This window comes from Argiope bruennichi, chromosome 6, assembly GCF_947563725.1.
Source record: "Argiope bruennichi chromosome 6, qqArgBrue1.1, whole genome shotgun sequence".
Classification (NCBI taxonomy): domain Eukaryota; kingdom Metazoa; phylum Arthropoda; class Arachnida; order Araneae; family Araneidae; genus Argiope; species Argiope bruennichi.
In genome coordinates, this window is record NC_079156.1 from 78,987,533 (window position 1) to 79,233,306 (window position 245,774).

The following is a 245,774-nucleotide window of genomic DNA, read 5'->3' on the forward strand; positions in this document are numbered from 1 at the left end:
GCTCCTGCCTTAGTCAGGCTCTGTTAACATGCTCCTATAGAAGGATTGGTGTATAACAAATATATCTTTTATATTTTTATTAGAATTTTAATAAATTACAAATTATATGAAATTTTTATATTTTTCAGCAATAAATATTAAAAATATTAGTGTACAAAAAGGATTTTTACTTAATCTTAAAATTCGATCAATTTTCTTTTCAATATTGCTGATTTAATTATTATTGGAGTTTTTTTTCCTCCTAATCTTGACAATTTTTTTAAATATTTTCTGTATAATTATTAAAATACACTTAAATAAAGTCTAATTCGATTTCGTTAAATATTTTCACCACATATAATTTATCGCGAATGTTTTTAATGTTTAATATTTAAAACCAAGGAATGGATATTCTATTTATTCTTTTTTTATTATTATTATTATTTAACAACCCCATAATGTTATTTTTTAATGGCTAATTTTTTTCATTTATATATTACTTTGTCGTATTCGAAGCAAAGAAAGAGAAAATATTGTAATCGTCAAAAAATTCGATTTCGAATTTTCATAATATTTGAGCATTTATAAATCTTCGAATCTAACATATTTTTGAATCGTCAAGTTTCAGATCCCCCTGAATCTGAATAATGCATTTTTGTAATTATGTCTGTCTGTGAACACAATATCTTATAAACGCATTGAGCTTATTTGGAAAGAAATCTGATAAGCGTTCCGTCTTTCCAATAAATATAGAGAATTTTATGAAATTTTGGATGAAATTTATTCACAGGAAGTTTTCCTATTTGTTTGTGTGAATATGAATAAGTATGTTAACTTGAAAATGAGAAGATCTTAATCAATAAAATTTGGTTTGTCTTTCATATTTATATGTATATTTTTAAATGATGGCTATGAATTCTCTTTCATATTGATCCACAAGCATAACATTTTCCTTATATTTTATTTATTTAATTAATTTTTGTTGTTGTTTTAATATCTGATTCTTGTGCTATGTTTTACCACAATATGATAAACGAATTAGACATCATTTTTTTTCATTTTCATGTAAACAAAGAGAAATAATTATCATCGAAGAATTCAAACAGGACATTTTGATGAATCTTCATCTTTTAGGCCCCTTGAGACTAAAATATTAATTTCTGGAATTAAATTTGTCTGTCTGTGATTACAAAAATTAAAAGAAATAAGGAATTAATTGAATGAGATTCAGCACTTTTTTAAATTTAAGATTTTATTAATTTTGGACCGAACTGGAATTTGGCATCGCCATGTTAACTTTGTATTTGCTTGTATTTTTGTGAACACGAAAATTTAAAACTACAATAAACTGGATAAATGTGATCTTGTATATGACCCTAGCAGAAAAATTGTGGATATTTATGAAATACCCAATCAAGTCAACGAATTGAAAGAAATATAAAATAAATAATAAATGTACAGAGCATATTTTATGAAGATAAAATAGGTACGTATGGTGATCAGTGGATTATCCGAGATTATTGATTTGTATTCAATCTATATAAATAAAAATGTAAAGGTTCATCTGTTCAAAATCTTAAATCTTTGTAAATTCTTCACCGATGGCTTTGAAATTTTAACACAAAGTTGTATTCAAATACAAGCATGTTTTTACATAACCTATTATATATATATTTCACACTTGTGACAAGTAAAAACATACTTTTCGAAAAAAAACACCATGTATTGAGCATAAAAGCAGCGTATGTTATATATCTCTCTTTCTCCCTCTCACACTCTCTACATAACGATTGTGCATAGAAATCAAGCTGTTAACTTATAGTCGAATGACAACATTTAAACATAAATGTTAACTTATAGTCGAATGACAACATTCAAACATAAACAAATCAACCTCTGAACGATTCAGACTGCTATGTCGAACTTGTAATACTGGATCGTTTTATTGCTTAACTAATGGAGCTGCAAAATATAGTTACAAATGCTCAAAAAGAGAGCCCATCGTTTCACTGAACATCCACTCTTTTAGTGGAAAGAATCCTGTCGACACTGCTTCGTTCAGTGGTGGAGGGGTGGTCGGCTGTATACAAGAAGTCAGTGGAAAGAAGATAAATCTGGATGACTGAAAAGTCGTCAGGTGGAAAATTTAAACGAGCGCTAAAATAGCGCGTAACCAGGTAGGTAATCTTATTGACTTGCTTGTGGTAATTGGTGTTCAAAAAGACAATTGCGGTATGTACGTTTTTGTAATGTAATTTATTGGGAACAAAAAATTAATAGTAGCAAAAAAAAATAAAAATAAAAATACGAAATGTTGTCACAATGTGAAAGATTCTAGTTCTCCCTAATCATAAGCTCCCGATTTATTGCTGAAATTGCTCTGTAATACTTTTGTTGATGCAGAAAATTACCGATTACATAGCCGGGAATATAGTGCTGCTTTAGTTTTTGCATTTGGGAGCCGAAATCAAATCACCCCTTGGAATTTCTCTCCAATGGACAAATATGCCATTTGGTCTCACCTTTATATTCTAATGACTGAAACCAACCTGGAAATGTCCCGTTACATGTAAATATATGATTCCACTGAAGCAAATAGTTAACTAATGGATAATAATAATAATACTCACTGTTTACAAAATGTAATGGAGAAATTATGCAATGCTCATAAACAAAATCCATTCGTAGAATTATATTTACTAATGCATCAACTAATACAGCGCAGTCGAGCTGTGATCGTAAAAAGGGTTTTCAACGAATTACCAAATTTAGCTATCTGCATGTATAATGCAAACAGAAGTTACCGCAATTTTTATTGGAGGTGAAGGTCAGCCACAGGCCAATCGAAATGTTTGTATCCATCCAAGAAATGATTACTGCAAAAATATTTCGCCAGTTCATCAATATTGTGATCCTATGGTTTACCCTTTATTTCTTCCTCATGGCGAATGTGATTAGCTCGGTGGTATGCATCATGTGGAGGAAAGACAACCAGCAAAATAAATACGAGTAACACTATGCCAGTATTATTCTGACTGACTTTCGACGGGTAATCATTTTAGGCTTTTGCATAGCAATGGGAAATTATCTCTGCAATATAATATAGATGCCTATGTTAAAACTGAAGGGTCCAGGCTGAGCTACATTCGGATGCACCAGCAAGATTTGAGCTATGCAGAGAGCTTTTAGATGCTCTACAGTCACGTGCTGAAAATGAAAACCTTAGAGCAGGCAAGTTAATTATATTTTAATTTATATGAAGGTTATTACACATCTTATAATTTCCCAATTTTCAGAAAAAATGTTATTGAAACAATACCAATCAATACTATGGATTATGATAATATAATACATTTAATTCCTCTGTTACTAATAAGACTTTTAATAAATTTAAACTCAAACAGTTTCCAATACGTTTGGATTTTCATTGACAATCAATAAAGCACAGGGACAAACTTTTGACAAATATGTTTAGAATTATCTAAATAAGTATTTAATCATGGGCAGTCATATGTAAGACTTTCATGGATGGCATCATTTGAATCATTGATACTCATATTTCCTTCTTTTGAGGAATAAAATTGCGTATGCTAAGAAGTTTTAGAGTAAACTGTATGACTAGCACTGTGATGATGAACTGTACAGGAATTGTAAAAACAAAACTATACTACATTAAAATAGAAAAGGAAAGGAAAAACAAAACTTTATTCATGCATTAAGTAATTATACCAATCACTGCTTTTATCTAACTTATTTTAGTTTTTCGAAACATTAATAAGTGTAGAAGAATTGCGAAGAATTATTGAAATAAAAATCTAGTTAATTCTAAATAAAAATCTTGAAAATATTAGTAATTTTACTATTAAAGCAAAAAAAAAAAAAAAGTGAATAAATTCATTCAGTAAAATATTGTAAATGCCAACTAATGCCAATTATTCATTGGAATTATATGAATGGTATTTTAATTTATTAGATTTAAAATTTTATTTGTCATTTCTTTAAAAGGTAATTTTTGTACTTTCAAAAGATTTTTCACGCAAGTTTGTTATTTGATGAGTTTTTAAATTTCTTAAGTTTCCGTACATTTCCAAAAGCTTATTTTCTTTGTGCAATTAAGTAACATTTGTTTAATTCCAAACTTCAAGAACTTTTTTATAATTAGATGACAATTGCTAATTAAAATTAAAGTGAATAATAAAATAAATAAAGAATTGAAAATTTTTGTTCGGTCATCACTTTCTTTATTTTGATATCCTGAGCACATTTCTCTATTCCATTTTCAAACACAAACTGAGCTGCATGTCAACTTAAAAAAGTTCTGTTTGCAATATCATAGTCCATTCTATAGTGCATATTGCATAAACAGTGATGGAAGTATGAAATTTTATGGAATTGCCAGTAGATACTGTCCTTTTTCACGAAGAGTTCCATATTATCTTTAAGAACGTCCAAGGTCTGTGTTGTCATACAACCATTTTGTGTACTGGGAAAGCCTTGTGTATACCCCTGGAAAACCAACTTGAGCACATCCATATCCAAAAGAGACAACTCCAAGCTGAACCCATGAAAAATCTTTTAGTTTGGCAACCATCGGTCCTCCTGAGTCACCCTGAAAAAATAAATAACATTTTAACCCTTGGGACATTACTAGTTGCAATTACTTAATATCTTTTTTGATCAATAAAATTATATATTAATGAAGTAATTAATTTAACACTATCTAATGAAATAAATTTAACACTATTTAATGAAATAATATAGTACATTTTTTTTTGTATAAATTCGTGCTAGTTAAACTAATTATTCTTGTTTTAGACATTACTGTACTAAGGCCTAGCATTAAAACTAAGTTCTAAATTCAAATTTCCATTTGGTCCCTATTCCATTTCTAAGCTCACGTGAAAAACCATGTAAATAATTGATATCACGAGATTTTTGGTGTTGCCAATAAGTTTGTGAAATTGAATACCTCGTGATATCGCTAGAGTTAAGTAATCGTCCAACTATGTCTTGTAATATAATAATGAATAACGACACGGACAGAATTTCACTTCAGCAGTATAATCTGAACTCATACTTTTTACATGATGATAATTATGTTTAAACATATGATGAAAACGATGTTTCAAGGCATTTTCAATCGAAAATTGTCCATTCTCTATTTAAAAATGGGCAACAATTTTTATTAGAATGTTATAATTGAGGAAGTGAATGATTCACCACACTTCTAAACGCGAAATAGATTGATTTTGCAAGCTCTTACTAACTTATCTTATCCATAAAACTTCTTTTTTTTTCCTTTATGAGATGATCTCTGTATGAGAAAGGAAATCCCAAATATTCTGCACTATATCCCCATATATCCAACCGAGAGAAAATGCTATTAGATTTGGAAATATTGACTTTTGAGTTAGAGGTTCATGGGCTCGACAAACCTATGCTTTATCTTTGAACTATGAGTGCAGTTTAAAATTACAGTATTCGTCCTCAGTAGCTCTCACATTCTTTCGAAATGAATATTATTCAACAAATAAAATCTAATCATTGAACTGGGAGAAACAGGTAATATGAATGATATGTTAAGTGAGATTGGTTATTGATCTATATGCACCAATCATTTGACAGCTAAAAATTGTTCAATCATTAGTGTGAAACGACATAGTTATCATCGATTATGGCCAGTCAACTTAAGAGTATTTAAGAAACAACGATAAAGAAGTCATCGTTTTTGACAATTATCACATAAACTTGCCAAAAATTATAAATTGTTGAAGATGTTGAATTTTGTATCTTGATACTTTAAGCATGCTTTCTCTGTGACTATTGTGGCGATAGCAAAAGGATAGTAAAATACTATTTATTTTCCAAACAATAGCAATCGATTTTCACTTCTCCTTGTTCAGTTCCAAAACAGAAAGTTGATATTTATTGATATATTTTTTATCATCTCTGTGAGGTAAAACTTCGATTATTTATCTTAAAACATCGTTTATCAACTTTGAAAGCTCATTCACTGAAGCTTTCGTTGAGGTATTATGTAGTGAGTGATTATCGCTACTTGGGATATGTTTATTTAAATGACTAATTTGCCACAAAAATTCATGATTGTGGTCATTTACCAAATTACCACTTTTGGCCCGTGTATCAGCCCTCCTTAAGAAAGTGCGTCCCGTCACCAGAGAAGACTTAATCACGATTTTTATAACCTTAAGGGAAGTTAGAACCAGGATATTGAGTTAGACCACTTCTTCCACGTAATCGTGGTGACACTGTCTCTCTCTAGGGGTAAGAGGTAAAATCAAAATAACTGCCATTTGGAAGGAATCTCACTTACTTGGCAGGCATCTTTCCCTCCTTCTTTCTCTCCTGCACAAATAAATAGATTCGTGATTCCTTTGGGAAAGTTACCTCTGGCAACTTTATAGTATGACTCGTTGCACTGTTTCAGAGGAACAATGTGTATTTCGACTTCCTGTAGCACTTGACTACTGACACCACCTGAAAGTAGAATTCAAAACTATTTATATTATCTTCTATATATTCAGCAAAGAAATTTATAGATTCATTATTTAGAAATTATATGATAGGTTAAGATATCTCATTGTTCTCAATGCTTAGCGTATGGTAAGGATTTATCATTAATACGACTTCTCTAAGAATGCTTTGACAAACGGTAAGAAGCTACTCTAAGATATCAAAAAAAGGCAGGATGTTTTTGTTTGATATCTTAATTCAATATTTTAGAAGCAGACACCAGTGTGCACAGGCAATAAAAAGATAAAAATTGTAGAAAATGTTTATAGTGACAAATAATATATATAAAAAAAGATTGTATACATTTTTCCTATCAACTTTCGCTGACGGTCTAGTTTTTATGCTGATGAGTCGTAAGTTCAAGACTGAATTCCACGTATATGGGACAGGTGTATGCTAACTTTATAAAGGGTCAAATGTCTTCCCGCTGAAAAGATGAAGGCATTTGGAAAAGAGGATATCAGCTGATGAATCATCCTCATCTTCTGGGTCAATCTCATCATTCAAAATTAAAAAGTTCGCTCCAAAATAATCCACATGTGACTTCAAAATGGGGTTTTAGTGTTCCTGAAACCGTACTAAACCAAAATTGTATTTAATTTAGTTCGACGAAGAGAGAGCACGATGGGTAAAAATGCAAGGCGTCTAGTTTTTCGTTACCTATATTGAAAACTGATTTCCCCCACATTTCACCCTCGGGGGGCACCTCAAAATGAGGATGAGATGCTTCCGGCATGGTGGATGGATCTCGCCACCCTGGAGGGTACACTAATAGGTGGGGGATCTGATTCCTCCCATCGATGACGGGACGTACTTCCTTCGGGGAGAGCTGTACCGTGGCCGGTGACGGCCCTTAGGATTCAACCACAGTTCCCGCCAATGTTGATGTTGCAGCGGTCCGGTCATTCAGTTTTTATGGTTTAAATCCGTGTGCCTTCGTGGCGGGTCGGGGAGTTAGATGGCGGACTTTCCCCATCTAACATTTTGATTCAGGATCATTTTGTGGCTTCAATTAACTGTTGTAGCTGAATAATTTTTCAATCAATTTCTTCTAAAGTTTTATATTAAAAGACGTTGAATTTTTAATAAAGATCTTCACACATATTTTGTTCCTGAAGAGTGATTTCCAAAAAGTGCCAGGAGCTTATCTGTTATACCATAAAGTTTATCAAACCTTCTCACTGGTTTCTGTGTATTTTAGTGACTGCTTCTAGATTTGGAGTTATAAAAAAAGCCCATAAAGATAGATAGAACTCCAATAAACAGAATGTATTTTTAAATGGCATAATTTGGCACACCTAAATCCAGTTTCAACGACAGATTACACTAAAATATCGTATATCTAATAAGAACTTTCTTCAAAGGTCATATTAAACACTTGAATATTAAGTTTCCTCAATAATTTTTATAAGAAAGAGTTTCTTTTATTTTTTTCTATTTTACATTTAATAAAACTTTCAATACAGTTTTTTTTTCTCACGAAAAGGGTGAAAAATCAAAAATTAAATACTACGGCAAATTTATTTATTTTATAATGATTTATGCTTGTTTTATTTCAGAAATTATCTATATATTATTAGCATGTATCTCACAATTTTTGTTGTAACCGTTTTATTTTTAAACCTTTGAATTTGATTTTTATAAAGATTTGGTCACAAATTCTAAAGTTATAAAAATATTGCAATATATAAATATAAGTTATCACTTTCCCCGGAATTTAATTTTTTTCCTTAAAGGTTCCTACAGCAAGTGCAGAGACAATAAGCCTTTATAGTATCAATGTCTTGACATTCCTGTTTCCTTTTCATTCTACACATATGCACAAAATGATAACAGAATTCAAACAGAAAAAATGCAATAGTGTGAATCAGGTTTCTTGAAGAAAGTATTAAATGTACACAAAAACCACCAGAATAGAAGTGCTCATGCAGTGGCACTCAAGAAAATATCTGAAATCAGTCAGGATATAAGTAGATTTTAGCTAATTAAAATTCAGTAGCAAGTATAAAATACTTTCTGATTTGAATATTTTAATTTTATTTATATACCATTAAGGAGTATACAGGTGGTTATCAAAATAATGGAAACGCATTAGATTTATAAGGAACCCTTTATTATTATGGTGTAATACCGCCTTTGGCAGCTTGTATTCACCTAAGAATCGATTCATACAAATGTTGAGTAGTGTTTAGAGGAATATTATACCATTCTTCCTGGAAATATCGTGAAAGTTCTGGGAGAGATGCCAGTAGAGGATATTGATTCTGTATTGAACACTCTAAAATAGACCATAGCGGTTCAATTATATTGAGGTCGGGTAACTGTGCCGGCCAAGGCAGATGTTTAACTTCATCCTCGTGTTCATCAAACCATGAATGAACAAGTCTCGCTGCATGGATAGGTTTCATTATCATCCTGGAAAATTCCATCTTTAGCAGGAAACGAAGTTTGCATCATAGGATGGACCTGGTCAGCTAAAATTTCTCTATAGTTCTCCCCAATGATCCTTCCTTTCAGGATTACGATTGGTGCAGCAGAAAACCACGACATGACTGCCCATATCATGACAGATCCACTTCCATGCTTGACAGTTGGAAGGAGACAATCACGATCATACGCTTGTACAGGTGTCCTCCAAGCGTGCACCCGTCCTGTTGTAGGGAAAAGTGTGAAACTCGATTCGTCAGACCATATTACTTTCTTCCACTTATCAATCGACCAGGTTTTGTCAGTGTGACCACTGTAGATGACGTTTACCATTAACATCTGTGACAAGTGGCTTGGGAATTGCTGCTCTGCCATCAATGTTCTTTTTATGAAGGTGCCTTCTAACTGTAATCACTGGCACTGGGGAATCTTGATGGGTATTGAGCTCTGTGGTGACTTTTACTGCAGTTGTTCGCTTTTTAGACATTACAATCCGCTTCAATACCCGTCGATCTCTTTCAGTGAGCTTCTCTTTCCGCCCATTATTTTGCTTTGCCGAGCTTGTCTTGCCGCGCTGTGTGTGTGCTATCATGACTTTAGACACCGTACCTCTAGAAACGCCTGAAAGTTGGGATATTTCGGTCACATTTACTCTAGCTAGATGGGTTCCTACAATTTGACCTCTAAACATCTGAGAGGTCCAACATTTTACGCTTTAAAAAAAAATTCAAGAATTACAGAACTTTAATAAAGCTTACACATACTACCAGAATATATACATTGCTATTTATAAAAAAACCTGATGGCTATTATCGCATTTTAATGCTTACGAAGCACATTAAAAAATGTCACTTTTATTCACAGGCGATTCCATTATTTTGATAACCACCTGTAATTCTTATAACACAAGCTTTTAACACATCTAATGTTTTAGTTGTAGAAATTACTGTTTTTTATGCGGTACCTGTGTATGGTAAGCACACTTTTCTTTCCCGTCATTAGAATGCCTTATATGGGAAGATTAACATTTACTTAGGGACTTGGAATATATTGTTTTTCTGATATTTTACCTTGACAGTGCTGTTTATTATGATTGACGGTTATACCACGTACAGAAAGAAACCTTGGCATTCCAGTGTCTCCAATCAGGTTTTAATCAAAAGCTTTTTCTTGGGATGCACGCAGTAAACAATTATTGCTTTTATTAAGGTTTTTGAATGCAACTGATAAAAACAAGCTTTTCTAATCTCTGCCGGCTAGCAAAAAAACACGCTTTACGTAAGTTATAAACTTTTGTTCCAGAAAGAAGAGAAAAAAACTTGGACTGATTCCAGATTCGATGACCATGAGCGTGGAATCAATGTAATGAAGCTTCAATTATCTTAATCGCTTGTGGAATCTAGAGAAACCTTATTTTTATTCTTCACGTACATTTCGTTCGAAATAGTAAATAAAATTTCAGAAAATAAATTATAACCATTTTTATTTCCTTTTTTAAAAAATTGATTTGTTTACTGTTCGTAAAAATAAAATTTTGTAAATGACTATTTTACTCCTTATTGACGAATTAAATTCTCAAAGTGCGCGCACTTATGTGTTTTTGATGAAAAATTCTATTTTAATAATTAAATTAGCAGTCAAAATATTACTTTATATAAAGTTTTTTTCATTTAATTGGCATCACTTGATTATTAGAAAGAATGGATTTAAAAATTCCACAATATTTAGGATAATTGAAAATTTTTTAATCATATAATAGATAATAGATAAATTAAAAAATGAAAAGCAGAAAACAAATAAATTAAAAATATCATTTTTAAGAACACTAATAATGCCGCGTTTATAAAAAACTGTTTTATTACATTTATTAATATAAATAAAAATCATTGTAGCTATGTATATTTGTATATTCCGCATGTTCTTCTAAACAAGTGAACCGAATTCAAACAAATTTTGCGTACTAATTATCTGAGACATATGAAAGAATTCTGTCAAGTTTTAAAAGTACAAAATCTAATAAATATTCAGTTCATTAATAATGCAAAAGTAAGCTAATAAATTGGAAATGTTATCAAATCAAGTAATAATTAAATAATGGTATCAATAAATCTTTATAAACAAGTAAAAAGAATTCTTATAGGAGTGTATTGGCTAATATTTTCCTGCATTTCTATGAGAGAAAAATAATTAAACAAAATAATTAAATTTATTAAACGGTTTTAGATACAATGATGACTTGCTTTTGCTAAACATAGATAATCTAATTTTATAATTAATTGTTATCCAAAAGAATTAAACTAAATGGTGCTAATGAAAACAAACAGAAAGCTACTTATTTGGATATAAAAATGGAAATTTGTAAAGGAAAAAAGAATTATAGTATAGAGGAGTTTGATTTCAAAATAATTAAACTAAATGATTTCCATTTTAATTTAAATTCTAAAACGTTCCAAAACTTAATTTTCTCGTGATTTAATAGGATTAAAAATGTAATAATAGAATTTCTTATATTGAGGCAACAAGCACTCTTCTTAAAAATTTTATTTTAATGATTTGTTAAAAACTATTGATTATAGAGCAAGATTTATCTATATTGTAACAGAATTTCATAATTCAAAATATGCTTTAAAGTTTTTTTTCTCTTGGTCTTATTTTTAACTCAATAGATGGCGCTGAGATTTCTAAACTAAATCGTGTTATGACACTGCGTTTTGACCAAGTTTTGTGGGCGTTTCAGCCTTAAACGCGGTAATTTCAAATATGCTAGATTCCCCTATTTTCAGTTGTAAGTTTCATTTCTTTATTCTTTTTAGAAGATAATTGATTTCGATTTGTAAGATTAGTGTACAATTTGATTTTCGAATTTCTAAGTTTTTGATATTTTTACTAATTTTATAGTTGGGTGCTTAGTTCTCGTTTATTTAGATGGGCGTTTATATTTCTTAAATGTTGATATTATGTTTCTATATTTAATTATGATTTTCGAAATTTTAAATTTTTAGCTTGAGTTTTTATTTCCCCTATTTTTGTAATTAGCTTATATAATTTATATAGTGATTGATTTTACAATTTTTGTGTTGTGTACATTGATTTGTTTTACTAAACCTCAATTTTTTGAAATTTTCTGGTTTTGAGAGAGTCAATTCTCTTAGATGAAAATCGAGAATCACACAGAAAAAATCCTTGGTTGGAATCCCCGTTTGAATGTGACCCTTCATAAAAATGTTCAGATTGAATTCATCATTTCTTCTATATTCCGTTTAATTCTTTCCCTATTTTCATTAATTTTTTCCCTGTTTTTTAATACACAATAATCTTAAGATTCATTTAATGCTTTTGCTTTGAATATATATATATATATTGTATTGTATATGTAGCAACATTGGCATTTTCTAATTAAATAAAAACTTTTGCTAAAAAAATTTCAATGATAGCAGCTATTTTTGACTATGAGATACAACCAAAATTTTACCTGTTACTGCAAAGTAGTTTGGAAAAAAATTATTCCAGAAAAAATATCTCTGCACCATGTTATATTCAAAATTTTATCTTTTCAATGATACTAATTTCATTTCAGTACAATAATTTTCAATTAATATATTTTTTTAAAAAAAATGTAATGCAGACGATTTTAAAATAAGGAAATTTATAGTTACTTCTTTATTAGGCAACTTTAAGATTTAGAAATACTTCACTGCTACTTTTTTCCCATTTTTCTTTTAATGTAATATATATCTATTGATAATGTTTTTTTGTAGTAATTTAACTGGGGCTAAAGAGAAACGCAAGTACACTCGCTCAAATTAAAACGGATTCTTAGAAAGAATTCTTTTTGATGAAATGGAATATTTTTTTTTTATTGTTGACGAACAAGAATACTATTGGCAGAATATATGCGCACAATTCTTTAAAAGTAGTGAGGATTGGCAATTTTATCACGAAAACTATTGATTTAGTGTATTTCAAAAAAATTTTATTTATGAATTATTTTATTTATTATTTGTTTCTATTTCAAGATGTTCTTTGAGCTTTTCTTGTGTTTCAGCATTTGTAAACAAAATTTCGCTTCTTAATATAACAAATGTTACTAATTTGTGGGGACAATCAGCTATCGGTGGTTTTTAAAACTATCTGTTCAATTGATCTTTTAATTAAAACCATTTTAATCAATAAAAGGAATTTCTAAATTATATTTTAGGCGAAAGTTGTTTTCACGTTAAAAAATAATCATACATGGTAGGACTTTGATCCAGGGCAGCGCAGAGTATAACCTTTAATTTAAAAATATAATGACGATTCGTAATTAACTAAAAGATAACTTTTTTCTTAAATTGCCAACATTTCAAAAATACCTAAAATTTTCCACATTTTTACATTTTCTAAATTTTTTGAACCTTATTTTATTATTTAAAAAAATTAAACACTTTATCAAGGTAGTGAATCAGATATAAGTATTTTTCCTTTAGAATCAGATAACTATGAAAACTAGTCCTATTTAAGTTGTATTTAAATTACGAACTGTTGTGAAGTTCTCACAAATAACCGCAATTCGTGACATGCATCCGTTGTCCTAAATGGATCAAAATATTTTAAAACATTTTCAATCATAATTTATTATTTGATAATTAGGCCTTAATAGTAACAAATTACTTTGATTTTTATGTCTTATTGACGAGACCTTAATTTTTCATTCATATTAAACTAAATTTATAAAGTTTTTTTTATTGATTTGATTGATGAATGTCTCGCTTAGAAGCTACAAGATGGAGAAAAAGTAATTTATTAGCTGGACGATCTAAATCATTTCAAGGTGCAGCAAAACTATTTCAAGATAAAGATTTAAGCCATCTTACATGTCAACGCAAGTGAATATTGAATGCACAGTCTTTACTATTACGTTACTGCAACTTGAGTTGTTTGTAAAAAAAAAGAAAAAAAAAAAGGCAGAAATATTATTTATTACATTTTTAAGTTAACTGAGTGAATTTTAATTCTACTAAAAGCGTTTTAAAGTTCTGTTCTTGACTTTCTTCGCTCATTCCAGTATCTTCAAAAGGAATGTTTGAGATATGAAGATTTCATTCAAAAATGGTGGAATATTAAAATTGAACGTGACATTTCTGGTTAATTTTGAATAGAAGTATTGATTCTTTATTCTAAAAAATAAATTATAATCTTACCAAAAGTGGTGTCTCCCCATCCAGTAACAGTGACCACGTCCAATCCAGGTATGATTTTGTCCCGAAGGCCGTCAGAAGGCAGGCACACGGGGTAAACTTTCTCGGTCAGCTTGACCAGACCGTCCACCTTCATGAGACAGAGATCGTTGTAGTACTGACGAGGCTTATAATCGGGGTGCAACAGGACATCTTCCACAAGATATTCAGTGCCGTCTTTTGTAGAGTGAGATCCAACTACTATGCTGAATTTCTTCGGGTCTCTGAAACAGAAAAGACGAAATGTTCTATAATCATCCTTGGGTGAAAGAAATTCAGGAAGTCACTACATGGTATTGGTTTAATTTCTATTAATTCGATTGTTAAGATGAAATTTCCTCAAAATTAAAGATTAATTCAAGTTGCTTTTTATTCAAAGTCACTCAGTACTCAAAAGAATGTATAAAATGTGAATTTCTCTGTAATTAGCTTCAAACTCGTAATTACAACTATTTTAATTGCAATTTAGAAAATTGTTGACGTATCTTTTCTGATTATTGGCTTGCAATAAAAAAAAAGCGGAATATGTATTAAACCAGATATGATTGAATAGTATACAAATGCAACCAAAATAATAATAAAAAAAAAAGGCAAAAGGAACGAGAAGATAAGCCGAGGAAGAAAAAAGTAATCTATATCTAACCATAAGCTGAAAAGAAGCTGCAAAATTTACAGTTCGGCCGCCACTGGATTTGAGAGGAGAAAATGTGACGTTCCAGCGTGACCGAGATTATTTTTTATCCTCTCTAGTGCTATTCGGAGTACAGTAACATCTTGCGTTTCAGGGTTATTGAGTCATTTTCTGTTTCGTTGCTTCGTTTTTTAATATATAATGTTTTTCTTTAATCATTGAGCTTTTAGTGTGGAAAGTAATAAAATTTGGGCAAAAGGGCTAATGCATATCTTAAAATAACTTCAAAAGTGCGTTTTAATGTCAAAGTCCAGACGTACAAGCCCCGCTGTGTTCCTTCCTTGTAATGATTTTTAATATGCATTGCACATAAAATAAAATAGAATGGTTTTATTCTACATTTAAAATATGAAATTTTAATTATTACTCTGGCTCAAAGTCTTGTTGTAATTTAAATAACTATGAGAAAACTTCTAATTATGCAGCTTTTCCACAAAATTTCAGGAAAGAAAGGTTTTAATAAATTTTTACATATTCTGATCAAATTTTTGATTCGATTTCTATAGATTGTGAATAGGAAGCAGTTAAAATCGAAAGTACTTTTTCTTTTAATTACTGAATGCCATCTAAAATTGATAATCGATTATAGGAGTATTATGTTGATCAAGACAAATGAATATAAGTCCTTAAATTGTTTCAAAATTCAGTTTCATAATTTGTAGCTTATATTTCTTATACCTCAGCCTTTTTAAATCGAAAAATATAAACTCCATTATATATTTTTTTTAATGTTCTGTGCTCCACTTTTCTCAAACATATTATTTTATTGTGAAATTTTTAGCTTTAATGCTGGGCTCCTTAAAGAAGGATTTTAAATATGAATTCTTACCCATTAATTCGAATTTGCTATCATGATTGCTTATAAAAAGTTTTGCTTGCACCTGGGCTTTTAAAATTGAATAGATACCACCAAATTTTTATGTAGAATCTCATAGAAAGGAATTATCAATAATTTTTATTTTCTCGTATACACAGTATAGAGAAAGTATAAGAATTGTCGAAAATTCGAACTGGAGATTTTAACTACCTGAGTTCCAAGAACGCAATTTTGGAAAATGCCCGTCAGGCTGTCTGACAAAGATAACTCAAAAACGATTTGAGCTAGACAGTTGAAATTTGGTGTATGGTCTTCACTCCAAATTTGCAGATTTCTATCAAGTTTTTTGTAAAATCTATTTAGAGGAAGTCCGACTATTCGAATATAAATTAACACGATTATTCGCTACACAGATTTAACATCTTTAGTGTAGACACCTGTCAAATTCTGAGCCGAATCCAATTATGGGTGACTGTTTGTTGATCTGTACTTTCAGAAGCAAGCAAACGCGATAATTAAAAATACAATGACTTAAATATATGAAATTTGATATGGGAATTCGCGACTACAAGTGCAGTTTTGCATCATATTTGTTTTATTCAGTTGAGAAAAACGTGTCTAATGTACCAGTTCGATTTTCGGATACTATTAATCACATGCCAAGGCTTAAAAAACTCGCCAAGGATGACACGATAGATTCAGTAAAAAATGCTAAATTCGCGCCAAATGATAATATTTCGTGACTAGTTACACCAATGCCATAAAAGGCGCTCTCTGGTATGACAAATTCAGAAAGGTACACTCCCACTGGTTTTAAATACATGCTCAGCTCATAATTGTAAAACAATCCTCGCTAATTTTGATTCTTTGGAACACGGATTTAATGTAAGTGATGAATATACGTACATGTTTCCCTTCTCCGCATCAAAGCAATGTGCAGCAGTGACAACATATTGTCTGCTTACCAATGAAGCGCCACATAAGAAGCGTTTTGGTCCTCCGGGCACTGACGTTTTGAAAACGGCCACCTGGAAGAAACGGAATTTACTTTGCAGAATCCTTCTTCGGATAAAGATAAACCTTTTTTTTAGTGCGCTCATGAAGGGGGGGGGGTGGAGATCAATTGTATGCAAATTTGTATTTAAATGCGTAACAGTAACGACACTCGTGTACTCTTTTATTGAAATCGAGATAAGGTGTCAAACTCATTCTTCTTGCATAACGCCGGATGAAAACAAGAAGACTGACTGACTGACTACACTCTACTTTCCCGACTAAAATATAGTCAATTTGACATATAATGACCGAACTACTAGCTTTCAATTTGTGAATGACCCTCAATTGTCTTAAGGTTTTTAAATAGCGTAACTAAAGGAATGGGATTCTTCCTCCTCAGAATACTAGGATCTTAATTTGGGAGCGAAACTAGGCTTAAAACAATTTTTTGACGCATTCTTTTAATATAATAACAAACATAAAAAAGATTTTAAAATCTCAAAATTTGTCGAAGCCATACAGTAATTTTAATCTCCCAATTTAAGTTGAGAGTTAGAAAACGAAATTTCAGGGGTATTAGCAAAGTTAGTGAGTCGAAATAGTTCTTTTATTCCGTGGTTATTCCAGAGAAGTATATTTTGAATATATTTGAAACGTCTTAAGGAAATTTTAAAGACTTCACATGTAAGCATTTTTCTATTCATTTCTGATTATACCTCTTCATATATTTTGAGTTCCTCGGTAAACATAAAATCCTTGAATATTATTTTATGAAATTATCTGACCTGGTTACATAACTGTTTATAAATGTTGTCTTTATTAATTTTTGCTTTAAAAAGAAATGCTTTGCATTGGTTTAAACGAACTCCTGCAATAATTGAAAAAAATATACATGATGCTGAAGAACTATCAATCGTCATGATTAGTGATTATGTAGATTGTTTACTAATAATCTGGATAAAATATGCACACACAAGAAAACCAAATAAATAAGGCAGAGTTCTTGCTTTTCATAAATTTCTTAAAAGTATCAAGAAAATATAATAACTGATAAGGACTGAAAGGTAGTGATGGAAGGGTTAACTTAAAGGGAATACATACGATTGAAGGGGGTAGGCATTACAGTCAATTGTATATACAGTATTTCAGAAATATCTTGGTGCAAACTTCAAGCTGTAATAGAACTCTTCCAGATAAATAGAAATCATTAGACAATATATGGCATTAACCTCGAAGGCATTTTCTTTTGGAATCAGTTTATTCAAATTCATCAAATTTCAGTTTTATTGAGTTAGTTCTATAGTCTGTTTATATGAACAATCTCATTTATGATGATATTGTGCTGTATTTGACGAGTATTGTGTTACCAGAATTTTCGCGACTGCGACAATGTAATAAATGTCGTATGTTTTCACTAAAATAATTAGTAATGACGGTATGAAACCTATGTCAATGTTTATTGCCAATCTTTTAAATTGTTTCTGTTATATAAATATTTCCTAAACTTTATCGATTAATTCGTTAAGATCGACAATATTCAAATCCTTTCTTGGTATTCGTTTTCTTTCATTGTTACATGACGCAATATATATCGCAGCTAAATAACGTTTAAGATACTTTATTATTTGCATTTGTACAGATTTTATATTTACACTTGTACCTTATAAAGTTTATTTCGAGAATTTTCAGACTTATTATCTGAGGTTCAATTACTATAGATAGTAAATTATTCAAAAACATCTTACTGAAATTATAATTATAAAAAATACCATCGAATAATGATGGATTGCAAGAGAAACATTGAAACTTAATAACTATTGAGTTGCTAAAATTTAATCAATGCCTTTTTGTTTTGAACTGTCAAAATAGATTTTAAAGATTTGTTTTATTTCAATGCAGTGCCAAAAAAATGAACAAAAAAGACAAATTTATTAGACTTTTCATTAAAAATATGAATTTCCCTCGAAAAGGGATATCTGATGGAGTCGACGGTGACAGATTATTGCAGATTTTTTATTAACTAGACAGTTGTAAAAAAATTCTGAAATATTTTTAAATCATTAAATATTTAATTTGTTGTTTAGAGTTTTGAATTCAAAAGAGAGCTATCCTCGAGGAAAATTCTTGACTTAAATAGACTGTAACATTCCCCGTTTCTCAGTACTGATAAGACATTGTGTTGTACTGATTCATTGTGTCGTCGCTGTTATTTACTAAACTCCTCGAGATAGCCAGATGGTGGATCTTTTCACCTGGGTGGTCTCGCATCTGTTTATTAGCGACTACAATGAAAGACCACATGTGGAATTCCTCGTCCCAGAGGTATTGACAGTACCTTCAAAGAGAAAGGGGTGTCCTAACATCTGGATGCTAGATGTTTCTCTTTGTGAAAGGACCTTCCCACGACCCACTGGCGCTGCTGCGAGAGCACATGGTTGAACCCCAATTGGCCGAAGGAGAGCTCAAATGACCAACGTAAATTAAGAGGCGGAAATTGTCGCCGAAATAAAGCGCCGAGATTTTTTTTAGAGAGAAGAAACGAATTGCAGGGACTGTTGGATTACGCCCACGAGTTCGGAGTCTGAGAAACTACTCCTGGAATGGTCGTGTTGACGAGAAAAAGAACTGAGTTTCAAGAAAAACCTCCGATTTGGACTGTTGTATCTCCTATTACAGGTGTAAATATCTATTTAACCAAGATTAGAACAAGTTGTTCTTTGTATATATAAAGAAAGAATAAGTAAAATAAAGAATTGTCTGAAAATTCTGATTCGTTATTTGATCAGTCTAGATCAGGATATTACAAGACTATTAATACAAAGATGAGTTTTTCTTACCATCCATGGCCAAGAATTAGATTGAGCATCCCTTCCACCAACAATAATAGGTTTTATAATATCTCTACGACTCAATCCTGTAAAAGCAAAAATTATGAATTATGGCATAGAATGAAGGAAAAGGTTTCATATCTCAGTGGGAATTTCTCAAAGCTTTTCAAAATACTTCACTTTTAATAGAGGCAAATATGGAGGGAATTAATTTATACACAGTCATTTCAGTTCTTGCTTTATGGATGGACTCTCACTTCTGTTATGTTATACCCGTTTTCCATCCTCAGAATGTTTGAATTATATCCCTCAGATTTTACATTTTTACTTTAACGTATACGAAGTATTCTAAGAAAAAGCATTGTAATCATCAAAAACCTCGAATACAAGATTTTGAAGGATTAACATGTTTCAGACCTCTAAGGCCAAAAACACATTTTTTGGAATGCTGTCTATTGTTCCATCTGTCTATTGGGGCCGCGGTGGCCTGGTGGTAAGGTCTCGGCTTTGGAACCGGAGGGTTTCCGGTTCGAGACCCGATTCTACCGAAGAACCGTCGTGTAAGAGGGTCTGTTGCACGTTAAATCCGTCCTGACTAAACGTCTTCCCACTGGTGTGGAGAGGCGGGTGCCAGCTCAGGTATCGTCCTCGTCATCTGCGGTTCAAAATTACGAGATCCGTCCCAAAATAGTCCTAGTGTTGCTTCAAACGGGACGTTAATAACTAAACTCCATCTGTCTATTATCGCAATAAAAACTTTTTGAGCTAGTTGAATGAAATTTGATATATATTCTTTACATCCATTTTGTAGATTTCTGTCAAATTTGGAACAAAATCTATTCAAGGAAAGCTATTTCTTCGTCTGGTTGAATATAAATCAATATGATAATTACAAATCACGGTAAGTACAAATTATATAAATAAAGTTAGAGGGATAAAATTTAATACGCATATTCAGATTCCGCTGACACTTATTAAATGTGGAACCAAATCCGCCAAGGGGTTAAACGTCTGTATTTTCGAATCTGTATAATTACGATAGCTCAAAAACACAATGACTTAAATATATGAAATTTGCTATGTGATTTTGTGACTACAATTGTCACATTTTGGTGCCATTTGGTGGGAAATAAGAAACCGAAATACGTTCTGGTGCTTGTGTAATAACAGCATGCCAGCGATTAATCGCCAAAAAATTGTCAAACATTTAAATTAATATGCCGTTTTTTAACTTTTTCGCCAATAGCATGTGGTTTTATGATACACAACCACATTTATTAGAGTGTTGAAGAAAGTTTCGGGAAAAAAACGCCAGCAGGTTTCATTATTTGCATTGTTTGGAGAAACTCTTGGTTTATCGTTTAGAATTCTTGAAACCTTTCGGGTCTTATTCTTTAATATAAACATCTCTCTGTATTGCTAGGGCCGCGGTGGCCTGGTAGTAAGGTCTCGGCTTGTGAGCCGTAGGATTTCAGGTTCGAGACCCGCTTTCACCGAAGAACCGTCGTGTAAGGGGGTCTGTTGCACGTTAAATCCGTCATGCCAAACGTCCTCCCGATGGTGTGGTGTGGAGAGAGGGGTGCTAGCTCAGGTCTCGTCCTCGTCATCTGACCACGGTTCAAAATTACGAGGTCCGTCTCAAAATAGCCCTAGTGTTGCTTTACAACGGGACGTTAAAATAACTAAACTTCTCAGTATTGCTTGAAAACCTTTTAGCATTCCTTATACATCTGTTATAAGGAATGCTAAATAAGGAATGCACTTACTTTTAGCATGAACCAATTTTATCATTTATAATCCACATAAGGGCGTTTTTTGTATTAAAAAACTAAATTTTTGCATTAAAAAACCCATCAAAACCAAACTTTATGGATGGTGCTATCAAAATTACGCCACTAAACCATAGAGATTTCATGCTTATTAAGAAATTATTTGTCTTGTAATGAATAGTATAAAAAAATTTTTTATATCCTTATTATTTTCTCCCGAAAAATTTCTGGCCTCGTCTAATATATGGGATTGTACAGATAACTGTGAAGAGAATATGCTACCAATTTATTTTTTGAGATACACAGTCAAATAATTGTTTGATACTGTACATACATATATGGCTTAATCTGATATCATATATCAGAATATTCGAACTCCATTTGTTATTTTCTCGCACACCAAAGTACGATTACGATATGAAATTATCGTAACCATAAAAACAAATAGACTACGAGCGTTTGATGATTTAGATTTCTCTGAATTCTAACGAACTGGACGAATGAATATTTTTACCACATGAACGGTAGATGAAGTTTTGGACAAAAATTATAGAGGGGATTTCTGTTGGTATGTCTTCATTGGTATGGAAATGTAACAACTTAAAAATGTGTTCATTTAGACAGATGCAATTTTGTATATTGTCTTCATTCGTTTGCTGCTGTGATTCTGATAATTTATTCAATTATAAGATTGTTTCTTTTCTTTTTTTACTGTAGAAAAGATAAAGGATAATTCGATTAGATCGAAGGTGTGAATCACAGATGAGTTGCGCAGTAGTTAATGTGCAAAACCAAAACTAAAATCGGTGTCAAATTTCGAACCCAATCGATAGAAAAAAAAATTCTAAAATGCATACCAGATTCTGTTCATTACACAACGAAGCTAAATTCAAAATGTCATATCATTTAGCTCTTTGCACTTCGAAAAGTAATTCGATGTATAATTATCCACCTATAATATTTGTTTATCGTTTCGAAAAATATATAGAATTGTTTTAAGTGGAATTCTTCCAAAAAATTAATTGCATCTTTTTACCACCCTGTAGGTATTACTGACAATCAACATTTTAAATACATAAAACCTCAGAATGATGCACCGTTTTGAATGGTGCAAGAGAGGAGCCATAGGAGTACAAAGGGTTTAAAATATATCAGAAAATGAATTCTTGACAAAATCTTCTTTCCGATTCACTTAGAGCTGATGCCTCTTCACCAAAATTTAATGAGTTTACTTCTTTTCCCAAGTTTAGATCATTGTCAGGCATCTATACTAATTTAGAGAATTAGAAGGAATATAATAATTCAGAATTCCACTCACTTCTGTAAGCATTTACTTCTCTCTTCCCTCTTCGTGACAAAATACCACGCCTTCTGGAAGAAGGCTCCTCCTCCCTGGCTCCGTTTCTCCTGTTTTCTTCAGACACTTTTTGCGTCCTCTTGCCACAATCTGTTTAAGGAAGAAAAAAAAAATACTTTTAATTACAGTGAAGATTTAGTATTTTCCATTTAAAGGCATTGATACATTAATTACAGGAATTAATGCATAGATTTATGTATCTAGGTCTAATAGTAATGGGTGTTCTAGCTAATTTCAAAATTCTAAAACAACCGTCTTGTTAAAAATATACTACTATGTTCAAAAAAAATTCTTATTCCATTATTATACTTCCATTATAATTCTTTTTTTTATGAGAGAATTAAATAAATTCCAAATTGTTCATTTGATGTTTTCTTCGAAATAACTACTCTGTACAAAATGCATTTCTATACGAGCGTAAATTTGAATCAGATTACAAATCTCTTTTTACCACGTCTCCCACTGCCTCCGCCGCTGCACTTTTTCGGAACTTGAGAACTTTTGCCTTTAAGCAAATGCTTCATGAGAGGGAAAAACGCGAGATCAGGAGAATAGTTGTTGTGAAAGTATCAGAATATAAATATTTTACAGGTAATTTGATAACAGAAAGGGACTCTCTCTCCTATGAGCTCCTGCGTTATAGTGACTGAATACTAGGACATAGTCTTTCTCGAGACGAAAGATTTTCATTGTCTGTAATCACGCATATGTTGCATATTACACATGCATATGTTATGCCCATTTGAACTATCAGAAATCCATTCTAACTAGGCGGTCATATGATAATCTTTACTTTTTCAGCGGAAACTGGCATAATTTATTTACATCAAGAAAATATTTAAAAGTAAATTTGAACATAATCTTTTAAATATAGTTATATAATAGTATTTTTTAATTTAAATAATAGTCTTCAGAAACAGTGCCATTTTAAAAATTGTTTTTCAAAATCTAGTCACAATGCTATTTATTCTTCATAAGAATTCCTTTTAATATTCTGATTAAAAGTTTTTCTCATTATTTCGTGGGGTCATTATTCTTTATTTTGCTCGTTTCTAAAATCGTTTGCCAATTGTCATTACAATGATTCAATCAATATCGCTTGAAAAACTTACAGGTTTGCTCCTTTTTTTCTCAATTTATTCTGATTTGAAGTAAATTAAAAATATTTTATTTAAAGTTTTATATCCATGTAATACTTGGGATAAAAATAAAAGCTGGACAATTCGAATATTATTTACTATTATTAGCATAAGTTCTCATTCGAGAAAAGATCTTCAAACAAAACAAAATCATTATTATTTAATTTTTCCTAATTTCAAAAAAATTTTGTTCGCCTTTTTTTGATCAATAATTATTTTTTCCATTTCTCCCGCTGTTAATTTGTAAAATATTCTTTATTGGAAAAAGATGAAATCAAATGAGACAAATTGAAATAATTTTATAGCGATTTCTTTTCTTTTTTTTTATTTTTCCTTTATTTGAGTTTTTGTCTAATGATGCATTGATGATTATATATTTATAAATGGAAGATTATTAATTTTTTTCGGTTTAATGGATTTCTGTTTATTTAACTTATCAGCTGAATTCTAGATGACATCATTATTTTATGTACTATTTGCATTTATAATTTTTGTCTTATTTATGGTTGATTTTTAAATTTGTTTAATTTCTATAATTCTATTACTTTTGCAATACACGAAACAAGAAATGTTTTTTTTATCTTAACTGATCACATGCTCAAAATCGGAGAGACAGTGAATTTCATAATTTGAATGAAAGTTGAAATTTAATAGAATAGGCATGATCATTTGGCAATATTTTTCAAAAATGGAATTTCAGATAACCATTTGTTTGTGATATGATGTAGTCAATACATAGTACATAGATTTTCTTTAAAAAATTTTAATAAGTATTCGAAATATTAAGAGTTTCGAAACCATAAGTCACAGGTTTTGGTATAAAATTCGAATGTCATGAAAATTAGTAATGCTATATCTTGATAGGCAAAAAAGTTTTCTTGGAATTCTAGTTATTAAAAACGTGGTGCTAACTTACGAGTTTTCAAAATGTAAAAATAAATAAAATCAAAAATCAAAACATTCTGATTTATGTCAAAAATCGATTTTATAAAAATTCAGGGTGGTTCAAGGGTGTTTAATATCTTTATGCAAAGAAACATTTCAGTGCCCCATTCTAATATATACTTAAAAAAAACAATATAAAAAAGTCATACAAAAATTATACTGTTTTCTAACATAATATAATGCTTAAATTACAGAAAAATTAAAAATTTAACTAATGGAAAAATTAACAAATCAATATTAACTTGCATGTTAAGCATCAATAATTTATTAACACAGATTTTTGATCTATAAATTACATTCAACTGATATATTATTATGAGCGATGGACATTCAACTGACCAATGATATTCCAGGGTCAATTCTAGGGTTGATATTCAATGGAGATATGGTCATTTGTTCCATGCCAGCAGAACGCTTATGCAATTAATTGCCTGAAATCTCCTGATGATAAAATCAACCTTATTATAAATACCAAGTCTCGATAATTTAGTTTGCCTTTTCATATCTAAATTCTGTATTCAAAATGAAATTTATTTTCAAAGAATCCTTTTCACATGTATATCTATTCATCTCTAACGTTAATACATATAGTTTCTCTGCAGAATCGCATGAGGTTGTTAGCGATAGTAAAAATTTTTCTATTTTTATTGGAATTTAAAAACACACATGAAGAATATTCAATCACCGGGTTATACTTACTGGGAAATGTCAAATCTATTTCTTGAATCTCGTCGGGTTTAGCGGGTGATGGCCTTGGCCTGGTAGGTTTCGGAGGTGTAGGTCTCCGAGTTGTAGTCGTGGTGGTTGTCTCGGGCCTGTCCATGCAGCAGACTATCGGATTGAGACCGAATCTACAGGTGTGCCTGGTGGGTCTTCGGCACTCGGATCTTCTTCTGCATACCCCTTCTTGCCTGCGATATTGACAAGGCCGCTCTCTTGGAGCAGATGGAAATCGATAAGTTCTAGTAAGATCTTCTTCATCGTAATCATCACTATCGTCTGTGGCAGATTCTACAAATAAAGAAAAATTTAGAATGGACTTTTTTAAAAATCATTTGGTTTAAACTAAAAGTTGAATTATTGCAAAGATTCAGATTTTTGAAACTTAAATTGCAACTAATAATCCGAATGTGCTTAGAATACTGTTGCATGGAAAAATTATCACAATATTACAGTGAAACTGTTTTGAATTGCCCTTAATTATCGATTAATAAAGTCTCAAACTAGGTACTAATTTAAAATGGTTAAGAAATATGAAATTTTGATTTAGCATGTTCTTGAATTTTAGAGAATTAATAATCACCCAAACGTTAAAAAAATTATGGAAAATTTATGATTCTTGGGTATTTAGCCTTCTAATAGAACACTCACTATATTTGTTTTTAAACCCCCTACCTCTCTTCTAAACTATACGAGTGCCGGGTCCAGGGTTCATGTCTTTCAGAGAAAAATCAGCTGAACGTTTGGCCTGATCCACCCCCACCCAAACTTAAATGTGGTGATGTTCGCTTCGGTTATTTTCCAGAAATAACAATGAAAATAACTTTTTTAGAATGAAGTAAGTCCAATGAAAATAATTTTAAACTTTTAATAATCATAATCATTAACATTTATTTTTGGTTTCTTTTATTTCCTTGCTTATTTTATATCATCGTTGTAATCCTAATAGTGTATCGTCACATTGCTGTTATATTTTTAAAATCTTTGCTTGAAGAACGTGAATGTTTGTTTTGAATTTGTCCATTTACTGCTATCTTATTTTGTATATTTTAACAGCAAATAAGAATGGCATCGAATCAAAAGCATTAAATGCAAGATATATTGCTAACAAAAATAATAAATATTATTTTTGTTATATGTTATTTCTTATTTTTATGTAATATTTGTTAAATGATTTTATTTCGTAAATGCCTACATATAAAATGATATAAATACGTATTAAACAGTCAAAATATGAGCGACCCCATGTTTTTTTTCTCTTGCTATTAGAAATAAAAAGCGAAAAAGAGTCTGATATATAATATGTATTTTAAATTACGCTGTATGAATTCATGGCTGCTACTAAAACATATTTACAAATAGGGAATTATTTTATATTCACATGTTAACAGCAATAAAACTGTTCTTTAGATAAATAAAACATATTTACAAATAGGGAATTATTTTATATTCACATGTTAACAGCAATAAAACTGTTCTTTAGATTACTAAAACATATTTACAAATAGGGAATTATTTTATATTCACATGTTAACAGCAATAAAACTGTTCTTTAGATTACTAAAACATATTTACAAATAGGGAATTATTTTATATTCACATGTTAACAGCAATAAAACTGTTCTTTAGATAACTAAAACATATCACATGTAATTATAAATATTATATAATAAAACAACGTAATATTCAGGGGTGCATACATAACTATTTTTAAATGAATTAAAAATAATTATGTATGCACCCCTGAAACTAAAAAAAAATGTTGTATCTGCAATAATATTGTCTTATATAGAAACCCCATATTTTTTTTTTGTCCTATTCATTTGCATTCGTGACAATTCATTTTGTATGTACGAATTATATTAAAAACCTGCACTAAATGCCATTGGAAAATACAAACCTGTATCTTCAATAGTTCAATTTTGTCATTTTCACACGACTTATTTCAAGTCCTATGTATTTGAATTATCTTTTTTGTGTTAATCCAATTTTGTGGACAAAAATGAATTAAATAAAGTCCTTCAAAATCAAACATACATTCGATACAGAATTTCCGTTGGTAATTTCTACAATAATATGCATTAATAAACTTTTAAGAACTGATTTGTTACATTGATGTAAGTAACTAAGGTACTATTTAAAATATATATGATATATATCTTTCTATTCCCATTATTGATATTTCTATTGAAAATCATTTAAAAGCATTAAATTACTGCAAATATTTGCAACTCGAATAATTTGTAAAATGTGAAAAAAAGTAAGATACTGATTTACCTCTGTAAAATATGAGAGAAAAGCTCTATTGGAAGCACTTAAAATGTGCAAAATTTATAAATAGAAAAATTATTTAATGACATTTGATAATGAAGTTACTTAGTTGAGTCCTATCAGATTTCTCAAAGATAATTTAGCCACATTTGACTCATTTGAAAAACATGCTATTATATATTAGGCCTGCATTGTTAAAAATTAGGATTTTACCTATACAATCAAGTAATTTGCTTTCATATCTTGTTTCAAAATTAATAATGAAAGTCTTACTTCTATTCCTACATTGCATTCATAAGTATTTCCAGAAACAATGATGCTAACAAACGGAAACGAAGTCAAAACGATACCTTTTTAACAACATGATGACCTTCGGATAGAAAAAAAATGTTTCGAAATGATACTAGGAAGATTAATCGACCTATTGTTATTATTGCACAAAGGAAATAATACTCTGAATACAAATTTTTATAATTGATTATATAAGATTTTATAAAATAAGCATTTCCAAACAATAATGAACTAAAATGAAAAATAGTCATTTGTTTTCTCTCTAGTTTTACTCAAATGACAAATTTTTCTTGCAAGTGGAATGAAATTCATTATGACTTCATAGTCATATATGAAATACTAGATACATCGTCTGAATTTTAAAAACATGTTTTCATTTAAACTATGACATCATATCCGCTTCCACCACCAAAATGGGCAGATAACTCCTATATTAAAATTGATGTGGCATATTTTAAGTATGTTTAGGTTGAGTGAATTCAACTAACTGAACTGAAATAATATTAGAAAAACAAAGCAAAAAAAGGCATAATTTTTTTGGTACACAACCTTAATCACAGCTCTTTATATTCTAATGCATGTTATTTGGAAAAAATATAGATTACCATTTGCAAATGAATAAAGAACTGTTTATAGCGTTACAAATCTTAATTTTAAAATGGTAGCTAACTTGTTTCTACGCAAACTGCTATGGTGCTTATTTTATGCTTGCATCTGTTCTTGTGAAAACCTATTGTAAATTATTTGAAATTAAAACATAGTTCTAACAAAACTAAAAAAAATTGTAGCATTGAATTTCTAAGTTAGAATTTCAATTTTAAGCAGATATAAAAAACAAAGAATTATAATAAATAAAAAAAATTGTATATATTACCTGAAATGATTAGGAAAACTAAGAAGATCACTCCCACAAAATAGCACTTCCTCAGTAATGCCATGGTTAATGGAAAGGCCTGAAATTAAAACAAAATTAATGAATAAGTTAATAGTCATATTCTAAATGATGCTTTAAAAACAGGCATTAACAGACTTGATATCTTGCACACGTATTTCATTCAAATCCATCAGGAATGATTACTCAGTTTTTCTATACAATATCGCTGTCTAAACATGAAAATGTTTCGAAAAAATATTATCGCTATCTAATTTTGAAAATGTTTCTAAATATGAAATTATGAATACGAAAATATTTCGGGAGGACGTAAAGAATTTCATTATAAAAATACATTGAATATTCATTAAAATTTAAATATAACGCTTTCTTTATTGCAATTTGAATTGGCTGTTTTGTCAAATCCTTAAAGGTTGATTAACAAAAGAAGGGGAGAAATTCGAATACATTTTTTATATTTTTACGCCACCATACATGTATGTTTTTATTTTCTACTATTCGAGACTCTAACCTTGAGATTTCGGTGATTAACTATATTATTCAGCTCTCTGAATTGGAAAAAGCAATTTTGAAAGTATGCCTGCCTCTCTATTTGTGAAGTCGCAAACAGAATAATCTAAATGTATGAAACTTGGTATATGTGTAATGTGTTGTGTAGATTTCTATCACATTTTGGGACGAAATCTTCGTTCGCCCATCACTATATACAGGAAAATCAGGATTTTCCTTTCCTAATACAGGGAAATCAGGATTTTCCTTTACTATATACAGGATAATCGGGATTTTCTTTTATCTTATAGCTGGAATTCGGTTTATCATTTAATTATTACAATTATAGATATGCATCAAATTTTCAACCAAATCCTTTTATGGAATGGTTGTTGATCTGTTTATTCAAAGTGTATGTGAACAAGGTAACTCAATAACACAGCACACTAGATGGGTGAATTTTAGTAAATGACTTTAACATTAAAATTATATATTTATATCTAACTTTGAGCTAAATTGATCAAAAAGTAATTGGATTATCTTTCTGTTTATGTTAATGTTATCTCAAATACAACATGCCAAAAAATACAATTTGGAATACAGTAATGGAATTAAAATATAAGTTATATATTAAGTTTTAACTCTATTAGTAAAAGGAATAAAATCATTCGATTCTATCAATATTCTATAAAATTAAATAGGAAAAAAGCCATATTATATAAATATTTGATAAAGCTTAGAGAGAAAATTGCTATAGGCCTTTTTTTTTCTCTTTCATAATACTTTTTTTTGTTGTATATGAAAGATACACTTCATCATTTACTAAATAGCGTATGAAAATTCTACTAACAAAAAAAAATGATATAGAAGATGAGATTTATCAAATTACTTGAAATAAATTATTTCCAATACGCCTAACTGGTTTTATTTATTTTGCATTCAACATTTGCAATTGCAAATGCCAGTCATCATTCGAGTTCGAAAGATTAAGCAACCGAAAAAAACAACTAATAATTGTAATGGCAGAATGTCTGTTTTTTCCTCAATTACCATATGTCACCTTATAAGTGGCAGGAGAAACCGCAAAAAGGTAGAAAACCTGAATCATTTTCGTATTAATATGACAATTAGCTGTAAGTCCTTAAAGGCAATTTTCTTTCCTCGATTTGCTTTATAGTAAATTGATTCAAATAGCATAGTAGTAATTGATGTAGTAATAGCCTAGCAGGGTCGTTGAGTGTATGCGAGCAAATTATTCCAAGTAGTTATTATCCCTCTTGAAAAAAAAAAATTCTGGTGGTTTTCCCACGTGTCTGAGTCATTAGCGAAATACGCTTAAAATTCCGAAACATGCTGAATTTCTTCTCTATTCGTTTTTAGATTTCCTTTTTGCATTGAAACATGTAAATAAACTATTCTGAGATTTCATTGAATTTCTGTGTTTTAAATCTTCTTGCTTTTGAAAAGTTTTTTTTTTGGTGGTGGTGGGGGGGGATTTTCTGTATATTTGTGTAAATGAAGCAGATATATTAAATAGAGAACAAGCTGTATGATGGAAAACTGGCAAGTAGTTTTCTTGCACAGAAGTTGTAGATTTCAAATAAAATCCATCTCTTCGATAAATATTATCCAAAGATAATCCAAAATGTGACAAATTTAAAAGATAATTTGTCATTGTCATGAAGCCATTAGAATCCATGATAATGTGTTGGCTATCTGTGTGCATGAAAATATTCAATTAAAGAAAAATAAGTTCTCCGAGAGTATATGGCGCTAAAGCATAATTTGTTAATTTTTCGCTTCTAGCCTTTAGCAGAGGATTGGCGAAGGTCGATAACGCCCGGAATATGATATGATGTTATTAACGCATTGATGTTTTGCTCTCTTGGCGCCTTCTAAGGCTATCACTTGATATGAATGGCCGCTGACTGAATTACTCAGTCAGTGGTAATTCAACGGTAATGATTACATATAACTCAATTAATGTAACTCAATCAGTGGTAATCGGTTTTATTAAATAAAGCCATGAAAATTGATTATTAAAATAACTATTAGTTTTAAGAAACGTGAAAGCTTTTAGTGAAAAGATTTTATGGCCCATAGTGAAGAGTATAAATTGTGATTTTATAGCCCCTTGACATCATCATTAGATTATTAAAAATGGATGGTTTTCAGTATATGGCTATGGTTTCAATATATGGCTTTATGGCTATATACGGCTCTTTCAATATATGAATTTTATGTCATATACAGCCATATGTAAAACATAGTTATATATGGTTATTTTAATCTATAGTTAGGTTTCAATATATGGATTTTATGCCCTATAGTACCAAGTATAAATTGTAATTTTATAACCCCCTTGTCATCATCATTAGATTTTTACTAATTGATGCTAATAAAGCTTTCAAAGATATTTATAAACTACATTACATTTATAATTGGAGAAATAAAACGTTCTCTATGAATTATTACAAATGAAATTCATTTTGAGCATTCATTTCATCATGGATGTGGAATAATGGAACACATCAGTGATGTTCTGAAGGTACAGTTTTGGCTTCAAGATGAGAGGATTCCGTATTCGAAACATAAATATATCAAAGATGTAATAAATGCTGCCATTGGAGGTCGGAAGCTCTTTCGTTCCTGTTGCGTGCAAATTTCGAGATTGGGGGGGGGGGGAGAGCTTATGCGTTAATTGACTATGGTTTAACGTGCGAAATCTGCTTCAACTCTTTAGTTATAAAAAGTTGCCTAAAAGCAATCTCCACTCTCCAGATTTACAAAAACTAATCTATGCATGACCCATTACATTTTTATTTATTTATTTATTTATTTTTGTTCAGATTAAAAAAACTATATAAAAAACTTCATTTCCTTTTTTTTTTCAAATATATATTGTCTTTTTATATTTTTCGTACAATAAAAAATACTCAAAAATAGAAAGAATTGAATACTTAAACGTTTAGAAATAAGAAAAATGACATTATTTTCGACCTCAGAGAAGTTTTGAATACGGAAATAGATTTTGATTCAGTCTTAATTACTAAAAAAATATATTTAGTTTGATTTTACATCTTGTTTCTCATCTTGAGGTTGATCAAGAAAATTAAAAGACTTGGAAAGCAAAAACAGGAGTCTGAACCGATCGAATCATGTTTTTCTTATCACCGATAAAAAAAAAGTTTTTAAAAAAAATCAGAATATTTGCTGCTGTTATACAAATAATTGTACAGAGTTATTTTAAATACATCTCAATTCAGAGTAAAAGCAAATTTTTAATATTTTTAAATGTATCTCTGTTGGCGCTGTACAGGAAGACTGACGGACATCGAGCAAAAATTCGGTACAAGCGAGCTCTAGAATTATAATGTGGCTTTCGGAACGATTTTCTTTTAAATTTATTTAAGTAAAAATTAAACAAATGTTTGATATTGTCTCCAATAACTTCTTAAAATACAGCAGAAAAACAATTTTTTGCTCTCTCTTAAAAATTTTTTTATTTGAAATATTTATAAAAATATTGTAAACTTCTTTTAAATCAGTAATTTTCATTTTTATAATGGAATTTTTTCTAATTGTTTCCATTGTTGCTATAAGTATATCATTTTACGTTTTCTTCCATTCTTAATAACCAGATTATAAAAAATTCTTTTTTTTCCGAAGCAAACTAGAAATGCTGATGATTTCCAACGTCACATGTGCTTTGGTAAACCCCCTGTAAGCAGCAAAATAGTATGTAACTCATAAGTATGTTATTTTTCCTTAATTACGCTTAAATTCCATTAATTTTACTATTTAAACCCTATAACGTCATAGATAGTCGATAATTCGCCGTTTGAAATAAATGAATTTTTTTTACAGATATAATTTTAATTCACAGTGACATAGTTTAAATTTTAGATTAAATGGTATAACAATACGAATTGGCATTTTTCTGCGAAATAAAATTAAAATTAAGCATTTCATAGCTCTTTATAAAAAAAAAGAAAATCAAGATTTATAATAATAATAAACAAATATCTGATTTTATATCTATTGTAACAAAATCATCTAAAATATCATAATGCCTCCAAATATGAGATACTATTTGTTGAATTTTTTTAGGTAAAAATATGGTTATTGAAAAGCGGGTATAATAAAATGTGCCTTTATTATTTGTATATTTTGTTCAATCACATAAAATGTTTTATTTTTTTTAAAAGAAATTTTAAATTTTATGAACATTATCTGTAAATAAAAACTAAAATAATTATGAAATCTTGTGAAAATGCAAATCTATTTCAATATATTTAAGGTTAAAATAAACATTTTATCACATTTTGAAAAATGTCGTTTAGGGCGGTTCCTTAAATGACATCAAAGAAATTTCACTTCACATAAATATTTTGCTCTAAAAATATACAAAACTATCTAATGAAATAAAAGTTCCTTATTAAAGGCTTACCGAACTAATTCCAGACAGGTGTTCGAACAGAGTACGATCAGCGAAAGCTTTAATCCTACATGTCACCTTTGAAGGGCTGCAGCGTCCCGCTCAGATGGTCAGTGGTTAATGGTCTGGTAATCCTGTTTCATTTTCGTAATTGACAAAATTGCGTCAATCCGTTTTAAAACAGCGTAGAATACCTGTTCGCCGATTGGCGGAAAAAGTCGCGTGGAGGTTACCACAGAGCAACAGTGTTGCAGGAAGAGTTGGAAAAGCCCACGGCGATGACCGATCTTCTGTCGGCGTTCAAGGTCTTGGGGGTTGACAGTGATTTTTGTCTTTTTTCAGGGAACTGTTGGAGCATCTAGATTAACTGTCATTTATTTTCATCTGAATAATGTGAGTCACACTGAAAATATAAAATCGAATCGCTACTACTAATAAAAAAATAATGCGATCGCGTCGACCCTCTACGGAATAAACCATTTGACCCAAAGCAACAACATCTCTTACAAATAGACCTAGGAAGGTGGGAACATGAGCCTCGACATTCTTTTATTAAGGTTTAATTGGAATTTAAATTAATTGATTCTCACACAACTTAATTAATCCAATCATATCTTTGAGTGACAGGCTTTCGCCTTAAATATATGAAAAACTTATAATGGTACCACTCAATGATCCACTACGAGAAATTCTGTAATTGCCCTGAGGCGCCTGAATTGGAGACCGCAGTTGTTCAAACCTTTGAGGGGAGTCTGATGCTGAAATTGTATTTAAAATTTTTCTTTGATGTGTTTTAAAGATTTAGGGCCTGGAGTGCTTTAAGGATTTAAAGCACTGAATGTTTTTAATGTATTTAGTTGCATATTTTGAAGTATATTTGGTGCTTTCATTTATTTCTTGCTAATTGTCCTTTTTTTGTTGTTAATTCATGAACACGAAAATAACATCAATTAATTAAAAAATTAGATGGTTTTGACATTTTCCCTGTTACATCTCAAAAAGATTAAATAATTTTTACACCATTTTTAAATTTTAAAAAAATTAGTTCTTGAATGATACCATTTTTATTACAGTCAAGTTCTTTCCCTTAATTTTTATAATTTGTGAAATATAAATAACCTAATAATGTAACAGTATCTCACGATATTAAATACTAGTTGATACACCTGAAATATTGGTTACAAGATTTCAGATAAATCGTAAAAAAAAAGAACTTCATAATTCCTCCAAATTTAAGTATTATTATTTTTTATTATCCTACTTTAATTCTACTTATTGTGTACATGAAAACAGTCTCATAACACCCAATCTGTTTTTAGAAATCAAGAAAAAAAAATTAAAGAAATTACTAAAATTCTGCAAAAATTCCTTCACTTTTATATTGAGAAAAAAAAAAGAAAAAGGAAAAGCTTTAAAAAGGCAATTTTTTATATTTTGAAAGATGCAAAACTCATTTTTGTGCTGTATATGTGCGGAAGTTATCGTGGAAAAATATCAAAGTTCAACTTAATTTTTAATTACCTCAAATTCTAATTAGAATTTCATAAATATCGTTCATTCCCACTCTCCACGGTATACATGTGCCGAATTCGGTAGCTATAGGTCAAATGGTCTGGCCTATAGAGCGTCAACACACACATATACATCTTCATTATTAGTCTAGATTACTTACTGCTTTAAAATTATTAAAGCAATGTAATCATACTGTTTGTATTATATTGCTGGTGCATATAATTATCAGAACTTTTTGATGGAAATATCTTTCTATACACAGTAATTTATCTTTTTAAAATAATAAAGAAAAAGTAAATAACCAGTTCTTCAGACCCAATCCCTCTACCGTTTTCTTCATTTTTTTTTATTCACATGAAACTCGTGTTTGGATATGTCATCATATACTCAGTGCTCCCCTCCAGCTTCCAATTTCAAGAACTATCGTAAAATAAAACCTTAACACAGCCCTCTGCCTCAATAATTGAATTGGCCACTGTGACCAGTTAGTAAGATCTCGTCTTTGGGCCCAGGTACGAGACCCGATTTCACCGAAGAACCACCGTGTAAGGGCTGTTCTAACACCTGGGTTTGGTGAACTTTAAACCAGTCAGAGCCAAACGTTTTCCCGTTGGTGTAGTGCGGCAGTTTGGAGGGGGTTTGGCAACCCAAGTGTTGTCCTTGTCATCTGACCGCGGTTCAAAATTAAAAGATCCATCCTCAAATAGCTCTAGTGTTGTTTAAAAGCGGGCGTTGATATAACTAAACTCAACATTTATTTAAACTCAACGCTCTTTATTTTGCTTCATTACCCATTCAGAATGTTCTATATTTATAGTGAAAGTATAATTTAAAATGGAACTTCCATTTGATGTGAACAAGATATAATTCATCAAAGTTGGTTGGCATTACTAAATTAATACTGTTAATGTTACCCGTTTCCGACGATTAACTATTCACCCACCGTGTTAATAGTGAATCTTTTCTTTGAATTGGACTTAAGATTCCGGCATGGTGTTGTCAGAAAACTTCCGAATGTTCTTCACCAGTCATCAAAAATTCGCCAAACTGTCGCCGTCTTGCATAACAGTAGAAAACAAAAGCTCGCTTGAGAAATATTCACTTTTTGTACTGTAGGGCTACAATTGTAACTTTATTTACAGCCATATATGACAAGTTCTCGCTTGAAAAAAATAAATTGTGTATCTGTTAGATATTGCCGTTCTAATAGAGTGTTAAAAGTTCCGGATTTTGGACTTCTAATTTAACCTCAAATAGAAATTAAACACAATCTATAATCTCGGCAAACTGACGGATTGACTAAGACTAAAGACGGTTAGTTATTGGTAAAATAAGGATTCTTATGAATAAATTAGCCCTAACGGAAAAAAAAATTCAGTAGTAAAAGAGTAATGAATTCCTTCTTATATATATAATTGTATTTCGTTCTATAGAACTAACGAACATACCGAATTATACTCCTTTATTTTTGCTTCTTATTTAAGTTTAGAAAATATGATAATTTTAAATAATCAAAAATGTCAAGCCAGTTCCCCTATAACAGAGAATGACATGGAATATGAAATCAAACAAGGAAATATCCAACTCGTTAACCTTATTGAATTGTATTTACATTTTACATTACTCATACAAAGAGAAATAAAGCATATATTTTCAATTCATCATTTTTTTTGTGAAGAACTTTATATGAATTCAACACATACACCTGGAATTTTTGTTAAAACCTGTTACACCACTTACTGCATTCGATTTATTCTACGCTCCTTTTTTAGATATATTACTATTTCGGAGAGCATGTTTCATGTTGAATACAAATGATGTGTCTAACTATACTATACTTATTCAAGAACAATAAATAAACTAATAAAACCCTAACAGTTACTCTTAGACTGGGTTGAAGGTCTCAGGGATTGAACAGGTACGAAAAGCAATAAATTATTATAATATCTTTGAACTTCATCTAGCGACTCTACCTTCGCGGCCCTTGGTAGCATACTTCTTTACAATTTTATACGTGATTGCGTAATTAAGGAACATCTCGAATAATTTTATCTTCCTCAATCCATTTGCATCTTATTATGCAAGATTGCGCAACTGTAAAGATCAGCTGCATATCCCTGTGTCATGGTCATGGCCAACTATATCCTAATATAATTTTGTAACCTGTTTTTCTTTTTTACATTGCATTGCGCGTATATTGTATTTTTCGCATTTTGTATACTTTTAAGCAAAGCTGCTTCTATATTTTCAAAGTTAATTTCGATTTTATCTGAAAGCAAATTATCTTTCCAAACTTTGTTCTGACTGCAGACTGGTTTCAAATCTTACATAAGAGATGATCATTTTTATTTTAAGTTTTGAGTTCATTGAACGACATATATATTTGCCTTTTCAAATGCGAAACATGGGAAAAAAAAAAAAAAAAAAAAAAAAAAAACGTTGTAACTGTCAAAAATTTTGTTTTTCATATACGATGAATTTAATTTTAGATCTGTCTGAATATGAGAAAGGTCATTTTCAAAAAATCATATCTGTTTGTAAACACAACTCAATAATGGAATAAACTAGAGGACTGCAATTTTGTATATGATCTTTACAACAAAAATGTAAACATATATATAAAATTTTGGACTAAATCCATTAGAGGGAACTCTGTGTCTCTTCCATAAATAATGATGTTAAGCAAGGGGAGAAAAGATTTTGAAGAATTAATTCATGCATTTTAACAATTATCGTAGGACTAAAGTTATAAGTTGAATGGATGAAATTTGGGCTATGTAAGCACTTAATGAAAAAAAAATCATGTTTTGAAATTAAAAAAACGAAACGGGAATTTATTTTTCTGAGAGTTGACATTTATAGTCAGTAATTTTTGTCAAAAAAGAAAAAAAAAAGAAACTTTTGCGAAAACATTTTAAGCCTAGAGTTGTTTTTGCCTCTCAAAGACTTTATTTATGCCATTTTAAATGATACCTCTAAAGTTCCCGACAGTTTGCAGTACACTTATCCATTCTGGGGGATTAAGAAAAGATTAAGATTGTATCTTAGCAATCTGGGTATGATCTAGTGACCAGAAAATTTAAATCTGTAATCTATTAATGCTAACGTTATAAATTTTACAACTAAAGTTTCAGTACTAGCTCCTATTAAATTATGCCATTTAAAAAAACAAAGTTCACCTTTCTTTTGAAAAATGACACATGCATTCAAAAAAGATGTCTAGATAAAGTCTCTCTCTCTCTCACTGTGTGTGTTGAGGTTATATTTTATGTGGAAGAAAATATAGAGGAAAAGGAGAGTGAAGAGTTCCGAAAAATTCTTTCCACAATCGAGTTCAACGAAGATCCAGAATTATTTTGTTATCGTTCAGCGTACTATCGTAAAAAAAAAAAAAGGTGTCATTTAAAAGGAATTAACGCACTCTTAATTTTTTTTTAATTAAAAATTTCATAAGAGACCATTTATATATTGAAATGAAAGCAAACTTCATAACTTCCAAATACAGCACTCATTTTTCTCATCAAATTTTAAAGCTACATCAAAAGCTATTCCCAGAAATCAAATTTCATTAGTTTAGTTCTATTCGTTTCAAAATTATGAATTCCTAACGTTAAAATTAAATTTTGAATTTTTATTTATATTTAAAAACCTTCATATTAACCTAATTTTTTTTTGTTATGAAAATATAAGGTTTTCGCATCTTATATATAAACATGAAAAAAGTAATTTTTAATAAGAAAAGAAATTACGAAATTAGAGTTCAAATTTTTTTTAATTATAACATACTTAAATGTTGACATAAATTGAAGGACAAGGCCATTTTATGCTTATATGCAAAATTTCAGCTCAATCCTAAGAATCGTTTTCCCGTTATATTAAATTCTCCGTATTGTTCGTAAAGCGGTGCATTTAGGGGCACGTTCAGAAATTTCGGAATATTGCGATCTTTTTATTTGGCATTGAAATGCTGCTGATCATGGATTCCTTGAAACAAATATCGTTTTCCACATTGTTGTAATGTGAAAATATACATTAAAAAATTCGTCAGCTATAAAAAATATGAAACCAAAGTGAAAAAAAAATCCATTGCCTTAATATTTTATTAACAGTCGCTACTTTTACTTAGATCTTCCCAATCAACAGAATAATATCATCAAATATCCATAGTACGCTTATGAATATTTGAATATTGACTAATTAAATCCTTAGGTGGCTCATTTATCTGATATGATTGTGTTTGAAAATAGACCAAAATTTTATGTTTATTTGATTTAATTTATTTAACTTCTCCTTCAAAATATTTTCTTTACTTCAAGTAACATAATTTATCATTCAGAAAAAATAATTTTTTTAATCTGAATGTCCTTATCTTCTTCTGAAGTGAATATTTTCAAAATTCTTCATTGCCGTAGTGCTTCCATTCCATTTCCATTCACACATGTTCACCATCAAGCACATTATAATTCGTGATGAAAATTATGTGCAAGCCCATATGCAATAAATATTACCCAATATTTCTATTGGGTAATATCGCGATATTGAACTATTGCAAAAACTGTTTTAATATGATAATTTTTTTTGTTTCTAATCTACATTCTAATATTTTCATAACTAAATATAGGCCTTCTACTTTATCCTCTTTGCTTTTTTTCAACTCAATAGATGGCATTAAGATCGTTCAGTTTATTTCATGTAATGACGAAAGCAGTAAACAGGGGTATATGATAGGCGGCAGAGTTGAAGCTCAAGGGGGAAAGGAGGTACAGGAGTAAAAAAACTCACCTCAACTCGAGGGGGAAAGGGGGGATGCAGAAAGGAAACGACTCAACTCAGATGGTGAAGGAAAAGGGGACAGTAGGAGAAAAACAACTCAACTCTGAAACCTATCATATACCCCTGTTTACTACTGACGAAGCACCTTCGTGAAGCCTTGTTTGCGCATTCAGCTTTAAGCGCGGGAAACTTGAATTCAGTTTAATATAATTAACTACAGTGGATTCTTTTTATATTCAACTGATATGTTCTTTGCTTTCATATCTTATTAATGTGTTTTGTTTTTATAGTCTGATAATAGTCTTATAGTGGTTTGATTCGATTCAATTTTACTGTAGTCCTGCTTAGATTTGAATTTTGAAATAATATTCTACTTATTATTATTATCGTATAATTTTAATGTCATTTATTTATTGATATTATTTCTTGTCTTCAAAAACCTCAGTTTCTCGGGATTTTCGAGGCACGAGGGGTCAATACTTGGAAGAAAGTTACACCCCTCACAGAAAAAAAATCCCTGTTTTGAATCCCTGCCTGAAGGTGACCCTTGATATAGTATTCAGGCCGGATTCTTCTTTTTATTCTATTAAATTAGTTTTTGCTTTTAAACTTAATGTTTATTTCTAATTTGGTTTGGTTAATATTTCTATTAATATTGGTCATTTTATTTTTGTGTGTGTTAAAACATTCCTTCTTGAAGACTGACCTGCTTAACTTAAAAAGTTTGTTTTCATGCGTTAATTTTTTAACAAAATAAACAAAGAACAGCTTTATAGAATCGTCTTTTTTAAGCAAGTCAGTTAAGAAATACATTTACTCATTCACTATCTTCAGGATATTGCATCAGTTTATCTGAAGGTAGCAACATCCTCTGAACACATCTATTTGCAAAGAATGACTAAATAATTACAACCGATGATGATACTACGAGATTTCCTATAGTCTGTTTTAAATAAGATCGAGAGCAGTTTCCCAATAAGCTTTTAAAAACAATCTGACCGCGATTTCCTTTATATTTCAACCACGCTACAATCACATCGTCAAAGCGCTTCAGAAGCGTGCATTTGATGGCGTCATTCATTGACATTCAGTTCCAAGTCATTAGCCTTTCAGTGTTTGCATCTACTCACCTTGACCCAGCAAGATCAAATGACCATTTATTGCCTTCATAAAACGCGCACCAAGTTAGTTTTGTATTTTATGTTGGATGCTTAAAAGTGCTTACCTGTGACCTCGCCATTATTCACTCACTCAGCAAAATTGTATGTATATGCATTGAGCGGGCACGTGTAAAATGGCAAATGATATAGAAGGTCTTGAAAATTCTAGAAATGCCTAGATATTTTTTCAGTGTTCATATTTGTTTGTCTAGTTATATTAAGTAACAAAATGTTTTTTGTTTTCTTTAATGAAAAGTCCCAATTTATTTTTAATTTTTTGTCTCTGGATCTACACTAAAACATATCATTTTAAACAGGCCTGTACCTAGAAAAATGACTAAAAAATACTTAGCAATCTTTCCCTCAAATGCGCCCTCTCCCAATTTTGGGTGGCCTGGTGGTAAGGTCTAGGCTTGTGAGCCGTAGGGTTTCAGGTTCGAGACCCGATTCCACCGAAGAACCTTCGTGTAAGGGGACCCCCTTACACGATCTGTTGCACGTTAAATCTGTCATACCAAACGTCCTCCCGCTGGTGTGGTGTGGAGAGGGGGTGCCAGCTCAGGTGTTATCCTCGTCATCTGACCGTGGTTCAAAATTACAAGGTCCGTCCCAAAATAGCCCTTGTGTTGCTTTACATGAGGACGTTAATATAACTAAACTAAATCTCCCAATTTTGGATTTTGAAGAAAATTGTCTGATTGTGTGTGTGGGGGGGGGCTAATAACAAGCCGGACCAGTGAAGGTCATTCCTCATAACTCGTTTAAAAATTTAATTAATAATAAAGGAGATGGATGCAAAGCTTGCTAATCATTTAAAATATGTAATAAGATTTTTTGAGCACAGTCTCAGCAAGCATTAAAATATGTTTCTGATGAATTATGTTTCTATAATCTTTTCAACTTTTTTTTCCACTGTCGAGCATTAATCTTTCTGTCACTAATATGCTAATATTATAAATTTATATTTCTTGCTCTGTAAAATTGGAGTTTAATAAGCTTCGAATTATGCTTCTATCCTTTTCATTTTACCTTTTTCATATATATAGGCAGCTTTATCCTTGACATTTTTCACTCAAATTAGTTTATAATTTTGTAATCTTATTCTTTTACGCGTATACTATGATATTCAGTAATTTTTGGACACTTTTTAAAAAAATTGTACTGTGTTGTTGTTGTCTACAAAGTTGGAATTTAGTAATCGATTTTTCATTCATTTTCTGACGCCTTAAAATTTTTACTTTTCTCAGACATCTATTGCAATACACTATTGTAATATTTTTAAAACTTAATTATTAGGGAAATTGATACATTTTATTAAATTTTGACTTCATACTAAAAGTTAATCATTTTAGTAAATTAAAAAAAAAAATGTTGCAGGATTTCATAGCATCAGTATATATAATCATCCACCACCGAGAAGAGTAGAATTAAAAAAAAAATCCCCACCCTGTAGGTCTGCAGCATTATAGGATGCAAAATCTCAACATCTATTTTTTTCTCTGGCAATTGAAAGATATTTTTTTTATTCCTAAATAACTAACTTAACGGTGTATGAATATAGCCAAACAGGATTGATTATGGGATTATAAATTTCATATTTACATTTTGGTATCCTGAATTGTAGTAAAGGTTCGTAAGCTGTGGTCTGTAATTTTTATCGTCATATATTTGTGCTGATTCAGAAGTTGGAATATATTGCTAACATTTTCTTTCAGCATTATTATTATTTTGTATTTGCATTCCATTTTTTTCTGGTAGTGGATTACTATTTATTTCAAACCGATTTTAGTTATTAGTTTTGAATTGATTGTTCACAAGAATTAAGGATAAAGAAACTCCCACTGCAAAAAAACAGGATTTCTAATGTTCATATATGTACATCTAAAGTGTGTTGCAAATAAATATATACATGTTTATTTTTTTGAGCATCAGCCAATGCGCATGAGATTTTCTACTACAACTTTCATTAGTTTTTCTTTGACAATCGTATCCGAGATATTGTTAACAGAATAATCTATCTAAAAGGGCTATCTGCTATTGGATAAATAAATGATAATAAACAAAGTCAGAGGAAATGATATTTTGTGAAAAAATACAGAATTAATGCTAATTTCAATCAAAAGTAGCAAGATTTGTTGATTGTTTACTTTTACACTTTTGAAACAGTAAATATTTTGCCATTTAAGAAAAAAGTATGATGTCAAGTGAAAATTCTTTCATTTTTTATATTCGATGACGTATATTTTTGTTTTCCATGACCAGGAATCTTTAGATAAGATATAGCGTCAGAAAAAAATTTCATCAGTTATGTTCTAGATGTTTGTAAGATTTAAAAAAAAATAAACACGAATTTAAAAGCAATCGCTGAAAACGTGAGTAATGAAAGAGTAATCGGAACGAGACGATGACAAGTTTCATAAACATTGCTGAGATTCAAGGGAATCAAATTACAAAAGCAGTCCATGAGTTCGTAAAATAAACATTGAATCAGATAATAGATTATGATAAAACAAATGAGAGTTAAGTATTTTAAACGATTTTCCACTACCATTTCTCAGATTGTCTTAAAGATTAGCAGGCCAAACAAATATCATCTTAAAGAATTTTCGTTTGTACTATATTTCTAAAAATTTATGAAATGTTATGAATCTTTTTGCGTCAGAAATTCTTTGCAAAACAAACTGCAAATTTAGATAAACATTTACAAATGGTACGGAAAGAATAAATTTATTTTTTAAAATGATTGTAAAATCTGTCTCGTTTGAATCTAAGTGGGCCAAAGATGCATTTTCATTTTTCAGTTATTAGGATATTTTAAATTATTCTAATAATTGGATTAAAAGCATATAATAATAGTATCTTTATTTTTCTATCAATTTCATATTCGCTTGTTGAAGGTTGAACTGAGAATACTATTAAAAGGTTTGTAAGGAATTAAAACAGAATACAATATTAATTCATATTACTTATTAATTACAATATTTTTCTTTAGTACTAGAACTACTGATGTTAAATATATACCTAGTTTTACCAAACCCTTTCAAATCGACGGTTTTTGATCGTCATGGCTTTCATTGTAACTTTTAGCTTAGTTTACGTAAATAAAAGAATATAATAAAAACATTTAATATAATAATTCATTAATTATTAATAAAAAAACCCAAGAAAAACAATTTGTATTTGCATTTAATAGGGTATCCAGTTACTTTTTATTAATAATTCAAATAATTCGGAATAAAATAGATCCCATTATAAAGGCTGCTGAACACTTTGGAACAATCAATATAATTTCATATAAAAAATGTAGTAATTCAAATTTTTCCAAGAAATGTCTGAAAGCGATGTATAAATGAATGTAAATACGTATTGATGTCCATCATTGCATAGATGATCCATAAAATATTATAAACTTTAAAATTGCTAAAACCGTCATTTTGGCGGGTCTTGCTATAAATAGGTATAGGTCAAACTGATTATGGAAGTTAAAATGGCTGAATTGAAGTTGAATAGAAATAAGAAATTGCTTCTAATATTTTATTAAAATTCGTCATAAAGTTTGAGAATAATACATAAATTATATCAAGATTAAATATGAAAATTGAAAGCCGTCAAAATGATGTCTTGGTAGTTCTATTGTTAAGAAAACTTCAAAATTAAATGCAGATTTTTTTTTTTCTGAAGTATATTTCTTAAACTTATTAGATCAAAATTTCATGCCATTATTTTCTTTTTCATTTTATCTCGCGTATTAGAATGAAGATTGATATTGAGACGGTTATGTTCGATATAATAATATAGCAAAAATATATATAAATAATAATTTTAATGCACTAGAAAACATTCCAGCATTTTATTTTACAAAAGTTTATTAAAATACAATACAGAATGATAGTATGGCACTTAAAAGAGTAATCACAAAATATATAAAAAATGAATATAATAAAAAAGTAAACATGCTAAATATAATGGGAATGATAGCAAAAAATATGAAAATAAATACATGAGAAGTGAATTTTTATGGCATGTGTAAATGGTTGGCTATGCCATGCAAGGAAATAATATACAGTTGTTTATTTAAAATACATCACTATCGTCTATTTATGCTTTTAAAAATGCAATTTCAAAAATGACTTTCGAATTAACTTCCAAAAATTTTATAGTATAGAAAGTTTTATTTTCTGTTTTCTGATTATTTAAATTATCTCGTAATTTTTATTTTTATTTAAAATTACACAAGAATAACTTATATGTTTCCATCTTTACTCTTTAAATAATTTTCATTTAGTTTTACTTATAAGAAGCCTTGTTATATTTAATAATTTCACTCATTTTAGTCTTGAAATAGAAATTCCTTCAAAGTTTAGAAGAAAGCTTTTTAACAATAAGCTCAGACATTAAAAGGACCAAAGCAAAAGGAACAATACAGAAATTGTTGGCAAAAAGGACTAGTGTTAATAGTAGCTGCTCAACATTAGAATACTATTGGCACAAAATATCGTAAGTTATCTCCACAATGTTGCTCAAAAATCTGAATGCTGTACAATATTGTAAAGGTATTGTAACAATATTGTTGGTCGGTTTATTGTAACAGGGAACATGCACAGAAATTTCATCAGGAGCTATTTCAATACAGATGAAGTGCAATCGTCAATACATATTTAGTCTAGATCGTTTGATAAGTCTTGGAAACACCGGTCCTTTGTTAACAAGAACTATACAAATAGTCATCACTACTTTCAACAATGAATAGGGCATAAATAATTAAGTCACACAGAAGTCCATTCTTTTCACAATCATTTCAACGATTGAGAAGCGATTCTTCTGTACTGAGGCTATTTAAATATTACTTGCTATCCAACTACTAAGAGGGCTACAAACAACATATTCGAATTCAATACTTCTTTTTAGAATAAATCATAATGGCGTTAAATTATAAACATTTTATTTCTATAAAATGCTTATATAATTTTTTTTCGTGAAATTTATATAGTTATCTAAACAATTGTCTGAACCAGTTCAGGTACTGATGCAAAAAATTGAATCAATTTTTCAACTTTATAAACCCTTATTGTTATTCAAATATAAAAAAAAAAATTAAAAACCAAGAATAATATGATTAATGAGAGTTTAAAATCTTGAACTGATTGTCCTCCACAACATCTATCATCCCAATTCTGGAGATTTGCAATCAGTACTGATCAAGAAGAAAGAATACTAAGGTTTTAATTTGATTAAAAGTTTAAGCTAAACAAAATTTTAAAAAATATTATTTGTATGCATAAAAACACATAATAAATTGCTTAGCTGCCATACAAATGCCAGTTGCTGGATGATAAATCTCATCCAACACACACATCACCCAACAGTAAAATATAGTTCGAAATAGTTTATTAAAATCTCATATGCTAGCTTGTCGTCTTCAATCCCACTATGGACTTTTGGTGGGGGCAATAGATCCTAGATCCTCTGGACTTCATTTAAGTGTTTCAGCTTTCATTTTTTGTTTCTTAGTAAAATCATCCATTTCATTAAGATGGATATGCTTGAGTCTCCAAAAGAAGTGGCTATTCTACTATATTCCTTCACCCAAGGAAATTAGAAAAAGGATACAAATACTGATACTTATTACCTGAATTTTTACATCAGAGGTAGAAATAGATATTGAAATTTCTATGTGCATGTGAGAAAGACTGATATACAAATTATCTAAAATGCGATTGATTGCCCGCAAGATCAATCATTCCTGTACATAGAAAAATATGTACATTTTTCAGACGAAATAAGAGTAAATTGTGCGGCAATGATTATCAGTAACTGTCTGAGCAATTATCCTTATCTGGAGTAATAATTGGGATAATCACTGTAGTCGTCACAGCGGGCGTTTTCAGCAATCCAGCTGAGATAAGGAGCAACTTTGGTGTACACGCCAGGATATTCTTTGTCTCCGCATTTGTATCCGAAAGACACAATGCCCACCTGCGTGTGTCTTCCATTTTCGACAGCGGTTAAAGGGCCTCCAGAATCACCCTGGAATTAAATAAAAACTGTATTTAGTGATTTTTTTTCAATAAAATGGAAAAAATTGTAGACAAAAAATGATGATCGCGTTACATAGAGCCGGGGAGAATTTCGAAAAGCTAATAAACTGAAAAAATACAGGGGTTTATGAAGGGCTAAATAGGTGCCTATTTTTATTGGAATACAATTGCTAATGCATTAATAAAAATATCAATAAAATTTCAATTTCAGATATTAAATTAAAATTCATTCGCATAAATAAATGCAGATGTAATGCTTGTTGAAATCGAGTGATTTTTTTTTACATAAGAATTATTTTTATAGTACCTTCTCCCAAAGATGCGAGATCTTATTGTGTCACTATCAGAATGATTTTTATTAAGAGGAAAAGTATGAGCCTTAATAAAGATTGGAATTTTTAGGGAGTTTATTTTTTGAAAGATTCTTTTTAATGAATAAAAGATCATTAATAAAATAAAAAATTCATTTCGCAAAGATTATTCAGTAAATTTTAATGCACTGTTTTAAAGATAAAAAAATCTGTACCATAAGTATTTGCCACTTATAATTTAAAAAACTGCAAAATGTATTTGACTTTTAGCGACCTTTATCCATGTGGGATCTCTAACCACTGTTTTAGACGATATATTTTGGAATGTATGGTTAGAGCTGTAGAACTTAGCATTGTGATTACACATTTTTACAACACATAGTGTAAAATGCTGGAAGTTATTTAATTTCCTAGTCTAAAAAGACTACGCCAGCTTAAAGGTGTTTACATATCAGACCAGACATAAATATAGACGTGGACACTTAAGAATGATTTTAAATTTTGATTTAGGATTCTAATGAACCAGATATCACTTTCGATAAAGGAACAATGGAAATAAACTATAAATTATATAATACAGAAATGAAACAATAAAAGATTAGTTTTCGTTTAGGGAAATTTATACCTGTATATGCGTTTCTAAATTTATAAGAGCCTGATATCGTACCTGGCAAGCATCTTTGCCTCCATTGGGATCTCCAGCGCACAGCATGTTGGAAGTGATTCCTCTGGGAAATCTGTTGGAGGCCACTCGGAAGTAAGACTCATTGCAGGACTTTCTGGGAACGATCGGAAACGAGGCTTCCCTCAGCACACGACTAGTCTTGCCACCTGAAATAAAGCAAGATTATTCATGGTTTTTTTAATATATATTAGTATTTTACTGGCAAAATATATGGCTAAAACGCGCAAACTTTCTGGCACATATTATAAATGTCTTGGATTTTCCTGTGCTTTATACTGAAAATAACGAATGAAATATGTGTTATATCGTACATATCTAAAGAATGTCCTAAAATTATGGAAAGATTTGAATTTGCTACCATTCGTGTAATAAAGTGTTGATAATCCCATTACAAAAAAAAACCATTTGACAGCTAATAGTTTAGGATTAATAAAAATGGAGCGTTACATGATAGAAGAACGTGTTAACGCAAGATTTGAATCAAATAAAAAACGCAGTTTTTTTATCTTTAAGTTGTTATATTTTTATGGAATCGTAAAGTACACAGGATAGTATTATGTATGGAATAACACATAGGGCAAATGGCTTCTACGACTTTGTTGGCCCATACGCACTTTTTCGCCGAAATTTTCCATGATCATTTTGCATAAATGTGACTGAATTTCGTTGATGCAGCGTTGAATTTCTTCCTTCAATGCACGCCTGCTTAAGGGCTTGTTGGCATAGAATTCTGATCTCAAATAACACCATAAAAAGAAATCCAATAGTGTTAAATCACACTATCTAGAGGGCCAATTCTCAAATTTTCGAACTGGGGCCGCTAGACTTTCATTATTTTTTTGAAATATACTTGAAGAATGAAAGCATATTGTTCTGCCGTGTAATTCAAATCTTGGGTTAATTTTGTGCACTCTAACATCAGCATTGCTCATTTTTTTAAAAATTTCTTGCTTTATTTTCTTATTTACCTTTTTTTATATCGGTGCAATTTCAGATGGAAGAATCGTGGAGAGTTTAGTTTATTCCAAAAAATTGTATCATGACCACAGAATTGTCAAATATTTTTTTAAAGACCAAATTGTTAATAGTTAGAAATAGATTCGATTTAAAATATTTCTGTCATAAATTTTATTTAAACGTTTAACTCAAAGTGACTGTCTTGGCAATTTCTGTTTACAGATATTAAAAAAGCTGACAGACCATTTATTGAGATCACGAAGTTAATTTTTATAACAATTCCATTCACGGTTGAGAAACACATTTTAAAAAGTTGTGATTCATATTATCTTATCTGGTTGCATTAATTACCAACAAAATATAGAGACGAAATGAGGGAAAAAATAGCATAAGTATCACTACGATTTGAAGGAAAACTTTAAGAAAAGTTGCATGCTTAATCTAGTACCCATCCTGTTATGTTCAACATTTTTTAACTTATTTATATCTATTGAAATTCATTTTAACTAATTCGAAATCACAGCTCCTATAAAATTTTATCGAAATTTCATTTGAAGCTGTATACGATTGCCGTCATATGAAAGCACTTATATACTGAAGTTTGTTATAATATTAAAAAGATCGTGTTTTTTTTTTGTACTACAAAATATACTTTTCCTCTGAAATTAGCCAAAGTATTTGATTTAAAGGTTTTAGAAAGGAGCTTCATTTATCAGATTTACATGTTCTTGTTCCCGGAACAATGTCAAGGTTCCTGTTCCTTATCAGAATTATAATTTCCGTTAAGCGGGTCGTGCATAACACAACAGCTTTTTATTCTTAAATGCAGTTGGCAATTTATCAGAAAAATTTTGAAATGCATTTTTTCTCCTTCTAGGCCAAGTGTCAATGAACCCGATACATCTTTCTAGTTATGGTATTATTTCTTAACTGAATTTGTAACAAATGGGTTATTAAAGAAAATACGTTTTATAATCTTAAAATATTATTTAGAAAGTGTTAGATATTTTAAGAATATTTTGAATTTTTAAGTATATTTTTTCCATTCGAATAATCAATGGTTATTTATATTTGGTTTCCACAAGTTCTTCATAAAAACAACTGGCTTTTTTAGCCTATATATATGTAAAATTGCAATCTAAATTGTATTAGTAATATAATTTATTAATGTATCATTTAATGATAATTAATCCTTTAGGTATAATTTTTTTATATATAAAATATATTATATATTAGGGTTATTATTTAAAGTTTCCATTTGTCTTTCATAATGGGACATTTTGAAAAATCTTGTGTGTAAAATTTATACTTTTTTTAAAAATTTGATTTTCTAATGTGTATTATTTCTAATAATTTAAATTTACTTTACATTTTTTTGAAATATGTTATAAGCTTATAATTGGATGACTATTTCAGACGTGTATCATCAACTAATAGGCCATTCTTCAAGTTAAATTTTGTATTTTTATTATATTAGAAGAATGCATTAACGCTAAGCAAGAAATATAAAAAGACATCCGAACAGATTTTTCGTCTTTCAATTTTATGAAGCACAATATTTAAAGTATGAGAATGAACTTTCTTGTATTAAAAAATATTTTTATTGAATTCTCTTTTCAAAAAAGGCTAGACAAATGCCTTTTTGTATTTTGATGAACCTTTTAGCTACACGAAATCCGGAAAAGAAGATTACATTTTTTGATTGTATATTTCTAGTATTTAAAATGTCATTTAATTCTTAACCGTTCCTTTTTTAAACTTCTAATGGATAATAGCTTGTCGTAAGCTCAACGAATAGATTTTACAGCTGGGAATAAGCAATAAAAATATTAGTGAATTAATAAATTATAAATACATTAATCAAATGTCCTCTAAGCCTTAAGTAGATATAAAAATATTTATGTGCTTTTTTTAAATGTCATAATTTAATGACTATTAAAATCAAAATCATAAGCTAATAATTTCAATAACTTCAAATATACAACTAGTTACACACTCTGGAAACTAGCTTTTGATTTTCGAATTTCTCGTTTTCCGAATGTTCCGAATGGTGTATGCACGCGCGGCTGTTTCTGGTTTCCAGTTAAGTATTTCTAAATTCTATTATAATAATTGTTATCCTAAATTTTTTCCCTCCAACTTTCATGTACCTTACAAATATTTTTGATAATTGTACCTCGTGAAGGCTACAAAACAAATTAAATGAAATGAAAGTACAGACAGCTTTGCAGAATATCAACAAATATCATATCTGCCGAGTACAATTTTAATTCTACTAGCATTAATTCAGTTAACTTAATTTGCCTTCGATTAACAGTGTTTTAATATCCACAGTGTCTCAATTAATTGATAAAAATCATTGGCGGCAATATTGGCGAAATTCTTTAATTTTATTTCTTATCAAAAATTTGTATTCTGTAACATGGAATAGCAAAATAGTTCTTATAAAATTCCCTTATGAGTACTTACCATAGGATTCGTCTCCCCAGCCCATGACGGTGACTGGTTTTCCCTCCAGATCTTCATCTTTCACGAGTGGCAATGATGGCGAAGGCAGGCAGACGGGCATTACATATTCGTTGAAGTCCACGGCTCGCTCCAACCTCAATAAAGCTATGTCATTGTAGTAGTACCGCTGCTGATAGTTAGGATGTCTCAGAACATACATCACCACGTACTCGGCCACTGCTTCTCTAGCTGTGTGGGTACCCAACATCACCACAAAGGAGGCAGACCTTTGGAAAAAAAAGTTCCATCATACATTTCGAACTACATTTAAAGAAGTCATATATCATTGCTATCTGATGCCTAATTTCAAACATTATATTCTAATTATCTTTCTTATTTTAATTACAAAGTTTATAATATGCATTAATCCTATGTCTTATATACTATTCAGGATGAAAAAGTATATTCATGTAATTGCTTGTTTTTTCATCCAGTAAAAATGCAACCTCCTCATCCCACCCCCACCCCCAAAAAAAGAAAATAAATTTTAATTTGCAATTTTAGCATATTATCTCGCTAAATTTTCTTTCCATTGTTGATGTTTATAAAATATAATTCTTATTTTCAAGTAGTTAAAAGTCGAAAAGTATCAAACAATCGTAATCCAATAAAGGTATTTATTCATGGCAAAGTGAAAATTATGGATATTAACTTAAATCTTCCGCTTCCCTTTCGTATTAGTATAAAAATTGTGCCTCTTTCAAAAGAGGAACACTCCCATTATTCTCTCCTTTTCCTCTATGAAGTCAGCCAATATCTTACAAGGCCATATGCCAATATATCGAGAGTAAGTCGTTAATAAAGCGCCATTTTTAAAAATGAAAACTAAATTGGTATATATTCTCAATTCCATGATGGCACCAAAGAACAAGTGTGAAACATGAGGTGATATTGAATTTTCAATAAATATTTGAATCATAGGATGCACTATTACAGCATTATTGGATACAGTTTTTTGCATTTGATGCAATTCAGGGCATAGAATAATACAATAAATAAAGCTAGTATCAAGATGATTAATTATTGTTGCGATAAATTGCACTTAATCTAATATAATTAACTAAGAAGACGAAATTCCCAATGGATGAAGGGCAATTTGATTTGATATCATGCTAGAATATTTCACACTGTTGCAAAACTGTCTTTGCAATTATCCTCGAAGCGACAACTATTGCTTTTTATCTTGTGATGCTATAGAATCAGAAGTAATTGTTAGAAAACCCCAAAAATCCGAGACAGAAGCAGCAAAATGTTTTTCGAAATCGGAAATGACATGGAAAATTCTATTTTTTTTAAGGTGCTGCAAGGTTTTATTTGGGAACTCCACACATGTAATGACATATTATCATTTTTTAAGAAAGTACAATAAATGTCTGGGCTTCCAGAAAACTCGATCAAGGCCATGGGAATAACCACTTGTGGGTTTGGCTCTACTGATTATCCACAATAAGAAAAAAATCGATGACAGTTCCAAAAAAACAGTAAAATTATGTGGATTTCGTAATATGATACTAGGGTAGTTGTTACTCCCAGATGAAGAGCCATGAAAACTATATACCAGATGCATCACAAACAATGCGTGATAAGGTTATTACTGTATTAATAATTATAAAGCATTTAATGATTATAAAGCAGACCCAAATAATAACAGTATAGAGAGCCTAATTCCCACAAAAAATTTAACTAATCATTATATTCAACGAAAAATGATGTTAATGATGATGCAATAATAATGTACTGATGTAATACTTATAACGTTAATATAGCTACTGTACTTCGAAATGTGCAATAATATTATGTACCATAAGAATTATACATCAGTGCTTTATAATCGTTGATAAGATAATAGCTTGAGTAGCAAATAATGACTATAGTATAGGAACTAAATTTTAGAAAATGATTAATAAAACATCATTATATTCAATGCTTTATATGCTTGTAATGACTCATATGATAAGGCTAAGATGGCTCTTGTACTTCACAATGCATATAAAGCAATAAGCATACGTTTAAAAATCATTTTTAAATTTCAGTAATATTGTATTAGTCTTAATTTTCCTTAATATCTTGTATATCAATTTATTTAGCATTCTTTAGGATTATAAGATCTATATATGCTTTATCTGTCAGAAGAGTTGAATGTTGTCTAGATCTGCCGGTAAAAAATGTTGTATATACGTACCATAATTATGTAGATGTTGAGATTTGCTCGTGAACAAATAAATTTATCTGAATAATCTAATGAATTACAGCTCCAATTTATAATGTTCTTTTACCTGTTCTCATAAACTATTAGAAAGAATAGCTTATTAAACACAATTATTTGCAGTGTGAAGAGACGTATATCCGTCAGGCAAATTAAATATAATTTAACATGTTCCTTTGCCAAGGTAGATTGTATCATTTCAAGTATTACAGATGAGAAACTGCACTCATTTCTATAAAACTTCCAGGTACGATGTTAATAATAAATCTTGCTTCATCTTTGAAAAGGCGATGCCACTTTTTCAAAATAGCTCTATTTGGAATTCAAATGTATGGTGGGTCACGGATATGTATATTAATTTAGCATAAGAGTCACTATTCGGTTTACAGCGTCCTGTAATTCTGTGATTCATTTCTATGAGATTCCTGTTAATATGCCGTAATCAATTATATGTCGAATATTATCTTGATTAGAATACGTAGGATTGTAATTCTGGTTTAAAGCCTTTTGGTAAATTTTGATTGTAACAGCAATTACATCCTTTGTCTTTTGAAATTTTAAGTATTGTATTTAAGCAAATGTTGCATTTAATTCGAAATAAAAACTGTTTCTTTTGCCTGTTCCAACTAATGGTGGTTATCAATATTTTTTTCTTCCGATTTGTGTTGCTGTAAGTAATTCTCCAGCATTTATCTCAGTACCTGGGAGACCAAGCTTGCTCGGCAATCCCCACCTCCTTTTTTGTAAAATTATAAATAATATCCTATCCTATGGCTCATTTAAAGTTATAAGTGAAATCTAATTGAACTGCTAACGTGACATCGAACATGAGAAAAATGCATGGGAGTCCGAAGCCCCAACCACTACTCCATCTCTGATACGCTTATGCAGATCATGTAGAGCCACATGCCAATATTTAGTTATAAAAAATGTTTTTTGTGCGTTTTTTTTTAAGGAAAGACACTTAAATAGATAAACTCAAAAATCAAAACCTTACCTAAATATAAAATTTGATCCAGATCATTAGAGCCGTTTCCGAGATACACAAAATTATATAATATATATAAGAATAGCTTATTTAAAGTTAAAAGATTCGTCGTTCATTCCAATGTTAACAGTTTTTAATGCATTTTGATTATTATTTTTATTTAATAATTTAACTTTTACTAAATCATGTGTATTATTGTGAGATAATACATAGAACATTTTTCGTTTCAATAATTATACTTGATCCTTATGCGTAATTAAAGTTAATCTGAGTTGTTTTAGTGTGGTTGGATTTCCCACTTGTCCAGTTTCCTTTAGTGAAACATATCCATATTCCACCCTTCCCGAAATATTACGCACCCTTAAAGTAGGTGTTGGGTTACAAGAGTAATTGCATCAACCACCTTTTCCACCCTAGAACTGTCATTTGTTAACAGACTGACGGAAATCTTAATCATTGTAATTCCATCCAGATAAAGTGTGGAACATTCTAGCTCCCTTTTCCGCAATGTCGAAACAAAAACTTCACACATTTTTTCGGAAATAAAGAGCGGAAGAAAGTCGCCAGAGATATTGCGGTTGAGAACAACTTACCTGAGATCATCTGGTGTGAAGACATGCGCTGCGGTCAGCACGAAATTTCTGTTGATAAGAGAACCGGCGCTCAAGAACCTGTTGCCACCGGATTCAGACACTCGATACAAAGCAGCCTGCACGAAACAAAAGTACTTGTTTACTCATTGCTTTCCCGAAATAAATAAATTGCTTGTCAGCGCGAAATAACATGACACTGAAATAAACAGATTCTTAAGAAAACATAAGCTACGAAAACCACCATTACAGGTGGAGGCCTTCTTGAAATTATATAAGGTTGATCTTTTCCTTGGCTTTGTTCATTGAAATCTTGACTCACTACATGATGTAGTGACAGTTCTAAACATGCTTTTGTTTTCATTACAAAACCGATGCTGGGTTATACCAAAATCTTCTCTAACCTTGGTATTTAACACAATTAACTATTGCGAGGTTCTTTAGGTTGTCTTATTATCTTCCTAAACACGCAACTTTGATCGAAAACAGTCTTTGTACCAGGCTAAAATCAAGTGGGGAAGAATTTTTTAACCCATTTCGAGCTCCTGCAAATCCGTTTGTGAGGAACTCTCATCTGTTGTTTTTATATACTGTATTACGAAAACAAAGAATAAAATTATTAATCAGAATAATTGTTGAGTTGTTGTTCTTTATATATATATATATATATATATATATAATGTAGTTTATTCTCTTTGTAGAAGGATTGGTGATTGCATGACTAAATCTGTAGTAGAGTACTTATAACACGAGAATATAGTTTTTGTTGTTAACATGTATTAAAATTTTAACTATGTGGTGCATGTACAGCTGGATATTTAGAAGAAATCTATGATATAAACTTCATTAACAACATTTAAATATAATTAACTGTAATAAAAAAAGCTAGAATCAAATTTTAATGAACGAAGGTATGCATCAGTAATTGTATGCTTAAAATGTCAACAATTAGATATAAAACCTCGATGCAAACTGTTAGATTAGCTACTTTCGATATTGTCCCATATTTTGGTAAGTAAGAAAAAAAAATGCCGACTCAAAATAGTCTTCATACAGAAACATTTATAAACTTAAGTCACAGTTTCTTTATTCTTCTTGGCTTTTTAATGAAGTAATAAATAAGAACGAGTACGTATGTAACTGTACGCAGACCGATTATTCACAGAATAATATTATATTTGTGCAAACGCTTAGAATGCATCTAGTTAATTCGGATAAAATACATTAAAATTTGGATTAACGAATCTTTACATATCATGAAAGATGAAAATAATTTCAGCGACAAATTGCGCAACATTTTTAATAATACGATAAAAAGATAAATTCTGCCTTCAATTACTTTTTGAAATATTCCAAATGAGGTTGCAAACCTATTGAAGCTGCAAATTTAATTGGTTTTAAGTTAAAATAATTCTTGCATGCTTAATTTTTTTTTTTAACCATAAACTACAAGTAAAGTGATGTAAACTACAATTAAAATAAAAAAAAATATGCTTGAAACAGTAGGAGAATTAGGAAAAAGACCAGGAAATTACAAACTGAGTTATATAACGAAAAATTAAACATACATTTTTCACTTTAGTTACATTCTTGCTAAACAGCTTGAAATTAAAGCGTTCAGAAAGTCAAACTTCTATATAGAAAAACATTGCATTGCTTTTTACGTGAAATTTCTAGTCTTTAGTTTTTCAAGTGATGTTTTTCTGAAACTTTGCACCCACTTTTTAATTTTACGACATTTATACACGCGCGCAAACTAATCCAACAAAACAAGTAAGGTTAGGGCCAGTGTTTTCAATAGCAATAAAAACAACGATAAAGATTCCATGTGTCAAGGTGAATTTAAATTTCCATAATACGTCATTCGATGCCGATAAGTACTATTCAGCACATTTTTCACTTATCGTTCAGCCAATGCAAATATTTTTGAAGCAATTATCTTTGATATATGAAGCCGAATACATTTAGAAATGATCATCAATTGTGGTTTACACTAATAGGTCATAAATAGTGGCAAATATTTTCAAGATCATTAATTTCAGCGCTGTATGTGACTGAAAAAACAGGATGAGCACTTACCATCCATGGCCAAGAGAACGGATCAACTTCTTTGCCACCAACAATTCTCTGGAAAGGTGACCGGTTTCTTCCTGCTTCTGAGCCATCTGAAAAATCGCATTCAAATAAATCGTTTTAATATACCTATTATATTATTTTTTAATCTTAAATGCGCATCTTAGTAATTTTTATTATATAACTATCACTTTTAAAAATAAACGATGGTTATTTTGGAACCGATATGCACTTCTGTAAGATGATGAAACAATCTCATTACACATTCCAAAGTTCCAAGTCACAACCAAAGTGAGAATATTTGATGCACGATGGCATTATTAACTGCCATTAACTGTTGCACCATAGGCATTATTAACTGCCATTGTACATAAGAAAATCAATGTAATTTCCCTCGTCATTCGATATCGAAACAAGAAATTGTGTCGAGTCCATGATAACCGGTTAAAATTAGTTTAAATAGTGCTATTTTATCACATGCACGATATTGAATTATATCTGTGAATTACCATACAAAAGAATTTCATGCATTTGGTAACTAAAAATTAAAATTTTCAATTTGACATCTTCAAATGTTCATTCATTTGAAATCAATAAAAATATCCAACACTCAAGAATTTTATAATTTAATATATGTCAAGCTATGGTCAGTACAGTGGATCCCTAAAGCATTCGTACAGTTGCGAATTTTTTATGAAATATTAAATTAATATTTCTAAATTGAAATTTTTTATATATAACTTTTTTTAACAAAATTTCATTACATATTTTAAGAATACACACACACAAAAAAAACTGCTTTTTATAATTGAATTTCCGAGAAAAAAAAAGTTAAGTTACAAATGTTTCCTTGTCATACTTTAAAGAAATCAACACTTATTAATGAATATTGTGATGTTTTAGTAAATTAGTACTTAGTAGGGTATCCTGAAGCATTTACAATAACTTATAAACATTTGGGCATAGATTGTATTAGTGTGTGTGTTGTTTTTGGCAGCAATGTTCCATCTTTCTTAAATCAATTCGGTTTTTAATTCCATTTTTTATGAATGTTGTTTATGATTCTAATTTTAAAATTATATCTCAATATATTAAATTGATTTAAATCTGGCGACTGCGACGGTTGCCAATGTGCCGAAATGGTTTACCACTACTATGAAGAAAAATAATCACTTTCTGAACGCTGTTTGCTGTTTCTTTATGACATTGAACCATTTTAAAATAATAACATAGAAGAATCAACAAATATTAAACTCAAACAATTTTGAAGATGTCAGCAAAACGAAAAAAGGTGACAGACGATAATTTTTGTCATGAATTCATCCGAAAATATTTTGATATATGATCACCTTCAGGAATGTGTTTTATCTTTGCTTTCTTGTGCTTTCATTTTCATTAAAATATATAATAGAATAAATTAAAATGAAATCAATTTATTTTTTCAAAATTTTATGATGCGAAAAAATGCTGGACTTCGCATTCAAGTTCGTTCTATGGCACTTTATCTCCATATTTTAAAAGTGTACGGACACTTTTGGAGCTATCGAATGTTTTCGCGACACGCAGTATAGGTTTTAGATATAAAGAAATTATCTCAGTAATAAGCTGTTTTATAGATATTTTCATTTATTTTGCATCATTTAAAAGAATTAATATACATTTTTTTAATGTCTACTTTTTCCTAAATCCTAAATCTATGGATTTTACCTTTCAATCTAATTAGCATAAATCTGAATTAAGAATGTTCCATGGATTACCAGATATTAATTTTATTATGCAGATTTTAAAAGAGTTAAATATTTAATAAAATAAATGAATAAATATTTTCAGTCCATACAAAAAGGTTCCATGAATATATTTATTTGGATTTTGGTCCTAAAGTGTCATAATAAACAATATATTATCCTACCTATAATTAACATCTTATTTTTATATTTACTACAGAAATTCCATAAATTTAAACAAATTTTACTCTTTAATATTTAGCAAAAGCTTTTAAATAAAATTGTGTCCAAAAGAAATTTTTCCCATATTAATATTAATAATATTGTTTTAAAATACTTAGAAACGAATGTGAAGCATCAGTAAATTTACCTGTATATACAAATTCTTCAGAACTCGATTGTCGCTTTGAGCGACGAGAAGCTCCTCTATTTGTGACTCGAATTCCGCATCCTAGGGAAAAAATGTTTCTATGAAATATATAACATTTAAAAACAATCTACTACTACTTTATTAAATAAAATGATAACATAAGGGGAAAATATAGATACTTCGTAATCTTTTTATATTTCCAAAATGAAAAAAGAATTTGATTGATTTTCCATAAAATGAAAAAAAAATTATTCTAATTAATTTTTGTAAACCTATAAAATATTCGAAATTCAGCAAATATTTAAACATTCCAAATTCCATTTCTTCTTACTATCCATTTTTAGTACAGAGAAAGGTATTTTCTTTCAAATTTTGTACTTTAATTGAACCCTATTTTCCGATTTTTCAATTTGGTACATTCTTAATTTAGGTAAAGAAAAACTTAGGATAAATTCAAAAGTCGAGACTATGCAATCGAATTCGAGAAAGTAGCCACTTATTCTTTGATACTTAGAATACCAAGAATTATGTGCATTGTCAAAGAAATGGTGCATAATTGAGCATTTTTCATAAAAAAAATTATTTTTCAAGAAATATTTTTTACATAAATCTAATTAATAATTTTTGAAATAAACTTCCAATATAAAATATTTTCTCATTTTTAAATTCCGAAAGATAGTTTGTCTAATTTGGTGTACACTCGAGTTATTTTTTGTTATCCTACTCTAATAACTGAAACTGTCGGACTAATTTAGAATTCAGATTTTTATAGCTTATCTCACATTTTGAAAAATCCCAAGCGACTAATCCAAGAAATCGATGAAAATTATTCTCTAGTTAAAAATTAGTTCAAGAGGTATTTATCTGAAATCGTCTGCGAAATAATTCATCATTTTGGATTCACGAAAGAAATTTTTTCTTTTATAGATTTATTTTAACTCAAAAAAAATATTTTTTTTTTATTATGGAATTTTAGCATATGCTTTTACAAATACATCATGAACACATTGGAATTCGTATCATTTGAGTGATTTCGTTTTTGTGATTATATAAAATTCTTTTAAGTATAATGCAAATATTCTGTCTCTTTTTTTTAAGCTTGATAGAAATTTTGGAATATCAATTAATTGGAGTTAAATAAATGAATAAATAATTATAATGACACTCATTTAAATAGATAAAAGTCTATTTTGATATTAAGTTGCCATTTCTCAAATATTATGGTCGTATAACATTAAATGAAAGTTGTTCATTGTGCTTTTTCTTTCAATATCGTAATTTTTATATCAAAGAAATTAATTCACATTAAAATATTCAGGGGGAAAATTAATTCACTTAGACGAATATCGAAGATTTTATGGGTAATTTAAATTTCAGCCTTCTTATCAAAATGTGCAAGGAGAATTTGCCAGTACACAGAAATTCTAAAAAGATATTATGATTCTTAAAATTTAATCATGTCAAATTCTTAAATCATCTCTTTAAAATTATTTTATTCATTTATAATATCATATAGATCATTTTAAAAGGACTTTTTCTTTTTGGTTTTAATAATTTTTTTAATCCATTTTAAATTAATTATCGATTAAACTAAAAATTCGCGAATTTGAAAAAGATTAAATTTAACTCTAAATTCATGATGGTACAGCAGACAATAATAACTCTTCAATCAATTATCATAAAATTTTGAAGTTTCCATGAATTAAAACGCTTACATTTCTTTATCTAGTGTTAATAATAAATGTTATGGTAGAAATTTATTAAACAATAATTTAAGTAAATAAGAAACAAAGCAAGCAGCTGTTTAGTTTTTATTATGTGATTAGATTAAAAATATTTCTAATAGTTAATTCATAATTCAAAATAATTTTAATTAATGTTAGAGGAATTATTTTTCTCCAAGTTATAATTTTAATTCTTTTTATTGAAAAAATTATTTTTAGAATATTTAAATTTGTTGCAATACATTGCTTATACATTCAGTTTAACTTGGATGTAAAAAAACAAAAACAAAAAATACTTACTTTGAGAATTAACATCTGGCAATGGTGTCGTTCTCGAATTTTTCTTGGTGGTAGATCGTGTACCAACAGATGGTATTCTTGAAGAGCTTCTGGACTTTTCTATATTTTCGAAAGATACTCCCCAAGGCTTCTGTGTGCTAACTGTAGAACGTGTAAATGATGACTTGGGAGTTGTTAATCGATTGTTTATAGTTTGTTTGCTTGTATAGACTGCAGTAGGCTTTGATATTAATTTCGTCGTTGATGAAGTTCTTGTGGATTTTTTTGTTGTCGATTTACTAGTTGTAGGAACATTTGGACGAAATTTGGTACTTTTTTTCTCAGTGTTTGATGAGGAATCCCAATTCCAGGATTCTTTCGTAGGTTTCACCCATGTATTGACTGTACTGCGGGTGTTATTACTTTTTTGAAAACTAGCTGTTGCTCTCCAAGATTGTGCCGTTGATTTCGTCCTAGGCTTTGAAGTAGTACTTATTTCACGAGTTTTGGTACTTCCATACGAATCTGAAGAATAATTCCAATCATGAACCGATTTAGTGGATTTTGTCCATGAATGTGCCACAGGAGTACTGACTGTATCTCTTGAATTCGGAACTTTATCCCGTGTTTCAGTCACTGGTCTTACCCAAGAACTGGCAGTTGTCCTGATTTCCCATTTGTTAGTGGTTTTACTCGATGTGTGATCTCTGTTCCAAGATGGCTTCGTAGATGACCATCTAGAAGAAGGAGTTGGCTTAACAATCCAATTCTTTGTTGTCTTTTTAGTGCTGTGAATATTGTGATTGTAATCCCATGATTTGTCCCATGAATTTTCTGGGGCAGTGTCATAATCTGTTTCAGAAGGATACTTGTTTCGAAGTTCAGCTGAAACAGGATTAAGCCAGTTAACCTCGGTTATTCGACTGAATGGACCTGAAGTAGAACCTTTGCTCCAAACGTACGGTTTGTATGCATTGTTGGAGGCAACGTTATTGCGGGAATCTTCATAAGAATGTTTTGGAGAATAAGCATGAGACTTCCCCCAATTAACTATCTTTTCGTTTTGTTTATATTCGGCCACAGTATTTTGAGAAGACGAATTTTCCTTTTCATTTCGTTCAGCAATAGCTTCAACACTAATCCAATCAGGAGTCGTTGATATACTTATAAACCTTGAATCTTTTGTGCTTTCAATAAGGCGCTCTATAAAATGTGATGTAGTTGCTTCTGATTTTTCAGTAAATTTTATACTTTCATTCTTTGGAAACCTAATGCAACATATCCACGGTCCTCCACTGCGTCTAGAACAAACTGTTGGCTCTTTGAGTGCTGTTTCATTTTCGGGGCACTTCCAAGCTTGCAAGCATTGGCCATCTACGCAGTCTTTTAGCTTTTCTTTTTGTGGGGGCAGAGATTCTAAATCCGCTAATTTTGACCAACTCCACCTGGGAAGAGATTCTAAAGAAACGTATGAAGAAAATTAATTTGTAGATCTTCAATTAAAAAGTATACAACATGTGTTTAAATTAGAAATTAATTATAAAGTATTTTCTAATACAAATAATAAAAATTTAAAATACAAAATAATAAACTGGGAATATTTCTATTGAACTTTTCACAACATTACTATGAGAACAAAATAATTTACTTTTCAAATGATCTACTTAGGATATTTTAAAATATATGCATAGATTTTTTTTTTTTTTGGATAAAAACAGCTGCTTTATAGAAATTCTATTGACATTCCATAAAGTTTTTAAATAGTTTGTTGCATAACTAAAATGTTATGAAAATCTTAAAAATCTTTAAATCTTTTATCTTTAAAATATTAAAACCTTTCAAATATTTTAATCTTCTTTTGCGCATTTATTTATGTGAAGATAATTGCAATACTTTCCCATTTATCTGGTTTTCCTTCAACTTAAAAGTTATTTTTTATATTAATCTAATAACAAAAAATAAAATGAAATATTATAATTCGAAATTATTAATAAATCTTTAACATACATATTATTAAAGACAGCATTTTTTTTTAGCATAGCAATATATCTAGGAAGTCCTGGTATAAAAATAATGTAAATATTTTTATTCTGATATTCATATAAAATATATATAAAAATTTATAAACATATAAAATATATTTTCGGTCATCTGTTCGAAAAAACAATCATAAATGTAAACTTTCTTAATTTTTTTAAAATTCAATAATAATTTCTAAATTTTCTTTAATGACTCAATAAATGCAATTCTTTTATACTTTTCAAAAATGATAACTTTAAAAAACTATTATATGAAATTATGCAATTGGAAAATAACTAAGATTTATTTTACCTGTTTGGTATAAAAGTGCACCACACAGAAACAGAGCAAATAAATATGAATTCATATTACTTGACAAGCTGAAAAAAATATTTTATGGTTTATTTTAAATAATTAATTTAAAAATCATTGAAAATTTTATTCTGTAATAATAAATATATAAATGTAGATCTCAGATTAGCTTATCTATAATGTCGTAGTTTTATTAAAATATTCTTACGTCAAAACAACATACATAAAAAGAAATTTTGATGCATCAATTTGAACCATTAAAATTTAGAAATTTTGTTTACCATACACAATAATCATAAATCTCTTACATAATTTGAAAGCAAATGTAGTTTCAATTAGTTGTCGATTTGTTGTGAAAAATCTTAAGTTATCACTTGCTAAATAAATTACAAAGCTTAAACAAATAAAAAAAATATTTAAAAAAATGTTACAGCTAATTTGTAGTAAAAATATTTATATATTCTTAGTAAATTTGTGGAATGAAACGTTGAATTCTAATTAATAGTAAACAAAAGATGAAATTGCTATAAAAGTATTGATATTACATATCTGTTTATAATAAATTGCTTTCCGTAAAACTGCTTTTGTGAAACGTTGAAATTGATATTTTATTCTCTGAAATCAATAATTCCTCTAGCAAGGAGTGAAACATTGATTGTGTCAAAGAAATATCAAATAACGCATTTCAGTATTTCAATTCATTATTTTTTTTATTAAAAACTATTATACAAACAATCTCTTTTAGATAAACTAAATGCTATTGGTTAGTTTTGGAAGGAAATAATATTTAATACTTTTTTTACACATAGAGCTTAAAAATGTATAATTGCGTTAATTTATATTATAATTACTTTCATTATTCAGAGTTACAGTAATGTAAAAATAAATTTAAACTAAGTTTCGATATTTTGAAATTCTTTTAAAATTCTCTTGATTTTTAATAATTTAAATATCGCATAGTTTTTTGGGGGGGGTTTGGTCTAAATTTTAAAAAATAAGATAGTACATTGTGCTAAATGGGATACTACTTTTAATATAATTAGTTTAATAAATTATAATTTCTTTTTTGAAATTTAAGCATTTATTATTGTGTTAATTTTTAATAACATTCAAATCTTAACTTTTTGAAATATGAAACGAAAATACAATTTTTATAATTCTTTAAATAAAATCAACACCTCAAAACTGTGTTATGTCAAATGATTAACGCAATAATAGATTTACAAAAAAAAAAATCTTTTTGAACTTATATTTTGACATTTTTTTATCATCTTAAATTGTGCGTTTTATTTGAACCTCAGTTTTAAGTCATAAAAATCACAAAATTTAAACAGTTATAAATATTTGCTCTTATTTTATTTATAATTAAATACTAAAATAAGTATTAAGTATTAGTAAAAACTGTAAAGTATTAGTAATTTTTTAACTATCTTTTAAGGAAAAAGTTTAATGCAAATTTATAAAGAAACTATATTGTGTAACGATATGTTTTTAAAGGTAATAAATTATTAAGAGATGCCCAGATCGTGATTCAAAGGAAACAGAAGTTGTTTATTAATTGGAAAATCTCGTTCAAAATGCAAATTTTTTTTCTCTAATTAATATGTGGACGGAAAATTATGACTTTATATTTCCTGCAGATGAAAAAAACTAAGATTTCAATGTTTGATTATTTTTTCAAAATTGTCTTTCTAGGCATATATGAGAAATTAATATAATTTGACGAAATATTGATCAATAATAGGTTAAAAGAAGTTTAATGCAATTATATGTTGTATGAAATTTAATTAAAAAATTAGTTAGGTATTATTAAATTCCTGGCAGTTTTCTTATTTATTTAAAAGTCACAATTTTTGGAGTCAATTTTTTTATGGCAACGTATAATTTAAAGGATTAAATCTGCTTCACCGAATTCGAATTATATGTAAAGCATATTTTTTCATCTTTAATGCTAAAAGTATAAAAATGTATTTGAATAAAAAATTGAAAAGTCTTGAAATGTTTTAATTTTGAATATTCTATTTAAGATATTTAGTACTTTTTAAATTCTTGAAAAATATTTAGTATTTTTTTTTTCTTTTCTATTTTAAAACTTTTTGGGGAAAATATTTTTTAATTTATTTTATTTTCTGCACATTTTACTAATTTCATTACGATGATTTTAAAAATATCAACGTTTATTAATTATATTTTATTCAATTTTTGCGAAAATAAATCACTAACAGAAAATTCCATGCAAATTTGTTTCTCGCCAAGATTATTTTTCTCCAAGGTATCTGCTTGAAATAAAACACATTTAAAGCATAATTCTATAGTGTTAAAGTTGCCATCATTTTATTGGTTTTTTTACGGTACTGATAAAAACTGATTCAAATTTTAATATCCGTATGAAAGGCACTAAATTAAACTCACCTAAATTGATTCACCTGCTATAACTGAAATCTCGTAACGATGCTTTTTCCTTAAACTTGCCAATCTCTTTTTGAGTCGAGAATCGAGAGCAAAACAAACCCGTTACGTGGTGAGATCTAGATATAGAGTCTGATGACAGTGTTGGAGATTATTTATATATATATGTAATGTTTTTAGTGCCTTGTTTTTTTTCGCTGCACCTCGTTGCGTAAGCAGTGAGGACGTCACGACGATCCACGGAAACAGCGCGTCAACCTTTTTCTTCGAGAATTCCTGCTAGCTTCGAGGCAGCGGAAGTTCAAGGACTCAATTATCCCAGTAACCACAGAATGTCCCCAGAAATTTACTCTTTCCACCGGAAATCGGGTCCTCACCCGTCAATATTTCATTCGCCCGTCAACTCACGCCATTGGGCAGATAAAAAGAAGGTGGTCAGGTTTGATTTTACACACATATACAAAAGAAAATGGTAATGATAATAAACGAAAGAAACAAATGAAGAAAAGAGTAGGTGCGTAGAGATAATTTGTGAATTATATTAGTGGTCAATATTGCGGGCACGTTTTTGAAATTTTTTTTTAATCATATTATTAAATGTTACAAAAAAAAAAGCTTATACTTTGGAGGAAAATATAATGTTGAATGTTTAACTGCACAAAAGACAAAATTTTGTAATTATTCCTCAGAGGATAAATTTTTAAATATGTTAAAACTTTGAAGGTGAAGGTTGTCTTTGATTCCTTTGTAATTTATTCCATTGTAATTATTTCCTTTCAGTAATTTATTCTTTTTCAAAGACTCGCAGTGGAATATACGACTGTAAATTTTCTCATACCTGTGCATGTTAAATCAGAAAAGATTATTTCATATTTAAAGATTTAGTGTTTTAGTATTCATTTCATTTAATTTTAGTACTTCATGTTAATAGATAAGATTCTGATATAAAAAAAGAACACAGAGGAAGAAGACAGGAACCACATATCAACCTTTGCAAATTATTCGATTGTCTTCGATTCTATCTAATCTTGTAACATTGTATTGCACTTTTAAATGATCTGAATTTAATTTTTAAATATTTCGAAATACAAGTTTAATATTGTTTTTTCATCTTCAGAAGACTTTACATTATGCAGCATAGTGGTCAAAATTAAATCAAGGGAATAAAGCAGAATTAATGGTCATAAAATCTCGAAGAAAGCACTGGTATACAAGAAAAATGTGTGAACAGAATTTTCTAGAATTTGAGAATGAATGATAATTAGTTGACTGTGAAGATGAATTTATTGTTATCAAATAAGTAGGCTCTGTTATAGGGTAGGATTATCACTTTGGCAATTGTGTAGAGGCTTTGCAACTTTGAAAAGTCCCAAAACCTTAAGATATTTTTGTGGTATATACAGGAACATTTAATTTTATATTTTCATCTGAATTTATTGTGATCACATACTTGAACATATTCAAATTAAAGTCAAGTTTTATTTAAATTTTAGAACATTATTCTAATGAATTTTTTCGTGTTTTTAAAACTGCTTATATGATTCTTTTTCCACGGTTGGCTGATCGGCTCATAAATCAACAATTCTGGTAAATTTTTATTTAAATATTTGGAATGCGTTAAAAATATTTTCAAACTCTTCGGCAACTATGTTTTTAAAAAAACATTTAATTTACTTTAAAAGTTTTGTTACTTTCTTTGTGTGTTCTTTTCTTTGCATATTATAAAAGAATATTTGTTTTGATTGATTCTATTTCAAGATGGTTGAAAGAAAATACCTGATTTAAAATAAGATTTTTTTAAATTCTTCTCTTGCCCATGACTTTAAATCTCATAAAAATAAAGTTTCACAACATTTTACAATTTTTATATCCTTTAAAATGGAATTTAGTAATATTAATGTCCCACATAGAACTAATACAAGGGCGATTTAGGGACGAACATCGAAATGCTTAACAGAGAGCAGGTGACGAGGGCGACGAAGAAAATTCACTTTCCTTCTCTCTTTGCATCTGTGATTTCCTAAAGTTAAGAAACATGAGAATGACAGAGAAAAGATGAGAACTTAAAGCGATCGAAGTTAACGGCTGAAAATCACTTTTCAAACCCTTACCTTATAAGGGGTTGCAGTTATCGAAAAAAATTAAATACGAAAGTTGTCATTACGATGAAGCGCTATTTTATCTATTTGTAATAAACTTTCTATCTTTAATAATATAGGATTTACAGAGAAAAAATTCTTATCCCACTCGACATCATTTTCTTTTCAAATGGAAGAAGTATATAAGAACTCGGCCGAGATTTTCAACTTCAATACAATATATCCAAGTTACAAGTTCAATCAAGTTACAAGATTTCTAGTTATATTATATAAAAAATCAAAGAAACACATCCGAGAAATTGAGCAAAAATTTTACTCATAAAGAGGACATGTGTCTTACTATAAGGAATCTACCAATATCTTGAAAATATCTGAATTCAGATTTCTAATATTCTATTATTTCTGGAATTAAATTCTTATATTTTAGCGTTAATTCCTTGCAATCATTATTTTAAATTCTTTCACCTATTGCTGTTTAATTTCGTAATGCGAATAAAAAACTGTATTCAGAATTTTTGATTATCAAATTTTGCTTCTTTTGGGTATTCTCAATTCATTAATTACATATATTATATGTCAATAAATAGAAATTTTTCTTAGTGAGAAAATATGTGAATTACGCATGGAAATTAATTGATATTTATTAAAATGAAATTTTAAAAATAATTAAATTTGGAAGATTTTTTTAAGAGCAGAAATCCTTTTTGTTATAAGGAAAGATTTTATTATATTAGTGTGATATAAAAGGCAAACATGGAAGATTTCTTTTCATTGGTATCTAGTAGAACTCCGTTGCAGTTATAGGTAATAAAAGTTTTAACATAAATTAAATTTTAATATGAGGAATCCAAATAATAATAACTGGAAAACCAAACTTCACTTGGCAATTTTTTTGTAAAATCGTGTTTTTTCGGAGAAAATATTTAGATATGTATCACATACTGATTGCATATGAATATTTTTTTATTCTTACCTACATATGAATTGTTCATTTAAATAAAAAAAAGTCATGAATGGGTTTAGTTTAAAATGTTATTCGAAACAATCTGCTATATTACAGTATTCATTTTACAGGTTATCCATCGTTACTTATGTTTTTTGAACTTACTCTGAATTTTACCATGGCAAAATGTTATTCGAAACAATCTGCTATATTACAGTATTCATTTTACAGGTTATCTATCGTTACTTATGTTTTTTGAACTTACTCTGAATTTTACCATGGCAAAATGTTATTCGAAACAATCTGCTATATTACAGTATTCATTTTACAGGTTATCTATCGTTACTTATGTTTTTTGAACTTACTCTGAATTTTACCATGGCAAAATGTTATTCGAAACAATCTGCTATATTACAGTATTCATTTTACAGGTTATCTATCGTTACTTATGTTTTTTGAACTTACTCTGAATTTTACCATGGCAAAATGTTATTCGAAACAATCTGCTATATTACAGTATTCATTTTACAGGTTATCTATCGTTACTTATGTTTTTTGAACTTACTCTGAATTTTACCATGGCAAAATGTTATTCGAAACAATCTGCTATATTACAGTATTCATTTTACAGGTTATCTATCGTTACTTATGTTTTTTGAACTTACTCTGAATTTTACCATGGCAAAATGTTATTCGAAACAATCTGCTATATTACAGTATTCATTTTACAGGTTATCTATCGTTACTTATGTTTTTTGAACTTACTCTGAATTTTACCATGGCAAAATGTTATTCGAAACAATCTGCTATATTACAGTATTCATTTTACAGGTTATCTATCGTTACTTATGTTTTTTGAATTTACTCTGAATTTTACCATGGCAAAATCGGTTCCAAGGTGGCACTTTATGACATTATCAGCATGAGAGCATATAGAAAAAGGCTCTAATAGTTAGTTATAATTTTTTGTGCATAAAATCGTGTTTTTCAGGAAAGACACCTATATAGATAAACTTAAAAGGCAAAACTTTATATAAAAAATTACCATGGCAAAATCGGTTTCAAGGTGGCACTTTATGACATTATCAGCATGAGAGCATATAGAAAAAGGCTCTAATAGTTAGTTATAATTTTTTGTGCATAAAATCGTGTTTTTCAGGAAAGACACCTATATAGATAAACTTAAAAGGCAAAACTTTATATAAAAAATTACCATGGCAAAATCGGTTCCAAGGTGGCACTTTATGACATTATCAGCATGAGAGCATATAGAAAAAGGCTCTAATAGTTAGTTATAATTTTTTGTGCATAAAATCGTGTTTTTCAGGAAAGACACCTATATAGATAAACTTAAAAGGCAAAACTTTATATAAAAAATTACCATGGCAAAATCGGTTTCAAGGTGGCACTTTATGACATTATCAGCATGAGAGCATATAGAAAAAGGCTCTAATAGTTAGTTATAATTTTTTGTGCATAAAATCGTGTTTTTCAGGAAAGACACCTATATAGATAAACTTAAAAGGCAAAACTTTATATAAAAATTTTTATCCAAATCGTCAGAACTGTTTCCAAGATACCTGAAATAATTTTTTATATATACAAGAATTGCTCTTGTAAAGTTATAAGATATGCTACAAATGATTGACTTTCAGACATTTCTTTGTTTCTACATACGAATAATAAAATTCTGATAAGTTTGGAAAAAAAAAACAATCATTCATTCTTTATACTGGAAAACGAGAGAAGAGAAAGAAAGAAATAAAACAAAAATTCTTAGAGGAAGTCAGTTTATTCAAAGGAAAATCCTCAAATGAATCATTAAAATTTTCATAAACTATTCTTTTTTTTCTGTCATCCGTAGTGAATAGTTAGTTCTCATTAGCATTTAAATTAATTGGAGGATGCGCTTGCATATCTTTAGGGAATTTTCATGACTAAAAATTTATTTTCAGAAGTACCGTTTCTAAAAAAATCAATGTAATCAAAGCTATATAGAAACAGTTGTATCTTACTTTAAAAATTTATTTAATAACACTTTTATTTCAGAATTAGAAATGGCTCATTTACATAATTCTATAAATTTAAAGGTATTTAATCAAATTCTTGGTGTGAAAATTCATAGTTTATATGGGATAGATTTATCAAATATTATATATTTGTATAATATCATTCAAGATAAAGCAAAAGAAGAAAATAAATTCGAATATGAATGAAAAAAATGTTTATCTGATTGGACATTTTTACACAAGTTTTAATTACTTTAAGAAATAATAATTTTTCCAGTTAATTTTAGATAGTTTGGAAAATGGTATGTGTAAGATGTAAATGTTCAAAAAAATAAATTAAATATCTAAATTATCTTCAATTTCTTAATGAATTTTTTAATTAGAAAATGCTGTGAAACAAAATCCTTTATATTTTATTTTACATTTATTTAAAGTATTAAAGTGCCTTTATTAATTAAGAAAATCTATATTTAGAAAGAATTTGTTTCGTAAAAGAATACTAATTCATAGATACACATTTTCAGATATATTTATTTTCACAAAACATTACATAAAACATTTGAATACTGCATTTTCATAAAATAGTTATGTATTATAAGCTGTCTTTTCAACTTATTAATTTACCGATGCCTATTGCATTATGTTGTTGCCTGGCAACGGCTGTAGAATAATAGAAAACACGACACCCATTGAAACAATTTTCAATAATGAAAGCAGATCTATAAATGGTCCCGATTTCATATATACGATTATTGCGATGCTGACAATTATATAGTATCAGTTGTCATTCGATAATTTACTATATATTAAACCACATTTTCAATATCATTTAATAATTGTACAGCTTTTTGCCATACATTCTACATAAAGATACATACATTAAATACAGTATTTAATACTATAAAATGTGTATATTATTTAAAATATATGCATCTTGTAATTAAATGAAATACGATTGTTGTTTATAAAAATTTGATTAAAAAATAGTAAACCAGTTAGATGTAAGAGAAAAAATTAGACATGTTAATATGATTATAAGAAAAGTTGAAATTAATAATTTTAAATTTTAATTACTAAATTTAAAAAATTATTTTTCTTTAATCTCGAATTTTATTTATTGTAGTTTAGAACATTGGCTGCAGTTCTAATATATTTTAGTAAGTCTATAAATTGTATAGCTATCAGTTATGCTTCTCTTTTTCGGGAATCTGGAAAATATTTTATAGGTAAAGGTTCGTTTGAAAACGTTTTACAACGAAGGTGTTTTATTCTTTACTTTGCTTCTAAACTTTTATGCAAGGAATGAACTTTGTATTTTTAAAACTTAAAACCAAAAAAATTGAGAGTGAATTCCTTATTTTATGTTCAGTTTTATTGAAATGCAACTATTATTTATATTTCTTGATGCCACTTAGTAAACTTTAACATTTAACATATGAATAGTTAAAACATTAAAAATCTAGGAGAAACCATAAACACAAAAATTCATTGGATGTTTTCGATATTACTAAACTAACAGTTATGTTGTGGTACCAACATTTTAACCAGAATGAGTTAGGCTTAAATTATGATAAGAATCTCCCCCCAAGAAAATTTTAGATAATTTTTTACAATTTTTATTTTTACCGCGGTTTTTACGATTGCTTAATTTTTACAGGTTGATCTGATCTACTAGACCATTAAAGAGAATTAAAATTCAAAGAAATAAAAAGGGAATAAAAGAAGTGAATCAAGGTGGAGAATCGTGTTGCTTTCATAAGAAGAGTCATGGCAGATGGTTATTCATGGTTAAAGCGAAAATGAAATGACGTGATGACAAATGAAAGTTTTCCCGTTGAAATTTTCATGCGTGTTTTCCGTGACTATAGGATATAAATCTTATTTTTAATAAAAGCAAATCTTTATTGTAAGTCAGGTGCATTTATTTGCGTTTTATTTTTGAATCTCTTTTTGATGCACTTAAAGTTGATTTTCTTTTTTCTTTTCCGAGTATTTCATCACTAATTAAGTTTCTTGGTTATCCAAGCATACATCTTACTCGGAATTTTCTTTCTAAACGTAGCATGATTGCACAAATCTCGGTTTAAATTATTTTGATTTGAGTTAATGTCAGTTCTATTAGATTTACACCATACCATTTCAGAAATTATTCCTTCCACTTCTACATCAGCATTGGGAATATTTGAATTATAATTTTTGATTTGTTGGAAAAAAAAATGCTTTGAGTTGGTATAAGAATTGAAAATTATACTCTTTAATTCAATTTAAATAATTGGATCGATTATAGTTCGAAAGTCTTCGATAATTGTATGAATTTAGTGAAATATTCTTGCCCGATGTTCTTTTTTTAACAATTGATTTTAAATTATTTTGTTTTAGTAGTCGAATAAAAATATTGTGAAGAAAAATATTTTTATAAGATATATTTCGAATAAATATCTTACTTTTACAATTTTCTGAGCAGAATAATCTTGAAGTTTTTCTCAATCGATTATACTGATATTATATTTTTATTTTTAGCATTCTTTAATACTTGATCCAGAATTGTTCTGGGCATTTTCCTAAAATTAAGTACAACAGAATAGTAAATTGATTGTTGTAACATATTTTATCAAAGAATTTAATTAAAAATAATTAGGTATTTTTCAAGGCAGGTTTAATTTTGAGGCTTTCATATAAAATTTTTCACCTAACATATCAAGGAGCATTTAGCAATATTTGCTAAACAAAAATGTGTATATCTATATGATTTTGCTTACTTTAATTTAACATATAATGTTAATCACCAGAAATATCAATACAAATAAGTCGTTATGACTGTGTGTATATATATATATACATATGTATGTATGTTCCTCATTTATTTTTAGGCAATAAGGCTGAATTCAACTAAATTTTGCATATTTATTCTATAAGACATGAGATTGAGTATTGCCAAGTTTCGAAAGTACAAAAGTGGATTGAATTTCAACTAATTAGAAATTAACAAAATTTTGTCTTTTTTTACACATTGGACTATTTTACCACTATCTTTTTAAATTGATCTTTTATTTCAAAGAATCTTTTGACAGCGATTTTATTAGTACTGATTTGAAAATTAAGCTTTACTCAATATCTCAAACTAAGACTGCCTTTTTCAACTATCTGTAAACAAAATTTGAAGTACTAATCTAACAATTTTTAATAACTTATAATGAAAATTGATTGTCAGCTGTTTTTAAAAATCGCCAGGTACAATAAATATTCTAATCTTAATAAAAAGCACTCGATAAAGATTTTAGACGATGAAGGAATTCTGCATATTATATTTTAATAAGAGTTGATTTTACATTAAAATTATTACATAGAAAGGATATTAATTCCGGGCAACTCCTGATATAGCAGCTGGTATAAATATAAAATTGAAAGATCATGAAACACAAAGTACAGTTTGAAGATAGATAGTTCGGACAGTTACATTTTAAATCATTTATAATGTCATGGGATTTAACTCCATTAGGAAGATTCATTTAAAATATTAAAAAAACAGACTTAAAACTAGTAAAATAATATGGTTTTAATGTCAATTTCAATTTGAAGCTTGAAAAGAAAAATATCAGAATTGTGGAAGTCAAGTTCTGCTTAAAAAATTTGATTCAAATTAAATGCAACAAATTTTTTTGGTGAATCAATTGATTGCCAAAGGCATTTGACTAGTTTAAATATAATTATCGAAATGAACTTACATTTAAGTAATACTTTAATACTAAATTTAATAATTTTTCTATTAATCCTAAAAATTAATTCAAGAAATAATAATAAGTTTTTTTATTTTCACTTAATTTTCCAAATATTTTTTGCTTAATTTTCTGAAAATTATTTCTCAACTTTTTAACTAATAGAATTAAGACTAAACTATACTTTCTTTGAATGTCAATTCTTCTTATAGAATGAGAAAAAAGAAAACCTAGATTTCCTGTTGTCGTGCTTCACTGATAATAAAATACAATTAAAATTCCTTTTTTTAATACTTTAAATATTTTCATATATTTAAGAATACTATATTTGATATTGAACCTAAAATTTGCAGGGGAATTTTTCGTACATCTTTAAAAATCTGAATTACTTGGATGTAAAATGCCTAATGACATTTTACGATGTCTGCACAATGTTGGTAGGGATTCAGAATGTCGGACAATATTGTAGAGATATCATACAATATCATGTGATAATAGAGGTTGCATTTTAAAAAGGATGTCTAAAATTCTAGGAATGTGATAAAGATGAAAGCGCACTTTGTAAATGATCTAAATTAATTAATAATGAAGTAATCATTTTGTTTATCAGAATTTTTGTTTGTGTACAATAATATCTCTCTAAGAGGTCGCACTAGGATTATGTGGAAACGGATCTTGTCATTTTATTATTTAAAAAAAAACATTTGAGTCTTTATATCGTCTTAAAAAACTTCTGCTCCACGCTAGTTGGAGAACAATGCTTCCTCCCAACGATTCGAACCCTCGAAAGTCTTATTTGAAACCTGATTTTAAAACTACATCTCTCTAATCCCGAAACCGCTTGTCACAAGGGCATTGCTGCCTGAAGCAGGTATGTGGTATAAATTGTAAAGGATTCTCATTCGGTAAAATCATCCTACATATAGGGGAGATCGGGGCTAGTTATAACAAGAGCAAGTTGTAACATGCATATTACGCTGAATTTTTTTTTAAAGTTTTTAATCGGAATTTTCGCCGAATATGATTCTTATGGCAAGCCCCTATTACATCAGCGTAGTTAGTGCCCAACCGAAACGGGTAATGAGAGGTTATGAACATATGCTTTGTTTTAATTTAGTTAATTAATGGGAAAAATATTTTATAAAATTTGATTACAGTTAATTTTTCAAGTACATTTTTATTAGTTATTTTATATATATATTAAGCTTTAAAAAAACTGCTCATTTTTTTTAATTATTATTATTAACTGAGAAAAATGTCTGAAATGATAGGATGAGGCAAGTTGTAACAGAATACCGGGAAAGTTCCAACATATTACAAATTTTGAGATTTATCTCGATTTGTATTTGATCCTTGTAGCTCGATTTTTTGCTTTAAATATTAGTATGCACCCCTCAAAGATCAGATCTTTTCCTAACATTCCCCTTGGAAGAAGTCTAAAAAAACTCGATAATTTAAAAAAAATACTTTTTCTACTTGACATACCTAAAAAAAAGAAGCAATGGAAAATGAATATAGTAACATAATTAATAAGTGATTAAATCAGAGAAAAAAAGGTAAGGGAAAATAAAAGATTTAAAAAGAAGGATTTTGAACCAACATGCAGATTCTGATAAAGTAAAAGGTTTTTGTCTTAGCTTGCGAAGATTCATACAGTAATCTGACGCTATATTATGCATATAAAAACCAATTTTGAAAGAACATTAAGGTATTAAGGTATTTTGAGACAGATCACGTAATTTTGAACAGCCTTCAAATCATTAGGATAAGCCCTGAGCTGGCAAACCGTTTAAAGTTTCCTTGATATATCAGCGGGAATATGCTTTGCCTGTTAAATTTGGCATATACCAGACAGCTTACGCGATGGTTCTTGAATGAAATGAGGTCTCAATTCGAAGCACTCAGCCTCCAAGGCAATACATTAAAAAAGACAAACATAACACCTTATTATCATGTAGGGAAGCAAATTCAATGCTTAATCCGGGTACAAAATGTGTACAATAGGACTCAGAATAATATTTCTTACCTTAACATTGCAATTTTGATACTGACTAGATTTTACGTAGATTGGTAAAATTCTTTTTATATATCTTAATGAAAATCATGTGATAACAATATTTTTAAAATGCAGTAATAATCATTACCAAATGTCTTGCCCATTTCAGTTAATAAAATGATGGTAAAAAGAAAATAATTTTAAATATTTTTTTTTTTATTGTTACAACTTGCTCAGATCTAGGGTAAGTTGTAACAGTCGACAAGTTTTGAAGTAAAATTTCTGCTGCTAAAATAAATTAAATCTTTTAATGTTTTTATATGTATTATGAAGGAATAATTAAGTTATAAAAAAGTAATTATAATCAAGAAATCGCAACATTTAAAAATTTTGTATACATTAAAAAAATATAGGTGTTTTTCGAAAACTGTTACAACTAGCCCCCATATTTTCATGAACTGGATGAAACGTTTCCGAATTAATGGCAAATTTCAGAAGAAAAAAATGCTTCTAGTATGTAGCTAATGACGTTTAATTCCCGTAAAATAGTGGGGGTTTTTTTTAATATTCAGCATGAGTAGTTCTCGGATTTTATGATTTCTTGGCATGCCAACTAGATATTATCTTAAAAGCATTCATGAGAAGATTAATAATAGGACAGGAAATGCGTATGTGAGTATTATTAGAATTACAAATGAGCACTTAAATCAGAGCACAAACATCAGAAATTAGCAATTGATGCTATTTTGGTAGCAATATTAACCAAAATTAAGTAATTCACCATCAAGATCATTTGATGTCAGTGTATTCCTTTCTACTTTTTCATATACTAAACATACAAAAAGAAAATGTTGTGACCGTCAAAGAAATTCAAAATTGAGATTTTGACGAATCTCTATAATTCACACTTCATTATGTCCAAAATACACATTTTTTGGGGAAATTTGTCCTTTTGTCTGTGAATCCGATAGCTCTAAAACGCTTTTAACTAGAAGCATGAAATCTGGTATGCTGTCTTTGCATCAAATTTGTAGAAGTATATTAAATTTTTAACGAAATACATTCAAAGAAAGTTTGTCTATTTAGTTATCCGAGTCTTACAAAATGTGACGAGATAAATTGATTAAATTTTGACTCCTCTCATGCACCATTCAAGACGGTGCATCATTTTGAAGCTTTATTTACTTATTTTTCAATTTTGATTATTAAAAGTGCTTACAGAATAGTAAAAAGCCGTAGATTAATTTTTCGGGGAAATTCAACTAAAATAATTATATATTAATCTATTCTTTTGGAACAATAAACAAGTTCTTGTATTAAGCGTATAGTTATGCATCTAACAACTATTGAAAGTGCAAAGGGTTACATTTAAAGTGTATATTCGTATATCTATCTATCTACGTCTATATAAGTATTCTATCATACCTTGAACTAATTCTTTCGAAGATTTGATCGTCTGTCAGTCTTTGCTTTCACATGCAATACAAAGCGATAACTCAAAAGTGCAATGAGTTAGATACATGAAATTTGATATATGATCGTGTTAATGAAATTGTAGTTTTGTGCCAATTTTTAAATTCAAACGAGCAAAAAAGTTTTTAAAATGCATAATCGGTTTTCTTTGCAAAGCATAAAACTCTCATGTGTGGAATTCTGAAAAATAAAAATCTGAGCACTTTGGACATTCGAAGCCTTACTCAAAATTCACAATTTTATGCTGAACGAGGGGGAGGGGAGATAAAAACGTTATTGGAGAGTATGCAAGAAAGTTCGGAGAAAACTGCTCCCATGTTTAGTGGATTCCTAAGTGGATTCCTTAGTGGATTCATTACTAAAAGAAATATATATATATATAAACTGCTATTCAGTATTAAAATATTCGATGCTTAACTATGGATGAATTTCCATGTTTTTGACCTCGAGAATCCAATAGCAATTCTAAAATTGCCTCTCTTTGTGAGTATAATTTTTCATAAAGCTACAAATTAAGTGAATGAAAACTGGTTTACAATTTCAACATCCAAATTATAGATTTCAATTAAACTTTGGATGAAATCTTTTGTCAGATTGTCTGTCTGCATGTGAACATGAAAAATAAAAACTGAAAAACTCTAGTTTGAGGAATATGATATTATTACTAGAACTGTAGAGAAGGTTCAATTTCGTATAAACGATTGACTCTCTATCGATATATTTGTTTGGCATAATACGAAATCTAGATGACTGGATTTTAGTGCATGATCGTGACACCAAAATAAATTTACAATCTGGATTTCCAATTTGGATTAAATTATTAAAGATAGAATGTCTGTTTGTATCTGAATGTGTATCATTGAAACTCACAATAAACAAATAAAAAAGAAATTTGGTATATATTCTGACACCAAAATCATAGCGATATATCAAATTTTGTGTCCAAGAAAAAGAAATAAAAATGCTTACTCGATTTTATTCAGTATACTTCGAAGGTAAATGTAAAATGGGCCGTGTTATATAAGCAGGAGCGAAAGTCAAGGAAAATCACGCCAGCTGGTTGTTTTTCTTTAGGAACATTTCTCAATCTTTATTGTTTTTGGCTGTACATTTTTTTTCTGTGCAATCTATCCATGTTTTTTATAATTAAAAATAATTATTATTTCGTATTCAGAATTTCGTTTCCTGATACTAAATTATTATATGGGATATTAGATTGGTTGTGTATTAGAATTACTAAGGGTATTTCAATCATAACTAAATCTTCAGTACTGTAAATATATGATATAAAATACTGAAATACTTATTTGTCATCTTTGATAATTCTTTGATAAATAATAAAGAAATATAAAATAATTTTTCACCGATTTACAACGATATGGGAGCCACTCATAAGCAATTAAAATTAGGTAGCTGACTTTGCTCGGAATGTACTTCCACATATAATATTTTTCATGTAAAAATTAATTTTGCATATATTATAATATACACAATCCTTTCATTGCTCCATACTACTTGAATGACTGCAATTTTGCTTTGGTCACTTGTAATTGCTTAAAAATAAAGAGTATATTAATTTTTCTTTCAGTTCTTCTAAGCATTGTCAAATAGCTGCTTTAAATCAATTAATTCTCGAATGATATGAAGCGGAATTTTCCTAAAATAGTAACAGAGTAGGTCAGAAAATCTTATTATAATTCAAAACCGGTATGCATTACATTTTAAAGGGACTGATAAAACTTGAAAAAAAATTTACATAGAACGGACGTTGGTATCATTGAAAATATGACATTTTAACGTGGTATTGTAATGTTTCTTGTAAAGTAATTTGCTCTGACGTCACTGCCTAAAAACAGTAAAATTTCGATTATTTTCTAATTAATTTTTGCACTTTAAAAAGTTTAGGATATTCTTTCTCTCCCAGTCGTTTAAGGTGAGATATGATACTAAACTCAGACATACATACACATAAATAGCCACAAAGATTATTTTTATCTTATTTCTCCATTAAGATAAACTGATGATTAATCTCTAAAAAAAATTTTTAAGTTTGTAGTCTCCCCCCTCAAAACCTCATAAAAAATTCATTCTATAAAATTTAGGGATTCTATTACAATTAAGATCTTAGTAAAAATTTATATCAAATTTCCTTTTGTAGGAACATGAAAAAAGTCAATTTAAATTAAAGCAATATAAAACGATTTGATTAAAATATTATTAACTTGATCTAAAGCCTCTTTCAACTATAAAATAATAAAATTTTCGAGAAACAAATATGTTCTATATAGCTTTAAAAAAATCTTAGACATAAAATTTAAATTTCTTTGTTTGTCGAATAAATTTTCTACCAAAATCAATTTTTTTGAAACAAATTAGACACAATTAAGCAATGATGTACCATTCCAGAAAAGCACATTTTAAGGTACAATAAATTTTGAAAATCTTTCCAGAAAATTCTATTGTTGCTTTTCCCAAAATTGTTTATTGTATAATAACTGAAATTTTTCGAACAATAAATTGTTTATTTCAATTCCGTACTTTCGATTAAATGGCAAAACTGAGTCAAAAATTCATAAAATATTGAATAGTTATCAATCACAATACTGTATTGAAGTTAAAGTCTTAGGTTTGATTTTAGATATTATTTAAATTGTTTGAGGATAAAATAATATTTGTAAAAAAAGTGTAGTAAATAAAAGTTTGAATAATTTAATATCCAGAGATATTTTCTTCAAAATGCTATTAATTCTGACTTCTTTATTATTTGTTAATTCTGTAATAGATTATTTAGAATACGCAACTGATTGCATTAGTTTTTATGAATCGGAATCTAATATTAGTTGAAGTGTCCTCACACAATTTTTTTCTTAAATCGAAGTTTCAAAATGTTTGAGAAATACTTCTACTATTAAAATTTAGATTTACCGATGAATTTTTGTCACCAAAGACTAATTGTGGCGTATTTCCAGTATAAATTGAAGAATGAGAAAATGTTTGCTCACAAAATGCAAGTTTCCGTTGAATCTTCTTTCTTGGAGCTATCAAATTTGGCACAGTAATTTCTTGGGTAGTAAATGCTCACTAAGTAAAAGAAATTCTTTCAAAATTTTAATAAGATATTTAAAAATTTATCGAAATTTTAATGTTTATATTCAATAATTTTACAGCATATTATCCCAAATCATTCCAAATCACTAAATTTGGCACATAGTTATTTGATGGGTAATAAATGCTCATTTCTTTTTATATAATTTTTAACAAAATATTTTTTAAATTTATCGAAATTTTAAAGTTTATAATCAATTTTAAAACATAAAAAATGCTAAAATTATTAGCTTTACTGTGATATGAATTTTATTTAGGACAATTGATTCTTTAATAAATTTTTGAAAATTAATTTTAAGTACAATTTGTAGCAATGCATCTTATTGCAATAATGGAACTCTAACCAATTACATTCTTCGTCAAAATTTTCACTCGCGGGCTTTTGCCAATGCTAACGTTGTGATTTTTTTTTTTTTTTTTTTTTTTAATTTTTATGAATATGAGCTTTAAAGCAGAATTTTCACTCTCGCTTTAATCAACATGGTAATATTTTTAAGCTGTTCCCCTTTCTGTAAATAAAAATAAAATATAAAGATCATTATGGGTATAATATAATGGCTGATAAAATGAAGTCAGATGAATCAAGCTCGAATATGTTACGATGTTTCTGACTAGAGCAGAATCTTAAATTTTTTAAGGATATTCTGGTCTCCTTTTTTAATATGCTCACTGCATCTTTTGACATTGGGCGTGGCGCACTATTAGTCGTGGTCACTTCTAAAAGGCTCAAACTCACAAATAAAAAGGTGAAGAAAAGGTCAAAAGAAGATGACAGAAAATGAAGGCCAATCATATTTTAGATTTAAAATATCCCAAGGATAACAAACCCACCATGTTCATACCATATACATTTCGTAACCAGCGAGTTCTTGTGGTCATTACTATAGAAAGAAGTGACATTCCTCTTCAAGGCAGGGTAAGCTCAAAGACTTGAGCGGAATGACAAGGAAAAACCCTCCTTACTGAATTATTCCAGATGCGATCACAGTCCAAATGCCAAAGGTTAATAGAATAATCCAATTGATCGCAAAGAGCATCGCCATTTTTGAATGTGAATTTTTTTGTGATATACAAATATGTTTTCAAAGTAATTTGTGAATGATACATATAATTGTTTAGTGATTATAATCCCTTACATAAAATTAATTACTCGGAATTTTTAATTCCCTTCTTTTATCTTATCAAATGAAAACTGATTCTAAAATTCACAAAGATTTGAATTGAAAAAGTATCTTTTTACCTGTATTATAGCCATCTTTTGCTCCTCCGAGATATTGGCGTTCTTGACTGTTAAACTAACAATATGGATTGGATGTACTTTAAATTTTGCCTTATTTGATACAATTTAAAAATATGAATTCAATTGAATTAATGTACTACAAATTACTTCATGCGAATTAAATAGTATATACGTTATGAAATAGATGTAGAAGCAAAAAATTTTACGTTGGTATTAATTTGCACATAAAGATAATTCTTATCATAATTTCAACATTAGCAAAAGCACGCGATTGCATGGTTTAATAAGATTAGTAAAATTAGTTCGATTTTCATAAAGACTGCTGCAGAGTATGTGTAAAATTGAATTTTAAAAGCTTATTAAAGATAAAGAAATAATTATACCGAATAGAGACTGATGTCACACATGCACACATTAAAAAATGTTAATTACCAAAACAATAATTTTTATTAAATAATATTTTTGGAAGATTTAACTGAAAATTACTAAAAACTTACTTAACTTTTAATTAGCATGTTTAATTAATATTTGGAGTTTAAAATTTTAACAATGGCATTCTTCTTCTTTCGAAGAGCCTGATATCAAATTTCATGAAAATCGGACTAAAAGAGTAGATTTATATAAAAGATATACAAATATCATTTTTATATAAAGGTTGAAGAAAAGATGGCTCGTGATAATGTCTTAGACAATTTAGAGTATTAATAAATTCGGTTTTCCAGGATAAAAAAAATAAAGCAAAATTCATAAATAATTAACTGTTTTTTAATTCAAACATCTCTTCAGAAATGAATGAAGTTCTGATTTTCTCACGGATTATTTTTTTCTGTAACTTTAACTGTACAACGTCAAGCAGCAGTATCACGTGAAAATCATGCTGCTAAAATAATTGTTTACTCAGCTAAATTTCCTTAAAATTCCCTTTTGAAGATACATCAGTTATGAAAGTGTTCACAAGGCCCTAATTTCTGGTTTTTGCCATGCTTTTTTGAGAGTGTCATTCGAGTTCCTGGTCATCGATTAAATAAAAAAAAACTTTGAAGCTACTTAAAAAAAATAAGCATTCGATTAACAAAGTAGAAAAAGGATAAAACCAAAGTTTCAAAAGAATTCTTTTCCTGCAATACGTTATTTAGTAGTGATCAAAATTGTGGAAACTTTTTTGGAAAAAGCGCATTTTTGAGACTAGATGGCTCATAAGAATAGCTTTATTTAAAATAGAAACATAAAGTTATGTATCATTTTCAAGATAATTTAATCAAATAATTTTCTAAATGGATATTTATAATAAAAAAAGCAGCTATAAATAAATAAAAAAAATAGGAAACACAGAATTCATTGCAAAAATTCTAACTTAAAATTGCAAAAATTCTAACTTATGGCAATTAATACTTAATTGGATAACCTTCAACATTAATTATGACCTTGTCACGTTGCTCTACTGAGTTCACTAATGTTCTTATACCGTGATTCCATGATTGAATTGTTGCTTTAATTAATTGAGTTTTATTATTGGGTTACTTGTGTGTACTAAGTTTCTTCTGCCATTTTCATAGATTAAGTTAATGTCTGGACTCTTACCACCATTCCAGTAGTGAAATATAATTACCTTCAAACCAGTTTTTACATCCAGTGGTGGCATGACATGGATCTTAATAGTGTTGAAATACAAATTCTTCATTATCTGGGGGAAAGATCGCATGCGGGAAACATTAGTTGAAAAAGTATTTCATTAATATTTTGGAGTATTTATATTCTCATTAAGCATTAAAATTCTGCCCACTCCTTTTTTCTGTACATCCACAGATCATAACTTTAAATAGGCGTTTAACAATATGTCTGAAATTCAGCAATCAGAAATGGGAATCTCCTATTTTTGTCTCTTTGTGTTTTATGCCATCTCTATTAAATAGTGAGATTTTGGTCTCTTCAATCAAAAAACACAATCCCATTCTATTGTGCAGTTACCGTGGGTTTTTGTCCAGTTAAACCTCTTCAAAAAAAAAAAAATTACATTGCATCGTGCCTTTTCACTTTATATACTGACAGATGATTTTTTTTTTTTTTTTTGTTACGTAAACACAGTCTTTTAACTATTCTATCATTACTTGGTGTTATGCATCTTTCCAAGTTTTTACCAGTTTTGTCCTGTAGTGACTGAATTTTTATCAAATATTTAAAATTACTTTAGTTTAATATCCACCAATATTTATTTCTAATTCTATTGCAATTAATGCTTTGCTCGTACAATAATAAAGTGTTTTTGGGTTACCAATTGACTCCTTATACCATTTCTTGTATTGTTTACGTTATGATAACTCGTAAAAAATACAACAAAAAACGTCACCAATTTTACAGTAATCATGAAAATTGTGAGGAAATGGCTTGATTTCGGCTCCAAAACATGATATTAGCTGCTGATAAACTAACTATTAACATCGTCTCATTGACTGTCTAAACACTCATACCATCATAGCTACATTCATATGAAGAAAGGCTGTGCCTTATATCAATCAATTTAAGCAAAATGTGTTTTTTATCAGGTTATTTTGCTGTAGTAAAAGAAATGATAATTTAAAGAAATTTAATGAATTATATTACTGGTTAAATTATCTTGAAAATAATGTATAGTTTATGGCATTACCGCCAATACTTATTGCTATACCTTCGTAATATTTGTAACAAGCCATATTAAATAGTGAAATTTTGGTCTCCTCGATCCAAAAAATACAGTTTCATTATTATATTGGCCAAATACCATAAGTTTTTTCGCAGTTCAATTTTTTCAAAAAAAATGCAGTTTTTGTAGAATTTTTACATTTAGACCAGATTCCTGCAATCTGGGGCGAATGATCCTGGCACTCAAATTTACAATGCATTATGTCATTTCACTTTGTATATTCTCAGATAATTTTTTTCTTTTGATTATTCTATCATCACTTATTGCCATGCAACTTTGCTTACTTTTACCAGTTTGGTTTTATAGTGACTGAATTTCCCTCAAATTTTTAGAAATATTGCCTTTGATTAATTTCCCCAGCAATACTGTTTCTAATTTCATTGTAATTAATGGCGTAGTAAAGCAACAAAAGATCTTTAATTCGTTTTTTAGATGGCCAATCAAAACTTTAAGCCATTTCTTTTATTTTTTTTAATGTTTTTATTACTTACATAGAAGAACATGAAGAAAAAAAGCTTACCAAATTTTATAGTAATTGCCAAAAGTACGAAACAACAACCTCCCCTCAGCTCCGAAACATGGCATAATTTACTAAATTCTACTAAACCTCTCATGCTCGCTGACTACATTTAAGTTAAGAAAATCTATATTTTATCATTTTAACTTCTTTTTTCTGATTCTTCAGGTAATTATTATTAACTTAATTTTATTAACTTTAAAAATAATGATAACTTAAAGCATTACATGCCTAGAATTAAAATGATATATAAATTTATGATATGACTACAAATATTTTGTTCCAATGCTCTTCTACTAAAAGGTTTACACAATTTTGGCCACCGTTGTAGATGTTTTGGGCGATCCGCAGGTTGACAGGGAATATTGTTTATTTTATTTCCAACGAAATCTCTTAAGCATAACTTGTTCCCTCAGCAAAGTTCCGCCTTTTTTGTCTTATATGTATTCTGTTTATTATATATTATCCAAATGATACCATATCCATATATGCAAATGCGTGCATTATAAATAATAAATAGCATTATTAAAAATTTCTTGAGTATGTTTTTCGGAATGGAATGCACTGTACTATATTACATGGATTTATGTTGAAAAAAAATTGTTTCATCTAACGCGTACTTCTCATTGCGAGTAAGATTTAGGAAACAATCATTCTCGCTAAGCGAGGTTATATTGTATTAACCGTACGGATCATCTACCTTGAAACTTTCGTAATGCTGTAACTGCATTTTCCTATTACTCAAATTGTAGAGATAATAAAACGAATGTCTTTTCCTTTACTTTTAACATCGGAAGAAAATCATGCAATTTGATATTTGATGAAACAATAAAAGCGATTTGAATTTGATAGAATTTTTTTTAAATCAGGAACATTCTGTAAAAATCATTTTAAATTGTCAAAATTCAAGAAAAAAATTGTCAAAAGTAAATTGTCATTACTAAAAAAATAATTTTTCGAATTTTTTTTTAACAGTGTAAAAATTATTTTTGAGTAGTAATATTTTCTAAAGCTACTGCAAAACTTTAAAACTTTGCTTAGTTTCTCATTAATTAAAATTTCAAAAGAATCTTTGAGAGGCTTACATTCCTATCTTCAAAGTATACGTGTGCCAAATTGGGTCAAACAATCTGGCCTATAGATTGCCAAAACACACACAAATTCTACATTCATAGTAATGATTATTGAGACAAGTTAACTTTTAATAAAAATGCTTAAAAAGAATATAAATATATTTGTGAAAATTAACCTTTTAAACTAAAAAGATAATGTTTTGAATTAAAAAAATTGTAAAAATTACCTTTTAATTAATCCTTCAGTCTTACCGTCATATCCCCTCCTATTCATACCAGTCAGAAGTTAGTTTATTCTCTCCTGCGTCCCACGATTGTCGCGGCCTGACTGAAAACTTGAATCGGAAAAAATCAAGCGCGACGTTGGACAAAAATGAATAAAATCCTCGAATTCTTATATACTAACATATAATGTGCTTAACATTAAGTGGGAGAAAATTGATTATGGGATTTGGTTGCTTTTCTTCCCTCAGACAGGATCCAAAATGTGATACAAATCTCCAATTCATGTAGCAAATACATAGTCTTAGTTTAATTTAACTTACTATTTGTGATTCTGAATCTACGTCGACAAGGACGGAAGAACAGACAGGCTTTTCATAAATGGATTTGACAGAAACTTGGTAAAAAAGACCATATGGCCTATAGTTACTGCGTTCACAGTGCCGAAATTGTATTTTCTGGATCAAGAAAGATTTAAAACGCGCTAATTTATCAAAATCTTGAATCTAATTTTCCCCTCCTTCTTCTTTACCCTCTAGGGTACACTAATAGGTGAGGGATCTGGCTCCTCCCATCGATGACGGGACGTACTTCCTTCGGGGAGGGTTGTACCGTGGCCGGTGACGGCCCTTAGGACTCAACCACAGTTCCCGCCAATGTTGCTGTTGCGGCGGTCCGGTCATTCAGTTTTTATGGTTTAAATCCGTGTGCCTTCGGACAGGTCGGAGAGTTAGATGGTTGACTTACCCTCTCTTTGTATATTTCGCATATAAGAAACGAACCATGGATTTTCTGGTGCACTCAGACTATATTGCAGCATTCTTTCTGCACTGCTTTTATCCTCTTCTTCATTCCTTGGATGTACAGCAGGGATAGTGTAGAAAGGTTGGCGATCATCCTTCGAAGATCACAGCAATTCGCAAATTTTAATGTCCCACTTTCCTTCGATTTTGGGGTGTAGTGATGCAGATAGCGCGTTTTGTACTTCGTATTATAATGAAGAAAATTGAGTATGCATTTTGTAAGCCTGCCCCCCCCCTATTGAATGCAAAATTTGGCACAGATTACGAATTTTAACATAAGACCAAATATGTCCAAATTTTATGCCTTCTAAACTATTCCATATTTTTTAGCGGTTGCCTTCTGTACAAGCGACTATAAATACCAACAAGTGGTCACAGGCTTGATAGATTTACTCCAAAATGTAAAGAATATCTGTAATATTGATGGTAAATCTGTGGGAATAACATTTCAGATTCTTGCATATTTAAGTTACCGTATTTATATGCATATTGAAGAAAGAAAATTTTTGATTATCTTTTTTTTTGGAGCAAAGTAATCAAACACGCACTCATGCAAAAAAAAAAAAAAAAAAAAAAAAAAAAAATCTAAACCAAATGGTATACAGACAGACGGAATTGTCTTTGAAGGATTTTGTCAAAATTTTGACAGAAATCTACAAAATATTGTTGAGACTACATGCCAAATTTCATCGTTCTAGCTCACTGCATTTTTGAGTTAGACAGTCACATTTTGAAAAACATTCTTTTCGGACTTAAGGTGTACATACACACTTGAACGTTCAAAATAACGAATACTTTTTTATTGCTTCAAAATGTTCTCTGATTCTTTAGCTTTCAAACGATACCAGGATGTTGTCAATATTCGGAATATTTCTCCAGTTATAATTATTTTTCTTGAGGTACTTACACTAAAAACTCTAGTTTCGGTTTTTTTTTAAACTCGTTTTATGAAGAATGATATTTTCCACTATGTTGCTTCATTCAAACAATCATAACTCAACAAGAAATTAATCAAATACAATTATTTATTTATCAAAATAATCTGTATGAAACAGTGGGTGTTTTGTGTCTCAATCAAAGTTATATTTATAGAAATAAATTTTTAATCGCTATTTAAAAGTTAAAATTACAGAAAAAATCTCGCTTTTTCCATTCATCGTTGATGAAAAAATTGTTAAAAAAAACTATATATTTTTATAACTTGATTGAGGCAGACAACATGAAGACTAATATTAAGTATAATCTCCAACTAAAATTATATGTCTGTACAAATTAGAATTTTGAGATATCATGTTTCAAAAAATATGCTAATTAGCTCATTAACTATTAATTAATAATTAGTGTAATATGGTTTTTTCTCACTGAAATGAGTTTAAACATATATTAATGACCTACTGTAAAAAAACTGGATTTTTAAAGTTAAAATTAAAAAAAAAATCTAGTGAGTATGTACACCTTAAAGAAGTCCAAAATATTAAGATTCGGCAAAACATCGAAACTACTTTTTTTTTTTTTTTTGTCGGTTATAATAGTTTCTCATCGCTGATTTGATAGATGAGAAAATAAAAAAGTTTTTTTGTTGCTATTTTTGCTTCATTGTATAATAATTATAATCAACTGCAAATTTTTTAAATGATAGAATTATTGTGCAAATCTGATTTCGATAATTTAAAGATTAATACTTACACTATGAGCGAATTAATACGTACGAGAAAATATTTTTTACGTCAACAAATGCGCTGATGATCTGCGCATGATGTCAAAACCCTAAAGCAGAGTGAGAACGAAGCTCTTAATTCCCGGGTAGAGGAAACAATTAACAGAACGATCCTTTTTTTCAGACTACATTCCGGTCCCACTTCCGATGTCAACAAATGCAGGAAAGGAGTGAAGACATCAAAAAACTTCCGTTCTGCTTTAAAAGGTTAGGTGCATGTTCACGTGTCTCGAAGGACGTGCGTTATGTCACGCGACATAATCGATTTCCATTAATCAGAAATGAATTTCTCAACATGAGGCATGCTTTTACTGAAGATATCACGCATGAAAATATGCTAAGTTGCTAGAAACGAATTAAATTACTAAATTTGGATGGGAAAAAGTCTTTAAAATGTATTAAAGAAAAATAAATATAAATTTTTGACACTTATTTTACTTTCTTGAAATAGACAAAATTATTAAATATTGTAATTGTCAAAAGATTCTGCAAGTAGTAACATAATTAGTTTCATAGTAAGATGAGCTAAAGAGATAAAATTTGGTATATGACCTTTAGATCAAATTTGCAACTTTTTTTCAAAATTTGGCCAAATCCATCGAAGTATATTGCATCTGTTAGTCTATATGCATGTAAATACGATTAAACAAAAACGCAAAAAAACTATATAAATAAATTTGGCATGCAAATTAATCATCAAAGTCATAGACATGCGGAAAGATGGATAAACCGATGTTTTACTGACTAATTTCATCCATATATAATTAATATCTACAAACTTTTTATAATATCTATGTACCAAATTTCATCCTTTTGGTTTGTTACATTTTCAAGCCACCGAAGTCGCGGTCAGACTGGTACGATTCCAACTAGAAAAAGTGTTCGGTTCTTTACTTATCCATATAGATGAGATCCTTTTCTGTTCTATTCTCCTCAGCATCCATGAAACACTTAATGAATTTGGAGTAGTGCAGGGGAAAAGGCGGCAAGCCCTTGAAGGTCACGGCAATCTGTAAACATAAGTATCCCCACCCCCATGTAATTTTAGTGCCATATCGGAAGAGTATTTGAACGCGAATGGGACAAGGAAAATACATAATTAATTATTAACTTATAAAACTATTTCATTTAGAGATATTTAGGGAGATTAAGGAACTGAATCGAATGCACGGTTGTTGTTTTTTTTTTTAACTCGTCTAAATTATCTACATTTGCAGAGTACACAAACCATTTTAAATAACACCTTCACGAAAAAAGCTCAAGGAATTAAGATAAAGGTGAATGGAAATTTGCAAAATCCCTATTCACAAATCTTTTATAATAAAAGATAAATCTTAAAAAAAAAAAATTTTTTTAAGAAGAGGGTTAAAAAAATATATTTGTGGATTAAAATGTCCATTAAAGATAAGTCAATCATTAAAACCGGTTTCTTTTGGTGCTGAAAATGTGAATCTTTCCCTTTCCATAAATCAATTTCCCTTGGTCTAAATAATATGTACACCAAATGGTACTACAATTGTACATTACATTTTTTACATGGTATTACATAATGGCATTTCTTATGTAATTGAACTTGAAGCAACTGTATTTTAATTATAAGTTTTCTATTTATCAAAATAGTCCAAATGATACAAAATTGCAATAATAAATATTTCGGATGATGTGTGCACTATTTTTTAAAATAATATTATAAAGATTTGTTCAAAAAAAATACATATAAAAAAAACCTTTTAAGATCAAAAGGACAAATTTATAACAAATTTAGTTTACAAAGAAGTTCCAAAACCAAAAGTCACACCAACTGACATCAGGATACTGAGGAAATCAAACTTTTCTAGATATTTCCATTGTTTCACAATAGCTTGTTGTGATAAATGTCAAATTGCTTAAGTTAGTGGGGAGTATACCATCTTTGCATAGATATTGTATCTTCAATGTTTTTATAGTTACGGGATCACAAAACTTGTCAGAATGTCAAAATACAGTAGTCCAAAATCAAAATCCTGCAAAAGTCCTCATTTAAAAAAAAAAAAAAAAATAAGATGTTATGATTGTTACTCTCTCACCCTTTGTTAGAGCTTCTCACCCTCTATACCTTCTTGGGTTATCTCAATTTTTTGTGTATAAATTGGTATTGATTTTTAAAATTGTTAAATTATTTTTTCATTTACTAAATGGTGAATGCATTATCTATAATGACTATTCAAACTTTGTATCATTTAGATTCATAAAATATTCTCCACTGTCTTATTTTTTTGGAGAAATTTAATTTAAATCACCCTCTACTTCCAAGCAAAAATAATTACTTTTAATATTGTTTGCTAATAATAATATCAATTACTTTTAAATGAGTTAAAAATATATTGGGAACTATTTACTGGACATAATGATTAACTGCTTAAAATAGTTTTTATCTTACCATTAAATATAATTGCAAATTTAGTGGAATAATTATGGAAAATAATTTATGAAATTTTTTTTAAAGCAAATTTGGTTAAAAATTAAGAAATGAAAAAGTGAAATTCGGATAAATAAATTGAAATTCACTTTTAGTCCGAAAGAACGCAGGGGTGAAAAAATGAATTCAAATAGTATATTGGATAATATTTATTAGCTACTCAAAGACTATGTACAGAATATAATTTTATATTTATCTGCATACAATATATATGTATCAACAATAATTTCTTGCGGAAAAATCTGTTTCACAAGCTTTGCTTTCTTTAATTATATTAAAAAATCCAAGAATAGAATCAAAGCCCTAATTAGCAGAATAAAAACTTGATGTCTATGCTGCTGTATTAATTTTATCAACTCACAAATTAAAAATTAAATAAGAACTTTTATAGAAATCTGAAACTAATATATAATATTTCTTTCTAAAACTAATTTATCAGTCTTAATAACTTTTGTGTATGTTTTCCATCACATAAATTCGTACATAAATCTAAAAATTTTAACAGTAACATTTTAAATTATGCTAAATAAATATCTTTCAAGTTATTTTCATGCAATACTTCTCTTAAGACTAAATTTAAATGTTAACTTTCACTCATCATTGATATTAAAATCATGATACTAAATTAGATTGAATCTGAAATATGAAATGCGTGAATTTAAAATTCTGTAATTATCAATTAAGAAAAATAATGCAATTTATCTGCCATACTGCATATATAATGTAAATAATAAAATTAAACTTTTTAATGAAAAAAAGATTATATTCCTTGAAATTCACACTAAATAATAATTTTAATACATTCAACAATTTTTGAATAAGGAAGCTCATTATATAAATAAAGACAGAATAAGACAGACCATCATTTGCTAATCATAATATTTATTTAAATAGAAATAATGGCAAAGAACAGGGCTGTTTCCGTCCAACAAATAACAATCTTTGAAATAAAGAATCATTGAACAATAACACAGATTTGGCACAAAGCAAAAGGTTTCATCAACAAAATAAACGAATACTTTTTCATGGTTTTGACATTCTATGAAATATTTCGATTTCCATGACAGACACCAAGTACAGGAACATCAGGATATGAAATGTACAATTCCTTCACCCGATTTTGCTGGTGGTAAGTCAACCAAATGGTGCAAATAAAGGACAAATTTACCAATTACTTCAAATTAATAATCTAATGATGCTTTCTTAAATTATTCAATTTCTCAATGGGTATTAAAATAATTCCATTACTTAACAAATTCTCTATAAAAAGAATAATAACAATTTTATGCTTTTGCTTTCACACAAGGCACTTACGTGAAAAATTACCATATGCTTTCATTCGAATTTTGATATGTAAAAACATTCAAAATTAAATTCAATTTATGCTATGTCAATGTAAAACAAGTAGACGTAGCATGTAATATATTAATTTAGATCCTTTGAAAGAAGAAATTTCAAGAAAAAATAACTTTCAATATAGTTTTTGATTCTTTCCTTATAGAAAAATATGTTGTTCCTAGTAATTTAATAGAAAATCTATCTTTGAACAGTCTATCACTTATTCAAATGATATTCCATAAAATTAAAAATAATAAATACTAATCATTTTAGTTGAATAAATAGTTTTTCTCAAAATATTCAATATATATTATCAGGTCTGAAAAAATACTAATTGAGATTCAATTTTAAAGCACAACGTACAGCAAAATCTCTCATAACCAATATCAAAATAATGGCACTTACAACAGAATAAATTTAAAAACAGAATTTAGATTTCTATGATTAAAAAAAAAAGTTGTAGTTGGATGAAAAATGAAATAAACTTTGATGGCGGTAAGCAATTTTATCTCTATTATATTTTCTCTTATTGGTGACAAAAATTCATATATGTAGTGGGTAAAAAGAAATATGAAGATGACAAAACAAAATACAGATGATGAAAGTTAAACAAAAGAAAGTGATAAAGAATTGTAGAATTTCATAAAATTTCAGTCACTGAACAATACTCATCTATCTATGTCAACATAAGTTATTAATATACAGAATTTCTTTTTTAACTTTTGTAGCAATGTTATATGCAAGTGGAAATTAAAGTTTTATGTCATTCTACAAAGAAGTATAACCTTCGTATGAACAGTATGTATAATTTTATATTGTTGCTTGTGTTTTATTGAAATTTAAAACTGCATTATGATTTTAACTTTTAATTTGCAATAACTGAAGACTCTAAATAGAAAATGCAGTAACTATATATATATATATATATATATATATATATATATATATATATATATTTGCTCTCTCTGCAACAAAATGTAATATCAAGGTTTTTATATGCGAATAAGATAAGTGTCCAACACAAACAAAAAAAAATTGCTTTGTTTAGTGTTGCTTATAACATAAGTACAATACGAATGTAACAAGGCCATGATTAAAGGATAATGGCCATAAGTATACATTTATCAATGTCCTGTAATTTTACAATTCTCACTTGCTGCCTTTTTCATTTCCAATCAAAAATATGACCAAAGGAATTTGCCAGCTGCAGTTTCTATATCACGAAACATGAACAATGAAGTGCAGGAAACAGGTATCCAAATTATAAAAACATAATCTTTTTCAGATCAGTTAAGAGAGATTCTACTATACTATTTTAAATAGAAAAAAAATCTACAAACAGAAAGGCACTTTCTTATACATACATAAAGATAAGTCTCATAGGAGACAGGAGAGTTGTGAAAATTGAAAATCTATGTCAAAAATATTTATGTAGCTGCTTTTACACAACCTCAAAAATTTAAGCTCAATTTAATAAGTCAAGGACATGTAGAGAATTTTTATCACAACCACATATCACTGAAGTAGTTGATAAAACTGAAATGTATTTATAAAAGCCAGTCTCACTTAAGTTTAAACATCACAAGAGCGAATAAAATGCTATGAATTTCTCTCTTCCTTCTCTTGCAAGCAGCGCTCCATCTCTTTAAGTAGGGAAAGACGATAAGCTTCATAACCCATAACAATGCTCTCTAATTCCTGCCTGTACAGTCGATTCAACATTGCTTGAAAACAATCGAGTTCAGGCAACTTGAAGAGCTCCCACTAAGTAAAAGAATTAAAAAATATTGTAAATATATGAAAAATAAAAATGTTTTTTTAATTGTTCAGTTTAGCAAATTTCAATAAAAACTAAAATTTGATAGCACATATAAGTATGATAAACTGTTAATTTTACGAAAAAAGTTCCATAATTCCAACACCAATTTATCAGGGATACTAAACTGTGGATCACAAAATATTTAGTGAGTAACAACAAGACCTCGAATATATATTTTAAAACTCTACCATCCGCATGTCTCGTAAAAATTTCTTTGCTTGGCACCAGCAGCACTAATTAAGATTATTTTGCTTGTTGCCAGCAGTTTTTGAGGTTATCGAGAGATTATAAATTGTCAAATTTTTCTAATGCGCTAAGTAACAGCACTGTGGTGTCGCTGACATACTTTACATACAACACCACTGTGTTGTCATTGGACAGGACAGTGTTAACAATTTGAAAAAATGAGATATAACTGTAAAATCCTCATAACGCTACAAAACAATAAACAGTGCAAGTATCTCATATCAACTCAGATCATTCTTATTTAACCAGAAATTCCTTTTCACAAAGAAAGTTCAACTGAGTTTGTTATGTAAGAATTTTGGAGTAGTGAAAACATTAATTATGCTTAATAATGCACACACCCCAAAAAAAGTTCCTTTTTGCCTCATAAAAACTCTTAGTTAAAAACAGTACATTCTTTCCAAAAAAATTCAGTGAACTTAGAATGAAATGGGTTAAATATTCTATTTCTGAAAAGTGAGTCACAAAATTTAAAAGTTTGGGAATTCATAATAGGTTTCATAAAACAATAATCTTTATAATAAATAAAAAAATTAATTGTATTTTTGGTACATTAATACCATATTTTAAAGCAACCTAAGAGTTGTTTTAGTATATCATTTTGAAATGTGGTTGAATGACATACCAGCATGAAATCATTTGATTCACAAAATTAGATTTAACGAGCATCAGGATCGCATACTTAGCATATCTTTCAGTGGAATAAAGTTGTTACCCAATAATCCCCCGGTTTTAAGGCCAGATCCAAAATTTCCATAATGAATAAGATTATTCTAACTATGCTGGAAAAATTGAAAACATAACTTTGACATTTAAAAAATGTTTAATATCTAAATATATAAAGAGAAAGAGAAAAAATTGCTCATTAAAAATTATACATTCATATTAATTAAAATATGAATAAATTGTGAGTTAGTTATTTCCCCTAGTATCACATATTAAATACTTTTATGACAAAATTAATAGAGTGTTCCACATTTCCTATAATTCATGAAATAAGTTCTAAGTATATAATAATACTATTTGTTATTAACTTAATATTTATCCCTCAGACATATTAAAAAATAATTCCTAAATAAAAACACAGTTTCAAGTTACATTTTGTTGTAATATGTATGGAATGATTTAAAGAAAATATACACAATAAAAACAATATTACAAACAACATGATATTAATCGAAACATATTAATATGCATGATTTCTTTCTATAACAAAGATAATGTTTTAAAACAAGAGCACATTAATTCATTTTACACTGACTTGCTTATTTTTAATTGCAAATGAACAATATCATATCATAAGAGTTAAGTAAAATTCATCTACATTTTATTGAAGTTTTGCTGGTGAGGGGATAATGCTAAATAAAATATTGATAAAATTTCTCAGTTTAAAATCAAACAAAATAAAAAAAAAATATTTATCTGACATTTAACCGAAAGTTATTAACAGTCTCTTTGGCTTGCAAGTATCATAACTAAAGAATAAAATACATATCATCATTTATAGATACTGTTGATAAAATTCAGAGGATTTTATGAAAGATTATTTTGATGGATTACATAAAAAGAAAAAGATGGTTCAAGCAGTCTACAATTTTGAGATATAAAATATCTAATTTTTTTTTTATGAATAAATACATTTATCAAATAAAAAAAAAATGGAAAATTTAAAAATTGTATATATTTTTTTAAAGAAAAATGTTTCTGCAAACAACACTTTTGAATAAAAAACAATTCAACATTCTTTTTTTAATACAGTAATAATAAAAACTGCTCAAAATCAATAATGGGGGGGGGGATAATCAGTAGGGATAATACAAAACTGGTATATAATATTAGAATATTATGAAAAGCATCAGATAATTTAGCTACATTGTGGGTTTTTATCTGTTTAAAACTATAAATATATTTTAAACTGTGTCTAACTGATTATACAGATTTTAATAGAAATCTATATATTCTAATAGTGATTACAAGTCTGAGGATTTTTTCGAAACAACGATTATTTAGTTGTATATATCCAGAATTAAATATAGGTCAGCAATCAAGAACATATAACAAGCATAAATGTTGATTTTTGTAAACAGAAGGAATCAAAAGAGAGAGAGGAATGCAACAATAGCAGTAAAAAGTAGAATTAAATGATACTTTGCATGTGTAGGCTGTCTAATAGTAAAGATGAAACATACCTTTAGCTTGTGGTCTAATTCGACTGGGGCCTTGGAGTAGACATACAGCCAATGTGGTATTTCTAAAACAAATCCAAATATATAAATATACGCATAAAAAAATAAATTGGTTTTAATAATTGAAAATTTTTTTATTAATTATCTAATTTTACAATTAGATGATAAGCAATATTTTCAATATGGTGTAACTTCTATTTAACATGCATACTGATATCAGTTATAGTTGTACTATAATTACTTATATATATAAGATTTTCTCTCTACACGAGCTACTATATTAATAGAATTTTAAAACAAGCAAAACATAACACACATTAATAATAATTAAAGAAATGGTACTTTTTTTTTTTCATTTATAGCAGCTGCAAGATTAATAACAGGTATATACATCATTGACATACATATAAAAGTAAATAGAATAAACAGAAAAACAAGATAATGTATTCTTATCGTTTTAAAATGCCCTTGCTGTAATAAATAGAAATCAGGAATATTATCTTTTATTAGACATAATAAAAATTGCAAGTATATCAATTTGTATGTGTGTGTGTTACAATAATGGCATTTTCAAAAAAAAATATTAACTGATTTTCCTTTTTCTTTTAATTTAATCAATTTTAGAAGTAATTTTTTAATATATAAATGAGTTTTAAAAACAAACAAGCCTAACTAACCTTAAAGTGAGAATAATTTCAATGTGCAGGTATGGCAATAAAAGTGTTAATTTTAAAATATCAAATTTTCAATAGCTCATTTCATTTTACTTAACAACACAAGTCTTAATACAATTTGGAGAATCTTGTTTCCTTTTTGTTTTCAAAAATGAACAATTCAACTGCAGTAAATGCTGTTAATAATATAGAGAATTCTTTAGTTAAAACGTATGCACTCAGGATAGTTTTAGATCTAGCATGAATTGATTTGCACTTTATAAAAATAGATGCATCTCAGAAAATATATACTTATGCACATTAACAATCCATTTAAAAATAAGTGATTTTCTGCATAAAGTTAACTATAATCCCCCCCCCCCATCTCTTCACTTTCTATAGCATTAAAAATAGAGAGAGAGAGAGAAATGTTGCCTGATATTACATGAATGTTTATCACAATATTCTCCTAAAGTTAAGAAATTTTTTTATGTTTAACTTTTATGCCAGCAAATACAAATTTAAAATATAAGTTTCAGTTAAATTGATAATTATTGAAAATTTGCTGTAACTGTCTAACATTTTTAATCTTTCCATTTGAAAAAAAAGAAATGAAAAAAAAAAAAAAAATAAGGGAGAATATTTTCTTTTCCAAGCAAATAACATTCTTAAGATTGTTTTTGTTTGGTAGCAATTAATTAATCAGATACCTAAATGGGGAAAATAAAAAAAGTTAAACCAAAAACATTTGATCTGGCTCTATTTTAAAAGATACATAGCAATTGCAAAAGTTTATATTTGCAATCAAATATTTCAAGTCAAATATCTATGTGAAAAAAAAACAATCCAATATGCAATAGAAAGTATAATTCTCAGTAAAGTTCTATTGATTTTCTAATTTATTAATAAAAACTATTTTTTAAATTATTATTATCTTTATAACTGTAAAGAAGTGTCAAAAACCAAGTTATACCTTGATTTTTGAAGAGCAGTGCATTATCTCTTACTTTTCATTACTATTTATAATGAATATATGAACAAGATAAAATGTATTTTCAATCTTGTTTAGCAATTACAAAAAATATAGTCAAAATAATTACCTTCAGTGAGATAAGGATTAGCAGGAACTATAACATTATGCTGATGAAAATTCGTATGACGAGGAGGTGGCTGCCGATTTTGACTAAGTAAAGAAGCTTGATACATCACAGCACTTGACTGCCCATACTGAGGAGCACATGGATGCTCATACTGAGCTAGTTTCGTGATATGGCTGAAATAATTTTGGTCAATGTAATAGAATTCAGCAATTTACTCATTCAGATTACAATAGTTAAAAAAAATCCTTTCAGAAAAAAAAATTAAGAAGAATTAAATCCTCTACTTTGAAACATTACAGGTAACAACATAGATTTCATCTATCTATTTTATATTTGAAATTTACTTTTCATTGTACAGAACTGATAATGTGCATTTTATTTAACATTGAATATAAATCTAATATTAAAATGATAAAAAGTACTATAGTAAAATACACAGAAAAATATTTTTTAAGATTTATTAAATTTAGAGAAAAATTGTAGAGAAATAAAATAAATACTGCTAAAAAACGTTTTTCCCCCCTAAATTTAAAAAAAAATTTAAAATTTGTGAAGGAAAAACATTGAAATGTAATTAATTTTTAATTTAAAATCTAAATTGTTAAATATTTTCTTAGAAAGCAGCAATTACCCAAAATGTAGCTATATGGCACATTTGACAACTATCAGTCTATTTTATACTGCATTTTAAAAGCTGATTTTTGCATAAAGCCAATGTAATTCACAGAAAGTTTGTAAGTCTATAAACATTATCATGTAAAATACAATAACACAGGCATGATAAAACGAAATTTATATCAAATTAAATTACGGCAATGAAATAATCATATAATTATTTAAATGATACACAGATTTCACAGTATATTAGATGATCAGTTTCAGAAGAAAAAAGTCTTATTCATTTGCAACCAATAATATTCTTTTAGGATTTTATAAAAATTAATAATAATTATTATTAATATTATTAAAAGTAGTCCTCATTAAACAACATTATAATAAAGCATTCTTTTATCATTCCACTTACAAAGTTGATAATTATTATTTCGAATTGCAATAGATACTATTTAGAACCAAGATTACATTTCAGAGTGAAGTAAAATATAGTAAATGACTTTAAAAAAATAAGAATAATTTAGTTGACAATGCAATTAACTACAAGTATAAAGCCAACAAGAGAACAATGATTAATAAACAGGCAAAGTGTATGTAATTTATATTTCTTACCAATTCTTTTTCTAAACAAGAAATTCAGTTAAAAAAAACATATTATATATATAATTAGTGGCAAATGTTTGATTAGACAGCTACATTCATTTGTAGATTAGATTAACAATATTTTCTGCTTATGTCCCTCTCTTAGCCTAGTGGCCCTATGTAGTAACTGTCTAATCAAACATTTGCCACTCATTATATTTGATTAGATAGCTACATAGGGTCATAGGTTAAGGGAGGACCATAGGCAGTCCATTAAAAATATTTTTAGTTAAGTTTACAAATAAATAAGCTTATAAAAAATACAAATTATTGCTTATAAAATGTTGCTAATACTTTGTCATATATAACTGGTCAAATTTTTATGCTTTTATTCTGTTTATTTACCTATTACAATATTTATAAATATTGAATCCTACAATATTTACAAATATAGTGTCCAAATGTGCATATCTCACAGACATGAATCTTAATAGATAAATATATAAAATTATTATTATTATTTTTTTTCTTCTACAGACCATTATTTTAAATTTCAAGTTTTCCGTACACAAGAAAATTCAAATATTTATTTTATAATTTATATTTAACTTCATAGTCCAAATGGTGAACAGTAATTACAGCTTTAATTGTATTTTCAAAACCACTGCTTATTTATTAAAAATAGATTAGCACCATATAGTCCCTGATTACTATATAAATTCAGGATATAATCTCATTGAAATGAAAGACAATTTTAAGTGACTCAAAAAAAGAATGGAGAAAGGATGTAAAGAAAAAGAAAACCTTATTATTCACATGATGAGTAAATCAATGAAAGTTATTAACAAACATATGCTTACTAAATAAAGAAATAATACTTACTTAACATAATATACACCATTGTCAGGAGATTCTATACGTTCCCAACCAGTAGGTAGGCCTTCCTTCTCCAGAGGATGGCTCCAGTGAGTAGTCTTAGTATTGTGGTCCACATAATATTTTCGTCCACGCATTGTAAAATCCACTGACCATCCTGGAGGAAGGGGTAACTCATCTGCAGCTGAATAGCAAGCAGCTGCAGCAATGGGTGGAATGACTGAAACAGACGATGAGTTGCCTATAGGAACTAGCTGCTGATCTCTTTCTGAAACTGTAGAATTAGGTACTGGAGGGAGAGCTGCCATTGGTGGATGTTGTATATTGCTGCTACTTGCTAAGGATTGCTGGACTCTAGTTGTAGTGACAAATGCTGCAGAATAAGGCAGCTGTGTAGTACTCTCTGGTATGTTTTGATATGTGTGAGAATATATATTAGTTGCAGCTGAAAGGAAATAAGGAATATAAGCATGCCTCAGTAATAAAATAAATAATAAAAAAAATGGAAAACTCACAAATGTTTCATTAAATTACACTGAATATAATATTTAAATACTACATTACCTAGCACTTCAATCTAAGTAAAAAAATTGATCTGGACAATATTATCACTCATTACACAGATTTTTTTTTTTTTTTCAATTTTAATTCAGAAAATGAAAAAAAAAATCTACACATTAAGACTCAAATACAGACATAATTCAGTAAATCAGTGCTGAATTGCAATTTTTCAGTATTTAATTGCAACTTTTTCCATTAGATAAAAAAAAAAAAAAAAAATTTAACATATTTTCAATTAAAAAAAATTGCACAAACTGCAAAGATTAATTTTTTTCATTAATAATTAATTAATACTAAGTACAAAAATAATGGTGCATGATAATAACATGCACACTGCACACATTATTATCTGAAAATATATGGAAAAAAATTCATCTCAATAAGAACCTATTTATTTTTAATGGATTCAAAGCAGCAGTTTACAGCTTATTTAAGTCTTGAGCAAGTAATTATTATATTTTGAATGAAGCACACAGACTACTCGGCCCTAAATCTCCAAGACATTATACTTAGTTCATTTCTACCATTAATAAAAAATCATTTGATGATGGATTTTATGTTTTGACTCAATTCTAAGTCTTATCAGTTAACTATTGCTTAGTACAATAATAAATCAATTATTTCTGACCTAATCAACTTTGATAACAAATTTTTAAAATGAAATGTCTACCACTTTTAAAAGTTTAAATATTGCTAATTTGCATTTTCTTACAATTTTCTGAATGTAACTACTGTAAGAAATATGTTAACATAGCTATAATAAATCTTATTAAATATTATACATAAAAAATAATCATATATATCATTTGCTGCAGACCTAATGCCTTTAATTGATAATTTTTTAGTCTCTTACAATAAATTTAAGATTTATTTATTGTTACATATGTTATTTAAAAATAATGCATACATTCCATTTCAGAAATCAAGATTTGAAAACAAGAAATGATAACTTTAATAATCCTCCTTAGAAAGAATATTAAAAAAAAAAAGAAAAAAAAAGCAGTCACTGAAAGATAACATGCCAACTCAAAATTGTTTAGCATATTTGTAAAATATTCAACATTACAAAAAAGGTGAAAAATTATAAGTTTAGAAAAACAATAGACAACAAATATGTTGCAAAAGAGAAAGATATGTCTTGGAAAGAAACAAAATTCCTTCTTTATCAAATAACTGCGTCAAAAAAATTAAATTAAATGTATTATAAAATTAAAAAAATTATATCAAAAACTAATAAAACCCTTTTTTTTTTGTTACATTAAAAATTAATAGTACAAAAATTATAATTGTAGAATTTTTAAATGTCTGCTTATTAATAGAATTATAAATAATAATAAAATTTTCCCTCTGATTTAAAGAGATACTAAAAGAAAACATGTACATATCAAATTTAAAAATTTTAGCAGCACCTTGAATTTGACCAGAATTTGAGAGGCCAATTTGAGACTGGAAGTGAACTGGCTCCACTTTCTCTTGGCGGATTTCAGGAGCATACTGTTGTTGAATTTGCTGATGATATAAATGAATTTGAATACTGTCATCTTGCTGATATGCTATTTCAGGAGGATGCTCTGCTTCAACTTTTATGTTACCAGGAACTTCAATTATAGAGACAGCAGCAGGAACAGTTACACACCTGCGACTACCAATGTTGTCATCTTTGGTTTTAATTGGGATGCCATCTAAATTAATTTGAAAAAAAAAATAAGAATTTATGTAATATAAATTTCAATTTCAAACAAAATATATAAATTAAAATTTAGAAGTTCTTTGTAATATAATTTTAAAAGATATCTATCTAAACAATGCTTTCTTTCTTATTTAAAGAAAAAGAATAAAGATATTAAAAACTAATAAAAGGAAACACAATTTAATAAAAAAATGACAAGTTGTTAATCTTCCTTTAACTAATTTAAAATTAAGAATTACAGTAGATAAAATATATATACATCCAATAATGAAAAATTATACAGAATTATTAGTCCATAGACTCAAAATTTTCACAACATATAGTTACACTGCAATTACACTTAACTTCACTATTGATTTTTTAAAATGTAATATAATATTAGCATTTAAATTCATACATTTTATAACTGTTAGCACTCCCAAAGCAACAACAAAAAAAGAAGTAAGTTTAGTGTAAAATCCCATAAGCTAAAACAGACAACAAATGTTTCCATTCAGATATTCTATTCGATTTCTGTTTAGTGCATTTCAAAATAAATAATCTAAATTAGAAATTATGAAATCATATTTACTATAATGTTATTAAGAATTATATACATAAGATACCAACACTAAACAGAATCAAATTATACCAAAATAAATAAATAAAGATTTTTAAGAAGAATTAATCAGCAACCAATTAAATGTCAAAATAAAAATCTAAAAATGTATCAAATATTATATTTTAATCAAAACTAATATTAGTAAAAAAAAAAAAAAAATCTTCAATGTGTGTGTGTGTGTTCACATGTGTATTCAAAAACACATATTTAATAGCATCAAGTATAAATCAAACATTGCCTACAAAAGTTGAGAAAAAAATAATTTAAAACAAAAAGTTGGAAAAAATTTCAAAAACAAAATAAACATTTAAAAGCATTATATATATATGTAATAATATTTTAATTCTAATTTCAATCTAATTATTTTCCAAGATTTTATCTTAATTTAGCCCATAGTAACTTCATTCTAAAATATTCTCTTATTTTGCGACCAATTCCACTTTCGGTTTAAATCGTAAAAATAATGCGCCATCAGAACTCCTTTCAAATGAAAGTGATACTTCCCATTGCCCTTAGAAAGGTGTCAAAGGTCACACATATATTGAATTGGCGCGTGGTCAGAAATCCTGTCTTATATAAGACTAGTGATTATTTGTTTCGGCCCCTTTTGCCTTCTGCTTTTGTGCCTCACTGCGATGCCTTGTAAATAATTATGCTTTCACGAAATGGATATTAAAATGAAATTAAAGATACAAAGTCTCTACACTGCTTGTTAAACCTGCTGCATTCTGATTCAACCAAAATATATTACATATTATTTAGCCGACAGGATTTGAAATTCCATTGCATATATATATATATATATAATTAAAATAAATAGGCATGTAAGATAATATCACTTATTGATTAACTAATTATAATTAATATTTATGTTTACCCATCATTTACACAACTTTTTATGGATTCCCCTCAATTTTACAAATCATTTTTAGATGTTAAATGATTTTCCAAAGATCTAGTTTTTTACCCAATCTACTTCATAGCTCCTATTAAAAAAGTATGCAATATAATAATTAACAATAATGCCATAAAATTAGCAAAATTCAATAATACTTAAACAGATTTAAAAGCGATAGCAGTACATAAAAAAAGTGATAATAATATATAATAATTAATTTCTAGAATAATAAAGGTCACTTTTGCAAGTTACAGATGAGATATATATTATGAATAAAACAAGGTATATATTATTCCTAATTAAATAATAATTTAATAAAATGCACAAAATTTACCATTATCAACTTCACAAATTCGGTTATCATTTTCCGAACTGGAATTCCTTACATAATGATTCACATAAATGTGAGACTGAAAACGAGATAAATTTGAAGAAGGGGATGGACTTTCTGTTTCTTGTAACTGCCCAAAAGAGTTGATGCGAAGGAAATTTTCTGAAGTACTAGAACCCAATCTAGGAAAGACAATCATTATTAAAACATAATCAATCAAAAAGATCTTAACATTAATTCTTAATGAAAGCAGTTATTTGAATTTATAGTAACTATCATCAGAACTTATATATTATCCATTAAAAAGTTAATTTCTAAATTAATTTTGTTCATAAAAACTTTAAAGAAATATATATGTCACATTTCAGATGTACATTTGGTATCAAATCAAAAAGAAAATACAAATGCCATTTATGGATGATTTTATTTCCTAATTTTAAAAAATCCAAAATCTAAATATTTTAATACTTTTGGTCTGAAGAGTATAAAATTGTTTTGAAATAAACTTCAAATAAAAAAAAATTTCAGTAACAGATCAAAGAATAAGCACCATGAGAGTCTAATAAATCTTCACTACCCCTTAGACTAAAATGTAGCATTTACCTGCTATTGTCAACTCTTGGAGTTGAATTGACCTTTGATGTAAAGGTTGGAGGAACAGGCAATGGATTCACAACTGGGCTCTGTAATCCTCTTTGAGCACCAATAGTTACAGTCGAAATTGGTTGAGGAATAGGAGATGGACGTTGCAATGGCCCAATATGTGGACTGGATGGCAAACTCTGAGTAGTTACTTTGGGTTGTACATGACTCTGAGAGGCTTTGGCACATTTCTGAGCCAATGATGTTGGTTGGGGTGGAGGTCGAGGTATTTCTTTAGGAGATTCTTTAGAACTTTTATCAGATAATCTTCTCGTAAGAGATATTACTTTTTTAGGAGGCTGCTGATTTACAGCTGTCCAAACATTTAAAACTGAAAAACAATTTTAATTTTCAGTTTACATTTTTAGATTATATGAGTGATAATATTTAATTTATATAACTAATATTAATAATTGCCAGAGAGGTTAACCAACACAGAATCAAGTTAAAAATAATTTTCAAATGGTAAACTTAACATTTAATTAAAAAAATTAATAAAATAGAAAACTTTAAAAAAAATAGTTGGAAAAAAAAAACAAGTGTTACACAGGAGCAGCATGTGGTATACAACAGAAGCAAAATTTGTATATTTGGGTTTTACAAGTCACTTTATTTTAATAAACATTCATAAGTCATCATAGAGCAATTCCATCAAAAAGTCTACACAGAATTGATTGTAGTCAGTAAAATTTTGTCATAAAGCAACAGTATATAATGAATTTAAAAGTTAATCAATATATATAAAAACTGTAGTCATTTTTTAAATTTAATTAGAAGCATTTCATATAGAAGGAGATATGAAGAAACTATATTTAAATGTTCTCATGATAATAAAATCAAATTAAGTAATATTTATGTAACATTCAGGAAATTTGCCCTAATACTCAAATTTGAAAATGGCCCGAAAGATAAACAATTAATTCCGATTATATATATAACTATTTTTTTTTGGCATTTTTAGAAAATAGTAGAGAATATAAACAGTGATATTTGAAAACAGATTGAACATTTACTCTTATATGTTCTACAATGAAATTACAAATAATTTTTTAATTAATTTATTAAAAAATGTTTTAAAAACGATGTATTAACCAGAATGCATGTTAATTAAGATAATTAAAGAGGCAGATTATTTTTTAAAGCATTATATACTATGTTGATCAGTTGTAATCACAAATAAAGAATAAATAAAATGGGGCAAGTAATCAAAGGAAGAAGCTGAACTGTTTTTGCAATGCACATATACATAAAACAAATCTGCAAATATTATGATTTCATAGCATTTGCAAATTCGAAACTTAATTATATTTTTCTAATATCTTTTACAACAGCTATAACAATAAGGTATATACCTTAATATATATGTGTGTGTGTATAATCTAATAAAAATTTTAATTAGTTTTATTCCTATTTTTATCTTAAATTAATCCATGTTACTTTATTATGAAATTTTCTCTTATTTCCAGATTCAAAACCAACTTTTTTTATTTAATTATTGCCAACAAACATTTAAAAAAATTCTTTTCATCACAAACAAAGAGATAAAAATCCCTGGCACCTACACAGTTGTTTCAAAGATACCCAAGATTCTCTTTTCTAAATCGAAATGTGTCAAAGAAATTTCCATCAGAATCTCATAGTAAAATCACTGAAGGGAAACATTTCTGTCACTTTGATTTTTAGTTCTTGAACATATGTGTTCCACTTTTGTCCTTGTGCACAAATCCTGACTTAAATGGAAAAATAAATTGAAGTTAAGTTTTAAAAGTCTCTTACTTTTCAGCTATGCATTTGGCCAAAATTATGTTATATTTATGCATATATATATATATATATATATATATATATATATACTACATTAAAGATATAATTTGAAAAGTTCATATTCCTTATATTGTGCAAGTTATAAAATTATTTAAAATATGTCTAAACGAAATAAGCTTTAGATGAAAATAAATTAATAGTAAGACATTATGAAATACTATTCAATAAAAAATTTACTTAGTTAATTGAATTTCTAAATGTAAAAGAATAATAATGTGGCTAGATTTATAATTATGACGCAGTTGCCAATATGCCATTTTTTTTGCACTGTTGATTTTTTTTATATTGTTTGTTGTTTTATTCATTGTGGTGATCCTACTTCTGATGGCTTTATGAGAAGGAGAAATTTTAGCTTTTTTTTATGACTGATGCGATTTTTGTAAGAGATTGATTGCATCATAATCTTAAGTCTTACTTTAAAAAAAGTATTGAATTAAGCACTTGAAAACATAGTTATCCTTATAAAAATCAGTTCAACATTAGTAATAACTGATGTGATACTATAATATATAACTCTATAATAAAAATAAAAAATCACACATTTTTTGGTATTAGTATCAAAATGTTTTTTTCATCTACATTAAATTAATACAAACATTTAAAAATGCACAAATTTTAAATGTTTGTGATATATATATATATATATATATATATATATATATATATATATATATATATATGGCACATGCTGTCACTTTTTTATTGTTTAAAATATATGTAAAAGGTGCTTTGCTTTTAAATAATAGTTTGTACTAACAACTTCAGTTTATCACACGTCTTATCATAAACAAACGAAATAAACCAACATGAAATGCATAGTTACCAGGCAAATCAGGAGGTGTATCTTTCTTCACATATTTCCCTGCAACACCATCACTCAAGTACTTTAAATCTTTTTTCTTTGAAGATAACATCCCTTAAAATATCACACCTGAAACAGAATCTAAGTTTAAAAATTTATCCTGCAATATAATAAATTTTAATTACATAAAAAAATTGAATAAACTATTGTATAACAAGTGCTTAGTTATGATAACTTTGAATAATAATATTTCAGGACTCAAAAAATACAAACTTAATGCTTTGTTTCATGGCTTACATTTTTACTCTTTAAAAATTTTGACAGAGAAACTTTAAAAAATATAATCTGATGAAATTATTAATGGTATTGAATTACATTATTTACAAGATAACAGTTCCTGAGAATACAAATAGTAATATGAAATATAAAGAATATAAGAAAATTTTGAAAATGCTGTTTTTACTGATATATCATTATTTTACAATTCATGATCCATCAAAGTTTCATTTATTTTTTCAAAGCATCTAATATATAAAGAAGAGATAAAATATTTTTCATACCTTACATTTCTGTAAAACGAAACTATTGATACTCGGTTCGTTGTCCAAAGTATTTAATAAGATGAGACATGCCTTCTCATTTATACAGAAAAAAAAATACAATAATTAACAGAATAAAAATTTAAATCTAAAAATAAAAATTTGGATCAGGAATTTCACATTGTCACAATCGTCGTCAAAACAACACACCAAAACAATGCCAGTTACGATTACAATTAATGTCTATTTAAAAAAAAAAAAAAAACTACCTTTCATAATTTTTTTTTAGGTTAGTCATGTGACAAATGTAACTGAACATAAAATATGTTGACTAATTTTGCGTTTAAGTGCTACGTTTATTTTTCTTCCAATAAGATGCATAATATATTCAAAATACAATTAGCCAGATGGTTTTAAATTATAAAAATGGAGTTTATTAAAGTCTTTACTTTAATAATATTAATTTTTGTGTGTGTGCGACGTTTGACGACTTAATAACTTTTTCACATTATTTAATGTTACTGAATTTTAAAAGCTTACAATTACTATCAAGCCTTACGTTTTCGTTGAATTAAATTCAATGTAAAATGTTGCTCATGCATTTTTTTTTTTAAGAACTGGCATATGATGGCATTCTAATTAAAGAAGGATAATTTTCCTGGCGAGTTGCAAAGAAAATTATTCTTCCCAAGAAACACAATTAACGCAAAATCTCTCAAATTTATTATTTTGATCACACGTATTAGTTATTTTGATTTAACACCGGATATGATTAGTTGGTTAAGTTGTATTTTCTGGCGCAAGAGCCATATCCGACTCTACTGCTCCAGACCATAGCCGAAGGCCATGGCCAGACACGAGAAAATAAACACCGGATATGAGGATAACACATCTCCACAAATAAAGTATAAAGGTATAAGGCAACCATAATTAAGGAATAAATATTATATAGCTTGAAAATGATGCAAAACTTTTCACACAAATAGTCGAATCTTTCGTTTTTATGACAGAAAAGCTGTAGCGTGAATCCGCAATCTTCGACGAAGCGAGTAACAACTCAACTCCGTATTGAAAACAACAACAACTTGGAATCAAACTTGAAAAACGGAACAGCGTTGTGATCAGCAGCTGAAAAGATACTGAACTGTTTACTTTCGGAAATGCAGTCATTTAAACTTAATATGTATATAGAATAGCTTGTCTTGTCGTAGAAATAAATGTTATAGTTATTTTTTCAAGGAGAGTAGTTTTTTTCAATCACAGTAAAAGAACCCGTGTACCGAGTACACGACATGGCGTCCGCGACAGGACTGTGATTTGAAATCAACGATTCGAAAGGCAAGTGAATTTTTTTGACGATAAATTATTTGTTATTAGAAATTTGTCGATACTTTGAAGAATAACTGTTTCAGAAAAATTATGGAAGCTTTAAAGCTTAAACGAAAAACAGTTAGATCCGCATTTACTAGATTGTTTAATCATTTAGATGAGTCAGCGAAAACGGAAGTAAACATTGCAGATGATTTAGATTGTTTGGCAACCTTCCAACTGCTTGGCGAGAAAAATAATGAACTTTTGCAATTAAATGAAGATATTTTGAATCTTTTGTTGATGTCTGAAGACATAAATGAAGACGATATTGAAAAAGAATCTCGTTCAGCAGATGAGTATTCACTTAATTTTAAAAGGATGAGTTTATTAGTGGATCGAAAAACTAATCCCACTGTTAACGCTGATACATTATCTTCAGTTGGCGGTGAAAAGCGGAAATTCAAGCTGCCTCGTTTGGAACTGAAGAAATTTGGCGGGGAAATTAAAGATTGGCTGCCGTTTTGGGGACAATTCGTAAAAATTGATGAAGACAACGATATCGATGAAACCGACAAGTTTCAATACTTAGTCCAAGCAACTATTCCGAATTCCAGAGCGAGGGAATTAGTTGAAAGTTTTCCCCCTACCTCCGGAAATTATTGCAAGGCGATTGATTGTCTGAAATCTAGATTCGGCAGAGATGATTTATTGGTTGAATATTACGTTAGAGAATTGTTAAAATTGACACTCGCATTTAATCTAAAAGAGAAACATGTTGAATTATCAACTGTTTATGATCGACTTGAAACCCAGCTGAGATCATTAGAAACTCTTGGCGTTACTACAGCAAAGTATGCGGCCATGTTGTTTCCCTTGGTTGAGTCTTGTTTAAGTGAAGAAGTTTTAAGAGCCTGGCGGAGAAATGATAGAGGATTGGATGAAAAAGATGACACAAAAGAATCTCGATTGGAAAGTTTGATGAAATTTTTGAAGAACGAAGTTGAAAATGAGGACAGGATAGCTCTTGCTATGGAAGGCTTCTCTTTGAAAGAAAATAACAAAAATATCAAGATTAAAAGAGACTTGCCGACAGCTGCGGGACTTTTTTCAGGAAACAAAAAATCTGTTTTGAAGTGTGTATTTTGTGACAAGAACAATCATGAATCCAAAGAATGTCATGTTGCTCGAAATTTGGATTTAAATGAGAAAATGAAACGATTGAAGAAAAGAGGTTGCTGTTTCAGATGTCTAAGTAATGGTCACGTGTCAAAGCTATGCAGGGTCCAAGTGAATTGTGGAATTTGTGGTCAAAGACATCATGCTGTGATGTGCCCTGATAGAAAGAACGTTGAGTCTTCTAAATCTCAAGAAGCAACGGAGAGTTCAATCAATTTTGGACAGTTCAATACATTGGCCAATCCCACATGTTCTACAAGTGTGTTTCTACAAACCCTGGTAGTGGTTCTTCGGGGAGAAACGCAGGATTTTGCTGTGAGGGCCCTCATAGACACTGGAAGTCAGAAATCTTATATTACGAAAGAAGCTGCTAAGAAAATGCAGTATCATGCATTAAAAGAAACAACTCTTGTTCATACTTTGTTTGGAGGGATGCAAAATCTCCAGAAACATTCAGAATACAAGATTTTTGTAAGTGATTTTAACAAAAATTATCATTGCACTTTTAACGCATTTGATCAAGAGAAAATCTGTGCCGAAATTTGTCAGATACCAACCGGATTCTGGTCAAAGGAATTAGAGGGTAATAAAATTCAACTAACAGACCAAGAATGTTTTGCATCTTGTTCTTCATACGCTATCCATTTGCTTATTGGTGCTGACATAGCAGGAAAATTGATGACTGGAAAAATCCTCAATTTAACTTGTGGATTAACTGCCACTGAGACTTTGCTTGGTTGGACACTTATGGGAAGAGCACCAAGCAGTTCAGACTCTATAAGCATGACAGTGACAAACTTACTTATAAAAGATTGTAATATAAGTGACTTATGTAAATTAGAAGCCATTGGAATTACTGATCCTACTGAATCGAAAAAGAAGACTGAAATGCATCAAGGTACTTCAGATTATTTTCGAAACACTCTGACGATTGATGAGGAAGGAAGGTACAAAGTCGCCTTACCTTGGGTGTTAGAATCTTCCCGGCTCCCTGACAACAGACAAATGGCCGAGAAACGACTTTCTTCTGTTTATAAAAAACTTGTAGAATCCGAGAAGGTTGGAGTATATGCAGATGTCTTTAAAAAATGGATTGCTGACGGTGTCATTGAAGAAATTGAAGATAAAAAAGAGTTAAATGCATACTATCTTCCGCACAGGCCTGTTTTTAAAGAGAACAGCATTACTACGAAAGTGAGGCCAGTTTTCGATGCATCCGCATATATAAAGGGTACACCCTCACTGAATGCCTGCTTAGAAAGCGGTCCTAATTTAATTGAACTTGTTCCTTCCCTACTGAATCGTTTCCGGAAATTTCCTGTTGGAATAACATCAGACATTGAGAAGGCATTTCTTCAGATCGGAATCAGAGAGAGGGACAGGGATTATCTGCGATTTTTATGGAAAACCAAAGACAAGGGAATGAAAATCTACAGGCATCGTAGAGTTGTGTTTGGTGTCACCTGCAGTCCATTCCTTTTAGCGGCAACTTTGAATTACCATCTGGAAAAAGCCCCTGAAGAGCTCTTGAATACTGCGGAAATCTTGAAGAATTCATTTTATGTGGATAATTGTGTCTGCAGTTTGAAGAATACAGATGAAGCAAATAAATTTGTAGTTGAATCGCAGGCCTTGATGTCTTTAGGAAAATTCAATCTACGAGGCTGGCAATCAAATGCTTCGCTTGAAATTATCGATCAACCCGACAAATACCAGACTGTATCCTTATTGGGCCTAAACTGGGACCTAAAACAAGACACTCTATCTTGTATCATAGACTGTCCGAAAGATGAAAATCTGGTTCTTACTAAAAGAGATCTGCTTTCTTTGGCTCAGAGTATATTTGACCCTTTGGGTATATCTTCTCCTGTAACCATCATTCCAAAGTTTATGCTTCAAGAATCCTGGAATCTTGGACTTAAATGGGATGATGCCCTGCCAGAAGGTCTATCGAAACTATTTTGGAACTGGCTGAAGAGTATAAAGAATCTTTCAGAGGTCAAAATACCTCGATGGATGAAGCTGAGTCAAAATGAAGAAGGGAAAAAGAAGGAAAATATTTGGAAATTTATACCACCATCAGCTCCATGGTGGGGAGGATGGTGGGAGCGCCTTATTGCCCTAGTAAAATACCTTCTGAAGAAAGTTCTAAGCCGAGCATGCCTGAGTTACGAAGAATTGAATGTGATTCTATGCTATTGCGAAGACATCGTAAATTCAAGACCCATTACCTACGTTTCTGAACACCATGATTTGGAACCTATAACACCATTCATCAGAAAACGTAGAGAAAATGGAATTCCAGATCTTGACCACTTGGAACTATCTCCTGAGTATTTTTGCAAATGGCGACTGTATAGGTGTAAACTGCAAGAAGATCTCAGAAATCGATTCCGACTGGAATACTTGTGGCAGCTGAGGCAACAAACTAAGAAAATGATAAAAACCCACGATTTCAAGGTGGGAGAAGTGGTTATTGTCGAAGTAACCAATCAAAAACGTCTGAACTGGCCTCTGGGGAAAATAACAGAAATATTCCCTGGTAAGGACGGTTCAGTTCGTCTTGTGAAAGTAAAAACGAAGAACGGCGAATTTTTGAGACCTGTACAGCGTCTCTACGCACTTGAAGTTCAAACGCCTTCAGTAGAGAATCTACTAGAGAAGAGAGAATCTGAAATTGAAGATGAGAGAGAAGAGGCAGTACAACAGCAATATGTTGACCATCCTGAGAAGCTACCAGAATCGGACGAAACGTCTCTGCCAAATCTAAATACCATGAAAACCCGTTTCGGCCGAAAGATTCAAGTTCCCAAACGACTGGACCTGTGAACTGTTTGGATTAAAGAACATTTTGAGTTTTCTTGAAAAGAAAAACCCAAAAGGTGGGAGTGTAGCGTGAATCCGCAATCTTCGACGAAGCGAGTAACAACTCAACTCCGTATTGAAAACAACAACAACTTGGAATCAAACTTGAAAAACGGAACAGCGTTGTGATCAGCAGCTGAAAAGATACTGAACTGTTTACTTTCGGAAATGCAGTCATTTAAACTTAATATGTATATAGAATAGCTTGTCTTGTCGTAGAAATAAATGTTATAGTTATTTTTTCAAGGAGAGTAGTTTTTTTCAATCACAGTAAAAGAACCCGTGTACCGAGTACACGACAAAAGCTAAAGTTTTATGTTCTTTAACTATGCAAATAATGTCTATGTATATAGTTTAATATTAGAATCTAGTATGGAAAAAAAATCAAAATTTAGGTTTAGAAATATTTTTAATTAACTTTCTACTCTTTCTAATGTTTTTCTTTCTTCTAATTTTGTATTTTCCTTGAGTGAAAAGATTTTTCGAATTATCGAAATATCATTGTTCTTCACTGATTGTTAAAAAGAAACAAAATTTAATATTTAATCTTTGTAGAAGTAGAATAGAAATTTTTCATAATAATGGCAAAATATTATATAATATCATGAAGACCAATTACATTGTATTATATGCAACAATATTTCAAAGATTCTAAATTTGACACTGATATAAATGTAAAGCTTAAAATAAAGATATTAATTTCAATTCAGGTTATTACTTGCATCGAATTATTATTCTAAAAAAAGTAATTCGTACTTCATAGAGAGCTATTTCACCTTTTACATAATGTTGAAATTTTGGTTTAAAGATTGATTCTCTTACTTTTAAAAGCAATCACACTTGAATACAATTCTTTAATTTATTCCAAGAGCAAATCTTGGTTACAAACAAAAAGCTTTCTCTAATTAACTAGAAATTGTAAAGATTTAATTTATTTAGGACCATTCAGGATTAGATTTAGTAATTGTATACTATTTCATATAAAAAAAAACTTTAAGTGATTCTTGGTTACCAAAATTTACTAACATTTCGGTCCCCTATTTATTATTAATTTTCTGCTTGTCCATTCACTTAAATGCCGTTCAAACAATTAAAAGATCACGATGGGTTGTGAAAGGGAAATATCTACTAGGATATGCACGGGTTATTTAATAAACAATCTAGGTAACTGCCTAAAGTCCAGCAAATGTGAGGGCATCGATTTTTTTGCAGCATTTTAAAAGTACTTCAACGTTATATTCAAGGTGTACTTCAACGTCGTTGAATTTACAATGAATGTGCAATCGAAATTATTCATATTAAAATAAAGTGTCGTTTAAATTTTGCCAAAATATTTTAATAGCATTCTTAATTTAATACATGTTATAAATTTTATATTACATAGCTTCATACTTACAAAAAAAAATCCTATTTTTATAATAAAGTAGCTTATTTAGATTATGTTAAAACATCTTGTCACTTTTTTTATTTCGCTATTTTATAGAAAATTAATTTTCCATTTTAAGGCTGCCTTTTATACAAGTTGTAATGAAACAAACCCTACTTTGACTTAGAATTTCAGCTATTTGTCAAAATTTCCTACTTAAAAGTATATATAGAGAGATATATTTGACATCGAAAAATGTTGAATTAATATTTATTTTGAATATTTTGATTTAAAGGCTAATTTAATAGAGAATTTGCGACATTAAGTAGAGGAAAAAGGCCTGAAAATGATTTTGCATAATTGGCCTCATATTGTCAAAATCTGCTTCTGGATGAAATATATTTACCAGCCTATATACATGCAAATAAATCTGATTTCTCGCATACTGTATACCTCTCGTAATGAAAAGATGAGAACTGCATCTTAAAACGGAAGTAGGTAGGTTGCCTCTTTACCTTTCAATTTCATAATATTCATATATATATATATGATGAAAATGAAGGGAATAAAATAAAAAGGAAAAACTTAAAATGATACAATAAAAAATGTAGTTTTATTGCTTTGCTGAGAAAATAATTCAGGAATGTATAAAAATTTGGCAAATTAACATGAGAAAGAGATGCACTGCAGAATAGAAAATGGCACAAAAAATATATGCTAAATTATGGGATATATGCTAAAAGATCCAGAAGTTTAATTGAATTTTTTTTAGATTAGACTCTAAGATATTTTTTAATGATACATAATAAAATGATACAATTTTATTGCACCAAATATCATTCAATAGCTTTGTTAACATTTCATAGAACCTTATAAAAGCTCTATTACACAAAGCAAAAGAAACACCCCAAGTACATTTTAAATCGATATTATTACAACTTTCTATATAATTTTAGTACATTTTTTTGAAAACACATGTTCAATGATATAAAAGTTTGAGTATGCGTGTTTGTATAGATTCGGAAAAGAGAGAAAAAAAAATTCTATATTCATTGTTTCATTGCTTGAACTGTACTAAATAGTTTAATAGATGCATTCATTGTTTTGAATAATGTATTAATTGCACAAAATATTTAGTAGTCTTGGCATAGGAAGTATATAATTGTTTACGACTGTTCGGTTTTTGTATTTGTATACATTATTATTACGTATTTAAGCAGACGCTCGGTGTTCCTAAACACCATAATAAAATACTACTGAAATGAAACAGATATTATAAATTATGCTTGAAAAAACTTTAAATTATCGTAATAATTATTAATTCTGGGAAATAATTTTTTCAAATCTATTTATTTGGCATCTAAGCTATTAACATATATTTAATCGACTCTACGCAGTTGCTTCTTCATCTGTTTAAAGTGCAAAAAGCTACAAATTAAAAAAAGTTAATACATATTTTATGGGTATTTAAAATTTATCTTACTGATTTTTTTTTGTCAGAATTATTCAATATTTTAGACTGAAAGCAATTATAAAATTTAAATAATTAAATATATTAGAAAATATAAAATATGTGACAGCCTGGAAGGTTTGTCACATTCGTATTCTAAATTTCAGTGAAATTTAATTCATTGCTTTTTGTGGAGTAGTTATGATGGAAATTGTATTTCACAAACATGTACACACACACAAACACACATATGTAAAAATTATACTTGTTCTATAGCCAAACTAAATATACAAGAAACATCTTAAAACCCTTCAGATTTATAAATTGTTCTATCATCCTCCCCAATTTAAATGTTTTTTAAATATTTCTTGAATTAATTTTTTTTTTTCATTTGGCATTGAGTGATGTTTCAAATCTGATATACGCTACAATCAAATGTCTCAAAGAGGCGGAAAACATGTGATTGTTGCGTATATCAGATTGACGTACAGTAATTAGAATCAATACTATTTAATGCAATGTTAATAATCTATAATTACTCTACACAACATTAACAAGAAAAACAAAATGAAATGTTTAAAATTCATTTAAGCCTGTTTTAATAGAATTTTTGATAAAATTCAATTAAGAGACACGTTGGAATGTTTTGAGCGTTCTCTGTATTTTATGCATGTCTTCGAAATTGCTTTGAGTAGCAATAATTTTCTCTTTTATTAATCAAATTGCGGGTTAATTTACCTATTCAACTAAACACATTTTTTTTTTTCAATTTATGTAATCCTTTTGTTATTTGGCTCATACATTTTAATTTAGATAGAGAATTTTTAAAATAAACTGTAGAAAACTTAAAAAATACTTTTTCCACTATTATTTTATATCAACTTTATGTAAATAAAAAGAAAGTAAATATTTCGTATGTCATAGCGTAAAATGTAATAGCTTTCATCGATGTAAAGCGGCCCAGCTGTTCGCCCTGTTCATTAAATTCGTTTATGTTAAATTAGTGCGTGATTCTTGTAATATGAGCATCTCCAAGCATTAATCTCAACCGGGCTTTCCCTTAGGGCCCGTGAGAAATATTTGATATGATATATAATCTGGTTAGTAGAGGCCTGTTTTTCGAGCCAAAGTTAACATGTCTCTATACACACACATATATAATTTTTGAAGCAGAATCGTAGCCGAAGAGAGCGACGAAACTTCGCATTTATTCTATCCCGGGAAGCACAAGAAGCACACGCACAAAGCACGTCCGCTCACAGTGCGACACAAAAGCAGAAGAAGGTAAAAGAGAGAGAAAATAGTTATCCCAGTGCTTATATACTATAAGATTCTAATAGGGATTTTTGTACACGCGTCGACCCAGGTAAGGGAATTATAGGGATCTTATAAAAATGTGCTAGGCTTGCCATTTTTTATCCCTTCATTCAGAACGTGTGAAAGTGTAATTTTAAGCATTTTTACAGAGCTTCTTTTGAATTAATTAAATAGAAAAGGCTGAATGGGACCAGGAAATAAAAGAATATTTTAGAATGAAGTTAATATGGGCTAAATTAAGATAAAACTTTGGAAATTTATTAAAATTGAAATTAGAGTTTAAAATATCATTATATATATATATATATATATATATATATATATATATATATATATATATATATATATATATATATATACACTGAATTTTTCATTAAAAACATTTTTTGAACATAATCGAATATTTCAATAAAATTGATTATTTGTTTCCATTTTTACTTAATTTTATAGTAGAAACACATCTTGGAAATCCTAAATTTATTGTATAAAAATTAATCAATAGAAATTTATTACTTCTATTGGTTTAGCTTCTAAATTTCATTATTGAAAGTATATGAATCTATCTGTAGTATTTTTTAAAACTTTGTATGAAAATCTTATTGAACAGCGTCAAATTATTAAATTTTACATGTTTTTAATTGTATGATATTTTCCAAATTTATTAAAATTCACCATTATTTTTTATTTGATTGAAATCTAAGTAATAAAAAATCTAATTCCTTTATTCATCATTAATGACTCAAATGTGTGGATACAGAGATTTATAAAAGCAATTGTTCATATAAAGTCCCGACTTCTCAGCTAAAACACTATGACAATTCGTGGTTCTGATTAACCATACTTATTTAGAAAATGTCTTACGTTTGCAATATGCTGTAAAACTAATTTTAATATGAAACTATAATTGCTTTAACGAAAGAAGGCTTTTGAAATTTAGCCATGAGAGTTCAATCAGCAATTTCTCAGATCGCTTAGTATTCAAACTAATTTTTACTTCAATATTTGCTTTTTACAAGAATTGGCATATTTTCAAGATTAAAAACAGTACGAATAACTTCAACAGAAATTTTGATTCTCATTTTTTTTATTATTGTTGATTAAGTGGAAGTGTTATGAAGAAACTTGAGAAATCCCCCCCCCCACACACACACAAAAAAAAGCCTTGGGGCATATTTTCCTTTGGAACAAATTGCTAAACTAGCATATACATATTTCGTTTAATAAAGGAATTTTATTTTATGAAAAATCTATATTAATGGAGATTTTACTCATTATGGAGACTAGATTAAAAGAAAACAAGTTGCAACATTGCTTATTTTTGATTATTTTGTAGCTTTCATACAAAATTATTGAGTATTAAAGTAAAAAAAAAAAATGAAAAAAAAATTAGACATCTGAATTATGTTTGTGAACGGAAATGAAAATCTTCTCACCGTTTGTCAACTTTTGATTAAGGATTTAATAAAAAGTATCGGAAAAAAAGTCAATAATCCTCATATTTTATTCTTTTTTGTGAGCGTTATTTTCTGTTAAAAAAAAAAAAAAAAAACGAAATATGGAACACTAATTGTAGTCATCCATTCTGATAACCATTCGCTACATTTGCTAGAAATGTGAAATCCGTCAGTCCAAACATTTCCAACTTACAGTTTTTAAATGAATATTTTTATTTGTTGCTGCTTAAGATTAATCTTTAAGTGTAATCGTTCCCTTGAATTCAATCCATTTTATTTTAAATAAAGAAGGCAGTTGGTGAACAAGTCAACGCATCAAATGTATTACAGAAGTTTAATTTGAAGACATCTAGCTCAAAATACTGTAAGGAAAAAGATATGATTTCATAAATTGAATAGTTTTTGGATGTTAGATCAGTTATTTTTATAATTAGATGAGCTATCATTTTTACTGTGATATCTCAATTTCGACATCACAGCAGAATGACTTTATTGGTTTTATAATATTTAAGCCAACAAACCTCGTCTTTTGATGCCAGCAGTGCATTAACCTTTGAAAAGATACTGCAACCCATTATGTGAGCTCAAAAGCATGTCTGTCCTACTTCAAGATTCATAAGAAAAAGGACATTGAAACAGAAGATATTTTGTTGGTTAATTATCCTTTCATGGAATTTATCGTCCTGCTTTTCTTTGAATGATCCTTTTCTTTAAAATCCATACATAATAATAAACAACATTTGTCTTTATCTAACTAGTCAAGTCGTCAAAAAAGTTCTGGCAAAGTTTCGGAATGTAAAGGGAGCTTTTTCTTAAAAAAAAATGAAGAATTTTTTCCCTAGTTACTTGAAAATTGCTGCGCTTACAAGTTCTAAGTTTTTCAAGTTGGCCAAAACAGTCAATAGTACAAGGGTATACGGTCCAGACGGAAAATTTTTAAACTGTCTAGCTGAAAAGCTGAAATTTCAATTCGATATTTTACAACCTACAGATGGAGAATGGGGCTCCTTTGAAAATGGAACATGGACTGGTATCATAGGTATGATAAAAAGAGGAGAAGCCCATATAGGTATCACATATATGGGTTTAACAGAAGCAAGATTTCGAGCTGTAGATTTTAGCTTCCCGTATGCCTCTCTCGAAAGAACTTTTGTGGTAAAAGAACCTGGACAAATGCCTCATATAGCAGCTTATATCTATCCTTTCAACGAAGACGTTTGGATTTTATACTGTTTACTTATAATAACATCAACATTTCTACTCCAGAAATTCATACTTAAGAGTACGTCGATATTGTTTAATTTTATTTTAATATTGAGTAGTACTCTGTCGCAACCCATAGAATGTGCCAGGCTGTCTGATAGGAAAAGAGTTATTTTTGGGATATGGTTGACCATCGCTACCGTTATGCCATTCTTGTATAAGATTAACTTTCTATCTTATATAACCATGCCAGGTAAAATGTCAGGCATAAAGAACTTTCACGACTTATCACAAGCTGTGTTAAGCAAGAATTATAAATGTCTGGCTCCAAAAGGAGCAGCTGATACAGAATTACTATTAAAAAGTAAAATAGATTATTTGGAGGTGCTAGGAAAAGCCATTAAACAAAACAATTGGAAATATGAATTGAATAAGGACTTGGATGATCTTATTGATGATTCGACTGCTGTGATTGCTGCGCGCCAGTTCGTGCAGTTAACATTTGGTGATTTGACATTTTCAAATGCTGAGATGTCTAAGGATTCATTCGGTGTTTGGAACACTGCCATAGCCTTAAAAAGAGACTTTTGTTGTAAACGACAATTGGATGCTGTGATTTTTAACATACTAAGTGCAGGATTATACAACAAGTGGTTTTATGATGAGGTATTTTTAAATCATTTGCCACGAAAATTAAGTACACATTATTCTGAACGGGAAATCAGTCTCTCTTTTGAAGATTTAAAATCTTCAATTTATATCTTAATAATAGGACTTATTTTATCTTTTATCGTACTTTTGGCTGAAATTTTCACCGTTAGTCGATTACATAGCAGAATCCTAAATTTCGTGCATAGAAGATAAAAAATCTAATATTGTTAACAAATCATTCTTTTCTCTCTTTCTTTTTTGACTTATTTTGATTTCATATTTTATTAATAATTATTAATATAATTAATAAAGAAAATAGCAAAATACCTTTTAAGTATCATTCAAAATTCATCTTGAAATTTCATGCTGCATGTCATTAATTGTTTCCTAAAAATTATTCCATTATTCAGTTCAAATAAAAAACCCTTTATTATTGTTAACCTTTCTTCATAAAAATCAAGGAAAATCTCTTTTTGAGTTTTAATGCTAGTTAATTTAGAATTTTTATTAAACTGATATGGAATAAGGCTATATGTTAATAGACTTTATTAGAAGCGGAATTCAAATATCCACACTTAATAACAGTAGATAGAACTCATCTTGGAATGCAATCATTTAGATTTTTTTTAGTTATATTTCGCAATTGACACAAAGATTACACTTAAGATGTGATTATATTTAGATTACATTTAAAAATTAAAAAAAAAGAACATACTTCTATAAAACATTACACTTGTAACAACATCAGTAACTCACTTTTTTTCAAGAACTCTTTTCTTCGCCAATTTTCAATTATTTAACATGTCCTTCAACAAAAATAATGAAAGTTATTATATTATTGTATTTATTACTGAAATAGTAGGTTGAACAAGTTGTGGGTTCAGCATTTTAGATTGAGTTTCCAGCACTTTCCAATTGAACAGAAATTAACCGAAAAATAATCAAATTTCTTTTAAATTTTAAACAAGTAAAATGTTTTAATATCAAAAGTCGATAAAAGTTTATTGATGGCTTATTTATCGTTGTTGATTCTGTGTTTGTGAAAAAAAACAAAACAAAAACGAAGTAGACAACAGAGGCAAAGTACGAATCATGCGTGAACATGAGTAAATAATAACAAAAAATAACTTGATGTTCATTATTTAAACAATATTTTTTAAACATTTTTCAACAACTTTGCGTAAATTTTAAAAAGAAAAAAATAATTTTATAAATAAAAATAAATGATTTATAAAAGAAAATAGAAAAAAAAATTATAAATAAAAATAATGTATAAAGTAAAATAAACAAAATAATTTTATAAATGAAAATAAATTATGTATAAAGGAAAACAGAAATAAAAAATAATTTTGAATTGTAATCTTGTACTTATTTAATTGCAATTAATTAATTAAATACTATGATCGGTTAATTAATATTTTCTTAAAACTAGGAATAACAATACGAACACATGATGACAAGTTTCAGAATTCTTTGTGAAATTTATAAAAATAATTAAGATTTGTCTTCACCGGAATTTATTTTATCGGTTCTTTTTGAAAAAAGAATGATTACATATGTTAATTTATAAGCCAACAACTTTAAAATTTTGCATATAAAACATCTATATGTACATACACAAATCCTTTTGATCCAGTTGGAACATGGTAATCATCTGTTTTTAAAATTAGTGTTAAATTCTTTTAGTGTTCTTTCAAAATTTGTTTATCTGTGCAGGTAGTTGTGTCTTCATCTGTATTCTTGTTAGCGATGCATTTTAATGTCCTTGTACGTACGTCAACTAAATGTAGAAATATTTGTGTGTGTGTGTGTTAGTGAGCGAGTTTTACTATCAAACCAGATTTAAATATGATAGAGTGAAGAATTACACATTCAATGGATATTATATAAAGAAATTAAAGCTGAAACCATCACTAGAAATAAATTTTTGCTCCAGTGAAAGAAAAACGCTTTAGAATGTAGAAACGAAAGTTGTATTTTCTTGCATAAATTGAATCCCTAAAGCGTTTCCATTAAACTTCTAATATAAAGGAAAATGTCAGACTTGCTATGCTACAAAAATAGATTCAAGGTCATTTTAAAAAAAGGGATAGATTTTAGAATAGAGCGGAATTTTGCTGAATTATTTACACTAAAATTTCATAAAAAAATAAATAAAACCTACGAACATTTTGGTACAAAATTTCACTGCAATGGCCGTATAAAATTTATAGATAAAAATTCATTACTCAAAATTACTGCTTTATCGCACTGAAGGAAAGACAGGTTGATAGAAAATCAATATTTTGAAGATGGCATTCCCATCATCGGACCAAGGTTCAAAATTACGAGATCTATCCTAAAATAGTCCTCATGGGCATAGATACAATTAAAACAAATTGGCTAGAAATGATTCACTTTTAGCCTATAAATTCAAAAACACGAGAATTCGAGATACGAGTGATAGTTCATATAGTAGCATTTAGTACTCCATATTAAGGTTGTCTAATTGTCTTAAAAAGAACAGAATTAAAAAAACTGCAAAATTATCCTCTCCAGCGCTGTGAAAGTTACACATAAAAATTATTAGAGTAAAGCATTATAATTTTATTCACCACATTTCGAATCAAAATACATTTCACTGCAAGATGGATTATAAAATATTTCACATACATAAAAATACTACAAAAATGCAATCAAATCGCGCCATTTGTATTCACTTCAGTCTCAGAGAACTTCTTGGCAGGTTAACACATACGCCGAAGAACTGATTGGCGGTAGATGTCCATTACATTATTAAATAAAAATTCTGACGTGGAAGTTAAGAAAATGTTGATGTTCGACGAACTTGTCTTGGACAATGCCCAAACCGTAATTATCAGAAGGAGGATGTCAAAAGGATTTAGAAAATAAGCTCGTGTTGCTTTCGAGGTTTAATCAATGTATCGCGTTTAAAAATCTTTTTGTTCTCTTTGTTCCCAATTTTTTAAAAATTTACCTTGCTTTATTTAATTATTTACTTCCATTTTTTTAAACTTTGGAAGAGTTTTGGAATTTATTTAAGAGCTGGAATCATAGAATGATTTTAAACAGTGATCGCAGAAAATAATGAAATTAATATAGTCACTTTTATAAATAGATTTCAGAGGCTTTTCGTACATTTTTTGAACGATTTTGATGTTACACAAATCAGAATGTAATATAAATTTCTTGTAATTTGAATGCTACTCTTGCTTTTAATAAATTGTCCTGCTCCTTAATTTCTCTAAAAATGTTGATTTTTATAAAATTAATCCAAGCTTTCTATAGTCCTTTCTATAGTTATAGGTTTTTGATTGGATAAAATGTTCATCTCTTTTCCTTTACATAAACATAAGATTCTATGGATAAAACTTCTTATGTTTTTTGCAAGAATGTGAGTAAAATGAGGGCATACGCTTCATTTTTGATGCTTTTTTTCGGTATTTTTTTCTAATATGCAATTTTTTCTCTTTACTATTAATAACCACACTCATTCTGCCTTTAGATATGACAATCCCATAGTTTTTACAATAGAACGTTCTTGAATAACTAAATAGGAAAATTTCTTCTTGGAACCAACGAAAACATAGCCTTATATCCATTATTTCGGACAAACGCAATTTTGTAATTAAAGATAAATTTTAAAATATGAAGCAATAAATTAAAGTCTGAACAGATAATTACCATAAAAATAAATCGGTTCTAATCCAAACGTTCCATACATTCTATTGAAAACCGTTCACAAAATGTGCGAACAGCCTCTTTCTATTATGCTCGTCAAAAAAATTGTTATTCGTCATGAAAACTAATATAAATTTGGAAGCTCTTTCGCGAAAACGCGAGTCTAATTTATACTTTGACTGCGTCATATTCAAAGTTCTAGAGAGATTAGTATCAGAAAAGATGTACTATCTTAAGCTCCTTTTTCTGCGAATCAGCTGTTGGTAAATTGCTCTTTTTTCAGAAGAAAGGACTCTTTTGATGTTTCATTAACGTTACTATTTAGCTTTTTTTCTCAAGTTAACTATCACAGCCCCTTTTTGAATTGCTGGGCCTAAGTCCTATATACTGTCTCTAGGAGACCCTAAACCGATTTAACTTAGTTCCTGTTTGCTCTTTTCTCAAGTTAACTGTCCCAGCCCCTTTTAGAATTGCTGGGCCTAAGTCCTATATACTGACTCTAGGAGACCCTATTCTGATCTATCTCAAGCTCCTGTTTTTGCTAAATTGCTGCTAGTAAATTGCTCTCTTACCAGAAGAAGAAAATCTTTTGAAGTGGTTAAGACTTCATTAACAGCAAAATTTAGCTTGTTTCTCAAGTTATCTATAGCAGCCCTCTTATCGAATTACAGGGCCTATACCCTATACACTGACTCTAGGAGACCCTAAGGTTGGCTACCAACCACTTAATTAGCCAATCGCGATCATGAGCTCTAGACTTGCAGAAGCAAGGCGGTTCCTGCAATAACCCACTTTTCAGGAGGTTCGTTCGTCTTGAGAGGGAATTCCCAGACAAATGTGGAACCCCTCTGTCGAGTTCGATATACGGGACAGCTGTATGAATTACGGACATCCACTTTGTCCGACAGCACCGACTTCAGACAGATTACTGGCATGGGAGGGTGCAGATCTTTCAAAAGAGGGTCCATGATGCAACCTGCAGCGAAATCCCATCGTCCACCCTGGAAAAATAAAAAGGAAATAAAAATAACACCACATTTTCTTTCATTATTCATTTTTAATTAATACGATAAATTCAGAATGGTGTGTTTATATCACAATTAAGAAATTCTTTAAATCAATAAAACTGATCAAAATAATATGACAAGATGTTGTAACCAACTTTGCCAGTGTAATTATTTTCATGTTTTTATCTTATGAGAAATTGAATTATTTAATTAATTGCCCCCAAATTTTCGTTTAAAGCTTTATCATGCATTAATCTTTAAGAATAAAATTGGGAATTTTTATAACATATCAAATATTTATTGCAAACTAAAAGTATCATGTGTCAAGTCAATTGTGTTGGAATTATAAATATCTGTGATAGAAAGCAAAAATACAATAAATTCTCTCTAATCAGACACATATAAACTGACACCTGTTCGATTATTAAACATTATATAGATATCAATGAATTATTTAATTATACGCCTTTTTATATGTGAGAAAATACTATGTGTGTGTTTGTGTGTGTGTGTACTGTGTGCATATTAAACAGGAGTACGTTAAACAGACAAATCATGGAATGAAAGAGTGAAGCTTTAAAGTTTTAACAGGAAAGAATGTCTCATCACCAAATAACATTTTTCAACAGATGCGTAGGAATAGTAAGAGTAGGGAAAAGGGATTTTTCAAGGGATAGTAAGAGGGATTTTTCAAAAATTTGTCACCAAAGGTGGACAGATACTTTAATACCAAAATTGAGATGTTATATCTAAGACCTTGCAGCAGGAAATTCGTACATGAGTAACAGTTTGATTTCTTTCCCATTTTTGGTGGAGAAATTTCGTAATAAATTTTACTGTACAAACTGAGAATAATTAATTAAAAGGTTCATTTATATTTACTTTTCTCGTATACGAAGTATAGAGAAAATATTGTAATTGACAAAAATTCGAAATCGAGATTTTGATAAATCTCCACATTTTAGATTTCTCCGTGCAAAAAAAAAAAAAAAAAAAAAAAGGCATTATGGCCTTATATCTGTGTTTTTGTGACAAAGATAATTGCTGAAGCTCTGTTTTCAAGTATTCCGAAAATTTAAATTCCGTAAGTGTGTATTCATAGCAAAAAATATATTTTTTATATCTGTGTGCCTCAATATTTATTCTTAAGAGCTTCTAGAAATGTTATTCCTTCTCTGCACTTGGATTAAGAGAGTTTGATAGCCACAGTGACCTTGTCGGCAAACATTTTGAAAACATATATTCTTACGATGTGTATTCAATGTATAAAAATATGCTGGATCGCGCTCACTCACCTCCATGTAGAGACCGCATATGTTGGCTCCTTCCCTGGGAGTGAGAATGAACTCATCTGGCATCTTTTTGGTGACCTCGCAGTGGATGGACAGTTTGTCAAGGGGCAGGTCATGTTTCCTGCCGGATGTTTGGATGACGGCAGTCAAGAAGGACTGCGGGCTGAACAGACCACCCAACCACACTGCAGCAGGTAGGGCGAAGTCAGCAGACACCCATTGGTGCAGGGCTACAATCATAGTGTTGAGTTGTGGTTTGTATGTATATACAGAGAGTGACCAAAAATTATATTTATTTAACTTTTAAAAAATCATTATCAATAAAAAGAAGTATTTTATTTTCTCGTAGATGAAGAGAAAATATAAACGTCACAAAATTTGATCTCAAGATTTTGACGAATCTTCATATTTCACATCTCTCCGAGTTCGAAAATCCGGTTTTTAAAATTATTTATATCTATCTGTCTGTTGTGTACATATGTCTTAATACCAAGTTTGTAGATTTCTGCCAAAATTTGGGCGAAATCTGTAGAATGGAAGTCTGTCCGTCTCCCAATATTTTCGTGAATACAATAACTAAGAAACGCAAACAGCAATAAAGATGAAATTTGATACATAGTTTTATGCACAAAATTGTAGATATGTATTCTGTCAAAGGTATGATCATTTGGATATTTGCATATATATGAAAGTTAGCACTCAAAAACATGCCGACAGATAAATGAAATTTGGTATGTGAATTTGTAGCCAAATTCATAACTGTGCAGCTGATTTGATCCACTTGATATAATAAAGGGCTTCCAAAATCCATTCTCAATTCTATTACAAAGCACAAAACGCTCAACACTACTTCAGTATACACATAAATCGGGGAAAGGAGCACTCATGGCTAGTGGTTTATCTTGATCAAGGAGGTTTCTTTGTCTCCCTTCGTATACTATCTCGCTTCAGCTATATGTTAAGAGGAAACTGAGAAGGATACAAGAGTGGAATTAAAGGTGCTATAAAAACATGAGAAAGTCGAGAAAAGAATACTTTCGTTAATTTCTAGTCTAGTGAACAGTGAATGGCGCCAGATCATTGACATGATCTTCCTTGCTTCATATATGATTTAGCTGCAGGAAAAGACATAAGTGTTGTGCGCATTCGTAGAAATTCAACTCTGATACGTAGGTACAGTTATAAATTTCAGACTATATACAATCAAAATGATCTTTAAAGAATAAATTATAAATGTTTGGTGGAATGTAGAATTATTATGATTATCACCAAAATACCAGAAATTGTTTTGCAGGTCCATCACAATTCCTGATTTCCTCAAGAAGTCAACTCTGAGGAAAGTGCGATTACCTTTAGCATGTGGCAGAAAATGTAAATCAGTGAGAGAAAGTTCGTCCATGCACTGTGATCGGCGCTGTATTTTTTAAAACAACTGATGTGGATTGTTGACCATCTGCCAGACAGATAGCAAGGTCAATTTCTGTGAATTGCTGTCCACGCTTCTTTAAAAAATTAAATATTAATTCTCCACCAACTGATTGACTGGCCCCTGTGTCAGCACAAACTGTTCCTGCAGTAAATATACTTCAATGTCAAGTAAGGCTACAGGAGAGGTCAAATAAGTAAACATATGTATGGTATTAACATGAACACTGTCTTTCTTTGAAGAACAATTTGGACATTTCGATTTTATAAATCTGGGATGGCCACAGCCATAACAATAAACAGAATTTTCCACATGTCGTGATGGTCTATAGTTTAAGTTAGAAATAGTATTGTTGTGAGTACACGAAGGATCTGATTTCTCAAATTGAGTGAATTGGGATTTCTTGAAATCCTGCCCACCGGCATTTCTAGAGAATTTTGGTTTGTAGATTTCTTGCGATTTCGGAGGTTTTACTAATTTTTGATGAGGCGACTTTATATTTTCATAAAAATCCAGCTTTTCAGCTAACAGGACAGAATTATTTAGTGTTTCCCAACAATCTAAATAATAATTTTTATATTCCAGAGGACATTTTTTTAAAATTTGATCAGCGAGGATTAGTTCTTTTAATTTGTCGAATGAACAAATTTTCAGTTCATTGAGCCAATCTTCTAAGTAAGTTCGAAGCTTGAAAAAGAAATTTTTCCAAGTGGAATGATCACGTTTCTGATGTCGAATAGAAAGAATTCTAAGTCAAATCTTTATAACAGTGTAGTACGGATGTGAGTATAGTCCTTAAACATTTCTTCAGGTTCTCTGGCCAATTTACCTATATCACTTGGAAGTACTCCAATTAAATAGGATACCCAATAGTCAATAGATACATTTAAAAGCTTCATCTGTCTTTCAAACATGGTTCAAAATAATGACATGTTATCTGTTTCAGGGCGAAACGTTGGTAAGACTGTTTGTAAATCAAATCGCTTTGAATCAATTTTGATTAGGATTTTGGAGCTTAAGCTTTTCAAGCTCAAATGCTCTTTCCTCAGCTAGTTTTTCTGTTTCCAACAATTTTCTGTTCAACAGTGTTATTGAACGTATCAGTCACAAACTGTTTGTTATTCGTAAAGAATGCAGATTTCGTTATTTTATCATGTAGGTCAATTATTTTATCTAGGGGTGTTATATCTAAGCCTAATTCCAATTAAGCCAAGTTGTAGAGGTAAAATTTTCCCCCTGTAGATAGAAAAGCCATTTTTCCTACGAAATTACTGAAATGAAATACAGAGTTAAACAAGAAAACTTGAATATGAAGGAACAGTTACACACCTACCTTCTCTTCTGAACTTACAAAAAAACAAACAAAAAAAAAACCAATAAAGTAAGCAGGACACGAATGATTTAAATCTCCATTTTTTTAAGAATGCAAAATAGCAATAATAATAATCAGGTAGGAGATAAATATATTTTCAGCAATGGAAAAAATATAATTATGTTCAAAACAACTTTATGCGTTTATATTTTAGATGAAAGCAACATATAAAGACAGAAATTAAATTCAAAATATTTCAACTGTTAATTTTAACTGCAAGTATATATACACACTTAAAAGAAAAGCAGATATAGCAAATAATTGCTATTAAATTTGAGTAAGTACTGAAAAAGAATTAGTTTTCAGAATTCTTAACCATAAACATAACATTCTGAGAATCAGAAATAAAGTTGCACATTTTATACAATTAAAAGATGGTACATGCTGAATCATTATTCTGAAGAAAAAAAAATCTGCCAGCACAGTTCTTTCATAATACCAAAATAGCATGCAGCTGAAAAAAAGAAAACATATTCAATACTTGTTTAGAATAATTACTATGGGAGCGACTGGGATTATGAATACTTAATGAGACTTGGCGCGTCGCTCAAGGGCACATAAAATGGTATCAGAAAACGAGATCACACAGTTTTGGTTTCGGTTCGCAAACTTACGGACCAAGAAATATATCAAGTTCGATAAATTAATTCGTGTTTAAATAAAATGCAGAAATACAACAACAACTTGAAATTCACTAAATAGAATACCTTGATATTTAAAAGATATGTTCTTACGCACTTTCAATCATTGAGATCAAATAAAACAATACAGATATTTCAATATATATACTTGCAACGACGAATATGCTATGAAAACATAAATAACTTAGAAATTATTAGATAGTAAATAGTATAAAACATTTCACAGAAAACGAAGAATCTTGGTGTATTCAAACATGAAAGAATATTGTATTGCAACGAAACAAATGCTGGATGCTATTGAAGTTAAAGATTTACAAAAACAAAAAATTCACAAGTGTTATGACTCTTGTCTGAGAAAGGTACGGACAGAAACGACAAAGACAAAACTGATGAATGTTTTCGTATTGTTAATTTGAAAAACACACAAACTTTTTTCGCTTGATTTAAATGCAGATTTTTGCTGGAGATGCACAAATAATAAATTATACTCGGTACAGGAGTCGCCGTCCCGTACGAGTTAGGATTTAAAATTGAATACTGGGGTACTTCCTTAGGACATTAACAACGCAAAGGTGGCAAACGCTGATTTATTTTCAGGACTAGATGTTTGGAACACAATGATGAGCACTTCTCGGGATGAGAAAAATGATGACATGTGTCAGGACGACATGTTTCATAATTTGCTGAGGGCGGGGACATTTTCTTGCAATCGTCGGGACGACTTCACTTTTGTTTCATCATTTCACTGGAACACAATGATGAACCATTCCCGGGTTGGGAAAAATTATTCTGAGTCAGGATGTCACGCTTCCCAATGTGGTAAAGGGAAAATTGTCTTGTGATCGTCGGGAAGACTTCACTTTCGTTTCATCAAAAATTCCTTTTCGTTGGGCGCCATTATGGTGGCAGGAAAATATTGTTGTGATTACCGGGACGACTTCACTTTCGTTTCATCAGAAATTCTTTTTTGTTGGCCGCCAATGTGGTGGAATGTAGATTATTATGATCCATGCAGATGGAAGTAACAGGGCGTATGTTTTCAGGAACATTTCTTTTAATAATCACATTCACGCGACATTCATGCGACAAGACATTCACGCACGCAGCTTAACAGAATAGCGTATCATCTCATTTTTATTATCATCGCAATGCACTATGGGGTGGCCTAATCAGGCATCGTCATCTAGTATCCACAAGAGAAGATGAGAGTTATGAAACTGCTACAAATGACATAAAAGATTTACGATGATGTACCGATTCTCATTGCTTAATATAAACTAGTTGAAATCTTTTACTGATTCAGATCAATCCATGCAACTAAAATTTTGCACATTGAAATATTGTAAACATTATCAAACAAAAGTTTGCTAATTTCTTTACTGAATAAAAAATAATTGCAGGTGTGTGTGTCTTTGTTTATTTTCTTCCTTTAAGTGCAAATTATATTCTTTTCAGAGATCCTCTATATCTATATTGCATAAGAAACTTTTCAGAAATCTTCTATATCTATAGTAAGATATTAATTTTGATACACACTTTACTTGGATTTTTGTCTATTAATCATTTACTCATTGATCAGATTTCTTTCAAGGAGATTTGAAAAAGTTTTGAAAACCCAAACATTGGTTCCCACATTTTATTTAGAATTATTTATTCTATTTTCTTAGGAATGTAGGAATTTAGTGTCAAAAAATCTATATTATATAATTAGTTTAATTTTAAAATAGAAAACTGTTTTTTTTAAATTTTTTTCAGTGATGAATAATATCTAAACTAATAGAACATATTTTTTAAATGTTGCATTTAAAGGTAAACAAGGATGATATATGAAATTCGAATTTCATAAGGAATAAAATTTTATACAATAACGTCTGAGAAATCAAGCAAAAACATAGCATGAAGTTTCATTTATAGAATTATTATCTACCCCCCCCCCTTTTTTTTCCTAAAAAAGAGGAAAAACGTATTCTTTCTCATAATTTTCTATTCTATCTTTGTGTAGTTGAAACATTAGTTAAATTTTCCACTCAGAATATTCTTGATAACTGTTTTTAATAAAATTTAAGAAAAAAACACTTTTTTAGATACTTTTCTGAATTGAAATTAAGATTTTTGTGGAAAATTCAACTAAACATACTGCAATTGCACTTTCGAATTTCGGAAGACTATAAAACAAAAAATTTCAGATTATTAAAAAAAAAGATATTTTTAAAGTCATGTATGCAGGAATTAGGATTTCCAAGCAAAAATAAGTTTGGCTTACAAATTGTGATCATGAAACCCAAAGACCTTTCAAGTTATGCAGGTTTTAACGAATGCATAATTTTGTTTTCGTTGAAAATATGAATAGGTCCGAATTTATTTTAAAATCTATAGCGGTCTTTTAGTAGATTTTTTTTATTCTGATTAACTGATGCCATTGTAGGGATAAATGCTTGAATATTATTCCAATAATCAACTCGTTTGTTTGACTGATATTAGCTATTTTACTGAATTCCATGTCAATGATAAATTTAACAATGCCTTCTAATTCACTAAATAATAATTCTCAACTTGATTCTCACAATTCTTCTCGGAATTTTCTTCATCGACCTGTTGGCAGAGATTATAGTTCCATTTTTGAGCTATTTTAATATCCAACTTCTCTTTACAGAAATTTGTAAGATTCTTACACTTGGAGTCATCCATAATTTATTTCTTGTACTCTGAAGAATAGTTCTTTTCTTTTTGTGCGTATTTTCCCTTTTAAACAAGAGATTTCCCCTTTTAAATTTATTGAATACTAGCCGCCTTTGGAGACCAGCCGGTTCGCCAATCTTAATGCTCGTTAAAATTTTAATAATTAACTATTTTATGTAATTCCTACTTTAATAGCTTCTTCATTAAAATATTTTAAAACTTCAAAATTCAATTCACTCAGAATATTATAAAGGCCTTCAGTCATAACGTAATCTGTATCTCTCCAATTTTCTGTTAGCTCCGGTAGAATTTATGCTTTAAATTAAAGTGAAAATGATTAATCTGCAATTAATATAATAATATTTTTTACTGAAACAAAGCATTTTTTTTCTGATATGATTACTGAAAACAGAGTCACTGAGCATTTAAACCTTATGGGCACTAAAGAATATCTTTCTTAATTTATGTAATATCTCAAGAATTTGTCAACAAAATATTTTCAGATTCATCTTGAACAGGTATATTAATTAACAATGTTTAATTTTAAATGCATCAAACACTAAGAAAATAAACAGAATCGTTTAAAATAATCGGTCGAAAACAAGTTAAAAAAATTACTTAAAAAACGATGAACTTAAACTAACATAAATACAATTTAATTACAAAAGCATACAACTAACCTAAAAATAATTTAAATTGAGTCCGCTTCCATTGAAATGTAAACAATCAGAACACAATGCGCATGCGTCAATTTTCAACGCCCGTTACGGTAACGCAAATGCGTGAATTTTTCTACGCCAGTTGGGGTAACGCTATGCAGATTAGAAATTTTTAATTTCCTTTAATCTGTTTTATTTTAATTCAAAAGTACTTCAGAATGAATCTGAAAGATCGATATAAGATTCTAATTAGTCACAGCCACGTATATTATTTGTTGAATACGCAAATGTGCAGTACGAGGACTGTCTAAAAAGTATCCGACGTTTGGCCAGGAAAAATTTATAACTTACTAGACGAAATCTGAACCCTGGTCCCCTTTAAAGTAGGCCCTTTGCGCCTTCACACACTTAGCCCAGCGATCCTTCCATTGCCGAAAACATTCCTTCCTTTGGTGTTCATCTCTTTTATCGCGTTCTGCATTATCTCTTCTCTACTCTCAAAATGGGATCTTTTCAAAGGCATCTTCAATTTCGGAAACAACCAGAAGTCGCAAGCAGCCATATCTGAAGTATAGGAAAGTTAGGAGAAGATTGAAATTCCGTGTTTAGCCAAGAAAGTCCGGATCATATGTGACGAATGAGCCGAAGTAGTGTCATGATGCATTTGCCAGTTTTGCCAAAGGTCTAGTCTTGTCTTTTGCGTTAAACTGCATCTCTAAGTCGGCGTAAAATCTATTGATAGTACTCTTTTGTCACTATTTGTCCTTCCGATGCGTATTCGTGATGCATTTTTTAATCAATTAAACCGCACTTTCACTTGTGTTACTCCATAGCATCGTGTCCAAACACTTGCTTCTTACGAATTGTTTCACTTTGAGAATCACCAAGTTTTTGACAAAATCCGATGCAGTATCTTTGCTCAACCTTTTCAGTCATCTCGTTAGAAGTCAAAGATCCGACAAACACTTATAACAACACCTTATTCAGCAGTTGATAAACTCAAATACAAAGAAAAAATTCAAGCTCGGGCATTAAGCTGCCTTCTTCCACTGTGTACAGTGGCGCCGCTCTAACATTATTACCGTAGACAGATAAATTCAAGGTCAGGTATTTTTTAGATAGCCCTCGTATTAAAACTTCGGATAGTCATTTGACACTCCTACGGTGAATGATTTAAGTAGGACGTGTAAAAATAGGGATATATTATAACATTCAGAAAAATAATGTTAGGAATTATTTTTCAACTATGATCTATTTTCGGACACAGACTATAGACATTAATGCATGAAAAATTCCATTTGTGTAATTTGTACATCTACAAACCTCTGTGCCTATGTAACAGGTCTGAGAACCAAGATCCCAGAGGTAAAAGGGACGGATAGGCTTTCGAGGACCACAACTGCGGAACAGCATCCGATGCCAGCGCCTCACCGAGCTCATCCATCTCTTCATTCCACGGGAGCTCCCCCTGTAAAAAGAAAGGAAAAAGCAAGGAAGATGAGGGATTATTTTTGATATTCCATGTATTGATTAGCAAAAAACTCTTCCGCCATTTACAAAAGGGTTCAGCTTAAATAACCGTTGAAAGAGATTGTGTAAAATTTTAAATATTCATAGCCTTACTTCTAAAGAATTATTTTGTGATCAAATGGATAATGAAACTAATCAACAAATATGTGTATTGAATAAAAAGTTTAATTTTTAACGAAAAGTCATTAATAAGGGAAAGCATGATGCGTTGTGATGTTCTAGAAAACCAAATTGGCTATTTCTATTCAACGGGAGTATAGATATCCTAATGGACACAATCCTCTAGAATTTTATGGCTTTAAAGTTCCATCTCATTTTTTCTAGAATTCATAGGTTTCGGAACGAAAAATAGCAACAAAAGGAGAAAATATTTAAACTTTCCTTTACATTTGTGGTTTATTATTCAAAATAAAAATTTCTAAAAACGTAACAAAAAAGGATCTATCTGGAAAGCAAATAACATTAAGGATAATATTTAAATAACTACTGGAAATAATTTGTTCGACATTTTTTCAACTGTTAATTATATTCAACGAATGATTTGTTTTCATTTTATTATTCATTATTTCAATGAATAATTCGTTTCCAATATATTTATTCATTGCTTTGTCATTTATAAATTTTCTTCAGCAATTAGTTATGTTCAATAAATGGCTCATTTCGGTAATTCATTATTTTTTTTATTGATTTTCAGGAATTATTTTCAACGAACAAGTCGCTTTCGCTCCTTTGATTCCTTACTTTTATATATCCAAGGTAGGGAAAGGGAAACCAGACCAATCGAAAGCGAATTCGTGGATAGATTACAAACATTCGGATGAAAGCCATCATAGACAGAACAAATGAGATAGGTACAGCAGAGACATTCATGCTCGTCATATCTTTTAGCTTCAAACAATATCAATAAAATATAATACAAAATTTACATATAATAAGTGAAAATTAGAAACTGCAAAAATCTACAATTCTAGAAGTATTTTGAAAGTATAAAGCACATGGAATAATGAAGTAAAATGCAGAATAATAAACATAATGTAAGATAATAACAAGAAAAGTAAAAGTGAATAACAAGAAACAAAAAAGTGGAAAATCTAAGCAAATATAAAATGGAACAGATTCTGGAACCAAAAGGCAATTGAAAGAGGAGCAATAGAGTTTCATCTAAAAATTCCCAAGTAATGGATTAAACTTAAAATGAGAAAATCAGTTATGCGAAAATGGCAAATTAGATGGAAGTTATTTAATAATTCAAGGTTTCTTTTTGGCATGTTGCCTTCAGTGAATTCAAAAAGATGCCAAGAAGACTTTTTTATAAACCAAATTTTGACTGCTCATGATTTTTTTCCCAACATATCAAAGTTGTTTCTCTGTTAAATCACTAGATAGTGGCAGCAGTACTGATAAGGGAAACGTTGGACATTATAAAGGGTATACCAAAATTAACGCCAAAAATCAAGCCAATTAAATAATTTGCCCCCCACCCCACCCATTCATGCAGTAAAGTGTTGGAAATCCTATTTAAAAAAACCATTTGACAGCTGATAGTTTACGGTTAGTAAAAATGGAGCGTTACATTATATAGCAACGTGTTTTTAATGTCGAACAATATTTAAGAAATAATGAAAGTTTGCTGACCAAAGTTTGAAAATTTGCGAACTGGCCTCCTAGGTCGTAGGATTTAACACCATTGGATTTCTATGGGGTTATTTGAAGTGAAAAGTTTATGCCCACAAGCACGCGTGCGTTGAAGAAGGAAATTCAAAGCTGCGTCAACGAAATTTCAGTCACAATTATGTAAAATGACCACGGAAAATTTTGACAAAAGAATATGCATGTGCCAACAAAGCCGTGGAAGCCTTTTGTCCTGTGTGGTATTCCATACATAACCCTATACCGTGTACTTTAGATTTAATAAAAATATAACAATTTAAAGGTAAAAAACTGTGTGTTTTTTATTTAATCTAAATCTTGTGTTAACACGTTCTATCGTTTAACGCTCCACTTTTACTAATCCAATGTACTATTCTACTACTATATACTACTAGTACTATATTACTACTATGAGCTGTCAAATGGTGTTTTTAATGGAGTTGACCAACTTTACTACACGATTGACGGCAAATTCAAATCTTGCATTAATTTTGGGACACCCTTTGTTTATGGAAAGTACTGACTATGTGAGAAAAATTCTTTCCAATCAATTACAGAACTATGAGAATTTTGAAAATGATTCAGCTTAAAACTGGAAAATTGGGACTAAGAATATTTTACAAAATTTATTACAAATTCTTTTGCATAATAATTCTCAGAGAGCATAAAACCCACATATTAATATTTTGGGCAGTGTTATATTTTACTAAATGTCATATATTAATTGTATATATGTTACTTCTTTATATGTAATAATTTTAACAATTGGTAATTATTTTCAACAAATGTAACCCATAAGTGTCTAATGCTTCAACGAGGCATTCATACATACCTTCAATCCTCTTTCTATGTCCATGAGAGATGTCCTGACTTCCTGAATAAGATTATTCATCCTTTCGCATTCCTGGAGCGCAACAGCGGTAAATGGCTGGACACTGGATTCCTCGGACACTTTTCCGTACAAGTCGACCATCGGAAACTCCCCTGGAATCTTCTCCAGGATGTCTTCGGATATCTGGCGGATCTAAAAGATACCACACCGAACAACACATTAGATCCAGTTACATTTGAAAAGAAAAGCATTAAGGTCTTTCTTGTATAAGAAGCACGCAAAGAGGAAGTAATGAACGAAAATTCTATCTTGTGATTTTAATGAATCTTCAAATTTCAGATTTCTCTGAATCCAAAAAGAACATTTTTTTGAAATTTTGCCTATCTGTTTGTTTGTGAACACGATAACTCAAAAATATTTTTAACTAAACGGAAAAAATTTGGATTCAAATTTATAAACCAGATTTGTAAGGTATTTTTTTTTTCACTTTTTGGTATACGTTGTATCGAGAAAGTATAATTATCGTCAAAAAATTCGAACTCGAGACTTTGATCAATCTCCACGTTTTATATCTCCCTGAGTTGGAAAAACAAATTTTTGGAAAATGTCCGTCCGTCCGTCCTAACGTAAGTTAGCACAATAATTACAAAATGAGGATATATATAAGATTCGATACACAGATTTAATATCTATAGTGTAGACTTCTGTCAAATTCTGAGCCAAATTCAATTAAGGGTTAACTGTCTGTCAGTCTGTACTTTCACAAACATGTTATTGTTTCTTATGGCACTTGCCAAGGGCAAGGTCGCTGTTCGTAGACAGCCGATTTAAGCCTGAGGGGAGCGCCGCTTGTTTCTATAGTAGCGCCATCTAGGGCCCAGAGAACGACTTAGCTTCACACACATCACAACCCTTTTTACGGGGCGAACTTCATTCACTCAACCACAGATCGTAATTTAGACCTGAATCAGAGAACGATCACCTCTGATTCAGTACCCCCAGTGGTATTACTCTCGACATGGAGGACTTTGTGACCACGACAGATTTAACGCGCGTCAGCCACCAAGCACGCGGGGAATCTTCGGCCGGCGGGGTTCGAACTCGCAACCTAAGGGACGCGAATCCGACGCTCTACCAACCAGGCTATCCCGGCCTTCAGAAACATGTAAACACGAAAATTCAAAAACGCAATGATTTGAATATATCAAATTTGACTTGGGACTTTGTGACTACTATTGTAAACTACTAAGTCTACTAGTTCTATGTCGAATGTTTGTTTCAATCGGTTGAGAAATTCAATTGAGAAAAACAAACATTCGATTTTCGGATACTATTAATGCATTCCAGAGATTAATCGCCAAATAACTCGCCAAGGATGACACGACAGATTCTGTAAAGATGCTAATTTCGTGCCAAAAATTAATATTATATTCAAAAGTACTATAATGTAAGGCATGTAAATGTAATGCTACGTAGGGCATTCTCTGACAAGCACGTTTATTAGAGAATACGCGAGAAAATTTTGGGTGACCATTCCCGCTGGTTTCGAATTTTGATCGAAATCCACATAGAAAAAGTTTGGCTATTTGCCCTGAATACAAGTGAAGCCGATAACGACAAGATGCATAGAATTAGATGGATCAAAATTTGAAAAGCAAAATCAATGCGGAGGAAATTTGTTTGGACTATCTGTTCGAGTGCAAGCAAATACGAAAACTGCAAAAAGGCAAAAAAGCTAAATGAATGAAATATGATAGGGTCTTTTAGGGTCTATATCCCAGAAAACGTTTCAGAATTGAACAAAATCTATTATCGAGTTGATCATTTACCGATTTATATATTCTAATAAATATAAACGCGATAGCTCAAAAACATAACGACTTAAAAAACATAAAAGTTGATTTGAAGTTTGTTTCTAAAATTTTAATTTTATATCAAGATTTGATTTTATTCGGTCAAAAAAAGGGTCTAATATATATAACAGGGTTTCTTCATTTTGCTAGGAAACATCAACTGCTTATGATAAAAAATATATACAAATAAATAAAAAATTGGAAACGTGACGTTTATGGACTTACCGGAGGCAACGATTTTTATGCGGCAAGAAGAGAGAATATCACTTTTATTAGTGAGAATCTAAGACAGTTTATTCTTGCTGTTATCTTTAAAAATCATAAAATTAATCTTTAAATATTAATTTTGACTAAGCATATTGGTTTATACCCATGTCATTCGAAATGGTTTATTCGCAAGTCCATAACAAAAACACGTGTTTTTTGTTTGTTTTTTAACTTTGACATTCATGCGACATTTAAAATGACACAGTTTTGTAAGTTTGTAAGCTAATATCAAACATATTAAAGCGCCGCACCATTTATTTATAGTACGTTTTGTATCTTCCAGAGAGTTGGGTTCATGATGAAATCTTAGCTTTGGAACCGATTTCTCAACTCAGATTCGAAATCCTATTTCCTTAGTTTAGCGTTTTAGCGTTTATGTACGTTAAATCTGACCTCGTGAGTAAGAAGCTCTCTCACTTCGTGTTGAAGAAATTTGGAGAGGAATTTGCAAGCTTAAATGTCATCCTAATTACCTGACTTTGTATAAAAAATAATGCTTCTCATCCTAAAATAAGATAAATAAACTAAACCTTTACTGAGAAAGGTACCAGGGGATTAGATGATTAATAAAAATAAATGTTTATGTTTATGTGGGTGGGAAAAAATATTGCATAGCAATTTTTACAAGTATTTACCTATATTTATATATTTTAAGCAGCACAACTTTGAAATTGAACAACAGTTTCTGAAATAGCTAACTTAGTGTTACTCCTGCAAAAACACTAGAGAACATTAAGCGCTTCAATGACACAGCAAAACTCAAAAACAGATTTAGTTACGAGATAATCTAGATGGAGAATGGACCTCCTATTCGATCTGAAACGCAATGCATAATTTAATTATATTTACGTGATATTTTGAATTAATATGAGCGCTCTTGTGTTGCGGATATTGTAATTTTGAATTATAGGCAGATGTTTAAGTTGTGACCCTATTTTCATATTTCTGTAGCAGGTCCACATAGACGTCGGATCAATTGTGGAATTGGGCTTCAAACTTGGCGACCTCCAGTCCCAAAGTCAAATTTTCCCACTAAGCCACTAGGATACCAAAATTTAGTACTTATAAAGTGTTTATTTTTTGATTATTGGAATAGGAATTAAGAAATCTAGTGTGGCAACTATGTTAAATGTAATACATATTTAGGATCGTATCATCAGATCGGTCAAAAGATCCATGTTGTCTTTTAGAGTGCATTTGCTCATTGACAAGAAGTGTTTAACTTTGATTTAAATGAAAGCCTAGTAGGAAGGATCTCGGGGATATCAATTGTGATAGAAGAAAAATACCTGTCTTCACCATTCTTGATACGCTTTAATTACTTGAAACTTTTTTTTGCGAAGAGTTGAGAAAAAATAAGTCAGAATTCCAAGCAAATCTGGTGGAAAGACGGCAGCAAATCATTGTCGAAACCAGAATTTATCATGAACTATTATTCGGAAGGTGCAATTTCGGCATCTCTTTACAACTCTAGTAATGTCAATGTCTCGAACCCGCCTTGTTTTGGAAATTATTCGAATGAAAATAATTTTATTGATAACGCAATGGCAGTCGAGCAACCTAACAGACGTCGCCGTCCAAGACTCAAGCTATCTAATGCAGAGGAATTCTTCTTTGAAAATGAGCCATACGTATGCGAACATTGCTCAAAGACGTTCGGCTATAAAAGATCTTTGATGAATCACGAACTTACACATATATTGATGAATTTCTGGACCCGCAGTTATTTAGCTGGAAGAGCTTCATCTTAGAAAGACCTGTAAATATTGTCATAATTTCTTTCCAAATTTTAAGTAAATGTTTTTATTACTGTAGAATGATAAGAAATTCTCCGAATGTTTATAGACGATATACTTTTTAATATTACTTTTGATGTTAATTTTATTTAATCTGGTTGAATAAAATTTTATAGTTTCAATAAATATCTTTGATCACCCCCCCCCATGATTTTCTTTTCTAGCCATTTACTAATTTTATTAATTTTAAATTTTTTAAAAAGTTAGAATAGGATAAGTAAGGATTGTAATTCTATGTAGGATGAAATGTGCAGATGATTGTCTTGGTAATCCTATTTTGTGTAATACAACAGTCAATGGCAAAATTAATATAGAAAATGATTATTTATAAATAAGGATTTATTCCATAAAGAGATAATGAGACTATAAGGAGATTATAGATGAGAATCCATTCATGTGATACATCAAGTAAATTTAACATTACGGAATACAGTGTCCTGGTATTTATGTTTTAGTTGTGGGATTAAGAGACACAGCTGAGTTAAATTTTATAAGGGCACTTGGACAACTCAAGTCTTCCCTTCTTAGCTTCCAAAATCGGATATTTTTTGCTATGAAATATTTAAATGCGGTTCACTTTTTAAAAAGTTGTTTCCAGGATCTCAGGCACACGCCTAATGTTGACCTCACCATTTGACCGGGGTTCAAAATTTCGAGGTCCGTCCTAAAATAGGCCTATTGTTGCTTCTAGCGGCATGCTACTATAACTAAACCCAGCACACACATTCAAAAATCAAAATTAACATACAAAATTAATTCTAGACAAAAAGGCGGTAAAAATATTTTAACTCTGATTTTATTCTTGGATTACAGTTATTCTTTAAATTATAAAGCAACAAACTTTTAAAAGTACAAAATAAAATAAAAGTAGTTTGTATGCATAGCTTTCGCAAATTAAATGAAAGTACAGTACAAAATTAAATTACGCTAAAATTAGCGCAAAAACAATCGATGCCTTTGGGTTCTGCTAAAGTTAAGGACCTCTATCAGATATTTGAATGTTCTATTTAGATCAAATAGGCAAAGCAAAGTTTTAAACCAAATTTAGATCTAATCAATATATTTAGATATATTATATTAGCTTATAATATATGTATATATATAATTATATTAGCTTATAATAACCTAACACACTCACATTATATATATTATGTTGAAGACGGAAATATTTTTCCCATTTAAATATTGAAATTCATCCAAATCCTGGAAGTGAAACTTTTTTTTTTTTAATAAAAGTAAACAGTGGCTTAATAATAGTTTTAAATTATAACTGTATTATTTGCAGAAAAAATTTGTGCTTTCAAGTTTTAGATCTTTTACAAACTACAAATGAATAGTTAATCTTTAGAAGGACTCGGTTAAAAAATTGAGTTTTTGAAAAAAATAAAATTTTCTAAAAATTTTAAAAATTTGTTCTAAGGAAATTCGAATATTCGAAAGAAATTATCCTGTGCGTAATGTTTATGCTAAAATTAATAAATTTTAACTTGTTATCAATTGTATATAGATAGAATATAAATTATTTTGGATGTATGAAAAAGCATAAACAAGTACTTCAGACCAGAAATGGAGAGAATTAAGATTCTTACGGAGTGAAAATACTCACAAGTCAAGATAATCCCTTTTTTACTTCAATATTCAACTAAGATCTTATTTTGTTTGCGTGAGAAGTTGTTTAGTGTGATCCGAAATACTTGACTTTAGATAAGCAATTAGTTGTTGAGCAAGCAGAATCTGCAGATCATGGTATGCGATAATAGAATTACTAATTCTAAGCTCATTTCCCAATTAATGATTAAATTAGGCATTGAAAAAAGAAAAATTAGTTTTTCACTTTATATATATATATATATATATATATATATATATATATATATATATATATATATATATATATATATATATATATATAATATTGGAGCATCATTTAGTAGAAGAATCAATCAATTCATTCGTGTTCTAGGTGTTTATGCTTCTCTACTCAGGCATGTTATGTTTCTGCAAGCTTGCGTTTATAGGAATTGGATATTCTGTATCATTTTATAATTGATTTTCTTTGAAAACGGACCACGGTGGCCTAGTGGTAAGGTCTAAGTTTCGGAACTGGAGGGTTTCAGATTCGAGACCCGATTCCACCGAAGAACCGTTGTGCAAGTGGATCAAGTTCACGTTAACTCCGTCTGAGCCAAACGTCCTCCCACTGATGTGGTGCGAAAGTTTGGAGAGGGAAATTCCAGCTCGGGTATCGTCCTCGTCATCTGACCATGGTTCAAAATTATGAGTCCGTCCCAAAATAGCCCTAGTGTTACTTTTAAACGGGGGAATGAAGATATCCATTTAACAAGCAATTCCTCGTATAACTTCAAAACTGCCGTTGATGAAACTGGCGAATCAATAAATAAAAGTTGTTCGCAAAAAGTCCAAATAGAGGCACCCAAAATAGAAGCATATATATAACGACCGACTTATATTTAACAATAATATTAAAAATACTTATCTAAATTACCTTTTCTTCATTGGGGGCTGCAGCCACAGAAACATCAACCGGATTGAATAGGGGTGATTCACTCGAATCGACGACAGATGGTTCCAGCAAGTGCAGCGCCCTCAACAGAGCGTTAGAGGCATCCGTTAGGCAGCCGATCTCCGCGTTGGAGTGTAAGCCATACATGGAGGGACTCTCACTCGGTAGGTTCTCATCCACGTATCGATGGTAGCCTTCGTAGTCCAGAACAGGGGGCATGCCGAAACCGGGACACAGAGGATAATCGGCTTCCAGCTGAGAACAGGAGATAGCATTTTCAATCATTTTCATGCAGCTTCACAATATATTTTCATATTTTGGTTTCGGCAAAATTTTGAAATCAATTTCTGCTTTACTTTCTAGTCTTGCTTTTCTTTTGACAGTGTAGAATGACATATAATAAACCAAAGGAAAAAGGATATGGCAAAAATTCTGTGTATTTTAGGGCAAGAAATTTACATTGCCGCTGCAAGAATTTCCGATTTACAAAATTGAAGGAAAGTAAAACTAAAATGGCTCGAAATTTCATAAAAATGCAGAGTCGGAGAGAGCATGGACATATGGCAGCATATAGAGAGGATACAACATAAGTTATTATCTATTCCAATAATAAATGTATATTAACAAAGGTATTATTGCTCAGAAAAGGTACTATATATATTGCTCATAAGCTATTATGCTAATCTTAAAACTCCAACTCATGGAATTCCAAATATTTTGAAAGATTACAAATATGTATTAGATTTTTTTCGGTAGTCACTACGATGCCTACAACTTGCTCTTTGGTGTTGATAATTGGAGTATCATACACCAGTATCTTAAAGTATTCCTTGCAAATGATGCAGAAAGACAATGTACCACATTATTTCAACCTATCTATTTTAACCCTTTACACTCGGAAAAGTAATCCTATGCATAATTATTCACCTAATACACGGCTTTTGTTCATTGTTCTGAAAAATAAATATATGATTGTTTTAAGATGAATTTCTTTGAAAAATAATCTACATCTTTTTACCATTTTGTAGGCCTTTTTAACAATTAAAATTGAAAAATAAATAAATAAAACGTCAAAATGATGCACTGTCGTGAGTGAGAGTCACCATCCTAGTGCAAAGGGTTAATCAAATCAGACATTGATTACAAACGCTCATTTCAAACGGACGAGGGCCAATCATGCTAGAATTTTAAAAGAACCACATCGAAACAAAAAGTTGTTCGTCATCCAAAAGTTATTGCAAAATAATCGATATAATGAGTAATTTGTTGATAAATTACTACTTTTCAACGTAATATTATAGCTGCGACTATATTAGTTTGAAAAGTAAATTGCTTTATTTTTTAAAGGTTTTGCTTTAAAAAAAAACATAATCATAGAACTTTAAACTGCACGAATTCATGGTTTAGTTTAGCATTCGCTACTAAAGATTAGTATTAGGAAAGGGAAAATGATATAAAATTACTCAATGGGTAGAAAAACAATTCGATTCCATTTCGTATAATTCATGAATGAATTTGATCTTACTCATGCCCTACATCTTAAGACTGTTTCTTTTGAAAAAAGAAAAAAAGTTGTCAATACATGCCTCTGAAAACTCACCAGCGCCAGCACTAATTTTAAACTTCTGGCGGAAATCTCCTGACTCTACGGGATACGACACAATCGGGAAATGATTCTATGGGTCAATTAAATACTGCTGGAAAGTTTATTCGTGGCAAGGAAATCCTAATCGTCACGGATACAACAATTGCACCGGCTCATAAGCAAACTTAAAAAAAAATTCTGGTACAGAAGTTGTACCACCCGTTCTAGGAAACGATCAAGCAAGACAATGTACCATATCATTGCAACCGATCTATTTTTAGTCAAATGAGATGTTAAGCGACTACAAACGCTTATTTCAAACGGACGAGGGCCCATTATGTTAGAATTTTAAAAGGATCGCAGAGAAGCAAAACAATTTTCGTCATCCAAAAGCAGTAGCAAAATGAGTTCCAGAAAGACGAAACAATTGTCGTCGGTGAGATGAAAGAGATAAATCTTCTGATCTCCCAGATACCGATAGAGGCATTGTTCCCAAAAGGACTTAGTATTGCATAACTTTGAATCTCTTTGGATGTGTCTTACCAAATGTGAAATAAATCTTTTCTATAAGAATATTGGAAACTTCTATACTCATTTATTATCATCTATAGTATCAGACAGCTATTTCTGACCTTTCATTATTAAATGATTTCGAATAATCTGGATCCACTCTGTCCTTTCTACAAATCTTAAAAGTGATTCGATTGGCACTGAGACAGTCTGTTAATTTTTATTTTACCTTAATTGTTGCTTAAAACATAATTATTAAAAAAATTAAGGATTAGAAAATGGGAAAAGTATGAATTTAATATGGAAATTTCAACAAAAAATATTTTTTTAAAAAGGCTGTATGTATGGATTGTTTTAGATAAAATTTCTCACCTGCTCACTGTTGAAAAATCTATGGAGGTAAGCAGTGCAGACCTTCCGGTCCTTGTCATCAGTGATGTGACCCCCGTACATAATTTCACCGAAAAGAAATCGTAGATCATCCCATGGAATAACTGCACTTCGTCCCCCTTCACTGTCCAAATGGTTATGAAGGACATTAGCACTGTAAGACAAGAAGAAACAAGTGTTTTCTACAAATTCGAATTAAATTGGTGAAAGATGTTATTATTATATAATCCTTTAATATCAAAGGAATTGGTTGAGAATTTCAAAAAACAACTTGCTAAAATCCGTTTTTATTTGAAATCTTCACCTTATATGAAGCATATATTATTTTCTACTGCTAATGGAAACCTACTTATAAAACAATCTTTTTATGATGGAAACTTTACATATTACGATAATATTATAGATTAAAAATAATGAGTATGCCTTTACCGTGGCTCAAGTGGAATTAGATCCAAGAACGTATTTAATTCATTTAAAAATCTGAATTATTTCAACAAAATGGAATTCTATCTTTTGATTTGCGAATCTCTCAAGTTTATTGCGATAATGATTTGGATTATTCTCCCATGCTATTAGGTTACGATCATTTAAGCTGCAATTTAAAATTTATCTAAACAAATTATCTTGTAGATCAATATTCATTCATATTTAATAAAGAATAGTTTGGAATAATATTGTGTGCATCATTTAAAAGATAAATATGTGATAATAATTCTTTAACAAAGAATAATTTATAAAGTATCAAATGAAGTAAAAAAAAATATATTTGAATATGATCAGGTTTTTTTCATTCTTTTCTTAGATGAACAATTCTACAATAAATTAATGAAATAAAAGTTCGATTTTAACACTACTCTTAAAAATGATAACGAAATGGGGAATAAAAAGATACTTCAGAAGTTATTATACTTAGATATAAATGTTCTACAACAATCCATTTTTAAATTGTAAAAACATGTCATTTTTATAGCAAAATTTGAAACTTTAAAGATATTAAAATGCAATTTAGAAACATTTTTTTAATAAAATTCCTTTGCGAGAAAATTATATGCATGCTTATATACAGATCTATATACTGGATCATATTTTATAGTGTCGCCTTATAATCAATGATAATTCAATATTATTGCAAAGCTAAGCACACGGTTTAGCATTACATGCAGGAAAAAGAAGATAAAATGTTACTAATATAATTAATTGCTCTTCATTAATATTTAGGACAATGAAGTGAGGTAGCAAGACACTGAAGTAATTTATATTATGTAATAAACGTAAAGCGATTCAAGCTGTTTAAAATTTCGAGTTTATTGTACATTACGTTAATCCTGCTTGTAACTGGAGTAGTAGTTCTTTTGCTTTCATATTTAATTGGGTAATATAATTCTTTCATAAATTAAAATTTAAATGGACCCTTAGTTAATTAATAAAAGTTGTATAATTTATTTTTTATCGTTTTTGTTGCTATTGCAATAATTTTTATCTATTAGCATTATTAGAATTAATATAAGCTGTGTTCATCTTTTAGAATTCATGTCATTACTTAATTTTAATTTAATTAATTCAACTTGTTAATGTTTTTATTTATAATATATATTTATAAAAATTCTATTTCAATTATTTTATTACAAATTTTTTTACTTTCTCGCATATGGAAATATATAAAAAGAAAGTATTGTGATTAACCAAAAAGTTTGCCCTCGAGATTTTGATGAATTTCCATATATCAGAATTTCTAGGGGTTTTGAATATATTAATGAAATTTTATCTGATTTTCAGTATGTCAGTATAATAATTCAACAACTCAACTAGCTAGAGACTTGAAATTTGGAAAAGTGAAGGTACCCCCCAAATTTGCAACTAAAAATTTTTTTTTTTTTTTTTTTTTGAAGAAATCCGATTGCTAGGAAGTCAGTCTACTCATCCATGCATATCCATCTGATAGTGAAAATTCAAAAAACACAAATAACTAGACGGTCTAATAGGTTTACAATTCTAATAATAAACCATTAGAATTGTAAAGTTATGACAAATTCTGGATCAAATCCGTAAAAGGGTTAAACATTTGTCGGTATAAATATCTGTATGAATGTGAACGAGATAACACAAAAACACATCTAACTAGACAATGAAATTTGGTTTGTCATCTTATCACCTAAATTATATACTTGTATCAAATTGGAACTAAATGGTGAAATAGAAGATTCTCAAAATCAATAGATAGAATTTCTTCACAATATTATGGAGCTCAAAAAGCGTCATTCTGTGTTAGTATAAGAGAAAGTAAAGGCAAGAAAGCTGCCATTAATTTATTCTGGACAAGTAACTTAAAAAAATATGTATACGATTGTATTGACTATTATTACAGCTAAGCCTAGTTACATTATTAGAGCTAAGCCTAAAAGGACGTAACATATAAGCTATTATTGTTATATTGCTGAATAAGTAATATAGGATTCGCGCATTCCCTTCGGATGTTTCCAATCTTTGTTATCGATTATTCAGTAATGTTTAATTGAAAATTATAAACGTTTTCGAACTGCAATTGTCTTTCTCTTTCGAATTTCATAACAACTCAAAGTCGAACGGTAACGCAAACTTCATCTGAAATTGTTAGTGGGGACAAAGCGTACATTGTTAATAACAGACATATTCGCATTAATTGATGTAGATGAATGTTTAGATGAGATACGCAATTATGTTTATCACCTGACTGTGACATCCCATGAACTGATTCCATTTATATTTCGCGTGATGGGACTTGTAGTGAATAGCTTATAAACCAGTTAACAACTACGCTGCACGAGCAATTGCTTTTGTATCCTGGTCATGTTACTAGATTGCGAACCACAAGGTCCCAGGTTCTATTCTTGCGCATACCAATCCGCCAAATTGGTGACCTCAGACAATGAACTTTCAACCTTCGTTGTGGCGCTATCTACCCGCAACCAAAGTCGTCAGACTCACTTGACGCAGAAACCCAAAAAATCACACACACGACTGCCAACTCAAATGGATACAAACGCATTAGAATAAACTGCTAATACATCACTACTCAACGGCCATATCGTTCGTCTCACCTCCGACTCACTGGAGGGAAAGTCTGTAGTGAATAGCTTATAAGCCAATTAACAACTACGCTGCACGAGCAATTGCTTTTGTATCCTGGTCATGTTACTGGACCACAAGGTCCCAAGTTCTATTCTCGCGCATACCAATCCGCCACAGACTCAACATTAAAAAAAATATTTTATGAATATTTTCAATACCGTGAGATGCTTATTAATCCATTCATCGACAGATTTATGACTGGTTTTTACTTTCTTGCATACGTAGAATAGAGAAAGTATGGTAATCGTCAAAAATTCGAATTCGAGATTTTGATAATCTCCACGTTTTAGGCCTCGCTGAGTTCGAAAAACACATTTTTGGAAAATGTCTGTCTGTTTGTTTGTTTGTGACAAAAGATAACTCAAAAACGCTTTAAGCTAAATGGTTGAAATTTTGTTTTTTACGAAAACGGTCTTTATACCAAATTTGTAGATTTTTATAAAATTTTTGAGCAAAATCCATTAATAAAAAGTCTTCCCGGCTGTTCAAATATAAGTTAACATGATGATTACAAAACGAAGAGATCTAGATGTATAAAATTCGATGCACAGATTTAACATCTATAGTATAGTGTTATCAAATTTTGAGTTAAATCTAACAATGTTTGACCATCTGTCGGTCTGTACTTTCAGAAACATGTCGGCGCAATAATGAAGTAACTCAAAGATATTAAATTTGGCATGGGATTTTGTGAATACAACTGCAATTTTATGACAAATCTTTGTTTCAATCGGTTGAGAAAAATGCGTCTGAAGCTCAAATTTAATTTTCGGATGCTATTAACGGCAAGCCAGGGATTAATATCCAAAAAAGGCTTGCCAAGAATGCAGTAAAAATGCTAAATTCATGCCAAAAGCTAGTATATCGTAACTATTGTGCACCATTGTCATCTAAGGTGTTCTCTGGCATGACAAATTTATTAGAGAGTATGCGAGGAAGTTTTGAGAAGACCACTCTCCCTGGTGCAGAGTAAGTATTTTCTACTTGAATCCCCTCTGATTACAGTTTTATGAAAATCGGTTTCTTCAATGTCTATTGCCTCACCTGATGAGCAAGTCGCTGTCGTTAAAAGGGTAAGGGAAATTCCATCCTTGTGATCCAAACTTCTTTCTCTCTGTGAGCACCGCATGGAAGTAGCAGAGAGTGAACAAAAGGCTCTTGAATTCTCCCTCGCGAGCACTCGAATCGAAAGTTTCCTGTAAAATAAATTCCTGTGTTTAAACAAATGGTTTTTGTGAATATTTGAATTTTTTTGGAGAAAATGTTTTTAACTACTTTTCCCAATTTTAGTAATATCATTTACTACCATGATTTCTTGGTACCCCATCTTTCTTATTGGTTCTACTAGAAATGCATAACTTTTGTTGTCTTTTAATTTGTGAATCTTGAATTTAAAGATGTAGAAAAAGTCTACATATAGGAAAATTAGAAGTCTTTAGTACATGGTCAGATCATTTGCAGTGTCTTTCGTGGTTAAATTATGAAGCTTAGCAATATTATTTTGAAAAACCATTAGAGATATAAAAGGAAAAAAGCAAATTAAAATCGTTTGGCTTCGACGACTTAACAAGGAATACTTCATTTCCATTTAATGTTAATTTCTTACTTCGATAAGCACGAGACTTCACTTCTCGCTTCACTTCTTCTCTTCACTCGTGTTTTTTTTTTAAGTAGGTGAAAATCTAATTGTTCAATAAATTCTAACCTTTGCAAGAATGAAATGTGTGCTACGAATTAAATTTAATCAAAAATCAGTTGTTCTTAAAAAACGATAATTTTTCAATGATTTTAAAAGAATATGAATCAATTTGAAAATTATAAATAAGAACTAGAGACCATCAGAAACAATTATGCTTTTATAAGGTTTAATGATGTCTTTCTGGACAATTTTTTCCCCCTCCCACTATTGCTGTATGACTATATAGCAGGGCCGGTGGCATTTAACATAACAATTATGATAGACGGAAAGCCATTTCCTTTTCATGTGAATGTAGTCATTACTTATAGAACAGTTGAGTAAATATGGGACATAATTATCATAGATAAACACACCTGGGAGAAATTATCCAATGCTTTGTGGAGGTTGGCTTGCATGCCTTTGGGTGGCTCGTTCGTCACTTTGAGACAAGACTCTAGCAGCCCGGGCGGTATGAGTCTACTTTCTTCACCAATAGCCTCCTCTGGCGGGTTGGCGCTCAGGAAAAGACGGAATTCTTGGTGAACCTCCATGTTGTTCATTTCCTCCAATTTCTTCTCCAGACGATGAAGCCAACCCTTGGCTAAATGAATATTCTGTAAAAAAAAAAAAAAAAAAAAAAAAAAAAAAGGTAAACGATTTTAAGTTTTGGAAATTTTCAAATACTTGGTAAAAGAATTAAGCCATGCTATGGCATTTGTAGGGGAAACAAACATAAAATTTAAAATTTTTCATCAATTTAAAGTTTTTTTTGCGCTTTATAATACTGCGTTGTCTTAAAATTCAACTAGGACACGGAAGTGGGATTGTTAAAGTTAAATAAAAATTGTTAAAGTTTATTTAACCCTTATCGTGGCAAAATTGCTTTTTTGAAGAAAAGCAAAAAAAAAAAAATGTATATAGGTAGCTATACATTTTGTATAGTATACCTCATTTTGTATAGCATCTCATTTTGTATAGTATACCATACATACAACTTAATAAAAATTATTTTATAGTGGTAGTATATTTTTATAAAGTTGTATGTATAGTATACTATACAAAATGAACATAAGGGTTAAATATATTTATAATATTCAATTTAAAATTTTCAAAGGTGTAGACATATTTTTTATTAGTTTTTAAAAGTCCCTCCCCCCCAAAAAAACATTAAATTTGAAAAAAAAATTTGTAAAATATTAAATGTTACAAATTATTCTTCGTAAAACCTGTTCTCTTTGAAAGAATTGAGGCAAAACTGCAATTGACAAGTTAATAGGAATTCAATCAATTATTTTGTACAAGCAACAATTTTCATTCATATATTTACAAATTTTAAACATTCAATTGCAATTTCTTTCCTATGAAATCTAGAGTGTTTGAATTAATCGCAAAATTTAAACTGTTACTGAAAGGTTGTTTCTAATTAATAAGTTAGAAGCTGCTTATTTTCCGTCTTCTTATACTTGAGATAACCACTCCGATTAAGATGGCTGAAATTCATAAGCTAATAAATCTATTGAAAAACGATATTTAGAATAAGTAACCTAACACTACTTGATTGCAGCACAGAAGAAAAAGTATTTTTCACAATAAAGATTCTGGAAAAGAAGCAAGCTAATGTTTCCTTTTGTTATTCAAACAATTAGAATTTAAGGTCTACAGTTTTTTCAATTGTCCGTTGGGTTAATATGTTTGTTTCTTCTTAATTGATATGCCACAACATTAGACCTTACCTTAACCCTTTCTAGGGCCGTGGGAAGTATGCTTCCCACCAAATTTATCAATCTTTGTGTGAAATTATGTAGGTTGGCATAAGTTCTGACAAATTTTTTTAGTAAGTCAGAAACTTAGATGCTTCAGTTCTTTATCTCAGACAGAATGATGTGTCTTGATTTGTTACTTAATTATTGATTAACCAAATTATTTAATTAATGAAATTAAATTTATCTAATAAGCTAAATGAATCCCTTTTCTTATTCTAATTTCAAGCCTAAAAATATTTTAACATAATATGACTGGAAAAAAAAATGTCCCTTTACAAGGTTAAGGGTAATTAAATAGGATTACTAAATGATCACCTAAAATGATATGAGCTTTGGGGGAATTCTAGTTTGGAGGGGTGAAGTTCTGATAGTTTACTGATGCAGAAGTAATACAATCGTGAATTAAAAAAATGCTACACCATTGTAACTTTGTAATTTATCATCGCATCTTCACAAAACTGGCATCGACGGAAATGGCTTAAAGGGACGTTTGTTTAGAGAGACAAATTGATTAATTTAGTTACCTATCCGTCTACGCGCATGCTATTGAAAAATGGAATGAGCTAAAAGATTGAAATTTTTTATGCTTTTACAACGAAAAAATTAATTTCAATGAAATATCCGATAAAACCGGTAAAAAGTATTTGTCTCACAATTTAAATCTTTGCTAAAATAATAAATAAAAAAAGCTAGACTGATGAAATTTTATTAATTAATCATCAGATTTCTATTTCTATGTCAAATTTTGAGATTCCAGTTCTAATATAAGATATTGAATTTCAGTCTACTTCTAGGTATTGAAATGCGATTACACATAAACGCAACATACTAGAAAAGTGAAGTTCAGTTTGTCGTTATGACATTTAAACCGTTCTTTATGGAGTCTTGGATTCTATTAGTCTAATAAATGAGAGTTAAAAAGTATATTGGATTATATGCTCTAAATGAAGAAGTTTTAAAAAAAAGCATATTTTGGCAGAAAACGAAAAAATTGTGGTATTTAAATTTGAGAATTGGCTGAAAATTATTGATGGAATATGTGAGACTTTTAAAACCTTTTTTCCATCTGGTAATATTTATTGATGCTATCTATAAATTTCCTGATGAGGAACTCAAAAAGTTAGAATAATACTATAAAGAGCTGCTGTAAGAATGATGGAGTGGTGGATAGTCTTTCTGTTACGCAATGGTTGGTGCAATCAAGACGAACAAATACAAACGAATCTTGTTTGGTACATTATTAGCAAAGATTTTTGAAAATAGAGGCTCAAAATTGTGTTTTTATATAAATTGAATAGCAAATAGACTATTTTATAACTTTAAAGAAATAATTTTAAGGATATTCTGAAAAAATTTTCTACCTAATCGGTGGTTTATGGATGAGTGCTCAGCATTAAACCATTAAATATATAAATAATAGTTGCTAATTAATTTCCTTGTTTTAGCTTAAACTAATTTACTGAATGGTAAAAAAAATGTGTGTATTCTTAGAACTCATTTATTTGAAAACGATAACTTTTAACAACAGGTAAAAATTGATTATACATTTCTACAGTCAATCTGTTCTATAGTCAAATTTTATATTCCGGAAAAAATTTTTTTTAATGAAAGTAAAATTTATGTTAAATTAAAATCCTCTGATCTGAAAATCAATTTAATATTTATCCAATTGCGATATAATAATGGATGTTTGAAGCTCGCTTAGAGTAGATCTATAAATACAAAATAATACAAAATTATATAAATACAAAGTCCTTCAAAAAGAAAGAGTTGCAAATCGAATGTGAGAATTTTACAATTTTTATGAATATTTCGAAAACTATTAAAAGTAAGCGCACATTTTTTTTGATTCACAACACTAGCATGTTAGATTTGCTCCCATGCAAAATTTTACTATGTTACAATTCATTTTTTTTACGACTGTACCAACTTATAAGCTAAGGTAAACAGTTTTTGTTACGGTATTTGTACTGCTCGCAAAGAAAAAGTTAAGAAAGTAAATACGCAGTACAAAAAATTCTGGAAAAATGTTTAGAATTTAGAGATTTATAACTATTCTGTGCATAAATAAGTGAAATTATTCAGAAATATAGAGATAACATTAAAAGAGGAGCTGTCTGTCCATACCTGAAGTACTACCCAGTGGCCTTGAGCGGCCCCGTTGTCCATAGTTTGCTCAGCTATACTCTCTTGCCCCTGACCCAAGGATACATTTTGAAAATTTCCTAGCGCTGTGGTGAATCTCCGCTTCTCTCCACAGGCTTCCAGGTCATGCAGTGGATCGACTCCAGGGCTCAGAATGAATAAGATGGGCGTTTTGGAGCCGCATTCGCCAAGGATATCATCCAGATCATTGCTTCTGCTGTTAACGAAAGCTGGGCCCAAAATTTCAGCAACATAATCTCTGTTTTAGCAAAACGAAAATTCATTATTTTTCTTCGAGAAGAAAAAAAATATTTATTTCTGATAATTGGAAAATACTATGTTTCTTTGCAATAGAATGTAGATAAACAGAAACAAATATTTGTTATAGTTTGTAACAGTTAGCATAATCACTAATGAGAATTGTAAGCCAACGATATTATATGGATGATGTAATTGAGTTTCTACGTGACTTAAAACTATAAATGCGGTTCAGCGGAAACAAACAGCTATCACCTTCAATACAATATCACTGCGTGCCTTATTAAACAAGTGTTTTAAACTATGTTTAAAAATTATTTAACTGGTGGAATGTTACTTCACTTTACAATCACAAATAATAAAATCAAAATATGTGCTTATTTTGCATTTAAAAGTTGAATACCAGAAGGGAATATTTTTTTCTTCATTTCGGTCGCCATTTACCTTTTCTATTCTATTGCATATAACAATACAGAAACTTAATATAAATTTCCATAAATTTAAAAGCAAAAGCTTAATTTCATAATAAATCAATAATTTTGAAATTATTTTTTATTATTAATGAGATAAGAAGTTCAGAATTTCCAAAACATGCAAATTATAAATAAGTTTCTCTTTTTGAAAAAAGAATTCTTTTATTTTACAGGTTAATAGTGGTTTCCATATAGATTTCCAAGCTGGCCGTGTAAAATAATGTATTAGGGCTGTCGTAGTATTCGGTATACTTAAGACTGCTTTTTATTTAATAAATAAAATGAAAGTTAAAATAATATGTTAATGACTAAAGAAATGTTTCTAAACAATTTTTAAGATAAAATTATATGAATATTATAGTTACGGAGTATTTTTACATATGAAAAGAATATCGGATTTAAAATAATTTTAATATGTTGAATATTCAAAGCACAAATGAAGATGTAATTTGAATTTAATTCACAAAATATGTAATTAATGATATTTGGGGAGGACCGATTATTCTGCATTTGATCAATTGATATTCAAATATATTTGTTGTGTCGGCGTCCTGGCATAGCGGTAGCGCGTCTTCCCCGTGATCTGGGAGTCCCGGGTTCGAGTCCCGGTTCGGGCATGGTTGTTCTTCCTCTGTGTTCTATTTGTGAGGTGAGTGAATGTGCCCCCCTGTGAAAAGGGGTTGTTCAAGCGAGTGTGAGAGTTTCATCTTCATATGAGCTAGAAGTCAGACTTCTGCCATCGGGTGCTCAGGGGTCTTTACCCTCAGAAGCTACTGCACCCCTTTCAGTGGTAACGCGGAAACGACATCATCATCTTCATATATTTTTTGTAAGCCTTCTCACCTATATCAAAGATTTATCCACTTTTCCTATAACTCTAAATTTTACGTTGGATAATATGTTTTTTTATTCAGTTTTGTGGTTATTTTCCCCATATGTTATCACTGTTTCGTTTTATTCAATAAAATTTCAAAAAATATAAGAGCTGTTATTTTAATTGTTATTTTTTTAATTCCTACTATAAGCTCACACTCTCTGTCTATATATCTTGCCCAAACTTTCAATCATTAATAAAATACTTTTTATTCATCCACTCAAGTCCAAATACATTTTTTTAAACTTCTAGTGGAAGACATTTGATGTTAATACAGTTTTTTCAAATATTAATTAGTTAATTAAATTTGTCCAGTAATTTCTGTTTGGTCGCCAAAATTGCCCCATCCGTCGCCATGTCGCCAAATGGTCGGCAAGCTCTATTTTGCCACTTAATATTGTAATTATGTCATATGTATATACATATTTAAATTAATTGTAATTATTTAATAAAAAGTAACTAAAATAATAATAAAGTAATTGTTGACCTAAGTAGGAATTGACTTAATTTTTTATATATATATTACTTGTTTTAACTATATTTGCTCATTAAAGCTAGACGAAGTACTATTCAACAGTTCTTATACAAAAACTCTACGACTGCAAGCATACAATAAACGGAAATTCTTTTCCAAATTTTATACAGATTCGATTCTCAGAATCTGAACAAACAATTATTTGTGAATAAACTTTAAATTTGAAACATTTTACCCAAATAATTGTCTCTGTATAAAGATAAATTCTTAAAATTATTTAAAATACACATAAAAAAATAATAGCACTTCCATGAAATAAACCGATTAATATGGTTATTGAGATTAAATATGACCGTAAATGACATAGGAATGGAATTCACCTGATAGCGTAGACAATTCTATCCGGTCGAAGGCATCGGATGATGCACAATTTGTGGAATGCCGTCGCTCTGTTCTTCCATTCTTGAGGCAGAGCTTCTTTTTCTGGGAATTCAGAATCCAGAAACTTTCTCCAGCGTTTCGGAGTAGCCTCCAAATCCCTATCCAAGCCTTGGAACTCGTCCAGAGAGGAAAGTGCCTGAAGAAGCAGAATATAACTTACTAAATAGTTGGATTCATATTATGTATACTTTATAAACGATGGTGCAGGTTTGTTTTTGGAAAATGGACATTCATAAGCCAAAATAATTATTGGTGATAATTTTGGTATAATAGCATATATTGTTAAAATTTATACAAAAGCTAAATATAATACTATGAAGAAATCATAAAAGAACACATATATCTCAAAAGACGGGAAAAAATTATTCGATGAGCAGCAAAAAGTTTTTGTTGTTTCAAAGATGTAATGTCTACGAAAATATAATGCTCATCTTTCCTTAAAAAATATTTCTCAAAATTTTTATAAATATATCTTGTGATTTATATATGATAAATATATCTCATCAATCATGCATAACACAATCAAAAAAATGAATGCAGTTAGCATATAATGTGTTGCTAAATTCGATCGATAAATTCAGAAGGGTGATAATAGGTAAGAAGGCAACAAGAGGTTAAAAAAATTACCATAGAACACAGGAGGCTGTAAACCACGTTTAGTTGGTAAATCTACATAAGTGGAATAGGAAACGAATGCGCAGACTCCTGGCAATCATTCCTCAGTAGTTCTTCGTTGTTAGCTGTGCAAAGATCTTCGCAACCCCAATTTCGAAGAATTCTTATAAAAATTTCTCACTCATCTCCTTTTCGTCGTTAAACTGTGATGATTTGTTTGTATTGCAATCCAGTTTTATATCGAATAACTTTTTTTCTTATTATTGGCCCTTTCTATTTCTACTCGTCTACACATCTTTCATAACTATTTTTGCGATTTCTTCCCATTAAACTAGGGTTTTGCAATCCATTCAATTTTTGATCCTCTTGGTGCCTACTATCACCCTTGTGAATCTATCAGTCGCATTCGATTATACCCTATATATATGTTTTAGAAGTATTGTAGGCAAGTTTCTAAAATTTCTTAGGAAATCAGCAATATGAATGATCTGTAAACAAATGTTTTTTTTTAACTCCATCAAAAATATTGGTTTAAAATTTTCAATCACAGACCATACTTATTTGCCAAAAATGTAAGAAATATTTTGGTCTCGGACTAACAAAAATTCACGCATCTGAAGTTTCTATATGCAAATCAATAGCTTAGTTCGATATAATTTTTGAAGACCCAAAATAGTTAAGAAATATAAAAATCTGACCATCTAGCTTTTAAATTTAAATCAAAACCTGTGCGAATGGTCTCTTCGAAACTTTATAGCATAATCTCCAATAAAATTGTTATAACCCTTTCCTTCATGAAATTGCAGATATCTTGAATTGTAATGACGAACAGTAGCTAAGAAATACGATATTTGCCGTGAATATAGAATTTTAACTGAATCTATTGTGCGATTATGTATCTTTGACGCCTTTTTTTCCCAGCCAACTGAAACCAAAATTACGGTTTCAGTCATATGCTAATTTTTATCGATTTAAATCATTACATTTATGAGTTATTGTTTTTACATGCATACGAAAGTACAAACCGACAGATGGCAAATCCAGTAATAAGTTTAGTTCAAAATTTGATAAGAATCCATACTTCAGTTCTAAATATGGGTATCAATTTTTAATCTGGTTTTTTACATTTTGAAGTTATCAAATTCACTGGTATTTAAATAGCAGAAATCTACAAATTTGGTTTTAAGTTCTTCTACCAAATTGCATCTGTCTATCTCAAATCTGTTTAGCTCACTTATCATGTTCAGATAGACACAATGCCAAATATGCGTTTTTCGAACTCAGAGAAATCTGAAACACGGAGATTCGTCAAAATCTCAAGATCGGATTTCATGACGATTATGACATTTTTTCTATGTTTCGTATAGAAGAAAATAAAAATAGTGCTTCAAGATTTTATTTAACTCTTACATGTCGAGTGTTAGCTTCAATAAATATAATTCATTTTGTCTTTGTCTTCTGTCAATCTTACGAGATTAAGATTGAGGTTGAAGGTGTTGCACATAGCAGCAAAAATGCTCATGAAAATAAATAAATTGATATTTTTAATTGTACACTCTTTTTGTTTTGTTTGTTGGTTAGGAATTTAGTATTTTATTTTGTAGTGTTGAATTGAAAGCTGCTACTTGAAAAGTCAGGTACTTTTATATGCGATTGTCACTGATTAAAAATTTTTGTTCCACAGAACTGAAGTCCAATGTTGCCGGTTGGCATCGAAGTTTTCTTCAAAGCATGCTTACTCATAATAAAGCATACTTAAAACAAAATCTGGTTTAATAGTTTTGAACATGAACATTTTTCACATGATTTATTCAATAAATGTAAGTCCAAAAACATTTTAAAATCAATTTTTAAAAAATCAGACGTTTAAGCATTAAATCTTATGAAGAAATTCACTGTGATTAACTTGATATTTAGCCATTAAAATATTTTTCAAACTGATTAACATGAAGAAATGTTCTAAAACAAAGTTTATTTAAATAATATTATTTTAAGTAAAATAATAATCATAATCATACATCAAAAATTTTCAAAGGTTAATAACTTGATCACAAAAAAAAAAACTTTATAATATATTCTAAAATTAAAATAATAATGATAAAAAGAATAATTAGTTTTTTTCTTTGTATTTTTACTCTAATTGCAGCCCATGCATTTGCGCTCATAAATTCTACGGGACTTTCAAGTGTAGAATCTTCAAGTGTTTGATGTAAAAGAAATTCTGATGCATCTCCTGGTATCATATTCTTCAGGCGAAGAATCTGTAAAGAAAAAAAAAAAAATGGAATAGTTAGTAAATAACAATATTTGCCCTCATATCGTATCTTTCAAAAGAAAGGTTGTAGCTATAAAAGCTGCATTTATCTGCTCGATAGAAATTGACCTTCTAACCCTCTTGGAAAAAGAAAGACTTGCTTTCACATATTTTGTGTAAATAAAAATAAAGTCTCGCAATTGATTTTTTTAAAAATTCTTTTCTTAATGGACTCTAATTCGGAAATTAGATTTCTCATAAGATTAACGATCTAGTAAAGAATATAAAGAGAAACTTATTATGAGGCTCCATTATATTTATATTAATGAGTTATGAAATATATGTGTGCTTGTCTTATTGTACACATACTTCACCCCCTTTTTTTACATATGCTTTATGTACTTTTCTTTTTTACTCCATTTTACTCCATTTTTACTCCTTTTCTTCTTATCACTCCATTTACTCCATTACTCCATTTCACCCCCTTAGATTTTTTTTATTCTATTGTCATCTCTCTTGTTATTTTTTTTTTGTTAATTTATTTTTACTTTTTCCTCTTTTGCTTGTATATATTATATGAAAGAGAAAAAAAAATTACAAATATATATATATTTTTAGAAATATGCGTTTATAAATGCATTCAAAATTGAAGAATAATTTTTTAATCAAAAATCTAGTGGCCAAAACAGAGTTGTTAAAATTGGTATTCCAAAAGCAATATAATATAGAATTTGCGATAAATTTCATTTAAAAATATTCATTAAAAATATGAAATATTTATAAATGTGATTAAAATTTAAATTTACTCAGAGCATAGTTTTTCAGCACCTCAAGCTTTTACAATTCTATTTTGACCTCCAGATTTCTATTATAATTTCTATTATTCCAAATTATTATTTTTGTAACCAACGAATTGGAATCAGTTGTGTTTATTTTTAAAATTTATTGTCATAAACTTTTATAAAAATAACTTTAATATTAAACATATATTTACAAATACATGAACTCAACAAATCGATATCATTTTCACATTTTTTACGTGCGTTCCATCATGTTTTTGCTCTTGTTTCCAATGCATACGTTTAAACATGATATCAACGCAACATTTTAGTTCATGCACGCTAACGCATTCTCATCAGATTCGGGAACACATCTGACTTCCGGTTAGTTCATTGAACTTTCTAATTTTTAGAGAACTAATAAAAGTAAATAGAAAAAAAGTTTTTTTTTATTCCTTATAATTACTTTTTGATAAAAATTATCTGTTTTTATAAGATCCAATAAGGTTTTATGTCATTATCCATTATCGAAGCATAGTACTGCAAACGCTTTAATAAATCTACCTGAAATGTGAGATGGGCAGCTAGCACCGTTTTGTGACTCTCGAATAGGCCACGACTAACGTATCTGAAGACAGCCAACGTGATGTTTTCCACTAGAAGCTTCACTCTTTCTCCAACATTGTCCGTGGGTGCACAACGGTCAATTGCCTTGTGGAAGACTTCTTTCACTGCCTAAAAAATCCAACGTCATGTGCCCTTATTATGATAATGACACTGATTAAAAGATTATCAATGATGCATCGTAAAATTATTTTGCATAACTAATCCTACATAGATATATTTCAAAACCCTTAAGACTATAATTCGTTTAATGTAATAAAAAGCATTTAAAAATTAAAATTTAATGATGTTGTATTAACTATATCACAGACACATTTTAGCAAAGAAATTTTGTACTAATAAAAGTAAAATTTCGTCAATAAACGCCAGAAAAATAATGGATTCATTTTAGTCCCTGAAATCTAAAGTTTGATTTCTCGAATTAAAAAAAATTGTTTTGAGAAGTTATTTAGACACATATATCCTATCGTACCGTATTGTATCGTATCATATATCATATTTTCTTCATGAACTTATCTGATAACAATTTTTTTATTTAAAATGCCTTGAATATTATAATTTAACAAGCGAAGTGTTCTTCCCACAATTTCTCGCATACTCTGATAAAAATATTATCACGAGAATGACTTGCATAACATTGGCATACAATAGTTACAAAATATTAACCTTTGAAGTGAATTTAGCATTTTTCCTGAATCTATCAAGTTATCTTTGGTGAGTTATTTAACGATTAATTCCTAATATGCGATTAATATATTAATATTTGAAAATCGAATTAGTTTTTTTGCATGCGTTTTTCTTAATCGATTCAAACAAGATTTGGTTGAACCGGAGTTTAACCCCCTTCTTCGCCAAATTTCGATAACGCGCCAAATTTGACAACCTCCAGACTAAAAAAACCTACTATCCTTCGCCTTTATAATGCGCTATGATTGGACACTGCTCCCTCGGTTTTGAATATTTCGCAAAACGCGGCGCAAGACCGTTGTCGGCGAGTTGGCGATTTTTGAAAATTGTGCCAAGCAAGGGGTTAAACTCCGATCGTACCCAAGAATTTGACAAACAAATATAACAATACAATATAAAACAAATATGACAAACAAATATAAAATGTAACAAATTTAATATATTTAAGTAATTCCATTTTTGAGTTAACACGATTGCATATTTTCTAAAAATACAGAACAACAGACTGCCTACCTCTTGTTGGATTTCGCTCAAAATTTGATAAGTATCTAGACTATAGATATTAATTCTGTATACAGAATTTTATCTTTTTGGTTTTCTTCGTTCTGTAACTATCTCACTAACTTACATTCGAACAGCCAAACTAGCAGACTTCCTTTGATTAGATTTTGCTCAAAATCTGATAGAAATCTGCAAATTTGTTGTAAAAAACGGTACACCAAATATCAGTTTACCTTTTGAGTTATCTTACTCACAGACAGACATTTCCCAAAACTGTGTTTTTGAATTCGGAGAAGTCTAGAATGTGGAGATTCGCCAAAACCACGAGATCTAATTTTTTGATGACTACAATACTTTCTCTATATTACTTATACGAGAAAGTAAAAATATCATTTTGGCATGGGTGCTAAATTTGAATTGTACTAATTGTCGAAATAAATCAATAATTCATTATTCAGCTAACGGAATACGACTGATTTATTTTCACAAATTTTTTTTTTATATCTTTTTTTAATTTCTTGAAACGTTTAGTACTGATGTATGGACGGAAAATTCAATTTAGCATTAAAATAGAAAGCAAAGAATCTTACTATCATCTTTACCTTAAAAAGAATACATAAAGATGTGCGGTTTACGACTATAAAATAAATAATTTCAAAATATTTCTGTATGCTTTTGATAAACTATTTTGCAACAAGAAATGTTCATAATTTCTACAGAATATTTGTTCTATAAAACAAGGTTAAATGGTCAGTTTTATAATTCTTCATAGACTAAGAAACTGAAAACAGGTGTATTCTAATGAGCATTCTAATGAAGCAAGCTCAATACCTTCAATGAAAACAGGTACATAGGGCTCAGAGTGGATAGGTCCTGCACCACAAAATAGACCAACGCAGCCCTGTCAGCAACGTCCCTGTAAATCTCTCGAGCAACATTGATTTCCGCTTCGGTTTTGTGGCTCTCCACGGATTTCTTCTGAACTTCCGCGGCCATGGCTTTCGTCGACTCTAAGCTTTCGACTAAGGTGACGTCGCCCACCAGATTTCCTTCAGCTTCGGACAGCCGAGAAAGCAGGCTTTCTTCCAGTCCCTTTAAGGTGATTGCAAATTCATTCTGTTCTTTAGTGAGTCTATCCTATGAAAAAAGAAGAAGAATGTGAGCGTTTCAATGTCCTGATGAAATATGAAAAATCGAGGATTACTAGACGATTCTACAGATTTAATTGAAATTCTAAAATGATGGTTTAGTGACTCATTACTTAAAACTTCTTGTGGTCTTTCCTACATCATCAGTTTCTGACTCAAATGTAAGGGAATATGTAATATATATTTTAATACCCAAATATGAATCTGGATTAATTCAATAAATGTTGTTACATTAAGTGGATATACCACTGTACAAATATTAAAATTTGGCTAGTAACCAGATTGTAAGTTGTTAAATGATGAAAGGAATATCAAAAACGAAAGATTCAAGCATAATAGGAAAAAAAAAAAAAAAAAAAAAAAAGATTTTTATTTCCACGATTTTTTTACAATGGATTTTTTTCCCAACTTACCATACTAGCTCTGAAAGAAGTGTTATAAATCAAGGTTAGAATTAATGTTCCAATCAGTTCGAAATTTCATTTCACTTCAACGCGTCTAAGAAATACAGATTCCAAATATTAAAATAATTGTTGCAAAAAACTGCTATGGTATATCTTTCGGATTATCTCAACTTAGAACTTGTATGTTATAAACAATGAATTACAATTTCAAATTTTGATTCTGCCAATGATTCAACTGAGTATCGACAGCTTATGCCTGATTAATGTTAAAACACTTGTAAATAAAAAAAATCTACACTTTAATGTCGTACATATGGCTGGGGAATTTAATAACGGTTCATGCTTCAGCCATTCCATTTAATCTCTTCAGATAATAATGGTTTCTTTGCCAGTGAAATAAGATTAGAAGAACAAAGAATCCCAAACAATATGAAATTTGAAAAAAAAAATTACTTTCGATTCTTCAAGATCAGGTCTTTCTTTGGAAACGACTTCTGCAAGCAGTTGGTCAGCAAGTCCTTCAGTCGTGACGCTGAAGTTGATAATGGTGGTCTGAGCTTGAATTTCAGGTCCAAAGCGAGGATTGCTGAGTTTAGTATGCAGAATAAGCTGAAATTCAGGATGGAAAGCAACTTCCTTTGTTCCTAACTTGATTGCTCTGAAAAACACAATGTAACTCATAAAATACATGTTTTCTTATTGACCACTTATAATTCAAAAATTATCGATGAGGTCTATATCAAAATTTTTTAAAATTATATTTGTTATGAAACTCAATAATTTTAAATTCTTTTTAGATATGCAAATTCTACGAGGCACTAATTTTTTTTATCTAACTGTTGCAATCATTTTTGAAACTGAACTAATTAATTATCTTACTTGAATCACATAAAAATTTACATTTCTGTTATTTCAATCGTCTTGTAATATATATATATATATATATATATATATATATGCCAGTAGCTCTCAGCTTTAATGACAACTGTTTAGTCTGAAATCTCAATTGTTGCATTTCTGGTACACATTTGATAATATCATTATAATTATTTTGATTTTCATACTCTATATCTTCACTGAATGACAACTTTTTCCTGTAATTGACCTGAATCTCGTAATTTCAAGTGTCAAAAATTTAATGCATCTTTAATTTTATTTAATCTAAAAGAGGAAAAAGCAGTGAATCCTCTGAAATTTTATCAGAATAAAGTAACCATATTATGCCATTTAGTTTCATTAAAAAAATGGATGTCGATAATATTAAGATATATTATAGCACATACTATTCACATTATTTTATCAAATAACTCTACATTAGTGTTACCAAGGAAACATTGAGCAAGAGCTAATATAATTGAACTGTTGTCAGAACGCTTGATACCGGTAATAAGTGAGAAAATATAAAAAGCATTTATTACAATAAAAACTTTGCAAAATGTATTAATTATTATGAAACATAAGTCTTACTTTCCTTTCTTGACAAAGGTGCAGAAAATCAAGGGACACAGGAGTGGGTCTATATTTTCTGACAGATTTTCTACTAAAACTGGTTGTCCTGCTATCACAGCCTCTTCAATAAGATCTAAGTAGCTATTTAAAATCAATATGTACATAAGCATTCAATACTTAGCTAATTATTTTATTGAATATAATTTAAAGGAAACTTTAATCATCATGAAAGAAAATTTCAAATTACCCTTTCTGATCCGTACTGACGACCAGAAGTTTCTCGCCGTAAGTGTTTCTGATCCAGGGCACCGCCCTGATCTGTGGGTCTACTATCATGGGCCATCTCCAGAGAAGAAAGCACGACGTAAAAAGGGCAGCATTCTCTATGGACGCCCTGTCTCCAGGCAGCCCTGCATTTCTCCATCGTCCCACAAGTGTTTCGTCCTCCAGCAAAAGAGATAGCACAGAGGAAGGGGAATTGGCACCTATCGGTAAATTACTCTAAAACGAAAAAAACCGAGACAGTTTTGAGGCACTGTTACAAGTTCTCCATGTATAAACAATGGTCGGTGAAAATTGTTCATACCAGTTACGTAACTTGATGATTAATCCAACTTATGCAGATTAATTAAAAAGAGTGACACATAATAATGTATACGGCAAAATATTATGTTATTAGATTCTCTTTTTCATCTTTACTTACAGTAAAAGAATATTTGTGCGAGTGCCCATTTGTGTACATGTATATATTGGCGTTAAACAACAATGCCACGGATAGTTTGGTCTGAATTTGCCAAATTTGGTACAGGTATATCTTGGATAGTGAATAAAAACACCTAGGAAAGAATTTTTTAAAAAATTAAATAATCAAACATTAAGCGAGACACTGGCCTTTTCACGAGATAATTCGCAAAATATTGTACAAAACTAATTTTTACATTATTTTAAAAATTAAAAAAACTATCCCTTTAGTGACATCAATTAAATTGTCATTAATTTTTAATTTCGACAATTTTTAAAAACTATTTTTTTGCATACTTTTTAACAAAATATTTCTTTGTTACAATAAAATTCAAACTTTTTCCTTTGTTTAGTTAAAAATTAAATCACGGAGTCTTCATCTGTTGCTGAAAGCTATTCTGCTTATTATTTTCTCTGTTTATATGGAGATTAAGAATAAGTAATTACAGTTTCGTGAAAGACAAAGTACAGTTAGAAAATAGATTATCAGAATAGTAACCTATTAAATGGCTCTATAGTGTCATAGGACTCGAATCCACAAGGAAGGTTCCTTTATATAGTAAGTAAAATAAGCAAAAGGCTATTTAAATAACATGGCTCTAATGATAATCACAATATGATGTTTAAAAATACTTTTTTAGAAGAGTCATGAATATCAAAATAATGCAGAAAATATTCAATAGAAATTAATCACAAACAATATTCTCCATGTATCAGCTGTTGCTGTAGACGGCTAATCGTAAATAAATAAAGTAAATAAAATTCAGAAACAATTTGCTGTTCGCAGATTTTACTTTAAGAAAATGATTCATGCCTTGTATTTTCTTTACTTTTATATTTTTAACAGCCGGATAAAATTTTAAGAATCTTACTAAAGATTTTTTCTTATTTGCCTTATTTATTATTATTTCATATAATCAAGTAAGGTGGTTAATATTTAATGTATCAAGTAATTAGGAGAAATAAAAGTTATAAGTATGAGTTATTGGATCTATAGAATGCTAAATCTTGTGAGTTAACGCCTTGACCTATGTATTCACTTGATTTACTAATTAGATGACACATTCTATTTGGGACATTTATTATTATTTAAATTATTAGTAATATAAGCAATATCGCATCTCAATTTTGCATATTAAATTTCTTAATATTTTCGCTTTATTTCAAATTTAAAAAAAATTAGTAATGTGATTTTCTCGTCAAACACGTCTGCTGTATGCGGAGGAGTTAAATCCAGAGCAGTTTTTAACTAAAAAAATCGATTTACATTAAAATTTATATAGTGTTTTCAGAAACGGTAGAATTATTTTTTTCCTGTTATTTACAGGTTGTTTAGATTTAATTAAAAAGTTACCAGTATTTCAAAATTAGTAACAAGAAGATAAATTTGCTTAGTATGTATTTTGGAACATGGTGCAAAAAAAAAAAATGAAAATAAAAATAAGAAAAAAAGTAATACCTGGCAAAAATGGCGATTTTTTATTTTAATTTCACAACTCTTTGCTTGATATGGATAAATAAATTGAAATTTGAATGATTTTTATGATTATTAGCACAGTTGCACAGCTATAATTTTTCGGTCCTAAAATAATATAAGTCACTACATTGAATTGTAGAATGTCAGCTAAATTGTACTTGTACTAAGGATTAATTACCTTTCTCTTCTTATTCGACATTTATGCAATAGTGCACATTCCAGCAGGAATCACTTTATTATTTCTATATCTACTAACAATAATAATACATATGAAAGTGTACATGTATTTCCGCTCTACAGGCCAGACTGTTTGGCCTGCAACTACTAAATTTGGCGCTTGTGTAGTTTAGAAAGTAAAAATGTGCATCTTTGAGCAATTTTTTTTAAAATTTTGATAAAAATATTAAATAATTAAAAATGAAACTGAATTTCGGCGTTTTCCCACTATAACTTCTGAAAATATTATTGCATAGAAATAAATTTTATATTATTTCAAAATTTTAAAAAAAATCTCTTTTTAATAATAACTATTTAAAACAAACAGTAAAGCAATGTATCGTGAATTTTGACGTTTTTAAAATTGTTTTTTTATCTAATTTAACAATAATAATTTAAATTGTTGTCATGAAATTCAAACTATTTTCATTATTTTATCAAATTTTTAATCCTGTGGTTTTCTTCCATTGTTAAAAATTTAAGAAGGATTCTGCAGTTTAAGAGACGAATAAAAAAAGGTGAAGTTCCAACACATTGCAACTTAGAAGATAGATGAACCACACATTTACATCGTTAATAGTGCCGTGATATTATAAAACTCATCTCCATTAGAAAAGGTCTTGTAAATAATAAACAGAACTTACGTATAAAACAATTAAAATAGCACGGCTTTAATATCTGACAATTTGGTGGAATCATGCACATGTCGTTATATCATAAAGATTTATACGATATTTTTTATATTTTACGAAATTAAGCAACCGTCTGGATTATATTTCTGGCAAACCACCTGATCGCCAGTAGCAACTAGTACAAAAAGAAAAAGCAAAAATCGGAAATGATTGCAAAAAATTCGTAAAATTATTCCGAAAGAAATGCCAATAAATAAGACTTTTATCAAAGACTTTTCTGCCACTTTTTTCGTTCAATTAAACTCATAATAAATGACCATATTATCGAAACTCTGTAGAGTATAAAGTGAAATTAAAAGGTAAAGCCAATTTTGTTGGGAGAAAAATTAAGAATAATTCAAAACATTTAATAGATACTTTTAATGAATATCAGTATAATAACCAATAAAATAGGAAAACTGTACAGTTTCAAAAAATTTAAGTTAATTGTAATCGTCAGTATAATATTCAAAATAATTAGCTTTTATTTGACTTTTAATATATGCAACTTTTCAGTTAGAACAAATAATCTCAAGATTTTGTTCTACTTCATGGGATGTGGAGGAGAAATTACTTTTCAAAGATTTTTTTAATGCGAGGGTCAATATTTTTTTATCTACGGTGAACGGTTATTTTAACTTTCTGCAGATTAAATCCACGATAATATTCCAATGTAATAATTCACATTTTAATTGTTATATTAACTCAACATTTATTCTAGATAGCGCTGCACCATGGTTGGTAGAATATTATTGGCTTTGATTAAGCATCACATTTTACATCAAAAGTTAAATATTTAATATGCACAACTCTAAAAATGTTCGGAAAGTAAATTCCATTTCTATAAAGAAATTATTCATATATTTTACAACATCAAAAATGAACTTTATTAAATCGCAGAAAGAGTTTATCCCAAAGAATGGAAATCGGTATTTTAACCAAGTTTTTTTTAGTAGGTTTATTTTTTTCAGAGCAGTGTGAATTTTGCGTGATGCCTTTTGAGATAGCACATAACAAGTCCCTACGATGTAGATTCTACATTGCGAATCTTCAGAAAAGAAGTTTTAACCTTCATTTAAGATTCCATTTTGACATTACAAAAATGAACGTAATATTATGAAACCAAAATAACAAACCATTGCGATAAGCCAAAATTATATTTGCTTGATCGTTGGCCTTTATTTCAATAAAACATTATAGGAAAAGAAATATATAAACCAAAATTGTACCATTGGATTCATTTAAAATAATTCAGATTAGAGACATAGTTTAATACACTATTTTCTATTTTTGGAGCATTAGTAAGCTCTATTGAAAAATGCAGAATTTTGCAGAAAAAAGAAGAAAAAATCAATTTTTTTAAGTGTTAGTAGACAGATGAAATATTTTGTAAGAAATGTAATATTCCAACCACATAGTTATAATGTCATTCTTCTTGATGATGGTGATATTAACGATTTAAAACATTTCATTTACTCAATGAAACAATACATGAACAATCTTCTTCGTTAGTGGCACAAATCACAATGTCTGAAACCATCAACTCATGCATAAGTAGATAAACATTCATTCGTAGCAGTAACAATAGACGGCATAGACGCTGACGATACAGTACATGGTTTCCTTACTGACGACAACAGTAGCACTTCCATCCGTGTCTTCATCCCACAAGCAGCCACTTGCAGCCCTCATGCCTTGGCCATGCTTCTCTCCAAGGACAACTTGGACAGCAAATTTGTAACGGTGGTAAGCTACCAAGCTTTTGAGCCTGTCATGGATCTTTCTGCTGAGGGTCTTTGTCCAGTCAGGAGCGTATATATAGTCGTAGCCTTTATCTCCTAACTCCTCTGAAACCAATTCTTTGAGGGCAGCCTTAACACTTGCTGAATCGAATTTCTGATCTGGAGAGGGACGTATGTTGAGTTTTTTCTTTTCAGACATGCTTTGAAGAGCCTGCCTGCCAGAAGGAAAAGAACAGAAAAGTTCTAAAATATACAAGACGTCATATCGATTGGTTTTGTATTTGTTTTGCATTATCTACTTTAATGATGTGGTACTGACTGGATTAAATAATTAAAAATTAAATATTTAAATATGAATTAATCCTTATACAATTTAATCTTATCATTTATTTAAAACATTATTTTTTACACTAAATTAATCATGGTATTACCAATTATTTAAAATTTGTTACCCATTTAAGTCTAGATACATTTTGACAACGCTGTCATTGACTGTAAAATTCAAACACTAAGACTCATTCGGTTTCTTTTCTAACAAGCCATTATCTAATACTAACCCTGCCACTAAATTCTGTAATAAATATTCATTTTTGAAAACCTAAATTCGTCTGAAAAAATTTTGGTGATTTCAGAGAAACCAATTGAATATCTTTTGCATTGTATTACAAACTTATGATATTAAGTTATGTATACCACAAAGAAGATTAACTTTTTTTATTTCATTTATAATTTTGACATTATTAGAAATTTATGAATTAATATTTAATTGGATGCTTTTAATAACAATATTTATAATGGTAACGACTGCGACACTTTAATAAGCATCAAATTCTTCACACAGCGTTATCAAGAGGATATTTAAGTTTCAACCACCCATAGTTACAATATAGAAATAAAACCGCGATTCTCCGATTCTGGAAGTGAAAAAAAAGGAGTTCCAAACTAAAATACAAAAACAATTAAACGTATTCTTTTAACAAGTTGTCTTTAATATATTTGAAAAAAAATTAGTTATTTTTTAATTATTCATGGTTATTATTTGAAAAATTATACACTCGCATCTTTTCGGTAAAGGAATCAAAAATAATTTTGAGTGAACAGATTGATGTCCGTAATTTTCATTAAACTGTTTTATATATTTTGGTTTAAAAATACATTATGTTTTTAAAGAAATAATATAATCTTTTTCCTTGCATTCAGATTTTTAAAAAAAGGCCTGTATGGTAGAGCTTGATTTCAGTTGTCAAACAGAAAAAATATGAAATTCAGAAATTACTCATCAATAAAGGAAAATAATTTACCCATTTCAGACTTATCAATCAGAAATCTCATCAATCAGTTGCACAATATTACTTTTAGCCCCAAACACACAATACAAAACTAAACCCTAAAGTACAAGAAGCTATTTTCTTTCCCAAAAATAAAACGTTGAATGAAACTTACCTCGTAATCTTCTCTCGAATAAGTAATAAATCCGAAGAATCGTACAAAGCAGATGAAAAGTGGATTCTTTTTCCTTTTCACCCATAAAAATCGATGGTTATTCGTTACGCAGCTTGGAAAAAGAGATCAAGGTGAAGTCTAAACGTGAAAAGGTCTTGTTAATTCTTTCAGAAGATTCGTTTCCAATGGCAACGCTCTTCAACAAAACGAATTCTTGTTTTTCTCTTAGTGTTACCATTATGGCAACAAATTATAAAAGTGTAATTTAATGAATACATCTTGGAGATAACCAATCTGGCTTTTTTCTCGATCGATATATACAGCGTATGTTCAATGTAGTATGATTGAAAATGACACTTCTGAAAATAATGGTTATAAATCCATCAGAAATGTTAGAAGGATCTTATCAGACTTGATTCATTTGATGTCAAGCTTTGATTGATTTGATGAATGATTTTATAGGTAATTAATACAATTAGAATTGAATTTCGTAACCTATTAAAACTATGATTACATTAAATGTCATCGAAATATTCATTGATATCATGCTGTCATCTATAAAATTATTCAAATGTCATCAAAAATCATTACTCAAATTCATGTCTTTATTCAAATGTCATCAAAATTATTCGTATATAAAATAAGATTTTTTAAAAATTCAGTTGCAAATACATATTTATAAAACAAACTAAAAAACCTAATTTTCCAAATAAAATAAAATAATTACTAAGATATTTATCAACTTTGGTGACAAGTGGTTCGACGGAGGTTTGGGTTATATTTAATTTCAGTTAAATCCTTTAGATATAACTTCAAGTACGTGATTCTGTCAAATTGTCAGATATTAAAGTCGAGGTATTTGAATTGTTTTATAAAAGGTTTATTCATTGCGTATATAACCCTTCTTGAAGGTGACTGGTGATACAACATCATTGCTTTATTAAAAACAAAAATACGCACCGCATCTGTCTCCTAAATTTCACTAGATTCCTATCACATTTTACATACAATCTACACAGGCAATAAACAGAATTATACTTTTCTAGTTTTCGACAATAACGAGATCAAATAATTGCTAAACAATATGAAAACGGTTTAAATTTCAATGCAACTACGCTAGAATATTAGAAATGAGGCAATTTTGTCGATTTATCCCTAGTATATGGTTAAAGATATCTGAAAATCGAATTTGTGTTTTAGTCGCGATTTTACCAACTGATTAAAATAAAAATTTCGCGCAGAACTACACATGCAGTAACAAAATTCCGTACTAAAGTTTATACATTAAAGTTTTTTACGTTTCTGAATTTTCATATTTACATATTTCTGAAAATACACATAGATAGGCAATGATAAACCCTTCGTTCGATTTGGCTCAAAATTCGACAGGTATCTACACTATAGATATTAAATTTGTGTACTGAATTTTACTCATCTAGCTATCTTAGTTTTGTAGTTATCGTATTATCTTATATTCGAACAGCCGGAACAAACAGACTTCCTTCAAATGGATTTAGCTCAAAATTTGATTTTAAAACAATCTACAAATTTGGCGTAAATAATGAATACTGAACTTCGTTCATATAACTCAAAGCATATTTGAATTATCTTTGTCACAGACAGACAAATAAACGTTTTAGAAAAATGTGTTTTTCTTTCTCAAGGGGGTCTAAAACATGAAAATTCGTCAAAATCCCGAGCTTGAATTTTCAATGATTACAATACTTTCTCTACACTTAACATACGCGAAAGAAAAAAATTGCCAAAATTTCGGAACTTTTTGCACTACTATGAAACTAATATTATTAAAAAAAAAGACCTTCAAATTTCGAAATAGTGTTAAATCATATTTGTACAACTTTTTTTTTTTTTTTGAAATTATTGCAAAAAATTGTCAGATTTTAGCTAAATTTTTAATTAATTTTTAAAAAAAAATTGCTTCAAGGGGCACATTTTTACTGATGATGATGTTGTGTCCGCTTTACCACGGAAAGGGGGTGCAGTAGCTTCTGAGGGTAAAGACCCCCTGAGCACCCGAGGGCAGAAGTCTGACTTCTAGCTCATATGAAGATGAAACTCGCGCATTCGCTTGCACAACCCCTTTTTACAGGGGGGCACATTTACACACCTCACAGATAGAACACAAATGAAGAACAAACATGCCCGAACCGGGACTCGAACCCAGGACGCCCAGATCACGGGGAAGACGAACTACCCCTATGCCAGGACACCGGCCTCATTTTTACTCCCCTAGGTATATACTTGTCAAATTTGTAAATGCAAATCAACGGTCTGACTTACAGTGCTAATATATGCACAGAAGCCCAGATATAGACACACACACACATTCATTTTTATCATTTAAGAAATAGAGATATAAAAAAGAAAAATTCTCTTATATACATTTCTAACTAACTAGGAAAATAAGATGCAAATTTGTAATATGAAAATTAATACGATATTGGTAACAAGTAATATTGGTTTTAAGATGACCGTTTCAGTCAAGTAAACAATTAATTCATTCTTTAAAAAAATGTATTTAAATTTAAGTAAAATTATGAATATTGTTCAGAAAGTGAGTTCCATTATTGTGTAAAAGAAAACAGAAACAGATGTGGACAAAGTTGCAGATTCAATAACGATTTACAAAGATTACACTACATTTCGATGCACTCTTCATATTAAGACATTTATCGTATCGAGAAACCAGATTTTATATGCCAGCATCATAAAAGAAATTAGCAAAGATAAAACCAATAATGACTTTGCTGACGATGCAACGTTGAGAATTCTGCGACGCACCATTCGAAACAGAAGACGCATCTGGCTTTATAAAGGCATCAATTTTACTGCACGACAATGCCAGGACACATTCCACTCATGTGACTCAACAATTATGGAGTCTTTTGGTTGGAAACAAATGAATCATCGTCCTGTATTCTGATGTCAAAACATTTTCATCTTTTCTTCCAGATGAAACGATTCTTGAATGACCTACATTTTCATGACGATGATTGAGTAATATAACCGTATACCCTGACTAACATTACAGATGTCCATCTTCTATAATATCGGTATTTAAACCCTTATTTTTCAATACGATAATTGTCAAGGTATTCGATTAGGTTCGGAGCGAATTTTCAAAAAAGCAAATATTTTTATTTTCACCTGAGGTTTTTTTAATTAATATATAGATAAAATGACGAAAAAAGAGAAATTACATAAATATACAAGTAGCTTTTGAAGAAAAGGCATACTTTGATGTAAATTTTAGCATTTATTTACAAAAACTAGAATTGTTCTAGAGAAAAAAATTGTTGCAGTTTTTGCTTTTTCATTGTGAAATTACATGTGTAACATGTAACATATCTTAAAGTGTAAATAATAATCAGATAAGAATTATAATCCAAAATAAAATTTTTGTGTGTAGTAGTATATAAAATTATTAGTGAAATTTTGGATTTTTTTCAATAATATTTACATTAAACAATCATAAATCACTTCTAGAGCATTCAACATCAAATCCATGGTTCATTACATTCTCCATAACATAATGAGCACTAATTATAAGCTTCATTACGATATCTTGATTATTTTTTTAGATATGACGATACTCGTACAATAGAATCATGAAAAAATTCTCTTTTCAGAAAATGCATCTAAAATTTTTAACTGCTTATAAATAAGCATCACTTGCATGACAATAGTTTGCTATAACTTGACTTTTAATTGGCATAGAGACAAAATAAAGATATCACTGAAAACAGAAATGTACTTATTTTTTAAAACAGCAAAAATATGCTCATTTTCAACCAAATTTATGTTTTCAATCTAGTCAGATACCTTAATATGCTGGATGATTAAACTGAAATTCAGGTAATGTTTCTATATCATAACGGAAATCACTTTCCGAATAAGCCTCGTAATATATTATATTTGTATTTCGGTTTACCTTATCAAAGTGGAGAATAATTATTAAAGAAATCATCTTACCATTTTTATTTTCTTATTATAGAACTGTTTGTAAGGATCAATTTGGAATTCTATAATTATTTTTTTAATTAAGCTTATCAGCTCTTATTACAATCGCAGCTAAGGCAAAACGTTTCAAAGCAAGTACCTCAAATAATGAAGTCTAACTCACATGACATACATAAAGCGCCGTGACCTTATGAATAATTAATTATTCATACACATAGATTATATTGCGCATGTTCAAAAAGAAGAAGAATGCAGGACAACAGGTAGTTAAATTATATTCTCAGAAATGTTTGTTATGTGACTGCAACATCACTTGAATTCATTCCGTTACTAGGCGACCAATTAAAACTTTCGGTGCTGAATAATTAGACAATTTTCTAATGGTTGAATTCTTTAATAATCATGCATGGAAATAAGTTTTACTATTCCAGGGAAGTTTTGATTCACAAGATGAGACAAAAGATCTTAGACAAACTTTAAGATGACGTCAGGCATGCACAAATTATTCATTTTAGTACAGAACCTGTGGTCATAAACACGACATATGAATTTCTCGGAATCGCTTGCAAACTTCATGATCCACAGTAAGAACAATTTTTGAAATAAAAAGACTGATTTAAAAACAAAACAAACTTAAGACACCAAGTTTTACACATATATCAAAGAAGCAGCTTAGTATAAGGAAATAAAAAAAAACTTAAGCGATGAATTACAGTTACAATACCCATTATAAAATCCATTATATTGATTGTATGTAACCAAAGAAAAAATTATCACTGAATTAAATTTAAATTAATTGCATTTCCTGTTTACGAAATAATTCTTACTCTGTATTTTACATGACTTTCGTGATTTTATGTACTGGTTCACAATTTGTTGGCATTTTAACTAACTAAACTCTGACATCTGAGAGACATTTCATTCCAACTCTTCAGCACTATGCTCCAAATGTCAAGGCAAATTTTTCTTCGCGTAGTAGTTTCCATTGCGATATACCATATTTTTTATAAATTTTAATTAGATATTTTTGTAAATTTTAATACAATATTTGCCCTGAAATTATATCTTCCATAAATCTTATAGAAGTTAATTTCCTAAATTTTTACATCTGTATAAGAAGCGAATCATCATCAAATTTATTATGCAATCATTTTTATGACACGGAATCTGCAATTGTATTTTTACCACCAGACTTAATGCTGCACTTCAATTCTAGTCTTTGCTTTCGTGCAATGCTTTCTATATTGAAGAAGAAACCAGGGCTAATTTTAAGCAGATGTTGGTAGATTTCGTCGTTTAATTAAATCCAAATAAATGTCCAAATTATAGAACAAATAAAAAAATATATATAAAAGCATCATATGTACGACTAAAGTATATCTGTCACTTATAAATGAAATATTTAATACTACATCGAGTAATGATGAAGTAATTTATTCCATATTATTTGGATTTCACTTGTTTAGTGTTCTACCAATCTTTAATGTAGTAAATATAAAATAGATAATCAAATTCTGGTTTTCTTCTGAAAAACAGTTAAAAAAGTGTTTTTTCCTTTTACTTGAACTAATTTCTTACACACAACAAAAGACTTATAAAAAAGCGACGTTAACAAACCATACATTATATGAATCGTATAAACATCCAGTATAAAAGAAAATAACATTAAACATATTTAGGCTAAAATATTCTAGAAAAATCAATAAAAAATATTTAGTATTAATGAATTTAAAAATAGCAAAACAAATGACGATTCGATCTCAAGAATAAATAATTATTGTTTAGATTTAGTTATCTCTGAAAGAACTCAATAAACTATACCGAAAAACAAAGAAGGCTTACTTTTTTCTCCAGGAAGGGTCTCCAATAATCGTTCAGTAATTGCAGGCGATAGGTTTTGGTAAAAGGACCCAGGTAAGCAACGAAAGCTGATGATAACAGGACGTCGCCTGGCAAGGTTTGCATCAGGATTCTGAAGTCAGCGGCCAGTTCAGACCAGCGTTGACGCTCCGAAGCCAATCCACCTAGTAAACGATTGGCGAGATGGATGCTGAATGCTGTCTTCTGTGCCTCTGACTCACAACGAGCTTTGGCCTCGGTAGCGGCCTCGCAACGGGCCTTCAGGTCGCTTAGTCGGGACTCTACTTCCTAAGTAAAAAAAATATAACCTTTTTTTTTTTTTTTTTACTTTATTTAAAAAATTTTACTTTTTTTTGTTTATTTTGCCATTTAATCGAAAAAAAAATATAAAGATAATGACTTCTTCTATTTTTTTCCAATATTTTTTATGAAAACAAAAATTCATGTTCCAAATGTTTGCTTTATTCCAACGTCGAATTCTTTGCAAAAATCAAATTCATTAAACATATGCTGTTTTCTTCCCCAATTTTGTAAGTAACCTTATCCGGTACCCACTCCCAAAATAAATTTTAGAAAATACAGTTCTGCCACATAATTCAGAATTTGTATTTTATCAAGATTAGTTGAAAAAATACAAAGTGTTATTTTCAAGATGTTTAAACTCTTCTTGAAAAATTGAAATATAAAGAAAATTACAAAAGTTGTCTGACAACTCACTCTAAAACAAAGGTTCAAGTTATCCAACATAAATGGGAATTTCGATGCTGTATAATAAATAATTTGACACCTTGCATATCTATGGCTTTTAGCAAATATATCAAGATATTTCATAAAAATACCACAATGCTATCTTTGCAATTTCATTTATTTCAATGCTTCTAAAATAAAATTTCGTTTAGCTTCGTGAAGAATTTTAACATCATTGATTTCATTTGGCTGTTCTTGTTTTTCCATTGAAACAACAGCCGTTTTTTTTTTTAATCACCGTAAATAACAATTGCTGAAAAAAACCAAATCAAGTTCTGACTGATTAAAACAAAGTTATTCACAAAAATAACGATAGATTTAGAACGACCGTATAGGCAAATTACATAAATTGGAATCAACTGTAACTTTAATTGTGTTACTGCCTTTGTATCATGTGTGTATCTAAAATTGATATCTTTAAAAATCACAGGACGAAGAGATAATTGCATGGTAATGAAAACTATTGAGTATCTTTTTTAAAGCTATGATTTTTATTTATTCAAAACTAATGTTGGATAACAAGATTCTACTACAGAGATAACAGAACCCAAAAATACTAAATAGAAAGGTATAAAAAAATTCAACAGAATATTCTTAATTTTTTTTTTTGGACACAGTAATTTGAACTCAAAAAATATAATTACTTTCTATATGTTTCACATTTTAGAAAGAGTCTTTTTTTTTCATCTTGTTTGCTAGAGTTGAAAGAGTATTTTTTGTTAGAGCTGCATGTCCAAAGCAAGATCTTACATACTAAATATTTGATTGAACACGTACGTATCAATAAAAACTTTTCATACCGTCACTTTTTCTTGAATTCTGGCTAACTTTTCTTTCGCTACATTATATTCGGCATTAGCTTCAGCTAAAGCCTTGCGTTTCGGTTCGACATCGCAATATACCTATAGGAAGAAAGGAAAAAAAAATGATATTATTGTTGTTGTTTTATAATATTACAAATTCAGCAATACAAATTACGCAAATGCCTACACTTATATACAAGGTAAATATATAAACTTATATACAACAATATATCCTATACGTGCACAGTCTTGAAATTGTCACTGGAGTCCTTGACTAAATGAGTACGTGTGATTTTATCCGTCTCACAGTTATATAGGTAGGGATAAAAATGAAATTAATACATTAGATTCCTTATTCGTAGATGTATAGTATTTTATAATTAATTAGAGGTGCTCTCTATTAAGAACCTTCATTGTCTGTATAGGAAATACATTTATTTTAGATGTTCAGAATGATAAAATCTTATGCATTTTCTTTGACAGAAAAAAATGCTAATTATTTACTAATTATGTAATAATCTTAGGCAGGCTGGCTATTTTGTTGTAGTGCAGTGCACATGCAGAAATAATAAACTCATATAAGACAAGCTGCATTCTAAACAATTATACCACTGATTACTATGCCGATATAATGACAGTTAAAATTAGTGGAAGTGTTTCTCCAAAGGAAGTTTTTTTTCCTTGCATAATCTCTATTACAAATGTTATCCTCCTCCAGCCCCATATCAAAGTCTGTACCTTGGATATGGCCACTAATGCCTTGAATTGTATTGGCGAAAAGTAATAAAGAAATATTGATCCTTTTTTTGAATTTTTATCATTTGTATTGAATCTACTGTGTGATTTCTTGACGATTATATTGGGCCGATTAATCCCTGATATGGGGTTAATAGTACCCGAAAATCGAATTTGTGTTTTAGAAATTTTTTTCATGAATTGATACAGAACTACACCTGTAGGTACAAAATCACATTCCAAATATCATGTAATTAAATCATTCAGTTTTTAAGTTATAAATACTTGTGAAAGTACAGACCGATAGACGTTTAATCCCTTGACGGATTAGACTCTAAATTTAATAGATATCTATACTTTAGATGTAAATCCATATATCAAATCTCATCCATCTAGCTTTCTTCATTTTGTTCTTACATTCGAACATCCGGATATAAGTTAAAATTACAAACTTCCTCTGAATGCATTTTGCTCAAAATTTAATAGAAATCTATAAATTGTGTGTAAAGACTACATACCATATTTCATTCATTTAGCTGAAAGTATTATTGAGTTATCATGTTCGCAGACAGACATAATGCCATAAGTGTATTTTTAGAATTCAGAGAAGTTTGAAACGTAGAGATTTCGTCACTCTCGGATTTCAATATTTTGACGATTGCAGTTCTTTCTCTAGACTTCGTACACAAGAAAATAAAAATTAGTGCCTGGTTAATCATTTAGAAATTCATTTCGAAAACTCTACTAAAGCAAAAATAATAACAGAGTGAATTTAAAATAGAATCTAACTCCAGGAACAAAATCCCCTTTCCATATTTATAGAGGATGTGCTCACTAGAATCAGAGTATGTATGTCAGTGAACTAACAGGAAAAAACTTGTTACGGCTGAAAAACATAAACCGGAAAAAAATTATAGGTTTTACCTAATGGCATTGCTCTTAATTGCTAGAAATTGGTATACCGATATGCGTTTTAAGAAATTCTTTGTATCTTAGGGCTGAGCTATCTGCTGCAGATTTTCTTTGTTTTTCCCGTCAATGCAAAACCCATGATATGTACCAATTTTTCCTGACACTCCTCCGGGAAAACTTATTCTTCTCTAATAGCTAAAGTTAGCTTTATTCATATAAAGCTTCCATATAAAGTGCTACTATCAGAGCCCTAATCATATAGCCTAAAGGAGGTACTATTCATCCCTTTTAACAAGATGGTCCATGGATTTGACGAGGAACAGGCTATACCAAATGGAATTAGAATCTCCTCATAACCTATATCAATGCAAATGAGCTAAACTAAATCAGTCAATGGAATTCTCTCTATTTTGTATTGGTATTGCAATGCAATGTTGTTTTTATTAAGCAATTAGCTTGTCTGGTTTATTGTTTGTCGCATTAAGTGCTGTTATTTGTGAACATCTTGACTTTTTTTCAGTCTGTACAACTTGTTTTCATATAATAAATCATCATCTTTCGTTACCCAGCACTAGATATCTCGTACCGTACACCCACCGGACGATTTCCATAGCAATATTTTTACTAAAAATTATGATTAACACTTTCCACTGACGTATTACTTTTATGACATATGCGATAAGTTGAAGTAGACAACACTTAAAATTTTTTAAAATATTGCAGATAACGATATTGCAGAAACAAACATTTTGCTAAAAATATACATGTTATTGAAATGTACCTCATAATACTTGAGTACATTGATAACCCACGAACAAAGACCCGCTGCTGCTTGAGATTTTCCAACCACCACCTCGGGCTTGAATTCCGGGCTCTTGATGTAAGTCTGCACTGCTCTTAAGCTGTTTTCATGAATATTGTCTTTGTCAAAATTGATTAAAGAATCTAAAAAGTTATCCACCTAAATCAAAAAGCAAATATTATTATACATTAATAATATCTCATCCTAAAGAATGTGAGGATAAGAATAAGATTAATCGCATGGGTAGGAACGAGTTTGTCTCACCTTGCTCATTGTGAGCTTGGCTGCTCTCCAAGATAGATCCTTAGGAATTTTTCCATCTGTCGCAAGAAGTACCATAACAGCAGACGTTACATTTCGAACAGCTACGGGTGGTGAACCGAAACTTCTAAGCTCCGTTAAATTGCTCTGAAATGAGACTTTATATTGTTTGAAATAAATAAACACAAAGTGCAGAGTATGAAACCACTGACTAAAATATTATTTGCAGTTGTTGAACATATTACATTATTTTTAAGCTTAGATTTCTCTCCATCCGAATTGCATATTAGTTTCTGGGTATGCTATATCAAAATGGAAAAAAAAAAATGTCAAGATAGAAATCTTGGGTAAGACCGTAAAACTTTCGTTTTTTTTTTTTTTTTTTTTTTTTTTTTTTTTTTAACTTTTCCGAATATTTATCAATAAAAGTATTAGCCCTCTCCTCTCACGCAAAACTGTGGGATCTTGGGTAAGACCGTGATTTCCTTATATGGCATTCACGAACAATTCTTACGAAATTTAGATCTTTGACATGAATCTAAAACTTTTACTGAACCTATCCTGCTAATATTTGTGTGTTTTAGGGGCCTTTCTTTCCAATCGATTAAACCATAATTTGACACGGAACTACTTCACCACAATATTGTGGCGAATTGTGATGAGCAAGGGTAGAACCTGGGACTTTGTGGTTCGGAGCCCAGTAACATGATCACAATACAAAAGCAATTTCCCGGGTAGCGTAGCGTAGCGTACCAAGTTTTATCTACATAACTCTTTGTGTCTAGTAGTAGCGATTTCAATTCTACTCGAACAGTCAAGTAGACGGACTTTCTGGCTATGAATTTCGTTCACAATATGGTAAAAATTTGCAAATATAGTCTCAAATCTATATATCAAATTTTATTCGTCTAGCTCAAATTGTTTTTGAACTATCATTTTAATACACAGGCGTAATGCTGAAAAAATATGTTTTTGAAACTAAGGCAGGTCTGAAAAGTGAAGATTCGTCAAAATTTCGAGTTTGAATTTTTTAATGACTGCAAAACTTTCTTCTAAACTTCATATACAAGAAAGTGAGAAAAAATAGATTATGAATTTATGTAAAGCACTTGAATATAATATTTTCCAGTTAATTCAATGATAGTAAATGAGTAAATAATGTAATTATAGTGAATGATATAGCAGGATTGAAAGAGTAAATTGAACTTAATGGTATTAAAATCAAACTTTTTTTTAAAAGCAATTTGAATTCGATTTTTTACTTTCATTTTTTAATAAAGAAGAACGAAAATGTATTATAGTTTTGAATTTTCATTCTTGAAAACAAAATTACATTCAATTAAAAACAAAACATGGAAAGGTTATTTGCATACATTCATTTTTTTTGAAAATTAAAGTAAATATAATCATTATTAATGCTTATAAGATTCACAATTTTGGCCCATTTTCAGTGTAGATGACAAAATAGTAGAAGACAGATCAGACTCTTAAGCTATACTTAATACAGAAGGAGTATGAATTATTTCAATCACGTTGAGTTTGGATTGCTTGAAAGGTGGGGCTTTTTTTTTACACAGATTTATGCATACAAGATAAATATGAAGGTACCCGAATTTATTGCGCATAGTGTATTTGCTATTCATTGCTGAAAGAACAGATCTTTTGTTTCTGAACTTAATAATTATTTCTGTTTTATATTTTCTTTAATTGTAAAATTCTAGCCATTATGTTAGAATTGCAAATAAACTTTTAGAATGTTTTTCACTTATAATACTTTATCTAATTATTTAACATCATTTTTTTAATTAGATTTAATTATTTTATTCATTAACATCATTTAAGCACGATTAATTTAAATTAAAATGACAATTTTATTTTTTTTTAAGTTATAATACATTGTGTTTATTTCAAATTATTTTCTGGATTATCTTATTTTTAAAGAAACTTAATAAATATAACGTATTATACTGTGGTATATGGAAATTCTACGTTTTCTTAGAATTTCAGCAATTCATACTCTCTATAATCACAAATATGCTTCTTCTTTTATTATAACAATCAGAAATGGGGCAATAACACATTTTTTTCCTACTCAAAACGTTTGCGCAAAATGAAAAAAAAATGCAGAACAACAGCTTTCTGCAAATGTAAAAAGAAAGGCATGTAAGCATTTTGTCTCAGTGCCATCTTGTCTGGCAGTGAAAAATCTCTCTATATATAACGCCAGCGTACGTGGCACAGAAATCGCTTCTATTACTTATTATCTAATAGCAACAGTCAAATGTAAATGAATCATTATGCGAACACTTCAGACTGCTTCATTGAGAAAATATTATCAGAAATGCTCTGAAGGGAGCTTGGTGTGTTCCCCAAAATTCCATTCAGTTAGAAGAAAAATATGTAAAAGCAATCAAGAAATAGTCGTCATGTAGAAAGCTTAATCCAGTACTAAACTAGACATTACTATCATTGAATGGATAACTGCTATAACTTACGTATGGAAACAGGTGACCATTTCTTCTAAAATTATTATTTCACAAAACTGGCTTTTACGTTATATTAAAACTCAAAAAATTACTCAAATTACATTAAAACTCAAAAAATTACATTTTTTAATGCTAAATTACATTTTTTAATTTAGTTTCATTTCTAGCCAATTTTTTCTTTATTTTTAATATTTTTAATACAATATTTCCAATCAATACACTAACTATGGTAGGTTGAAGTTATATTTTATTGTCATAGTTTGCTTACAAAATAAGGAAACTATCCTTTAAACAAAATAAGAAATCCGAATTCTGTTTCATTCACCCATAATTACGCTATTTTGAACAGAACACCAAACATAGTAATCAAGAGCATCTGTAATTATGTTTTTAGTGAATGATGAAATTCAAATTTATGCATCATAAAATTCAAGTGTATGTTTTGGCAATGTTAAAAATCCAGATAAAAAAATTGCTTTCTTTGTGTATTAACTACGAAACGGAATTTTTACTTCCGCTTTTATTTTGTAGTATATATGTATTTTTTAATTTAAATTCTCAGTAATAGGTTACACACTGATTCAACTAAATTCATTTTTTTCAATGGTATCAAAGAGCAATATGAAATTCTTTTTAAAATGCATTCCATATTTATGGTTTAACAGAATAAAAAGTCAATAATTTGGGCAAACAGGCTGGTCACCAAATGCGATTAGTTTAATTATATATGACCTCAACAGGTCATATAAACCTATATGACCTCAACAGTTGCATTTGCCACTTAATTGTGGGGTTTTATGAATCGAATCCACTAAAATTGGATCATGATTTTTCTGACCTTATTTAATGTGTTGAGAGCTTCTTGGGCAGCCTCTAGTGCTGGCTCTGCTCTGGCCAGATCTTCTTCGCAGTCCCGTTGTCTCTGAGAGACGTCAGCATGTATACGGGACACCTTGGCTTCCTCGGCTGCTGCCACCGTCTTTTCACGACTGACCACTTCTGTTTCCTTGACAACTGTCTCCAGAAGAGCGTCGATATCGCTGCTTCTTTGCTGCAACTCCACTTCTTGCTCGGCTAATTGCTCTTTCAACACATCCACCTGAAAAAATATATATTTTGAATTGCATTTCTTTAAATGAAAATGTCTTCTTATTAAAAAAAAAATTCTTCCAAACACCATTATGTTCTTATTTTATCAACATTGGTGTTGTTGTTACTTATGCACTTGTCATAGACAAGTTCGCTGACTAAGTCGGCGATTTAAGCTGAATTTTGTGCAGTGGCTTCTGAGGGTAAAAGGCCCCTGAGCACCCGAGGGAAGAAGTCTGACTTCTATCTCATATGAAAATGAAACTCACACAATCGCTTGCACAATCTCTTTTTACAGCGGAGGGAAATGAGGGGTTCTTGTACACACCTTACAGATAGAATACAGGAGGAAGAACAACCAGGGCCGAACCGGGACTCGAATCCGGGACGCTCAGATCACAGGGAAGACGCGCTACCCCTAGGCCAAGACGCCGGCACTTGGTCAAAGTATTTTTAACATACTCAATTATTAAAAAATATTGTAATTTAAAATTAGAGAGTCATCTTATATACATAAATAACGAGATCGTGTGTGCGCAAGTCTGAATTAATTTGGACACGGTGCTTATATCAGTGTGAATCGCTATGAAAACGAAGATGTTTAAATGGAGGTTTATGGAATTTAAATTCAGGTGATTGTTTGTATTAATAATGGAAATCTCTTTTATATACTCAGTGGCCAAATTCTTATGACCACTAGACACTTATATGTAGATCGGCCATAACTTCACTTTGTTGCCGCTAGAGGACATGATAGCAATAAAAAGCGAATGCAGAACAAGTGAAACATCTATACCGATGTGCTGCTTGAGAATAAATGGGCAAAAAACATTATTTAACCGAGTTTGAATGAAGGATGATTTTAGGCGCTTTAAAAGTCAGAACCAGTACCAGCAAAACGACTGCACTTTTGAAGTTTTGAGAGCAGCAGTTAATAATGTTTATAGAGAGTGGACTTCCAAGAATAAGACCAGATTTCAATCCCAATTAGCCCAAAATGCTGAACAACATTGTTACGATATCTTCCCAATATTGACCGGCATTCTGAACATTGAACAGCATCTTGGGATTATCGCACAATATATTGTACTAATAGGGAATATCAGGCTTGTGGTCATTACAATCTGCTGAAAGCTCTTTCTGAAAGGAGACTTGTCAGATTTGTCCAGTCCAACAAGAGACTTAATCAAAAAGCTTAATCAAAAAAGACTTAATTCAAAAGAAAGTCTTCGAATGAACTGTTCCTCGCATATTATTCCGTATAGGTTAAGGGAGCCAACCACCTGTTCGAAATCCCTTCTGTCTGCCTTGAACAAGAGCCAGCGTCTCCAGTTTGTACAGCAGTATAAGGACTGCAAAGCAGATGACTCTAAAAAAAGTCTTGTGGTCTGATGAATCGCATTTTCAATTACACTATGCAGATAGGGTCAGGCAATTGGATTTTGTACCATCAAATCTTAAGGAATTGGAAAATGCAATTCATTGGATATGATCTCATATTTCTCATACTACCTACCAATATCTCATAGAGTCTATGCCAAGAACAATCCATTAAATATTAAGGGGAAAATTTGGTCCAACATTATATTGTGGGGGTGTTCATAATAATTTGACTATTATTCATACCTTACCAGATTTCAAAAGTTTCTTACAAAATTTTCCAAGTAGTGTCAGATATTCTACAATATTATTGTAGTGCTATACATAATTGCAAATAAAAATTTCATGCAATATTTTATGCTGTTAGTTGTTCTTGATTTTTTTTACTAACCTGTTGACTAGTATCGACTAATCGCTGCAGTCCTGCTTCCAGCCTTCCAATATTATCTCTGAGGAAAGTATGTCTTTTCTGCATCAGCATTTTATATGTCTTGATGTGCTGCAGAAAGCTTTTCGGCGTGGTTTCGACGCAACGTCGCTCTTTTCGTAAGTATGACTTGCTGATTTCGTTCACGGAGCGATACACAAAGGCAACGAAATCAGCCACTGATCCACGAAGCTCGGGCTATGGAACGAAAGAAAAAGCATTATATTATGATGTGCACCAATCAATTGTTTGGAATAATTGTTAAATATTATTAATTTTGGAGAAATGCTATTAATTTCATTTTTATTTATCTGTTATCATTCATTTGGTACCTTTAAACATGTTTAAATCAATTACACTAAGGAAATCTGCTGATAGACAAAATGAAAAATAGTGAACATCATACACAGAGATTTGAGTCATGTATAACAAGACATAATTATTTTTTGTAATACTTATATTTAAAGCATTCTCTGGATGAATGTAATTTTTATATTCTATGGTCCTTTTTAAAAATTCGGAGCATTCTTTATTTTTTTTAAAAAAAATATTTTTCCCCTATTCAGATTTTTCCAGTTTCTAGAAAAGAATTCTCTATATTTGCCAATTTATGGGCATGAAATTTTAATACTGGTATTGAAACCTATTGTTTCCAATATTGTAACAAATTATTTTTTCAAATATATTGAAATAGTTTTGCTGAGATAAGCAAATGCACATGTGAGTAAAAAATTCAAAGGATCTGAGGAATATACTTTTTTTTTTAATTTTCCCACCTTGTCCATACACGCATTTGTCTTTAAAAAGGAAAATAAAGGCTCTGATATTGTTTTCGCTGCGTTACTCAAAGTCATATCTATCTCTATATCTCTATTCCTGATATATCTCTATTGCTGAAACTTCCTGGGTTTCTAGGTCTTAGAAAATGATAATCATTGACTAGTCTAGTTGCAATTCGTCCATTATTATTGCATTATCTCTTAAAATTATTAGAAGAGCCTGTTTCTCCTTTTTCGTAAATTTACGTTCCTTATTTTTTTTCTTTTATTACTTTACCACGCTGAGAGTTCCATAAAAAAGAAAATGAATAGAAAAATAAAGAGCAAATACAGAAATTGAATCAATGCAAGTTTTACAAGTTGAGACTATCCGAAGACTTACCTCGGGAAGCATCAAAACTTTGCACAATAACTTCTCTTATCAAAAGGACAAAACAACCCCCCCCCCATTGAATTTGACAATGGCTGGGCTGCCCTGATCGCAGATTAAGTTTCGCATATGATTAACTGTACGATATATATTTATTTATTTATTTTGTTCCCCTCATACAAAGTTCGCTTTTGAATTCTTGGTTTGCTTTTCTAAGCTTTTTCTCACTTTTTAACTTTTGTTTTTCAGATTCACTAGTATTTATTGTTAACATTTGATATTGGCTTCGTTTTCACGTTGTCCCGATGCCAATTCATCTGCTTTAATTCTCATCCGTTTTCTTTCATTAAGAGTCAGTCAGTCATCGGAAAAAATACGTCAGTAATTTCCTAGCGTACAAAGCTGATACTTACAATTAAAAATTTTTGTTTATTAATAAATAATATAATAATAGGGAAAACTCACAAGGCCGCCACTGCATTAAATTTAATATCACTCAAAATAAAATCTTCTAATTAAATCTTAAAATTTTCTAAGGGCCATTCAGTTGTTCATAACTATTAATTTAGTTGATAAAAAAGGCATGGATTTCTCACTTCCAAAACCGGTAGACCCTCCAAGAATTTATTGCAGACTGTGACAAGCGCGTCTTTCGGCCATGGATGAAACCAGTCGATGCAAGTGCAGCTGATGAGTGTCGGGAATTTTCGACTGCGAGATCTGAGAGTTGATCCGACGGGTGAAAAGCATAAAACAACCTATGGAAAAGGAATTTCAGTGTGGAAAAAATTTAATTCTCTCTCAATTGTAATCATTTATGTGTCTGGCTGCATAAATAATCATTTACAAGGGCTGTTTAATATTTTACTGTCAATACATGATTAAACAAAGTTGAAAAACATTAACATGATTTAAAATATAAACGTTAAAAACAATATTTATAACATAAGGAATAAGGATAATCTTTTATTCGATTTTATAGCTTTTTTCATAAAAGTTTGATTAGGAACAATTAGCTTCGAATGAATTGTTTGGGATTGGAAATTAAGAAATAAGTAAATATTTTTTAAATATTAAAATTTTGGATGAATTCTGCAGAATCAGTTTGCTCAAAATATGAAACTCTTGAAGCTTAAACTGTGTACCGCTCTTACCTTTAATCATAATTTAATTTTGATAACTTTCATACATAGTTCTGAAAATGTTGTACATACTTCGCCTTTGAAATGTTTCTGCATTTATTAAATAATTTTAATTTTTTTTCATTCGAAAAATCAATTTATTTCCTAGCACTTCATATGCGTGAAAAAAATTTCACGATAAATTTGTATCGAAATTTGTATTTACTTTTTTCTACGAGAATAGAAAGAAAGAAATAGTTACCCTAAAGGTAATCAATGCTTTAATAATAATGGTCATTTAATTGTATCTACAGAATTCAGTGTATGATTTCTGAAATTCTGAATTCTGATTTATGAATGATAACTAAATCAAATAGAGAGCATTTTTAGAGAAAAGAATATAAAAAAAGATTTTTTTTTTAAATAAAAGTGTAAATACGGATCATGTTTTAAAATCCTAAATAAGGATTCCTTAAATAAATTTCTTTGTTATAGACCTAAATAATGTTAATAAATATCTCTTTTTAATATTCTGCACATAGTAAATAAATTTATTTCTTAAATAATGCTTCCTTACAATCGTTAAAAAAAGAAAGAAAACAGCTGTACTTAAGGAATTGATATCAATAAATTAGGTGATTAGCATAAAACAGACGGTGATTAATTGATATGGCTTATGTGAGCAGATAAAGTATCAAATATTATAAAAGGTAATAGAAAGAAAAAACAGAGTGTTAATCACAAAACGTAAGTGAACTTGTGTATAGATTAATTCTAATAGATATGACAGCCTTAAAAGTAAAAATTGTCTATTTTGGGTTCAGAGAACAATATATTTCATGTTATGGCCATTAAGTAAGTGATTACAGTTTTTCTACAATGGTCTGGCGCGATTCTGCTTTCTGAGTAGAATAAAATAATTATTGTAGTAGGAAATGTGTAACAACTTTCTCACATGTAGTCTCCACTTCATTTAGTATTCTTTTTTGATCACATATATGTTGTTTATTGCAACGGAGTATAACGGGAATTTTATCATGGAAAATTTGTAAACATGCATATATTTCGTTATAAATACGGAATAAATATTTTATGTTATCACTAAATCTTCCCTGTTATGCAAAAAGGGAGAAGATACTACATTGGCACAAAAACTAGAAAAAGACGTTACAACTTTATCTTCACCTTCAGTCTCCGCTTCACTTTATTGATGAAGTAGTTCCAGCAATTCTCCCTAGAATCATATATCCCGGCCGATTTGACTTCGGATCGCAAAGCTGAAATGATGTTTTCGACTTCAGCCTCAGGGAAGAGATCTGGGATGTCTCCAGAAGAGAGCAGGTCATTGATAAGGACCAGAAATCTCTCGTCAGCCACCTGAGCGTCACTCATCATGAATAGGCTCCCAATGTTCTTGACGCCTGCTCTCAAGTATAAACTGCCGATATCAGCCTGCAAGAGAGAAATTTTTCAGGCTAAAACAATTCACAGTAGATTAGTTAAATCAATGTGACTTAAATTATAAAATCGCATATATATGTTGGGTGAATTAGAAACACTAATAAATAAGACATGTGTAGAATTTTCCAATATTCATTAATAAGCAAATTAATGGCATCATCTAGCTTTAAATTATTCCATCTATCATCTTAAATTATTCCATCTAATCCTTAATTTTGCGAATAAACATATTGTTACAGTTCGGGCGGGTGCGTAGACTGAATGAACTTTAATTAAGACGGTGCAAATAGAAATTTATTTATAGTACTAGTTATTTACAAATATTTAATATTAATATTTGTAATATTATTGTTTAATATTAATAGTAAAACAAACCAATCTTCAATAAACTGCAATAGAGTTCAGATAATCTTACTCATATGGCCGAGAAAACTTAAGATGCCATGCAGAAAAATGGATTAGATTTGTGGTCAAGTTTGCAGAACTGCTCTTTCGGCAATTGCCGAATGTCTTTTACATATGCTTGAGAAACTCCAGAATTTTCTAGAAAACAGTAGAAATTTCGCAATGCCAAGTCACCAAATATATCGTCAAATGCCTAGCCAAGAAGCAAAAATACTTTCAGTTAAGAGAATTCATAATAATATTCAACTAAATTCCTTTTTTTTTTCATTAATTATTTTGTTATCCTATTTCATTATTTGTTGAGGTCACAAAAATGTTAGTTTTTAGTAAATGGAGTTCAGGAATATTTTTTTATAATCAGAATTGGACTACAAATTCTAAAACTATATTAGCTTAACATGTTTATTGTTACCTCATGAACGTAAATTTATTTCATTGTAAAGGGTGATTCATATTGAATGGAATAAAAAGAATAGCATAGTGTGAATTCTGTAATTGATATATTTAGCCGAAAAAATTTATTCTGAAATTACTTTTATATAAATTATATCTGGCAATAGCCAGAATTCTTTTAGTAACGAAATCATCGCTAAGATAAAACATTCAATGTCATTAGCATCAAATATTGCTCCACCCATACAAGAGAAAACATTCTGTGTTTCGGAATATGCTAAAACATTATTCGTCTATCGCCGTTCAGAGACATTTTTGCATGACATTTAATAAAGAACTACCGCATCCTCGTTGCATTGAACAGTGGGTGAAATAGTTTCAGAGCACGCTTCTTGTGTACGTAAACCAGTCTAGGATGAACACTCTCCAAAAGTAAAAAGGTGAAAAAATTTGGGAAACGTTTTCACGAAGTCTCAAAAACTGAAAGCGTCATACAAGTACAGAATTGAATGCACTTCAAACAATATAATGGTATGTGTTACGGAGACATCTACGTATTAAATTCAAACACATTTCCAACACAAATTCACACATTTTTTCTTGAAAATTGAAGAAAGTTCTCACTTTTGCATAGTATTTCTTCGAATATCTGCATAAATGTGATATGCTTTAAAACTTTCTGCCAAACCATTGCGTCAAGATTTCTATGTAGATTTCCAACATAAGCGGGAAATGACTGGCTTTCCTAACAGTGGAAAATCTGGAAATTTTGTGTTTATGGATGAAGCCACCTTTCAATTATGTGGCAAAATTAACTGCCGTAATTACGATGGAATTAATTTTTCCAATGGTTGGTAAATCCACACAGAACATTGGAACATCAAATTGATTCCCCAAAGGCGAAAAGACTGCATCCTGCGCCATAACCAAGAGTTGTGTTTGGGCCTATTTTTCTCCATGGAAAAATCCATTGATGAGTTTATGCTCCATGACATGCTCTCAGAGTGGTTCGTTCCCTAAGTTAGAGGAAGCAGTTTCCGGCTGCATTATGTTGGCATAACAAAGTACGTCAATGCCTGAACGATCGTCAACCCCATTGTTGGATTGACCGTGCTGAATTAAATGATATGCCGTTGCTTTCTTCATCACCGAGATCTAATCCCTTGCAATTTTTTTTCTACAGGGGTTTTATTAAAGACAAAGTCTTGTGCTTTCACTTCCAAAATTTACATAAATTAAAGCAGTGGGATATTCTATTACGAATGAGGCAGGAATTGGAATACCGCATAAACATTTCCCGTGCCACTGGACAGACACGCATAGAACACCTACAAAAAATTGAATATATATAGTTCATGATAAATTTTATACATGTAAAAAAATTAACAGGTCACAGGTATGCATTACTTTTTGTCACATTCAGTATGAATCACTGTGTGTAAATAAAATATTCACAAAGAAACTAGCCATAGAACATTTGAGTAATGATATTCTTAAATATTTACTTTGAAATCTTGTATATCATATTCGGAATGCAGAGTAGGCTGGTGAAGATGCAAATTGCAGATGTAAGCAGCCAACGAAGCAGATGATTGCCTGCCACTACCGCCCACTCCAACGAGGAGTGCGTTCCCTCCTGATTCTAGAATGCGGGTGATGCGACATCTAAATAAATAAATAAAAACGTTTACAATACACAACACCAAAATTCTGTATTACAGAAAGTTTTTCCTTGAAAATTGATGAAAGTTCTCACTTTCGCATAGTATTTCTTCGAATATCTGCATAAATGTGAATTTAAAATAAATAAAATCTTCCATTTTTGGCATAAAAATATTTAATACGATGTACATTCTTAAAAAAAATACTAGATTTATGAAAAATTTCATAAAGTTAATATAAAAGTTCCACAAAATAAAATATACTTTAAAATTTGATAATTTATTCTTTTTGAAATTTTTAATTCAAATTCAAAATTCAAAAATTTAAATAGTTAATATATATTTTTCTTGCTTTTTTAAAAATAAAGCATATAATTTTGTAAACATACTATGATATTTTAAGTTTTGTATTATTTTATATCACACTTTGAAAATTTCAAAATATATATATTACCATTATAAAATATATATTTTCAAGAAAAAGATTATTTTTAAAAATGTATGAAGCCTGTAGTGGCTTTGTTATCAATTTTATGGAGAATAAGATGTTGCGACGCAAAAGCATTTCAAATATTTTCTAGCAAGCTGTTCGTACCTGTTCTTCAAAGTTTAGTAGGTATATAAATCGATTAAAATTTGAAGAAGCATAAATTTTCTCGAAAATTTTTTAATGACAAATAGATAATTTTTATTCTACTCAGATTATATGACTCTCCTGCCAATATAGATTATTTTCGGTTATATTGCGAAATAATTTTTGCTGTGATAGACAGTCAGTTTAGTGAAATTGACAATTTTTTTTTCATTCAGCACTTACATATGGCGAACAGCATCTTCAAATAAAACGAGATCCATGGGTGCACAGATATCGTTGTAGGCATCCAAAGCATCTTGTAATAATCTCACCAGTTGGCTCTTATCGCTGACTGGTTGGTAGCATGAAGTTCCTATCCCTTGCGCAAAATGACAATGAACCGGAATGTTGGACACCATTGCAGAACATGTCTGGTCGTCCATTTCCTGTTGAAAACGTCAAGGCTATTCAAATATCATAGATTTTGCTAATGTAGTAAAATATAAAAACGAAGCTCTGAATGAAAATTTTCCCAGCATTTATATTTTTTTTATCTCTGTTGGTTGTAATATATCCATATATGTATCAAAAAGTTTTAAGATTTGCCAACAAATAGGCACATAACACTGTAATTATTACAGAGAATGTCTAGCAATTCAGATAAGACAATTGACCTAGTAACATTCCTGTGTTAATTACAGTTTTTATAATAAGGTTTTACGATAAACTGTATTTCTATCACTACCTAAACTAAACTGTCTTGATGAATAGGTTGTAGAAGCTAACACAGAAATGTAAACTGGTCTGTTTCTTTCGGCTTTACGGATAGACATTTTGCATAATGAATGGATGAACTTTTTCTGAAATTTTTTATTACCTATTTTAAGTATTGATTACTAATTAGACTTGATGGGATATTAGGCCTTATTTTTATCTAAATCTCACAAAATGGTTCCTTTAACAAGTTACATTTTCTAAAACAAGTTATATATTCCTGCCTTTTTACGTTTGTTATTTTTCAATTTAATCAAACTTATATTTTGTACTGTTAACTCTTTCTATCTTATTCTATCCAGTTCTGCTGAGTAGTGACTGGAATTTCATATAAATGCATAAAATTAGTCGTTAATTAATTAAAAATTACTCATATTTAAAAAATATCTCCACTTTTTCTTACACGTAAATTTATTTTTTCAAGCAATTCAAAATTTTGCCAGATTTGTTTTCATATCCATTATAAAGTAGTAGAACTTACCGTGTTGCGTTTTAGAGTATCGGCCAGAATCTTGTCGAACTTTTCAAGGTCGTCTTGGTCGAGAAGTTTGTCTCTATACACTCTTTGAGACTCGTGTAGCCATAATTGCAGTAAGTCTTCGCTTTTGACTAGACTCTCACTACTGCTTAGCATTAAGCCCTGAAATAAACGCATTTATATAATATGTGACTCATAAAAATCCTTCATTAATATTAAATGCATTCATGTCGCATTATACCGGAATTATCTGCAATCTTTCCACTTAATTTAGAAACACTTCTAATTTTTTATGAGCATGAAAAGTTGATTGTTATGCATGTGCAATGCTATATTTTGCCTCATGAGGCAATTTTAAGTTACAAAATAAAAATTACTCTTATTGTTCATAGCAATATTTTTTTTATAATAATACGAATAACTTTTTTTTTATCACCACTGTATAAAGATTGTAAGATTTGTCGTTTCTTTAATAATAAACAAAGACACAATGAAGCAAACCCCTTAATGGGCAATGAATAGCTTGAAAAATATAAAATGGACAATTATAAATGATCCGGACAATTATAATTATAAATTTGTTTTGTTACTCAAGAAACGCAATATGGGATTTTATTTTCATAGATCAACTATCTATGAAAATAAAATCAATGTATCAGTTATAGATAAACAGCATGCCGGAGCACTCGTTAAATACTTACTCTGAAGACATTCGAAATATCTCTCAAATTGAAGACGTAATGAAACTTCAGGGCCGTTGGATGAAAAGCGCCACTCATACGACTTTGCAAAGAGATGGCAAGTCGAACAATCTGTTGCTGTACGGTAATCCTGAACTCCTCCACTTCCTCTTGGGATTCGCTGGGAGGGTGTATTCGCCTGAGGTGTTCTCTCAGTTGTAATCCAAAGATCGTCTGCATGGAATCTATTGTTGTTGGTGGCACGGAGAGAACGCAAAAATGTCTCTAAAATAACATTGGAATGAAATCAATACTTGGATACTGCTGCAAACTGTTTTCGCAAATATTTAGGAATACCTGTTTTTATCTGCGTTTTAAATCATCACCAAAGTTATAAATTGAATTATATTAAGTACAATTAGAAGTCTATACTGCCAAAGGATTATAAAAAAAAAAATCTCAGTCTTAAAATCAGTTTTCACATGGTTAGTTCTCGTTCGATAATTAATTAATTCTTGTGGGTGAAAAATCTACATATTCAATTCTGGATTAATTCGTCTCTTTGGAAATCTAACTAAATCCTGAATAATTAGATCCTGATTCGGTTAGAAAAAAACGCATCTAAAACACAAATGACCATTAATTGCCAAAAAAAAAAAAAAAACTCGTCAATCATTACGCAATAGATTTAGTAACAATGCTAAGTTCATGCCGAAAATGAATATTTCATAACTTTTGTTGAACAATGTCATGTTAGGTATTAATGACTTACTTAAGGTCTACAATTTTAAGCAGGGGGAGGGAGGATAATAGCTTCATCAAAGAGAATACGAGAAAGTTTTGGGAAACCACCCTCCGTTGGATTTCTATATTTTTGACGTAATACTTATTGTCTTAAAATGTGCGCTATAAAGGTATTTGTTAAGGAAGTGGCACGTAAAATTTCTATCGTCAATTCTTTATAATTAGGGCCTTAACAATATCAAATTCCATCAGCTTGGAAATTATCCACAAAAAAAATAATAAAAAAGTGTTTTCCAAAGACACCAAAACTAATATCTCATACGGATAATACATTAAATAGCAATTTTTTTTTTACTGTCAGTAGCGGTAATCTAAACAAGCTCTCAGATTATTTCATTGTTTATATCTGTTACTGTAACAAATAAAAATCTCACTCATGAGAAATAAGGTCAATAGTAAGGGCTTAAAATATATCTGTCAATAGTCAAATCCCCAATCTTTGCAAGTTTTTCTATCGATTGCGTATAGAAAGTCACGAATTTCCTGGTATTTTGCATTAAAATTTTAATATTCTCTTCCCGCAGTTTACAGTTCAAGTTTGCATTAAATCAGGAAAGAAAACAATTGAAAGCATCTAACAATATCTAATCAGTAGTTTACATTCAGTATTTATTGTTATTTTAAATTCTCTTATTGTATCATCTTATAGAATGCAAATATGTAGCACCCTTCTTTATTAAAATATGCATGCTTCACTTAAAATGTATAGGTTTGAATATACTTTCATATTGTACATGAATAAATTGGTTTTTTTATCTCCTGCTTCTGTTCTCGAATTGATATATATCTGATATAACAGACCCACCCACCCACTTCCTGAAAATTAACAAAGAATATTGAAGATATCAGCAATAATGCAAACAAAATCTAGTACTAGTACAACAATCTTTTGGTAAAAGGAAATAGTTTTGTATCCATTTACTTGTAATCTGGAATTGATGGTGCAGCTTCCAGCTGTAGGACACATTGATACTAAATATTGACAATTGGTGACTTCTTTCAGGGTGAGTTTGTTTCGGTCGTACCAGTGACCATAGTCCAAGTGCTGTCGAATGATGGTATGCGGTTGGCATGTTCCATACATATCAACCTTCAGACAATAAACAAGATTTTAAAGAATAATAAATGTTATACGTGGAATTCAAATGATATCATAACTGCATATTGATTAAATGAAATGAATCGTTTAAAATAATAGCATTAAAAAAGATTATGAATGCTAAAAAATTTATTAGTTCTATCAATCAAAAATAGTCTCTTTGAAGCAGCAGCTTCTCTTCATGTACCAGAGTGTCTTTTTTTTGGTAATCTAATAATAAGGTTTTCTAAATATCTTCGTTCAAGCCGATATTAGGAAAAGTAGAGGTGGAATGGCACTGAGAGTGGGAGTGAACAATTGTTATTAACTTACGCTTAAAATAAATGTAGATTCTGAAATTTCTATACTTTTTAACCCTTTTTTCTTCATCTTTTACTTTAAATAAACCACCTCATTGTTATGATTAGATAGCGAATCGAGCTACATTCCTCCATCATTGTCGAGTAGATAAATTACTTTGCTCGGAAATACGAGCAATGTTACTTTGGAATAGTATGGGTGGTTTCGGTGAATCTCTTATTTAAGTAGAATGTTACAATATGAAAAATCAAAATTCCCTTATTAAAAAATCTAAATCTTTTCCTGGATTCTGCAATCTGGCAAAATAGTCCTGTAGTCATTTCAAAAGAAGATAATGATACTCCAAAATAAAATCTGAACATGAAAGACTTTGTAATCTCACTTTTTATTACATCCCATAAAAAAATTAAGATTTATAATACAAATTTTCCAATGTAACATGCTTTTGATTGAAATTTTATAATTCATTTAAATTTTAAAAGAGGAAAAAACACCCTTCATAACAAAGCTGTGGATTTTGTGACGTGAATTCAAGTGTAATGTCATGTTTATATTTAAGAAATTTATCATGTGTATAAATATGACTCTATCCTTTTTTAAACTAAAAAATATGATACTTTAAAGCTAAAAGAAGAAGATTTGAAATATATTTTAAACTCGTTTGTAATAAAAATTAAACATAGATTTATATAAAATATTTCTTCTAAAAAAGTTAAACGTTTGTCTATCTTTCCGGGAACAAACAAATTCCGCTATGAAAAAAATTTTGCTGTTTAAATTCGGTCCAGTTATCAAGCCAACTTTTGATATTTACTTGAGTATTAAACTTCTCTCCAGAAAAGACATTCTCCATTAAGAGAAACAAACGGTCATCATAAGGAGTTACATTTATTGAATACGGCGAGAGAGACAACACATCCCAACAAAGGGATTCTACAGTTTCGTTCATGGTTCTAGTAACATGCAGACAAGCATTGCCATATTGAAAAACTATTTGTCATGTCTTTCGCCATATTTTGAAAGTTTCTCCTTCAAATTGATCAGTTGTTGCTTGTTTCGTTCACCCTTCATGGTTTGATTATGTTACAACAGTTCCTAACGAATTCTTACTGTTTGTTGTAAGTATTGAAAAAAATGTTTTTAAATCTCCGAAACCATTCTTTGCAAGTTGTATTTCAATTGGACGTATTCAACATAAATCTCCAACAGAAACCAATAGGTTTCTGCTGCAGTTTTTTTTTTCAACGAAATAATTTAACATAAATTCCCGGAAATGTTATTTATTTAGAAACTCGGCACTTTTACTAATTTATATATATTTTTGTTAATCAGAAGTCACACTAGATTTTTAAGTTATTGTCAAATTTCCCGATTCATCTGTAGGCAAGGAATATTACTAAAATCATCTAATTAAAAATGGATGAAGTATTATTCATACACTTAAAATATTAATTTTCTAATCAACTGTTCAAGAAAGAAACCAGGAATTATATTCACATTATTTTGATTATATCTTCTGAGATTTCAACAAATATTTTTTATTATATTTTGTTTGATAACTATTTAATTTGGAAATTGCACAAGCTCGTAAAAATCGTATATATCAATATATATATTCAGTCTATAATGTACACTACCGATATGTTAATATACGTCATTTTTTGCTGTTATAGAGACAGCATTTTAAAATAAAAAGAATAAATTAACTTTATTGTAAAGCCCTTGCTCTTTTTTTTGGTGAAAAATGTAAGAATTGCAATTTTGTTTTAGAGTGTTAGCTTTAAGCTAAATAACTGTCTTTACACTGAAGCTGAAATATATATTTAATCTTATTTGGGGCCTTTCAATATTCCTCCAGTTACATTTAAAAAATTGTGATAAGCCTTTGGAGACTGAGAAATTTTCAATGATTTTTGAGAAGCTACTTTTAGAAGTATAACAAAGTCTTTCACCAAACAATTATTTTAACAAAGTACATGACTACATGAAAAGATAACGTACCTCTGGTATATTGAAATCATCAATAAAATAAACTATTTTCTTCTGCCCTGGTGGGCCAAAGTTTTTGCCAACTTTCTTTTCCAGGTGTAGCTCCATAGCTCGTTGCACTGTTGCTGAAGATGTGTAGAAATTGAATGGAACATTCACAACAAGATAGGTAGACTCTTGGTCCAGAGCATCAAGAGTGGAGCGGATGACTGAAGTCTTCCCACAACCGCTCGGACCTACCAGCATGATGGGGTGCCCTTTGGAAATCAGTAGATCCATCATGTATTGAATACGATGTGTTTCTTTCGTCGGAACCAAGTAGTTCTAAAAGAAAACAAATAGAGATATTCTTGGAAGAGCTTTAAACAAAATGGCAGCATTATCTTGTACTGGCGATTACCTCTGTCTTATATTTTGATTATAACTAATTATCTTACTTTCTGAGAAAGAGACAAAAAACTTAAAAATGATATAATAGTCTTTCATATTGCATATATGTTACATCTGTTTTTTAAAGAGAATACTAAATCTATATATAATTGGATGTAGTAATGCAAATTAAAACCAATCGTCATTTCAAGGATTTCGAATTCATTATTGAAAACTGTAACTGAGAGCATGAATTTGCTATGCTAAATTCAACCAATTTGAATATGTTGGTTAAGAAACTTATAATAATGCAGTAATTAATTTAGAAAAAATGTTATTCAGTAAACTTTGCGAAAAATCATCAATACTACGTATTTTGAGTTTGGTTCTTTATTGCATAACTGCCTTCTATGAACATTTGTAAATCGGATCTTTAACAAACTCTAATAAATTCTAGTATCCTTAATAAAATCTAGTATTTAAATTTTCTTGACAAGTTTAACAATTACACATTGTTCGACTAAAAATAAAATTCTTACATCTGCCTTTATTTCTTTGCATCAATATTTCTGAATTTTATTTTTAAAAAAATGAATAATTTCTAGAATTAACAATTAAAAAAAACTTGACCAAAATAAACTTTAAAAACATTTAACACACTTACTAGCAACATCGATTAACAGAAAAATTGAAAATAAATCAAGAAGCATTGTCAATATAAAGTATGTAGGACGTCACATACCAATGTCGTTTCAAATCTAATAAGAATTTCTGTACTTAAGAGGATTTGATCAAACACAAAGGGGAATCTTTCTAATATACAGAAATAGAGCTCTCCTTATTTTATTTTAATTCGTAAGAGCAAATTATTCTTATATTTAGGGTATCCTTAATTAAAATTCCTCTATTTAAATCTCCGCCTATAACTAACTCCAACATAAAAGTGTGAAACTTTGTGGATGGCTTAATAACGAAACACAAGAAAGGAATAAAGATGAGAACAAGAAAAGAATAAAATTCAGGGAATAAAATAAATATTTCCAAATATGAACACCAGAAGACATAAAATCCCATCGCAGACATGCAATTTTTTCGGAATATGATGCAACAATCGTTATAAAATCTAAAACCATTCGAGGAGAATTTGTGGTGGACGCAAGTATGTTGAAAGCTTTCATCTCTATATTTCCCTACTTGAACAGCAATTTCTTCTACTACCTTTGTAGGAAAGCTTTTATTCCTATAGAGGTAGGAAGAATTCCAGAACAATCACGGAATCTGTTAAAAGCTTTTTGAACATCTGACACTTTAATGAAGTAACTTAATTAATAAATTGCGTTTTCATAAGCTCAAGTCTATTGTGAGTGATGAAATGTATTAAAAACAAGTTATCCACGAATTTTAATAGGTTTTATAACATCTACCACATCACGTCATCTGTTTGTGCATTAGAGAAATACATCCTCTGGTGGCCATATAATTTAAAACTTTTTGCATTCGCTGAATATTTTACCACGTTTCAAATGAGTTATTGACAAAGTTCATACTTTTTCAGTAAATGGGTTTGGGGATAAAGGACAACTCTGAATAGGAAATTTTAATTACGGAGACTCTGTAATAAATTTTTAAATGAAGGATAATGTTATATTCTAAGGACCATGATCGGAAGCTATACAAAAAAACTGTCATAATCACTCTAATAAATAGTCTTTATATGAAGAATTTATCTGAAATTGTTTCACATGTTATAACATAAATGAAATAGCCTTCTATTATCAAAAAATTATAATGAAGATTTTCGCAATTAAATCAAAAATTGATAATCTTATTGGCATGATTAAATAAAAGACTTGTATCTAACCTGTAATGAGACATCAGGAGACGGTTGAAACTTCTGTAACTTTCTAGACCACGGATAAAACCTCTTGTTGTCAATGTAATAATCAAAAACCGTTGGGGAGTCTGATCCATTTTGACCAGAAGTCTGATTTCCAGATATCGGGAACTTGACGGACTTGAATTCACTGAGAAACCAGTTTGAGAATTCGAGACGTCCGTCTGCTCCGTTGTTGAGATCCAGGCCAGAACCGAAGGCCCAAATGCAGCAGAAGACGAAGTAAAGTTCGTATAACTCGTTCGGAGAATCGGGTGGTGTGTTTTCTGGAGTTAATAAGCACTCCAACAGGCAGCAAAGAGTCTGAAATAAGTTTTTTTTTTAACTACCCATTGTTGATTACAAGAATTCTTCATTTAATTGCCAAATAGTACAAAAACGAAAAATGTTGTAATAAACTTAATTTATAGCATACAAATGATCAGACTTTGCGGTATCCTAATCCAAATTAAAAAATAATTATTTTTTTACCATGAATTTTCTTTAATAATAATATAATTAATCTATGAAATTTTTAATATCTTGAAAAGATTTTTGGCTTAAGCTACCCTACTTCACTGGGTAATAAACTAATTCATATGAGATATATATACTTACATCATGAATACAATTCATTATGGTATTAATAAGTAAGAGAAGAATCTGTGATTGCAAGATCATCAGATATCTTTCTAATTTGAATTTTGAGTGGAAGTTTTTTGTTTGAAGTCTTCTAATACAGACTAAAGATTAGTCAAATTTCTTTAAAAATCCTTTTTAACCTTATTTTAAGCGACTTCTATAAACAGGTTAAACTGCTTTTTTAGCTACATTTCTTTACAATAAATCTTCTACATTTAATTAAAAGTATTTATTACTATTACATTATCCTTACCAGCTTTAGATAAAATTCATAACTACAACTCTTATTTACTGCTTAACGTTAGAAAAAAAATCATAAAAAAAAATGTCTTTATCAAATATTTAAAATTTTTCTAACCTGAACATAACAAATGTCTGGAATGGGAAGAACCGTTTTAAATCGTTTGCTCATGGCCTCCAAACAGGGTGGAACATATTTGTCAAAGAAAATGATGAGGTTGGCTTTCTCTGACTGAACAGATCTGCGTTCTATCCAGCTTACCACATAAGGATTCCACCCTACATCACCAGAATCCAGGTACAGTACACCCCCTCGAGACACTGTTGCTGGAGTAGCACGCTCCAAAGTAGACACTTCAAATATCAGTCGCATCGTGGGGGTCAGGGAAATGCGTTCTCGACTAGCCAAAGTCAAGACCTGAAAAGAAAAGTCTGCATTAAAATTATTGATCACACTTTGATTATCTTATTTATTTTGATAAATTTCTATCAAATTTAATATATTGTCATAACAGAAAAAAAAGGCTTAAAATAATAAATATCAGAAATTATTTCGCCCTTTGGAAAAGTTATTCGAGTCATTTAAAAAAAAAACCCAAAAATAGAAGGTCGTAGAAGAAAAAAATCTTAAAATTTGACTTCACCTATTTACAGGAATATTTATTTTGTATTTAAGAGTGAATAGTAAAACGACAAATATTTGAAAACTTCCATTAATGTTTTTGAATTCACATATTTCTCAGTAATAATCATTTCTTTGCCGCAGAAGTAACTGTAAAATGCATTTAGAACAATAGTTTAAATGCAAGCAATAGGTTTCATGTTTTTATGCTCTTCAAATTATGTCCTTTACTCTTAAACTTTAATTCCATTGAATAAATGCATAACTTTTTAGTACAATAAGACATGTTAATATCAAAATATTAAAATAGAATTCAAAATTCTTCTTACCCTATTGTCATCCATAACGCTGTTTAGGGACTCTATCCACATTGGATCAATGTCACCGTCAAGTATCAACCATCTTGGACCATCGGTGTTAGCATTCACCAAATCTCTTATAAGAGAAGACAGCAGACCTAATGGATTGCAAAAGAGTTTGTTACATAAAAGAAAAATATTTCGTATTCGCTGTAAATCAGTCTTAGAAATATTTTTTAATGAAAAATATCATCAACCTGGGGCATTAAAAAATTTTACCCATTTCGGAATAATTTCACTAATTCGATAACTAAGGATAAAAAGTCTTGTGAATAAATTTTAAAATTAAGGGTTTCTTTTTGGCTCGAAATAAGCACTCTTAATTAATAATGGGTTTTATCAAAATAAATACAGTACATTTGATGTATCATTTATGGAAGATACATGAAAAGACATCGGGACTGTATGAAAGATCACTGAAAGCAACCAATTAAAATTTTACCGAACGAGCAAAATCCTTCTAAGCTGAATGTGACTTAGCATTGTTCTAGATCAGCATTATCTTTTCGAGGGCTTATCTTTGTTTTCAAAGGTCTATCTTGGATCTTAGAAAGGTTTACAGTGTCATTGAGCTTTAACTTTTTATCCATATTCCAATCGGTCTGTGAACAGAGACCCTTCTTAATAGAAAAAGAAACTAGAAATACTTTTCTGGTCTTTATAAAGGAAATTTTTTTTCGGATTTGCGGAGCTGTGATGTTGCAACTCATGAGTTACTGACAAATGTATTAATTCGATATGATTAGACACAGCGTCATTGCAGGAAAAGTCTCCTTTTAATTTAGATCACCACGTATTCATTTAATTGAAATGCATAAGCGCTCTTTATTAATAAAGTAAGGAAGAAAATGTCTATAAATATAAGTTTTTGAATAGGAAGTAAAATCTTACACATACACTTTTATCAACTTCATGAATATAATTTTTCTGAAATTTTCTGACCTTTATTAAAACAATTTTGGCCTGGAATTCTTATATTAATAAAAGTATCTTATATAATCATTATTCTTCCTTTTTATAAATATTTCTTAACAGAAAAAGAAATATATTAAAATAACATATCACATGATTACTAAAGTTGAACCAGTTTAATATGCATACTTTTTTTATTAAAGTAGCTGTTATGCTACAAAGCAAGTGCCTATGTACACAAGTACAGAATAATCATCCAATTACAATTCAAAATGACGAGATGCAAAGCCAAAACATTTCTAATGCAAGCTACTCACCAGTCTATGGTATGTTTAAAAAAGTACTATGAAAGTGAAACTTACCATCTTTCCATTCTCTGGTGGCTGGATTGATAGTGCCGAAGAGTTCGTCGTTGGTGACTGCTTTAGGGTTCAAATCAAGGGCTAGTGGTTTCTCACCCCTCTGCTGGTGTACAGTAAGAAGAGTTTTACAGACGCTGCTCTTACCCGAGCCAGCGGCACCAATCACAAAAACTGAGTGCCTGACATCAAGGAGATCAGAGAATTGAAGAACCTGCAGAGTCAGACTATCATGAACTTTTTGAAATAAATTTATCATTGATACACATTTGCATGATTAAAATTAATTTCCAAATGATATATGTAAAGAATAATAATGATAAAGGAACAACTTATATAAACCAAACGATAGAAGTTGCTAGTAATTGTGACAACCTTTAGGACGAAACTGTCTTCTGGCTGCAGCTTCAGCTCTACAATGGCATCGCGCACTGATTTCTCCAACACCAAGTTTTTCTTTCGAGGTACATCCAGTGCAGGAAACAGGTCTCCAATGAGACCCATGAATACTCCGACATCTTCACTCACTATTTTAGGGAGATTGAAATCTCTCAAAGCTAACATAAGAATCTGAAAAAAAAAGAGAGAGAAAACAGGAGCGTGAATTTAAAAAATTATTTCAAATAGAAAGCTCAAATAATCAGGTCTATAAAGAATATTTTTCCAGCTGTCACTTAAAATGCGTGAGCAAAAAATAACTTATATCAATTATCTATGCAATGATACAATTTCCACATAATTTACAAGTATTCAAAATTATCTTTTCAACTGGTGATTTGCTACTTGTTTAATGATTATAATTTCCAAAATCATTATCTGAAGAAATGATATTTATGTAATAATCATACTTTAAAAAAATCTTTCACTCTAAATGAGTATTCACCGCTTTCTACAATTACTGAAATTTATTTTTAATTCCAACCATGAAAAGTGGAATAAAAATATTTCATAATTTCCTTGAGTGTGAAAGATAAAGTCGTATAAACAAATATTATAATAATAAAAAGAATTTTCATTATATGTTCATTCAAAACGAATGGTAAAACAGCATGTTAAAAAAGTTGTAACTCGGACTTTCATTAATGATTTCTTAGTACAATGAAAAAATAGAGTTTCTTTTAATAAAAGTACTTATTTCGTTTTGACAAGCTTCTCCGAGATTAAATACTGACTTACGATCTCCTTCATAAAATTTTATGTCAAATTTCACCCGTCTAACTGGCTGTACATATACATACGTGCACAAACGTAAAAATCTATTGCATTTAACTTCATGGTAAAAATATGAAACCGACCAAAAGACCTTCTAAAATTCTTTAGGTAAACCCCAAGTATTTACCATTATTAATTTAATAAAATATATGAATTAATTTTTATTGTTTATAATTTAGAAATTTATTTCATACTGCACAACAATATACTACATGATTTCGTTCTGATTTTCCATACATGTTCTTCAGGAGTAGCTGGAGACGATCTTTTTAGTGATCCGGCCACGACTAGGACCGATTTGATGGCCCTTAATCCCCAGTCATAATGATCTTGTTTGCTGAGCAGCTGCTTGCACAGAGAGTACAGAGTGGTGAATTTTTGTCCCAAACTTCGGGCTTCCACGAAACCTTCCGCAACCAACATGATTTCACAAATGAGTTGGATATCTGGTGCCACCATGGCACAGGGTCTAGGAAGAATTATTGAGTCTTTGAATATTTGGTTAAATAATGATAAATTTTAAACAAAAATTTACTTTTACAAGTTTTTGATATTTGAAATAGGCAAGTAGTAATTAATATGTTTGGGTAGAAGAAAAATCTGATGGAAAGGAGAAGATAGTAACTTTCTAAAGATTTTAAGTGAATGGTGACTTTTTTTAAAATTTTTATTTCTGAAAGGTAGAAAAATATTTTTTAATGAGTTTGTTTAGAGTATGAAGGGCGATGTTTTGCAAATCGATACATACGGAGGTAATTTTTACTGATTGGAAATAACATTTACTCACATTTTAAATAATTTCCAGGATAAAAAGTAGCTGTATGTTTGCTGAGTAATAAATAAAGCAATTATCAAATTTCAAGAATCAGGACTCATTTCTGGATTAAAGGTCTATTACGGCTCAAGAAATTTTGAATTTGCTTTTATCTTTTAAACTTCTCAATAAGTATGAATTGTATAAAGGGTATTCATTAAAGGCAGCTCATGCCTGAATAGTTGAGAATGATCTTATGAGCATTTATTTTGGTAAATTTTCAAAATGAAAATCTTCAACTTTTCTTTAAAAACTTCAATATTTTTTCAGCGCATACACTTGCAAACTTAGAATCCATCTTGATAATAAAGTACCTTCACTTTAGCTTTATAAATTGATTTACCGTTGGCATTAAATAAAATATCTTCATATTGTATTTTTGACTCAAATAAATGACCATTGTCTTTATGAGTAAAAAGTATGAATTCCAAGGATAAATTAAAGACAAAAATTACCTGAAAAGTGTTTTGAGATTTTCTGGCAACTCAGTTCTTCCAGCATAACCAGGGTTCATAGTTATGAAAATTCCCAGGGTATTTATTAGTGGAATATCATCTCCCAACAAACAAAGAGTCGTTTTGTTTCCTCTGAGAGCGTCTTGAATGCATTTTACCTAAAATAAAAAAACATTATAATAATGATTTGCTTTTTTAATAAATAAATAGCTCGTATCCTAAATATTGTAGTTTTTAATATGAAAATATGATGTAAGTCTGTATTAGTCGAACCATGTATTCTACTTAATAAAAGATTCACATTTTGATAAATTGCTGATAATCCTCTTATATATGATTTATTAGTGTAAAATGTCATAGCAATATAATGCTTCGATTTACATCCTTAAAAGATGTGTTAATTAATGTACAATTATGACCACGTCAAAATTTGTAATAAAGAATCAAATTTCGAAGATGAAAATTTTCAACTTGTTTTGCAAAATTGTTGTTTCATATGTGATATTCGTACGTAAATAAAGTATAAACGTAATTTAGTTAATTAATTCTCGCTTATCTTCTATGTGATATTATAATTAAATATGCGGAAGATGTCTTCAAACCTTGAATGATTTCTGCTTATTTGTGTACATCATATCTGAATTTTTTTAATTAACCTGTATTAAATATTATGAAGGGAAATGTGATAAATAAATAAGATCCTACCTGCACGGCCACAACAGACAGAACTTCTACCGAAATTCGATTGAATTCATCGAAGCATCCCCAGGCTCCAGTTTGTGCCAGTCCTTTGTAAATGTTTGCACAGGATCTGTAATCCATCTGTTCGGAACAATTGAAGACATACACTAACGTTCCGAGAGCTCTACCAAGATCCTTGACGGTTTCCGTCTTTCCCGTTCCTGCTGGGCCCGTCGGAGCTCCACCCATCATCAATTTAAGGGATTGAGTTAGTGTTATGAAACATCTGTGTCAGAAAATGCACCAGTCAATATTTTCATCTAACCAACCATTTATCGGATTTAAGAGTCGACAACTATTGAATAACTAACAAAATGTTATGTTCAGAGCCCACTTAACCAATATTCCAGCTAACTAGCCAAAAAAGTAAATTTTAAAAACTTATCTTGAAAAATCAAAAGAATGAAATTGTAATGCCTTTGCCACCCATCCAAAAGATTAAAAATTAGAAATTTTAGTGAATAACTATCCCATTTCGCTCATTTATGTTTTTTGTATACAAAATACGCAAAGAGAAATTATTGTAGATTTAGTAAATCTCTTCGTTGCAGACCTCCCTGGCACCGAAAAGCATATTTTTGAATTATATCTTTCCGTCTATTTTTGTAGGATATAATTCAGAAAAACTTTGAGCTCGATAGATGAAATTTTGGGCATGGTTTTTACATTGAATTTATAGATTTCTATCTAATTTTCATCCGGATCTATCAGTGTGTTGACCGCCTTAAGACTGCACATCGATCGCATGATGTAAACTCGATAATTCAAAGATGCGACATCTTAGTAAATTAAAGTTCAGTGTGTGATCTTGTTACTGAAATTGTAGTTCTGCATCTAATTATAGTTTTAATCATTCGAAAAGAAGGTATTAAAATTGTATAAGTATTTTTCATCGCTGCATGAAAAACAATTATACAACATTTGCGGGTAATACAATTACGCTCATTTGAGGGATTTTATAACTCTAAGCGAGAATCGGAGGGTGAGGGAGGGGTTATATACTCCACTTTCAATTTCAGAAGATTATAAAAATCTGCAATGCAAGCAGGCATTCCTAACACCTATATAAGGGAGAATGAATGATACCGAAAGGAGATTATTCCGATTGGTTTCTTTTGATTACCCAGAAACAATAAGAAGCATAGCTATTGCATGTTCGAAAATAAGTACAGTGTCAGATAAAGTTGATTTTTAAATTAAATGAAAAAAATATAGTTTCTGACAAAGTGTTTTAGTTGTACGCATTCCGACAACTCAAGATATTACATAACTTAATCTATTCGAGAAGGCTGATTGTTTGGAGATCATCTTCAGAAAATTACTGAATTACGATAATACTAAATTGCAATAATCGCTCATATGGTGTTGTTACCCACCTTTTTGGCTCGGAAATTCTTTGCACATACGGTGTGCAATCCGTTTCGAATGGGTTAATCATGTGTATTGTCAATTACAAAAATTGGAGCTAAATTTCAGTAGATTAATAAGAAAATGATTCATCCGCATAATGACTCTTTTCTGCAAGTAAAAAAATCTACAAAAAAATTTGGAATTTTTTTAATTATTCGTCTGAAAGTATGCATTTGACTTACCTGTCCGTCAAAGGGGTGACGACAAGACGTGGTGTGTTGCCTAGATATTCGTGGCAGTAGTCAAATCGGGCATCGCAAATGTAAACTCTGCAGTCCTCCTCCCAACGGTGCCGCAATTGAGATTGCCAGGCGAAATCAGACTCAGCCTCTACACGAAGAGAGACCAGTTTTGAGACCACGTCTCTGGCGTGTACATCCATCGTGCAGATGGTCATTACTTTCTGGCGGGATTCGCGGCTCAAGTCAGTCAGCAATAGGCCAATCAAATGGTGCAGTTGTTGCATCTGAAATGAGATTCACATTTAGAGTTTAGAGTTTTTTTTATTGGGAGGGGGGAGGGCTTTGCTTCTTTTTTTTTTTATTTTTCCTTGAATTATGCTTCACATAGTTGTGAATAATAATGTCTGTTATTATAATCGGTAAGGTATATGTTGAATAAATAAGTGTTCAAAAGATGTTACAGTAGTTCAAATACGTAGTGCCAGGAAATAATCCTAATATTAAACTTACAATAATCCTATTATTAAACTTACAAAGTTCAAAATCTTATATTTTATTCTAAATAAAGCTCCTTTAATTCTAATTCCTTGATTTACTGTTATTTACATATTATTATTATTATTATTACTTATTATTACTACTACTACTACTACTACTTATTATTATTATTACTACTACTTTTTATTATTTATTAGTATTATTATTACTACTACTTTTTATTATTTATTATTATTATTATTATTACTACTATTACTTATTATTATTATTTATTTATTATTATTGGTCATTATAATTATTTATTTAATATTAACAGTAATTTACTATTTTTGACTATTTTATTACGTAAATATGAAAATTAAGAGCAGCGCAGCCAAGAGATGTCGAGTCATAAGGATTATTCATCGATCCCGTTTTCACCCTTTTATTTGCAGTTCTTTATATCCATATTTACATTGTATGTACACGATTCCTTACAGCAAAACTTCTTACAAAAAACCCTCTGAATTGGTTAAAACTGTAAATAATACCCAAAAGAGAGAAATTCATTTATTATTTTTTATAATATTGATCTATAAGAAGAAAATCTAGCCAAAGCTTTTTTCAATATTAAAAATACTTAATTAAAAGTTCAGTATTTCAGTAAAAGCAATTACTAGTAAGATCTCAAATGTTAGGTTCAATGTTTTCTGAACAAATTCGGTTTCACAAACTAAGTGTTATTTTAGATCTACTAGCATCACAGTAACTAATTAATCATCAAATACAAAAATTTCTATTTAAAAATTGTGGAAGAATCACATATATTTATACCTGTTTCTTATTATATTGTTTCAAGGCTGTCTCATGCCCTTGACGAACTCTTTGAAGGGCAGCACTCACTTCTGCAGTCCACCAGATCTGAGTACCCGTCAGCGCCACCTGCGCAATGTTCTCGAAAATCCAGGCCTCTCGATTCCCATCCTCATAAGAACCCAGAGCTGTGGACAAGTCTTCCTTCAAAGTGTGCCGAACAATTGTCAAAAGATTGTCCAGCCACAGTTCAACTGCTCCAGAGCATGGACAGTTCTCTTTCAGTTTTAGGACCTCACCATCCCTGCTGATCACTGCCACAGCGACGTCACTCTCTTCACTTTCAAAAATAAGCTGTGCTGCTGAGTCGAAAAGTTTTGGTAAATGTCGAATTATCTGTTAGAGAGAAATATTATTTAGAGATATTTATCAGCATATTATATGAAGTAAACATTCATAAATATTTGATAAGATATAAAGGTTAACTATAAAACAATTTGCTCTGTTTGGAAATATTTGCAGCTCATGCTAATGAATGGAACGAAACTAAATTCCATATATAAGCTATGTAAATCATGAAAAATGGATTCTGGGAACATATTTAATTAAAAAAAGTTACTGATAGTAGAGAATTAGGCAAAATTCAAACGAATGTTTCGCTATGAGCGCAAAGAAAATGGATTTTTTTCAAAATGTTATTACTATTGAAGTGATAAAAATAAAGAGTCCGAATAATAAAGCGCATTGTTTGTTTAAAAATTAAGTTAAAAAAATTAACGAATTTGACATCATTCATGCACAAAGAAAAGACTGAATGTGTAGAACTCTCTGACGAGTTTACAAGTAATTTAAAATATGTCACAAAGGATGAAAAAATTTCCTTTTTAACTAAATAGTTTTGATACAAACCGTTCGTGGTCGAGTTCCGTTGGACAAGATGTCGAGAAGATCTGCCGAAGACACGAAATAGAAACGAGGGAAAACCCTTCTTTTGGTTTCTAGGTACGAAGCTAGAGCCTTCTCGCAGAGAGCCAATTCCGCCTGCAGGCGGGATAAGTCTTCATGGACATCTGGTCGGTCTGAGACAGATACGACAGTCTCGGATTCGGTGCTAAGAACCTCAACCAAACTCTTGAAAGAAGCATCAATGGACATAAATCTATGTGGAACAATATTATATATATATATACCCTATATTATATATTTACCACTATATATATATGTACTAAAACATTTGTACCAAAAATTGCACCAAATTTGACGTATATAACATATATATATATACTTTGGTAGATGGTTATTTACATTTAGGAGCGATTTTTTATACATATATAAATTTAGGCAAATAGATAAAAGTATTATTATTTGCAAGAGACAAGAATATTGATATGAATTATGAGTACGTGCATTAAAAAGTGATTTCATTATCCCGTTGTCATATTCATACAAAATTATAACATGCATATATATATATATATATATATATATATATATATATATATATATATATATATATATATATATATATATATATATAGCAACAGTCAGTATGAATATATTAATAGCTCTTATATAACTAAACAAAAATAAGGTTCAAAAATTCCTTTTTTTTTGTTATTCTATTATATTTTATGGCAATAATTTGTATTATTTACTTATTTTTTTGTTTTTTGAGGATATTACGCTATGTAGGAAACAGGGGATAACAGCCGTTTAGCTATAAATCCTCATAACCTACGTCTTTCAAGTTTCAAGTTTACGCTATGTAATGTCATTGTTTCTTCTTATTCTTATTGTGAGTTGATGAATATTAAAACAAAGACGAACAAGAATTATCTTAAATAGAATGGACTCTTTGCAGTAAGCCTAAGAAACCCCAATGTAATTAAAAAATAATAGGTAATTTTTCAATAAGTCTGGTGCATTGTAAAAATAATGGTCTATCTTTATTAGTCAGAATTTTTTATTTCCCCAACTACAAATACACGATGATTTAAAATGGTCTATCTACAATATTGGTCTATCTTCATTAGACCGAATTTTTCATTGCCCCAACTACAAATACACGATGTTTTAAAATCCGCCGTACAAACTGTTATGGGAGATAGAAAACACAAATACAAGTCATAGTTTCATAGAAAAATATGACAGAATGAATATGCCTGAATGAAACTGAAATATGAAATTACAGAGATCTTATGCCAATAAGGAAAGTAATCTTTTATTTGCAAAATTTTACATTTGGACTGTAAACGGACACATATGTACTAAAGAATGTCTCGTATTCGTACAACAGATTCTCACGTAAATTCTCAAACATTTGGTGATGCAGTATATCTGTTCGAATACATTTTGCATACAAAAGTTCTTACGTTGCCATCTCCATATCCAAATCCCGTACCGCTTATCTCAGCATTCATGAACTGTTGTATATTCTCCATAGGCAGTAGGACTTTTTATGATTAGCACTGAAATCCAACAACAATATTAGAGAAAATTCCCCTCTAGGTTATTCGATTGAAGTTTCCAATCACACTTTTCACTGTGATCTTTACTTGTTTTATGTTCCCTATTTTCCATAATAGTTTGTACATTGAATTATGAATCAATTTTTATATCCATAACATCACTACAAAAACATTATCTGAAATTTTTAAAACCATTTCATACTCAGAAAACAAAAACATTTAGAGCTCCGTTTCATCTCAGAACGGTTACAATTAAGTAAATCCAAACCTTTCACAATCCTCAGGCAATTGTTCCTTGATGTCCTCCGATCCCATAAAAATGCTCTCCATCTGCGACCAGGCTCTCTGGACGTCTACCCAGGCTCCGATCACTGTCTCAACCCGCGACATCTTCCGAACCCACTCCGTGATGCGGTCCAGGAAGTGGGCGACGTGCTTCGATGACATCAGGTTTTGTAGCTGCACCTGAAAAGCAAGATTAGATATCATATATAGACTGTTACAAAATAACAGTAATTGAAACAAATATTTCCGCGCAATGGTATCTGATAAACCTAAGAGGAATTTCAATAAAACTCTTCTTATTTCTTTTGTGGAGCTATAAGATCGCTCCAAACGTGATTCATTCACTAATTTAAATTCGACAAAAAAGAGGCCGCGATGGCTTGGTGGCAAGGATTCGGCTTCAGAACAGGAGAGCTTTAGGTTCGAGACCCGATTACACCGAAGAGCCGTAGTATAATAAGATCTGGTGCACGTTAAATCCTCACCTTGATGTGGTGTGGAAGTTTAGAGAGGGGGTACCAGCTCAGGTGTCTTCAGGTCAGTCAGCCTCGTCGTCTGACCAAGGTTCAAAATTACGAGGTCCGTCCCAAAATAACCCTAGTGTTGCTTTAAAAAAATGGGATGTTATTTTAACTAGACCAAGTTACAGTTAACAAACCATGAAAATCATGCGAGTTGATTTTTACATCCGAAATCTATCTCTTTAATAATATGAATACAAAACACATACAACCCAGAGCCTATCGCATGCGATTTCTGATTCCGTCCACCATTAAAAAAAGAATAACAGAAAAAAATGATTATGAGTTAGATGATTAGAGTTCCGGATTATGATCTGGCCTTCCTTTAAAAAAGAATAAAAAAATAGTAAATAAATGCTTACTGAAATATAACAGTAAGCGCAAGATTGCAATAAGCATAATGAGTAGTTATCACAGCATTCAGTAAACAGTAATTGAAGCTTAATGAATAAAATTCGGATTGTTAAATGAATGCCAAGGATATTCCGTGAATCTAAATTTCTGGCGAAGCTTCGAGAAGGACCGGAAAAGTTATTAATTACTATTTATTGATACTGGCATCAGTATTGAAATTTTACTGTAAGTTAATTTGTAATATAAATCTGGATAACTGAGATTTTCTGCATAATAAAGATTCTTTTATTCGCATTTTCTCTTGGTTTAAGTATAACAATGCGGCATCTACAACTAGTTAATAAATTATACTACACATTTGTATCGTTCTTCAGTTACCAAATGACGTCAATAAAAATACTATCAATTACTTTGGAAAAGTTGATGCTATTCGGAAGTAAATTCACATGATTGATTTGTATACTACATTTCAACAATATGATTTGAGGTTCTGTACAATTTTGTGGAAAGTGTTTGATACTTAAGATGATTTAATTACGATGAAAAGCATTTAACAAGTTGTAATGAAATCATATATTAGCAATACTTTTCTTTATTGACTGGAAGTATCGTTAGCACAGTTTTGTAAATATTTTAATACCTCGACTTATAATGTTTTTATATAATTATTGAAACTTATTCTCGGAAAAACAGAGTTATTAAAAGAATTAAATGATATAATTTAGCATAATGGTCTTTTAAACTGATTTGCTCCTTTCACAAATATGTGCGTGTATGGATGTGAATAAAAATATGCATCATATTATTGATACTGCTCATTTATGAAGATTCTTCAGTTTAAAGGCTAAATATTATAGTGAAATATTCTCTAACAATTAATCTGCTGATTTTTTAATTATTTAGTTGATGCTTATTGTATACCTGATTATCTTCCAGAGTGGCGATAAGAAGTTCTGAAATATGCAGCAACCTGTATCCCGTCCTCTGATGAATAGAATGCTCGAACTTTATTTCTGCCCATGTAGCTTCGAGTTCTGCCAGGATTCTTTCTGTCACTAGCTCCTTCGATGCTCTTTCGACGATGCTTTCGACAACATCCTCGAACCTGTGCAGCTCCAAGGACAGCAACTCCCCAAGAGGTGTCTCATCGGTCACTGATAGCGGTACCTAAAAAGAACGATGTCAGAAAGAACGATTCTTGATTCAATAAAAAAAAAAACCAACAGTATTTAATACTTCGATATTAAAAAATGAAATTGTCCACTACACAAACGAATTTTATTAGGGGTGTAGTAAATTTCTTTTCAATGAAAATAGTTTTTAAAAAAGACTGTGCTGTAAATTGAGCATTAAAAATATGATCTTTTATTTAATTATTTTGTATTTTTTTAATTTAAAATCCAATTACAAATACTACAAAATATTAGAAACAATTTTTTCTCAAATTTACCACAAGGTGTTGCCACATATATGAAATCAAAATATAATTAACCTAATCGATTAATTTATAATGAAATTCTGAATATAATAAAATGATGTATTGTTATCGATATTCCAGAATCATGCATAATTTTAAGACTATAGCATATTATGAAATGAATAAAATATCAGTTATAAAATTCTATCCTTACAAACAGGAAACAAGTCATATTAAATTAAAGTATTTCGAAATTTAAAGATTAATTACGATTTCATTTACCATTATAATTTATATATCATTTTCAAGAAGCAATTCGTCTTATCGATGACAGATCTTCAACACCACTATGGAATTTGGAGCTAAAAATTTCTTTCAGTGCTGTTTCTTTTACTATTCTTTATTCTTTTAATAAAGAATATTGGAATTATTTATTAACGTTATTTATAACTTTATTATTATTTATTAACTTTATTTAATAACGATATTTATTTAGTTCCAGCGAATATTTTGAAGACGAACTTTCTTCGATAAAACGAAAAGATATGTTACTCAAGAGGTAAAAGAAAAAACTCCTTTGGAAAAAAGAATACTTCCCTAAAAAAGTCTACAAGCTTTTGCAGAGCGTATAGTAAAATTAGTTATATATTTCTAAAAACATAAAGGAAATAAGTTTCAAAGTTATGGAGTCAAGAACACTGCTTATAATATTCCCTGACAGCTTTAAATATTAAGTAACCACATAACAAGTAAGAGCGAAATGTCATAAATGAGAAAGTAATTCATAAGATGAATTAATAAATTTTTGAAATATTATACAAAAATTTGTTAAATACCTTTCACAGGAAAATTTAAAAGAACTCAAAATCTCTTCCTTTTACCAATCAACAAAAACATGAACTGTAAAAATAAATTACTTCCGATATACATAATTCTCACCTGAGTAGCATTGGACAGTCTCGTCCAGTGCCTTTCTTTAATAGCTGGATTTCTCAGTTGATGAATCGCTCTTAGCGCAACTAAGATGTTTTTGATAGTCTCCTGTAACCATATAAAATTGTCCCATGACCTCATCTCTTTGTCCATCAGTTTGATGTCCCTCATGTACACTTTGCACTGCATCTCCAGCGCATCAAGGTCCACTTGAGTCCAAGGAGTGTCCTCCCACACCTTCAACTGCACTTTCACTTTATCAATATATTCCCACAATTCTGCAAGCAGCACCAATTCATTTTCGCATTGCTTCAATTGGCTGAATTCCGGTACGTGAACCTAAAGCAGAGCATAAAAGTATTGTTAAAACTCTACAAACATTCTTATTCAGTAGGGTACCCAGCATTGCTTAAGAGGAAACTATTTTCATGCTTTTATAAATGAAAAATTAACTATTAACTTATCACAAAATGTTCAATAACATCTAACTTCAGTATCTGTGAACAAAATTTGAAGAACTTATAACGTATCAGATATTTATAGTAATGGCTAAAATTGTAATCAATTGTTGAATATTAGATTGGTGCATATGTTTGGTGTATAAATATTTTTAAGCTTTGTTTAGAAATCACATATATAATATTTTATTATAAAAAATAATCCTATAAAACTTAATAAATTTCCTATCCAATTAACAATCATTTCCATCAGAAAATAAAATCTCCATTTAATAAACATCAATAATTTCATTGGCTTAAAATGTCTTTATGTTACTCGCATCTCCTCAGTCAACGATTAAAAAATGAGTTTAACAATTTAATTTCAATCGCCATAAAAATTTAAATGGCTTTTCATTTCTAAGGGTGTAAATCAAATAAAATAATGAATTGATTGATTGGGAGCAATGGAAATGCTTCAATACAGGGTGTTGCAAGACTAATGGTCCATACTATAAGGGATGATAGAACTGGCCAAAACAACTTTCACATACAATGTGGAGTCGGAAGGCCGCGAGAGGGAGCTTCGCCTGAAGCAGATAAATCATCCGCCCGTTTCTCGCAGAGCTCACCATTCTGACGCTATTCCTCGCCAGAGATGCCGCATTATTCGAATTCGGAGAAAACAGATATGCTCTTCATGTACGGGCGAGCAAATGGCAAGACCAGAGAAACGATAAGACTTTACCGGGTGTATTTTCCAAACAGGTCTCTACCCGATCGGAGAACATTTCAATGTTTACACATTTGAAAGACAAGATACAGGTCGACCACGGACCACGAGAACGACAAATCGAGTAGAGACAATCCTGGAGGTAGTGGACAACCAGCCTGAACGAAGCACGCGATCAATAGCTCGGGAGCAAGGGGTCCACCATACGACGGTATGGCGTGTGCTGCGTGAGGAAAAGTTACACCTTTACCATCTCCAGTGGACTCAGGCCTTACAGACAACTGATTTTTCACAACGTGTAACTTTTGCACGTGGTTCTTGCAACAGATCATACTGCAGCCTTAGTTTGCAGCATCTGTTCTGTTCACGAATTTAATTTGTACGAATTTAATTTGTACGAATTTAATATGCACGTATTTAATATTCACTACGTATTTAATATGCACAACAATCATGTATGGGCTGCAGTAAATCCACATGGTACACGTTTGAATGGTACCCAGCAAAGATTCTCCGTGAATGTGTGGGCAGGAATGATTCACGATCATTTAATTGGGCCGTAAATGTTACCAGACGACTAGATGGACAAAAGTACCTTATCTTCCTCCAGCAGGTGTTGCCTGATTTACTGCAACATGTACCAGCAAATGTTCGAGGCATCATGTCGTTTCAGCACGACGGAGTACCAGTTCATTTTCCAGGAATGTACGAAACTACCTGGATACTGCCTTTCCGAACAGATGTCTCTAGGCCTCCCAGATCTTCCGATTTGTCCTGCTTAGATTTTTTCCCCGGGTACAACTAAAAGGTGTCTTGTAAGAGACGCCCATCGCGTCACCGGGGGACCTCGTCTCCCGAATTAGCACTGCAGCTGCAGACGTTCGTAATATACCAGGAATATTCCAGGTGTGCGGAATTCAATGCATCGCCGATGTGAATCCTGTATTACAGCTGCCGATCGCTCCTGTGAGCATTTGCTATAAATAAAGGTTCTTTGTGTTCATATTGTTGTTCTTGATCTTTATTGTATTCGTCATTTCTGCGAAGCAAGCACCCTCTCGCAGCCCGAAGTTTGCTTTCCGACCCTATACTGTATGGTGAAAGTTGTTTTATTTTTGGCGAGTTCTATCAACCGTTATAATATGGACCATTAGTTTTGTAGCACCCTGTATTTAAACAAAGGCAATGAAATACTTTTAATGTGGAGAATAATGTTTAAATTAAGAATAAATTAGAATCGTGTTAATTTATTCCAAGATTTCTGTGAATAAAAACAAAAGAGAAGTCTTTTGGCTATTAGCAGGCTAAGATTTACTTAATATACAATCTCGAATGTATTGTCTTTTTTATATGAATGGAACATCCCTCAATAATTATACTGCAAGAACTATTTCGAATTTCTAAAACGAAGTCATTAAAACGGATTATTCAACTGGATTCGATTAACTCAACGTCATTCATTAAAAATAAGGATTTTTTTTATTATAAAATATTATCGGTATGATTTTCCTAAAAACCATAGCAAAAATTTTAGTTAATTCATTTACTATCAAAATTTCATCTTTTTGAATATCGAACATAATATCAAGTACCATGAGTAATTTGTTGCTTTTTAATAAATTAATTAAAGTTAAGATATCTATTTCTTAACATGCAGGTCACCTCGAAAAGCTTCCCAGATTTTGTGAGTTCTTGCACTTCCTCTTGTAGTTTTTGTATATCCAAGCGCAGTTTCTCCAACATGTCTTTTGCTGGCATTGGACAATCTCGATGGAAAGCAGCTGACTTCCTGAACTGCTCTCTAAACTGGATCTGCTTACTACTAAAGGCAGTTACTTGCATGCGAACGCACGAAGCTTCCTTTGCCATTGGAGTAGAGATCTGCTGTCGCCAGTGCTCGGCCAGTTTCTTAGTATGTTGCCATCTATCTGGAAGACTCTGTTGAAATATATTAGAGAAGATGTCAGAAATTAGTGAGAAAAATAGAATTACTGTTGAAACATAATATATGACAAGAAAAAAAACTATTATTCTTTTTCTTACAGAAACTATATATATAGTTAAAATATGTAATATTTCTTCCTATCGAAATTAGCCTTAGAGTTTTTCAGCTTACTTAAATGGACATTGAATGGATGTCAGATGCATGAACCCTACCACTGGTACGCATTTGATGATAAAATGAAAGTTCTCAAAAATAAAAGAATTGTGGCGATATGTCTATTAAAATTCAAGCTCTGGCGTTCCTACTAGAGCATTGATCTCGGTTACGGAAAACGAGAGAGCGTTAAGTCTCGAACTGTCTTTCGTACGTTCAGTGATGAAGCGTTCTAAGCGTATATTAACGTCCCGTTTGAAAGTACACTTGGGCTTTTTACGACGAACCGCGCAATTTTGAGCCGCAGTCGGATGACAAAGACAACACCTGAGCTCGCAACCCACTTACAAACTTCCTCACCACACCACCGGGAGTATGTTTGTCCCAGTGGATTTAACGTGCACCAGGCCCGCTTATACAACAATGGAATAGGGCCTCGAAACTGAAATCCCCCGGCTCTGAAGCCAAAAGCTTACCAACATGCCACCGTGGTTCTGCGGTTATAGATTACGATTATCATTTTATTAGCAATTTATTGCTTGTATATATGTTGTTCACTTCTGCAAGTGCCATCTTTGTGAAAGCTTTTGCTATTACCTGCTCCATGTTTTCTTGTGGAATAAATGTTGTTATCCGTTGTTGAGCTTGTTTGACTATAATCGTAAGCTCACCGAATGGATTTCCCATGATGATATGTATACATATACAAACTTTCTGAGATACCTGTTGTAAAATTTGCACTTGAGCATCCAGTTCTTCTTGACATTCTATCTTGAGAAATTTGATCGCCGCTGCCAGAGGTTTAAACATTTCGTTCGTCAATGCCTTTCTGTCTTGAACAGCCTGTATGCGAGTAATGACTTTCAGCAAAATGGAAGAATCCATCTGTTCTGTGCTGGGGACCATTTCACCCAGCTCACTTTCAGTATCAGAACAGAAAGCATCCAAATCGTAAAGACAACGACAGACGCTTTCCATCACCAAATCTTTGAATCGTTGTTGCCAATCGTCCACGCATGATAAAAGATGTTCCTTGAAGTGCACTTGATCGACCCGCAGCCATTCTTTCAGCAAACGGAAAGGTTGAACTATCTCCATTATTTGAGTTCTTAAAGTTTCACAGTTACGAATCTGAAATTAAGAGAGAAAACTAAATAAAAAATTTTAAAAATATCAAGAGTATCATAAAATATATTGAAAAATAATTCTCAAACCAAACTTCTTAAGTGTTTTCCCTCCATAAAGCGCATTTTTTTTTTCAGTTAAAAATAATCGACCATACATTTTCATTTGAAAAATATTTTTCTGGTTCCAAGTGTACTCATATAAGAGTAATCAAATCAGCAAATAAATGCACTTAATGTGTAATATTTCGTTTTCACATTATGTTGTATAAAGATACTTCGCATTAATTATTTGTTAACGATTAACGAAGAAAGAATGATTTATTTTATAAATGTCTTTATTCAACGTGACCAGATGCTTCGCCAGGAATATTGGTTGAGATTTATTTCAATAAAATTTCTTATGCATAATTTGATGTTCATGTTTCCCGCAGCGAAATCCATACATCAGATTCTGCTAGATATTAAAATAGTATTATTTTAATAGCCTTGAGCCTTCTCTGCTTACCATGTGCATACAAATTTGTAAAAGAGTCAAATCCAGTGAATCAAAGTGCCGTTAAAGACATAAATTTGCGGGTAATCTATCTTCGAATTGCTGTCTTTTGTAATATGCATAGATGATAAACAGGTGTTTTCTTTATTAGCTTTGAACCATGGAAGAAAATAACGCGATTAAATATTAGATAAAACAACAAATAAAAGGTTTGAATTTCTTTGCAACAATGATAATTATTGTTGCAAATACTGAATAAAAATATAATTTAGAAATTATAAAAATTCAAGAAAAAGTTTTTAAAAAGATGACTTTTTCTAATAATAAGAAAATTATTAAATGTCACAGTATTCTCTAAAGTATTCTCTAAAAACATTGGATTAAAAAAACAAAATATAGCTTACTTTTTAATAGTTCTAATTAAAAAATTTAAAATTATTTTCAATTTTTTCCTCTTTTTTTCATCTAAAGTATATTCGTACCAAATTTGGTAAATCTAGATCAATGGATCTAGCATGTACAACTCGAATCAAGAATATCACACACAATCACATGCGCACGTTTTTCTTTATTATTAGAAAAGATGATTTATGTACTAAATTTATTTAAAATGAAATAATATTATGGATGGATTTACGACTCTTGTCTGAAACGGTATAGAAATTTATTCGTTTTTGTTCTGTATTTCTTTGACTATCTACGTCATTATGATGTTAAATATAAATAACAATTCCCTTAATTCAAAATTTTTTTGCTTATAAAAATGGTTTTAAAAAATTAGAGCTAAGAAAATTCCTAAAATGGCTACTATCAAGTCACCTGCTCAATGATCTGGGGCACATTTCCTAGAGTGTCTTCCGGATTCGCTGTCAAACTTTTGATGACAGAATCGGGCTCTTCTTTCCACAAATAAGAATAAGGCTGCAGATCGAGCAGCACCTCTTCAGCTTCTCTGGTTAAAGATTGGATTCGACTGCTTAATTCCTCACGCATCTCCTGGAGTTCTTGCAGTTCTTCTAATTCAGACTAAAGGAGCAGTGAAATAAAGGAAATCAATAAATTACTTAGAAGCAAAAATCAATTAAAATGGATAAAATTAGTTTTCTTTAAAGAATAAAAAAAATATCATAAATAAAAAATAGAATGAAAAAAAGTTTTTCAATTAATTTATAATTTAAAAAAGATGAAAAATGAAAGCTAGGACATTGTTCCCCGAGTAAAGATTATTTCAATTATTTAATTATTTTTAACTATATATGTTTTTCAAAATAAAGTAAAAACTTTTCTTCAGAGTAAACTTGCTTATAAATATATAGTGAGAGTCATAAGAATTTAGTAATTAAAATGAAATGTAAGACTGCAATATGTACCTTTGTTTTGTTTTTTTAGATTTAAGACAACTGAACATGAAAAATACTCATGAAGTTAATTTTCTAATTAAAATGAACTTTTCGTGTAATTTTTTGTAAAATGATTGAATTCATGTAAAATGATTGAAAAAAATGAAAATTTCGATTCATTTATGATAGGACGTAGTCATTCAGTTAATGAACAACTATCATTTTATAGGTTATCTTAAAACTGAATCAAGATGGGCATAATTTGAGTAAATGCATTATAAATAGCTGCTAAGCGGATATCTATAATGCATTCGCACCTTAAAAGTTTTTAATGCCAGCTTTATTGGACCCTATACATAAATATATTGAATTTTCATAAAATTATGGCAGTAAAAAAGTGTGTTTTTCAAAGATACGGCATGAAATGAAATTTTTGCAAATATAACTAAATTACAAATCAGGTACTTCATCAGTGATTTTAATAATCTTATATCACATCTGCTAAATGCAAGTTTCTCTGTTTAAGGTTTGCATATAAAGATTCCTTTATAAATCAATATATTTAAAATTTTTATGAAAAGAATACTCATTATCAATGGCATAAATACATAATTTCAAGCATACCATGTAATCTTTAGTTGACTGTACATCATCAACCCTTTTCACTAATCCTGTGGTACTAAATATCCCTGCTACTATACCTTCGATGAGGGTTTGTACAGTTTTGTGTTTCGGCTTGTCCAAAGGAGGCTTGAATCTCAGTCCAAACGTGTCCAAATGCACATGAATCATGAAAATGGGACTCTGGACAGCTCCAGGAGATGTCGACTGCAGTAGAAAGTAAAGGTTTCTACGAAGGAGGTACAGGAGACCTTCGCTTACTAATTCGTCAACAAAATGGACGTATTCGGACCATTCCTGGGTCGTATTCGTTACTCCGAAAAGGGCTTTGGATTCCTGTTCAATGAGTTTGGTAATTAAATTATGGTATAGTTTAATCTGTAGTTGATTCACAAAAAATGTATTTAAATCAATATCATTATAACCTAACATTAAAATGAAGTTAGAATTGTTAAATTTATGCGACAGATTTTGTCTGTATAACTCAAATAAGCAAATATTTGTCCACGTGTTTATGGTGTCCAAACAAATCTATTAAACCTGCAGCCATGAAATTTTGTGCTCAGGTAATTAGAAGCAAGAAAGATTTTTTAAAAAATTTTAATGTAAAAGAATTTTATTGAATACTTTTTTTCCGTTTTGGATTATTTTTCTGATATATTTGCTTGTAATATCAGTTCAAATAATTGAAGAAAAAAATAAGACATCATCGAAGAGAAGATTTAAAAGAATTTTATTTTGCATCTTTCATGCAATTTATTGAATTTTGAGAAATTTTTAAAAAATAGCAATTTTTTTTAATATTTTAAACGTTAAAACCAAACATTTACTTCTAATTTTGTTATTTCTTTCAAATTTTTGTTAGGTCATTATTTGAACATTTTTCTCTCTTGTGAAACAAGAACCATCAAAATATTTTTTTTTCATTGGTTTTTTTAATTAATTGCTTTTCTGACGATATCAAAGATTTTCTTCTATTTCCCACGGCAGAGAGGAAAAGTCTTGATTTTTCATTGATTTGGCAGCGATCCAAAATATAAAAGCAAGGATCATTAAAATTATTTTATATAATTTCAACTCTATTCAATTCGTTTGCAGAAAACTTTTTTAATTTCATTTTCTCTTTCTCTATCGCTTTTAGCGGGTTTATTTCCATTTGCCTATTTCGATTTTCATTGTTTTTAGTTCAGCAGCGACGTAATTTTATATGAAACATAAACATGTAAAATCAATATTGTTTTTCTTTAATTCAGTTTTTAGCTTTATTTTATGTCATTATGTTCATTTTGTCACGTCACTGGCGATACCATTGAGCTCTGCTAGTAATAAATATGAAATGAAATTTAAGTAAAGTTCAAAGATATAATCAGATGAATTAAATAATACGATTGATACAAAAGAAAATTTAATGCATTTAAAAGAGCTGGCCACGATTGTGAGGTTTCTCAGAAAAAAGTAGATTCACACAAGCTCATTCTATAAATGTAAATATAGCATGCTATTATAATGTTGATTCTCAGCTTCTTGATGATCGATGGCCAGTAAATCATAAGGGGAAAAGTAAACGCTGCTGAGTATATTACTGATACCATTCAACAAGCTCAGAAATAAAAGTGACACTTGGAATGAAAAAAAGTACTCGAATAGTTCACAGCACTTAAATTTTCTTAAATATTCCTCTACACTTTGAAATATTTTCAAATTTATAACTTTCAGTTAAAATTCATAATTCAATGTAATACTTGAACCCAACATAACTAAATTAGATAAAGTAATTAAATTTATCACGATTTAATGAGAAATACTTGATAATTTGCCTTTTTAGAAAACAGGGGCCGGTTTCACTTTGAGATAAGTAAAGTTTATGTCTGTCCCTAGAAAACTTATCTTTTAAGAAAAAAATTAAAAAGAAAAATAGTATTTTCGATTTCCTGCTCTCAATCTTCTCATGAAGATTTTTTCGGGTGAAAATTTCAACGAAAATGTAAATTTTTCCTCAAATTTAACTGGATTTCACATTATATCTAGACTGTTTTCAGCCTGCATGAGTTCAAAGTACAAGACAAAAAATACGGGAGGTTACCAACAAGCAACACACACATTAATGAAAAAAATTCAGTGACTGGCAACATAAAATAGAAATGAAAATATTGCCAATTTCCTACTTTCTAACATAAATACTATTCATGTTGAGGCATTTGTCACAGCGTACGATGAATTTGAAAATCAGGTCTCTTAGAACTCCATTAGTTGCAAATAGAATCGCTGTGACAACTCTTGTTTGAGATTAGAGACACAACTTCTGACCACATAGAAATCTCTTCGTGAGTTTAAACAGATGACACCCGAAAATTCTAAGTTGGTCTGTTTTGCAGTAAGTTTCGGGACAATTTTCCCCTTTCGTGCAAAACTGAAAAGATTTGGTTGAGAAGTTTTTGAGCCCACATCATATAGCATGGACTTAGAATCCTTAGGTTAGACAATTAATTTTAAGATGTAATGTGCATACTGAAGTTTTATATAATTTCCTCTTTTCAGAACAAAAATACCAAAATATAGCAAAATACTATAAAATGTTATTTACAAAAAAAATTTAAACTTTTGATATAGTTTAAAATAACAACAGTAGAAAAGTATTATAATACTTATTTTATTAAATAATTGCCCAATTTACTTCTTCAAATTCTAATCAAAATATTTTCCTTTATAATTTGTGAAATGGCTCTCGAAATATACAGTTGCGCATTCATTTTACCATTAAATCATTTAATTTATTTTAAACCATTTTGCCTCCTTCATTTAGCACTCCTCTATTTTTGGCTATATTGCACTAAAAAAGTTAAAATATTGTTTCCCTCCAAAATGAAAATGGTTCATAGTCATAGTACGTTATTTCCATGAATCACCTGTTTTTAAATAACGACAAAAAATAAAGATAATATTTATTTTATTAAGTTATTGCCCAACTTGCTTTTCAATTGTCAAAACAAAAATGTTATTTCCCTGTGCAATTTGTGGACTGACTGTATAGTGGATTATTATGCATTACATTATAGAAAATGAAATAAAATTCCAAGTCAAAGGAAAACTCTTCATAGGAATTGGGTGTGATAAAAACTTAAAATAGTTGCTTTTATATAGAAATTAATTATTATATCAAATTTTATGAAGAAGAAAATTCGCTCATATCACCCCTCAATTTAAGCCTTCAATTCTCCCCCTTCCAATATTTCTTTTAGTTTCATTTGTGGATAGTTGATAGAACTGTTCTAACCTGAAGTAAAGAATGGATTCGCTGCCCATCCTCTGTTATCATTGGTCGAAGTGTTTCTTCCACCAAAAATTCTCCTGTTTTTAAAGTTGCCAGGTCAAGAGGCAAAGTTTTCTCGCAGAGCAGAGGTTCATTGTTGCCCCAGGCATAGCACAAGTCCTGAATCTCACGGAGGTTCTTTTTAGCTGCTTGCACCTGACGATGAATTGTTTCCGACGAATCTTCTACTGTTTTTAGATATGTAGACACACCTGAAACAGATAAGGCAGTAAATATTTCCGGAAGGAATATGTAATAAAACGATGCTTTCACAATTTATTTCCTGTTAAATAAAAACATGGGGAAATTTAGTTAAGAGGCCTACAATAGATAACATGTTAATGGATCCATAACTGCTCTATTGGTTTTGATGGCTCGCGCTGTTTGATACTTACAAATTTGCCAGCAGAAGGATTACTAAACCATTTATGAAAAGCCTGTACAGGGTTTTCGAGACCACTGCCAAGGTACTTCCCCTATTTTTTATTGGAGACTGACAAAGGATAATTGATGACTCGCGTTTTTCACATGATTGCAGTTGGCCTGTAATGAAACTGTTTTCAAACGGTTCACTGGGAACAGTACCAAAGACACCATCCCTCTTATTTTCCATTGTGACTGACAAGGGATAAATGATGGTTCAAGACTTTCTCATGTTCACAATTGATCCGGCGTTAATTATATATATATATATATATATATTAGTGTACAGCGAACCATTTGGCTCACAAGATTGTTTGCGCCTTAAAATCTATCGCGCCCATTGATATTTATTTTGGGTATAAAAAAACATTATTTTCTACATGGAATTTCTTGTACCTTTAAAGTTCTTAATTGTACTCAATCATTTAAGTTCTTAGAAATGTTCAAGATTGTACTGATTCAACCATCAAACAGTTTTCATTGATATTAACCTTCTAAACGAAATAGCTTTTTAAAACTTTTTAAAACCAAGAGCTTCCTTATCTCATGACTGAAATACTTAAGACAACTAGAATTCTTATCTTCTAATTAAAATTATTATACAATGTTTTACAAATTTTTTAAAGAAACTAACCGTTAATGTGACTTGAACACTGTTTTTCCAAGACTAGGTTGTCCGCCTATTAACAACTGAGATACGAAAAATTTTGCTGAAATTTACCTTAATTGTGTTACTATTGGGATTTTTTACAGAATTGCTCATATCTAATCACTTATCCTTTCAAATATTTATACAGGAATTATAGGCAAATAACGAACTAATTCTTTATTACACAATTTGTAATAAATAGTTCTTCGTAAGGCGCAATTCTTCACTCCACAAAAAAAAAAAAAAAAAAAAAAAAAACTAAGTTCCAGATAGTGTGAGTTTTAATTATAAAATTTATAATATTGTGGTGCTAACAAATGAAAAATAAAATTTATTTTACAAATCATTGATTTTTAGTTAAGTATTGAATTTAGAATGTTGTTTATTTAATGTTTTTAAATTCCACGTATTAAATAAATTATCTTGAATATTTAATTCTAATTTTTGATGAAATATTAAGGATAGTGATTAAAATAAAAGTTTTGTTTCTTGCTATGATGAACAATCATATAATGGGAAGCCTACTTCAAAACTTACTGGTTGAATGGAAGTTCAAATGCCTCTAAGAAAAATCATGGAAAAATTTAGTTTTCTGCTTCTTAAACTAATTATTGCATTATAAGAAGTCTGTTGACAGACGGATTTAAGTTGTCTCAAATTTTTATGTCCAAATTAAAATAATTTTTGTTTTCCGACTGCATAAGCGGGACATTTTTTTAAACTGTTGTCATTGTTTTATAATATTTGTTCTTTAAAATTCAAATGTTTACCACTGTCACTCCATATGATACTGGTTTCAGCAGGTAACAGCAGCTGATCCATCTTCTTTAACATGGGTTCAACAAGAGGCATCTCAATGTCCAGCAGCTCGGCACGTAGCTCATTATACCGATCCACAATGGACCGAACAACGATTCTCTGATCACTGAGTTCATCTCGCCGCCTGTAGAAGGAAAGTGCCTCCTCTGGAAGGGATGACTCGCTCTTCAGACGAATCAAATGTTTTACTTCTTGGGTTACCGTCTCCAGCTAATCAAAATAATGCAGCTTTGACAAAACAAAAACAAAAAAGATTTACATTAAACAGGGCTTCTTAAATCATGTTTCGCGACTTCAAACAAGATATGGAAAACAGAGCAGGAAAATTGACCATTCGATTAAGAAGAAGTTAAAATACTTTAAGAAGTAATAATACTTTAAAACGACATCTTTATTTGGCAAATGTTGTTAATATGTTCCAAAGGAAAGGTATTTATCGAAAAATCGCTTTATTTATTGGAGATAGAAGGAAAGGAGATTTTGATCACATATGCGATGCGAAATGTTTTGCAGTAAAATAATGCCAGAATCGAAAACGCTTAAGAAGCCCTGCAGAAACAGATTTTAGACACAATACTTGATCATTTTACCTCAGTAACAAAATTTACTATTATCAGACCGGACTCCCTTTTGATAAGTGGTTGATGGAGTTTATCTTTCAGCAGAGCAGGAATACGGTTCGACCAGTTTTGGAAAATTTCATCGGCAAAGCTAAAAAAGTGAAATAGTTTTTGATCGCTCTACTCAAAAATCAAAATATTTGGCAATTTGATTTACTTGTATATATATATATATTATAAGGTAATTCATTTCTCTCTGCTTAATTTATTTTCTTAGAGATAATTTAAATCATGCATAAATATTTTTATAAATATATTGTTTTAATAATATCAATAGCTGCAAGTATTCTCAAATACTTTCACAGAGTGATATAAAAAAAGATGAGTCACACATTAACAAATAATAGTACATACCAAATCGAACATTGTTCTTCAGAACTTGCCAAGGTATAAATGAAGACCAAAAGCATTATAGAAAGCTTTTAGTACGTAGTAGCTGGATTTAAATGGACCTACATTCAAAAACAGAACACCCCGCCCTCTATTGTTTTAGACTCATAAAATTCTGAACTTTGAATCAACCAGAAAATATTTTTTTAATAAGATGACAAAAAAATTCAAAATTTAAATTGAAGTTTATTTGTGCAAAATAATACTAAGGCTAAAATTTAAAATAACCAGTTAAATCTACAGTATATTTTGGACAGTGAATGATAAAACGAATTGTGAAAACTGATCCAGATCGATTCAAGGATCGGAAATAAGTGAACAAATTCAAAATCATGCTACTGAAACGCCTAAACCGAATTAGGTTTATCTCTAATAATAAATAATTGAGAGCTTGGATTTCAGGCATTTTGCTAGAAATTATGAATATACAAATTCTTAATCATCTTGCTTTTATAACAGAACCTCAGATTTGTCACTAAATTTTATGTATCCTGTTACTACGTCTTTATACTTATTCTTTGTGCAGAAGTTTGGAGAGTGGGTGTCAACAGAGGTGCCGTCCTCGTCATCTGACCGTGGTTCAAAATTAAGAGTTTCGCACCAAAATAGTCCTAGTGTTGCTTTAAAACGGATGTTAATATAACTGAACTGAAAACTATACTCATTCTTCGGGAAGTGATTACATCTCAGATCATTATGGGTGCTATTTTCATGTTTAAGATGTAAAATTCGAATGCATATTTCACCTTGGAAGAAAGAAAATTTTTCCTTTGGCATTTTTTATTATGCACAGGATACAACATGCTTTATTTTCTCTTTCAATTTACAGTATTTATTTGCAGTCAATATATTTCCTTATAAAATCTCTGGTACAGAATTGCTTGGAGATACAAAAAAAAAAAAAAATGTTCTGCTTCGGATCTAGTTAAAATATCCAAAGTTTTTACGGATTTAGTGAAAAGGTTCTGTCTAGCATTCTTTTTTTCTATCGATGATTGAAATGTATCATAAACTTAGTACCCACGATCTCTTGATGTTCCATATTTTAAAATTTTTGAGAGGATATCTAAATAAACATCAGTTGTGATATTTCCCTTAAGTCTGAAAAGGAATTCACTTTTGAAAAAACAATAATCACAGCAGAAGTCTTTTATATGCATGGTCTGCTAGAAGGAATTCGTTAATCCCTAATCGCTAATTGTAAAATATACTACATTTAATTTGGTGATCTCTTATTATCAGCGTTTATTTAAGATTTAATGTTATTTCGTAATTTCTACTACTTTCTTGTATTTCTGTCTCACCTTAATCGTTTTAATATTGATTTTATTTCCGACAGGGTAAATTGATGAAAAATGCTGATTTTGTATTAATTATCACTACTTCAAATTCGGCACATTATTTTTAAATCATCCTATATAACTATTAAAAGATTCGGCTACAACCGACTACATTATAATACAAATAACTAATTTACAAAAAAAGGACTTAAAAAATGCAAACACCTTACTTCTGAAATTTTGTGGAAAGCTTTTCGTGTTTAGCCTCCATTGCTTCAACGGACTTCTTGCTTATAAACCTGAAAATAAATAATCAAAGTTTATTTTTAACAAGGAATTCAAATATATCTCAGAAAGAATCTTTGTATTATTAAGTCTGACAGATATATCTGCCATACAAATACATTTGCACTAATTTCAAGTATTTTTAATAGAAGAAAGATTTTTAAATGTTGATTGTCGTAAAATTATGAAATAGAAATGTAATTCTAAAAAAATTCATGAATATGTTACAGTAAACAAATTACTATGCTACTTCAGAAGACTTCAATAATTATTCATTTTCTTGAAAAGTCGAGGTAAATAAAAAAGCAACTTTAAGTATAGTAATTTTTTGTTGTAATTGGTGTTATTTCAAAGCTTCTGAAAAAGGGTAGACAATTTACTTTACACACATCTTAATAAAAATTTTAGTACATAAATGGGGGAAAAAAATACAATCAAATCCATCTTATATTAAGCCGTATTATGAACTTTATGGGGTAAATAATAGTGAATTTTAAAGAATTATTATAAAATTATTAAATTCTTTGGAGTCAAGGAATTGAAATTAAATTTTTGAATGGAACAATTTTTGAAAGATTCCTTATCAAAACTATCAAGATTCTGATTGTTCGATGCTATATTATTTCAAGAAATTATCGCTCCAGTGGTGAGTAATTCGATTAAAATGCCAATAATTAATATTTTTTAAACTTTTGTTTATCCATAACCAATTAGGCAGTTTCTAATACAAATCAATTCTGCATTAAAGTATCTCAAATTTAAAAAAAATATTAGCGTTATATTATCAACCATAAAAAATAATAAAATGACTTCGACAGAATAATGGGGAATAGTATAAAATAATTTCGTAATCATGAGAATTTATTTCTGTTTTCCTGACTAGTATAAAAGCACTATTATGATCAAACAGTACTTGGAATTGTGGCATAGAAGAAAAGAAATCAATTTATTGGTCAAAATCTATTTTATCTGTAATGCAATGCATTTCTGTCAACTTTTTTTTTTATCAATCATCAAAACATTCATTAAAACCTTTTTTGTGAAATCTTTTAGAGTCCATAGCGGATTTTCTTTTATCTCATTAATAGATTCAAACCAGTGACTTCGAAGGAATAATTTCAACCTTTAAAACAAAAATAAGACGAACAATGATATATCAAGAAAATATGGAGCTTATGGAGCCATATCGATTAAAATGTTTTTTTTTTTTTTTAACTCGTAAATATAATTATGAAGTACCATGAGAAAATACATTATCGTATATAAAACCTAGACCGTTTCGAAATATTGGGCACAAAACAGTCTATAATAATCTTAATTTAGTTAGTAGCAATTCATAATGTATAGCACCACGACATCAAGAAAAGCAGTTAACATTACCTTGATTTTTGAGCGAATTTGTAGGATTCTTTTTGGTCTTGCATTATCTTTCAAGCTCCATTTACTTGATTGTCGAGTTGCATCAAAAGCATATATCGAGTATGCATCATACATATTTGGTTTCATTATTCGTAACAATGCATTTGAGAAAAAGAATCACCTTGCACATCTCTCAGGCTGCTTGTTGTTTTTGGCACAGATTCTAAATTCTCAGAACAACTCGAATAGCAATGTACCGCAATCCTGAATTATCTTTTAAAATTTCTTGACCGGAATCAAATAATATAGGGGTAAAAGTGAATTTTAATGTGCCCCTTGCTGCGCCAACAATAACAAGTCGCCAATAAAGATGGCGGACAAAATAAACAAATACTTCCGCGGAACAGTTACGGTTACCATTATGCGCCAAATAATTAGGACTTTTTACTGATAAATATTTTTTTTTTCCATATTGCCCGGTGCTTTCGGCATCTGTAGAAGGCACCCGGCAGAATTTTTTAACTTAAAAAAAACATTCTACGGCTTCGCTAGCTGAGAGAGCGGGAACCTAGTAGCTTCGCTAGCACTTTGAAATAAGGACTGTATGGGTAACAGGAACAGTGCATAACCAAAAGAAAAGAAAGAAAGGAGAAAGAAGCAATCGGAACATTCCATTCATCCATATATATATATATTTACGAGTTGATGAAGTTAGGAAATTATGCTTGTTTATCTTATATATATATATATATATATATATATATATATATATATATATATATATATATATATATATATATATATATATATATATATATATATATATATATATATATATATATATATATATTTCACTCACCCTTTATCCATACTGCAGGTTCGAAATACTGTCTTCCATCCCATTTACCTGACATAACAAATTATGAAGGGAACCAACCGCTCGAACACCAAAAGAATTACGAGAACTGCGAAGAATTCCATTGCAGCTGTCTTTTGAAGTGAGAATGCAGACGATTTTTAAAGCGTATACTGACAATTAAAAATTGCAAAAGAATAAATATTTTCTGTTCGTATTCACATTTAAAAAAAGAAAGAAGAAAATAATTTTTAATTATAAGCTTAACTTTCTTTATTTAATAAATTTTTAATTATAATAAAGAACAAAATTAAAATCTTTAATCGATATTTTTTAATATTTTTAATTTAACATTTTTCATAATATAGTTATAGTTCATGTACAACTCAACCATTGCAAAAAGTAGTAAACAAAACAGCATTAGGGTTGCTAGAAGAGCGTTCCGATGTTCCGAGTTTGCCGCCATATTGGCGACAAACTCGGGGGCACACTATTCTTCTCTTCATCAATTATAGGAAATTGTTCAATAAAGTCTCTTGTTGTCAAATAACGATCATCAAATACAATTTCTCTGACTTTATCAATATCTTGATCATTAATCGAAGTGGATAATCTATCAGATCCCAAATCATTTGCGAAAGAATTTCTATCATCTTTAAACTTTTTATATCAATCAAATATTGTTGCATTTGATAATCAATCGCTTTAGAAGCTTTTTGCACATTTTAAATACTTTTGTAGTGAAAAACTTCATTTTTAAAACTGCACTATAATATATATTCTTTGTTGAATAACATTCGCCAGTATAGAAAATCAGCAAATTCTTATTGCATTAAAAACAAATTTATTCTCAAACGATAAAATAAAAATAGATTCCTGATTGTTGCCATGTGTGTTTATAGAAGTTGTAAAAATGTTTGATAAAAGTCTGCAGACGATTTCTACTATAAATATTTTTTAATTAAGCATTCTGGATACTTTTTAACACATAATAAATCTGTTTAAAGAATTTCCAATATTAACTTTTTTTAATCATAATTATATATTACTGAAATTCTAATTCCTGCTATTCTGTTTAAGTTTTTCTGTTATGTTTTAGACTCTTAAGTTTTGAATGATAAATAAATGCATTAAGTACAAAGGGTGTTCAAATGAAAAGGTACGAAATGTCGTAACAACATAACCGTTAACATATTTGCCTATGCCGCTATGGGAGAACGTAGCGAGATATTTAGGGATACGATTGCAGTCTCCGGTGCAGATCGGAGCATACGCGAGCGCCCGCATGCGCAGGAGAGAACAGAGGCTTTTATACAGAGCACCGTCCAATTGACGTGGTACTGCATTGTGAAGACAGGATAGCTTCACATTGCAAAATTCGACGATTGTGGAGCAGCGCGGCGTTATCCGATTTCTGACAGCGGAAGGTGTTACGCCGGCCGTTATTCATTGCCGGATGATCATCGTGTATGAGGAAAACTGTGTGTCAGACAAGCCAGTGAGTAAATGGACAGCCCGTTTTCGTGTAGGCCGTGAGAGTTTGGTTGATGATGCGAGACCAGGCCAAGCAAATACAGTCATCACGGCCGACCTCATTGACAAGATGGACGACCTTGTGAAAAGTGATCGGCGTGTCACACTGCAGATGTTGGCAGCGAAGGTGGATGGCAGCGTTGGAACAGTGTCGACAATTTTTCACGACAGGTTGCGTTTTCGGAAGGTGTGTGTGCAGTAGCTTCCGAAGTAGCTGATCGACCACCACAAGGAATTGTGTATGGGGCTAGTACTTCAACATCTGTTTTGGTATCATGAAAACCCCGCTTTCCTGGAGCGGATCGTCACAGGTGATGAGAGCTGGGGCCATTACTACGAGCCAGAGACAAAGCGGGACAGTATGCAATGGAAGCATACGTCATCATCTCCCCATAAAATGTTCAAAGCCTTGGCGTCAGCAGGCAAGGTGTTGCTCACCGTCTTTTCCGCTACTTGTTGAATTCCTCGAGCGCAGAGGAACCATTAACTCCTATGTATATTGTGAGACACTCTGAAGACTATTCAGATCCATTAAGAACAAAAGATCGGGGCTACTCACAGAGGGTGGGGTTCTGCTCCATGATAACGCGCGTCCACACGTCTCCAGGTTCACATATGCGGAACTGGCAAAGTTAAAGTGGGAGCAGCCTGACCAATCGCCCTACAGCCCGGACATTACTCCCTGCGATTTTCATATGTTTAGTCCATTGAAAAAACATCTGAAAGGGACATCAACTCGGACGGCGAACTCAAGGACGCTGTGAAGTACTGGGTTTCGTCATGGCCACAGAAACTCTGGAAACAAGGAATCCTTCGGCTCGTTAATCAATGGGATCGTTGTGATTTAGAGAATTATCAAGCATTTTTCTTTTTTATGATATAATAAAATATTTCCCGTTAGTTAATTTTGTCACCTGAAATGGTTCTGGAAAAACATTTTTTCACATAATTGAATACTATACTGTGAATAAAAGTACGATATTTTATTTCGCATTTTTCATTCATTATTAGTGTTTTTAAATTATTTTTTATTTTACATTTTAAAAATAAAATCACCCTTTAATATTTGGGGGTTTTTTTGCAATCACAGTGTATATGTAATGAAGGCAATTTTACAGAATTTCTAAAAAAACAATGACAGTGGAAACAAATTTACAATATTTCTCAAAAATAAATTCCTTTACATTAAAAAATTCACTCTTTTCAGCGCTGATTTTTCTTTCAAAAATATTTTTTTTTGTGTGTATTATAAATTGAAGCCTGGAGTAATACAAAATCCTAAATCTCCCTCAGAACAAAAATATCGAGTTACTATTCGGATACTCTTTCCATTTCCATTTCTTTTCGAACAGCAAACCGCATATTGCTTTGCGATTTTGTTTCTTCTCTGGGGGGGGGGAGGTAATTTTGGCTATTTTAGAAGATTAGGCTCAGAATCTGGTCTTTTTATATTTGAAATTTGTTTCAAATAGTATTTCTTAATCATGATGCCAGCTAAATCAAATCTGAGCTCTAAATTGTGTACTATTTCCCTCCATTCTTACAGTAAATGACACATGAGCTCCATATAACAATATTACAAATATGGGTGAAAATCCTTGTGTAATTTTGTTTGCGTCTTTTTTTTTTTTTTTTTTTTTGGTAATTTCGAAATTTTTTTAATTTTGATGTTGTTTGCTGTTTTCTTTATTGTTTTATTTATTTATGAAGTATATTATTTTAATCCATTACGAGTTTGGAATTTTTTTGTTTCCTGAATGGACTTGTCCTATTTGAATTTTATGAAATGTGTACAGTAATGGAACTTTTTTTTATCCATCCATTTTATCCCTATAACCTTTTATTTCCGAAAAGATAATATTTCTTCTTTTTTTTCAGTTTTGTTTGCTGCATTTCCTTTAGTACGTCTTTTCTCTTCATATTTAGTGTGCCGTATGTGTCTGTTTGATGCGAAATAAGCCTGTCTATTAATTCCGATGAAGAATAATAATTTTCTTTTTTAAGATAATAATTAATATGAAGCAATGGATCCATCATTGTCACAATAACTTGTGTTAAAATGCAAAGACTGGAATATTCAAGTTTCAGAATTGCGCAAATTATAATCGATCACACATAACTGGACATTGACTCTCACAGCATAACACATTATATTAAAACTAGATCTTTTTATGTCAATAAATTGTTTCCACTTCAGTTGTCCATTAAATAGATCTTCTATTGTTAAATTTCACACTGGCTTCCCGTCTCTCTAAATCTCTCACTTCGATGCTTCATAAATAGCCATTCCTTTATCAATTTAGGCTATTCTTGATTTTGTGGATTAAATGCTGAATTCTCAGAGAAATGAAAATTGCATTGCAGAAGAAAGAATCGACGGTGATGCATTCATTTAGGGGAGTGGGGGGAGGAGTATAAGTGGAATGTCTCTTGCTAAAGTATTGATCAATTCCAAGTTTCTTCACAATTCCTTGAAGTATATTTAGAGAGAAAAATAAAAGCACCTCTTTCAAATTTGTTTCTTCCCAAAATTTAGTTCTTGATAAATGTCTTGTAACACTCGATTACACTGTTTAGCATACATGTTTCCCTTTTCAACAATATTATCCATAAAAAATGTTTTGATGAGTATTTCTTAAAATTGTTATACGTCCGAGTGAAGAAGAGAGAACCAGTTAATTTTTTTACATCGATTACAGCAAAATTTCAAACAGAATTCAAATATTCCTCAGAGCTGCGCTCACTAGACTAATCATATAAAGAACACAGATAACTGACAAACATCTATGAATTTGTATCAGAAATGAGTCCATCCCCTAACAAAGTATTTTCATCACACTCTTTCCTAATTCACTAAAGAAAAATGCTAAGTTAAAACAACGATTCAAAAGTCTTGTGTGCAACAGATCAAAAGTTTCAAGAGAAGGGGCAAACTCCAGTTCAACTAAGAAAAAAAAAACGTGAAAGAAAGCTTTGCAATAACATTAACAAGTTGTGTCATCTATTAAAAGATATTGAAAATAAGTAGTTTTACTTACATAAATATTAAAAATACGAGCTAATAAAAAAACGAAACTCAGAAAATATCGATCTCTGTATGGTTAAACTAACTGAGACAAACTTTGATTTGTCGGAACATGGGATAGGACAAATCTATTAAAGGATTTCAAACACTTTAAAGTGAAAAATGGCGTTTAAGTTTTTTTCACATCGTTTGCCACTTTTTTTTCATCGAGCTTCGAATTTTGATTATTTGCCGCAACAAATGCATTGAATGAGAAAATGTCAATACGAAATGCAATTTAATCACTAGGTGAAGAGTGAAGAGTAAACTTGCTTCACGAGCGAAACATATTTTAGCCCAATCGGCGAAAATACACTGCCCGATTTTATTATATCAGTTATTAGCTTAATTTAAAGGTAGCAATCAACAACCTTTTAAGATTTTGGAAAACTATTTAACTTAATGTCTCGTTATTTTGGTTAACTTTATTTATACTGTGGTGGTAGCATCATAAGCTAGTTAACAACCGCCAGACACGAGTGATCACTTTTGTCTAGTAGTTATGTTACGTGGCTACAAACTCTAATGTTGCGAGTTGGGTCCTCGCATTGCAACCACGACAATACTATATTAGTAATTTTGAACTAGTGCTTACATGTGACTGACATTTTTGACAGATCTTAATATAGCATCCAGTTGCCCCTGTATATCGTAAACCCACTGTATGACACGAGATGTAGGTGGGATATTCTTGTAGACTGGAAGGTGAGCCGCTGAATCCCGGGTAGCATCATCTAAAAATTTGCGGAGTAAGACGTCCATCTCTCGTCGAACAGCTTCCCGTACCTGTCTTTCGCACAGGGGAAGTGCCACATCCCTGATGGCAAGTCTTTTCATTAGAAATTCGTACACTTGGAGGACCTACAAAAATGAATAATCATTATGCTTAGCGACCATCAGATTTATAAGAAAATAGATCCCCCAACCAAATCGGCCTTAAAGAGTGTAATGCTCGATAATACTGAGATACCTCAAAAATTCACCAAATATTAGGAAAATATGCTCATTTTCTGGATTATTTATGAATAAGATAGAACTCAACACTTATCCGTAATATGATAATCCTTATAGTAATAGCAAGATAAATACATATCATATAATTTGGTGAATCTTAGATTACAGAGTAAGAATATGAGAGATGCAAATATGTGTATAAAATTAAGATGTAGGTAAAGAGTATTTTCTGATATCTATCTGCCTTCTAAGGATTCATTAGTTTTGAAAATATAATTGCCAAAAAATCTATATCTATCGAAAGAGAGAGTGTTAATAAAACAATCTTTTTAGAGGAAACAGCCTTTTGAATTTCCGTTCAGGTGTTATATAAACGTCCCATTTAAAGCAACTCTCGAGCTATTTCGGGATAGACCTCGTAATTTTAAGCCGTGATCAGATGACAAGGAGGACACCTGCTGGCACCCATCTCCTCGCTTCAGCATTGCACCAGTGGAAGGACGTTCCACGTATTTGACGTGCACCAGACCCGCTTACATGACGATTCTTCGATATGATCAAGTCTCGAACTTGAAATTCTCGGTTCCGAAAGCGGGACCTTACCGCCAGAACATCACGACCGACTTTTGAGTTTTAAGCAATGTCTTTTGCACTTGTAAAATGATAGTATCGCAGACACATTAAAAAATGCCGTAAAATTATAATTATCTGAAATTTGTTTCCATTACGAAAATCTTTGATCTGATTCGTCTTATTTATCAAAGCCTGATTTCTGAAGTAAAGGGATAAATAAAATGAAAAATTATTGCATTATCATCACGTTGTATTTTATACTAATGGCTGATATTTTTAAAGATTTTTTTACCTTTGTCATTCCTTCTAAACTTGAACAGTTAAGGATACAACCTTTAATGACTGATCCCAAACGACCATCTAATTCTTTCACTTTTCTTCTAAATTGTTCTATGTCTTTTTCGAACTCCTGTTAATAAAAATATATTTGTATTATATGCTCGTTGTATTAATTCGTTTAAAATTTCATTAACAGAATAAATGCCTGCTAAGTTAATATATGACATGGATAAGGAACTTTGATCGCAAAATAGAAGTTAATGCATTCTGTCTTCCGAATATCACCAATGTTAAAACTCGTAAACTTGTGTAAGTATTTTGACAACAAATTGCTAATTTGTGGTTTACTATGGGAGATTTATCAGATTTTCTTCTAAACACATAAAACTCTCCATTTACCACTTAAAAGTCCTCAAGGAAAGCAAGCTATCCCTATTGGTTTAAGTAGGATGCTCAAAGGTCCCTTTGATCAACAAAAGATAGAACACTTCTTTTTTATCAAGAGTCCTTGATCTGATATGCTAAAGATATTGTGATTAAAATTACTTGCAAAATTTAATAGAATTATTATATTTTCATGAAGTAATAAAAATGTGTTCAATTGAAAATATTCTTTTATTCGGTAAGGAATTGATCAAATTTAACTATTCCAGAAAATACTGTTGGGAACATACTTGTGCATCAGGTTCCAAGACATCGTAAGGACATTTATCAAATGTCACCAACTGTTCTTGAAATTCGTCATAAATCTGCTTTATCTGGAAAGCAGTGGCATGACCATGGATTCCACCAACCTCTGTTTTTGCCAAACGTAAAAAAGCTGAAGACGTTTCAAATATTACCTGCAAAATACAATAAGAACATTCTTCGCAACAGAAAAAAAAATGATTGATTTTTCAAAAGAGAACGTATGCTCTCGTCTTAATTATGTTTGAACTTTCATTTGTTTGTTTTCTTCAGATTAGGCCTTCATGCTTAGACCTCCTGAAAGTGAAGATTGCGATTTAATAAATAATTACAGGTTTTTTTTTCTGATTTATTGATATAAATTTGATTGATAGGTTTTTCGAAATATGAATTAAACATAATATTTTTATCTAATAGAATGCAATTTTCTTTTCACGAATTTCGTTACTTAACACTTTCAACACTAACGACGAGATATCTCGTCTTTCAGATACTTCCATTGATATTTTTGATATTTGTCTTTTCATGTTTTTATCCAATTCAGCCTTAGCGATGAATGAGTTAAGATTAAAAAAAAAACAATCTTTTTAATGGTACCAGTTTTGTTTTAGTTTCCAACTTTTTACGATTTCATCGGAAGTATCTGAAAGACGAGATATCTCGTCGGTAGCGTTGAAAGTGTTAAATGAAGAGTACGGCACGTACGCGGTACGTTAATTCACAGATCTTTCCAAATTTTCCTTTCTTGCTAATGAAGACACATAATATCCTGGAGGATTTAATAAGCATTAGCCCATCATTCCTCAACTACAAGCCGAATCTTTGTAAATTTGGGTTTAAAACCTTTTTTTCTATCAATTTTGAAGCCAAAATCCTCTACATTTATCTTTGAGCCATATTTAATCAGCCATTATCTTTGAGCCATATTTAAGAGCGAAATCAGCATCATTAACTGGCCTTCTTGAGGGTAACATTCCAGCATAAGGAGGATAAGCAGATTCAAAGAAATGGTGCAAATGTGGACAAAATTTCTAATAAATATTGCCTGGATTGCAGCAGTTTTGCAAGGTTAATGGGATAAAAAAAGGGTAAAAATTTAAAACGTTTATTATTGCAAATGAGAGCAGAATTATATTATAAGAACCACGTAGAGTGGCAAAATATTACTTTGTTCCTGGAAGATCATAGAAGATTCGATTTCTTTTTAAATGTCTGAAGGCTTAATGCGTTTGTAAATTCTTTAGATTTGTAATGACATTCGGTAGCATGATGTGAAAATTTGAAAAGACGGATGCCAGCTGTGAGGTTTCGCGCATATTGGAATCGAATTCAAAGTTAGAAGATCTGTTCGAAAATAGTCCGCATGTTTTATTAACTTATCTTTAAAAAAAAGTTTATGTTATTACAAATATAAATTTTGGTTTTTATTTCCAATGATCTTCTGGTACCGAAACTTTAATTTATATTTTGATAATTAAATGGAATAAAAATCTTGAATATAAAATAAAAGGCACTAAATGAAGATAAAAAGTATATATTTTATTAATTTTTTTAATTTATAATTAATTACCTTGATGGTTCTTAGTCTTTGAACAAACATCTCCAATCTGTCATGGCGCTCCAAGAAAGTACCGGTAGTCCGCGAACTTCTCATGTAGTCCATTACGCCTAATACAAGATCCAGTCTTTGCTCAGAATCATCCAATTCACCTCGGAACATAGTGGCACCGTCCAGAAATTGTTGACTCTACATGAAAAATACAAACAACTCTTC

The 245,774-nt window shown here is 30.0% G+C and overlaps 6 protein-coding genes across 7 annotated transcripts; 1 reads left to right on the forward strand and 5 right to left on the reverse strand.

Annotated features, from left to right (window-relative positions):
* Positions 1 to 4,197: 4,197 nt before the first annotated feature.
* On the reverse strand, positions 4,198 to 33,957 carry LOC129971237 (clotting factor G beta subunit-like). Its single transcript, XM_056084829.1, has 9 exons — positions 33,812 to 33,957; positions 28,855 to 28,933; positions 25,398 to 25,709; positions 22,576 to 22,704; positions 19,498 to 19,574; positions 16,571 to 16,692; positions 14,121 to 14,380; positions 6,314 to 6,477; positions 4,198 to 4,588 (listed from the first exon to the last, which is right to left on the reverse strand). The coding sequence occupies exons 2-9, from the start codon at positions 28,916 to 28,918 to the stop codon at positions 4,418 to 4,420; spliced, it is 1,299 nt and encodes a 432-aa protein (XP_055940804.1). The 5' UTR covers positions 28,919 to 28,933; positions 33,812 to 33,957; the 3' UTR covers positions 4,198 to 4,417.
* Positions 33,958 to 45,143: 11,186 nt separating this feature from the next.
* On the reverse strand, positions 45,144 to 66,574 carry LOC129971236 (serine proteinase stubble-like). Its single transcript, XM_056084828.1, has 9 exons — positions 66,441 to 66,574; positions 64,029 to 64,096; positions 61,719 to 63,155; positions 59,695 to 59,775; positions 57,607 to 57,692; positions 55,531 to 55,646; positions 51,705 to 51,970; positions 48,261 to 48,424; positions 45,144 to 47,271 (listed from the first exon to the last, which is right to left on the reverse strand). The coding sequence occupies exons 2-9, from the start codon at positions 64,081 to 64,083 to the stop codon at positions 47,077 to 47,079; spliced, it is 2,400 nt and encodes a 799-aa protein (XP_055940803.1). The 5' UTR covers positions 64,084 to 64,096; positions 66,441 to 66,574; the 3' UTR covers positions 45,144 to 47,076.
* Positions 66,575 to 93,350: 26,776 nt separating this feature from the next.
* LOC129972440 (scaffold protein salvador-like) lies at positions 93,351 to 110,002 on the reverse strand. Of its 2 annotated transcripts, none has more exons than XM_056086578.1 (9): positions 109,815 to 110,002; positions 109,271 to 109,378; positions 106,585 to 106,954; positions 105,985 to 106,163; positions 103,871 to 104,143; positions 101,907 to 102,345; positions 99,831 to 100,003; positions 98,081 to 98,142; positions 93,351 to 95,590 (listed from the first exon to the last, which is right to left on the reverse strand). In XM_056086578.1, exons 2-9 carry the CDS (start codon positions 109,359 to 109,361, stop codon positions 95,426 to 95,428), a joined length of 1,752 nt encoding a protein of 583 aa, XP_055942553.1. In that variant the 5' UTR covers positions 109,362 to 109,378; positions 109,815 to 110,002; the 3' UTR covers positions 93,351 to 95,425. The 2 variants fall into 2 exon arrangements, with proteins under 2 accessions (XP_055942553.1, XP_055942552.1); XM_056086577.1 differs by having other exon boundaries at positions 109,810 to 110,002.
* A 1,397-nt stretch (positions 110,003 to 111,399) lies between these two features.
* On the forward strand, positions 111,400 to 115,104 carry LOC129971795 (uncharacterized). Its single transcript, XM_056085771.1, has one exon. It carries the CDS (start codon positions 111,400 to 111,402, stop codon positions 115,102 to 115,104), a length of 3,705 nt encoding a protein of 1,234 aa, XP_055941746.1.
* A 10,110-nt stretch (positions 115,105 to 125,214) lies between these two features.
* Positions 125,215 to 226,998, reverse strand: LOC129971796 (dynein beta chain, ciliary-like). The gene is made up of 48 exons (XM_056085772.1): positions 226,923 to 226,998; positions 225,778 to 225,984; positions 224,062 to 224,469; positions 222,903 to 223,178; positions 220,077 to 220,409; positions 218,642 to 218,887; positions 216,829 to 217,025; positions 215,002 to 215,251; positions 214,114 to 214,488; positions 212,803 to 213,086; positions 211,175 to 211,436; positions 210,470 to 210,627; positions 209,438 to 209,669; positions 208,364 to 208,558; positions 207,992 to 208,202; positions 206,688 to 206,815; positions 205,855 to 206,154; positions 204,843 to 205,178; positions 202,625 to 202,936; positions 200,147 to 200,314; positions 198,442 to 198,705; positions 197,744 to 197,902; positions 196,732 to 196,934; positions 195,759 to 195,918; positions 193,180 to 193,446; positions 191,470 to 191,631; positions 189,689 to 189,922; positions 187,667 to 187,927; positions 184,346 to 184,489; positions 184,061 to 184,240; positions 181,630 to 181,731; positions 180,065 to 180,370; positions 168,199 to 168,452; positions 167,970 to 168,092; positions 166,956 to 167,160; positions 165,782 to 166,087; positions 163,703 to 163,873; positions 162,241 to 162,366; positions 159,430 to 159,626; positions 156,952 to 157,228; positions 153,436 to 153,675; positions 152,428 to 152,579; positions 148,258 to 148,429; positions 145,773 to 146,045; positions 139,351 to 139,542; positions 136,662 to 136,806; positions 128,565 to 128,791; positions 125,215 to 127,263 (listed from the first exon to the last, which is right to left on the reverse strand). The coding sequence occupies exons 1-48, from the start codon at positions 226,923 to 226,925 to the stop codon at positions 127,015 to 127,017; spliced, it is 10,632 nt and encodes a 3,543-aa protein (XP_055941747.1). The 5' UTR covers positions 226,926 to 226,998; the 3' UTR covers positions 125,215 to 127,014.
* LOC129972476 (dynein light chain Tctex-type protein 2B-like) lies at positions 172,414 to 174,373 on the reverse strand. Its single transcript, XM_056086621.1, has 2 exons — positions 174,242 to 174,373; positions 172,414 to 173,013 (listed from the first exon to the last, which is right to left on the reverse strand). The coding sequence occupies exon 2, from the start codon at positions 172,995 to 172,997 to the stop codon at positions 172,623 to 172,625; it is 375 nt and encodes a 124-aa protein (XP_055942596.1). The 5' UTR covers positions 172,998 to 173,013; positions 174,242 to 174,373; the 3' UTR covers positions 172,414 to 172,622.
* Positions 226,999 to 245,774: the final 18,776 nt, after the last annotated feature.

Bases quoted from the DNA above. Each gene is read 5' to 3' on its own strand.
- LOC129971237 (XM_056084829.1), bottom strand. From the start codon at position 28,918: ATGGCATTACTGAGGAAGTGCTATTTTGTGGGAGTGATCTTCTTAGTT. The intron at 19,575-22,575 runs GTGAGTGGAATT...TTGCTTTTACAG, and splicing joins AGAAGTAAATGCTTACAGAA to GATTGAGTCGTAGAGATATT. The intron at 4,589-6,313 runs GTAAGTGAGATT...TTATTTTTTCAG, and splicing joins GAGGGAAAGATGCCTGCCAA to GGTGACTCAGGAGGACCGAT.
- LOC129971236 (XM_056084828.1), bottom strand. From the start codon at position 64,083: ATGAATTCATATTTATTTGCTCTGTTTCTGTGTGGTGCACTTTTATAC. The intron at 59,776-61,718 runs GTAAGTATTTTT...TTTTTTCCCTAG, and splicing joins GCCAGATGTTAATTCTCAAA to GATGCGGAATTCGAGTCACA. The intron at 47,272-48,260 runs GTACGATATCAG...ATTTAATTCCAG, and splicing joins GAGGCAAAGATGCTTGCCAG to GGTGATTCTGGAGGCCCTTT.
- LOC129972440 (XM_056086578.1), bottom strand. From the start codon at position 109,361: ATGTTATCTTCAAAGAAAAAAGATTTAAAGTACTTGAGTGATGGTGTT. The intron at 106,164-106,584 runs GTAAATGCTACA...TGTCTTTCCTAG, and splicing joins CCAAGAGTTGACAATAGCAG to ATTGGGTTCTAGTACTTCAG. The intron at 95,591-98,080 runs GTATGTTTCATC...TCTTTTACTTAG, and splicing joins AATTAGACCACAAGCTAAAG to TGGGAGCTCTTCAAGTTGCC.
- LOC129971795 (XM_056085771.1), top strand. From the start codon at position 111,400: ATGTCTGAAGACATAAATGAAGACGATATTGAAAAAGAATCTCGTTCA.
- LOC129972476 (XM_056086621.1), bottom strand. From the start codon at position 172,997: ATGTCTGAAAAGAAAAAACTCAACATACGTCCCTCTCCAGATCAGAAA.
- LOC129971796 (XM_056085772.1), bottom strand. The intron at 211,437-212,802 runs GTAAGTCAAATG...TTTCTGACACAG, and splicing joins GTCACCCCTTTGACGGACAG to ATGTTTCATAACACTAACTC. The intron at 198,706-200,146 runs GTAAATGGATAC...ATGTTATTTTAG, and splicing joins CCATCAATTCCAGATTACAA to AGACATTTTTGCGTTCTCTC.